At 54.6% G+C, this 280,928-nt stretch overlaps 4 protein-coding genes across 15 annotated transcripts; 3 read left to right on the forward strand and 1 right to left on the reverse strand.

Moving 5' to 3' along the window:
* The first annotated feature begins 587 nt into the window (after window positions 1-587).
* On the forward strand, window positions 588-114,783 carry PARVB (parvin beta). Of its 6 annotated transcripts, none has more exons than XM_042247855.2 (14): window positions 588-770; window positions 4,290-4,406; window positions 59,403-59,492; window positions 63,328-63,398; window positions 75,694-75,796; window positions 82,044-82,184; window positions 83,899-84,014; window positions 87,016-87,074; window positions 90,464-90,483; window positions 98,138-98,199; window positions 101,000-101,068; window positions 104,970-105,071; window positions 110,444-110,516; window positions 111,727-114,783. In XM_042247855.2, the coding sequence occupies exons 1-14, from the start codon at window positions 656-658 to the stop codon at window positions 111,801-111,803; spliced, it is 1,215 nt and encodes a 404-aa protein (XP_042103789.1). In that variant the 5' UTR covers window positions 588-655; the 3' UTR covers window positions 111,804-114,783. The 6 variants fall into 6 exon arrangements, with proteins under 6 accessions (XP_042103789.1, XP_042103790.1, XP_004007090.3 ...); XM_042247856.2 differs by having other exon boundaries at window positions 4,293-4,406; XM_004007041.6 differs by lacking the exon at window positions 4,290-4,406.
* An 8,176-nt stretch (window positions 114,784-122,959) lies between these two features.
* Window positions 122,960-151,065, forward strand: PARVG (parvin gamma). Of its 5 annotated transcripts, none has more exons than XM_060414289.1 (14): window positions 122,960-123,142; window positions 123,250-123,379; window positions 124,891-124,986; window positions 127,068-127,132; window positions 127,936-128,038; window positions 128,594-128,734; window positions 131,050-131,165; window positions 132,859-132,914; window positions 135,516-135,538; window positions 138,144-138,202; window positions 138,417-138,485; window positions 141,279-141,380; window positions 150,235-150,307; window positions 150,770-151,065. In XM_060414289.1, the coding sequence occupies exons 3-14, from the start codon at window positions 124,908-124,910 to the stop codon at window positions 150,877-150,879; spliced, it is 996 nt and encodes a 331-aa protein (XP_060270272.1). In that variant the 5' UTR covers window positions 122,960-123,142; window positions 123,250-123,379; window positions 124,891-124,907; the 3' UTR covers window positions 150,880-151,065. The 5 variants fall into 5 exon arrangements, with proteins under 5 accessions (XP_060270272.1, XP_060270273.1, XP_042103794.1 ...); XM_060414290.1 differs by having other exon boundaries at window positions 123,304-123,379; XM_042247860.1 differs by lacking the exon at window positions 123,250-123,379 and adding an exon at window positions 123,423-123,574 and having other exon boundaries at window positions 124,892-124,986.
* LOC114114091 (tropomyosin alpha-3 chain-like) lies at window positions 144,356-146,331 on the forward strand. Its single transcript, XM_027968193.3, has 2 exons — window positions 144,356-144,423; window positions 144,558-146,331. Exons 1-2 carry the CDS (start codon window positions 144,356-144,358, stop codon window positions 145,036-145,038), a joined length of 549 nt encoding a protein of 182 aa, XP_027823994.1. The 3' UTR covers window positions 145,039-146,331.
* Window positions 151,066-180,779: 29,714 nt separating the features above from the next.
* Window positions 180,780-262,787, reverse strand: SHISAL1 (shisa like 1). 3 transcript variants are annotated; one of them, XM_015095060.4, is made up of 5 exons: window positions 262,642-262,787; window positions 232,785-232,880; window positions 228,929-229,142; window positions 218,661-218,978; window positions 180,780-186,530 (listed from the first exon to the last, which is right to left on the reverse strand). In XM_015095060.4, coding segments are annotated over exons 2-5 (597 nt in total). In that variant the 5' UTR covers window positions 232,849-232,880; window positions 262,642-262,787; the 3' UTR covers window positions 180,780-186,529. The 3 variants fall into 3 exon arrangements, with proteins under 3 accessions (XP_014950546.2, XP_042103798.1, XP_042103799.1); XM_042247864.2 differs by lacking the exon at window positions 262,642-262,787 and adding an exon at window positions 261,865-261,909; XM_042247865.2 differs by lacking the exon at window positions 180,780-186,530 and adding an exon at window positions 206,525-210,462.
* Between the last annotated feature and the right edge of the window lie 18,141 nt (window positions 262,788-280,928).

The raw sequence follows: 280,928 nt of genomic DNA on the forward strand, positions 1-280,928 counted from the left end.
GCGCCTGATTCCACACTAGGGCTCTTTCCTCTGCCGGAATCACCAGGAGTTCCCCTGGGACAGGGCGAGGTGTGCAAGAGAGTACCCATGTAGCCATTGCCTACCACGTGCCAAGCTTCTAGAGGGCCGGCACAGCTCACAAGGGCTCCCCCCAGCCGTTGGCCTGCTTGTGGGGAAAAGCTCAGCAAATGAAAAGACCCACTTGTGCGCTTATCTGATGTGCCACGGCTGTGCAAAGGTGGTGGCCCTGGCTGCCTCGCTGACCCCCCACCCCCGACCCCGGCGCCCAGGTAAGGTCACCAGAGTCCAGGGCTCAAACGAGTAGAACAAAAGGGGCGCAGAGGGCACGCGGTCTGTCCGACTGGCGGCATTTAGGAGGGGAACCACCGCTGCGCTTGGAGAGTAAGCGTGACGCGGCGCGTGGGAACCGCCGACGGCTCTCGCAGGCTGGACGTGGTGACCCAGAGCCAGACCTCGGGCGGCGGACGCCGCCGGGGCCAGGGGCGGGCGGGGGGCGGGGGCCGGCGCCGGGGCCGCGCCCTCCCGGCCACTCCCCGGGGCGAGCGGGCGGCGGCGGCGGCGGCGCCGGAGGCGACCAGGGCGGCTCCCAGACGCGCTGCTCCCGGCCCGGCCACCGGGGTCCCCGTGCGTCCCCATGTCCTCCGCGCCGCTGCGCTCGCCCGCCCTGCGGCCCCACAGGATGAAGAAGGACGAATCGTTCCTCGGCAAGCTGGGCGGCACGCTGGCGAGGAAGAAGAAGGCCAAGGAGGGTGAGTGCGCCTGCCGCCGGCCTCCAGCCGCGCCCGCGCCGCTCTCCGCTCCGCGAGACCCAGGCGGGCGGCCGACCTGCCCCGCGCGCCCGCGCGCGCACAGCGCCGAGCCCCGCCTGGACCGGATGGAGCGCAGCGCGGACACGCGGCCCGAGTCCCCGCCGGACCCGATTGAGCGGCTGCGGGCACCACGCTGCCTCTCCGCTCCGGGCCCCGCGCGCACGGTTCCCCAAGCCCGCCGGGCCCGCGCAGCGCGCCGCCGTGACCTTCAGGACAGCCCTTGACCCCCTTTAAACGCCGGGCCGGGAACCAGCCGCCAACCTGGCGGCGCCCCCTCTCCGGGCGGCTCATGGAGCCCCCTTTGGGCTCCTGGCGTCATCGAAACGCGCATCGCCGGCTCCTGCTGAGGACAGGACGCTGAGCAGCCGTGGGGACAAGCCCCCCGGCCCGCTGGAGACAGCCCTGCGTCCACCGCGGCCCAGGTCACCAGCCATTTCTTTAGCCTCCTCCCCCGGCCGCAGGCCCGCGCGTTCAACCCTGCCTGGGGGCCGCTCGATGAGCATTTATTGGGCCCCACTGCGGGGTGAGCCTACTGCTGGGGGCCCGCTGGTTTTCGGGGTGCAGTGCCCTGCACGGATTGCGCCCACAGCCTGGGCGAGAGGGAAGGAGGAAAGGGATGCTCGAGGCCGCGAGGCCCTCCCGCACGGACTGCGCAGGCCCCTCCATGTTTGCCTCCACGTGTCCACGAAAATATCCTAAAACACTTCCTGCCACCTCTTACAATTCTTTTTTGGAAGAGTTGTGGGTATGTGACTTCGGGCCTCTTGTTTGTGCTCTTTAAACACGGCTGTTCCCTGGGCCTCTCCCAGGACTGCATTCCTGATTTTTCCCTTTGTTCTGGCCAGGGGAGTCTTTCCCCTGGCCCAGATTTCCTGTGGGGAGGGTGGGTTATGCTGCGGTGGCTGTGAACCAGGCTGGTGGGGGCTAGCCACAGTCTGGACCTGGGGAGAGAGAATCCGGAGTCAGGGGGGTCAGGAGCCTGACTGAGCTTTAGAGAGTCTTCCTGTACCTGCCAGGCTAATGTACCCCCCAGGAACATGTGTACCCCAAGGACAGGCTTGCAGGCTCATGTGGACCCATGTTAATTTCTCTCTTTGGTGTGTGTATTCCTGGGGATGTCTGTGACCTTTTACCTCAAGGGCTGAGCAGATGTACAGACACTGACACACCTTCTGCTCAGGGGTGTGTGTGTGTGTGTGTGTGTGTGTGTGTCCCCGTGTGTTTGGGTGTGTGTGTCTGTCCATGCATTTCCCACCAGGGTGTGTGTCCGTGTGTGTGTGTCCATCTGTGTGTGTGTGTCCGTGTGTGTGTGTATCCGTGTGTGTGTGTCCATGCATTTCCCACCAGGGACAGTTTTACCACATTAGATGGTTCCCCCCGAGGGCAGGGCCTTTCACCTTTAGTTTATCAATGAAAAAAATGTCTGCCATATCAGTAATCGGAAGGATGTGGAATTGTGCCCGGAGGAGGAAATTCAGGATGGAGACAAATCCTGCTGAGCAGCCCCTGCCCCGGTGATTCAGCCCAGGAAGCACGGGATGCTGGCCTCAGGAGCTGCGGGGCGACTCTGAGGGGCGACCTCAGCGAGCCCAGACCTGGGCAGCTTCCCATGCACTGTTGTCAGTCTCTCAGTCGAGTCCAACTCTCTGTGACCCCAAGGACAGCAGCATGCCAGGCCTCCCTGTCCATCGCCAACTCCCGGAGCTTGCTCAAATTCACGTCCATCGAATCGGTGATGACATCCAACCATCTCATCCTGTGTCGTCTCCTTCTCCTCCCACCTTCAATCTTTCCCTGCATCAGGGTCTTTTCCAATGAGTCAGCCAAAGCATTGGAGCTTCAGCTTCAGCATCAGTCCTTCCAATGAATATTCAGGATTGATTTCCTTTATGATTGACTGGTTTGATCTCCTTGCAGTCCAAGAGACTCTCAAGAGTCTTCTCCAGCACCATAGTTCATAAGCATCAATTCTTCGGTACTCAGCCTTCTTCATGGCCCAGCTCTCACATCCATACAGAGAAAAGTGCTAAATGCTTTAACTTGAAATATCTGGTTTTCCTTAATTAACAGGGATCTTTTGATGTTCGGATTCCCTGGTCTTTGTTGCAAAAACTCCTGCATATCCTGGCCCCTCCTTTGCCTCTTCTATAGCCCTCCCTCAGAGCTAGCTGAGTCCCGGGCTTATGTCCTCAGTTTTGTCCACCAAGTAAAACATAACTCTCGACTTTGAGGCTGTGCATTTTTTTTCGGTTGACAAGTTGTACAAAGCAGATGAATCACTCCTCTCTGAAGCCTGACATTTAGGATCCAGACTGGCTGCTTACTTCTATCAAGTCACGCCTCCTAAAAGAGACGATAAATGGCCTTCCCCCAGCCTAGGTCATTCCCGCTGCGTCTCTGATCTGCAGATCAGGGGGCAGCAGGAATGATCCGTCATGCTCACCAAAATCATTTCAGTTCCTCTTTATGCCTTACGGCAATTATAAACACAGATGTCATACGGTCTCCAATTCATTCATGGCCTGCCGTGGGACCCCAGGAAGAAAAGATGGACAAGGCTCTTCTTTCGTGGACCAGGGACTCAGTCATAATAAATAAAACAGATTTATAATATCTGCTAGGAAGAAGGTGTAAAAGTGCAATCAGACAGGTGCTGGGGAAGGCCTCGGAGCAGGTGATGTTTGAGACCCGAAGGAACCAGGAAAGCCATCTCTCACAGAATAGCAAGTCAGCGGAATGTTCTGGATGATGAAAGCTTTTTATAGGTGACATTTACTCCCTTGGACTATGAAGAGCAAATGCCTGAACTCATGGACTAGCCCCAACTTCCAAAGCAAAATGTTTGCCTTTGTGAACTAGCATGCGTCTAGAAAATCAAGGGAAAAATCTGGTTTAATTTGAATATACCAAGAGTACTCAGAATCATCCAGTGATGAACAAAATAGTCATGAAACAGCAGGAGGAAAGAGATATTTCTGTAGTATAGTTTTTTTTTTTTTTCTGTTTGTTTTGTTTTGGCCACACCACACGGTTTTTGGGATCTTAGTTCCTTGATCAGGGATTGAACCCAGGCCTTCGACAGTGAAAATGCTGAGTCCTAACGCCTGGACTGCCAGGGAACTCCCAGCTGCTTTCACTTTGCTGTGTGAGTTAGCTGAGTCCCCTGCCTCATTTCTCAAGATTGGGGTGCCTGGCACACTCAGTGGTCCCTCCCCCCATGCAAACAGAAGGTCACAAACACTTATCAAGCAGGAATTCCAAGAGGACTGACCTTGGAAGGGCTCCGTGGCTTCTGCCTGTCTTGTGGGAAGAGCGGAAGGGGTGAGGAGTAGGAGGGAGGCCGAGGTGCGAAGGCTGGAGAATGAGGTCCTGAATGATTGATGGAGAGTTGCTGGTCTCCCTCTGGGCCTGTTGCCTTGGCAACCTGCCCTCCCTGCCACTCATGCGGTTCGCTTACAGCAGGTCCTGGCCCCACCCAGGCCCCCCATGGGAAGGCGCTCATTTGCCTGCCAGCGACCATCGGGAAGACGGTGATTCGAGGTGATTCGAGGTGTGCCGGGCGCTGCCAGCTGCGTGGTGGGTTTCATTTCCTTTTTGTTAGAAAGTCCGCGATGAGTTCAGTAGCGTGGGTGGAGGTGAGGGGGAGGGCGCCGGGACAAGGACCGCACTGCTGGGAAGTTAGAGATTCCGGTGCGTGGGGCATTTGACTCTGCAGAGCCTGGGGCTGTGACAAGCACCGAGGCACGTATTGGTGGGGAACGTCCTGTCACTTGCCAGGGGAGGTCATGTTCAGAAATGTGTGCTGGGGTTTGGAGGAACCCTTGCAGGAAGTGCCCTGGGTGAATTCATAGCATGATTAAGGCTGTGATAGTCTATGGGAGGGAAGCAAGTCGCGTCATGTGGTGACCCGGCTTAGAAAACGGAACTGTGATGAACAGTGGGGTGTTGGGAAAAGTGGAAAGGAACACTTAAAAAACCCCAAAACTCCCCGTAGAAAGCCCGGGGGCTGTGAAGGGCCACGCGCAAAAGTCATTCGGTTTACGGTTTACGAGATGGACAGAGCAGGCGCAGAGGAAGGTTCCCCGCGGGGGTCCCCAGCAGTCCCGCAGGCCAGGATGGGGTGAGAGGTGCCCCGGGATGTGTGCCCTTGCAGCTGTGTAAAGTCCTTAGAGCCAGGGGTCCAGCTCTGGGGCCAGGAGGCCCTGGATGGAAGGTGGGGATGGGCTCCCCTCTGCCCGTTTGCCTGAGAGGTTCCCGCTTGCCTTGACCTCCGCCCTCTGCCCAGACCCCAGGGACCAGTGCCAGCCTGTGAGAGCTGAGCCCACCACGGCCGAGCCAGAGGCTCTGTCCCTGCTGCTTTTCTGGGGAAAGCAAGTGTTCAGGAAGCTGCTCTTCCCTGATTGCTTTTCTTCTTGTAATCATATTTTTTAGAGCAGTTTTAGGTCCTCATTCTCTAGTGACATGATGCGGAGCTTCTTTTTCTAGGTTCCTGTGTCATCTGCGCATCTTCTTTGGCAAAGTGTCTGCTCAGATCTTTGGCCCATTTTTTTTTTTTTAATGTATCCTTTATTTTATTTGTTTTGGCCACGCCTTGTGGCATGTGGGATCTTAGTTCCCTGAGCAGGGATTGAGCCGTGCCCCTGCCTTGGCAGCTCGGAGTCTTAACCATTAACCTGCCAGGCAAGTCCCTTATTCTTTAAATCAAGTGGTTTGATTTCTTGTAGTTGAGTTTTAGGACTTCTTGGTGCATTTTAGATACGCATTCTCTATCAGATGCATCTTTGGTAAACACTTTTCTCCAGCCCTGCAACTTGTTTTCTGATTTTCTTCACCCTGGTCATCTTCTGAGCCCTTGATGCACACACAGAGATAAATGAGCAAGATCTTGACTGAAACCTCAGGAACTAGATCTAAAGAGACACCAGGTGACTGCAACTTTGCACTAGGGGTTGAAAGTATTGAGTTGCTTTTCTGGGTTTTAAATAACTTCCAGAAGAGACTCTCAGTCGAAACCAGCTCTGCCGACCCCAATGTGTTCCCTTCGGTTTGCCCTGTTCTTTACAGAATGACCAGCTGCGTGGACTCTGGGCTGTCCCCAAACACCGTCCCACATCAACCCTTCTCTGTAAGAAGAGCATTTGGACAGAGGTGCCCGGCAAGGGTAGGACTTTTCACCTGCTCACAAGTTACCTGCAAGGCGGGACTTTTGCCCTCACTTTATAGTTGAGGAAACACAACCTTACCTGGTAGCTGCAGTTTAAACCAGTGGTTCTCAACTTGAACTTCCCTGGTGGCTCAGACAGTAAAGAGTCTGCCTGCAATTCGGGAGACCCGGGTTCGAGTCCTGGGTTGGGAAGATCCCCTGGAGGAGGAAATGGCAATCCATTCCAGTATTCTTGCCTGGAAAACCCCATGGACGGAGGAGCCTGGTAGGCTACAGTCCATGGGGTTGCAAAGAGTGGGACACGACTCAGCAACTTCACTTTCTTTCAAACTGTCAGCTCAGTTTCCTAAGGGAAAGAATCTGGACTGCCCACGGGGGCCGGGTACCTGTGCTGGGCCAGCTGGTTACAAGCAGGTGTGGCCCAAACACAGAGTCACCTGGGGGGTAGGGGTTCTGGAGATGGATGGGCTGTCCCTGGCAGACCCCTTCCTCTCTGGACAGAGAGTGAGGAGACATGGCAGACTTCCGTGAAGATTCAGAGGAAATTGCAGTTGAGTCCTCCATAATCGCTCTGGCTGGGAGATGGATGGGAGGCGGGGGTGGGGAGGTGAAGGCCGGCTCGCCTCCGTCCCAGGACAGCAGAGGAAAGAGGCTCCCGGAGCTCCCAGGACCTAAGGACACAGGCGGGGAGAATCTTGACCTGGCAGCTGGGAGCTGGTGGCCTGTGGGGACCTGACACAGGCCTGTCCTCGGGAGTCTGGGCGCTATGGGGCCAGGGGCAGGTGTGGTGATGGATACGAGGGGACACCCAGTCTGAATGTGAGGGGCCGTGAAGGAGGTCCCAGCTAGTCCCACTGGGGAAGTGCAGGCTGTTCAGAGCAGCCAGACTGTGGTGTGGTCTGTGGGCCGTGGTCAGCCTCAGGACAGGCTGGAGTGGTCCCCAGACCCTGTCATTCTTGGTGAATAGTGGGCGCCAGTGTCCAATCAGTATCCCTGCTACTTTAAAGAGTCTGGTGTGGAGTGAACTGGATTGGGGCGAGTGGTAAGGAAACAGCTGGAGTGTAGGTGCAGGCAGGGTGGGCTTCCTGGAGGCAGTGTACGGGGCTGGGAGCAGCAGGATTCCTGAGACGTGAGGAAGCCGCAGCTGCAGGGCTTGATGAAGAGGCAGCGACCCAGAGGCTGCTCTGAGATGGAAGGAACTCTGCATAGAAACAGGTTAGACAAGGCCCCGCCCTTCTCCAGGGCCCCTGACCCTGCTCCCAGTTACTCCTGGGGCTGAGGCACCTGGGGAGCTGTGGAGTTCACAGCTTTCCGGGGTGTTTGCATAAAGAGCTTATTGGGGGCAGATGGCGACTTCGAAGTGATTTCCACATCCTCTTTTAGGCAGATCTCAGCACACTGTCCCACGTACCTTTGAAAATAAGAATGGAATGGTGTCTTTCTTTGCCGCAAGACGAAGGGAAGGGATTTGTACTGAGTATGGTTCCCCTTGTCCAGGGAGGTGGGACTTACCTGGGGCTTTTTACTGACGTGATCACCTTGATGAAGGACAAGACGCTTAGGAAGTGATCACTGGAGATCACAGGGAAGGTAGGTTGGCCCTCCTGATGTACAAGGAGAGAAAGAGGGTGGCTGGTAAGAAGGGGAGGGAGGTGAGCGGTTGAGGGACTGGGGCCATGTACCCAGTGGGCTCTGGGATCTTCAGTGGGAAGAGAAGTCACTGTGGGTCCTATTTGAATCCAGTGGGCTGTGAGCTTCCCAACAGACGCGGCCACGTTTCTTGCTGCAAACCCTCACGCGTCCTCTCTGAGCAGGGCTGCCTCTGCCCGTGGGAGCTGCTCTTGGTCCGAGAGGGGGTGAGTCTGTCGGCCCCTGTAATGTACACACTCCTTGGGGAGTCACTGGAAATCACCCCTCTGTTTTCCTCTCCCTCTGTGGCTGAGAGGAAGTGGCTTTCAGGGGGCCTGGGTAGGGCTTTGTCAGGTTTCCTTTGCTTATTATTCTGTTTATAATCTTCAGATCCAGCATTTCTCCTTGTTTGTTGCACTGCTGTCCAGATGCACCCGGGGCATTTCAGAGAGAAGCACGTAGGCACGTCAGCATGTCCCACGCTGGGCTTTTTTTTTTTTTTTTCCTGGCCATCTGCTGAAATCTCTAGGAAACTTAGCTTCGGTAGAGATGCTGGGCCCAGAGTGATGACTTTGTGTTCATTACCTTTCAGCTAACTCTCTGTGGTCCTCCTAGCATCTTGGTTTTACCTGAGTGGTCCCAGGAGAGTCAGGTCGCCTTGGCAACCCTACACTCATCAGAGGAGCTCAGCTTTGAATTCCTGTCCCCAGTCCATGGAATTAATATTTATCGTACATCCCGAAGTTGCTTACCCTCGCATTCCCTGTCCAGTCGTCAGAATAATTAAAGGATGGTTAGCGGATGTAAGTGGGTAAGCACCAGCTGTGAGCGGATTTTAAGTGCTCTGTGTGATGGATTTCCCCCCTGCTGTGGTCAGCAGAGGGCAGGTACTTTTACCCAGCTCTTTTCTTGTTTTAAAATGTGCGGTACCATACAGCAAAGATATACCTGAAGAAAGCATGTTTTCTCCTTCTATTAGCCATACGCTTGACCTTTTAGGTTTCAGATGAAAAACGGCTTTGCTTCCTAATGAGTATATTTATTATTTACTAGCTTATGTAGTGACTGAAGAGACATTTAGTAAGTCTGTGCAGGGCTTAGTTGCTCAGTCATGTCCGACTCTTTGCGACCCCATGGACCGTAGCCCACCAGGCTCCTCTGTCAATGGGGATTCTCCAGGCAAGAATACTGGAGTGGGTTGCCATGCCCTCCTGCAGGGGATCTTCCCAACCCAGGGATCGAATCCAGGTCTCCTGCGTGGCAGGCGGCTTCTTTACCAGCTGAGCTACCAGGGAAGCTGATGAATACCGGAGTGGGTAGCCTATCCCTTTCTCCAGGGGATCTTCCTGACCCAGGAATTGAACCAGGGTCTTCTGCATTACAGGCGATTCTTTACCAGCTGAGCTACCAGGGAAGCCCATTAGTAAGTCCAGGAGCGCCTTATAGACATTGTTGACCCAGTGGTGGTAATCTGCTGGCCGGAACTCAGTGCTATTGGGGGAAGAGAGTATAGACGTGAACTGTAATCAATTCTAGGAGCTTTTGGTCGCTTCTGACTCATTGAAACGTTGCTTTATTTTTTAAAGTATAGTTGATTGACAGTGTCATCTTAGTTTTTGGTGTATAGCAAAGTGATTCAGTTATACATACACAAGAGGAGAAGGGGGTGACAAAGGATGAGATGGTTGGATGGCATCATCGACCCGACGGGCGTGAGTTTGAACAACCTCCGGGAAATAGTGAAGGATAGGGAAGCCTGGCTTGCTGCAGTCCATGGGGTCGCAAAGAGCTGGACATGACTGAGCGAATGAACAACACCAACATATATATATGCCTGTGTGTGTGCTAAGTCACTTCAGTCATGTCCAGCTCTTTTCGGCCCTGTGGACTGTAGCCCGCCAGGCTTCTCTGTCCAGGGCCAAGAATACTGGAGTGGGCTGCCATGCCCTCCTCCAGGGGATCTTCCCGACCCAGGAATCAAACCCGTGTCTCTTATGTCTCCGGCATTGGCAGGTGGGTTCTTAGTGGTAGCACCGCCTGGGAAGCTCACATATATATGTATATATATATACACTTATACTCTTTTCTCGGATTCTTGTCCGAAGTTATTATATTACATATAGTTATTATAGGTTATTATAAGATATTACATATGGTTCCCAATGCTATACAGTAGGTTTTTTAGATTATTTTATATATAGCGATGTGTGTATGTTAATCTCAAACTTCAAATTTATCCTCACCCTTTCCCCGTTAGTAACCATAAATATGATTTCTGTGTCTGTGAGTCTGTTTCTGTTTCGTAAGTAAAATTCATTTGTCTCATTTTTTCTAGATCCCGCGTGTAAGCAGCATCCTATGATATTTGTCTTTGTCTGGCTTGCTCCACTCAGTATGACCATCTCCAGGTTTATCCATGTTGCTGCCGATGGCCTTATTTCATTCTTTTTTTTTTTTTATGGCTGGAGATGCTCCTTGTTAGTAGCATTAAAGGAGGTGCCGCTTCCTGGTTAGAAGAACAAACGGAATGAGGGGCAGGCTCTAGCACCTTCTGGTTTCTGGGGCTCACGGCATCTGGGGTGTCACGTGCCCGGCTCCTGGAAGCCAGGGGCGCTTTCATTTTCTGCCTTCTTTCTCCAAGCGTCCAGGTCGTGGAGTCCCCTTTGACGATGCTGTGCAGTTTGCCGTCTTTGTGTTACAGCTTTGGGGCGTCACTTCCTCATTTGTGAGTTGGAAGAATGTGGGGGAGACACCAGCTCTGCATTTCTGAGCCACGTGGCCTCTCTGGTTCCCGGAAAGGCAGTGTGTTTCTGAGGGAGGCGGCTTGCCGGTGGCCGGAGCCCGCTCTCCTCACATCCTTGCTCTGAGGGCCTGCTCCTCCGTGTCTGTCGGCCTCTTTGCCTGGTGAGCCCACGTGGGTCACGATGACTCTTGCCCTTAGGTGATGTGAGGACAAAATGTGATGACGGTCTTATCAGCAACCGAGCGCTCGTAAGCGTGTGCAAAGTCTCTTCAGTCGTGTCCAGCTCTTTGCAACCCCATGCTGCCCACCAGGCGCCTCTGTCCCTGGAATTTTCCAGGCAAGAGTACTGGAGTGGGCCATTCCTTTCTCCAGGGGATCTTCCCGACCCAGGGATCGAACCCGGGTCTCCTACATTTCAGGCAGATTCTTTACTGTCTGAGCCACCAGGGAAGCAGGCGTTACCGATAATGTTGAAGGTGCGGTACCGACATGGAGCTGGTTCCTGGTAGGGCCGGGCTGGCAGGCCGTTTCCTCCTGACAGTTCTAGTGGTAATGACTGTCTATGTTATGGAGGATTCTGAGGCTGCATCTGGGCTGGGGAAAGGATGCTGGGCCTAAGTTAGTCAAGCCTGGCGTGAGTATGGGCGGGTTCACTGCTGAGTGAGCGTCCTCCCCGGAATAGAAGCCTCTTCCCACTCTGGCCCTGCATCACGTCAGCAGCCCTGGGCTGCTTCTCTCACGGCGTAGCCCCTGCAGGTGCTAGTGGGCGGTTGGTGTCAGAGGGACACAAACCCTTTAAGTCGTCTGCCTTTCGGGGAATGTTGGGATCCTACCTCTTGTCCTGCCCAAGTGTGACCAGGAAACATCGTGCTCGCTCCCTTGAGGTGTGCGCTGCCGAGAAATGGAAATCCCTGTGTCTGCGAGGCAGCAGGTGTTTCTGAGCTGGGTTTCAGTGGTCCTCGGGGGTGAGACCATCTCAGCAGCCATCCTTGCCCACCCTGGCCCCCCGATGGTGCTTCCTTGCCAGCAGCCTAAGGAAGCAAAACGTTAGGCGAATCTGAGCAGATTCTTACGCTTGCAGGTTAGTAGTTGGAATGCTTGCTTGTCAAGCTTGGGTATTTCAAAATGATTGTCTGCGTCTTTGAAGCTTTACTTGCCTGTCAAGCAGAGCAGGTCAGGGATGTTGGTTTCCCCAAGCAACACCATCTTAATAGTTGACTCCTGTTGTTTTCTTAAGTAAGTTGTTTTCATACTTTCATCTGAAAAGTTACAGTTCCAAAGGATTTAGCTTTTAGTTTGAAAAGCAAAGGAAGTGTTAGTCACTGTCGTGTCCGACTCGTTGCGACCCCACGGACTGTAGCCCCCCAGGCTCCTCTGTCCATGGGATTTTCCAGGCAAGAATACTGGAGTGGATTGCCATTTCCTACTCCAGGGGATCTTCTCAACTAAAGCTTAAACTAAGCTTTTAGTTTAATATTAGGTTATTAACAAGGTGAAGAGGGATTGGCGGTTTCCTAAGTCTCAGGGCTTGCTTGAATCAGGCAGTCCCGGAAGCAGCTCTCTGGTTCAATGGAGCCCAGGCCACCCTCGGTGTCTGCTGCTTCTCCTGTTATCATGGAGTCTGCTAGAAGCATCCAGGTGCTGCTTTAAGTGTGGGGGCAGAGTATCCTTTGAGCAGGCTGGGGAAGAGGACACCAGGCTTGTGGTGCTCAGAATTCATTGTTGGTGTAAATAGACTTGGAAGGACAACTTTCCCAAAGCCTTAAAGTGTCTTCCTCTCTCTGTTTTTTGTTTTGAAAATTAATATTATCTTTCAAAGGGAGACCTGAATGAAGTAAAGTCTTAACTTTGAAAGACATACCTTACTTTTAAAGTAAGACCTTAATATATACAAGCTTAAAAGGCATTCATCTAAGAAGTGAGGGAAAGATTTTTTTTTTTAATTATGCAGAACTGAGTCCTCTCAGGCCAGGGCTCACAGCTGAGGCTTGTTGGCACCTGGGATACTCTAGGCACAGCACTAACCACTCCATGCATGACTCAGTTAATCCTCATGCACAGCTGATAAGTGGATACTTCTTAGTTCTTCCCATTTTTCAGATGAGCAAACAGAGGCCCAGAGAAGTGAAGTCCTTTGCAGGAGATTACGCTGCTGGGCCGGTGAGATTAAAACCTTGGCAGCCTTGGCTCTTAATCTCCACCAACCTTGTCAACTGGAAGAGCCATTCAGATGCCAGTAACCTTTCCAGCTGGTCTGCAGCAAAGTCATTATCATTCCTGGCATGAGGTACACTCAGCCCTGGTGGTAGAAAGATGCTCTGGAGACAAACGAGATCCACTTTGTGCTGAATGGACTCGGCATTTGCAGAGAGAAGGCAGAACCGCAGCGGCTTCGTGCTGCTCCGGGACCCAGGCCAGGCCGCTGCTGCCCTCCGCTGCCCACCCGGAGCCCGGCCCGTCCCCCGTCTTCCTTGGCTCGGGGCCCTCGCGTGTGCTCTTTCTCCTGCCCCGTTGGCTTGAAGGTGGAGCCCCGCGCTGCCCACTTGCCCACCATGTCCCGTGCCTTCCTCCCAGAGGCTATGGGCTCTGTGGCCAGCTCCCAGCTCATCTGGGTCCCCCAGCCTGGCTTGTCACCATCCCCTCTCCAGAGATGATAAGAAATGCTCTCGGCCACTTATCATGGTCCTTGGATATTTGCTGTGTGAGCAAGAGGCAGTCTGCGCAGTGGTTAAGGCCGCTGACCTGGGGACATACCTTTGAGGGTCACAATTCATCCTGCTGCTCTCGGGGGCCCGGGCCTGGGCAAGGTACTTCCCTACCCTGTGCCTCAGTTTCCTTTTCTATAAAAAGTACTTAACTCAAAGGATTTTGGGGGGAGTTGGGTTATTCAGTGAAATGATGTAAGTTCAGCTGGGTCTGATCAAGCAATCGCATGGAAGGAAATATTCCTATGACTTGGGTACCAATTCCACTTCTGAGCACCAGCTGTGATTCTGACGCCAATTCCAATGTGTGTGGGTTTTTTTTTTTTAATCCACATCAAGCAATTCTCCAGCACTAGCCAGCTGCCCAACAATTCAATCCCATCCTGTCTGTATAAAGTACATAACAATCAAGGGCCTACAGTATAGCTCAGGGACTCTAACAATGTTTTGTAATAACTTAGAAGAGAAAGAATCTGAAAAAAATAGACACAGGTGTTTGTATAACTGAATTACTTTGCTGTATGAAGTGAAGTCAAAGTGTTGCTTCATTCATCTCCGACTATTTGCAACCCCATGGACTGTAAGCCACCAGGCTTCTGTCCGTGGACTTCTCCAGGCAGGAATACTGGAGTGGGTGGCCATTCCTTCTCCAGGGTATCTTCTTGATCCAGGGGTCGAACCCAGGCCTCCTGCACCACAGGCAGGTTCTATGCCGTCTGAGCTGCCAGGGAAGCCCCACTTTGTTGTAGGCTTGAAAATTAACACAACATTGTAAATAGCTCAAGTGAAAAATACTCAGTTCAGATGCCATCCAGAGATGGCACCAGACTCCACAAGTCAAGGGCTCCATCCCATGAGACTGCCCCCGACTTTGGTTGCTGACCATGAGTTCAAGTTGTCACCTGTGCTTCCGACTGACTGGGTATAAACCTGAGGTTTCCACAACCCCCTCCTTGGGTTTGATTACTTTGCTAGAGCAGCTCACTGAACTCAGAGGAACATTTTACCCAGTAGGTTGCTGGTTTATCATAAAGATGTGTAACTCAAGGCCAGTCGGATGGAGGAGATGTACAGGGTGAGGTGTATGGGAAGCGGTGCCCCCCTCCCCCAATACCTACTTTGTTCACCAACCTGGAGCCTGTCTGTACCCAGTCCTTCTGGGCTTTTATAAAGGCCTCATCATGTAGGCACGGGTGATTAACTCCCTGATCACGAGAGACTGAGCAGATCCATCTCTAGCCCTTCCCTCCTCCCCGGAAGTTTGGTGGAGTGCCTGCAAGTACCAGCTCTCTGACCACATGGTTGGTTCCCCTGGCCTCCACCCCCATCCTTAGAGTACCTAGGGGCTTTGCATGAGTTGCCCCCTTCACATAAGATGCCTTTATTGCTCTCATCACTTAGGAAATTCCTAGGGTTTAGGATCTAGGGCCAGGAATTTGGATGAAGATCAGATATATGTATTTCTTATTACAAATCGCCATTATCACAATTTCCAAAACACATGTCTGATAAAGGACTGGTGTCTAGGATATAAAAAGAACTCCTTCAACTGATAATAGAAAGACAACCCAGTAAAAGAATAAAGGTTTGAACAGAAGTTCCATCCGAGACGGTACACAAATGACCGACATGCATCTGGAAAAGACCCTGGCTCAGCATCGTTAGTCACCCGGGAAACGAGCCGTAGATTAGAAGCAGAGACACACTCCGCACCTGCCAGCATGGCTGAAATGATCCCACCGCAATTCAGGGAGAAAGTGGAGCAGACAGAAGGTTCATACACGTTGGAGGTGGGGTTTACAGTGGGGCCGAAACTTAGGGCATCAGTTTGGTAGTTTCTTGAAAAACTAAACCTCCCTCCTCCCTGTGACCCAGCAGTTCCAATATGAGATACTCAAGAGACATAGACACCTGTGTCCTTATGAAGCCTTGTAGCACAATGTTCATAGCAGCTTTATTCACGGTAACCTAACCCTGGAGACAGCTCGGTCGCCTGTCAACAGGAGGGTGGAGAAGTGGGCGGGGCTCCAGGGAGTGAGAAGGAGCAGGCGGCCCGTGTGCACAGCACCACGACTCTCCGAACCCGCTGTGCCGAGCAGAAGCCAGGCGCAAGGAGTGCACACCGTAGCCCGGTTTCTCAGGAGGGGGAGGTCTAGATGGACACAGCTAATCTCTGCTGGTTGCCTCGGGGGTGGGCTGGAACCTGGCTGGGAGGGGCAGATGGCATCCACTGTTACTGTGAGGATGTCCTCTATCTTGATGTGCATTCCAATATATGCACATTTCAACTCGAAAAAAAGAATTATAAATAAATACAGCACTCTAGATAGAGATGTGTATGTTTAGGGGCAGAGTATCTCTGTCTGCAGTTTACTCTGAAATGCATGAACGTTACGATGGTGTGGCAGGCTGATCACAGAGATGTCCCCAGAGATGTCCACATCCCATTACTCAGAGGCTTAACTCCATCACCGTACATGGTCAAAAGGACTTAGCAGATGCGGTTGAGTTGAGGGGCTTGGGTGGGGTGATGATCCTGGATTATCCCCGTGGGCACAGGGTCCTTATAGGAGGAAGGCAGGAGGTCTGTGTAAGGAAAAGAGAGGTGTCAGTGGAAACAGAAGTTGGAGTGATGCAGGACCACAAGCCAGGGAACGTGGGCCCCTGTAGAAGCTGGAAAAACCAAGAAACAGATTCTCCTACATCCTCCAGAGGGAACACAGCCCTCCTGACACCAGGGGGTTAGCCAGCGAAATTTAGGTCCTTATTTGTATTTTATACAGAGAGAGTGAAATTGAATTGTTAGCAGCTGGCCAGTGCTCGAGAATTGCTTGATGTGGACAAAAACCCCCATACACATTGGAATTGGTGTTAGAATCACAGCTCATGCTCAGAAGTGGAATCGGTACTCAAGTCAATTGGACTTCTGACCCCCCAGAACTCTAAGATAATAAATATATATTGTTTTAAGCCACTGCATTTGCCATAATTTGTTAAGGCAGCCGCAGGCAACTAATACAGATAGATTGCTAGAGAGAGTGATGGATCTATGGATACATAGAGAAATAATTACAGAAAAATGTTAGACTCCAGGCAGTGGTGTACAGGTGTTCACAGTCAAGTTTCTGCACACTCTGAAAATTATAATTGTGAAAATTGAGGAGAATGCCTAAGCTTGCACATCATGAGCTCTACCTAGATGTCAACCATCAGTCTCATCAAAATTACCATTGTGGCCGCTCTCCACTGTATCCATCAAATACAGAGCAGGTGCAGAAAGCGAAGACTGCAGGCGGCAGTAACTGAACAGAAGGGATAAAATATAAGGAGACCATCATGGCCTATTAATATTCGGATGGTTGCTTGCGTTTATTTAAGAAAACTTGAGAGAAGAACTCAAGTGAGGGGATTTCCCTGGTGGTCCAGTGGCTGAGACTCCTCGCTCCTAATACAGGGGGGCCGGGTTCCATCCCCGGTCGGGGAACTAGGTTCCGCATGCTGCAATTAAAGATCCTTCGTGCCGCAGGGAAGGTCGAAGATGCTGCGTGCCGAGACTAAGACCTGGTGCAGCCAAATAAAAAAATAAATAAATAAATAAACACCCAAAAAAGAACCTAAGTGAAGGGAGGAGAGCTCAGAAGCCAGAGCACAGTCATTGTGTTGGGCTGGCCAAAAAGTTCATTCAGATTTTTCCATAGCATCTCATGAAAAAAAACCTAAGTGAACTCTTTGGCCAGAACAGTAATTTCTGCCAGTCGTCCGATTGGGTCCAGGCAGCAAACAATGTGCAGAAATGGGCCAGGAGACCAGGTGTCCCAGGGGATTGTACTTCCTCCTCAAACTCCCTGCACTGCGACCGTTTCTGGGAACGTCTCCACTTTGTTAGGGGAAGAGAGTGTTTTAGTTAAGTCGATCTAGAAAACATATTATTAGTATAATGAGATTTTAATGATTTGAAATTTTGTTGGAGACGCACACAGCATTTCAATCTTATTGTGTGCAGCTGGGCTTGGTTTTATTTTTTGCTCGGGCCCCGTCACAAGGACACATTTCTACAATTATTATTTAGATTTTCTTTCTGAGAGCCCTGCTCGTAGGCTGCTCTTAATTTTCTTGTTTAGAAAAATCCCTTGGAAGAAAAGAATATCCTTTCTGTAAACACTTAGCTGGCTTGATCAGAAGTAGAGTGTGAGTGCTGTCCCTGAAGAGACTGATGTTTGTTTAAGGGTTGTGCCAGGTCTTTGCTCCTTGTTTGAGATTGCTACGAAGTGGAGACAGCTCCGATGTCCATCAGCAGCTGATGGACACCCATATGGCAGAATGTGATGACGGTTTTTTGGTTGCTGAGCTGTGTCTGATCCTATGGACTGCAGCCTGCCAGGCTCCTCTGTCCATGGGATTCTCCAGGCAAGAATACTGGAGGGGATTGTCATGTCTTCCTCCAGGGGATCTTCCTGACCCAGGGATCGAACCCCAATCTCCTGCACCGCAAGCTGGTTCTTTACCGCTGAGCCACCAGGGAAGCCCCATAGGGTGGAATACTATTTGGCGGTAAAAAAGAGGAATATAGTGATTCAGGCTGCACTGTGGATCAACCTTGAAATCCTGATGCTCAGTGAAAGAAGCCAGACGCAAAAGGCCACACGTTGTACGATTCCTTTCGAATGGCATGTCCAGAATAGGCAAATCCACAGAGACAGGAACTAGACTAGTGATTGACAGGGGCTGTGGGCAGGAGAGGCAGGAGTGACCGCTGATGGGCCCAGGGCTTCTTTGTGGGGTCATGGGAACGATATTAAATTGATTGCGGTGATGTTTCCAAAATTCTGTGAATATACCCCAAATCATTGAATTGCACCCTGTCAAAGGGTGAATTGCATGGAATGTGAATTCTATCTCAATCAAGCTGTCAAAAAAAAAAAAAAAAAAAAGTGTGTGGCTGAGAGCAGAACCTCAGAGCTTCTCCCGCTTCCTCCCATGTAGATCAGCATCTCTGCCTGTTTCCGAGGCGGGATCCTTAGCCTAGAGGGAGGATGGGATCCTCCATGAAGCACATGGACTTTTCCTATACGATTCTGCTTCATGTTATTGGAGAAATGTGCCGATCATAGCTTTAGAACTGATTTGATGACCCCCAGGGTTAAGACAGTGGTTTTAAAATGATGCTCTGAGAGATTCAGGGAGGGGGAATGAGCCCATATGTGTTAGGGTCCTGAGTACTTCTGAGGGGTCTTATTGTTGGCACAGATGTCTCCTGGGGCTTCCCAGGCTGCTGAGGAGCCTGCCTGCCCATTGAGGATACATAAGAGACGCGGGTTCCATCCCTGGGTTGGGAAGAGCCCCTGGAGGAGGGCATGGCAACCCCCTCCAGTATTCTTGCCTGGAGAATCCGCATGAACAGAGGAGCCTGGCGGGCTGCTTTCCATGGGGTTGCAGAGAGGCAGACAGGACTGAACGACTAATAGTTTCTGTTTCACTGCTGGCCCCGCTTCCCGTCTCTCGTTTGTTCATTGTGATTTGTTAATCTTTGAGCCTTCCAGGCACACCGTCATTCATCAGCGCATTCACTGAGCTCCCTCGAGACCAGCTACCACGGTGGGATCGGTGACCAGTGGAGTGACCTTGAGCTCTTGTGGTGTTGATTCTCCCTTCACTCTTACTGTCCACTTTTTGAAAAAGGGAAAGTGAAAGTTGCTCAGTCGTGTCCAGCTCTTTGAGACCCCCTGGACTGTAGCCCACCAGGCTCCTCTGTCCTTGGAATTCTCCAGGCAAGAATACTGGAGTGGGTGGCCATATCCTTCTTCAGGGGATCTTCTTGACCCAGGGATCGAACCTGGGTCTCCCACGTTGCAAGCAGATGCTTTACTGTCTGAGTCACCAGGGAGGCCCACTCTTTACTCCCCACTGAATGAACGCCAGTTCACTGTTGGCTGAGGGTGTATTTTGGGCTCTGTGTGTCTAGGCTGTGTGCCAGCATCACACTCTATGTAGCTTCATAATAAATTTCTTCCACTTTGTTCTTACCTTTCCAAGATTGTTTTTGCTCTTCAGTGTCCTTTGAGAGTCCATGTGAATTTTAGGGTGGATGTTATATTTCTGTAAGAATTGCAGTTGGGATTTTGGTAGGGATTGCATTGAATTTCAAAATTGGGTAGGATTGTCATCTTAACAATACATCTTCCAACCCAGGAACACGGGGTGTCTTTCTGTTTATTTAGGTCTTTTTCCCTTAGTGTCCTTCTGCAGGGATACGTAGTTCTCAGCGTGCAAGTTTGCCTGCTTGGTTAGATTTGTCCCTGGTGGGCCGTCTCTGGATGCTGTTGTAAGTGGAACTGTTTTTGTGTGCCAGGTGTTAACTGGTTCCTGCACTTCAGGGCCCCCGTCTCTTGCCCACTTGCCTGGTTCTTACCTTTCGCTGGGGTCTTGCCTTTGTGGATGGATATCCCTGACAACCAGGGGAGGTCGTTCAGCTGGCAGGGCCTGGCCGATGGGGGTTGGGGGCCGGGCTGGGGGCTGACTGCAGTAGGGGATAAGCCCGTCGCCCTGGAGGTGGACCAAGTCGGCTCTCAAGTGGCCATGTGGCACGTCTGATAGAGGCTGGGGTCGGGGCACAGAGGATGGTGCAGCTGACTGTCATGAAGCCAAGGCAGGCTGTCTCGGTGACGCCTTATCTCGTTATGCAGCCCCTGGATGCACCTGATTAAAAGGGGCACTTACTGCCCTGGCAGCGTCAGCCAGACTGGGTGCTAGCCAGGGATTGTTGCTGTTCAGGCATTAAGATATATCCAGCTCTTTGCCACCCCATGGACTGCAGCATGCTTAGCTTCCCTGTCCCTCACTAGCTCCCGCAGGTTGCTCAAACTCACGTCCATAGAGTCAGTGATGCCATCCAGCCATCTCATCCTCTGCTGCCCTCTTCTTCTTTTGCCTTCAATCTTTCCCAGCATCAGGGTCTTTTTTCCAGTGAGTCAGCTCTTCACGTCAGATGGCCAAAGTATCAGCTTTAGCATCAGTCCTCCCAATGAATATTCAAGGTTGATTTCCTTTAAGATTGACTTGTTTGATCTCCTTGCTGTCCAAGGGACTCTCAAGAGTCTTCTCCAGCACCACAGTTTGAAAGCATCAATTCTTTGGTGCTCAGCCTTCTTTATGGTCCAACTCACACCCGTATACAACTACCAGAAAAACCATAGCTTTGACTATAGGGACCTTTGTCGACAAAGTGATGTCTCTGCTTTTAATACGCTGTCTAGGTTGGTCATAGCTTTGCTTCCAAGGAGCAAGCGTCTTCATTTCATGGCTGCAGTCACCATCCGCCGTGATTTTGGAGCCCAAGATCCCAGTAGGGTCAGCCAGAGCAGGAGCTAGACAAGGATGGCTCTGCAGAATCCCGGCTGAGCCCGCAGGGCGCTCTCATGGGCTCATTTCCTCCACTGGTTCAGGACAGCAGAGGACGTGGCTGGGGACTTGGAGGCTGAGGCTGAAACCAAGCAGGACCCTGTGCGGCTCCTGGGCACAGAAGCTTTTTTGCGACAACGCCCCCCAGCCCGCCCCAGCCCGCCCCCGCCGCCCATTTCTTGTAGGCAAGACTCTAGGCTCCACGACCTTCCCTGAGTTCCAAAGGGCAGATTCTAACAGTTGCTAATCGAGGGAGGAGCCTCCAAGAAATCATCTGAGGCAGGATGAAAAGGGCCCTAGAAGCTTCCTTGATGAGCAGCAGGGTTTCCGTGCCCGAGTCTGCTGACCAAGCCTCAGGACCCTCGCTGATAGCCGCGACAGGGGAGCGGCAGCCTGGTCTCCGCTGGCCTTGAGGATAAGCGAGGGCCTGCACGGAAGGCTGGTGGGAGCTGTGGTTTGCCTTCCTTCTCGTTTTTGGTGCCTCCTCCGAGCCAGCACCCTCCCCAGCCCTGCACACTATCTGCTCCTCTGTCCTCGCAGCAGCCCCAGGGCATATTATGATCCCATTTCACAGATGGGGAGTGAGGACGGAGAGGCCCTCAGGGCTTGTGCGCGAGGACCTGGGCTGCATGGGAAACCTCTGCCCACTCCTCGGCCTGGACCACACCCTGGAAGCTCAGTGACCACACCCTGGCCACTCCAGGACGTGGTTTTAATGGCATTTGGGAGAGTGGCTGCGAGAGGACGGGGCAGACTTGTGGTCGCTCTGTTGTTCAGTTGCTCAGTCGTGTCTGACTCTTTGTGATCCCATGGACTGTAGCACGACAGGCTCCCTGTCTTTCACTGTCTCCTGGCGCTTGCTCAAACTCATGTCCATTGAGTCGGTGATGCCATCCAACCATCTCATCCTCTGTCGCCCGCTTCTCCTCCTGCCCTCTGTCTTTCCTGGCATCAGGGTCTTTTCCAACGACTCGGCTCTTCGCATCAGGTGGCCAAAGTACTGGAGCTTCTGCTTCAGCATCAGTCCTTGCAATCAATATTCAAGGTTGATTTCTGTTAGGATTGTTTGGTTTGATGTCTTTGCAGTCCCAGGGACTCTCAAGAGTCTTCTCTGACACCACAGTTCAAAAGCATCAGTTCTTCGGTGCCCAGCCTTCTTTACTGACAACTTTCACGTTGGTCCATGACCACTGGAAAAACCATAGCTTTCACTATGCGGGCCTTTGTCTGCAAAGGTTCCCCTGCTGCCTTCTGCAGGGAGAACGCAGGGAGGCACTGACTCGTTCATTCATGTTTTCATTGCGCAGCCTTGGGAACAGAGCCTGTACAAAGCTGGCGCAGTCCCTAGGTGGTCCCGGAACAGACAGACCAGACCCTGATGCTTTCCAGGGACCAGGGGCCTTAGCACATGTGTTGGTCCAACCCTGGCCTGGGGTCAGGGAGGCAGGCACTCCTGCAAAGGTGTACTTGAGCTCTGAGCTGGGGCATGTATTGGATTTAGCAGGAAGTGAGGACAGACGGGGGGGATTAGCATGTGGGAAGGCCGAGAGGTGGGTGTGGGGTAGTGGGTGGGTAGGGAGAAAGAAGTTTGTGAGGGGAAGGTTGTGAGGGGAAGGTTGTATCCCTCCCAGTTCCGGTGTTAAAGTCCTAACCCCAGGTCCCTTGGTGTGACCTTGCTTCGGAGGGAGGGTTTTGACAGAGGTAATTAAGTCAGAGTTAGGGCGGAGGGTGGGCTCTCGTCCAATGTGAATTGCATCCTTATTTTAGGGGAACTCAGGACACAGGGCTTCCCGGGTGGTGCTCGTGGTGAAGGACGCGCCTGCTAATGCAGGAGATGTAAGGGAAACAGGTCCAATCCCTGGGTTGGGAAGAACCCCTGGAGGAGGAAATGGCAGCCCACTCCGGTATCCTTGCCTGGAGAATCCCATGGACAGATGGAGCCTGGCAGGCTAGAGTCCACCGGGTCACAGAGTTGGACACGACTGAAGCGACTGAGCTTCAGGACACAGACTCAGAGGGAAGCAGTGAAGACGGGGGGAGCAGGCTGCCGTCCACAAGCCCAGCAAGGAGCCCTCAGGAGAAAGCACCCTGGCTGGCGGACCCCCAGCCTCCAGGACTGTGAGACAGGACTTCCATTGTTTAAGCTGCCCCCGTCTGTGTGCTTCCTCGGGGCAGCCCCTGGACAGGAAGACAGTGTCTGGTTGGGGCGGGGAGTGTGACCCGTGAGGCATGAATCACACAGAGGACCATGCGGAGGCCAGTTTCTGGCCTTGCCCATCGTTGGCAGAAGCAGCACTGTCCACGCAGGTCGAGGACCAGAGCCAAGCCAGTCTCACACCGTGGGGAAGCCTGCTCCTTCCTGGGCCGCCTCTTTCACGGTGTGATTATTTTTAGAGAAGAGGACTGGCAAAGATGCCGAGTCATGGAGCTTTGCTGCCACGAGACAGGAGGGAGGCAGGGTGTCAACTTAGAGGCAGGCCTGGGCACAGCCATCCGCCTCCCCACGGACACTCAGGGGCCATTCCAGCCCTGAGTGAATGAGAACAACCTTTGCCGGAAGCCCAACAGAGAGAAACAAAACACCCCAACCCTAGAGAAACCGGGCTGAGGGCATTGCACTTGAATAGGGTGAGACTTAAATCCTCTTTACTTCCTTATGGAGGGAGAGTCAGCTTTGAGCCAGAGAAGTGCTGGGCAGGATCCTTTTTAGGGGTAAGTGACGCAGCTGCAGCTGCGGTTGTTTCAAGCAGAAAGGTTTGGCTCGGATAAATGAGCCTGAGAAGAGACAGAAGGGGCTGGTCTGGGAGGACCCGCCCAGAGATGGGAGCTGGTGCTGAAACGGAGCAGGCCCTGTGGTCCCTGGCCCCCATGTCCTCTTCCTGCCTTTTGTCTGTGGAAAAACTTTCGCCAAAGAATGAGTTTAGTCACAGACGTGAGAAAATGCAGAAACAAAGGAAAGCAGTCAGAGAAAACCCAATAATAGGAGTTTAGTCATTAAGCACGGGCGAGGGCCTGCAGTTCCTTCTCAGGGGCTGTAGATGATATTCTGAGCCACATCCTGTGAGCTGTCTTATAGACACGGAAGCCCTCACCGGGTGGCGACGTTAACTACCTGAGGACCAGACTCTAGCTGTGATGTAAGTGGCTGCAGTTCTGAGCACTGGGGAACGAGCCGACCCTGGTATGGAAGATTAACTGCACTTAAAACAATCAAGGTAAGGCCAGTCAGACCACTGATGGCCAATTTCAAGACGACTGTTAGAGCTGACTGCTGTTTCTGCATGGAGCTTCCCTCCGCCAGTAAAAGCTCTGGCTGTGCGTGGGGAGTCTGCCTTTGGACAGGCGTCCAACCCCTTACCCCTACCCCCTGGTTGTGCATGCTGAGCGTGCAAGCTCAGTCGTGTCTGACTCTGTGCTACCCCATGGACTGTAGCCCGCCAGGCTCCTCTGTCCATGGGATTCTCCAGGCAAGAGTACCGGAGTGAGTTGCCATGCCCTCCTCCAGGGGGTCCTCCCGACCCAGAGATCGAACCCGAGTCTCCAGTGTCTCCTGCGTTGGCAGGCAGATTCTTTACCCCTGAGCCACCTGGGAAGCCCCCGGTTGCCAACATCTGAAATAGAGCAAACTTTCCTTTCCACCGACCTTGCCTCCGTATTGGCTTTCGAGCGTTTGAGAGCAGCCGGATCCCACTTCTGGTTTCAGTGAGACCCTGCCCCGCCTGCTTCCTTGCCCTGCCTCCCCTCCCCTTCCCTCCAGTCAGGTCACCTGAGCACCCTCAGCCCATCCTGTCCCCTATCCTGTGTGTCCCATCCTGTCTTGGGTGGCCGGTGGGCTCCGCTTCAGGTTATCAGACTCTAGCCCTGAGGTCTCCAGCTGCAAGTCCAGCTCTCTGGCTCCAAGGTGAGCTGACTTCTGAAACAATGAGGACTGAGTCTCGTGTGCAGATGAGGAAGCAGAGGCCCTAAGACGGGGTAGGGACCTGGGGCTCTGGTTGGGTTATCTTCTCAGTGTAGGTCCTGCATGAACTCAGAGTTCTCGAGTGTCGCAATGAAGGCCGCCAACCATGACTGTGATTGGCAAGTGGCGTCAAAGGGACCTGTTTTCTCCCCGGCCTTGTCCTCTTTTCCGGCCCTGCCTGAGAATGGAAGGTCCGTTTCTCCAGGTTAGCCCGGTCTGATTCGATTTGGATGTTGTTCCTCACTTTGAACTGGCTTAAAAATATCCACCTGGTGAAAATGTGAGCAGGGGGACCCTCCAAAGGCAGAGGTTGATTTGATTTCTCCAGCGGTAAAAGGCCCTGTGAGGCTGCGTCCCCGTGGCCGGAGTGCTCCATGATAGCTTTTATTGTTCTCTGTTGGAGTGATCCAATTTGGAGCACGGCTTCTGAGCGTGTTGCAAGGAACTTTAGGGACTGCCGTAGCCCTGGAGGTTCAGGCTGGAAAGCAGACTCAAATTGATGCTTCATTCCTGTTAAAGGCAGCCGATTTCCGCCCAGAACATGGTCTCAGCCATCCGGAACACAGAGGCAGTGGAGGCTAGTGCCCAAGCAGTTGGCACCTGACTCAGCCCTTGCTCTTCTCCGTTGGGGATTGGATCTGGATGCTCCCACTGTGAACGAGCCTGGCGCAGAGCTTCAGATTTGCTGTCGCGGGCATGCAAGGTCCTGGGTGTGCCCCTGGGGCTGGACTTGCCCACATTTCTTCCTCTGCCTCCCAGCCATCATCTAGAGAGGGCTCTGCAAACCATTGCTGTAAAGGGCCAGACAGCAAATATTTCAGTCTTGTGGCAGCTACTCAACTCTGCTCTTGTAGCCAACAAGCCGCCATAGAAAATACACAACCGATGCGCCTATGTTCCAATAAAGCTTATTTACGAATTCAGCCAGGGACCAAAATCGGGCCCCGGGCCATAGTTGACTCCTGATGTGTGTGTGTGTGCCCCGTCGCTTCAGTCACGTCTGACTCTTTGCGATCCTATGGACTGTAGCCCACTGGGTTCTTCTGTCTGTGGAGTCCTGCAGGCAGGAATACTGCAGGGGGTTGCCATGCCCTCCTGCAAGGGTCTTTCTGACCCAGGGATTGAACCTGTGTCTCCTACATCTCCTGCTCTGCAAGTGGATTCTTCACCCTCTGAGCCGCCTGGGAAGCCCGACTCCTGACCTCTGGCATAGATCCTGCTCTCTGGATTTGGGGTACATTTTTAGTCCTTTCTGACTTCTTAAATTATTTAAAGAGAAATCCCCACCCCCTCTCCCCTGCAGTGATGTTCGGCACCCTTTAAGACTCCGTGTGCAGATCGGTGGTGAGACCTGGGTCATTTGTCCCCTCTTAGCTTGGTGACCTTGAGCCGGGCTCAGCCCTGTCCCCTTCTCTGAACAAGGGATGGCAGTGTCTCCCTCCTCAATCTCCAGGATTGCTTTAAGAATCACACTCGATAACGCGTGAGGAAGGACCTTATGAAGCGTCACGGGTCATCTGAGTGTGCACACATTTGTCACCAAGTACGTGTGGAGGAGTGCATTGGGCAGAAGAGTGAAACCAGAAGCTGAGACCAGGGAAGGGGGCATTTATTTCTGCCTGTGCCACGCTCATGCCCCGGCGTCTGGCTTTGGCCGTCTAATCTGCTGGATTGCGTCCCCGGCGGCCTGTGGCTGTCCCTGGGGCAGCCGGCTTCCAGGCTCCATCCGGGCTGAGTAGCAGCCACAAAGGGAGAGGCATAGATCTCCTGTGACACCTCAAGCCATCCAAGCTCTCCTGCCGGTGAGTGGAAAAGGTCTCCTTTGACAGGTGCTGTGTAATCAAAGACATGGGCTTTGTAGCCGCGAATTCTCTGCTGCAAAATAGACATAATTCTTCTGAAGCGAGAGCGAGGGCCCGGAAGAGCTGTTCCGCTGCTCAGGCTGTTTATAGGCACCGGGGGGGTTATGACAAAGAGGACAGTGTCCTGCTGGCCTGGCTGGAGCCGGATATAGCCTGTGACTCTGCCCCTGGGCGTATGGCCACGGGCTTGACCTGTGCCGGGTCAGTGAGCCTGTGAGCAGGGGCTCATAACAAGCGGGGGTGGCCCCAGCTGGGACAGGGGACAGGCAGCTACCCATGTCCCCTCTCCCCTCTCAGTGGCAGGAGTCTGTGGATAATTGACTGCACTTAACACATTATTGACCGGAGATGTCTTAGTGTATTTTTAGAGGATGTTACAGTTAGCATCTCTGGGCAAAGTTGTCAGAGCTTAAAATTGATCAAGGGTTCATTAGACAGCTTGTGATTGCCGTTATCATTCACATTTTTGCTTCATTAGGTTTTTGTTTGACCTTGTGTGTGTCATAAAGGTAAAATTTTTGAAAATGACACATTGCAAAATTTTGATCGAAGAAGAATTTTTCGGTGAATTTTATGCAGCTCCTGTATCTGATTGTTCAAGTGATTTATAGTCCAGTGTCTCAGAAGATGGTAGTTCTTCAGCATATAGTTCTGATGTAGATGATGTGAGTATTAAGACCAAGAAAAAGACAAAAAGCCTAGTGATTGATTCTGATACAGAGAGTGAAAATGAAACTCATGGTGCTGGAGAATATGCCTTTGCTTCTTTCTACAGAAGAGTGGATTGGAGATAACATTTCCCGAAAACTAGAAGACTTTACGGGCGTGTCAGGTACACTATTGAATGTGATAACCCGCAAAGTGTTAGTGAAATAACAGAGATGATTTTTGGCTGGCCAAAATAAAAATCACTGGTCGCAGGTGTTAGTCGCTGCAAAAATCCCCGGGTTAGTAATTAATAAATGAAGCTCAGGGCAGAAACGCTTAGCTTCTGTGAATGTCATCAGCGGACCAAGAAGGGCCGGAGAGAAACAAGGGTGAAGATCTGTTGTGGGGCAGAACTGTGGCCTCTGAAGAGCTGCTCAGACCTTAGCCCCGGGACCTGTGAATGTGGCCGTTTAGGGTAATAGGGTCTTTGCAGATGTGATTAAGATGTAAGTAAAGGGAATTTCCTGGTGGTCCAGTGGCTAGGACTCGGTGCCGTTGCTGCAAAGGATGTAGGTTCCATCCCTAGTCCGGGAACTAAGATCCTAGAAGCTGTGCACATGGCACGCCCCTCCTCCTCCCCCGAAAGATGTAAGTAGAGATGAGGTTGTGCTGGGGTGGGATGGGCTCTATCCCGTGTGACTGGGGCCCTTAGACGAGGAGGGGGAGAAAGACGTGAGGGGGGAGGCTGTGTGAGGAAGAGCAGGGGGCCGAGGGATGCAGCCACAAGCCAAGGACTGAGGGCCACAGCCAGACACCAGGAGGAGGCAGGGACTGAGGGCCACAGCCAGACACCAGGGGGAGGCAGGGAGCGTCCTCTCGGGGCCTCTGGGTGTGTGTGGGGTACCATCCTGCCCACACCCTGGTCCCCAGACTTCTGGCCTCTAGACTGTGAGTGAGTGAACATCTGTTGCTTTCAGCCACCCAGGCTGTGGACGTTGGTCGCAGCCGCCCTGGGACACGCATACAGCCTCAGCTGGCCGCTGACCTGCCAGTTGCCTGGTTTCAGCCAGTTGAGGTCGTGAGTGAAATCCGAAGGTCGCAGGGAGAAGTCAGGTTAAATTGGAGGCCTTGGCCGAGAGGTGGTGTGGATGGGGACAGACAGGCAGGCCACGCTGGGCTTGCTCAGATGCTACTGGCTAGACGTGGGGCGGAGGGAGGTCTTCAGCCTGCTCGTTTCCCCTGGTTCTAAGAACTGAGGAAAGAATTCCCATCCCTGCTGTTACCCCAGCCCTAGATCCTCCACGCCATGGCAATATTAGACGATGGTGTTGTGATTTCTGTTAATCATTGAAAAGCCAGCAAGCTTCGTCTGTAAAGGTCCAAAGAACAAGTGCTTGAGACTTTGTGAGCCCTCTGCTTTCTATCGAAACCACCCAGCCTCGCCCTTGATAGTGTGGAAGCCGCCATAAATGGCGCATAAACATACAGGTGTGGGTGTGTGCCAGTGAAAGCAGGTGGAGGGGCCTCCCTGGTGGTCTGCTGGATGAGGGTCCGCCTGCCAGTGCAGGGCACATGGCTTCAGTCCCTGGTCCAGGAGCATGCCACATGCCGCGGAGAAGCTAAGCCCGTGAGCCACAACTCCTGAGCCCACGTGCTGCAAGTACTGAAGTCCGGGTGCCTCGAGCCCAGGCTCCCCAACAAGAGAGGCCCCGCAGTGAGAAGCCCGGGCCCTGCAATGAAGAGGAGCCCCCGCTTGCCGCAACTGGAGAAAGCCTGTGCGAGGCCTCAAAGACCCAGCACAGCCAAAAATAAATGCACTAAAAAAATACAATAAAAGAACTACATTAGAGGAAAAAAGTGGGCGGTGGGCTGGATTTGGCCCCCTGGCTGCACTTTGCCAATCCCTGGTTTAAACCAATGATGAAAAAAGCCCCGTTTGCATGACCTGTTCTACTTTCTAGAATGTTCTTAGATGACCATTTAAGGTATTGCATCATCGCTACCTCTGCCTTTTCCTGGAGCTTCTGAAGTGGCTGTCAGAGCATACCGTGGTCATTGTGGGCCAGTAACCCCAGGTACTTTCTATGTGAGTGGACGCAGGGCCTGGGACCAGGAAGTACTTGGTGTGTCTTTCCCCAAACCCTCTCCTTCTTGGGAAGCTGGCTGGTAAAAAATAGATCATGACACAAATTTGATGAGCAACAGCAATAGCTCGTGAGTCCATGGATGGAAGAAATTAAGCAGATGTGGCTTATCCATACAAGGGAATATGACTCAGCCTTAAAAATGGGAACCCTGACACCAGGCTGCACCACTGATGCTCCTCGAGGACGCTATGCTCAGTGAGATGAGCCAGTCACAAAAGGACAGATGCTGCTGATTCCACTCGCATGAGGCACCGAGAAGAGTCACGTGCATAGACGGACAGTAGAGTGGTGGTTGCCAGAGGCTGGGGAGGGGAAAGGGGACGTTACTGTTTAACGGGGACAGAGCTGGGAGAAGGCAGTGTTCTGTGGGTGGCGATGGCCGGACAACAGTTTAAATACACTTGATGCCACTCAACTGTCCACTTAAAAATGCTGAAAATGGTAAATGTCATGTTACCTATATTTTACCACAATTTTAAAATTTTGTTTTGTTTTTAAATTCTTGTCTGCTGCCCGTGGCATGTGGAATCTTAGTTCCCTGACCAGGGAATTGAACGGGTGCCTCCCGCACTGGAAGGTGGGGTCTTAACCACTGGACCGCCGGGGAAGTCCCTACTTTATTTTTCAGAGTTTACTTTTATTTATTTACTTTCTTGGCCATGCCAAGCAGTTTGCAGGATCTTAGCTCCCTGACCAGCGATTGGACCCCTGTCCCCTACAGTGGACGTGTTGAGTCATAACCACTGGACCACCTGGGAAGTCCCTACCACAGTTTTTTTAAAAAGTGAAAAACTATTGTGAGATGTATTGCACTTGTGAAAAAAGTGTACATGTGTACAGTGTAAAGAAAAATAGAGAAGTCCCTGGTGTCCTACCACCTGGCTTAGATTATGCTGTCTGCACCCTTCCCTGTTGGGGCCTGTCCCTCCCAGCGGATGGGACCCACCGCTCCTCGAAAGTGCCCCTTAGCACGCTCTGTTTCCCTGTGGCGTGGCCACACACACACACACACACGCTTTTCTACATTCTTGGGCTTTGCCTGACTTCGAACTTGATTTGTCTGGAGCCACGTGTGTGCGTCCCCGCGACTGTCGAGGTCGCCCACGGCTCTGTCCAGCCCCGCCCTCCAGGCAGCCAGGCCTCCCACCCTGGTCCCTGGTCCCACATCACTCGCCGGGACCACTGTCACTCTGGAGCTCAGGAGAGGGTGACATCACTGCATGTGAGTTCCCTGCAGCCCAGTTCTGATTCGGGGCAGGAGGGCAGCTGGGGACAGGAGCTGACTCATGCTATGGATGCCTGGCTCCTGGCTCTCCTCCTGGGAGCTACTGCGTCTCTCTGTGCCATCACTATTTTCCCAAAGCAGGTGATAAGGCAGCATCAGGGTGTGAGGGTGACCGCCTAAGATGCCCAGAGAGGCGGCGGGGCGAATGCAAGTGGCGGGATTCTTGTTGGATGGGCCTTGATTCTAGCAGCTTCTCCTCTTTTTAATCACTCCACAAGGCATGCAGAACCTTAGTTCCCCGACCAGGGATTGACCCCACGCCCCCTGCAGTGGAAGTGCCAAGTCTTAACCTTTGGACCAACAGGGAAGTCCCCTCTTCTTCCTTTTTCGCTTCTTGTCTCAACCTGGCAAAAATGCTCAACTTGTAATCTCCTCGTTCCATTTGTGGGGAAATTAAACACATTTAAGAGCAAATTTAATTAGTGGATTTGTGATCGTTAGCTAAGTTAATTATTTTTAGAAAAATGTAATGTACCAAGCCGAATATAGCACATGGTGGCATGCTCAATAAATATTTGTTGGAACGAAGGGTAATTTTACAAGCCAGTCAAGTCATATATAATGGGGTTATTTGGCTCTAAAATTAATGAAGTGACAGGAGAGCAGTGATGGCTGCTAAAAATAATCTGCGTGCTCGTAGGACGTCAGAGAGCCGTCAAGAGGCTTGTGCTGGGTCTCAGCCCGGAGCCAGGCACTGAGCGAGCTGGCACATTATGTCCTGGGAGGCGTGCAGGGGGCATCTGTGACCAGGGCCCGAAGCCTGAGCTTTTCAGCACTCTGAGCAGGCCTGCCTGGGGGCCGTGCCTGCCCTAGCCATGCTCAGGACCAGTGGACATAACCTGGGAGCCCACTTTGTAGTTTATGTGTGTCTCAAGTTCAGCTGGGGTCCTGGGGGTGGGGTGCTGGGGGTGGGGGGCCCCTCCTTGCCTTTTCCTAGCTCTTGGTGGCTCTGGAAGTTGTCCGTGTCCTTGGCTCGTAGGCACATCTCTCGAATCTCTGCCTCTGTTGTCACGTGGCCTTCTTCCCTCTGTGTGTGTTCAGACTTCCCACTTGTAAGGACACCGCCAATCTCGCTTGTAGGGCCCACCCAATCCTGTAGGCCCCATCTTACATTGATTACCTCGGCAGAGGCCTTGTCTCCAGATAACATCACATTCATGGGTTCCAGGTGGATGTGAAACTTTAGGGGACCCTATTCCACCTATTCTGGGCTTCCCAAGTGGCTTAGAGGTAAAGAATCCGCCTGCCAAGCAGGGGACATGGGTTGGATCCCTAGGTCGGGAAGATCCCCTACGGGAGGAAATGACAACCCGCTCCAGCATGCTTGCCTGGGTAATCCCATGGATAGAGGAGCCTGTTGGGCTAGAATCCATGTGGTCACAAAGAGTCAGACACGACCTAGCGACTCAAGAACAACAAACAACAAATTCTACCCACAGGCCCCTGCACGTTGTGTCTAAAACCTGGTTTTTATCATTACTGCTATTGTTTTTTAGAAGAGAGGGCCATGGGGATGGAGTGTATATACACAGTGGGTCGTGTTTCGTCTTGACTCTGCCCACTCCGAGGTTCTTCTGGAAAAGTGTTCTTGGTTTAGAAAGAGCAGACGGATTCGTGGCTCTGTTTTCCTTTGAAAAAGACTGTGAGGCTTGCGTTTTCCCACAGCTTACAAACCGACAAGTGCTTTTAGAGAAACTTCGCCTTTATCATTTCGTTCTGCATGCTTTTCCAGCCGTCAGACAAACAGTCATTTTCTCGGACACACACTCCACCCACTGACGCCTTGGAACCTTCAGTGATCCGACATCGCCACACAGTGTGGGTGTTGGGTGTAAACCCAGGGTATCCTGCCCTTGGTGTCCTTGTGTTGGCTGCAAAGGAGATGCTGTAGGTCTCTTCCTTTTAAGACTCTCGCTTCGCTTGTTTGACAGGTAAGGAGGACGCGCTATGCAGCAGATGCTCAGGCTTCTGTCATTTGGATTTAAGTAGCACTCGTCACTCTCCTTGGGGCGTGTGGCCGAGCACAATGGCAAGGGAGGGGGTTGCTGTCCCAGGCCGCGTTGTTCCACTGTGACGCCGTCTGTACTTGTCATGGGCGGAGACCTTCTTGCTTACGTGCTGAGAAGGTGGAAAGGACATCCAGAAGTGCCAGGTGGCTTTTCGCGTGAGAATTCCGTGGCTGGTTGTTGTGGGAGCATCTTTGGTGCAGTGTCTGGGCTAGAGGAACCACCTTCAGTAAGGACCTTGTAAACATTTGGAGCAGGAGAAGCTTGGGCTGAGCCAGAGGTGAAAGAAACCGGTGGTGAGAAAGGTGGGCGGAGGCAGGAATTTCGGGGTCCATTCTCGGGGTTTCAGGTGTGGCCTTGAGTTACAGCCAGTGGGACTTCTGGGTGAATATCATCTGGTGACACGGCTGTATTGGACATCCGTGTGTGTGTGTGTGTGTGTGTGTGTGTGTGTGTGTGTGTGTGCGCGTGTGTGCTTAGTCGCTCAGTTGTGTTCGACTCCTTGAGACCCCATGGACTGTAGCCCACCAGGCCCCTCTGTCCATGGGAATTCTCCAAGCAAGAATACTGGAGTGGGTAGCCTTTCCCTTCTCCAGGGGATCTTCCCAACCCAGGGACTGAACCCAGGTCTCCCACATTGCAAGCGGATTCTTTACCATCTGAGCCACCTGGAAAGCCCCTGAATAGGTAGCCTATCCCTTCTGCAGCGGATCTGCCCGACCTGGGAATTGAACTGGAGTCTCCTGCATTGCAGGTGGGTTCTTTACCACCAGCTGAGCTACTAGAGAAGCCCCAATTGAAATGGATGTAACCAGCCTGTAAACAGGAAGAAACAGTTAACCTGTGTTGAAAATAAACTTATGGTTACCAGAGGGTAAGGGGTGGGGGTAAGCTGGGAGATTAGGATTGACACGTAGACGCACTAATAGGTAGATAATCAGGACCTCCTCTGCAGCACAGGGCACGCCACTCCATGCTCTGTAATGACCAGTTCGGGAAAATAGCCTGAAGAGCGGCTGTGTGTATTTGCATAATTGCTTCATTTTCCCTGGTGGCTCAGCTGGTAAAGAATCGCCTGCAATGCAGGAGACCCTCGTTTGATTCCTAGGTCAGGAAGATCCCCTGGAGAAGGGATTGCCTGCCTATCCATGGGCTTTCCTGGTGGCTCAGCTGGTAAGGAATCTGCCTGCAAGGCGGGAGACCTGAGTTCTGTCCCTGGGTTGGGAAGATCCCCTGGAGAAGGAAAGGCTACCACTCCAGGATTCTGGCCTGGAGAATTCCATAGACTGTATAGTCCCTGGGGTCACAAAGAGGCGGACACGACTGAGCGACTTTCACTCTTTTTACTTTAACTACACCCTAATTAAAAAAACAAAAAGCAAAACCCAAACAGTTAACCTGCAGTTGGTTTAGTGCGAGTTATCTTAGTAAGGTGTGGCTTCCACCCCGTCTCCATCGCACGGTGCATCCTCTGAAATACTGTGTTTTCTTGTTGATTTGCTTTCTCCCACTTTGAAGCCGAGGCCCTTGTCCTGTCACTGCTGTGCTCAGACTTCAGGGATACCGGCACACAGTAGGTGCATAGTGCACGTCTGGAGTGGGGCCCCGACTGCCACAGCCCGGAGCACCACCCCCTGCCTCAGCTTTGTGCTCCGTTAAGTGGGGATGGTGATGAGAACTCTTTCTGGCTGCCTTAGGGAGCGTGATGAGGGTCAGATGAAAGAATGGATGTAGTCCCTATTTTATTCTAAAATCGGCGCACGGGGAGCGGGGTTCACCGGCCTGGCCCAGCGTCAGGGTCCCCCAGCGCCTGGCAGGCAGGAGGCCCTGGGTGCGCAGACGGTGAACAAGTGAAAGGCGAGCTGCCCTTCCATTCGAATTGTCTAAACCTGACCCTTTGAGATGACACCATGGGGCTCCTGACTCTTGTAATTTTTCACGCTCGGAGCTGTTTGCTGTGCTGAACCTGGGCCGTTCTCCTTTCGTGACTGATGCTCTGTGATTCTTGCCCTCCAGGAGCTGAGCACCGGCTCCCGGCATCTGCGTGGCAGAGCTGGCAGACCGGGAGGTCCTCTGGGTGTAGGCCTCCGTGGGGCAATGGTGCCCTCAGACGTGGCCCTTCCATTCAGGGTGGGCCAGGGCCTTCCTTTCTGAGCGCCCACAGGAGGCCCGGGTCCTGCTGCAGCTGGAGAGGTGTGCCCTCGGGCCCCCGCAACAGAGGACGCCTGGGCAACTCCAACAGCAGCCGCCTGTCGGCTCGCAGCCCTGGGGGCCGGCTGTGCCTCCTTGGCTTCGGGCTGGGGCCCGCCCTGTGTCCCTCCACGGTCAGCCCTGTGTGCCCGTGTGCCCGTGTGCCCGTGTGCCCAGTGCCTCTCCTTCCCAGGCCACGTTTAACCTTGAGCTCTCCTTTAAAGGCCCTCTCTCCAAATTCAGTCATCTTCTGAGGTCCTGGGGGTTAGGACTCCAACAAATGCATTTTGGGGGAAATGCAATTCACCTCTGACAGGCTCCTTCATCGGGGCCCCAAGTAGAAGAACCATTAGACCACGACCAGCTTTGGGACTGTGTCAGCCTTGGGTTCCTGGCTGTCTGGGGACCCAGGTCTTGACTCTGGATGACCCTTGGTTTGCACCAAGTCTGGGGGATCCTGTGCTGCTGCTGGCTGGGGTGGGTCCCCCAGGCAGCCCTGTTCCGTGATCGCCCACAGCCCCAAAGCCCCTGCCCGTAGAGGGCCCACCCCAGGTACCAGTGTCCCTGTTGGGCTCACACACTCCCTGCTTGAACAAACTTGGGAATTGGTGGGTCAGTCAGGCCGCATGTACAGCAAGCATGTGTTTCCTTCCGGAGTAGGGAGATTGCTTTCCTGTTCAGTCCAACTCTTTGTGACCCCATGGACTGCAGCATGCCAGGCTTCCCTGTCTATCACCAACTTGCTCAAACTCATGTCCATTGAGTCGGTGATACTATCTAACCATCTCATCCTCTCTGGCCCCCTTCTCTTCCTGCCTTCAATCTTTCCCAGCATCAAAGTCTTTTCCAGTGAGTCAGCTCTTCCCATCAGGTGGCCAAAGTATTGGAGCATCAGCTTCAGTATCAGTCCTTCCAATGAATATTCAGGGTTGATTTCCTTTAAGACTGACTGGTTTGATCTCCTTGCAGTCCAAGGGACTCTCAAGAGTCTTCTCCAGCATTATGGTTTAAAAGCATCAATTCTTCAGCACTCAGCCTTCTTTATGGTCCAACTCTCACATCCGTACGTGACTACTAGAAAAACCATAGCTTTGACTAGATGGAGCTTTGTTGGCAAAGTGGTGTCTCTGCTTTTTAATACACTGTCTAGGTTTGTCATAGCTGTTTTCCCAAGGAGCAAGTGTCTTTTAATTTCATGGCTGCAGTCACCGTCTGCAGTGATTTTGGAGCCCAAGAAAATAAAATCTGTCACTGTTTCCTCATCTTTTTCACTCTCCTCTTTCACCCTGATCAAGAGGCTCTTTAGCTCCTCTTCACTTTCTGCCATTAGAGTGGTATCATCTGGCATATCTGAGATTGTTGGTATTTCTCCCGGCAATCTTGATTCCAGCTTCGACTTATCCAGTCCGGCACTGGCATGATGTTCTCTGCATAGAAGTTAAATAAGCAGAGTGACAATGTACAGCCTTGATGTACTTCACATACTCGATGAGTGGCAGGACTTGCCTGGTGGCTCAGTGGTTGAGACTCTGCACTTCCAATGTAGGGGATGTGGGTTCGATCCCTGATTGGGGAACTAAGATCCCACGTCTTGTGCAACCAAAAAAAAATTTTTTTTTAAATAGGATAAATAAAAAAGAGTGAGTAGCACTTCCTACCAGAAAATATATAAATTTATTTATTCTGCCAAGCCTGTTGTCAGTCCCACCTTATGGATGAGGGAACAGGCACAGACAGGCAGCTGGCCATGGTCACCCAGCTGGTAGGTGACCGATCCAGGCTTGAGGCCGGGCAGTGCATCCCGTGGCTAAATCGAGGGGGAGTTTAAGGCAAAGGTGGGCATGGTTCTGCTCCCCCAACAACGCTAGCACCTTCCTTGGTCCCCCATCCTGAGAAGCGTGTGCCGCAGGAAGCGACCTGCCAGCTTGAGCAGCCCCAGCTCCTGCTCCGGCTTTGTCTCTGGCATTTGATTTCTGTTGTCGTGGAAACGGGGTGGCAAGTGTTCTCATTAGCGCCGGGCCCTCCTGAGGTGGCCAGCGTCCGGGGGGGCACTATGGGGAGCGTGGGCCTGTGCTCTGTGTTCTGCTTGGTGTTGGGACAGGCACCCAGGCTGAGCCCCCTCATGGACCCTCCCGTCCACCTGCCCAGCAGCCAAGCCGAGATCGAAGGCGTATTGGAGGCCAGAGTCTATTGTTGAGCTTTTTGCTGAGCCAAACACGTCTTAAGTCACACACAGGAATGGATACTCCCTTCCTTCCTTCTTCTTGTGGTTTCTTTTTTTTTTCCTGGGGAGTAGTTTGCCTGCCCATGAAGCCGTTGGCAGCAGAGATAGAAATAAGACTTTGTGGTTAGCAGAGTCCTATCGTGTGAAAACAACTCCATCCTCCCCGTAGCTCGGTCCCCTGTGGCCTTCCTCAAAGTCCCCTGAAAGGGGCCTTTCCCTGGAATTGCAAGTCATGTCAGCATCCTTGATGGGGCCCCTGCGTGACCGTGGTGTGTGTCTCACCCGTCTCCCCGCCGAGTCCCCACTGGCCTCACGCTTGCCTGCAGTCTCACCCCTCCTCCGATCTCGGCTACTTCGCCAGTGAGTCCTCCCTGTTTCCTTTTAATATTTTTTATTCACTTATTTGGCTGCACCAGGTCTTCGTTTCTGCACTTGGGATCTTTGATCTTCCTTGTGGCACGTGGGATCTAGTTCCCCGACCAGGGATCGAACCCGGGCCCCCTGCGTTGGGGAGCATGGAGTCTCAGCCACTGGACCCCCAGGGAAGTCCTGCTCTCTGTTTTCTTTCCCGTCATTTTCAGTAGAAGCCATGCCCGGGCCAGCCCTCATTCCTTCTCTGCTTTATGATGGAGGATCATTGATTCCAGAATGGACTCTGGGCTGGTTCTTCGACCTTCCCCAGGAACGTGGTGAGGATGTGGTGTGAGGTCGGTGGGAACAGGGGCCTCTCATAGCCCCTCGGCCCAGATGGACCGGTGCCTGATTTGCGGAATGAAGCCTGTTGGGAAGTTTGCATAGCTGCGGTGGGCCATGTGGGTCTTTGGGTCTTGATAGAGGGGTGGTGTTGGGAGCATTGTCGGGGACAAGTAGCAATTAAAAATTTGAAGGTGATGAATTTCTCTTTAATGACACGATGGATTTTCTCTTTCTTTTTGATTCTGTCTTCGCTTTAAACTGGTGGTTTGGGGCCAGGGAGGACTCACTGGCAAAGCAGGCATGATCAGAGGAGGGGTGAAGACCTGCAGGCGAGCGTGAGGCCAGTGGGGACTCGGTGGGGAGACGGGTGAGACGCACACCACGGCCATTCGGTCTGCCTTTTCTTCAGAGGCAGCATCAGTGGAAGGGGCGGTCTGGGGGTTGGGCGGTCTGGGGGTGAGCCCAGCTCTGCCCTGATGAGCGCTGATTGCTGCAGCTGAAATGGGGGACGTCGGTACAGCTGGCGTGTGCCGAGATCTTTGGGGCCTGGGAGCTGTCCCCATCTCCTAATGTGCTTCGTCTCACGCAGTCTGCACAGCAGTTTTATTTTACAGCAGAACTGAAGCACAGAAAGGCTGACTGACCCGCCGAAGGTCACACAGCAAATGGGGACAGGAGTCTGAAGTTTGGTGGGAGCTCTTAACCTCAGCTCGAGGCTTGAAGGCCGTCTCCCCGGGTCCTTTTGGGGGACAGAGTGAGATGATGGTTATTCAGATATCCTGGGCCACAGACACCGAGACGCTTCCCGCACATGCTCCTTCCCCGCTGATGGAATAAAGAATTCACATCTTGCCTGGCCTCTGCCTGGAGGGTCCTTAAAGAAAAGGTCATCGGTGTCCAAGTCTGCAGGTGACCAAGATACCCCTTCCCTCAAGGAGGTCACAGATCAGTTTTAACATTAATTAATTAATTTATTTTTGGCTCTACTGGGTCTTCATTGCCGCGAGCGGGCTTTCTCTAGTTGCCGCGGGCGGGCTTTCTCTAGTTGCCGCGAGTGGGGCCTGCTCTCTAGACCCGGAGCGCAGCTTCTCGTTGCAGTGGCTTCTCTTGCTGTGGGGCTCGGGCCAGGGGCTGTGGCTCGTGGGCTCTAGAGCTCAGGCTCAGCAGCTGTGGTGCACGGGTTTGGTTGCCCCACAGCGTGGAGGACCTTCTCAGATCAGGGATCCAACCCCTGTCCCTTGTGTTGACAGCTGTCTTGGGGTCAGAAGCCCAGGAGCATTAGAATAACTACCACCTCACTGGACTATGAGAGAAATCCACAGACCAATTTTTGCCTCGACCATTCACGTAGCTGTGTTAGGATGATTCTAGCCAGGGAAACCAGCCATTGGGGGAGGGGTTTAAGGAAGCTGAATGCAGGGAGGATCCTAGTTTACTCTCTGAAGCTGTGCTTCTGGGACAACAGTGAAAGTCGCTCAGGCCTGTCCGACTCTTTGCGACCCTGTGGACTATACAGTCCATGGATTCTCCAGGCCAGAATACTGGAGTGGGGAGCCTTTCCCTTCTCCAGGGGATCTTCCCAACCCAAGGATTGAACCCAGGTCTCCTGCATTGCAGGCGGGTTCTTTACCAGCTCAGCCACCAGGGAAGCCCTCATTTTACTTAGACTTGATGATAAAAGGCAGAGAGTGACTGAGCCAGGCCAGGTGGCCCTTCCCAGGTGGTGCTGGGAGGGGATGGTTGGCGGGGGGTCAGACCCTGTCCACCTTCCCGGGGCTGTGATGGGCTTTGTGCCTCTTGCCTTTTCTTCCCGAAGGGGTGGATTACTGAGTTCTCCACCCTCCCCCCAGGGGTATCACAAGGTACACAGGCACAGTCAAGGCTCTGAGAAGTCCTGCAGAAGAAAGAAAAACCTCCTGGTTAGCTCTGCTTTACTCAGTATTTCCTCCACTTCTTTGACCCTAAATTCATACAAGACCTGTGAGCGTCCTTGTCTGTGGAACTCTCTTGGGGAAATAATGATGGGGATCAAATGAATAGCGATCTTGCTCAGTAAATACTGCCGGTTTCCAGTTTTTCTCAGGTTCTGTTGGACTTCAAAAAGCTGAAAGTCCTGCTGGAATGTTCTGTCTGTCTGAAAAAGTAACAGTGACTGATGCAAGGAGGAGGAGGTAGTCTGTTACGTTTTCGGTTAGGAAAGGGGTCCCCAGGCTCTGAAAGCTCGGGGACCTGGGCCGAGAGCCCCCCTTTGCTGTGGCTCCGTGGCCATGTGCCCCCACCCCCGCCTCTCACAGCCTGCTGATCAGCAGCCCCGCTCTGCCTTTGCACTCAGAGGACTTTTATGGAACAGCGCTCGCCACCCGTGTGCTTCGTCCTGTCCTTTCTGCTGATGAGGCTGACTACGGGGACACAGAGGTTATGCTGGGGCTCAAGTCAGTGAGCGTGTGTCTGTTCTGGCTGCTCGGCTGGTGGGACTGGCAGGCCAGATCCCAGCTCTGTTTCCTACTCCCTGTGGGACCTCGGCTTTATCTTCCCCGTCGGCAAAGTGACAGTGACCGAGGCAGCCCGCTTGCTTCGTCGAGGAGCCCTGCGGCCACCCCGCCCGCCCAGAGCAAGACCCGGGGCAGCCGGGCGGCTGCTGACTCTTCTGTATCACTGCCGACCTCTGCTCGGCCTCCCGCCTCTCCTCCCAGCTGAGTGCCTGCCTGCGGGATCCAACACTGTTAAGACCTTCCCAAGATGTGCCTGCCACTTGCCCACGGCTGCTGCCTTGTGCCGAGGATGTCGTAGCTGGGTAGCTGGGCTCCACTAGGAGTTTAGCTTCCTCCTCGGCCGGGTCACCTGCTTGCTGGGCTTCCGTTCCCTGGTCTGTAGTGGCCCCTGCCCCGCTCCCCCAGCTGGCTGTCTCCCCAGAAGCCTGTGTGAGCTCATATATGAGGGTGTGGGGCGGGCAGGCCCTCCTCGATAGAGTCAGACTTCCTTCCTCCCTGGCGCAGGCCATAGTCTCCATCCCCACCCTACAGGCCTTTCTGGGTTGGGGAGACTTCAGTGTGGGCATGGGATGGGACAAGAGAAGGGAACTCGAGGGTGAAGAGCTGGCAGTTTGCTGAGCAGGATGTTAGAAGCATCGCCTCTCTTCCCAGCTTGTTAGCCAACCTCCTGCTACAGGACGACCCAGGGCAAAAGAACACACTTCCCCTGCCTCCCGGGAATGTGGGGATGGAGACTGGCACCCTCTCTCTCTGCCTCATGGGCCGGGCTCCTTTAAGATTAGACTCCAAGGCAGCCTCCTCCAGGAAGCCTGCCTGGACTGCTGCTTGTTCCCTCCTGGGTCCCCAGCATCTTCATAGACCCCCATTATCTGTGTCCTGGATGCCGAGACCCTCTGCCTCTGGGCAGGGCCTGTGTCTGAGTCCTTGCCCGGCTCTCCTGGTGCCAGGCCTGACTTCAGGGCACGTCCACGAAGTGGTTGTCGGAGGAGTGAATGAGCGGGTGCAGACTGAGGCCGACTCCATCGTGATTACGCTGGCAAATATGCACAAAAATCCAGACTTCTTTATTAAAGGGAGGAAATCTGCATTTAAAGGCAAGTTAATATATATTGTTGTTGTTATCATCGATTATTTTCTATTACCTGTTTTAGAACTCCTTTTTAATCGAGCAGTACAAAAAAAGTGAACTCATCTAACCACCCCTCCTTTCCCCAGCCCCTTTCTGTCTAAGGTCCCAGACACATAAAGGGGAACAAGAGATGAAGTGTGTCCCTCCCAACAGAAGTTCATGTGCAGCTGGGGAAGTGGGACACGCCTTTAAACTTGGGGTACACTTGGGAACAGAAGTGTTCATCCGCCTAGAAGGCCTGGGAGGGGAGGGAACACCCCTCCGAAAGGGAGGAAGCCGGCAGACCCCAGCAAGCTGTGTCCTGGGACAGGCTCAGGGCCCACTTCCCTTTCCTCCAGCCATGCCCATGACTATCCTGGATGTACTAGGTCGTCAAAACTCTCACAGCGTACTCTTTTTTAAAATTTACCATCTTAACCATTTTTATTTATTGATTTATTTTCGGCTCTTTGTGGGTGTGCATGGGTTTTCTCGGTGGTGAGCAGGGGCTATTCTTTGCTGGGGAGCACGGACTCTAGGGCTCATGGGGTTAGTTGTTGCGGCTCGCAGACTCTGGAGGGCAGGCTCAGTAGACGTGACCCACAGGCTTGGTTGCCCCACGGCACGTTCTTCTTGGACCGTGGGTTGAGCCCGTGACTCCTGCACCGGCAGGCGGATTCTTAACCACTGAGCCACCCAGGAAGTCCCCTCACCACGCACTCGCCGAGCATCAGCTGAGGGTTTTACATGTTTTCTCATGAGTCTGCCACCCTGAGGGAGAGGAGGTGTGGTTAGGATACGTATTTTACTCAGGATTCAGAGGGCTTCTGTTGAAGGCCTGCCTTCTGTGTGCCAGACCCCAAACTGGGCTTCCAGAGTACAGACAGGGGACCCTGGGCTCGGGGACTGTCTGTTTAAACTGGAAGATAGACAATTTGTGCCTTATTTTTAAAAATATATTTTAGTGAAGTATAGTTGATTTATGACGTGTTAATTTCTGCCGGACAGCAAAGCGATTCAGTTATACACACACATAATAGTTTGCATCGACCACGGCAAAGTCACAGTCCTCCCTCCCCAGCCCCCTTCCTCCTTTGCAGCCGTAAGCCTGTTCTCTCCATCTGTGAGCCTGTTTCTCGCTCGTCAATAGGTTCGTTTGTGTTGTGTCTTAGAGTCCACGTACGAGTGACGTCCTGTGGTCTCTGTCTTTCTCTTTCTGACCCGCTTCACTTGGTGTGACCCTCTCTGGGTCCGTCCGTGTTGCAGCAGATGGCGTTCGTTTTTATGGCTGAGTAGTGTCCCATGGTACGTACGTGCCACAGCTTTGTCTGTTCATCTGTGGGTGGACAGTTAGGCTGATTCTATGTCTTGGCTACTGTGAACTTTGGGGTGCGTGTATCCTTTTGAATTACAGTTTTGTCTGGATATAGTTGCCCAGGAGACTGGATCATAGGGAAACTCTGTTTCTGGTTTTTTGAGGGAACCTCCACACTGTTCTTCATAGTGGCTCCAATTCACATTCCCACCAACAGTGTGGGAGGGTTTCTGAGACAGACCGTTTACTAAAACATAAAGTAACAACAGTGTGATGACTTCAGGTCAGGAGTGAAGCGGGCTGCTGTGCCAGTCACGCTGGGGACTCTGGAGTGGGCTTCCAGGGAGGGCTCCCGGAAGTCTAAGAAGGGGCTGGTCATCTAAAGCTGGGGCCAGGCTTCCGGCAGATGGGCTGAAGGAAGCCTGGCCGCCTTAGGATAGGCTGTAGTTTGGAGCTCCACGGTCTGTTCTGTGGACCTGGGTGAGCCAGGCCAGCAGAAGAAGGTCCCTTAGCGCTGTGATCCTTGGGCTAGGGCCAGCGGAGCCTCCGGGCAGCAGCTGTCCAGGCCATTCAGGATGTTGGCTCACACTTGACTGGTCCGCCTGTCCTTGCCTGCCCCCAGCTGTCAGCAGAGTCCAGAGCGCCCACCCTGCCAGAGCCCGTGGAGGGTACCCAGTTGCCAGGGCAACCAGACGTGGGAGGCCAGGGCCTCGGGCAAGTAGCCCTCTGAGCTGCCTGCAGCCTTGGGGAGCAAGGACCAGAGCAGGCAGATCCCAGCCTGTGGCGCAGAATGGCGAGGACCCCCGCTAGCTCCTCGTTCCTTAGGAAGGAAGGGGGTGCGGGATAGGGGAGCATCCCTCACTGACCAGCCCCCCTGCCTCCCAGCTGCCCGCTCTGACCCCCAGCCAGGTTGCTGAGGGTGTTTGGGGGCTCCCTGGGGGCTGGAGGGTCTGGGGTCCGGGACCCTGCCCAGCCTTGGTCCTGAGGCTGAAGAGTGCCCATGCTTGTCCTTAGATGCTAACTCCTTGTGGGCACCGCACAGCCGTGCAGTGTCCAGACCCCTCACCTGTCCACCCCCTGCGGTTCCCGAGTCGGCTCCAGCAGGGTCTCCCCGCCTCAGCACCCCACACGTTTTGCCCTGGATGACCCCCCATGGGGATGGGGGTGTCCCAGACACAGCAGGTGTCCATCAGCATCCTTGGCCCCTACGCACCAGATGCCAGCATGACCTCCTGTCTCCACGTGTCACAGCCTAGAGTGTGTCCAGGCAGGGTGCGTGAAAGCCGGGGGCCGTCGTGCAGAGCCGCATGGTGGGAGCACGGGATTGGAATCCCAGGCTCCGGCTCTGGGTCCTGGCCCCACGCCCTATAAGCCTTGTTTGTGCCCTCACTTTAGGGGCGATACTGTGTCAAAGAAACTTGGCCAGGGGGCTCTCCCTCCTTCCAGAGAAGCCCTCACTCGAGGTCGTGTCCCCATTGCTCCTGACGGGAAAACTGACACCAGGAGAAGTTAACTTGCTCAAGGTCACACACCCAGACGGGTAGTTCACGGGATCCTCACGCCCGACTGAGCCCTTGTCCTCCTCCTCCCTACCCATCCCCACTCCACCGCCTCTTTCTCTGGCCAGTGTGCTCATGCTGGGAGAAGCAAGGGAGGTGCCTGGATGCAGCAGAAGGCAGCTGACTTCCTGCGACGAGCGTCCTTTCCTCCACTGGCTTCCGAATGTGCTCTGATGCAGGTGCACTCTAGACGGTACAGGAGGTGTAAGAGACTCGGGCTTGATCCCTGGGTTGGGAAGATCCCCTGGGCCTGCGTCCAGAGGCCTGGTGACGACTCTGACATCTGGGCTGGTATTTGCTATTTGCAGTGACTTGAAAGATAACCTGGGGAAGGAGCTCGTGCACTCTGCCAGTGTCTGAAAATGGCCCGAGGGCCTGGTGGACCCGGTTCCTGGAAGGATGGAGGCAGGAGGGAGAAGCTGGGTGCTCTGGGGGAACAGAGAGGATACACAAAGGTCCGGGGCCGGGAGGAGTTCTGGGGCACAGCTGTGGCCGAAAAGGTCAAGCAATTAGCACATCCCTGGCTGTTCCTGGCGGGAGGAGGAGAGAGGTGGGCCGTCTGACCCGCCCCCCTCCCACCACCACTCAGCCATCCCTTGGCTCGTGGTCCCTTCCTCATCTCCAAAGCCAGCGGCCTGCATCTTCCAGTCTCTCTCTGCGTTGCCACGTTGCCTTTTTCTCAGTCGGATCCACCTGTGCTTCTCTTGGAAGGACCTTTGTGATGACACAGGGCTTCCCCAGATAATCGGGGATCATCTCCCATGGCAAGACCTTTCACTTGATAACATAGACAGAGTCACTTTTGTCCGTAAGGTCACCGTTCCCAGGGATTAGGACGTGGACCTCCTTGGTGGGGAAGGAGACATTATTCAGCCTACATGTTGTTGTTCAGTCCCTAGGTCATGTCCGACTCCTTGCAGCCCCATGGATTGCAGCACGCCAGGCTTCCTTGTCTTTCCCTGTCTCCCAAAGTTTGCTCAGACTCCTGTTACAGTGGATGGGTGATGCCATCCAACCATCTCATCGGCTGTCGCCCCCTTCTCCTCCTGGCCTCAGTCTTGCGCAGAAAATAGCTCCTGTGACTTCCAAAAAGAAACCAGAAAGGGAGGCTGGAGTCCTGAAACCTTCATTCATTCATGAGTTCACTGTCCACCAAGCGTCACTGGTGCTTCCTCTGGGCTGGGCCCTGTGCAGGAAGCTGGGTGACCCGCAGGCCTCCCGTCTGCCCTGAAGGTGCTATGGCCACAGATTCAGGAGCACAGAAGCACATGTGCGTCGAGTGTGTTAACACTGGGAAGGAAAGGAAGGAAACAGATCAGGGTGGAGAGGTCGGGGGTAGGGACCTGGCTTGGTCTGGGCTAGCAGGGTGGGCATTTCCATGTGCCTGTAGCCCCCTGCTTTGCTCCTCTGGAGCTTTCTCTCCACACGCCTGACCCCGGGAACCACAGTGGGTCCTCAAGGCCCTTGTATTCTGTCTCCTTCAGAGTGGCATCCATTCCGGGTGAAGCCGCCAGCCCCAGAGGTGCATGGCTTCAAGCACCCCCAGAACTGGCCGCCTTTGGAAGGCGCGCCTCTGCCCAGCGGCAGGTTCTCAGCGGGGCTGGGCTCCAGGCTGCAGGCGGACGCGAGCCGCCAGAGGGCGCCGTGCTTCCTGTGTTTCCCGCCCGTGGATCCCAAGCTCTCTTCCCCCAGGAGCGTTTGTTCCAGCAGCAGGTGCACAGAGAATCCGTTCTTTTTCTTAAAATGACTTAATGGTTTAATCTGCTTATTTTCTCAGCAGAGCACACTTTGGTCTTGCCTGGGTACGATGGGACATTAACGATCTGACTAATTAATATGAGTTCCGAGGCTTGGGGACCAGCCCAACTTGCTTCACCAGTTTAATCTTCCCCACCGTCTCGTTTCCTCTTACGAAGCACATTTCTCTCTGAGTGTGTTGACCTCATTGGGCTGGTCCCGCTGAGGTTTCATGGCATCTCCGAGTGAGTGGGACACATCTCCAAGGGGCCGAGACCGTGGCCAACAAACGCAAGGGGAGATGGCCATGAGACTTGTTTTTTTTTTTCCTTTTTGTAATTGAAATATAGTTGATGTGGACTTCCCAGGTGGCGTTAGTAGTAAAGAACCTGCCTGCCAATGCCGGAGACATAAGAGACTCGGGTTCGATCCCTGGGTGGGGAAGATCCCCTGGAGGAGGGCATGGCAACCCACTCCAGTATTCTTGCCTGGAGAATCCCATGGACAGAGGAGCCTGGTGGGCTACAGTCCATGGGGTTGCAAAGAGTCAGACAGGACTGAAGCGACTCAGCATGCCTGTACATAGTTGATTTACAACATTATGTTAGTTTCAGGCCATTTGCAGCAACATGGGTGGATTAGAGATTACCATACTAAGTGAAGAAAGTCAGACGGAGACGAATATCATACGATATCACTTCTATGTGAAATCCAAAACAATGATACAAATGAGCTTATGTACAAAACAAACTCAGAGACATATGAAACGAACTCATGGTCACCAAAGTGGATGGGGAGGGATAAACTCGGAGTTTGGGATTAGCAGATACGACCACTATATATTGGAGAAGGAAACGGCAACCCACTCCAGTACTCTTGCCTGGAAAATCCCATGGACTGAGAAGCCTGGTAGGCTACAGTCCATGGGGTCACAAAGAGTCAGACACGACTGAGCGACTTCACTTCACCACCATATATAAAATAGATGTGCCCATTTTTTTGGTAATTCTGAGTTTTTCTGGGGTTTCACCCCTTTGCTTCCTCTTTCCACTTCTTCTAGACTCTCTCTCCTTTATCATTAATTAACGATGGATTTTCATGACCGGTGATTGACATCGCTTCCAACTACTCACTTAGAACCAGCGCGGCTGATCGGTGGAAATGTAACAGGTGGACCATCCCCAGATTAAGGGAATAGAGCGTGCACGTCACAGGATTTGCCAGCAGGTTAGGACGAATGTGACCAGGGTGCTGTGACTGTCAGGGGGCTGAGGAAACAGGAAGCAAAGCGGGATGGCCCCCTGAGGGTCGGGGCAGGCTGGCTTCAGGAGTGTGGTCTGGGTGTTCGTCAGAGGGGTGGGGTGATGCACAAGATTCCCCAGGGGCTCCAGGAGAGCCTTCTACGTGATGGTGGCCCTCAGCGTTCCCAGGTAGACTGGCGCCCTCCACATCCCCAGGCAGGCATGTCACCTGACTGGGCCGGGTCGGTGCCCCTGCCTCTGGCATGCGACTGCGTTTTAATGTCACTCCGAGTCAGATGAGCAATGCTTTCGAGCCTCCTCGCTCCGAGCTTCCTGCTCCATGTCACGTATTGATCACTGGGCACGGGTCCTCTGGGTGGCGTCCGGCCCCGGCTCTGGGCTAGCTGACTTCGGGAGGCCCTTCACACTTTGCACTTTTCAGAACAGGCGTGGGGGGGTGTGCTCGGGTCAGGCTGAGTGGCTGGCCCCGTCCGCCTGCCACCCTGCTGTTTTCTGTAGAGTTGCAGTTTCGTTCTAATGCAGCCTAATTAGTGTCTGCTTGAAATGCTCAGCAACCTGAGAGATAGCGGTGGTGATGCCTGAGCAGGGTGTGCAGGATCTTCTAGGTGAGACGTGCCTGGCGTGTGGTGAGGGGGATGGAGCAATGTCTGGATTCTGTAAGAACTGATGACCCTGGGGTGTGTGGCCCCTTGTCATCCTGAACGCTAATTAATGAGACTGTTTCACACCTCGCTGCGGGCAGATAACGGGCTTTATGAGGTCTGCTTCGATTCTGCTCCTGTAGGGGGTCTCCTCTGTGTGCGGGGCCCACCTCTAGGGGCACAGGGGTGATTGGATTTGACCTCTGCCTCTGGGAGCTCATAATCAAACAGGACATCGGCACGTCCACTCGATCGGTAAACTTGGGAGCTCTGGGCTGCGTGACCTTGAGCTGGCGTGCGCCTGGTGCGCCCTCAGACTTGTCGAGCGGGTGACTCTGTAGGATGCTCAGCGCTCCTGGCTGCCCAGTGCAGGTGCAGGTAAGGGGACGAGGATGGGAGAGACCCAGCATTTACCACATGGCTGCTGCTGGATGCACTGCCTTATTAAATGAGTGGTCGCGACAGGTCTGGTTCTAACCCCTCTGCAGAGGAGGGATGGTGAAAGGCAGAAGGGCTTAAAGCCCAAGGTCACGGGATGTTCTGTGATGATTCTCCAAATTCTCCCCTCTCTCTGCTATTCTCTCTGCACCAGCACCGACCCTGGGCCAGGGTGCCTCTGAGCAGGCCCATGGAGGAAGGGGTGTTTGCAGTGGGCTTTGCAGCCAGGCTCAGCCACTGGGCATGGTGCTCCTGGGGGGCGGCGGGGCACTGCTGGCAAAGACTGGGAGGGGTGACCACACTGGCCCCGAGCTCTGTAGTGGTGGGGGGTGGCATGGCATGGGGAGGGGTTTGAGTTTTGTGTTGGGTGCAGTGGAGGACCAGGGCAGTCTGTGGGCAGAGGAGTGACTCTATGGGCCTGCATTTGAGAGCTACATCTGGAGACACAGGCGGGGGTGCTGGGGTGGACTGGAGCAGGGAGAATCCAGGAGCAGACATCCACGGACCCATCCCCTGTCTCAGGCCCCTGGGGGATTCTTTCTACCTGATACTTTTGGAGAGGTGACTTGAATCAGTTGACCCACTTGCTTTCGGTCTGAAAAAACTATCAAGTCGTCATTGGTCCCTAAAGGATCAGCCATCCTTTTATGAGCAAGAAGCCTGGGTCTCCTCCTGTGTCCTGGTTTCTGCTCGCCGGGTGGTTCATACGGTACGCCTGATGTTGAAGGCTCACCTAGAAGTCTTTCTTCCTGTTCTCCTTCTCACCGACAATTTGTTTTTTTCTGTGGTTCTCACAGTTTTCTGATCACACAGGGCTCAGGGGAGGAAAAGGACTGCTTCTGGGCAGAGGGAGTGATGTGTGAGAGCTCCAGCCTTTTCTGTGTTTGCACCTAAGCAGGATTCGGTGTTGGGAAGACCTGGGGTCCTGGAACTGGGGGAGCGTTCCTTCCTGATGGCCCCGCTTGGGTGTGAAAGCAGGTGGCTGGTGGGAGCGTGCTGTAGCGGCCGAGATCTGGGAGTGTTGCCTCAGAGGCAGCCTGTCCCAGTAAGTCCCTAATTGCAGAGCAAATTCCTTCCTCTTGGGTCCTCACCCTCTGTGCGGCCGCATCGCAGTAATTGGGTTCTTGGTGACCCACGACTGCCGGGCTAATGTAAGCCTTAATGGAAACGCTCTTTTTCCACCCAATTAAGTGGCTGGAGGTGGAATGTTTTGCAAGAACAGCCTGTTTCCAGTTCTTCTGACTTTACGTCTCTTACCTACATTCTCTATCCGGCTCCGTTTTGCCTGCATAAACGCATTTACGGTCACTTATTTATTCTATGAATGTTTATCGGATGTTTGTCGTGTGCCAGCTTTTGAATAGTGCCTGGCCAGTGGGACAGGGCGGTGGACACCCACGATTCCCTTTCCGGGGGTAAGGGATGAAAGCTGTCACGTGTGCTGGGAGCTGAGGGAACCCAGAGGAGGCACCCTAACTCTGCCCACAGGGTGAGGGGTACAGAGAATGCTTCCCTGAAGAATCTGGGGTCCCGGGTGGAGTTGGCTGGGCATTTCTGGTGGTGAAATAGCTGGGGCAAAGGAATGACCTCACTGGGAGATGAAGAAGCATGGGAACTGCAGTTGCCCTTCGACAGGGGGTGGGGTTCATTTACCAGGAGTCTTTGGGTACCACTCTCAGGGGTTTGGTTATCCTGGAGCTGGTGGGAGTTCTGGGCTGCTCTTTATCAGGGAGTGACAGCCAGACAGTCTGCAAATAACAGAGAATCCAACTGAAAGCAGATTAAGAATAAATGGAACTCACTGGTGCATTTGATAGAAAGGCCTTGCAGTCACCAGCCTCAGGTATGGCTTGATCCAGCAGACAGATGGCATGGCTCAACTCTGTTCCCTTAGCTCTGCGGACCCAGAGCCTTCATTGCGGTTTCTGAGTGGTGGTAAGATGATGGGGGCGGCTTCCACCTACATCCTCTCTAGGTCAAGGCCAAGGTGAAAGGGTGCCCATCATGCTGCATTCCTAGGGAAGTTTTCTTGCAGCTGTTGGCTCTCGTTGTGCCAGTCGCCTCCCTGACTGTGTTCTGGGGAGTCAACTTACCCACTGGCTGAGATCTAGAATACCTGAGTCCTGCTTCACCAAAAGACAGGCACGTAGATGCTGGCATCATTCTGCATTCCTAGGGAAATCTCCTTGCAGCTGTTGGCTCTCACTGGGCCAGTCGCCTCCCTGACTGTGTTCTGGGGAGTCAGCGTACCCGCTGGCTGAGATCTAGAATACCTGAGTCCTGCTTCACCAAAAGACAGGCACATGGATGCTGGAGAGGAGAGGAAGTGGAGTGCAGATGGTCACCTGCAGAAGGGGAGAGGCTGACTTGGGGTGGGAAGAGGCTAAGAGAGGGTCTGTGGAAGGCTGGCTGGCCATCCTGGTGAGATGCGGTCCCCGGTCGCCCCAAGGGCAGGACCTGAGATGCTGCCGCTGCAGAGGCTGGTTCTAAGTCCCCCGCCGTGGTTGCTGCTTCTTTCTTCTTTGCTCTCTCCCACACACTGGGGCCTTTCGCCTACAGTCTTGGCCCTAGAATCAGCTCCACGGGCAGCCTCGCCTCCTCTGGTCGGCCTTTGATCTCCTTCCCTGTAGAACTGCTGTCACCTCCTTTGAGTCCCTGCTATAGGGCACCCGTTTGCTGTCCCTTCTTTTAGCTTTAATTTGCACAAGTACCGCGTGAACGCCGTCGTGGCAGAGCCTCCCTAGCCTCCTCCTGTCCTTGCGTCACGGCCTCTCACAGGGGATGCTCTTCTTGCCCTGCTGGCGCACATCCTCTCATTCCTTTTTCTGTGAGTTAATTGTGTGCAATAGAAATACATAGCTTTGAGTTTTCTTTTTTACAAATGATTTTTTGATGTTTTTTGTCTTTTTTTTAGCTGTGCCGTGGAGCATGCAGGATCTTGGTTTCCCCAACCAAGGATGGAACCCGTGCCCCTCTGCAGTGGAAGCCCGGAGTCCTAACCACTGGACGGCCAGGGAATTCTCAGTTTTGAGTTTTCTGATTCCGTATTTTGCATAAATATCATGCTGTCGTATTTTGGAACCTGCTTTTTAAAAGTCAGCACCATCACAGTTACTTCCCTCGTGGTCCAGTAGGTTAAGACTTCACTTTCCACTGCAGGGAGGGGCAGGCACGGACGGGTTCAATCCCTGATCAGGGAGTGACGATCCCACGTGCCTTGTGGCCAAAAAAACCCAAAATATAAAACAAGCAGTATTGCAGCAAATTTGATGAAGACTTTAAAAAATGGTCCTCGTTGAAAAAAAAGATTCTTAGAAAAAAAAGCCAAACTCAACACCATCATATGCATTGCACTTAATTAATTGTCCATTTGTCCCTCGAGAGTCTTCTCCGTGCCAGGGGCTGAGCCAGGCAGTTGGGCAGAAGTGGCCAGGACACACCCTCCCAACGTGTTTGCGCCCACACCAGCCTCCCCCGAGGACCAGCTGGCCCTGTTGGCCACCAGCGGTCGTTAGCTCGGCCACTGTAAAACCAGAGGCTGGCTGAACAGGACCGCTCTTTAGCTGAGGGCTTTTGCTGTGGGGTCAGCTACGCCTGTTGACCTCCGCTGGGTTTTGCCTTATTGAAATGCTCACATATTTCTTTTCGCCTATCAACTTATTTCATCTCGAGAAATGACATGGAGCCTTGTACTGCAACAGAGCAAACCCCACCGATCAGACTGTTCAGACTGAGTAATCCTCACGATGCAGGCAGCAGTCACAGTGCTTTCTTATTCCTGGGGTCTTGTCAGACACTCATCCTACGCTGAGAACTTACGGCAGGTTAAACGAACATAAATACTCTGAGCTCATTACGTTGGGCTGGCATCCCCGAGACGGGGCCAGCTTGTCTTCCTCAGTAAAAACAAACCAGATCCGCCACTTGAAAGGTTAAGAGGCTCTTCCTCTTACGTCTTGCCTCGTGGATGGCTGAAAGTCTCTTTCCCTATGTCTGGGTCAGGGAGGGCAGCGGCTGTCTCTAGGACTGTTAGCACTCCCTGCCTTTTACCCTGGACAGCATGCAGGCATCCGTCCGTTGCAATCCCGAGAATCCTGGAGCTGGAGCCTGGAGTCTTGACTTCCCGGGAAGGATCAGGCCTCCTGTATCAAGGCCTTTACGAGGAGGATACAGCGGAAGTAGCTCGTCCTCTTGAATTACGACATCCGGTCATTTGATCACCTGGTCTTTGGCTGTTAGGCAGGGCTGTTGAGTCTGTTCCCCCCGCCAGCTGTTGAGTCTGTGGACGTCATCGTGCTTGTTAAGGTCTTATTTGGGCCCTATGGTCTCTCCACTGAGCTGTGAGCTCTCCACGTGAAATACAACTTCATTTATTTTTAGAAGAGCTGCTCTGTTAGGAAGACCTTCATGGCTGATGAACTTAGTTATTCTGATAAATTGTGTAACTTCTGTGAAGAAGCGATCCCTCTGAGCGCAGAGAGTTGGTGGAGAGTCATGCAAAGCTCTCCCTTCCCCGGGGAAGCATGTGTGGGTGCTAAGTCGCACACATCAGTCGTGCCTGCCTCTTGTGACCCTGTGGACGGAGGGTTTTGTTTCACAGAGATTTTGTTGGGTCCTTCTAACACACAGAGTTAACCCTGACTCTCCCTCCCCAGCCTACGGGAGTGGGGTGGGAGGACAAGGGTCTGGGGGGTGAGTGGCAAGGGCAGGGGTCTGGGGGGGTGGGATGGGAGGGACAGGGTTCTGGGGGGTGGGGTGGGAGGGACAGGGGTCTGGGGGGGTGGGATGGGAGGGACAGGGGTCTGGGGGGTGGGGTGGGAGGGACAGGGGTCTGGGGGGTGGGGTGGGAGGGACAGGGGTCTGGGGGGTGGGGTGGCAGGGACAGGGGTCTGGGGGGTAAGATGGGAGGGACAGGGGTCTGGGGGGGTGGGATGGGAGGGACAGGGGTCTGGGGAGTGGGGTGGGAGGGACAGGGTTCTGGGGAGTGGGGTGGGAGGGACAGGGGTCTGGGGGGTGGGGTGGGAGGGACAGGGGTCTGGGGAGTGGGGTGGGAGGGACAGGGGTCTGGGGAGTGGGGTGGGAGGGACAGGGGTCTGGGGGGTGGGATGGGAGGGACAGGGGTCTGGGGAGTGGGGTGGGAGGGACAGGGGTCTGGGGGGTGGGGTGGGAGGGACAGGGGTCTGGGGAGTGGGGTGGCAGGGACAGGGGTCGGGGGGTGGGGTGGCAGGGACAGGGGCCTGGGGTCCGTGGATTCATGGGGGAACACTCCCTCCTTTATCCTTCTTTGTGTTTCCTGGCAACTCTGAGGACCACTCTGTTTCCTCGAGTAGGATCCGTCATAACTGCAAGTGGGCACATCTTGAAATGGGCTGGTTAAGTGCCCCAAATTGAGACAGCTTTCCTGCCATTTCCAAGTTCTTCTTTTAGCTGGGGAGCCGGGGGTGGGCATGCGGCCGCTTTTGTTGGGGTTTTCTCTTTGATCTTGGTTGAGACGGCCTGCTGGAAACTCTCCTCCCGTCCTTTTGTTCTCCGGGAAAACCAGGACGTGGGTATACATGGTGTAACAGCCCTCATCGGTGGCAGACGTGTCTGCCGTGTTGAAAGGACACGCTTGGAAAAGCGTTCCAGAATGGAGTTGTCAGCGCTTCAGTGTCCAAGGGCTGCGGCTCACCTACCGTGGGGTCTTCGCATCTTCGCTGAACCCCCAGCAGGTCAGCCCCCGGAGAGAGTCCTGCACCCCGTCTTTACAGGGGGTGAGTCGTGCTCCCCACTCCCGCCCCAGTGCCCCTCATGGAGCAAAAAGCCTTTTTGTCTTCAGATCTGTGTTTTCCCTTGAGGGTAACCTTGCTCTTTAAAAAGCAGCCTGCTTTCAAAGTTCTGCTTTCTTAATAATGTCAAAAGGGGAAAGGGAAAAAAAAAACCAAAACTGCCTAAAAGCCTTTTTTGGAGGGGAAAGAGCCTGGGAATAAATAAATAAATAAGTGAAACCCGTAGGAAGAAAAAGATTGTTTTAAAAATCAAGGATGGAACCTCTGCGCTCAGCCTGGGGTGTAAATGGCAGGCCCTTTGTGAGACGTCTGAGGTTTTAGTTTTTGATTCTCTTTCCTCCTTTTCATGCATTTGTCATTCCAATCGGGAGAGGTGGTGTGTTTTTTAAACCTTGCCTGGTCCCTAGGTGGGGTGATGGAAGGAGAACGGGGTTTGGAAGCGCATATGCCTCCCTCTGTTTGGCAGAAGCTGGAAGCTAGTGCTTACTGAGCGCTTGCTGCGTGGCAGACATTGTTATGCGTGGCCATTACCTTCTCCGTCTCTCTTTGGGGGTATATCAGGCCCCATTTCACAGACGGAAACTGAGGCCTGGAGCAGTTACACAGCTTCTTAGGGCTGAGCTGGGGTCTGAAACAACAGACTGGCTCCCAGGTTCCAAGCCCTTCATCGTGCAGCTTCTCAAATGTAAACACCTACTATGTGCAGGAGCCGAGCTATCACTGGAGTGGGCAGATGGTCCAGGAAAGAGGTGGTTATAGGACATGACTGAAGCGACTTAGCAGCAGCAGCAGCAGTGGAATGCGAGCTGGGCAGAAGGGAGCCTGGAATGGGCGAGGAGCACCCAGGAGGGCTTCCTGGAAGAGGCGGCCAGCAAGCTGAGGCTTGAAGATGGATAGGATGTAGCTGGGCAGAGTGAGTGAAGACCAGGTGGAAATGATTCAGTCCTGCCTGCAGGGCTCATAGTTGGTGTATATCAGATGCCTTCGTGTCTGAGAGACGCTGGCCCAGCGAGGACCAAGCCAGGGCCAGCCACTCCCTCACAGACGTGTTGGGAGATTAGATGAGTGGAAGGCTCTGAAGGTGCCTGGTACGCAGTAGGTGCTCAGGAAATGCTGGTGGCCCTCTCCCACTGACAGGAGGAACGTGGGCTGGACGTTTACTGCGACCTGGGATTGCAAGTAAATGGGGCCTGGGATTGCAAGTAAACTCTGTCTGGGCCACAGAGTTTGAATTACTTGCTTGCATTTATAAATTGGGAGATTCTACCCCAAACCCTAAATTTCCAGCTTTATTTTCAAAACTCCTGGGTTTTGGCGACAGTGGTCTGCATAGCCTGCTCTGTACCCCGGGGCTGGGTGAGGTGTGGCTGTCCCCACGGGGGCACCGGAGCAGTCAGGGCCTCTCCCGGTTTGCCTTCTGAGCCTCTCCCAGCCTCCGGCCCTCCTGGCTCTTCCCCAGCCCTGTGTTGCCCGTGTGGCCCACAGCGCCGAGTATCACTGCGGGAGGGTGAACCTTGGTGAATTGGGAATGCACTGCTTGCTGGGTTTAGTGTGGATAAGGGCACACCCTTAGCACAACAATGAGTCCCTGGCCCTGGGACTTTGGGCCCCAGGCCCTGTGAATGCCCACACCCAGCGTGCACGCCGCACGCCAGCGGGTCTGTCTCTGTGACGCAAGATCGTTGGCAGTTCTAGTCTTTGAAGTGTCTGACTCTCTGGCAGATGGACCAGTGCTTTCAAAGCCAAGATATTCCCGGGATTAGGGGAAAGCCGCTGACCTGGAATTGATGCCTTTAAACTGTGGTGCTGGAGAAGACTCTTGAGAGCCCTTTGGACTGCAAGGAGACCCAACCAGTCCACCCTAAAGGAAATCAGTCCTGAATATTCATTGGAAGGACTGATGCTGAAGCTGAAACTCCAATACTTTGGCCCCCTGATGCGAAGAACTGACTCTTGAAAAGACCCTGATGCTGGGAAAGATTGAAGGCAGGAGGAGAAGGGGACGACAGAGGATGAAATGGTGTAATGGCATCACCGACTCAATGGACGTGAATTTGAGTAAATTCCGGGAGTTGGTGGTGGACAGGGAGGCCTGGCGTGCTGCAGTCCATGGGGTCGCAAACAGTTGGACACGACTGAGCAACTGAACTGAACTGACCTGGCAAAGTGGAGGCCTTGGGGAAAAGCCATGGTTCAAGGGACACCCCTCCTTCCAGACTCCAGACTGACCCTCAGAAGGCTGTCATTAGGTTTGTACTGAAGGCTCCTTGGTGAAGGGGCTGTGTCCCCCAGGGTTCCCAAGCCGTGAATAATAGCAGAGTCCTGAAGAACCCTGCTGGGTTTCAGCATGGACGTGGTCGCCACGTAGGGCTTCCAGAATCCCTTCTCTGATCTGTCATCCATGGGCTTTGCATGGAGTCCCAAAGTCCCTTTTCCTTCTTCCGGTCTTTCAAGGCCAAGTTCAGATACTGCTTCCTCCAGGAAGCCTTCCCTGGTTCTCCCTGGGATGAACTCATTCTCAGAAGCCCCTAAGAGGTAAGTGCTGCTGCCTCCCCATGTTCCAGATGGGGAAACTGAGGCTGGGCAAGGTGAAGGGTCTTGTTGGAGGCCACACGTCCGCAGAGGGCATGGTGAGATCTGAACCGGGGCTCGGTGGTCACAGACCGTACTTGTGTTCCTCGGGGCTTTATGCTTCACAGGCCTGCGGAATGTGCTGTTGGCCCTGAGTTCTGGGCGGGTCTGTGCGAGCATTTCTCATCCATTAAAGCCGCCAGATCCCGAGCCCTGTTTAGTGTTATCTTTGATGTTCAAGGGCGGTGTGAAAATTTCTCTGTTTTCATGTGACCCAGTTTCTCTGCTTTGAAAATGCCGTTCCCGCGGCCTCCCCCCTCCACGCCTCCGTTGCTGAGATCAGGCGGCAGGACTTCTGGAAGCATCTCTTTATCTCCACACCTGCCACACCCCCACCCACCACTGGTCGCTCTGGCCCGGGCCCGGTGTCCAGGCGAGTGGATGACCTGAGAGGCAGCTCTGGGGCTTCTGGGAGGAGCTGTGGGCTCATTGTAAGGACTCAGCTGCCTGGCTCACCTGGGACTTGAAGCCCGCCTATGCAGCCCTCTGCTCATATGACACCAGGGTCTTCTGTTTTTCTTCCTCGGAGAACAGAACCATCGCAGACGGACTTGACCGGGAGGGACCTCCCTGGCCTCTCTGTTCTCCGTTGGTGACATCGGCCCAGGAGGCAGGAGTAAGGGGCCCCAGCCGCTGCCCACGTCCCCTTGCCCACCTCTTGTATATGCGAGGACTTTTGTGAAAAACCTCCTTTCCCCGCTTCCCTTTTCTGCCTTGGAAAGCTCTTTGCTGGTGCAAAGACTCTGTAACTTAGTTCTGCAGGAAAAGTAATTGCTGAAACTTGGTCTGTTTTCTCGGGGGGTCTGAGTGACTGGTTGGAGATCTTTGGATTGGGGAGCCAGGCGGGCGTGTGTGCGTCTCAAACCCATTTGCTCGTGAAGGTGTTTCCCATGTGTCTGCTTCTTGCACAGAGTTCGGCCAAGGATGCGGGGATAAAAAGGTGGCTGTCCGCTCCTAGGATGTGGGGCGGAGGGTGGGGGAGAGACTGTGACGCCTCCAGCTGCAGGGCATCAGCCTCCCAGACGAGACGGTTGTTGGCAGGGGCCCACTTTTTCTTCCCCTTTTAAATTGTGGTAACATGCACACAACATGCAATTTGCCCTTTTAACCCTTTTTAAGCATGGAGTTCAGTGGGATGGGGTACATGCACGTTGATGTGTAGCCGTCACCCCATCCACCTCCAGACCTCTTCCATCTGCCCCCCTTACCCCCTGACTGCCCATAACTGCCCTCCGTCCCCAGCCCCGGACACCCAGCATTCTACTTTCGGTCGCTCTGGATCTGACTCTCAGGACCTCGTGTCTGTGGAATCATGCAGGGCTTGCCGTCTCGTGTCTGGGTTATCTTCCTTAGGACAGTGTCCTCGTGGCTCTGTGGCAGCACGTGCCGAATCCCTTTCCTTTTTGTGGGTGGATAACGTTCGGTTGCGTGTTTGGACCACATTGGTGTGTCTGTTCATCTGTCGGGGGACACGTGGGCTGTTTCCACCTTTTGGCTGTGAATCGTTGCTTCTGTAGACTGTGGGTGTGCAGGAGAGCCTCGCCCCACCCCCTGGTTTTTAGTTTTGTATCAGGGTCTTCCTGACTTTGGAAGCCGGCGTCTTGGGCCCTACTTCCGTCGTCCTCATGCAGGGCAGAGGCGGCCTTGGCCCCAGAGCTGGGTCTGTGGCTGAGCCCAGGGAGCCCGCTGCGTGCCCAGCTCTGACCCCAGGATCTCATGTTCATCACTGCATTCAGTCCTTGCGGGGGTCCTGACGTTTGAGAAGACAGGCAGAGAGGTTCCCGGACGTGCCTGCCTGCCCCGAGGCCATCGTGCCTGTCACCTGGCTTCTATGTCCCCCTGCCCTTTCAGGTCCCAGAATTGGCGATGTTCAAGGTGACCTCGATATTGAACGGGGAAGGAGGTCTCCACCTCTAAGGCCTTTTCATTACAGAGGAGAAGGCCTTGAAACGAACGCAACATTGTAGATCAATGACTATTAAAAATAAATACATAAAGCGGAGGAGAAAGCCTGGGCCCTTGTCCTTGGAGATCACTGAGGGAGAGGCTGGTTGTGTGGTCCGTGGTGGGGGACTGTTGCCCAGCGGTTCTCAGCCAAGGGCTGAAAGAGGACAGATCCCGGGGCCCCTGCCCCCACTGCATGGGGGCAGGGGGCTGGAGCCTGGGGTCTGACGCAGTTGGGGCCAGTGGAAGAAACGTGGTGTTGAAGGCTGAGGCTGTGAGCCCCCTGGTGTCGGGGTGACCCCCTGGCCAGTGAGACTTGAGCTACTTTCTTGGAGGGTCTCTAGCACAGGGGTGGGGTGGTGGGGCGGCAGGGGACCTTCTCTGCTCCGTAGATGGAGGCCGCCCCACTCACTGCGTAGCCAGCCCTGCAGTCCCTGTGAAGCTTCAGGAGACTCCAGGTCTCTGGGTCCAGTTTGTTAGACTCTGCTGCGTGTTCCACCGCCCCCAACCCTGGGCATCCCCGGGCGTTGGGCCAGCAGGATTCTGTCCCATGAACTTGGCCACGGACAGCCGCACCGCCTCTGACTCTGGGCTTGCCTGTGTGCCTGCAGGGAGGGTCTTCACACCCGGAGTCCACAACTGTCTGAGTCAGGGGAGGGACCCTGCCTTCTCAGACCCTGTCACCGCAATCCAAGCTGTGTCCACCCCAGCAGCCTTGGGCAAGATCTGGAAGCATCCAGAAGCTTCCATGTCTTAGTCATGTGTTCTGAAGAGCGGTGAGAACAGCCTGGCAGGGCTTGGCCGGAACTGGGCACTCTCCGGCGTGGGCTAGGAGTTGTAGAATATATTCTTGGTTTGGGGCTTTTTTCCTCGGACTCTTTCTGGGCAACCAGCCATTTAGGAATATTTGTTAAATGCCTTAAAAACACGAGTTGATTTCTCTTTGTTTCCACTGCCAACGTGTGAGGCCACTCTAGTCCATTTATACTCACTGGTTCTGCCCTTTCTCTTTCTCTTGACAGTGAGTGACCTCCAGGAAGAAGGGAAGAATGCCATCAACTTGCCCATGTGCCCCGCCCCAGTGGAAGTCCACCCCGAAGACTCCCTGCTCGGTACTGTCGCTTCCGCCAGCTCCTTGTCCTGGGCGAGCTGAACTTCCCTGGGTGTGCGATTGGTCTGGGAGGGGCCGATGAGGAGCCTTGTGATCAGACTTCACAGCGGGCTCTCAGCTCAAGGTCGTGTTTAAAAAAAAGTCTGCAGGAACAAAGCGAGCTTTCCCTTGTAGGTTTCGGCCTCTCTGGTTGCAAATGTCAGCTTTATTAATATTTAAGTATGATGGGCCAAGAGATCGGGGAGCCAGCTGTCCTTGAAAAGATGGTTTGTTGCACTCCCGGTTCCCCGGGTGCCAGGGGAGGGCAGCAGTGTCAGGGAAGGGTGAGCAGATGCCTTTATTGTGGTTTTCACAGGACAGAGTGGGTGAGGCAGGTTCATGAGCAGGTTTGATCTGCTGGTTCGGGTTGTTTCAGGGGCCTCTGGGACACAGGAACTGCCCTGAGGGGTCCGTACCTGGTCTCAGGTGATTAGGGCAGGGGCTGTTGACTGGGTGTGTAAGAGCCCCACGGGAGCTCAGTTAGAGAGCTCACTGGTGCGGGGGGTGGGCTCTGGGTTGGTTGTTTGCGTTGAAAGGCGCTCACAGGGGACACATTTGCTGTCTTGGGAGTCAGCTAGCTCTGAGCGGGGAGTCCCCGTAAGTCCCTAAGGCCCCAGGATGTGGAAGCATCTGAAAATACAGAGCAGGGACTTCCCTGGTGGTCCAGTGGATAAGACTCCACGTGCCAGTGCAGGGGACACGGGTTCGATCTCTGGTCTGGGAGGATTGCACTCGCTGTGGGGCAGCCAAGCCCAAGAGCTGCAACTGCTGAGACCTCGTGCTGCAGCTGCGGGGGCCTGCACACCCTAGAGCCTTAACAAGGGAGCTACGTGAGAACAGGAGTGGCGGGAGGCGCCGTCGTAATGCGGAGCCCATGCACTGCGGCCTGAGAGCAGCCCACACGCAGCAACGCAGGCCCCGTGCGGCGAAAAAGCAAGATGAAGAAAGCAGTGCGTGCACGCCAAGAAGAGTTAAAAAATTACAGAAAATCAGAGAAAGTATCAATACCTGCCCCGTCCCTGTGCAAGCTGGAGGGGCCTCCCAACACCAGGGGCTTGCGGGTGGGACCTGCCGAGTAGTCCTGGCCCTGCGCCCACCTCCCCGGGACCACGTCCCCGGCAACACTGATGAGGTGACGGCCTGGACACGTGTTTCCTTAGAGCGTGCTTTGGGCTCTGATGGATCTGGAAGGCTGTCTTGGAACATTCTGCTTCTTTCCAATCCCTGGTTCAAAGGGACGTCCCGGTGGATGCCTCTGTTGTGGTTCCCAGCACAAGGCCAGGCCAGCGGGAACTAGTGAGAAAGAAACACAAAGGCCGTCCAGACAGCCGACCTGCGGCCAAGTGCTGGCCGGGCTCGGAGACGCATGGGTCCTCCGGGGCTTCCCCTCAGCTCTCTGAAGACCCTCTTGTGCTGCGTCCTCAGTCTGGCTGCAGCTGCTGCCCAGGCAGGTGACTCTCTCCCAGGAGAAACTGCCAAGCACTGTCTGGAAATCACCCAGATCCAGAGCAGGGTTTCTCTCCCCTCCGCCGACCCCGGGTACTAGGGACATTTAGCACGGCATAATTCTTTGATGTCGGGGAGACTCCCAGTGTGGCTCAGTGGTAAAGAATCCACCTGCCAATGCTGGAGATGCAGGTTCGATCCCCTGGGTCGGGAAGATCCCCTGGAGAAGGAAATGGCAACCCACTCCAGTTTTCTTGCCTGGGAAATCCCTTGGGCAGAGGAGCCTGGCAGGCTACAGTCTATGGGGTCACAAAAGAGTTGGACACAACTGAGCGACTAAGCACACAGTTCTTTAATGGAGGGGCTGTCCTGTGTGTTGCAGGGTTTTGCTCAGCATCCCTGGTCTCCACCCACTGCTGCTGCTGCTGCTGCTAAGTTGCTTTAGTGGTGTCTGACTCTGTGTGACCCTATAGACGGCAGCCCACCAGGCTACCCCGTCCCTGGGATTCTCCAGGCAAGAACGCTGGAATGGGTTGCCATTTCCTTCTCCAGTGCATGAAAGTGAAAAGTGAAAGTGAAGTTGCTCAGTTGTGCCCGACTCTTAGCGACCCCATGGACTACAGCCTCCCAGGCTCCTCCGTCCATGGGATTTTCCAGGCAAGAGTACTGGAGTGGGGTGCCATTGCCTTTTCCCCTCCACCCACTACATTCCTGTAGCTTTTACCCCACCCCACCCTGCACCACCACTGAGGACAATGAAAAATGTCTCCAAACATTGCTGTGGGTCCCTTGGGGGCCTGGGGGACACAATTGCCCCTGGCTGAGGACCCGCTTTAGACCAACAGGAGCGCTTAGAAAATGGATTTACCATAAACGAGGGGCAGGTTACTGTTTGTCACGATGCCTTGAACCTGCCTTTCCCTGGGCCCTAACTCTCCTGTCTTACCGTTTGCCTAAACCGCTGCTCCTGGGCTGGGAGTCAGCGCTCTTCAGCTTGCCCTGCAAGGTCCTGCTGGCCCCTGAAGCTCTTGTGACTTTGATAAGGACCAGCCTAGTCAGCACTGGGAGCTGAGAGCTGAGCGACTGGGGAGTGAAGTGGGGGGAGAGGGTGTTGGACACGGAGTAGGATGTGCCAAGGCCCTGTGGTTGGCAGTGGCGAGAGGCTTGCTGAAGGGCGAGCGAAGTCTGAAGGGACTGGGTTGGAGGGCGCTGGGGAGAGCTGGGGACAGAGGCTGCAGAGGGCCTGGGGGGCTGCGTGGAGGATGCTGGCCTTGGCCCCAGGAGTGGTGGGAGGCTGCTGGGGCCTCCTCAGGGACCGCTGTGTGAGCCCCTGCAGCTTACCTGGAGTATCCCTCTCAAGCATCAGGTCTGCGCGACTCCAAGAATAGTGCTTGCGCTTTGCCAGGTTTTGGACTTTGCTGTTGTGAAGTCTCTGTCACTCAAAGCCATTCATTCCTACCGACACGGACAGGGTCCCAGTCGTGGGGGCCTGTGTGGGCCCCGGGGCCCTGGCCATCTCTACCTGCACGTCCAGGGGCCAGAGGCCGGGACCCTGGCCATCTCCACCTGTGCATCCAGGGGCCAGAGGCCTCTTCTCTCCCATTTTAACGCTCAGGGTCAGTTTTGTCCTGTGTCGTGTCTGATGTCGGCCAGTCTTTCCCCTTGGCCGTCCACTTACTGGGCTTCCCTGCTGGCTCAGTGGCCTGCGATGCAGGGGATGCAAGTTCGATCCCTGGGTCAGAAAGGTCCCCTGGAGGAGGGCACGGCCACCCACTCCAGTATTCTTGCCTGGGAAATCCCATGGACAGAGGAGCCACTGGGCTACAGTCCACGGGTCAGAGTCGGACACGACTGAGCGACAGGGCATGCACGCGTGTCCACTCACACCCCCGTGTCACCTCTCTGTCCAAGTTCACTGGTGCCCGTGGTCCGTGGTCAAGGCCAAACATGGAGGGAAAACAAAACAGAAACAGAACATGGATAAACACGCTTTGCTGTGAAATGCTATTTTTTTTTTTAGTACCCCTTCCGCCAAATGTTTTTGTCCATACCATCGTACGTAGTAGCAAGCTTTCTTGGTGAAGGACAACTCTTCCTCAGGTTTATTTATAGTGACTTTTCTCCGGATCTGAATCAGTGCTCCCCCAGCACCCCATCGCTTCTCCCAAAATACCAGGGTAGGTGCCCCATGGCTTCCTGGAAGGTAGGCCCTCCCGCCTCGGCCGTGTGCCTGGCTGCAGGGCTGCTCCGTGAGAAGACCTTGGGGGCATCTCTGCTCTCGATCCCCCCATCTGTGCGAGGGAAGCCAGCTGCCCCCACCAAGCTAACCCTCCTGTGCTTTGTCCCCGCAGAGGAGAACGAGGAACGCACGGTGATCGACCCCACCTCCAGGGACGACCCCAGATTCAAGGAGCTGGTCAAGGTGAGGGTGAGCCTCCTGGCTGGGGTGTCCTGTGAGGGCAAGACTTTGGGTTCAGGCTCCTCTGGGTCAAAGCAGCGAAGCCGGGGGGCTGGTCAAGGGGCCTCGATGCTATGTTTGGTGGAGGGTGGGGAGACGGGATGGCTTGGAGCGTCTCCCGAGGGGGCCCGGCCCCAGGGGCTCTCAGATGGCCCTCTCACCCTCCTGTGCTGTACCTAAGGACGCGGGGACCCTTTTCTTAAGATTGGGAATGAGCAGCTGCAGTGAACTCTCGCAGCGCCTTGCAGACGAGATCAGGGCATTCAGACTCTTTCTGGAGTGAGAGGGGAAGCTCAGGGGAGGCTCTGAAAAGCGGGCCCATGGGTTCTTCTGGATGCTCCTGCAGGTCCTCATCGGATGGTGACACCCCTGCTCTGGACAGTGGGCAGATTTAGCTGCGTCTGGACGCTCGGGGACAGGCGAGGCCAGAGGACAGCCACCTAGTTCCTGAAAGTCAGGGAAGCTAGGGTGGGGGATGGGTGCTGTCTCTGGGCTCCCCAGGGGCCGCTGCAGCCACGCGTCTGTCCGCAGGGGTCTCTTGAGCCCCGCCTCGCAGTGAGGGTTCATTGGTAGTGTTAGTCCGGCTCCAAGCGCAGATTGAACCTTGACTGCTCTGATCTCAACCACAGCAGGGCTTCAGAGGTAATCCCCCGGCTGGCAAGGGCTCCATCAGCATCCTCACCCAGTGAGCCCCAACCCAGGAGACTCGGGCTGGGCAGACGCCAGTTAGGATAGTGCCACTCACACATCCCATCAAAGGGGGCTTTTCAAAAGTGTCTCCCCCTTAACCACTGCAGTTGGGACACAGCTGCCTTTTCACGAGGGCTTCTCCAGGATAAACAGAGCCTTGCAAGTCGTAGTGTTTAAAACATGGAAATGGAGAACATCTGTGTTAGTGCGAGCGTGGTGTGCTCAGTTGCTGAGTCGTGTCCCACTCTCTGCGACCCGGTGGAAGGCAGCCCACCAGGCTCCTCGGTCCAGGGGGTTTTTCCAGGCGAGAACACTGGAGTGGGCTGCCGTCTCCTTCTCCAGCCTGTTTTAGGGCCCATCCCAACATGCTGATGCTGGACGACTTAAATCGCCTCGTTTCGAGATTCCTCCCCCAGCCAAATCCCACTTTGTTTTCTTCCTGAACTGAAGAATGTTGGTGAAGAAAAATGGCCCTGCCACCACGGTGCTCTCCACGGGCGATGTGTGTGACATGTTAATTGTGTGTTTATCTGGCTCTGTCGGGTCTCAGCTACGGCGCGCGGGGTTCTCTGGTTGCGGCGCGTGCGGTTCTCTGGTTGCGGCGCGCGGGGTTCTCTGGTTGCGGCGTGGTTATGGCGAGTGGGGTTCTCTGGTTACAGCACATGAGCTTCCCTGGTTACGGCGCGTGGGGTTCTCTGGTTGCGGCGCGCGGGGTTCTCTGGTTGCGGCGCGTGAGCTTCTCTGGTTTTGGCGCACAGGCTCAGTGCTTGCGGTGTGCGGGCTTAGTTGCTTCAAGGCATGTGGGATTTCAGTTCCCCAACCGGGGATGGAGCCCCGTCTCCTGCACGGGAAGGCGGGTTCTCAACCCCTGGACCAGCGTGGGCGGCATTTAAGTAGGAGAAGGGTCTGTTCTGTGCTTGTCAGGTTCCCCAGAGGAACCGAACCCGTGGGAGGTGGCCCTCCTCTACACCTCTCTGTCTCCATCTACCTGTCTTATCTCTCTGTCTGCCTGTGTTTCTATCCATATCTCTGTCTCTCTATAGAGAGTTATTATAAGGATCAACTCACGTGAAGCTGGAGACTAAGTGAAGTGAAGTCGCTCAGTTGTGTCCGACTCTTTGCGACCCCATGGACTGTAGCCTACCAGCTTCCTCCATCCATGGGATTTTCCAGGCAAGAGTGCTGGAGTGGGTTGCCATTTCCTTCTCCAGGAGATCTTCCCGACCCAGGGATTGAACATGGGTCTCCCGCATTGTAGGCAGACGCTTTACCATCTGAGAGAAGTCCCTTAATATGCCCTCTGTCAATGGCGGCCCAGGAAAGTGGGTCCGAGAGGTCAGGCTACGGACGCCCCAGGCACAAAGAGGGCAGAGTGCAGCCTTGTTCCACCTGTCTGTCCAGTTCAGGCCCTTCCTGGATTGCGTGCTACCCTCCCATGCTGGGGAGGGTCGCTCTGCTTTACTCAGGCCACCGAGTCAAATGCCGATCTCTTCCTGGAGACCCCAGCACAGACACACCCAGAACAAATGTTTCATCAGCTGCCTTGGCGTCCGTCCTGGCCAAGCTGATACTTAAAATGAACCATCACGTGCCCGCTCTGATTTTTTCCTTCTTTGACATTTGAGCAAAGCTTGACAGCCCGTGAGCATCAACTCCTTGAAACAAGTCCCAGGGAGCCGGGTGCAATCCTTACATCCGCACAGGGACTCAGAGAGAAGTAACTCCCCGCCTCTGCCCCAGGTGACCCTGTGAACCGGTGTGAAGTGTCCAATCTCGAATGAGTCTGTCCCTTTGAGTCCTCATCTCCTGAGCCCTGGCTGGGAGTCGGGGAGCTGAGCTGGACCCCAGGGATGCAAGACAAACAAGCCCCCTCCCTGCTCTGTGGGATCCAGAGCCGCTTCCTGCCCCTTCTGGGTTCGCTCAGCCCCACCCGCCTCTGCTTTGCCTCCTGAGGCTGCAGGCAGTTTTGGCCTCTTTGGGGTGAGTGCTGCGTAGCTGCGCGTCCTTGGTCAGCCCACACGGAGTGACCACAGCATCTCTGCATCCAGGGCCAGCCCGATGGGGTCCCGAGGAGGCTCTGGCAGCTCCACATCCCTCGGATTCCCAGTTCAGGTACAGGCCTATGTCTGGGGTGTAGAGTGTGCCAACTGGAGAGGCTGGGAGTGTGGGGCGTTAATACCTTGGGGGGCAAGGAGGACTAAAGACCGGAAGGGGTGGGGAATATCCTTTTCTCCCTCTCTTGCCCGATGGGCAGTTCTGAGAGCCCACTCCTCCCAGACACTGGTCCTCTCCTGCCCGCCAAGGTCCCCGTGTAAACCAGGATGCTCTGTCAGGCAGGACATGCCAGGGGCTGGGAGATCACCTCCCAGGGCAGCTCTCGGGACCCCACCACGTGCCTGGCCTCTGCTCCCGCAGCCCCTTGCCTGGAGCGCTGTTTTTCAGCCTTTGGTTTTCTCTTGGATTTTCCTCCGCAGGGGTGGATTCTCTGGCTCCCTCTCTGCCCGTGCCACCCCACCCTCCATGTTCTTGCCCTCTTTGCCTCAAATTCCTGCTGCCTGGACACTTGCCTGTTCATTTGTTTGGTTTTGTTCTTTCTCGTCCCTCTAGAACAGAGGGGACGGGGACTGACACTGGGGACCGTTCGAGTTTTGCTCCCCGCTGAATCCCGGTGCCCTCAGGTCACCGTGCACCGTGGCACCGACTGGGGAGCTGGGCTGGTGGCTGGTTGTGAGGGTCTGCATCAGGACCACCCGGGGGAGGGTGCAGCCCAGCCCATGGGCAGGACAGGCCTTTTGCCTCAGTTCAGACCTCCAGGATCCGAATCTTGAGAAGGCGAGCTCTGGGATGAGGGGGCAAGGGCTGGGGGGACCTATGGGTAATGATGCAGGCGGTTCGCCAGAAGCCCTGGGGAGCCGGGACCAGGGGCGGATGGCCAGGCCTGGTGGTTCAGACAGACCTCCATCCACTTTGCCTGTGTGATCCTTACTGCTTTTCAGAAAGCCCGTCTTGCACTGTGTGTGTGTACTAAGTCGCTTCAGTCGTGCCTGACTCTGCGACCCCACGGACTGTAGCCCGCCAGGCTCCTGTGTCCATGGGATTCTCCAGGCAAGAACACTAGAGGGGGTTGCCGTACCCTCCTCCAGGGGATCTTCCCGACCCAGGGGCCCAGCCCACCTCTCTCTCGTCTCCTGCATTGGCGGCCAGGTTCTTTACCACTCGTGCCCCCTGGGAAGCCCTAGACTCTGATGGTCCAGGCTTCTGGTTGATTAAATCTGAGTAGGTCCCAGCACAGGCTACCTCCTAGGGACCTCTGTTGGGATTCGGCCCAGAAGCAGTTGTTTTTGGTGCAGGGCTTGGACCACGTGCAGGCCTGAGCAGGTCAGGGTGAGGTCCAGTTGACCTCCTGACAGCTGGCCACATCCCAGCCTTGGGGCCAGTGGGACCTTTCAGAGGAAGCACAGTCTCCTTGCTTTTTCTCTGTTCTCCATTACCTGCAATTTCTAACCTCTTGTCTTGGCCCCTGTCCTGTCTCTCTCTGTAGACTTGGCCTCACTGAACCTCCCTCCTCTGGACTGTCACCGTTTAAAACGTGGTGAGCTGCTCTCTGCTTCCCATAAAACAAACCAACCAACAAGCACACCAGGCTCTGGCTAAGCCGGGCGTTAAGGGTGAGGCGGTTCATTGAAGCACTGTCTTTGAGCATCTGCTGTGTATGACGCAGCGTCAAGGGGTGGGCGTGGTGGGCTCTGGAGTCCGCTTCCTGGATTCAAATCCCGGTTCGGATTGGAGTAGGAGAACCGTTGTGCCCATCCATATGCCTGGGGGTGACATGAGATGCTACGTGCTTGCTGTCTGGCGGGTGCTGTGTTGGGCACTGGAACGTGGGTGTGAGGCACACGGGCAGGTCTGTGGTTCACATTTAGAAGTGAGTGTCCTGTGGGTTCAAGAAAGACTTCTCCTGTGTCCTCTCTGCATGGGTTCTTTGAGCTGGCGTCCTCCAGGAGCGCCCTGACTCTCACAGGGTGAATAGCTGGTGCTACCCGGGGAGGATAGCAGTTTACAGATGAGATCCTTTGTATTTTTAACGATCCTCGAAAGAAAGAATGGCAGTTCTTGTGCTTTCCAGAGTAAATCACCAGAGAGGGGCCTCCACCCTGGTGGCTGTGTTGGCCCCAGGCTGGCAGGTGGTGTCGTCCCTGGGGCTGGCATTTCCCCCAGGAGCAGATCTCCCGTCTCATCCCCCAGTTTACTGGACAAGCCTCTTCTGGGTTACTAAGTTCTGTTTGCTCGCTCCTTTCGCCCCTAAGAAGAAAGTCAGCTGCACAAGGATGGTCTTCTGGGCAGAAGATGATGCCGTCCTCACTGGGCAGAGATGCTTGCTGATGTGTCTGCGGGTTGTAATAAGCCTGCATCCTCAGTGAGTTAAGCCATGACAAGCGTATTTGGAAGTGATTAAAACATAACTGTCATAGCTTTGGGGGAGACAGGCTGCAGACCCTGATTATCATTCAGACAGAACACAGGGAAGTAATTTTTTATTCTAGTTTAAGCAAGCTTGTGGAAGGTCCATGCGAATAGCCCTGTGCCAAGGGCACCATTAATACCACGTCCTAGACACGTGCCTGCGGGAGTCGGGGATTGCAAATGAGCACATCTCGAAAACATAAGGACAGCTGCCATCTATAAAGTCTTTTGTGAAGCGGAGGATTGAGATGGGTGACCTGGATGGTACAAGGATAGGGTGACTGGTGATGGCCGGGGTCACTGCGCCTCTGCTGGGGCGGCTGGTTTGCTTTTGCTTCTCAGAGCCGACCTCTGTGGCTTGTTGGGTGAAATTTGACTTTTATCCCTTTTCTGTCTCGTTTTCGTATTTGCACTTTGACCAGGTCAGAGATCCAGATGGGAATTTTTGAAGTTTTAGTCTCTTCATAGCAGAGACATCTCTTGTGTGTTTTCCGACAAGTCTGTGTCCTGGGTGAGGCAGAGGTCTGTGTGCCCGAGAGATCTGTGTAGGTCTGGAGGCAGCTCTGCAGTTGGTTTGGGCACCTTTGAGGCTGTGTTCCTAGTTTACCCCTGGGGCGATGTCTTTGAGCAGGCTGGCAGTCCAGCTGGGGAGACGGATGTGTCCAGGGATGGATAAATGCGTGACCTGGTGGTGTGAGCACTTGGGAGGACCCTAAAGCAAGAAGCGGGGTGGTCTCCTCTCCCTGCTGTTTCCGGTGGGGTGGTTGAGGGTGGGCGTTTGAGCGGGGACCTGCTGTTTGGTACCTAGGGCGGCAGCAAGTGCAGAGGCCCCATTGGAAGCACGTGCTGGCAGATGTGAGGGCGAACAAGGGAGGCAGTGTGGCTGGAGCTTCGACAGCAAGGACGAGGGTGGTCAGAAGTGGGATCAGAGGTGGCAGAAGGTGAATCGGAGTTTGACTCTCAGTGGGTGGAGGTGTGGTGGGGCAGGAACCAGCTCCCTCTAGTGGCTGTGGGAGGACCAGCAAGCATCTGCGACCCATGTGAGACAGAGACTAGGTCATGTTTGTAGCTTAAACACCTAGGATGGTGTCTACATGTACTAGGTGCTGCTGGTTATGCTGAGTAAATCAGAAAGGGGGCTTCTGACATGCAGAGAGCTCCAGGGGTGGTGAGGTCACGGAGGTTTGTGACCCCTGCAGAGGCAGACGCTAGCACCTGCATTCTAGAGATTAGCTTCGTAATAACAGGTGTATTGAGGTAGAATTCCCATGCTGCACAATTCAGTGGTTGTTGGTGTACTCCCAGAGTTGTTCAGCCATCACCTGTATCAATCAAGGACTTTTCATCACCCCCAGAAAGGAACCCCATATCCATCAGCACTCAGTCCTGAATCCCCCTTCCTGGCCACTGGCAACCACTTGTCTCTATAGCATTCTTCCATCCCTGTAATTTTCATATTCTGGGTATTTCGTTTAAGGGGAAATATACAGTAAGTGGCTTTTGTGTCTGGCCTCTTTGATTTGGCATTGTGTTTTTTAAGATCCGTGTTGTAGCATGTGTCCAAACCCCATTCCTTTTTAATGGCTGAATAATATTCCATCCTGTGGCTATATCATGGGCTTCCCTAGTGGCTCAGATGGTAAAGAATCTGCCTGCAATGCAGGAGACCTGGTTTCAATCCCTTTGTAGGGAAGATCCCCTGGAGAGGGACATGGCAACCCACTCCAGTATTCTTGCCCGGAGAATCCCATGGACAGAGGAGCATATGGACATGGTCCATAGAGTCGCAAAGAGTCGGACGTCCATTCTGAGTTGATTTCTGCATGTGGTATAAAGGAAGCGTTCAGTTTCATTCTTTCACATGTGGATATCCAGTTGTCCTGGCACCATTTGTTAAAAAGACCGTTCTCTCCCCGTTGAATTGTCTCAGCGCCCTCACGGCTATCAGTTGACTGTAACATGAGGTTTATTCCTGGCTCCCATTTCTGTTTCACTGACCTCTGTGTCACGTTTTGTTATTCTAGCTTTGTAGGAAGATTTGAAATCAGGAAGTGTGAGTTCTCCAATTTTGTTCTTTCTCAAGATTGCTTTGGCTTTTCGGGGTCTCTTGACTTTCCATTTGCATTTTAGGATTTGCTTGTCAGTTTCGGCAGAGAAGCCATCTGGATAGTAATTAATTTTTATAAATGGCATCTATTATTATTCTTTCTAATTACCGAATAATATATACTGCTGAAAACCTGGAAGATGTAAAAATCAAACAGAAGGCAGTGGCAATTGTTTAATTTGCATCCCTCCGGGCTTTTTTCTCTCGTGCATTTGGCTTTTTCTACACAAAATTTGGAATCGCTTCTGAGCTAGAAAATGTCTAGGAGCACGTTTGGACTGGCACCTTGGGAGAAACTTCTGGAAAGGAAATTGCCTGGTCACAGCACACACAGGGATAGGAACTGATTTGTCTTCTTTTTAATGAAAACTCTGAAGCCCCAGAGAGGTTAAGTGACTGGCTCCAGGTCACACAGCAAACACCCTAGGGGAGCTGGGTCTCAAGTGCAGGCCCCAGAGGTCAGCAGCGCACTGGTTTTATAGGGTGTACTGTTGTTGGTCTATGAGGCTCGTGCTTGGATTTGTGACAGTGGAATGCTGTTTGTATTAGTTTTCTATTGCTGTGTAAATCAATTTTTACCAATTCAGTGGCCTAAAGCAACATCTGTTTAGTGAGCTCATAGTTCTGAGGTCCAGGGATCCGTGTGCTTGGCCCGGGTCCTCTGCTCAGGGTCTCCTGAGGCTGAAATCAGGGTGTCAGTCGCACCAAGTGCTTTACTGGAGGCTCTGGGGTGGCGGAAATTGACTCTGCTCCTGGAGACACCCACCTCACTCTCCACTGCCACAGCCAGCGTTCCCCTTCCTGGATCCCTCTGTGACTTCTGGATCTCTGACCTCTGGATCCAGAGTCAAAGGGCTCCCCTGATGAGGTCAGGCCCTTGGACAGTCTCTGTTTCTTGAGGTCAGGCTATCCCATAACAGCCTGATCACAGAGTACAGTCCCATCATTGCGCTGTCCGAGGGATCCTATGGGCCTGACCACTGATGTCTTAGGGGGCACTTTAAAATTCTGCCTGCGAAATCTTTTAAATTGTTAGCCAAAAGTGATCAGCCACCTCGGGAGCCTCATTAGCCATCCCTGCTTACCTGGGCTTCCCAGTGGTAAAGAACTCACCTGCTATTACAGGAGACTGGAGATATGGGTTCAGTCCCCGGGTCAGGAAGATCCCCTGGAGGAGGAAATGGCAACCCACTCCAGGATTCCTGCCTGGGAAATCCCAGGGAACGTAGCCTGGTGGGCTACAGTCCACGGGGTCACGAAAGAGTGGGAGAGGACTGAGTGAGCAGGCGCACACACACCTGGTATTTGTAGCACCTGTCGGGTTTTGCTGGGTGCTGTGGGGGCCTTGTTTTTGATGACCATGTCAGTTTTGAGGAGGGCTGGGCGGGGGTTTTGTAGGATGTCTTTCTATTAGGCTTAGTCTGGTGTTTTTCTCAGAGTCATGGGTTTGGGGCGGGAGACCACAGAGGTGAAGGTCCCTCATCCCATCCCACCAGGGCACGTGTGACGACATGACTGATCCTGTAATGTGGACCTGGGTCACCTGGCCGAGCTGTGCCCGTCAGGCTTCTCCACTGTATTCTGACGTGGCTCAGTCGCCTCCAACCCTTTGCGACCCCATGGGCTGTAGCCTGCCCGGCTCCTCTGTCCAGGGAATTTTCCAGGCAAGGAATATTGGAGTGGGTTGCCATTTCCTGACCCAGGGATCGAACTCACATCTCTTGCGTCTCCTACATTGGCGGGTGGATTCTTTACCTCTGTGCCACCCATGCTTCCCTGGTGGCTTAGAGGGTAAAGAATCTGCCTGCAGTGTGGGAGATCCGGGTTCAATCCCTGGGTCGGGAAGATCCCCTGGAGAAGGAAATAGCAACCCACTCCAGGATTCTTGCCTGGAGAATTTTGTGGACAGAGGAGCCGGGCAGGCTACAGTCTGTGGGGTCACAAAGATTTGTTCATGACTGAGTGGCTAACACACTGTTCTGACTTATTTTTCTCCATAACATCGATCACAGCCTGATGGGGTGTGCATTTGTCTTGTCATGTCTGATTGGAAGGTAAGATCCTCAAGGATAGAGTCCTCACCTGATTTATTCCCATAGCCTGGCACATAGTAGATGCTCAGTAAGTTAACTGACGGGCTCAGCCCGGCACACAGTGGGTGCTCAGCGGGTGGACTGCCGGGCTCGGCCTGGCACACAGTGGGTGCTCAGCGGGTGGACTGCCGGGCTCGGCCTGGCACACAGTGGGTGCTCAGCGGGTGGACTGCCAGGCTCGGCCCGGCACACAGTGGGTGCTCAGCAGGTTGACTGATGGACTCAGTGCCAGGCAGTGAGCAATGGGTGCTGGAGACAGAGCCACAGACCAGAGGCCATAGTTTCTGCCCTCACTGAGCTTCAGGTCCAGCAGGGAGATAGCTAAAAATGAAGTTGTGTTCTCACTGCAAACGTGAACAGGTTTGGGGAAAGGCCCTTGAGTGCAGTGAGAGCCATGTTGGGGAATGTGGCCTGGGCCGGGTGGAGGGGCTCTCAGAGGATGATCGCAGAGCTTGAGGCCTGATGGATGAGTGAGAGCTGGCCAGTCAGTGGGGGAGGCAGGAGGAGGTGCGCTCAGGCTGCAAGGATTAACACGTGCAAAAGCCCGGGGCAGAGAGGAGAGTGGGGATCTGAAGAGCACCAGCGAGGAGGCAGCATGCTTGGTCGGCGGGGCTGTGGCAATGGCCTGGGGAGGTGGTTTGGACGAGGGCGGTGGGAGAGGAGACGGTGAGAAGTGGATGCAGTTAGGAAGTGGGATGAAGGGATAAAGGGGTGGAATCCAGGCTCCTGAAGCTGGAGCACGGTATCCTGTTTGCTTCTCATATAAGGAGGAGATTTGAGAGTTGGTGGGGGAGGGCAGCATGTTCAATCAGAGATGCTCACGAAGCACGCTAGCAGGAGGATGGGGCAGAGATGGGCTGGACCTTTCGGGGGTTACTGGGACCAGGAGGGAGGCATTGGACATCATAGGATGGCATGAGCTGGCCTTGGAGGAGAGTGGAGAGGAGCTGTCCAGGTCTGTTTTCTTTGAAGATCCGGAGGAGGGGAAGGTGTCATGGGGACCCCCAAACACACACACACACACACACACACACACACACACACACACAGACACTGAGAAGGTGGTCAGTGGAGGCGGGAGCTGGGTGATGGGAGGATGCTGGAGGCAGGGAGAGAAGGCCGCTGGGCGAGCACGTCCGGCTCCCAGCCTCGCAGGCCGATGCTCCCTCCCTGAAGAAGGCGGACGGAGGAGGTCTGCAGCGTGGGGCCACCTCCCTCCCAGCCACCCTGCTGGGGCGGCTTCGGCAGAACCAGGATGCCGCAGGGCTGCACACCTCTTTCTTCCTCCAGTCCTCCCTTTAATTTACTTTTACTTCTATTCTTCATGGGATTGTGTGTCTGATTTAATCTTTCTGAGTTAGAGGGAAAATAGAACATATTCCACAGAAATTTGCTTTGTGGCCGGTTTTGCAGGTGGCGTGGTATCAGAGGGTGACAGAGGACACTCTAGGCTGGATTTGTGCCCTTTCCGTTTCTCTCCGAGAGGACCAATCAGTGCCCATCTCCAGGAGGTCATTGGGACCAATTAGACAGTTTTATTGGTTTTGCTCCACAGGGAAGCTGTGGACTACATACATTTTTGATCAAGTCTGTTCAGGGCATCGCTTTCATTTTGAGGGGAAGCGCCTTAAGCAGCGTCGGCCAAATGAGATTCTGTTCAGTGGGAATCCTGCGTCTCCATAGATATCTTCACAGTTGAAACTGTCTTCTTTTATGATATATTAAACTCGGTGAATTGAAGACAAGCTTGTTGAGAAAAGGCTGGTCTAGAGAAATGAACACTTGTGTCCAGGTAAAGCTTGCACGCCCGTGTTCATTGTAGCTCGGCTGACACTAGGCCCAAAGGGGCGACATCCCGAATGCCCATCACCCGGTGAATGAATCCGTGAAGAGTGTGTCTCTGAGCAACGGACCGTGACTCAGCCGTAAAAAGGAGCGAGGCCCCTGCATGTGCTGCAATGTCGGTGAAGCTTGAAAACCTCGTGCTAAGGGAGAGAATGAGAAGGCGATGGCACCCACTCCAGTGTTCTTGCCTGGAGAATCCCGTGGACAGAGGAGCCTGGCGGGCTTCTGTCCATGGGGTCGCACAGAGTCGGACACGACTGAAGTGACTTAGCAGCAGCAGCAGCGGCAAGGGAAAGAAGCCCAACACGAAAGATCACGTGCGATTTGATTCCCATTCATATGAAGGATCCAGAACAGGCAAATCCCTCGAGAGAGAGCGGTTTTGTGGTTGGGAGGAGCTGGTCGAGGGTGTGCGGAAGGAGGAGTGACTGCTGACGGTGCGGAGTTTCCTTTGGATGGAACTGTCCTTCAGAGGGTGATGTGCCCGTTGTACAACTTTGTGAGTCTACTGACAACCGCCGAATCGCACGTTTTAAAAGGATGCGTTGTGTGGAATGTGGCTTCCACCTCTGTAAAGCCTTAGAAAAGTAGTGTGCCCCTGGGAGCCGGTTCTCAGAGCCCTAAGCTGCGGCCACTCGGGACCCCTTCTCTCTGTAGCTTCAGATTCATGTGACTTTGACGCGGTATTAAGGGCAGGACGGGTGTGGACGTTTTACGGCTCAGTGTCCCGCCTCGGGCCGCGTGTGTCACCGATGTCTCCTCACTTGCTCCCCTCGCCTCCCACGTTGTGGTGAATACCATCGTCTCCTTCGGCTGACTTTTTGCACACACCCAAGTTCCCCTCTGGGAGGCAGCCAGTTTCCCCCCAGTGCTACCCTCCGCCCGGCCTCCTGTGAATCCCGCAGGACGCCTGGCAGCCTGGTGGGGGTGGGGGCGCGGAGAGCAGCTGGCCTCTCCCCTCGGACTCTCCCGGCCCCTGCCCCGGGGGTGCATGCGCTCTGGTCACCTCCTGGCCCTCCAGGCACCAGCGAGCGAGGCCGTGACTCCCGTCCTCCCGCAGGCCCTCATCGACTGGATCAACGGCGTGCTGGTGGAGGAGAGGATCATCGTGAAGCAGCTGGAGGAGGACCTGTACGACGGGCAGGTGCTGCAGAAGCTGCTGGGTGAGTCCCCGGGAGGGGTGGTCCTGGAGCTGGACCGTGCTGTATGTGGCGTCATCGGTCACTTGTGCATAAGCCGTGGGCCTGAGCCCTCGGCTCCCAGATGGCATCCCTGGGCCTTCAGCTTCGATTGGGTTCCAGGTCCCCTCTCTCAGGCCCCCGTGAGGGGGGCCTGGAAGACTCAGTGTTCCCTTGTCCACTGGGACTCGCCTCCTAGTGGCCCATCCCAGCCCTGGTGGGGCGCAGACCTGCTCTCTGGGCCCATCTGCTCACTCTCCTTGCCCCTTAATGACCCCATGGACATGTGCTGTCCTGTGCAGGGGTCTCCCCACAAACCACCTGAAGGGTCACTCCTTCCAGGCGGGGCCAGCACTGGGGTGGGGTTGCGTTTTGCTCTGCAGGGATGTGCTGGGGGCAAGGGGGTCTGAGTCAGCACCTGGGATTTAGTGGGTGCTTTTGGTGGCAGAGATACTTGGGGAAAGCAGGCTGATGGGGAGGGGGCTAACCCTGGACCCACAGGACGCAGCCTCTGCAGCTGCCCGGGTCGTGGACTCGGCTCAGCCTCTGCGTCCTTCCTCTAGCCCAGTCCCCATGGGCTGGTTTGCGCACTCTGCACAGCAGTGCTTACGGACAGTGTGATCTGGGCGGGGAGCCTGGGAGGCCGTGGGGACCGTGTCACGTACCCGGCTCTGAAGACATGGTGTCCTTGTTCAGTCAGTCTTGGAAAGCGCGTGAGGAAGGAGAGGGTGTGTCTATTCGGGTTGTTCCTTCGTTTGCTGAACGAACGCCCTTTCACCCACAGGGTGGCGGGTGTGGAGACTCAGTGGAGATAAGAGAGGAAGGTCCCCGCGCCCCACCACCGATGCCTGTTCTGCCAGAGGGGAGAAAGAGAGCTGTTGTGAACACAAACTGATGCTCTAAGACACAAATTGACGGTCTAAGACAATGCCTGGGACATCCCTGGAAGCCCACTCATTAGGGCTCCGTGTTTCCACTGCAGGGCGCGTGGGTTCCATCCCTGGTCTGGGAACTAAGATCCCACCAGCCGCACGGTGTGGCCACAACAGAGAGAGTGCCAAGCACTATGCAGAGAATCAGAGAGGTCTACAAGGGACGGAGCTGGGTGGGCTGGAAAGGCTGGGTGGTCTGGGGCAGCCCCCAGGGGAGCTGACATCCCAGCCAACTTCTGCACCAGTTGGCATGGAAAGAACCTTCCGGGCCGGGACTCTGAAGAGAGGAGGAGTCTGTAGTGTTTAAAGAGCAGCGGAAGGAGGCTGCAGGAGGCGCGGTGGACAGACCACGTGCCCTGGTGGACAGAGGCTTTTATTACACGTAGCAGCAAGCCACCTGAGGATGTGAGCAGGGCCCTGATGAGATCGCAGTTTGTGCTTTAAAAGGTCGCTTGGGCTTCTGGGTGCAGAACGGCAGGGAGCAGGGTCAGGAGGGGGAAACGGGGGAGTCAGTCAGAGCGCTGTCACAGCTCCCTGGGTGTTGGATGGGGTGGTTCGGTGTGCGGTGGAAGCGGAGGATATTTTGGAGGTTAAAGCTGGCAGCTGATGGCCAGGACTGTGGCCTGAGCAACCAGTGAATGAGAAAGCCCTCAGGAGTAGCGAGGGGGGTGGGGATGGGGAGGCCGGTGTGCCATCTGCCAGGGCTGAGATGCCCATCCTGCCCAGGGCAACCGCAGGGAGAGAGTGGAGGCAGGCACGGCTGAGATGGTTAATACCATGGGACCAGGTGGCCCCACTCACAGGGAGCGTCCAAATTCAGTGTTTGGCTGAACACCCTGCACCAAGAATTAAACCTCTGTTTGGCTAAGCAGAGAGCGCACATCTTAGAATGAACTTTGGTGTGAGAGCAAATCCGAAACGTTGTCAAGATCGTTTAGTCACTGCCGCAGTTTGATTATTAAAAATGTCGGTTGGAGCTTTGCTGCTTCATGCTGTATCGTCGGTACCGCGGTTCTCAGTGCGTCGCGTGCTAGGTTGCTCTCGAGGTTGTTGAAATGGACATTTGTGATGATAGACGCTTACTTTCAGCGGAGGACGGAGGAGGGCGTGGGTCCTGGGCTGACCCTGTCCACAAGGATTGCACTGGTGCCGAAGCTGCTCAGGGTCGTCAGCTTCCCTCCTTCCTTCTCTGTGTAAAGACCTAGCTTCCCCCTGACTCCTGGACTTGAAGACTTAGCTGTTGGCGATGACGCTGCTTTATTGAAATAGTCCTTTGAACCGCTGCTTTATTCACTGCCCAAAGGAGATACTTTTTAATATTTTCAGAAGCAGACATAAAAGGGTGGTGCTCACTCACTCTTCTGTTTCTGATGCCTTTTGCATGCAGCCATGGCTTCACTCACCCAGCCACTTGAAAAAATTGTGTCCCTAAGCCTTAGCTCTAACAATGGGAGTCTGGCTCTCAAGGTGCCCCCGCATCTCAGCCGTAGATCCCGGTAAAGGATGCCCGCACTCTCCCTGGAGTAGGGCCACAGCCGCGTCTGAGAGCAGGTAACCTGTAAGAAGTCCTTGTCTGTTCAAGGCACACCCTTTGGGTCCCCCCTTCTGTTGGTCTCAGCAAATGCAAGACTTGCTCCGAAACGGCTGTGGTCGTCCATGAGCCCTGCTACGTCCGTTTTGTTATCTGTAATGTATAACAAGAGGTCCGCATTGGCTCAGGCAGCCTTTTTATTCCCAAGGAGCTGCAGCTCCATCCTGTTGGACTGTCTTGCATAAGTGCTCCTTGATAAGGCAGTTCTAAAATCTCTTGTGTGTCAAGTGGTTTGACATAGCACTTTGTTTGAAGAAGAGAACAGTGGAGGAGACTATCCAGATATTAATGGAACTTCACAAGGTCTTGCTGGGTCGTGTTAATGAAGCTGTTGTGCTGATGAGGTGCTGCAGTAACCAACGGGATCACATGGCCCTGGGGCCCAGGGCTGCCAGCAGTGACACTGAGGGAGGCACTGAGCTCTTTGCTTTCCAAAGACAGAAAGCTAACACTTGAGATTGGCTGAATGTCAAGGCCAAAACCTGATTTCCAGGCTTGGTAAAGAATCCGCCTGCAATGTAAGAGACGTGGCTTCGATCCCTGGGTCGGGAAGATCCCCTGGAGAAGGGATAGGCTACCCACTCCAGGATTCTTGGGCTTCCCTTGTGGCTTAGCTGGTAAAGAATCCACCTGCAATGTGGGAGACCTGGGTTCCATCCCTGGGTTGGGAAAATCCCCTGGAGAAGGGAAAAGCTACCCACTCCTGTATTCTGACCTGGAGAATTCCATGGACTGTATAGCCCGTGGGATCACAAAGAGTCAGACAAGACTGAGCGACTTTCACTCATTCTATATAGAGAGAAGAGGTCTGGGGACAGGGCCCTGGTGGGGGGGTCAGTGGTCAGAGGAGGGGCCAGGACAGGATTCTGAAGGGTCGAGCCAGGAGGGGTGAGGAGCCGGGGGGGTGGATGAGGACAGAGAGCAGACCCCGGCTTGACCAGCTGTAGGTCACCACTAGGCCCCTGTGTGCATCCCTCTCCCTAAGAGTGGATTCTGGGAGCAGCTGCCAGACCCTCTGCCAGGGCAGGTTCCAGGGGGTGACACTCCTGGATGGGCAGTGTTGTCCGGGGGGACCACCTGTGGGCAGTGAGGGGTTCCCCGGGCTGGCTGCCGTCCTGCTCGGACTCAGGCTCTCCCCTCCCCTGGAGGAAAGGCAGATGCCTCCTTCCATAATAAGTATCCAGAGCCCCGTATTTGCCCATGTTTTCCTGCCCCCTCGAGAGCCCAGCCCGTCTTCCTCTGGCTCTTCCCAGGCTCGGGAGAGAGGGGTCCTGGCCACACCAAAGCCCTGAGCTGTTCCCAAAAGCCCCATCAGTGGGCAGATGGTTGCAGGTGATACGGGGGGCCAAGGACTTCTTCTCTCCCACAGAGGGCGTTTCCTGAGACATGACTGCAGGCAGCATCAGGCTCGACCAACCGCCTTGTTTTCTGTTATCGACTGAGGTGTGTCCCCCCTGAAGTCATAAGACCTCAGAATGGGACTGTATTTGGAGACAGCATCTTTGTAGTTAAAGTGAGGTCACTGGGGTGGGCCCTAAACCCTTCAGACTGGTGTCCTTTTAAGAGGAGGAGATGAGGATGCAGACACACACAGACGGGAGGCCAGGTGAGGATGTCTGCAAGCCGACATCCTTGAGAAGCCTCAGAGGAGACTGACTCTGTTGACACCTTGATCTTGGACTTCTAGCCTCCAGGACGGTGTGGAAGTAATCTCCACGTTTAAGTCACTCGTCCTATGGTGCTTTGTGATGGCAGCTCTAGCGAGCTCCTGCCCTTTCCTTTTACATCGACGGCCTCTCCTCCCCCGGGACATTCCGTCTGCAGGTTTGGCTGGAAGGGACCACAGAGACATGCCCAGCTCCCCGTCTCTCCCTGGTGGGTGAGGCTCTCTGCAGCCCCGCTTCCTTCCCCAGGGGCCTCTGCTCCGTCCTATCCCTGGCTGTTGAGTGCCTGGGGGCTCATATGGGCAACCTGGAGGAGGAAACAGCAACCCACTCCAGTATTCTTGTTGGGAAAATCCCATGGACAGAGGACCCTGGCGGGCTACAGCCTGGCGGAGTCCATGGGGGTCGCAGGGAGTCGGACCGACAGAGCAAGTGAGCACACGTGTGGACAGACAGCGGCGGGTTACTCAGCTCATACCTGTTAGATACAGATGGGGGGAATGAAAATGCGTAAATGGGAACCACTTCCGTCCTCTGTCGAGCTGCTTTGTTTGCCTCCAGCATAGCCTGCCCCACACGAGCCGATGCCCTTTAGGTGTGGCTGACCTCCCATGACCCCCGCGTTAGAGCCCTCCCTGGTCTGTGCTGCCTCCGGCCCTAGGACAGCACCTGGACATAGCAGGTGCTCAGTAACTGTTGTGTAAGTGAGTGAATGGATGAATGAGTGAAGGCGTGTCCTGAGCCCGGCAGGTATTGCTGTGTGATCAGAGGGTCCTGAAGGGGGCTATTAAACTGCTGCTGCTTGTGCTGGTTGAGGGAGGGGAGGATGTGGGGAGACCGTGTTGAAGAAACAGGGGCCTCCGGAGAAGATGCCTTAAACAGAACCTTGCCGGGGACCACTCGCCAAACAGAAGCCCTGCCTGTGCCCAGCCTGGACGCGATGACCTTTGCACCTGCCTCCCAGCAGTGCCCCCGCCCCCAGCAGCTCCGTGCCCGAGGCTCGCAGCGCGTCAGGCTCTGTGCCCAGCACTTTCTCATCACCATCTGGGTTCCTGATCTCATTATGTCCTGTGATGTCCTGTTGCTTTGCAGAGGAGACCTATCGGGGAACCCCCGAGTCTGGGAATGAGTGAACAGGCAGGAAGCCTGGGGAGCCCTCCTCACCTGCCCCTCAACAGGAGTGCAGTGAGGGGTCTCTCTGGCCCTGCCCGGGAAGGGAATGAAGGCTCGAAGGCCGAGGCTTAGTGAAAGTGAAAGTCACTCAGTCGTGTCCGACTCTTTGCGACCCCATGGACTATACATTCCATGGAATTCTCCAGGCCAGAATACTGGAGTGAGGAGCGTTTTCCTTTTCCAGGGGAGCTTCCCAACAACACAGACACGAAACCCAGGTCTCCCGCACTGCAGGCAGATTCTTTACCAGCTGAGCCACCGGGGAAGCCCGAAGCTCAGTCTCCGTGAACGAATCTGGAGCAGACGTGACCATGTTTGTCGGCTCCCCCTGACTGCTTCCTGCTCCCTCTTGGTGAGAAAAGAGTCGCAGGGACCTGAACATCTCATAATCCTTCTCGCCGTGCTGTCCGAGCACTAGAGAAAGAAGAACGGGGGCGCGCAAGGTGCAAGGAGGCAGGGGCCACACCTGAGGCCGTCCTGTTCTCTCACCAAAGTCCTCCTCCCCGCGGGAGCCCGCTGGCCCAGCGTCCTCACCTCCGGGCCCGTCCCTGCAGGTCACCTCCTCACCTCCCCAGCCGCACCTTGAATCATCCTGTCCATTCTCTGTGCACAGAATGTTCCCAGGTGGGACACCCACAGTTGAATCCTTGACCTCCCTGCCCCTCCTTTTCCTGCTGGCATGATTTTCTAAGAAACGGCAGTGACTTGCAAGTTCAGAGTTCCATGGCTCAGCATCCTGGTGGGCCTCACGGCTAGGGGTGATCCTATCCACTCGGCCATGCCGGGGGTGGGGAGACCTCATCACAGCCGGTTGACCAGGCAGCCCTGAGTCCCTCCAGCTTTTCCTGACACTCTTCTTGTCCTTGTTGCAGAAAAGCTGGCAGACTGCAAGCTGAACGTGGCCGAGGTGACCCAGTCAGAAATTGGACAGAAGCAGAAGCTGCAGACAGTGCTGGAGGCAGTGCAGGAGCTGCTGCGGCCCCACAGCCGGCCGCTCCAGTGGACCGTGGACTGTAAGCGGCCGGCAGGTCGGGGACAGGGAGCTGGGGGGCCTGGCCGTCAAGCTTCCCGCCTAGTCATTCATCTGCGGGTCCACCGGGTCACCATCTGGGTTTGAGAGAGGCAGCCGGGAGTGGAGGAAGGCGATGGTCCCGGGGGGCCCATCGGCAAGGGGCGAAGTCACACCTGTGATGCTCTGATGTCCCCAGGCTTTAGAGTGGAGAGGGGTTGTTTCTGGTTGGTCAAGGGAGACTTCCAGAGCCAGGGCGGGGGTTTGGGTTATAAGACAGAAGAAGCTTGAGGGGTTCTTCCACCCCACATACCGGTGGCACCAACACCCAGTGAGCTGTGTTACTGGTGACTCGCCGAGGCAGGACCTCGGGAGGGGGTTCAGTCTGGTCCCTAGAGTATGTCACCGAGCATGCTGGCTTTGAGAATACGTGCTTCGTAGTATTTCTGGCCGGAACGTAAACCCAGAGGAGTGGAGCATTGACCGTAAGAGGCTGGAAAGGGCTTGACCCAGCTGCCCACCGCCCAGCCTCACCCCCAGGGCGGGGCTGCCAGGGCGCAGCTGCCAGGGCGCAGCTTAGACATTCTCCCTGCCACATGGGGCCCCTGCGCTTGGGTGAGACCAAGACTGCAGTCTGGTTCTACGGGCTTCTTGGCATGGAGATCCAGGACAGACCCACCTCCTGGGTTGTGAGGCTGGGGGAGGAAATCAGTAAAGCCTGGCACAGGGTGCGTGATAACCACTCCTTGGCCCACATCCTGCGGAAGAGCTGGTGGGGCTGGGTTGGCAACCAGGGCCCCAGGCAGGGCGGGAGTCAACATCTGACACCCCCAAGCTCCGTTTGCCCTGCTTGGCGTTCCCTGTTGGAGACGGTTGGTGGCACAGAGGAAGGACCGCTAAGCGCCCAGATAAGAATGCGCATGGCTGGGGTGGGTTAGCGGCCAGGTGACCTGTTCCTCCTGAACCTCTCCTGCCTCCTATGCCCGTTGTGCATTCTTGCCCATGCTCTCTCCTTCCCCACCACCTGGTTCACTCCTTCTACAAACAGCATGCCTTTGAACGCGGTTGCATAAGTCACCTGAGGCCAACAGGAAAGAGAAAAATGAGAAGCCAGAACTGAATGAGCCAGATTCACACAGGCTGCTCCTCAGCTCTCTCCATGTTTCCGTGGCCTGTGGTTCCGCCTGTGGTTTTCCTGAGCTCTCGTTTGCATTCAGCATCTTCATTGCCTTCTCTCCCCTTTTTCTGTTTAAAAATCGAAGTGTAGTTGATTCCCAGCGCTGTGTTAGTCTAAGGTGTTTGGCAGAGCGATTCAGTTATACATACACGTTTCTTCAGATTCTTTCTCCTTATGGCGGGCTCAGTTACTTCAGTCGTGTGCGACTCTTTGCCTCCCCATGAACTCTAGCCCCCCTCCCCAGGCTCCTCTGTCCATGGGATTCTCCAGGCAAGAATAGTGGAGTGGGTTGCCATACCCTCCTCCAGGGGATCTTCCCGACCCAGGAATCGGACTCTCGACTCTTGAGTCTCCTGCATTGCAAGCATACTGAGCCATCTGGGAAGCCCCCTTTTCTCCTTACAGGCTATCGCAAAATACTGAGTATAGTCCCCGTGCTTTGCAGCAGGCCCTGTGGGGTTGGTTTCACTGCCTATGGGACGTGGGCTTGGGGTTCCTGTCTTATGATCTAAAACAGTCCCCTCCTTGCCTCCCCGGCCAGCAATCCACGGGAAGAATCTAGTGGCTATCCTGCACCTCCTCGTGGCCCTGGCCATGCACTTTCGGGCCCCAATTCACCTCCCGGAACACGTCTCCGTGCAAGTGGTGGTCGTGCGGGTGAGTATTGCCAGCCTGGCAGTCCGCTTGCCCGTGACTCCTCCCCAGAGGCTCCGAGACTCACTCCTCCTCGTTCCTCTTCTGGTTCACCTGCTTTTTGTTCTTTTTCCCCTAAGAGGCTACCTTCTATTTTGTTTTTTCCTCTTGACAAAATGCATGCCTTGCTCTGGCTTCAAGGTAAATGATGGAGCAGGAACAATGGCATTGATTTGAAGAGAGGCAGATTCAAAGGCTTGAGTGCGTGGAGGTTTAATTTCCACATTTTTGAAAAGAGCATTCATTTCTCTGCAAAGCCAAGTAGCTGGAATTCAGGCCTCTTGAATGAGCTTATTACTCAGTGGAGAGGGCTGAGACCAGAGGAATGAAATAGATACTCTGGTACCCCAATCAAAGCCTCTCTGCATTCACTGCCAATTACATCCATCATCCCCCATCATCTCTTTTTGAGGGTCATTTCGCTTGCTTCATTTGGAAAAATGTAACGGGGCATCAGGGTGCGCCTGATTGGAGTTGGCCCTTCCGTGTCGATTTCCTCTGAATTTAAGGGCATAGACCCTGCCTGGGCTTTGTGTGTGCAGTCTCTTCCAGCAAACATACATTAAGCACCTACTGTGTCCTGGGCTGTTGCCCTGATGTGGGGGACGCTGGAGAACAGGCTGGGGCCGTCAAGGGTCAGCTGCTTCTGCCAGAGCACTGAGGTTACGCTTGGAACCTGATGTCTCTTGTGGAGATGTCCAGCGCCACACTCCCTTCTGGTTTTTAAACTTATCAGTCCCATGGTCTCTGCGGTCTGCAAGACTCTGGCTGATCCTGTGTTTTTCGAAGCCGTCTGACCCCTCCATCACCCCCGCAGCCCGGCCCAGAAGTGATGGACAGGAATGCCCCTTGGGGCCCCAGGCGAGGCTTCCTGCTGCCCTGCTGTGTCTGCTTCCCGAAGGGGAATGTTTGTGGTCAGAGGTGGTGATGGACAGGGGCCCGTGCCTGTTCCCCTCATCTTGGATGCTCACCCGGGGTGGTCGGCCGGGAAAGGCTTCCCAGGGACACATGAGAACGTGGTTCCCAAACCCATGTACGTCAGACTCCGGGCTCCGCGAGCTCTCTGCATCAATACCCAGGGTATTTCCTTTCAGGCCCACACTTTGGTCCAGGAAAATCTTGGGGTTTGCAGAATGCTTCACTGGCCCAGGCAGGCGCTTGCTGGCACTTTCTTCCCTGACCAAGGTCACGGGAGGATCCTCTGGGCCATGGCCAGAGAGAAATGAGGCGGGAGGGGGGGCCCCGGGGACTGGCCCGCCTCAGGCCTCAGAGCTGCCCTGGCCTGTTCCCTGCACGTCCGGTTACCCAGTCGAGATGGGGAGATGCGGGAAGCGTGGCAGTTCGTGGAGGGAAGGAGTGAGGGAAGCCTGCGTTTGCACCTGGGAACATGGCCTTGGAAGGTCACTTGGTTTTCCTGAGCTCCAGCGCTTTCCCCATAAGATTGAGATTCTACTGTGTTGCTGTTGCTCAGTTGCTGAGTCCTGTCCAACTCTTTGCAGCCCCATGGACTGCAGCACGCCAGGCTTCCCTTCACTATATCCTGGAGGTTGCGTGAACTTTCATCCATTGAGTCGGTGATGCCATCCAACCATCTCATCCTCTGTCGTCCCCTTCTCCTCCTTCCTTCAGTCTTTCCCAACACCAGGGTCTTTTCCAAGGAGTCAGCTCTTCGCGTCAGGTGGCCAAAGTATTGGAGCTTCAGCATCTGTTCTTCCAATGAATAGTCAGGACTGATTTCCTTTAGGATTGACTGGTTTGATCTCCTTGTAGTCCAAGGGATTCTCAAGAGTCTCTACTATAGACTTCAAAATATTCAGTCCGTCTGACTCATACCCAGCTCTGGGTCCATAGCCGAGTGGGAGCCTGATGCACCTTTGATGTGTGAGCAAGTGGATAACATGTCTCTGGGCCACACATCCCCACCCCGAGCCCACTGTGGGGGCTCCTGAGAATATGCCAGGGTGAAGCCATGGGAAAGCTGACGGCCGCCCGACGCTGGTTATCTCCATTCACTAGATCCAGTGGTGAGAGTTCCCTGAGGCTGAGCTTAGGAGAGCCTGGGGAGCCTGGAGAGGTGTCCAGCAGGAAGCGAGCTCCCCGTCCGTGGAGGGGTTCAAGTAGGGGCTCACAGTGGGGTTGGGTTAGACTGCCGAGCTCCGCCTTGGGATGCACAGGCTTCCCCGCCACCACCATCGTCGCCTCTCCTGCCAGGTCCAGGGCACGTGTGTGTCACACACCATGCTAGTGTCTTGGGGCTGCTGGAAGAAAATCCCACAAAGTGGGGGCTGAAAAAAGCAGATGTCTGTCCTCACATAACGGAGGCCTGAAGTCCAGGTTGGGGTGCTGACTTGGTCCCTCCGAAGGCCCTAGGCCAGGGTCCTTCCTTCCCTTCTCCAGCACCTGCTGGCACCCTTGGCTTTCCTCAGCTTGCGGAAACGTGCCTCCGGTCTCTGCCTCAGCCTTACGTGGCCTCCTCCCTGTCTCCACGTTCCTGTGTCTCTCTCTTCTCACAAGGACTCCAGTCTTTGGCCAGGACTCGCCCTAGTCCGTTACAGTTTAGTCTTAACTCATTACATCTGCGGAGACCCTCTTTCCAGATGAGGTGACGCTCTGAGGCTCTGGATGGACACGGCTCCTGGGAGACCCTGTTCAGCCCGGTGCCCGTGTGTTCTTTAAGCTGGTGCCTGCCTTATGTCATGCATGCTCCTTTATGCTGCTTGCCTCCCCAGCTGCAGGGTGTCCTTTGGGAGCTGGGCTAGCTCTCCTGAGACCCCCACAGCTGCATTAAGAGCAGTGTGGAAAGCAGAGGGTTTGGCGTGGGGGTAATGGAGGCAGGTTCCAGCCACCAAAGGACCACCCCTGTGGTCACCTGCAGTCCACCCCCAGGAGTGGCTGCCCCGACAGGGATGCCCTCCCGCTCTGCCTGCCCAGGTGCTGATTTGCTTGCTCATTTTGGGGTTTGCAGAAACGGGAAGGCCTGCTGCACTCCAGCCACGTCACCGAGGAGCTGACGACGACCACTGAGTAAGTGGACCCTGCCCCCAGGCCCTGCTCCAGCCAGGGACCCTCAGACATGTGGGGGCCATTTTCCTCCGTGTGACCCTTGAGCCTGGGATGGAATTTTCTCCAAGCGCCCACCCTAGTTTTCCGTCTTCCGTGCACTTCATCCAAAGTGTTTTTGGTTTTGATTTTTGTTCTTTGTTTTCTTTTTTGTTTGTTTGTTTGTCTTGCTGAAGGGCAAGACAGCAGTTTGGTTTGGTGTTTAAATGAGAAATCCCATATCTTTTATTTTCTCCCTAAATAGAAAAATGAGCCAATACCTGTAGCATATGAATTAAAACTTCTTTACGCTGCTGGAAATCTTTTCTGGAATGAGACAGGGAATAATAAAGAGACATATAATTGATCACATTTGAAATCTTTTGTAAGAATGAGGGGAAATTTGTAACAGTGAACTTCCTTGTAGTAGGCATGCTAACGACGTCCACATTTTTAATGTTTTGAAATAAGTTATTCTCCAAAGATGTGGACTGTTATTCCTTATTTTGGAAGGTGAACTTTAAGAATGTTGAGAGGGGGAACAGGGCAGAGGAGTTTAGACTGGTCCAGGGACCCGTGGTCCTAATTGATTCAACCATCAGAGGGAGAGAGGCACGCATCTAAACTAGGACTTCCTTTGAGAAGGTCCTGAGCTGTCTCTGACCTTTTCGAGAAGGCCAGGGGGCAATTTTTAAGAAGTCTGAAAAGCTTCAAATCTTTTGAAAGTAGCAAATCAAATGGCTCTATTTTGCGTGTGGTTTGTAAGAGGCCTTAGGACTCCCTACAAAGAACCTTTAAAATGCACTGCCTCTGTGCCTCCCTCCTAAAGCCATTTCAGATGAAACAGGACATTAAAAATTGATCGTCTCAGCCCACCCACCTGCTCAGTTCAGGGAGTGATTAATTACTGTGTCATGGATTCACGGATGGTCTTTCAGAAATCAGGCTGACACAGGAAGCCACTCCCGGTGTGGGAGCCGTCAGGTGGACGGGAGAGACGGCTGTTTCCTGATGTGTGTGCGCAGCTGTTCATGGCCCACGGGAGGGGAGGGGGGACGGGGATGGGGTGCTGAGCCCGGCCTGGGGAGGGGTCTCAAGCAGGCAGCTCGGCCTCTTTGGGAGCAGAAGGGCAGCTTGCGGGGGAAGTCTGGAGGGGGCTAGCGTCTTGGTTATCCATCGTTGTATAAATAACCACCCCAAACCTAGGGGCTTAAATCGACAGTCACTTTATTTGCGGACAGTCTGGTGGTCGGCACTGGCCAGTGGGGGCTCCCCGTGTCTCTCACTCTCGTGGAGCAGGCTTCCTCCCGGTGTCCTCAGGGTCCCTGGAGAGGGACAGGGCAGCTGCAGGCCTCTGGCCCCTGCGTGCTGTGTCCCTGTCCTCTGGGGGTCACAGCGCGTCCCAGGTCTCCCTGGATGGGAGAGCAGGAGGCAGATGGCCCATTGAAGGGGGCGGGAGCAGCCAGGCCTATTCATGGTGGGGGGCTCCCTCCCTCTGTTGGAGCTAAGATAGATGGATGAATCAGTGAGGACTACGGGTCCTCCCGATCCGTCTAAACACCTCTCCCCCGTTTCCTCTTTCAACATCCTTAACTTTTACTTGCCTGCAGTGATGGGAAGACGCTGCATCTGTGTTGCCTGGTCTCACAGTGGATGAGGGATCCCTGAGAGGGCAGCAGGGGGCAGTGGGAGCTTTGTCTCCAGGGCCAGCCCCTGGGAGAGTGGCCCCAACGATTCACACCCAGTCACCAGCACCCATAGGGCCTGGTATTGGGTGCCCAGAGGCTGAGAGGATGCGGTTCCACTCCTCCCGGGATGGCGGTCTAGCTGGCAAGAAAGACCGTGTCCATAGAAATGTGAAATCCAGCCCAGGGGCCTTGTGGGAATTTCAGGCAGTGGGGCAGGGGGCACGTGTAGGGGTGCCGCAAAGTCAAGGTAGAGAGAGGTTTCCAGCAGAGGCCGCCCAGCCTCCTGCCTGGTCTCCAAGACTGCAGGTTTTCTCTGTCCTATGGGTCGCCTCCTCCAGGAAGCCTTCCCTGTTTGCCAAGCAGGAGTAGCTGGCTTCCTTTTACTTCCTGTAGCATCTCCTGTATGTTTCATTTCTGGTGCATGCGAGCTGTGTAGAAATGTGGGCTTAGGAGTCTCTCTCACCATCAGGTGTCCTGCGGCAGGGCCATGGGGTGTTTATTTCCTCATCTCTATGGCCTATGCACGGAGAAAGCAATGGCACCCCACTCCAGTACTCTTGCCTGGAAAATCCCATGGATGGAGGATCCTGGTGGGCTGCGGTCCATGGGGTTGCTAAGAGTGGGACAGGACTGAGCGACTTCACTTTCACTTTTCACTTTCATGCATTGGAGTAGGAAATGGCAACCCACTCCAGTGTTCTTGCCTGGAGAATCCCAGGGACGGGGGACCCTGGCGGGCTGCCGTCTATGGGGTCACACAGAGTCAGGCACGACTGAAGCGACTCAGCAGCAGCATGGCCTGTACACCATAGGTGCTCTAGAGACTACTTGTTAAATAAGGTGGAGGAAAGGACTTGAGTCTAGAGGGGCTTGGGGGTGAGGCCGAGGTCTCTTTACCTCTCAGGAAGCTGGTGCACAGAAACACCTGTGCCTTTGTGCTCTCAGATCCTCCGGGAGGAACCAGCCGCCCATCCTTCGTGGCTTCAGCTCTCGCCTCGAGTCAGGGCCCAGCCTGTGTTTCTCCAGGACCCTTTAGTCTCCCGCTTCCCCGGAAGTGTGTAGTCCTCACTCTCCAGAATGTGACCTCTGGGTAGTCTGCACCCTTGTATTTTAAAGGTTAAACTCGCGGCTTCCTCAATGGCTCAAGTGGTAAAGAATCCGCCTGTAATTCAGGAGACCCGGGTTTGATCCCTGGGTTGGGAAGATCCCCTGGAGGAGGAAATGGTAACCCACTCCAGTGTTCTTGCCTGGAGAATCCCATGGACAGAGGAGCCTGGTGGCTACAGTCTATGGGGTCACAAGAGTCGGACATGACCGAGCATGTGATGGATTAGAATCATTTTATTTTAAAGTTTAAGCTCAAGGTGCCAAAAGACCCGTTTTCTGCTGAAATGTTATCCGTGTTAACTACTCCCTCAATTAAATGCCCGCTCCCAGACCACGAATGGCGTTAAAAGGATGGTTTAGAGATGTCTATTTGCTGCCGGTCTTGTGCAAACATTTAGAATCCATATAAGCACCTCCTGTTTGTAATTAGAGCGGGAGAGAACTTATCCAGTGGGACTCACATTTTTGTGACCCCGACTCTGGCCAGCTGGAGGCCGGGGGGCATCCCCACCACCCTCCGCCCCGTGGCTCACTCAGCTCTGAGGACCGTCTGATGCTTCTCTCTGCTCTTGTTTGCAGGATGATGATGGGGCGCTTTGGTAAGTTACTGGGGGGGAAGGGGGAGGGCATGGGGCACCTGAGGTCACTGGGCACAGTGGGGCTGCCCCAGGAGGCCCCCAGGGCTCACACGGTCACTCAGAGGCCGCAGGGCCCAGGGCGGGTTTCGGAGTGTGGTTTCCTTCTTCAGCTGTCGGGAGGCTGGGCGGGGGGGATAGAAAAGTGTGGTGGGCCGGAGTGAACCAGGAGAAGGGGGAGGGCGGATGTCCCTGTGAATACAGAGCATCATTAGCTAGCTGGAGGTTCAGAGGTTCCGTAAGGGATGTACTTTTTGCCAAACGGATCATTTATTTAATTTATTGGGCTGTGCTGGATCTCAGTTGCGTCATGCAGGACCTAGGTCTCTGACCAGGGGTGGAATTGGAGCCCCCTGCATTGGGAGGGCAGAGTCTTAGCCACTGGACCACCAGGGAAGTCCTGGGATGTGCTTTCACACATAGCTTTCCACCTTAAAATCTCCGGCTTAACAGACCTTAGAGTCAGGCAGCATTGACTGTGGTCGCAGCTGGGTGACCTTTGGCCTCCTCCTTCACCTTACTGTTCCCCATCTGTGAAATGGGTCCTCGAGGCTGTTGGTGGATTTTGTGAGATAACAGACGTGCATTCTGCTTGCCCCAGGGCCCGACTCTTTCTCTGTTGGTTTTCAGTGGCTGTTCCCTTAGAGCTGTCCCCTGCCCCATGAAAGCCCCGCCATCCAATCTTCATCTCAGCGAGGGGTGGCAGGTGCAAGGGCAGCTCATGGCAGTGTTTCAGCCCTCCAAGAGGGGAAGCCCCCAGGTCTTAGTCACAGCCAGAGGCAGCTGGAGCCAGGCTCCTCGCTTTGGTGATATTTCAAATCAAGAAGCCCTCAGCACTCCGCAAATGCCGTGTTCTCCAGCAAGCAGAGAGGGGAGTATAGATGTTAGGAGGAAAATAGAGACCAAATAGAAGTTTCCTGAGTGCCTTGTGAGCCGGCCATGGGAGCTTGTCCCTAGCTGCGGGTGGGGGCCTCGGGGTGAGGGGTGCGCCTCAGGGGCACCCCCGGGCTTGGCCTCTGTGGCCTCACGGTGATTATGGGGACCAGAGGTACCCCTGCCACTTGGGTACAAAGAGGACAACCGGCTCTTCAGTTCCCAGAGGTCTTGAACCAGAGAAAATGCAGCAATTATATGTCCTTAAGTGTCCTTAAGTAGTCCTTGAGCTGTGCTGGGGAAATTCAGTCTTCAGTTTTTTTTTTTTTAAGTCGCAGTGGAGTTCTTTTTTAATGTCTATATTATTAAAAAACATTTTTAAAAAAGGGAGTGAAAAGGAATCCTCCTGTGTTCTGTTGCTGAGGCTGCAGAATAGGGTGGTGAGTGCAGCTGCAAGGCCGGTGTGGGGCACCTGGCCCTGCCCTGGGTGTGCGGGGGGCTGGGCGCAGGGCGCCCTGCTGTCCCCTCCGTGTCCCTTCGGCAGGAGGGGCTCAGGGCCAGTGGGCTTGTCGAGGGCAGAGGTGGCTCCAGTGGGGCCCTCCGAGCAGCCTCAAGTGTTGCCTTGGCTTCCTGTGTTTTTTCACTTCTGTGCGGGGCACAGGACTCGCGGGCCTGGACCAGTTGGGGAACTTCAGGGGGATCAGCTCCGCTGGGGCCTGCGTGCCGCCTCCCATGCTAGAAGGGGCTAGATGCTCAGTCAGGAAGGCCCCGGCAGCCCTGAGAAGGGGCGCTCGGGGGTCGGGTGGACTGGATGGTGGCTGAGAGTCCCCAGGGATGGCTGAGCGTGGTGGGGGGTGCACCGTGGCACCTGAGAGGCCGAGGAGCCTGGAGTCGTCGCCCTTGTTAGGTCCGGGGCCACCCATGCTCCTGAAATGCAAAACAGGCCATTGGTGGGTGACAGGCAACTCGCCTGCCCCAGCTCTGGCTCCTGCTGACGCAGGTCCCCGGGTCTCCTGGTTACCCCAACAAGCAGCAGCTTCCGCCAGCCCGTGTCCCGTGGGAGCCCTGTGGCCCCAAGACCCCATCACCTCCCCCCACTGGCCTCTCGAGTTGGCTCCTCTGCACTCCTTAACCCCTCCGTCCGCTCACCCCCAGCTTGCCGAAAGCTAAAGCCTTGCAGCCCTTGCAGGCGCTTCCAAGGCCCCCTTCGACCACCCTCTGGACACCCCTCTTCTCTGCTCTGGCCTTCTGGACCCCCCCTTTGTACTCTCAGCAGCCCCCACCCCGGCACTCTCCTTCCAGCTTTTGTACGCGCAGTACCCTCGGCCTGAAACGCTCCCCCTCTAGATTCCCCCATGGCTCACCTCCTCCAGGGAGGCCCTCCTTGATGCCCCTGCCCGAATCGCTGCCTGTCCTCTGACCCCTCCTCTCCATTATCTCTTTACTCACCTCTTGGCTCGCTGGGAACGCTTTTGCTCCGTGCCTGACAGGCATGGGGGCGCCTGGACAGTCAGGGACGCCCGCTTGGCCCTGCCCTCTTTCCCTTGGCACATGGCTCCTTGAGTCGTGGACTTCATGGTTGGCCCAGTGATAAAGGATCCACCTGCCGATGTCAGAGACGCGAGTTCGATCCCTGGGTCGGGAGGCTCCCCTGGAGGAGGAAATGGCAACCCCCTCCAGGATTCTGGCCTGGAGAATCCCACAGACAGAGGAGCCTGGCAGGCTCTGGTCCGTGGGGGTCACAGAATGGGACGCGACTGAGCATGCCCACGTGCCTTGAGCTGTGAGCCTCCTGTGGGCCGGGGCGTGTGTCCCCTGCGTGCATCCCCAGCCCTGGACCACACACGTTCCAGGAGCACCGGAACACCAGGCAGACCCTCCTTGGCTTGTGTCTGCCCTGGGGCAGGGCGCGGGGGTGGTGCAGGCTTCACAGGGAGCCCAGTTCTTGGCCTCAGTTTCTTACCTTAGCACCCTGAGCAAGGTGGGGGGTGGGAGGGCACTCTGCACCTCCCCTGGGACCCCCCACCTGCCTCCTTCGGGCTCTGTTGTCCCGGCTGGGGTGGATGGGAGGCCCTTCTCTCCCCGGGGGAGCTGGGGAGCTGCAGCCCTGTCTCCATGGTAACGGGCTTGCTGGCTGCCTCTCCTCCGCAGGCGCCCCTCCCCCTCCCAGGCTTCAGGAAGTTGGAGAGAAGGATGGAGAAGCTTTCTTCCTTTTCTTTCAGGACTCCTTGTAGCCCCTGGGCTCGCCCCTTCACATCTCCCCATTGCTCCCGACGCTGCAGCGTCATTCCTGGTCTCTGCCCTCCAACCACTCCTTTAACCCTTGAGGGACCCAGCCCTCTTGGCCCCGACCTCCACCCACCCAGGCCATCTGGAACCCACTCCTGGCTCTCTGTTCCCTCTGCCCAGAACACCCTCCTCTTCTTGCCCCAGTGAGCCTGGACTCAAACATGAGGGCTCCTCCAACCCCGGGCCTGTGTCCACATCCCCAGGCTCCGGGCCCCCAGGGACCAGACGGGTCACACGAAAGACGCAAGTGGTGAGAATACTGAATGATGAAGGGCTGCCCCCACCCCCCACCCCCCCACCTCTGTGCTGTGTGCCGCGGGGAGTGCTGGTGCCTGGGGGCGAACAGGGGAGTCTGCCTCCACTTCCACGGGGGCTGGTCAATGCTGGGAGTGGGGGAGGGTGAATGGAGGTTCACTCTTGCCTTGGCTCCTGTATTTTCTTCAAAAGAAGCCAGAAATTCCAGACTTTTGGATAGACCTTCCGATTTCAAGAATGTAGACTCAGACAGGGCCCGCTTCTTCTGGAGTGAGCTGAGCATCTTTGACAGTTGAACTTGGGTGGACACTGAGGCCCTGACTGCTGCAGCCGCTTCCTGCGTCTTTCCGGCTTTGTTGGTACCCATCCCTGGACTGCCTGTGCCCTTCCCGGGGGCGGGGCTGCCCCCTGTTCATGCATCCCTGTGACTGTCCCCAGAGCCTATGGGGAGGTCAGGGTGGGGGCAGGACGAGAGGACATCAGCGGCACGCTCGCTTCTCCCCTTATACCCTGTGCGTGAAAGTGAAAGTGAAGTCGCTCAGTTGCGTCCGACTCTTTGCGACCCCAAGGACCGTAGCCTACCAAGCTCCTCCATCCGTGGGATCTTCCAGGCAAGAATCCTGGAGTGGGTTGCCATTTCCTTCTCCAGGAGATTTTCCCAACCCAGGGATTGAACCCGGGTCTCCCTCATTGTAGGCAGATGCTTTACCGTCTGAGCCACCAGGGAAGTCTGTTTCTCTGTGCGTGCTGGGTGCTAAGTCGCTTCAGTCGTGTCCGTCTCTTTGCGACTCTATGGATTGTAGCCCCCCAGCCAGGGTCCTCTGTCCATGGGATTCTCCAAGCAAGAACACTGGAGTGGGTTGCCATGCCCTCCTCCAGGGGCTCTTCGCGACCCAGGGCTCAAGCCCACGTCTCTTACGTCTCCTGCATCGGCATTCAGGTTCTTTACCACCAGCGCCACTTGGGAAGCCCTTGATTCATCACCTCGCTTAATCCTTAACACTGGTGGTGAGCCGGGGTCTGTTTTCACCCCCACCTCATGGAGCGAGACGCTTTGCCTAAGTCACAGGCCCCAGGCTCTCAGCCAGATTAGCTGTCATTCCCCAGGCCTTGGCCATGACGCCATCCGCCCCCCCCGCCAGGTGCAGGCGAGCGGGCGTGGGGGCCCCGGCTTCCAGGCCCGGCGATGGGCCCCCTGCTGCCCTGCCTCTGCTGGCCCAGCGGTGGCTCGGCTAAATATACCCGGCTGACGTCAAGGCTGTTCTGCTCCTGGGGGTTTTCTTAAGCTGCATTTAAAGTTTGTGTTTTGCTTTGTGAAGATTTAGCTTTTTTTTCCCCTCCCTCTTAGCAGACTGTCTTGTTGAGTATAATCGGACTTAGATGATTATAAAAATAATTTACAGCTGCAGCAGTAGAAAAGCTATGGGGAGGAAAACCTGCAGGGTCGGGCCTTTCGGTGGCCTTTAGGTGGAAAAAGCGGGGTGCCCCTCTGCAGACGCACTCCTCGCCCCTGTGCACGCGTGTGTACACGCCACACGTACACACACACCATGCATACACAGCTTCCTCTTTGCCTCTCACCTTCCTTCCTGCTGCCTGCCCCCAAGGCCAAGGGCGAGGCTACCTGGGCTGGGCCAGCTGCCTTCTGGGGCCCTGGCCGGTGGGTGCTGAGTGCCTGCCTTTGGGGGCAGCCTCGGGGAGTAGCTGGGATACTTCCTCCAGGAGAGGCACAGGCTCTGGCTCCCTCGGTCATGACCTGCCTTTTTCTCATTTCTCCCTTCTCTCAGTTGATGCGGTCCTGAAGCAGGCCCTGGGTCATCTCTAGCTCCGGGTTCCAGCCCCCTGCAGACAGGTGCAGGGCTCTTCCTACCCCAGCCCTCCCCCAGACTCCACGCAGGGGGTTTGAGTCCCAGCCCCAGCTTGGATAGAGGGCCTCTCTGCTGGTTGAGGTTCTCTGAGCATTGACCACCCCCAGGCACCGTGAGGGGCTGAGTATCCTTGAGGACCGAAGGGGGTCCCCGGGCCTCCAGATGCCCTCATCCCCACCCCTTCCATCCTGGCAGCGACTGCCCCATGGCCCTGGGTCCCACCCTGAGACCTCCGCCCCCCTGCCTGGGCTCCAGGCAGCAGTGGGCTCTATCTGCGTCCATGTGACCCGCCATGGCAGTGTCAGGCTGGAAGCAGGCCCCTGGCCCAGACAGTCTGGCCCACTGACGGCCACGTCGCCCCAGCCTCTGGTGGCCTCGCAACTGAAAGAGAAGGGGTTGATTCTGTGGTAATTTGGAAGGCATGCCTGGGCCCATGAGTGGCAGGCAGGTAGAGTGGGTTGGGGTCCCTGGGACTCGGTGGGACAGGTCCCTTCCAGCCCTGGGGATCTTCCCACAGAGGCGGATACCCCGGGGAAGAGCAGCTGGTGAGGGGTTCTGAGCAGGATTTCCTGGCCCTTTCCTTTGTTCTGAGCACTGACCAGCCCTGGGGATCTTCCCACAGAGGCGGATACCCTGGGGAAAAGCAGCTGGTGAGGCGTTCTGAGCAGGATTTCCTGGCCCTTTCCTTTGTTCTGAGCACTGGCTGCGGGCCCTTCACGGTTCTGGAGCCGGTGATGGTGCAGTGAAGAAGTGAGACAGGGGTCCCGGGCTGCAAGGAGCAGACAGTCCAGCAGGGAAGGAAAAAGAGAACGTGCTCACGCAGAGTGATGGTCATGGTTTAGCCGCTCAGTCGTGTCCGAGTCTTGCGACCCCATGGACTATATAGCCTGCCAGGCTCCTCTGTCCATGGGTTTCTCCAGGCAAGAATACTGGAGTGGGTTGCCATCTCCACCTTCAGGGGATCTTCCCGACCCAGGGATTAAACCTGGGTCTCTTGCCTTGCAGGCAGATTCTTTACTGACAGCCGTGAGTAATTGCTAGGAAAGTTGCACCAGGGTGAGAGGACAGAGAGTGGAAGTGGGGTGCTCTTTTTGAGACAGGTGGTCGTAGAAGGCCCCCCAGACAACCTCAAGGAGGCGAGGCTGGTGAGGAACAGGTGCAGAGGCCTGATGGTGGGCATGTGACAGAGGGAGGAACCGGTGGGTGGAGTGAGGTTGGGGGGGTGTGGGGAGGTGATGCTGAACTTGTGGACCCCATGGGCCCTTGGGAGAGAGAGAGAATTTTATTCTAAGAGTGATGAGTGATGGAGAATTTAGTCCCCGCAGGGGTGGGGTCCAGTTCAGTTCAGTCACTCAGTCATGTCCAACTCTTTGCAACCCCATGGACTGCAGCACACCATCCATCTCTATCCATCACCGACTCCCGGAGTTTACTCAAACTCATGTCCATTGAGTCGGCGATGCCATGCAACCATCTCATCCTCTATCATCCTCTTCTCCTTCCACCTTCAATCTTTCCCAGCATCAGGGTCTTTTCCAGTGAGTCAACTCTTCGAATGAGGTGGCCAAAGTACTGGAGTTTCAGCTTCAGCATCATTCCTTCCAATGAACACCCAGGACTGATCTCCTTTAGAATGGACTGGTTGGATCTCCTTGCAGTCCAAGGGACTCTCAAGAGTCTTCTCCAACACCACAGTTCAAAAGCTTCAATTCTTCAGTGCTCAGCCTTCTTCATAGAAAGAAAGCAGGGGTGGGGAGGGGGAAAGAAATGATCCAGTTTACACTTTAAAGTGGGAAGCCTGGTGTGCTGCAGCCCACGGGGTCTCAAAGAATCGGACACAGCTTAGCAACTGAACAGCAAAACTTTAAAGGGCTCACTGGGCCTTCAAGGGAGAATGGATCGGAGGGGTTGGGAGGGCAGGAGTGGGACCCATTCAGCAGGAGGTTGTAGCCACCATCCCCAGGTGAGGGCCTGTTTGGGGGTGGCAGCCACGACTACCTGGGGAGGTGGTCAGATTCATTCACGAGATGTATCGACAAGATAAGGTGTGTGGGGAAAACGGAGAGAGACTTGGATGTGATAGATGGGCACCAGGAGCGCTTCCCCCGTATTCTGTGTTCAGAGGCAGAAACTGAGTTAAAGGGACCATTCAAAGCGTCTTTCCCTTGGTTTCGCTCCTTGTCAGCACCTGCTTCTTGGCTCTGGCGGGAGTGCAAAGGCTTCCAGGCAGGTGGAACATGCCGGGGGATTAGACACTGCTTGGTTCCGGGGATGTGCAGGGATGATCAGAGCAGCACCCGCGTCTCCTTAAACCCTTCTCCGTGTCTCTGCAGAGCGGGACGCCTTCGACACGCTCTTCGACCACGCCCCCGACAAGCTCAGTGTTGTGAAGAAGGTGAGTTCTCAGTCAGGGTGTTTCCCTCCATCTCTGGGTGCTTTTTTTTTTTTTTTTTTTTAACAGCATGAACTCCGTGCTGGGAAGGAGGTGGGAAAATGTTTGAAATCTCTGAAATGTTTGCCACATGGATTGAAGTGTAATTATAGTCAAAAGCGTAACTGCGGTGCATAAAATTAGCACCTTTTTAACTCAGCATCTCTGCTCCTGAGTATCTTCCTGGCCACCCTCCCTGCCACTGCTGTGGAGTGAATTACCCCACCAGCGTTGGGGGGCAGTTCATTCCGAATCAAGGCTTTTTTTCAATGTGGAAATGTTTCTCAGCACGTCAGCCTGCTGGCTCGTGCTGGCCTCGTTACCGCGAAGCTACATCCACGACGTGCCTGGTAAACAAGCAGGCGCTGTTGGCAGAGCTGCTCTGAGCTCCATTTGGCCTGTCTCCCCAGCTGGGAGTGCAAAGGGGCGGCAGTCTGCTGGTCAGTCTCCGATGGAAGAAATCACGTGAACAGGGTCTGAAGTTAGGGGCTGGGGAATGGTGAGCTTCCAGGCGCATGGCTTCCTCTACCCCCGGAGGAATCAAGACTCAGTACACATCAAGTTATTTGAGTGCCTGCGGAATGCTCAGGAAGGCAGCGGTGGGATGGATCTCCGCTTGTAAAATCTGAGCCCTCGACCCTGTGCAGACGGCTCTTGATCTGGGATAGTATTCCCACACAGGTTGCTTCATGCAGGACTTCTCAGAGTCTGTAATATGCTGACGTGCTTTGCAGTTCTCCAAGAGGGGGCTTGGGCTTCCCTGGTAGCTCAGCTGGCAACAAATCTGCCTGCAATGCAGGAAACCCCGTTTCGATTCCTGAGTGGGAAAGATCCCCTGAGATGGGATAGGCTACCCACTCCAGCATTCTTGGACTTCCCTTCTGGCTCAGATGGTAAAGAATCCATCTGCAATGCAGGAGACCTGGGTTTGATCCCTGGGTTGGGAAGATCCCCTGGAGAAGGGAAAGGCTACCCCTCCGGTATTCTGGCCTGGAGAATTCCATGGACTGGATAGTCCATGGGGTTGCAAAGAGTCGGACACGACTGAGCGACTTTCAGTTCGCTAAGAGGGGGCTTGGTGGGGTGCATTTTCCCAAGCTTGTTTGTCTGTAGTGAGATCTGTTGCTTTAAATATATTGGGATAGATAGAACACATTAAACTCCCGTGGAACTCACGTTTGGGAAATGTTGTGGAACTCACGTTTGGAAAATGTTGGTCCAGGCTGGGATGATGAGATTGTTAGTTCTTGAAGCACGTTGCAGAAGTGGGCCTTCTGGGGCAAAGCCTACTGAGCATCCTTGGATAACAAGCAACATACTCTGGGCCCTCAGAGCAGTGCCCCCACCCCAACCTCGGCCACATCCGGCCCCTAGAATCCGTTCAGTGGACGCACAAATTGTTGTCCACTAGCTCAGTCAAGTTCGACTCTGTGACCCCACGGCCTGCAGCATGGCAGACCTCCCTGCCCATGAGATTTTCCAGGCAAGAATACTGGATCGGGTTGCCATTTCCTTCTCCAGGGATCTTCCCGACCCAGGGATCAACCGCCCCCCTCCTGCATTGGCAGGTGGCTTCTCGACCGCTGAGCCACCAGGGAAGCCCTGGCTTGCAGTAGATCTGATTCGTTCTTTGAGAAGGCGTGTTGCGGGGATCCCAGCAATGACCAAGGAAGAATCCTTTTGTTTCCCTGACACCTTCCTGCTTCCAGCCTGGCCCTACCCCACCCCCACACTGGGAGTTGTGTTAGTGTCTCCCGAATCCCCGAATAAAAGCAGGGGGAGCCTGTCCAGCTCTCCAGGTCCCTCCGAGGTCACACCTGACTCCTCTCTCCCATCCCACCCACCTCCAGCCCCCGCTGGAAGGTGCTGGAGGGCTCCCGCAGGTATACACAGCCCGGGTGGCTGCTCCGCCCACTCTACCCCCCAGCTGAGATGCTCCCCTGTGCCCTTATCTTCCAGGGATCCACATGCTTCCCATCGACACCCCACCACCGCCCCCTGGTGTTTGCGTTTCATCTGCTTTGCTGTGTCTCTGGATTCCCCATTGCCTCCCCTGGGGGTGTGTATGGAAAATCGTGCCCCAGACGTCGGAGTGGGGCTCTGGCTTACTTACTGTCTTGCAACCCCAGCACCAATCAGAGTGCTGGGCATGCAGTGTATTTGGGTTAGATGAATAGGAAAAGACATCATGTCCAGGGTAGGGAGAGATGGGGTGGATACTGAGTTTCTATGAAAGTTGGGCTTGATTACTGAGACAAGTTGCAGGCGACAGGCTTTAAACTTTTGCCAGAGAGGAGAAGCTAGTGGCCCTGGGTAGGTGCACACCAGGACTCAGCAAGTCTCCGAGGCCTCTTCGTTAACTGAAACTCTGACGGAGGTGGCCCCGGGCAGCCTTTCTGTCTCAATCTTTTGTAGTTCAAGCCTACAGCCAGCCTATGTTATCTCCCCCTGAGTAGGAGTCGGCACATCCATCTTGGGGGCGCAGATTACTCTTCTGCAGGGTTGTTAAGTATGGTATGTGTGCACGTGGGCTGGGGGACAGAGCTGTGCGTTTCTTTACCAGCTGGGGTGGATTTAGGTTTTATCTCATTAAAACCAAGGGTGATTGTAAGAACATTTCATTTTCGACTCGAGCCTTTCATTCCAGCCAACAGGGGAGATTACGGAAGCGTCTCGCAGAGCCAGAGATGGCACCTGTCGCGTCAGCCCGTGATGTGGGAGCCGAATCTCGTGCTCACGTTTCCCGCGTCTCTTTGCCTTGCAGTCTCTCATCACGTTTGTGAACAAGCACCTCAACAAGCTGAATCTGGAGGTGACGGAACTGGAGACCCAGGTGAGCCGTGTTCTGGGTTGAAGGATCTTTTGTCTGGTGTGGTTTTCAGCCAGCTCTCTGATCTTCGGTGGGCTCTGTGAACAAAATCAGACAGCATTGTGTTCGTCATACAGAGAATGTCCATCAGGCAGTTGAAATAGTCCCAGCCCCAGCCTCCTGGACCTTCTCCCCAACCCTCTGTTTTAATTCCTGGGGCTTCTGGAACAAAGCCCCTTAAACGACACATATAACCTCATAGTTCTGGAAGCCAGAAATCCCAGATCAGGGTGTCTACAGGGCTGTTCCTTCTGAGGCTCTGGGAGGGGGTGGGATGGGGGGCAGGGAGGTGGTCAGTGCCAGGCCCCTCCCCCAGCTCCTGGTGGCTTGCTGGTAACTTCGGGCATTTCTTGAGTCATCAGATGTATTATCTCCATCTTGGCTTTCCCATGGATCTGTATTCAAATTTCCCCCCTTTTTTGGTAAAAACACAATTTTGTTGGATTAAAGCCCACCCTAATGAGCTTACTTCTGCCAAGACCCTATTTCCAAGTAAGTTCACACTCACAGGTTCTGGGGGGCGGCCAGGATTCCAACACATCTTTTTGGGTTGTTGTTATTGTTCAGTCGCTCGGTCATGTCCGACTCTTTATGACCCCATGGACTGCAGCACGCCAGGCTTCCCTGTCCATCACCAACTCCCGGAGCTTGCTCACACTCGTGTCCGTTGAGTCAGTGATGCCCTCCAACCATCTCACCCTCTGCTGCCCACTTCTCCTCCTGCCCTCGATCTTTCCCAGCATCCGTGTCTTTTTTGGTGCAGGGATGCAATTCAACCACAGCGCCCTCCAAGGTGCCGGCACCCCCGCCAAAGAGCTTCTGCATGTGTGTGTCCCTCAGACTAGAATGTGTGGCTGCCTCTGCCTCTGCTTCTTTTTTTAAAAAATTTTTCTAAAATTGTTTTGCCTGCACACATGTGGAATCTATTTCCCCGACCAGGGATCGAACCCGAGCCCCCTGCAGTGAGAGCGAGGAGTCTTAACCTCTGGACCACCAGGGACATCCCTGGCCGCCTCTGTTCTGCTGTCTGTGGCCGTCCTACCCTTAGTGCTTGGCCAGCAAATGCTGGCTGGCGTCCCTCCAGTGAATACACACCACGTATTTCTCCCGCCGCAAGTATAGAAAGTATACCTCCCCACCCCCACTCAGAGCGAAAGCCACAGCGTGAAAATATGTTTTGAGCACTCGGCAAGCGTTAAAGACAAAATATAATTTCCCCGGGATTAGCTGGGTGCTTGAGTTTGACGTCTTTCGCGTTCTCGGTGCCCGTTTCTCTAATGTGCAGCTGATCCTTCTTAAACCCCTGGGTGATTGCATTCATTCCTTTCTCTTTCTTTAACTTTTCTCATTTGCTTTTCTAATTAAAAAAGTAATTCAGGTTCATTGTAGAAATGTCTGAAAATGCAGATAAGCAAAACAAATAAAAATCACCCGTAATCCCCTCACCCAGAGGGAAGGCGCTGGGGGCTTCCTCCAGATCGTTTCTCTGCACGGATGGCTCCTCGTGCGCAGCTCGCTCTATGTTTGAAAGCTGAATGGTCCCCTTTTTAGCGTATATATTTATTTGTGCATCATTTGCAAGACCGCTTTCTTTCTTTTTTAGCAGTTTACTAATATTGGGCGTTTAGCCTCTGATTATTTGTGGCTTGATGTGTTAACAGTCCAGAAGTGTACTCATTGGAAAAGGCACCATCCTTTTGGTCTGCCCCTGCCCCAACTCCCTCACCATTCTCTCCAGAGGTAACCAACTGCAGTTAATGGTTGGGTGTGCATTTTTCTAGATGGTTTGTATGCATGAGTGGGTTTTTTGAAATGGCTGTGGGTCCAGTGTTTTGTTTTTTTTTTTTTGCAAAGCAGCTGTTTTGTAAAGGGTCACTTAATAGTGTGGGCAGCTTTGTGTGTGAGTGAGTGGGTTTCTGTTGCATCCCTTTTGTGTTATCTGGCCTGTCTGTGTGCATCACTAGCAGCTGCCTCCTATTCTGCGTGTCATTAAATCCAGTCCTTGTGATGGGACATTTCCTGATCTGGTAAATAGCTGTACAACCAGTATCTTTGGACACAGCTGTTTATACCTTTATCTGCTTCCTCAGGATAAACTCCTACAATTGGGGTTTTTAGAGCAAAGGTGTGTAGTTACATGGAGGGCCCGGAAGCTTTGCCCACCTGAAACTCTCATCGGCGGTGGTGAGAACCCACATCCTCACCAGCTGTCCCTGATGGTCACTGCCCAGATGGCTCTGCCTGCTGGTATCAACAGCCACACGTCTTGGGCTGAATTCTCAACTTAAATTTGCATTGATCTCTGTTTGCTCTGCGTGTCCATTACGTTTTTCTGTCACTGCACAGTAGGAAGCAATGGGGCTTCCCAAATGGCGCTAGTGGTAAAGAACCCGCCTGCCAGTGCAGGAGACATAGAGACCTGGGTTCGATCCCTGGGTGGGGAAGATCCCCTGGAGGAGGGCATGGCCACCCACTCCAGTATTCTTGCCTGGAGAGTCCCATGGGCAGAGGAGCCTGGCGGGCTACAGTCCACACGGTAGCAAAGAATTGGACACGACTAGAGTGACTTAGCAAACACGCATGAAGTAATATCTTAAAAATATTTTGAGCCAGTGATTCACCAAAAGAGATACCCGGCCCCCAAAATACAGATTTTTCTTTTTGTTGTTGCAAAGGACTCTGAGTATTTTCATAAATATGTTCATTGTTTACCTTCTGATGTCCTGGAAGTTTAAGCAAACTGGGCTCCAGTTTTCTTGCTCTGGGTGTGTGTATGTGTGTGTTTTCTTTTCTTTTTAAAACCACTCTTAGACTGGGGGGCAGCTTCCTGGCTCTGTGACACTGAGCCAGTTCCTCAACCTCTCTGAAGTTCTCCCTGCGTGTTTAAACTTGAAATAAGTCAGTATCATTAAAAAGCCTGTGAAAATCTTCAGCTGGCACATGTGGCCAGTGGAAACTGTATTGGACCACACAGCTTTAGAATCTGGAGGCTGGGCTCATCACAAGTCCTTGATCTGCAGGAGGTGTCCTCTGGGAGGGCGGGCGGGCGGGTCCTGCCCCCTCCCCATCCCGAGTGCTGGTCCATGTCCCAGAGATCAGGCCCCACCTCCTGCGCCTCGGTCCTCTCCTCCCCCTGGGCAAGTTGCTCTGCCTTTACTGGTCTCCGTTGGTTTACCTGTAAAAGAAGCAGTTGCCCCCTGTCCTGGCTTATTGGGAGCAGGGGAGCCCAGGCAAAGAACAAAGTCTTTGGGTCTGGAATCCTGGCCGCTTCCTGTGCGTGGGAGGTGCTGCTGGGCCGTGTAGCAGGTCGAGGGGCTGGGATCTGGGGAGAGACCAGTTAGGACCCAGCTAGGATGGACCTGCGTGCTGGGTGCACACAAAAGCCCCCCATCACCAGGGCAGGGAAAGCCTTGTCCCGCCGTGAATGCCTCTAGAAGGCACCCAGGCAGCTTACCAAGCGAGCGAGCGGAACAGGGCAGCAAACCCCAAACCAGAGCCTAGGGCACCGAGCAGGCTGTGGGTTAACTGTGCCCGCTGCTGGCACAGGTGGAGCACTCCCTGCATGCCTGGTGCTCCCTGCCCCCCTCCTCCCAGGGTCCCCACGACAACCCAGAGAGGTGGGACCCAGCGTGATCCCCACGGTCAGTGGTCTGGTCCTCCCCACTCGGCTGCACTTGGTGTCATCATATACAGTCTCAAGTGCCCACTTTGCACCCTGGCCCTTCACCTGACTGCAGGCTTGAGTTCCTCAATAAGAGATGGATTTATTTTTTTAACTCTAAAGCACTTGTCCTCCGTTTGAGTGGCTGCAGAGCCTTTGCTGACTCCATGCACGGCCCAGAACATCACGCGTGTTCCTCTGTAGTTTGCAGATGGCGTGTACCTGGTGCTGCTCATGGGGCTCCTGGAAGATTACTTCGTACCCCTGCACAACTTCTACCTGACCCCTGACAGCTTCGATCAGAAGGTACGTGTGTGCGCGGTCTCCATCCTGGGAGTGGTCTGGGACACGCGCATCCAAGTGAGCAGTGTAGAATCCCCGGGCCACTCTTTGTGAAGTCCAGCCTGCCCAGAAAATGGTGTGGTGATGACACGTGACCCTCAGGCAAGGAAGGAGCCCTGTGGGCAGTGCCTAACGCGTCCAGGGGTCGTGAGCCACGTCCTCCTTGGGCTCTCCCTGGGATGGTGCTGGTCTTAATGACTGTGGCCGAATGTCAGTAAAGTTGCAAACCCTTCCCCTTCCCATGCTGCGTGGTCGGCCTGCTGCTTCATGAGCCTCCTAAACACCATCTTCAATGGCCGCACAAAGCCCGTGGAGCAGCTATGATGCCAGTCTCCCTGTCTGCCACTCTAGGGCGATTTGTTTGCTTCTTTTTGGCTATTAAAACAATAAGGTATCGTTGTGAATATGTTGTTGTCCAGTCGCTAAGTCGTGTCCGAATGTCTGACCCCCGTGGACTGCAGCATGCCAGGCTTCTCTGTCCTTCACTAACTCCCAGAGCTTGCCCAAGCTCATGTTCATTGAGTCGGCGATGCATCTCATCCTCTGTCGTCCCCTTCTCCTCTTGCCTTCAAGCTTTCCCAGCATCAGGGTCTTTTCAAATGAGTTGGCTCTTCACATCAGGTGACCAAAGTATTGGAGCTTTAGCTTCAGCATCAGCGTTAGTCCTTCCAATGAATATTCAGGACTGATTTCCTTTAGAATTGACTGGTTTGATCTCCTTGCTGTTCAAGGGACTCTGAAGAGTCTTCTCCAACACCTCAGTTCAAAAGCATCAATTCTTTGGCACTCAGCCTTCCTTGGAGAGGGAAACGGCAACCCACTCCAGTATTCTTGCCTGGAGATTCCCAGGGACGGAGGAGCCTGGTGGGCTGCCGACTATGGGGTCGCACAGAGTTGGACATGACTGAAGCGACTTAGCAGCAGCAGCCTTCCTTATGGTCCAACTCTCACATCCATACATGGAAAAACCATAGCTTTGACTATATGGACCTTTGTTGGCAAAATGATGTCTCTGCTTTCTAATATCCTGTCTTGGTTGGTCATAGCTTTCTTTCCAAGGAGCAAGTGTCTTTTAATTTCATGGCTGTGCAGTCACCATCCACAGCGGTTTTGGAGCCCAAGAAAATAAAATCTGTTATTGTTTCCACTTTTTCCTCATCTATTTGCCATGAAGTGATGGGACTGGATGCCATGATCATGAATATGTAAATATAAATATATATGTTTTCATTCCTGTGGATTATTTTCTAGGAAAATCCTCAGAGAGGATTGTTTGGGTCAAAGGGCATGGCCCTCACATTTGGGACACTCTTGTGACCGGGTGTTTGCCTCCTGCCAAGGGCTTCCGCAGGCCCAGCCATCCCAGCAGTGTTTAGTTCCTCGCCTTTAGAAACCTGGCTCGTGGACTGACCGTATTGCTTGAACTCGAGAGCATCTGTCATTTTATTTTCCCGAAGTGCTAGACCCATGAGTCAGGGAGGCAGACGAGGCGAGCGGGCGCGGCAGCCAGAGACGCATCCGGAAGCCGGGCCAGTGTTTACCAATCAGCCTGCTTCTGGCATCTCGAGGACGGCTTGCTCGTGGCCAAATGTCGCTGCCGTCTGGCCCGCTGAGATGGATCACAGCAGATCAGCGAGGTTCTGGCACGTTCCCCTCAGTGCACAGAGGGGGTTGGGGGGGTGCTCGGGGCTGCGTGGGGCGGGTCAGGAGGCAGGAAGACAGATAGCTTGGTCACGGAGCTCATCTTGCGTTTCCTGCCCACGTGGCTGGCTCCAGAAGGATTTCTGTCTGTCTGTTTTTTGACCTGAACCATTTCTGAAGTCTTTATGGAATGTGTTACAATATTGCTTCTGTTTGATGTGTTGGGTTTTTGGCTGCAAGGCATGTGGGATCTTTTGAACCCGTGTCCCCTGCACTGGTAGGCAAAGTCTTAACCACTGAACCACCAGGGAGGTTCCCAGAAGTCTTAGCCACTGAACCACCAGGGAAGTTTCCAGAAGCTCTGTTCTGGGGAGATCTTTTCTTTGTTCAAGTGAGCACGAAGGCTGGTGAGAAGGGTGAAGTCAGCCAGGCCGACTGTAGCTGGGCTTCTTTCCGGGACAGGCTCTGTGCAGTAGCAGGGGTGGCCCCTCCCAGCCCCGGCCTCCTTCCCTCTGAGATGGGACGTGTCTCTGTCCATCACCCTCTGACCTGGGAGGCCCCAGGCCTGTTCGGTCCACCTTCACCGCTGAGCGGGAGGCGGGTGGCTGCTGTAGGGGACAGCATCCCGCGGGTGTGAGACTGTTGACGCTTGTAGGGTCCAGTGGTGGCCCAGGGGCCTCCAGAGCTCTCCTGGCTGGAAGCCGGCATTCTGGAGGGTCCTTCTCCAGCCGTGTTAGCCCCCAGCCCCACCCCTGGATTCTCTGCCTTCCTCCCCATGAGTGATGGCCTCATGGTGCCACTGGGAGGTTCCTCATTAGCCACGGGGCTTACTAACCTCATTGATGATGGCCTTTCCCTGCTGCACAGACCTGAACCCACTTCCAGCCGGGACCAGGCACCTCGTCTCCAATGTGGCCGGGCATTGGTGACATATGCAGGGAGACCCTCTCGAAGCATCCTCGGGACCCCAGACTCTGCCAGGCACTGAGAATCCTTGTAGCAGAGACAGGAGACGGATCAGTGAGCAAACTCTGAGATGCCTCGTGGGTGCGTGCTTTTAACGATCACATTGGAGTTTAGAAAGATGAGATGGGACGTCTCCGACCCTGAGGTTCCTGCAAACAACTGAACAGCCCCATCGAGCATCTGAGAGGCAGGGGTACCACCCACCCTTCTTGTTCGAGGCCCACCATTGAGCCTTGCTCTGTGCTGGTCACTTTGCTGGGTACTTTGGGTCTGTGGTCATCTTCCAGAAGATTCTGCAGTGTCCTTCTCTCTCTGGGGGGTGGCCTGTATTCTGGAGACTTGAAGGTTATTCCTGGAAGCAAGTCCCAGAAAGGGCTTTGCAGTTTCAGGGTGCTTTCCCATTTGTTTCCTCATCTGAGTCCCTGTCCCCAGGAAGGAAAGGGGTCCTCGGGGTGTGGATGGATCACAGTCAGCAGGGGTGGAACCAGGAGACCCCATTCCTTTCTGAGACCCTCTACCCTTCTCTCTCCTCTCCTGGTTTTTTGAAACTCCTTTGCATCACAGAAAGAAAGCACTTGGGGGATCCTGCCGTGGACTGGCTCCTGGCAGCAGTGTGGGGCTTTGGGGTTCAGAGTGTGGCCTGGGGTGGGGGGTCTCACTCTCAGGGGTCACGGTCAAGGAGGTGGCCCCACGTCCTGTCCGGAGGTGTTTGCCGTTCTTTGTGCCAGGTCCGTGGAGCCAGGCTCCGAGGGTACCTCTCTGCAGGGGCAACAAGGTTGTGGGGTTAAGGCTCGGCTCTGCGAGAGAACAGAAGGGGAAGGGGGCAGCTTCCTGACTGCTGGTTTCCTCGGACGGGGAAGAAAGCAGAGGAAAAGTCTTGCTCAAAACCTACCACTGGTTGGGCCAAGCAGCTGTAGAGAGGTGGGCCTTGAAAGGATGCTCCCCCGACCCCTGCACCTCCCTGCCTCCCACACCCCCGTCCCCCTGCCAGCCAGTCTTTCCTTGGGGCAGGGCGGGGCCTCATGGACTTGACCGTGCTCCACACCTGTGATGGGGGCGCATCCGGCCAGCCCGGGGGCCACGGAAGACGTCTGTTCCCGCGCTGGGCTAACGGTCTAACCTACCGTTGCCGTTTCTCCCTCTTTGCTGTCCTGGCTCCGTCTCGACTCCAAGCCTGTCGTGTGTATGAATCAGGGAGCCGGATCTCAGTGGATGGTGGGAGAGGCAGGACGCTCCTGGAGGCAGGGCACAGGTTCCGATCCAGACTCGTGTGGGCTGAAGCCCGGCCCCGCCTCTCGGAGCCCAGGGACTCTCTCGGCACAGATGATAGATGTTCTCACCTGTCTTGCCCAGGACCTCCTTCAGGAAGTGGGAGATTAAGACCCTCCGGTCATCTCCCATGCGTGTCCCTCCTCCAAGGCCCAACTGGGTTCAGCCCTCTCTCCAGGCTGGCTCCAGGCCCTGCAGGTGGGACTCTGATAGCCTGCGTCCTGTCTCCCCTAGAGCCTCAGGTCATTTGCAGCTCACCCAGGACTGGGTGAGTGGCCTGCACCACTCTGGGGCGTGTCCCCCATGCCAGGGCCGGGCTCCTGTTTGATACTCAGTGGACGGTGGCCTCCTCTATGTTTCTGAGCGCTGCCTACCCAGTGCCTCCATGGCCTGGAAGCTTCTCTGCTGTGCCCCGAGCTCTCGCGGTCTTGACTAATGGAGGAGTATTTTGCCAAGTGTCTTTTTCCTGGTTAGTCATTAAACCACTTTGCAGGCAAACTTGTTGTCGTGTTTCTGATTCATTGGCAGGGAAACCATGAAAATGTTACTGTTCAAAGGGTGTCTGATTACAGGAGAGCCCTGAAGTCCTTTCCAGCTCGGACATCTGTGATTGATTTCACTTTTTGGTTTCCCTGCACTCCTCCTTCCCCCGCCCCCCACCAGCCTTCGCTCGATACAGACATCTGTCTGGCTGTGATTTGGTTGATCACCAGTATCTCCGTGGTTCAGGTGGCCTTGAAACTCAGCAGAGGTGGCTCTGTGTCTAACCTCTGCAGCAGCCATTAACAGAAATGAGCAAACTGTGAGCATCCTTGGGGGCTGAGTGCAGATGTGGCCACCTTTCCGGGGCATTGCGCAGGTCGAGGGTCAGGACCAGGCCATGCAGCATCCACCAGTGGCCTGACTTCAGCTCCAGCAGGGTCCACGGCACCTGCTCTGAGTCAGAGCTACTGATATACCCCTGGCGAGGGCATGCCATCACGCTCAGCTGGCTCGAGGCCCTTCTGACAGATAGCGGGTGACTGCTGTGTGCTGAGGGCAGGGCCCAGGGCCAGGTGCCTTCGGGAGGTCACTTGCCCTTTCTGAGCCTCGGTTCCTCAGCTGTGAAAGGTAGCTGCTGTCACTTGTCTTCATGAGGGCGTGTCGGAGCCTGGGGACTCCCAGCCCCCAGGGCAGCTTTGTGCCCATTCCTCCCTGCGTCTCCCGGCCCCCCTCAACCCAGGAAGGGGAGTGAGGCCCACCTGGTGGGTGTGTTGCGCTCCGCAGACTCCCTCCCCCTCCCCCTCCCCACCCTCTGTCCTGCCCTGGGCACCCCTGGTCCTTGTGGGCCAAGTTATTCCAAAGGTGCCCCTGTCCACTCTTGCTTCCATCCCCTTAGAAGAAAATCAGTGGAGATGGGGAGCAGTGGGCAGGCCTGGGACCAGTTGCAGCCCCGACGCTAACTCTGGCTTCCTTGGCAGGTCCACAACGTGTCATTTGCCTTTGAGCTGATGCTGGATGGAGGCCTTAAGAAGCCCAAGGCTCGCCCTGAAGGTAACACCCTGTCCCGGGTCTTTGAGGGGCTGGGTGACCAGCTGTGTCTCTCCCATCAGGTCCCAAGTGTGTGGCTCAAAGTCGGGGCTCTGCTGACCCCAGCTCCCTGTTGCCCTAGAGTCCTGTGCTGGCGAAGCCACCAAGGCCGGTTCTCCAGTAAGCACTTGACTTGGAGGATGCGGCCTCGGCCCCCCGGGCTCAGGGTTCGATTGCCCACCAGGTTCCCTTGCTCAGACTGGAGATGCTGCTTCATGTCTTGAGACAGTATTCAAGGTTGGCTGCAGTTTAATGCCTGTCGGGTCGCTGTCCTGATGGCCCAGTGGCGCCTGTGAGCAGGGGTGCGGCTCGGTCATGGCCTGTGAGATCTGAATGGCGGTGGAGGCCAGCAGATCCCTGGCGAGAGGCCCCTCCCTGCCGCACCTGACCCCTGGGTTACATGACCTCTGCCAGGAATCTCTTACCTTGAGCCAACAACTGAAGCCCTGGGGTGGGTGCGTGGGGTGGGGCGTGCTTCTCAAAGCATCTTCCAGTTCAGGGGCCGTGGACCGGGCCCTCCAAGTCCCGATTATAACAAGTTTGCAGGTGGCGCCGGTGCTTCTGGATCCCCGCCTGACAGTGACAGCTTGAATCCTGGGTGGAGTGTTCTCGCTACCCTCCACCCACGCCCCCTGGGAGGCTCAGCAGTCACTGCCGAACACCGATCCGAGGACAGGAACTCTGTCCCGTGACCCATGACCGCAGCCCTCCCCAAGCCCTTGTCGGAGCTCAGAGAGCAAGGGAGGAGCAGAGCCAGGTGCCTTGACCCCCAGGGGGACAGAGCCCCTTCCCACCAAACAAGGTGCTTGGACTTCCTGGACCACACCTTGGTCCTGACCTCGAGGGAGTTGGACCACGGCTCCCGCCCTCCCTGTCCCAGGAGGCCCGCAGGATGGCCCGCGGTCCCCAGTATGTGTCCTTGGCTGTCCTAGACCCCCTACCACGCAGACTTGTCTGGTCCCATCCTGGAAGGGATGAAGGAGAATCCTCGCCATTCCAGGGCTCATCTGCGGGGTGGCAGCCAGGGGCTCGGGAAGTGGCCTGTGAGTGGCGGGGACAGCAAGAGCGCTCTGCGGGGGACGTAGAGGGTGCCCCCGCATCTCCCGGGTGTTGGCACCAGGACTTGGGGCACCTTCCCTCACCTGCAGTGGTTTTCTCTGTTTTCCTTCTGCAGATGTGGTGAACCTGGACCTCAAATCCACCCTGCGGGTTCTTTACAACCTGTTCACCAAGTACAAGCACCTGGAGTGACAGCGAGGAGCCGCAGTGACCTCAGCGGGGACCGCGCTTCGGGTGGTGCCCCGGCCTCCCCTCGCAGCCCGTGGTTGCTCCCCACCCCACCCCGCTTTTATTTTCTGGTAGATTCTCTTCACCTCCTTTCCTTGTAATTCCACAGTGGGCGGCATCCCTAGAAATGCAGGTTCCAAACACCAGTGCTTTTCAAGTTTGCAGCCTCGCCTCACCTGGAGTGCCCCAGGGGGCCAAGTCAATTGTTGATCAAAAGATGGAAAAGAGAAAAATCCAGAACCCCTACCCTCAGCCCCTGGGAGGCGGGGGCGGGGTGGCTGGCGTTCCAGCTGACAGCCGTCAGTGATCACAAGTCATCAGAAACACACCGCAGCGTTGCGGCAGGGGCGATGGCTCGACTCTCCTGGTGGCATCTCCTGGGCAGGACTCTCCTGGGCAGCCAGGCCTTTTTACAAAAAAGCATTTTTCAGTTTGAAAAAAAAATTCCCTCGGAGCTCCTGGAAGCCTCAGCTGTGACCGGAGTGTCCAGTCACATCCTTACTCCTTGTCTGCCCCGTGCGGCTCGCATTTCGCTTTTGCGCAGACATCTGGGACCCAGCGGACCCAGCGGCCACGGTCCGTAGGAGGAAGGGTTTCTGAGGCGTTTTATCTCTTGCTGCGGCTGAGTGGGCTGTGTTGGAGCTGGCTCTAAAAGGCAGCTGGAGACAGCTCCGCTGGGAAGTCTCCAATCCCAGAGGCCCTGTTTGAGGATGGATGTCTTTCCAAAAACCTTTGGAAAGCAGGTGTTTCCGTTTGCAGGGGCTGCCGTAACAGAGTGCTGCGGGTTGGGGGCTGGGTTAGGGCACGGACGCTCAGTGTCTCAGCTCTAGAGGCTGGAAGTCGATATGGTGGTGTTAGCGGAGCTGGTGCCTTTGGAGCCTTCTGGGCTTGTGGACGGGCACCGTCTTCCCTCGCTTCCTACGCTTCCCCCCATCTGTGAGTCTGCGTCTCATCTCTTATAAGGACACCAGGCAGAACGGATTGGGGTGGACCCTAATGACCTCACAGTACCTTAATTACCTCTGCGAAGACCTCTGTCCCCAAATACCATCACCTGCTGAGGTCCTGGGGGTTAGGACTTCAATATGTGGGTCGGGTGGGCCACAGCTCAGCCCATAAGAGGGGAGGTGAAGTGTTCACCTCTGTCCTCCGCGAGTCCCAGCTTTCTGCAGCCTGTGGCATCCTTGGGGCGCCCTCTCGAAGGAAATGCGGTTCCTCATTTGTGTGCTCTTCACCCCTAGCCCGCCTCATCTCGGGAGAGAAAGGGGCACCCCTAGGCTGGGTCTCAGGCGGGTCTTCCGCTAGGTCACCCTCACCCCCACCTCCCTGCAGAGCCGGGGTTTTCATGACACCTGGACCCCCGAGTCTGCTCAGTACCCCGGCAACATGGGGCTTTCTCTTCTGTGATATTCGCCTTCCCCGCTGTAGGTCGGAGCTTTTGAGCACGTCGTTAATATTACATTGCATACCAGTGCTCAGGACTTAAAGAACAGCTGCCTGTTCTGCCTGGGCTCGGGCGGCTGCCAGCCTGGGGCTGGGTTCAGAATAGCCAATTTGATGGAGGAGGTTACCCAGCAGGGGAAAGAAATAATTAAAACGGCATTACAGCGTCTCCTGCGGGAGGCGGTGACATTAAAGATCCACGTTGACAAGATAGCCGAGGCTGGAATATTCTGTGCTGCCTCATTACACGTGTGGAGCCATGGTGCCAGGGAGGCGGAGGCCCCTCCACCTGCCGTGGGCACTCGTGGGCCTGGCAAGGCGATGCCAGTTCCTGGGGGCCTGCGGGGGTGGGGGTGGGGGTGAAGGAGGGGAGGCCTGGGTTTGGAAAGAAGCCTGGGGTCTTCAGCCCAGGTGGGCAGCTCCCCCGGCCTCTTCCATGCCCTGAAGGTCGGGGTGAGGGGCGTTGGTTCTTCTGGGGAGGGAGGTGGTGGTGGGGTTCAGCTCCCAGGGCAGTGAGCCCACTTCAAGCCCTCTTGTGTTTCAAGCAGGAGAGTAACAGGAATGATAGATGTGTGGGAAAACTATAGACAGGCACTTTTATCTCATAATGCTGACTCTTTAAAGCCCTGCTCCAGCAAAGCGTGTCCTCTGATCTCCAAATTACTTTTTCTCAAACTGGCGTGAAGGCATGGGTGTGCCTTCCGCCCACCTGTGCGTGACCCTTCGGGCGTCCGCGTCACTTTCCTCCCTTTGCTGTCTGGACTGAACCAGAATTGAGAGCGCATTGGGCTGAGGGCTGGGAGGCAGTTTCGAGGCCGAAGCGAGGGTGACTTAGGCAGTGGCTAGATTCCTCCTCTTGGGACCCGCCCGTCGTCCCTGGTGGCTTGGGGACAGCAGCTGTCAGGAAGCGAGTGTCAGGGCCCGGGGCCTCCCCGCTGCAGAGGCCCACACGCTGCAGCGTCTTCTGGGGACACGGGGGCAGCAGAAACAACTTTCCTCTGACAGTTGCTGGGAGTTCCTTGGAATGCAAAAGCTTCCCTCTCAGTCCTTAACTGAGGAAAGTTCTAGAACCCGTCCTCCTCCACTGATTCCCATTTGTAGTGAATGACCTCCCCACCTTCGCCCCGAAGAGGGACCTTCATCCACGGGAACTAAGTGAAAACAAGGTCATCGGTAGCCATGCAGTGATGGGCAGAGGTTGTGACATGCCTCCTCTTATTGTTCTCCGGGTGGCCTGTCTTTTGAACGCCCTCCCCTCCCCTGGTTTTGGGGCGCCTGCTTGCTGCTCTGGTCCGCCCTCGAGCACGGCATCACGAAGCGCTGAGCCCAGAGCCCCACGTGCCCTGAGGTCCTAACTGGACGTGACACAGGAGCTGTGTTGTTTTAAAGCAGCCACATTCTCTTGCCCAATTTGTGTGCCAGTATCTTTGTGTCCTTGATTTGTTTTAAGCAGTGTTTACTTTGGATTTCTGGGTATTAAATAAAAGCCACTGAAACCCTGGCTGTGTTGTCAACCTGCCCCGCGGGTGGGAGGCGGGAGCCGGCTTTCCGGACGGCGAGCAGTGGTTTATCCCGATGAAGGCCGCTGCCTCTGTCTGCATGTCGGGCTTGCTTTTCTGCCTTTAGCCGTCATGCCTGGGCCACCCCGTGCTTGGTGCTGGCCCCGTGATGCCAGCGCAGCCCTGCTCCCCGGGGGGGCTGCCGATGGACGATGGAGGAGACCGCTTGCATCCTGAGGGGAAGAGTCCCCGGGGAGGGGGTGCTGCAGCAAGGGTTTCCTGGCCAGGAGCAGAGGCTGGCGGCTCACAATGGCTGAGTCACACTAATGAACGGAGTGGGCAAGTCTACCCAGGCGCCTGGTTCCAAACCCGAGCGAGAGATGCCAGCGGCCAGTGGCACGAGCTGCTACAGGGCCCTGGTCCCCTCCCTACCCTTTGGGGCCAGGGACCCTGAGGTGACCCCCGACGGGGCCAGATCTTTGCGCTTCCACGCGGGCCTTGCTATCTACCCTCCCCCACAGAAGTCGTGGGATACTTCAGGTACATCAGACTTTTTTCCACGTCAGAATTAAAACAGTGACTGAACGGGCCTCTAGCCTGGGGGTGAGGCAGCAACACTATTTAAACTCGCTGAAAATGACAGACTGTTGCTGGGAAGATCCTGGGCTTTGGAGAAAGCCCTGAGCTCGCGTTTGGCTTTGTTCCCACGTGACTGCTGGCGAGGTCACAGACCCACGATTTTCCAGAGGGCACGTGTGCCCAGTCGCTCAGACGTGTCCGACTCTTCGTGACCACATGGACCAGCACCCCGCCAGGCTCCTCTGACTGTGGGATTTTCCCGGAAAGAATACTGGAGTGGGCTGCCATTTCCTTCTCCAGGGGAACCTTCCCAACCCAGGGATCGAACCCACGTCTTCTGCGCTGGCAGGCGGGTTCTCTACCACGGAAGCAAGCCCCTGACTGTCACCATATTTACTGCCCCGTTCCTTAAAATACTGATGAGGGTGGTTCTCTGCCACCCCAGCGCTCATACTTGGCAACAAGAGGACACAGTTTGGGTTGTGGAACGGGAGGAGGTGGGGAGGTGCAGGTGGGGGGTGCGGCCCCAGGGGCTGGTCAGTATTCCAGGACACACAGGAAGGCTCCCCCAGCTCAAAAGGCCCACTGGTGCTGAGCGCAGCAAACCTGCTGTGACTCGCCAGCTCCTCGAGACTGCCTTTCTGGTGGTTTTCTTGGATGGGATTATCTCTAAATACTGATGAGGCTAAAGCTTCGTCTTGCAACAGTTCTTCAGGCCGGCAACGGTGCCCTATCTCCCAGGAGGGGTCTTCTGGTTGGTCTTGTTCCAGGGACGTTCCTCGAAGGCTTGTCCGAGTGGCCAGGGACAACAGCCGTGGAGAGAGAGACGAGCGCGTGGCTCATTCCCGGGGAGGAGCAAGCCCAACGACGGAGAGGCCCAGGGTGTGGCTGGGCGAGGTGAAACGCTGTCTGGGGAGAGGCAGCGAGCACTCCTGGAAAAGGATGGAGTTCCTTGGGTCCACCTGGAATGGGGGTGGGCTCGCTCTGGTTGGCATCTTGAGTTCTGTCCCCCCTCTTTCCGGCTGGCCCCGTGGCATCAGTGGAAAGCCTCCAAGTTCAGCCATCCCTCCCCACGGGGCTGTTGCTGGGTGCTGGGGGGGAGGACCGCTGTTCCCATCAGGGTCTCTGCCTTGTGGTCAGTCTTTGGGGAACCATGACATTGCGTGGCCACCTGACCTCAGCAGAATGTGTAGACCCTGAGAACTCAGAGCAGGAAGGGACCTTCTGAGGTTATCTCGTTTAAGCCTTTCCCAGGCTGACAGCTCGGGTCATGCAGGCTGCAGGGGCAGGGATGTTTCCTTCTGCAAGGACAGCATTTTGTGCTTGGGAAGCTCAGATTCTGTGTGGTTTCGTTTCAAGTGGAAATCTGCTCCTGCGGGTATGATTTGATTCAGTAAATCCTTGCTTCCCTCACTAGCGACCAGGGTCAGCCCTTATCCTGGGGTGGGATGCGGGGCCCTCCACGGGCTCAGCACAACAGGGACTTGAACTGTATTCATGCGAGTGTGTGCGCATGCTGTCGCTTCAGTCGTGTCCAACTCTGTGACCCTCTAGACTGTAGCCCCCCCAGGCCCCGCTGGCCATGCGATTCTCCAGGCAAGAACACTGGAGTGGGTTGCTACACCCCTCCAGGGGATCTTCCGCACCCAGGGATCCAGCCCACGTCTCCTGCACTGGCAGGTGGGCTCTTTACCACTGGCGCCACCTGGGAAGCCTGATCCTTATTTAGTAGCTGCAGTGTTAGTCGCTCAGTTGTGTCCGACTCTCCATGACCCATGGACTGTGGCCCTCCAGGCTCCTCTGTCCATGGGATTCTCCAGGCAAGAATACTGGAGTGGGTTGCCATGCCTGTCTCCAGAGGATCTTTGCGACCCAGGGATCGAACCTGGGTCTTCTTCATTGCAGGAAGATTCTTTACCATCTGAGCTACAAGGAAGATCCAATAAAGAACCTTATTTAGTCAGTACTTATTGAGGGCCTACTGTGTGCCAAGCTGAGTCCTGAGGATAATAAGGCCGTGATGTACTAGAAAGATACAGGAGGGATGGGAGACTTTGGAGGTAGAGGGATTTGGCCCATGTCCTCCGTCCCCGTGGACCTGGGAGGGCCCCGTGGCTCGGCCCACCAATGGGCCGGGGACAACCAGATAGGGTCTCGTAAAGTGAAACTTTGAAGTCACACTGTACGTTTAAGCCCACAGCTCCCTTGCTGACGTAGGCACGCCTTCCCTAACATGTGTGCAGGATGCTGATTTTCTGCATATGTAGAATACGGTTCAGGATCTCCCACATCACGTTTCCTCCCACAGCTGCACACCCTTCCACACTTCAGCTTCCGAGGCAGGGCTGGTGTCTACCCTGCTCCCTGCTGCACCCTGGGACTCAGCTTGGCACACAGTGGGCCCTCAATCAGTACCAACTTCAAGGTTGTTTAAATGCACTGGCATTGCGCGAGACGGCCAGAAGAAGCACGCAAAGAATGATGGGACATTTCACGGGGCCCAGGAGCTGCCTGACAGCCTGTCCACACTGTGGACAGGTGAGCATCAGAACGTATCAGTTCAGTTCAGTCACTCAGTCGTGTACAACTCGTTGCAGCCCCATGAACCATAGCACGTCAGGCCTCCCTGTCCATCACTGACTCCCGGAGTTTACCCAAACTCATGTCCATTGAGTCAGTGATGCCATCCAACCATCTCATCCTCTGTCGTCCCCTTCGCCTCCTGCCCTCAATCTTTCCCAGCATCAGGGTCTTTTCAAATGAGTCAGTTCTTCACACCAGGTGGCCAAAGTATTGGAGTTTCAGCTTCAGCATCAGTCCTTCCAGTGAGCACCCAGGACTGATCTCCTTTAGGATGGACTGGTTGGATCTCCTTGCTGTCCAAGGGACTCTCAAGAGTCTTCTCCAACACCACAGTTCAAAAGCATCAATTCTTTGGCACTCAGCTTTCTTTATAGTCCAACTCTCACATCCATACATGACCACTGGGAAAACCATAGCCTTGACTAGACAGACCTTCGTTGGCAAAGTCATGTCTCTGCTTTTTAATATGCTGTCTAGGTTGGTCACAGCTTTTCTTTCAAGGAGTAAGTGTCTTTTAATTTCATGGCTGCAGTCATCATCTGCAGTGATTTTGGAGCCCCCCAAAATTAAGTCAGCCACTGTTTCCACTGTTTCCCCGTCTTGCCATGTGGCCTTGCCATGTGCCATGTGGGATCTCAGGTTCTCTGACCAGGGATGCAGCCTGTGCTGTCTGCAAGGGGAGAGCAGAGTCAACCACTGGGCCACCAGCGAAGTCCCTCCTTTACCATTTTATGCTTGCATACTTTCAGAGAGCCCCTTGGACGGCAAGGAGATCCAACCAGTCCATCCTAAAGGAAATCAGTCCTGAATAATCATTGGAAGGACTCATGCTGAAGCTGAAACTTCAATCCTTTGACCACCTGATGCGAAGAACTGATTCATTTGAAAAGACCTTGATGCTGGGAAAGATTGAGGGCAGGAGGAGAAGGGGACGACAGAGGATGAGATGGTTGCATGGCATCACCGACTCGATGGACATGAGTTTGAGTGAACTCCAGGAGTTGGTGACAGACAGGGAGGCCTGGTGTGCTGCAGTCCATGGGGTCGCAAAGGGTTGGACACAACTGAGTGACTGAACTGAACTGAACTGAATTTCAGACGTAGAATAAAGTTGCTGCGATGGTAGGAGGAATTCCTGTATTTATCCTGATCCCCATAAACATGACCGTTTTACCATATTTGCTTTATCCTTTCTCCCTCCTCAATATAGATATAAATGCAGATATTTAGGTGTTGGTGGGTCATGTAGACATCTAGCATCTGTCTGTCTGTCTGGATAATTATCTCTTTCCTGCATCCTTGAGAATAAGTCGCGTATATTATGCCCTTCTATTTCTAAGTATCTTGATGTATGTGTCCTAAAAACCAAAATATTCTCTTCTGCAATCTCAGTACAAGTGTCATTCCCGGAAATAACATTGATACAATAGCATTATCTAACCCACCGGCCTTCATTCTATTTCTCCAGTTGTCCCAGTGATGTCCTTTTACCCAAAGAAATGCACTGACACCTTGTCACATCTCTGCAGCCTCCTTTAATCTGGAGCAGTTCTTCAGTCTCTCTTTACTCTTCGTGACATTGATGGAGAAGAATACAGGTCAGCTACTGGCGAGAATGTCTGTCAGCATGCCTTTGTGTGCTGTTTCCCTCCTGAGGAGATTTGGGTTCTGCATTTTTGACAGAAGCCAGGTGTTCTTCTCAGTACATCTTATCAGGAGACAGAATGTGTGGATCTCTCCCATTTCTCAGGATATTTATTTATTTTAATTATTTAGTTAAACTGATGTTGATCATGTTTGTCCACTGAAAACGTACCTCTTCTTTCTAATTAAGTATCTCATGGGAGAAGGATTTCTATGTTTAGAGTTACCTTTCCAGCAAAAATAACTGGAAAACTGGGCAAAATGTAGGAAACAACTGTTTTAGACATTAGAATAGAGGCGAGGCAGGTCTGTGAACCTTAATAAAAGGGACACAAATGAGGTAAACCCTACCATCGCCTAGGCTTCCTGCCTGGACGTGAGTGCGGGACTGGGGTGCAGCTTAAATAGAGCTCAGTGGTCTCACTGAGTTGAGGAGACAGAGCTCAGAGTTTGAGGAGGTCAAGGTTAAAAGCAATTTAAAAGTATCAGAGTAATTCACAATTAACTGCCTGCCAGAAAACTTCTTTCAAAGCATGTGCCAGGGAAGACTCTCGAGAGTCCCTTGGACAGCAAGATCAAACCAATCAATCCTACAGGAAATCAACGCTGAATATTCATTGGAAGGACTGATGCTGAAGCTTCAATACTTTGGTCATCTGTTGCAAAGAACCGACTCATTGAAAAAGACCCTGATGCTGGGAAAGAAGAGGGCAGGAGGAGAAGGGGGCGACAGAGGATGCGATGGTTGGATGGCCTCACCAACTCAACAGACATGAGTTTGAGCAAGCTCCGGGAGATAGTGAAAGACAGGGAAGGCCAGGGTGCTGCAGTCCCTGGGGTCACAAAGAATAGGACATGACTTAGTGACTGAACAACCGCAAAAGAAAAATGCCAACACTCTTTAAAGGACTGCAACAAAATTTGCCCAATAACGTAAAATCCTTAACATCTAGCATTCAGTTTAAGAACTACTAGAAATACAGGGCAGAAAAATGTGACCCGCAACCAGGAGAAGAATCAGTCAGTAGAAGCAGACCAGGAAATGACAGAGATGGTGAAATTAGCATTCCGCAAGACAACCGGCCTGGGTGCTCTAAAAATGTTCATGTTACAGAAGACTATTCCAGATTAAAAGTCTACCAAGACATGGCAGCCGAGTGCCACCAAGAGAAACCTATGATTCCAAGTGGATCGTGGAGTAAAAATAATACAAACAAAACCCCTGTAAACAACATACTAATATTTGGGGAAATTTGAGTGTGAATGAAAATATTACTATTTCAGTGTCAATTTTCTAGAGTGTCCTATGGAAGAATATGTTTGTTTCTAGGAGATAAATTCTGAAATATTTGGAGATGACATGTCACAATCCCTCCTTGGAATTTATTTGTAAGTGGTTCAGAAAAAAAGTGAAAGAAAAAGCAAAGATGTAGTAAGATGTCAAAAAAAAAAAATAACAAGCAAACCTTCTTGAGATTCGGCAATGTAATTCACACCCTTTACATAGTTCATCATCATCATTCATTTAGAGCTAAGTCATGTCCGCCTCTCCTGACACTATGGACTGTGGCCTGCCAGGTTCCTCTGTCCATGGGATCATATAAGGAAAATTAAGCTATGATGTGTATGTATACTTAGTTGCTCGGTCGTATCCAACTCTTTGCAACCCCGTGAACCGTAGCCCCCCAGGCTCCTCTGTCCATGGGGTTTTCCAGGCAAGAATACTGGAGTGGGTTGCCATGCTGTCTTCAAGGGGATCTTCCCAACCCAGGAATCGAATCTGCGTCTCTTGCATTCCAGGTGAATTCTTTACCTGCTGAGACACCGGGGATGTCCAAGCTGTGACAGATAACTCTAATATAGTTATATGGAATAATTATATAGTTTTCTATATGAAATTCAAATTTTAAAAATCATGCTGAGTGACAGCCTCTTTCTCACTGCATTTTATGACAAACCCCAGTCTCATACAGGTGGGGCAGAGCGGCAGACGAGGCCATGCATGTCTGTGTCTCCCCCTGTAATGTACAGATGTGAGAGCATCTGCCTGCAAAGCTGAGTCCTAGTGAAATTGAAGCCCTGACAATTGTCCTTGCTCCGTCAGTCGCTCATCGAATACTAGCATCAGCAATACCTTCTGTCACTTCCGTGACCTTTCGTGAGGAGCCCCACGTTCCTGCTCGCACGCTCCCCACGTGCTCTGCCCCCTTTTCTGCAGGATCTGTCAGCAGAGAAAGGGTGGTTAGCCTCTGGTCACCCGGCACTGTCACCTGTTGCTATGGAAACTCTCAATTTCAGCCTGGCTCGTAAAGACTCAAGCTCAAGAGATCAGCTTGAGTCCGCCCCACTGTCCTGGGATCTCGCCTTCTTGTGTTCCTCTAGTCCTTTGTACAGGCTGTTCCCTCCACCTGGAACATTCTTACCCATCTTTCTTTCAGCTGGCAAACTCTTATTCATCCATCAAAGCCCACATCTCCTCGGAAAAACTTCCTGATCCCCTTAGGCAACAATAGCCATTGATGTTTATCCAATGAGCCCACTTTGTGCCAGGCATTGCTCTAGGCACTAGGACTCAGGAACCTTAAGGGGCTGTGGTATGGGATCAGGAAAGGATCTGCTTCTTAGATAAGGCAGTTAGGGAAGGCTTCCTGAAGGAGGAGGCACTTAAGCTGATGATAGCGATGCAGACTCAGCCATTTTAAAAGCTGGGTAGAGGGCACAGTGAGTGTGACCACCCTAGAGCAGGAAGGTAGGTGGCACTTTCAGGGAATAGAAGGGTTGTCCATGTGGCTGGGAGGCATGAGGATGGAAGAGGTAAGGAGATGAGAATGGAGACAGAGCCGGCAGATCCCATTAGGACCTTGGGCTGGGCCGGGCAGACTGGATTTCATTTTAAGGGCTACTGGATACTGCTGGTGGGTTTTAAGTGAGTTGAGATGTGAAGTGGGTCCTCTGGTCACTTGTGGAGAACAACTCAGGGGTAGGAGGTGGGGTTTGAGCGAGCAGTGTGTTCCCAGCTAGGAGGCTCCTGTATGGTCCAGGCGAGAGGACAAGGTGGGCCCTGGCCAGGCCGGGGGTAAGAAGCTTGAGGGACAGCCTGGAGGCAGCGCTGACAACTTGCTGATGGAGGAGCTGGGGCCTCGGGGGAAGCTGACTCCCAGCCTCTGGCTTCAGGAACTGGCTTGGTTTGCATATCAGGGAGGGGAAAGGGACAGAAAGAAGAAATGTAAGCTCTGAGCTGCCTGCGAGGCGTCTGGGGAGTGCGGAGGTGTGGCTGGGCCCATAGACCCAGGGGCAGAGCTTTCCGGAGGGAGTTTCGGTGGCATCTTTCAGAGCATCAGGTTCTAACGCCCCGCCGGGAGGAAGCGCCTTGCAGACGCAGCCTGGACGGCTTTGCAGAAGCCACAGGCCCCGGAGGAAGTGAGCCGCTTGCCCCTGCCTCCCGGGCGGCCCCTGCCGACCTAGGGCACCGGAACTGGCTTTGCTTTGGAACCCGGGGACCACTAGCGCTTGAGCTCCGTGGCCTTCGTTTCCCTGCGTGGAGGAAGCAGCCAGGTGAGTCCTCGGTTCCGAGCCTGAGCTCAAACGCACAGAGGGGGAGGCTCTGGGAGGCCTCGTGGAAACGAGGCCTGGAGAACCCGGTCTTAGCCGAGGTCCCACAGGGACGATGCCGGGCGAAGCACACCCTGCCCCCAGCTGGACCCCCTGCCTCCCAGGCTTGCAGGCCGCCGCTCCCCCAGCCCAGAGGCCCGGCCAGACAGAAGGGCACCCTCCCAGCTCTCGTGTAGCCAGGGAAAGTTTCCTTCTCCAGCCTGTCATCTCCCCTAACTTTCAGCCAAGGAGACCAGCCACCCCAGGTCTTCCGATGAAGAAAGAGAGGCCCAGGTCTGGGAAGGGACAGCCCCTGGGGCTGCTGATGGCTGGAGGCAGCTCCCAGCTCTGTGGACACTTGCTGCCTTTGGCGCCCATCAGGTTCAGCCCCTCCTGGTAAAGAAGCGTCAGGAACAGAGAGGGGAGGTTGTTTGCCCAAAGTCACACGGGAGGAGGAGCCCACCTGGAACCCAATCTCCTAACCTCCCCCCCTCCCCCAGGCCTAGTTCCCGCCTCTCCTCTGGCCCTGTCCTTTGAACAGAACCCCCTCCAAAAGGAGGCTTGGGAATACCGGGGGATGGAGTCAGCCCAGTGACTTGCTCTCCACACCCCCAAGATTTAGGGCAGGACGGAGCCGCAGACAGTGCCCCGGAGTCCCCATGCTGGCCGCCTGTGTCACAGCGTGACTACTGTCTTGTGAGCGCCTCCATCTCACGGCAGCTCTGGGCCCTGCTACTCCAGCCAGGCCTCCCCGGGCCGGAGCTGACCGCCAGCTTCTGTTGCAGGAGGCCCCCCCGCCCCAAATGTCTTGTTTGGGGCTGAAAGCGCTGCAGGAGGCCCAGGGGCCAGAGCGGAAGTTGGGGGGGCAGGGCCACACCAGGCAGGAGAGGAAGTGAGTCCAGGGGAGCAGGAAGGAGGCTCTGACTCTGCCGGGCAGCCTCCCCTGCAGCGAGGATGAGGAGGGCCAGCTCTGAAAACTCTGGCCCTTCCCGCTGAGCGGAGAGACCCCTGAGCTCCCTCGACAGGCCAGGATGATAAGCCCCACTGTGGAGAAGCTCGCTCAGAACTTGGCCAGGCAGGACCAGCCCACACCCCTGAGAGCCCAGCCTGCACCCCAGTCCCACGTCCACTCACTCAGAGGCTGGGGAGCTGCTCTGTGCCCCCTGACTCAGGCTGAGGGCCCAGAAAGGACAGGCCTGTCCCCCACCCCTGCCCCGGTAGGAGCTCCTGGTCTGCAGACATCACCCATCAACGTGACCACCGCCACACTGCTGCCCCGCCCCTCCAGCAGATTTGCCCCCTGAGGTCAGCCAGAGGGTTTTCTGGATCCAAGAAGCTCTGAGCAGTGGGTTGCCCCCTTGGTCCTACTGCCTGGGGTGGGGGTAGGTGGGGTGGAGGTTCCTGTGTGTTGTCGGAGGGGCCGTGGGCTGGCTGCTCCGCACCTGACCGAGGAGGACCCCAGCTCCCCACCAAGCCTTTGCACAGGCTCTGACCTCAGCCGCCGCCTGTTTCTGCAGGGCGTCCCGCAAGCACTGGCTCCTAGCGACCCCCTCAGCAGGCACCCTTTCCCCTTGCCCAGGCAGCCCGGTGACTTGTCCACCCCCCCAGCCAGCTCCCACCCTCTCCCCATGCCTCCTGGTGTCTAGAGGAAATAGCAGACCTCAAGTCTAGAGTGACTCGGAGGGTGACATCCTTGGCTCCCTGCCTCCCCAGGGCCGGCAAGGCAGCGATGGAACCGGAGTCCCTCTATAACCTGCTGCACCTCCCTGGGAAGGCGGACCCACCGGCCGAGGAAGAACTCTTACAAGGTGCCAGCCGGGTGGGGCGGAGGGGCAGAGCTGGCATCCTGAGAACCCCCCAGGCCGATTCAGGCCCTGCCTTGGCTGCCAGGTGGTCCGCTGAACACCCAGTTCTGTCCAGCCCCTGCCTCTGCCTTCCTGCTATTTATACTTGACTCCCCTGCTTCTGGAACCTTCCACTGAGTTATCCCCAGATCCCGCATAACCGCACTTCTCCAGGTTAACGGGGACAGTGGTGAGGATGCTGACTGCTCTGCGGTCCCGTCTGTGCGGGGGCTGAGCTGAGCTCGTCCTAAACGCAGCGTCTCACCTGTTACTCTGAAGAGTGGTAGTCACGGGCGCTCTCACCTCCTTTTTACGGACGAGGAAGCAGGCACAGGGGGTGGCATGGCAGAGCCGCGAGCCCAGTGCCGTGGGGCTGACTTCAGTAACTGTCTGGTGTTCTCGGGTTATAAGCGGTTTCAGGTTGTGAAGCATCAGGAGGAAAATTGCTGTTAGGGTGGCAGGGCTTCGTGATTTGGAAAAGTGTTTATTTTTGGTTTTATAGTTGGTCTGGAGATACAATTCTGGCAGGCAGAGCTGGAACATGGTGAGATTCAGAGTGGCAGGAAGGACATTCCAGGAAGGGGCCACGGCCATTCAGGCACCGCCACCCCCGCCCCACCCCTGCCACCAGGCATTTGCCGGAGCCTGTCCTCCTGTGAGGATCACACGGGCCGGGTGGGACTCAGAGCCCTTCAGCGTGTCTGGAAGCCTCCAGCCGGGCTACGTGAACACAGAGGCAACGCGTCTTGTGGATGCGGGCGGAGCCAGCCCCGGGGTGACTGAGTTTCTCCCACATCCACTGGAACGCGATGATCTCCGGGGTCCGCCTGGGCCCTGCCATCTGTGGGTTCTGTGGTTCTTCAACTTAGGGGAGGTGCTGACCCAGGTCTTGGGGCTCAGTGGACAAGCCAGGTGCCCTCAATGCCCTGCCCACACCGGGGAGCCTGGCAGTCATGGTTGAACGCTGCCTCGGCCCCTAGGAACCCGGGGACCTGGGCTTAACTGGTCTGTGACCCCCTTCTTATGTACGTGGAAAGAGGGTCAGATAAAATGCAGGATGTCCAGTTAAATGTGAATTTCAGATAGACAAGAAATAGTTTTCGAGTTTACGTATGTTCTCCAAATTTGAATATTGTGGTGTCTGAAGATGGGCTGGTGTTCATGAGAGAAGTGAGGGGGAAGAGTGTCCTGGGGGAGGCAGGAACCACTTGGTTGAAGGAAGGGGGTGCAGAGGACGAGGCATGTCTGGGAAACCCAGGTGTCTGGGGATGTTTGGTGGTCAGGGCGCGTGTGTGTGTGTGTGTGTGTGTGTGTGATGGCATGTGTACATATGTGTGACTATCTACGTGCGTGTGTGAATGCACTTGTGTGCCCTATGCACATGTGTGTGCCTGCGCGTGTGTGCGTGTGTGTGTGTGATGGCATGTGTACATATGTGTGACTACGTGCGTGTGTGAATGCACTTGTGTGCCTGTGTGTCTGAGTGCCCTATGCACATGTGTGTGCCTGTGTGTGCCTCTGTGTGTGTGTGTGATGGCATGTGTACATATGTGTGACTATCTACGTGCGTGTGTGAATGCACTTGTGTGCCTGTGTGTCTGAGTGCCCTATGCACATGTGTGTGCCTGCGCGTGTGTGCGTGTGTGTGTGTGATGGCATGTGTACATATGTGTGACTACGTGCGTGTGTGAATGCACTTGTGTGCCCTATGCACATGTGTGTGCCTGCGCGTGTGTGCGTGTGTGTGTGTGATGGCATGTGTACATATGTGTGACTACGTGCGTGTGTGAATGCACTTGTGTGCCCTATGCACATGTGTGTGCCTGCGCGTGTGTGCGTGTGTGTGTGTGATGGCATGTGTACATATGTGTGACTACGTGCGTGTGTGAATGCACTTGTGTGCCCTATGCACATGTGTGTGCCTGTGCATGTGTGTGTGAGTGTGCGTGTGAAGTGGCAGGACCAGTCTCCCCTCTTGGTCAAGACGCTGGCTCCAGGGCTGACCTGCAGGCCCCTATCCATGTGTCATGCTCCCCTATTTCCAGGAGAGAAGAGGAAGTACCTTCCCCCCACTTCCCGGAATAACCCCAAATTAGAAGAATTGCAAAAGGTGCGGCAACCTTCTCTGACCATCTTTGTCTGGAGGAGTCTTTTTACCTTCCTGGGGTGGGGACCGTGGGCCACCCCCTCCCCAACCTCAAGCTGGTGGGTGGTGACCCGCAGGCTCCCGGGAGACCTGTTGAGTGGCTGCATGAAGGGATCCTTGTTGAGCACTGACGGTGTGCCTTTCTGTGCGTGATGCCAGCAAGGCTCCTGATGGTTGAGAGGGAGCTCACCTGTGTCTCAGGGAGCGGAGCCTCAGAGGAATGACCTGACCCGTGGGGGACACGCGGTGGCCAGTGACGACAGAGCCGGGGTTGGACCCAGGCCACAGACCCCAGCTCTCGTGCTCCTTCTCTGGCTCAGCTGCCTGGGGCAGTGGACAGCTGACCAAGCGGGTGGGAACACACGGGCACCACCCAGTTCTTCTCGGCTGTAAGCTGCGCATAGAGAAGGGGCTTCCCTTTTCCTCTGCGGTATTTCTCTAGCCTCTGTGGGGTGTTTCTGTTACCTCCTCCAGGGAGACCTCCTGACCTGCGCCACCTCTGACCGCCCCCCAGAGGATTTCAAAACCCCTGTATTATCAAAACCTAATGCAGGACAAAAAAAAACCCCCGAAGTGCTTAGGTCCACTGGAGCCCAGAGCAGGCCCCTAACAGCCGGGGAGATCAGAGCAGGCTTCCCAGAAGAGGCGATGTTTGACCTGGCCTTGAGGGACGAGTAGGAGTTGACTGGTGGGAGGAGGGCAGAGCTGAGCCTGGCGAGAGGCTGAGTGGGGAGTGGCCCCCTATCAGCTGTCCCTCGGGGCTGCAGGTGCTGATGGACTGGATCAACGCCGAGCTCCTCCCGGAGCACATCGTGGTCCGCAGCCTGGAGGAGGACATTTTTGATGGGCTCATCCTGCACCACCTTTTCCGTAAGTCTCTGCTTTCAGCCCCAGGAAGTCCTAGGAGGCAGAGTGGGCCAGCCTGGGGCTCGCTTGGTGCCCTCTGCAGAGCCCTTGGCAGACAGCTGCAGGATAGGCCTGTCGGCCACAGCTTCCTGAGCTCTTGTGTTAACCCTCAACACAGCTGTTCTGTGATCATCCCCACTCTACAGATGAGGAAACTGAGCTCCGAAAGGCCTGGTAGCTTGTCCAAGGTCTCACCATGAAGACAGCACTGTGGGGGGCCGGGGAGGAGCCAGGGGTCTTGGCTTTAACCACTAGACCACACTGCCCTGAAGGGAGAAGGGCTGCGGGTCACTGTGTGGGAAGCTCAGGGGGTGGGGCACAGGGCCTTGGTCAAGGTGGGGTGGGCCAGGGGTGTCTCCAGAGAGCGGGGCTTGCCCAGCCACGCAACCAGCATGCCCCGTGACTGCCTGGAGGAAGTAGACGGGCTGCGCGTCCCCTGGCAGGAGCCCCATCTGTCTGCCCTCCCCCAGCCTTTCCCACCCTTTCCCTCCGTCCCACCCCTCTCTCTCTGGTCCTCAGAGAAGCTGAGCGGACTCAAGCTGGACGTGGAGGAGATCGCCTTGACCGCGGCCAGCCAGAGGCGCAAGCTCACAGCCGTCCTGGAGTCTGTGGACCAGAGCCTGCGGGTGGAAGAGCCACAGGCCAAGTGGAGCGTGGAGAGTGCGTGGGGCTGGTGTGGAGGGGGCTGGGAGCGGGCAGGCAAGGAGGCAGAATTACAGCGCCCTTACCCGGGCAGGGGCGGGGCTGCCTCGAAGCCCAGCGCGAGGATGATAAAGGCAGCCTTCTCCATAAGGCTGCCATGGCTGCCCAACCCCCAACACCACACACGCGCTCAACTGCCTTGTTGGATGGGTGCTAACTGCCTGCTTCGTTAGCTTATCTAACTTACATCGGCAGTGCCTGCTTGTAAGAAACGAGTGTGCAAAGTCCCCCCCAGTTAGCCACTTGGTAGGATTTCCTGCCATTCCAACCTCTACATCCTGCCCATTTTCCAGATTAGAAAACTGAGGCTGGAAGGAGTTGAAATAGCCTCTCCAAGGTTGGGTGGTGAGGTGGTCAGTTCAGTTCAGTCACTCAGTCGTGTCCGACTCTTTGTGACCCCGTGGACTGCAGCACGCCAGCCCTCCCTGTCCATCACCAACTCCCGGAGTTTACTCAAACCCATGTCCATCGAGTCGGTGATGCCATCCAACCATCTCATCCTCTGTCGTCCCCTTCTCCTCCTGCCTTTAATCTTTGCATCAGGGTCTTTTCAAATGAGTCAGTTCTTTGCATCAGGTGGTCAAAGTATTAAAGTTTCAGCTTCAGCATGAGTCCTTCCAATGAATATTCAGGACTGATTTTCTTTAGGATGGACTGGTTGGATCTCCTTGTTCAAGGGACTCTCAAGAGTCTTCTCCGACACCACAGCTCAAAAGCATCAATTCTTCAATGCTCAGTTTCCTTATGGTCCAACTCTCACATCCATACATGACTACTGGAAAAACCATAGCCTTGACTAGATGGCCTTTTGTTGGCAAAGTAATGCCTCTGCTTTTTAATAGGCTGTCTAGGTTGGTCATAACTTTTCTTCCAAGAAGCAAGCATCTTTTAATTTCATGACTGAAGTCACCATCTGCAGTGATTTTGGAGCCCCCCAAAATAAAGTCAGCCACTGTTTCCACTGTTTCCACTGTTTCCCCATCTATTTGCCATGAAGTGATGGGACCAGATGCCATGATCTTAGTTTTCTGAATGTTGAGTTTTAAGCCAACTTTTTCACTCTCCTCTTTCACTTTCATCAAGAAGCTCTTTAGTTCTTTGCTTTCTGCCATAAGGGTGGTGTCATCTGAATATCTGAGGTTATTGACGTTTCTCCCAGCAATCTTGATTCCAGTTTGTGCTTCATCCAGCCCAGCGCTTCTCATGGTGTGCTCTGCATATAAGTTAAATAAGCAGGGTGACAATATACAGCCATGAAGTACTCCTTTCCCGATTTGGAACCAGTCTGTTGTTCCATGTCCAGTTCTAACTGTTGCTTCCTGACCTGCATATAGGTTTCTCAAGAGGCAGGTCAGGTGTTCTGGTATTCCCATCTCTTTAAGAATTTCCCACAGTTTGTTGTGATCCACACAGTCAGAGGCTTTGGCATAGTCAGTAAAGCAGAAGTAGCTATATGAAACAGTATGAAAAGGTGAGGAGGTAACAGTTTTCGAACCCCCTTTTTTTCCTTTTTTTTTTTTAAAAGTATGGTTGGTTTATAACATTGAGTTAATTTCTGCTGTACAGAAAAGTAACTCAGTTATACATATATATATATGTGTATATATATATATATATATATATTCTTTTTAAATGTTCTTTTCCATCATGGTTTACCATAGGACGTTGAATATAGTTCTGTGTCAGACGGTATTTGTTAGGCCCCCGTCACTATTCTCTCCACTGCATTTCAAGTCTCACATTCAATAACTGATGCTTGTAATGTTGGCCCTGAATCAGGTCATCAGGCCCACCAGGCCCCTCTGTTCATGGAATTCTCCAGGCAAGAATACTGAAGTGAGTTGCCATTCCCTTCTCCAGGGGATCTTCCTGACTCAGGGATCAAACCCAAGTGTCCTGCATGGCAGCTGGATTCTGTACTGTCTGAGTTGCCAGGAAAGCCCCTAAACCAGGTCACGTTCAGCTCAGATCTAACAGTTTGTTCAGCCAGGACCCTGCCGTAGGACATTTAGCTGTTTAAGCAGTGCTGCGGTGAACATCTGTGTGTGAAAGTTCCCTCCACACATGGCTCGTGCCCTTGGGCTATATTTGCAGAAAGGATGACTGGAGCAAAGTGAGACTATTTTTGGTTCTGAATGTAGATTTCCTCCCCTGACGCCTGGACGCCAAGCTCTTTGGGCTGCAGAGGGTGGTTGTGACAATAAGGAGCCCACCGCGTGGCCCCAGTTTCGGTATCCCGGGAGCCCTGACTTCGTGCCCCACTCTTCTCCCAGGTATCTTCCGCAAGGACCTGCTGGCCACCCTGCACCTCCTCGTGGCCCTGGCCAAGCACTTCCAGCCCGACCTGCCCCTCCCGCCCAACGTGCAGGTGGAGGTGATCATCATGGAGGTAAGGGGCAGGCCCCGGAGGACGCCTGCCTGCAGGTCGAGCATCTCGGGGCTGAGCCACCACATGCTGGACCAGGGGGTGGATGCCGCAGAGGGTGGGGGCTGAACCCAGGTGAGTTCCAGGGAGCCGGGTGAAATGCCAGATCCCACCAGGACCGTAGGGGAAGCTGGGCCAGAGCTGTGGGCAGGAGATGCAGAGTCCAGGGCCGGCCACGACCAGGTCTGTAGACTGGCCAGCCCCACTTACTCAGCAGATGACACCTGCCTGGGGTGTCCTGAAGGTCCTGGCTGATGACTACCACATGGGCTGTAAGTGACCATCTGTTCACGGCCCTCTGGAGCGTTCACACCCTGGGCCACCACCACTGCCCTCCCACTGTGACAGCCTCGTCTCCCAATGCATGGGTGTGAGAGCGGCCCCAGGGACCTTTTTGGTTCCAGCATCTACTGAGTGCTCCCTCTCCAGCACGTGTGGACTTATGCTGTAGCTGATGGCCCAGGAGTCTGTGCCTGCCTTCTCTCTCAGACAGACCCTGAGTACCACCAACGGGGCCCCCCGCGCCGGCTCCCTGCTCTCCCCTCCCCCACCTCCTGGGCACCTGGGGAGCAGCCAGCTTCCCTTATCCCAGAAGGCAGAATACACTGAGTCCAGCCAAACTCAGGAGGATTCATTCTGACTTTTTCAAAACCGCTGTCGAATTCTATGGCTATATGTAAATTGGAGGTGACTTCATTCCTTCATGCGTTCACCTATTCATTCATTCACCCACCCCCACTCACCCATTCATTCACCCACTCATCCATCCATTCACCCCCCCACTCACCCATTCACTCACCCACCCACTCATCCATCCATTCACCCACCCACTCATCCATCCATTCACCCCCCCCCCCCCCCCGCTCATCCATTAACCTTTCCACTCACCCATTCATTCACCCACCCACTCATCCACTCATTCACCCACTCATCCATTCATTTATCCACTCACCCACCCACTCACTCATCCATTCATTCACCCCCCACTCATCCATTCATTTATCCACTCACCCACCCACTCACTCACCCATTCATTCACCCACCCACTCATCCATTCATTCACCCACTCATCCATTCACTTATCCACTCACCCACCCGCTCATCCATCCACCCTCTCATCCATTCATTCACCCACTCATCCATTCATTTATCCACTCACCCACCCACTCACTCATCCATTCATTCACCCACCTACTCATCCATTCACTTATCCACTCACCCACCCGCTCATTCATCCACCCTCTCATCCATTCATTCACCCACCTACTCATCCATTCATCATCCACTCACCCATCCACTCATTCATTAACCTTCCCATCCACCCACTCATTTATTCGCCCACCCAGTCACTTATTTGTTATCAGGTAAACACAGGTCCATTGACGCCCTGTGAGCCAGACACTGAGTGGACTTTGGGGATACCTGGGCACCAAGGCAGACATGGTCCCCCTCTTTGTAGGGCTCAGGGCCCGTGGGAAGGACAGTTAAGCTGGTCCCATAAGGGCTGCCCAGGAGGGAGGCCGCCTTGAGGAGCAGATGCGGCAGGGTGAGCTGGGTCCCTCGGGGCAGCTTTGGGCCTTCCAGTCGCCTCTGGCGGCAGTCATGGGGCCTAGAATTTTCTGTGGTTACTCCATTCCGTCTCCGTTCTCTCTCCTAGTGCACCAAGAGTGGCCTGAAGTCGGAGAAATCGGTGGAGCAGCTCACTGAGGGCGGGTGAGGCGGGGCGGGGGCGCTGGGCTTTCCCGGGAGTGGGCAGTGGGCCCGGGGCAGGGGCAGGCCTGCCTGACCTTCCGGGCGGGGCCCTCACTCTGCCAGCCCTACTAAGTGCCGCCTGGCCCTGGGGTCCTGGCCAGCAGAGCCACCTACACCCACCTGCCCTGCACGCGCTTCATGTCAGGGTTGGAAACACAGCAGGGTCAGGGCCATGCACGTGGGCTCTGCAACAAGGCAACCGCAGGGTCCGGGGGTCTGGGGAGAAGGGGGGCTGCTGTTTGGCGCCTCTGAACTGCAAGCCGGGTGAGGCTTTGGAGGGGTCTCAGTGGCGCGGGGCCAGCCGGCCTGTGGCCAGAACTCCCAGCAGCCTGGGTGGTAAAGGAAGCCGTGCGTGGACCCTGTGCCTCTCCCGCCAAGCCCTCCAGCACCCCCAGCTGCGTCTCTCTCCAGGGAGACCTGGCCGTTTTGCATTCCTGGACTCCCCTGTGGTGGAGATTGTAACTGACCTCAGCCAAGGGTCCCCCTGCCACCCATGGGCTCACACTTTGGGACACCTGCCCAGGTTCCAGGGATAGGAAGGGTGGGGGGCTGGCCCTGCAGCAGGCCCCTGGGTTTGGGCTGCAGATTCCACTCCGTGAATTGTAGAATCTTCACCTGATCCAGGCAGAATATCTCTCATCCTTGCAAAGCTGCCAGAGCTGCACAGGGGCCCCGCTCCGCCTGCAGGCCCGCATTTCCCCAGACCCTGCCACAGGCCGCTGCCTGGCTTCCCCTTTTCGCCGCCCACCCCATCTGGTCCAAAGGTCTTTCTGGGTTGGCCTGAGAGTGGGTTTCTTAACAAGAAATCTGTGGATTCTCCTTTCCTGTCTAACCCTTCCCGCAGGCCTACTGTGTGCAGGGCACTGGGCTGTTTCAGCTCCCTTGACCCATTTAACTCTCAGAGGCCCAGCTGGGCAAGTTCAGTTCTCTCCTGTTCGCAGACTGGGCCGCCAGCCCTGCCTGGGCTGAGATCCCAGCTCAGCCTGGTATGAGCCGAGCATCCTCCTGCGAGTCACTCCCTCTCTCTGAGCTTCTTCATACCTTTGATAAAGGGGGACCCCCCTTTCCTACTTGTTGGGGCTGTCGTGAGGGTTACAGATGATGCAAGTAAAGGGACCTTCCCCTTTTTTGTGCCCCCAGCCTTGAGGTCCTTTCGGGTCTACGGCTCCTGGGTGTCCACTGGAGCCAGGCTAGGGGAATGGGCCAGCTGATGGCAGGTAATGTCTGTGGCGGAGGTGTGTGGGCCGGGCATGGCCAGGGTGGAGGGGCAGACGTCTGTCTGCCCCTCCTGCCAGTGGGGCCTGGCACACCTGCCTTCCCAGTGACACCCCAGGAAGAAGGCCTGTTCCCCTCCCACTCGGTGAAGCTAGATGCCCTCCCCACCATCCGTCTTGACCCGTCTATGCCGAAGCTTTAGGGTCTGAGAACGAGTTTGGGGAACTTAAGAGAGAGGGTGCAGTTAGCTGTGGTCATGGTGACCACACCCCTCCTCCCTTCGCAGCCCTGAAGCCACCCTTCTCAGCCTCTGCTGACTCGGACGCTTCGCTGAGGGCCCACCCCTGGCCCTGGGCTTGCGTCCCAGGCGGCACAGGGCCGTGTGCCCCTCCTGGCAGCTGCCTCCGTGCGGAGCCCTGGGCCTTCGTCTCAGGCAGCTTCCCCCATCCCTCTCGGCCCAGCTTCCTGCCAGGGTCACGGTCGGTTGGAGGGACCACCTGGCTCTCCTGGGAGAGCCCAACCTTCCCCGGGCATGGGGGGGTGGCATTGTGGGGGGTGAGGCGGGCAGAATCGAGCTTTCAGGGTGTCGGTGGGGAGGGTGTGGAGCACTTCACAACAAAGTCCAGGTGAAACTGCTCAATGACAATGAAGAGGCGGCGAAAGAAGCCAGACACGAGGCGGGCGCACGGCTTTGCTGCAAACACAAGCAGCCCAAACGGAAACGCAGCCGGGCCTCTGAGTGGCAGTGACCTTTGTGCGGCGTGATGGGGCGGGGCCAGCTGGGGGTGCTGGAAGGTTCTGGCACGCAGGGGTGTGGGCAAACATGCGCCGGCTCTCTAGTGAGGATTCGGGCACTTTTATTGTGTCGTGTAATGCCCCCCGACCACAACTGAAACAGCCTCCCAGGTGGTGCTAAGAACCTGCCTGCGAGTGCAGGAGACACAGGTTCGATCCCAGGGTCGGGAAGCTCCCCTGGAGGAGGGCGTGGCAACCCACTCCAGTTTCTTGCCTGGAGAATCCCATGGACAGAGGAGCCTGGGGGGTTACAGTCCACGGGGCCGCAAAGAGTCAGACACGACTGAAGCGACTTAGCAAGCATAGCACAGCTAAAACAGCAACCGCAAAAACGACACAGTCCAGGCATTTCTAGGTGTGGGAGCCTCAGGGGGAGGTTTGGACCTCTGCCATTTGCTTCCCACGAGGACCCTGCCTGCTTTCGGAGCTGCCAGGAAAAGGGAGCGCTGCCAGGCCTCGTCACACGAAGACACTACGTCTCTGAAGTTGCTTTTGTTTTTTAACCATGTGTTTGCTCTCTCCCCACCCCCACCCCCTACATTTTCTCTTTAGCCCAGACAAGGACGAGCCATCAAGTGAGTACCTTCCTAATTTAGGGAAATTTTTTTCTGTTGGTTGTGTGCTGAGACAGACATGGCATTATGACTGGCTGATGATCGGGTGTGCTCGCAGTTCCTTTATGGTCCGTGACATAAGAGACGCAGGTTCGATCTCTGGGTCGGGAAGGTCCCCTGGAGGAGGGCGTGGCAACCAACTCCAGTATTCAGCTTGAAGAATCCCATGGACAGAGGAGCCTGGCAGGCTACAGTCCATCGGGTCGCAAAGGGTTGGTCATGACTGAAGCAACGTAGCACGCATGCACGTGTATCTCCAGCCCTCTTGTCTTTCTGTCCTCCCGTCTGTCTGTCTGCCCGTGGATTTGGCTGTTCCTTCTCGTGATGCTGCTCATATGGGTAGAGAGATTTTTAATTCCCATCGGTGGTGGCAGCTATGGAGTTGTTCAGCGTGTGGGCTCTGGGGCCAGGCAACCTGGGTTCAAACACCAATTCCCCCATTTATTAGCCATGTGAACTTTGGTGAGTGACTGAACTTGTCTGTGCCTCAGGGTCCTCATCTATAAGATGGAGTTAATAATGGTACCCACCTCTTAGGCTGGTGGCAGGGGTTAAAAAGTACTTTGTGAACGTGCTTAGCGCAGAGAAAGGGCTTGGTAATGACTGTCCACCACTTTGGCTGCTCTCTTTGTGACAGAGTTCCTCACCAGGTGACTGACTGACTCAGCTATTCCTTCTTTCATTCATTTATTCCTTAGTCAGTCCGCCTGGCCAGCTGGCGGTTGGTTATCCATCTATGCATCCACCCACTCGTCCATCCATCCATCTATGCATCCATCCACTCACCCATCCATCCATCTATGCATCCATCCACTCACCCATCCATCCGTCTATGCATCCATCCACTCACCCATCCATCCATCTATGCATCCATCCACTCGTCCATCCATCCATTCATCCAACCATCCATCCATCCATCCACTCACCCATCCATCCGTCTATGCATCCATCCACTCGTCCATCCATCCATCTATGCATCCACCCACTCACCCATCCATCCGTCTATGCATCCATCCACTCGTCCATCCATCCATTCATCCAACCATCCATCCATCCATCCACTCACCCATCCATCCATCTATGCACCCACCCACTCGTCCATCCATCCATCTATGCATCCATCCACTCGTCCATCCATCCATTCATCCAACCATCCATCCATCCATCTATTCACCCATCCATCCATCTATCCACCAACCCATCCATTCATCATCCATCCATCCATCTTAATATGATTTTTCCTCCCCGAACCTTCCCCGCTTGGAACAGAGTGGTATAAACAAGGGGTTCTCACCTGCAGAGGAGGCAATATGACCTGTGAGGGGCTTCTGAAAGCAAGGACTGAGAAAGGTTGAGTGGGAGAAGGGAGGTACCAGGAAGGCCGGTCCGGTGAGATGTCTGTGTGTGGGCAGGTGGAGGGGCAGCCCAAGGACCTTGGGTTTCCCAGGGAGCAGTGTTTGCACGAGGCTGGGCCACACAATGAGGGGCAGGGACACAGAGCAGGGCTTCCTAACACCGTGTCTAGAGTGTCCCTTGTGTTCTGGCCTGGGTCATTGGAGTGGCTCCTTCAGGGACACAATTTCACTGACCATAGGCCAAGAGGTCTGGGAGGGCTCAGTGGTATTTCTACCGTGTTTGTCGGTTTATGGGGCATTTTAACCTGCCTAGTGCGGTCCCCTCCTTCACTAATGAGGGAACTGGAGCATGGAGAGGTGAAGTGACTTGTTCAGAGTCACACAGTGGCTGGCTGCAGAATCAAGAGGTAAATTCTACCCAGTTTGGGTATTCAGTGCCTTGAGGACCGGTCTCCCCAGGGGAGGCATGTTAGCTGCATATGGCAGGAACGCAGTTGGTGGGAAAAGGACCTTAGTCTGAGGCCTTGGCGCCTCTGAGTCTGGACCAGGGGCCTGAGCTGCTAAGATGCTCCCGTGGGCCTGACTCAGCTGCTGAGGGTGCTGGCCTTCTGTGCACCATGGGGATTTCAGCCTCTCTGCAAGGGCTGGATGCCCTTATTCTGCCACTCCACAGACACTGGGGAGGAGACCTCTGGGCCAGGAGTCAGTCTGGGGCTGGCCCCTTTTCAGCCACCCATGGCAGCTCCTGTGGACTGCTGGGTGGAGCAGGGAACTACAGGGAGGCGGGGCGAGTTCCCAGGGGATGGGGTGGTGTCCACGCTAGAAACGATGACTGTTTATTTAAGACCTATTTTGTGCCCATCTGGGCTTTCCAAGTGGTGCTAGTGGTAAAGAAACTGCCTGCCAATGCAGGAGACATAAGAGACATGGGTTTGATCCCTGGATTGGAAGATTTCCTGGAGGAGGGCATGGCCACTCACTCCAGTATTCTTGCCTGGAAAATCCCCATGGACAGAGGAGCTTGGTGGGCTACAGTCCATGGGGTCACAGAGTCAGACACGACTGAGCAACTAACACTTACTTATTTACTTGGGATAAAACTACATCTCTCTCTGGACTGTTTCTTCTGAGAAACTTTGGTGGAAAAGAAGTCCCTGTTTGGCACAAAGAAAATCGCATCGTAATGAGGTGTTTATTGGATCTGTCTGCAGAGGACGTCTTTGATGAGTTATTTAAGCTGGCTCCAGAGAAGGTGAACGCTGTCAAAGAGGTAGAGAGATCCAACCTCCAAGAGTGCCTCCTGCCACCTGCCCACCCGCTGCCCGCCTGACCTGGGTCTGGGGGACAGGGTGGGCAAAAGGGGAGGAATCTTCACTCTGCAGCTGCTGTGCCGGGTACCACGCGGTGGGGGGCAGAAGCTTTCTGTGACCCTGAGTGGGAAGGTCGGGAACCTGAGCCGGGGGCCTCGGTTCTTTCCTGGACAGGCCATCGTGAAGTTTGTCAACCAGGAGCTGGACCGCCTGGGCCTGTCGGTGCAGAATCTAGACACTCAGGTAAGGATGCGGCTGCAGGGTCCGGGGTCGGGAAGGGCCACGGGGAGAGGGTTTGGCAGGGCCCACTGGGAGCCTGGCCTACCCTGTGTGACCCGGGGTGTCACTTCTCAGAAACCTGGGGTCCTCCTCTCCAATGGGGGCATTGCATGGAGGCAGCATCGCCAATCAGGGCAGGACAATGGTCCTGTGAAGTGAGGACCTCAGGGTTTGTCTGTGCTGTTAATCACTTTCATTGCGAAACAACTGCCTTGCAGCTGGTTTTTCCCCAAAACTAATCTTGGACTATCCGATACAATGACTCAAAACACAGGAGAGTTCCCTGTCTAATTGCATTGACTTCCCTGGTGGCGCTACTGGTTAAGAACCTGCCTGCAAGTGCAGGAGGTATAAGAGATCTGGGTTCCACCCCTGGGTCGGGAAGATCCCCTGCAGGAGAGTATGGTCGCCCACTCCAGTATTCTTGCCTGGAGAATTCCATGGACAGAGGAGCCTGGAATCGCAGAGTCGGGCATGACAGGAGAGACTTAGCACGCACACACATATGCCTGGTGGGGTTGTAGGTGTTGACACAGCCCCGTGTCCGAGGGCTCCCGCATCTCCTGGTCCACGGTGCTGACGACGCTGAACATTCCCTGGGCAGGAATAGAATCTTGAGTTGTCAGCCTCCTGTGGTGGACCGTGGCCTCCCACCAGAATGCTATGCCCCTGATTTCCCTTAACACAGTGGGGGGCAGAGAAGTCGATGGCCAGCCCAAGCCCTTCAGGGCAGCAGTGGAGCCTGCTGGACCCTGGGGGCATTGACTGGACATGGTGGTGCAGGATTCAGTCCACCTGGCTTCTGTTTACACAACATGGTCTGAGGGGACTGGTGGTGAGGTCACCAAATGGCTAATGGTGAGCTTAGCTGGAGCTGCTGATGTCTCAGACACAGCCTGTCATTAGCCAGTGGGGAACAGGGTTGATAGAGCCCTGTGCCTGGAACTAAATCCGATGAAGCCCTACCCTGCGCCCAGCTCTGAGCAGAGCCCTTCACATACCTCAGCTCATTGACTCCTCCCAATGACCTCCTTGGGTGGGAACGGCTACTATCCCATTTTACAGATAAGCACATTAAGCACAGAGAGGTTAATGAACTTATCCAAGGTCACACAGAGATTAAGTGGTGCTTGTCACTCAGTCGTGTCTGACTCTATGTAACCCCATGGACTGTAGCTCACCAGGCTCCTTGGTCCACAGGATTCTCCAGGCAAGAATACTAGAGTGGGTTGCCATCCCCTTCTCCAACGGATCTTCCCAACCAGGGATCGTCCCAACCAGGGATCGAACCCGTCTCTTATGTCTCCTGCATTGGCAGGCGAGTTCTTTACCACTGGCGCCACCTGGGAAGCCCGACTAAATGGTCGACCTGGCACTTGAACCCCGGCTGCTGAGGCCAGAGTTTGTGTGCCTTCAGCACCTTGCACGGTGGCCACATGAGAAGCCCGTGTGTGACGTGGTCTGGTGACACAGCAGGGTAGAGGTGGCAGACACTGAAGCCAGGTGGGTCCACGTTACCCCTGGGCTTGAGGACGCCGCCTTCACCTTAGCTGTGTGAACTTGCACCTGGATTTCTCTTCTTTTAAAATGGGTACAAGGATCCCACTCTCATAGAACTGTGAGTAACAAGTGAGATGGTGAACTTCGGGTGTTTTGTGGATTACCTGGCATTTGGTAAAGAATCCGCCTGCAATGCAGGAGACCTGGGTTCTACCCCTGGGTTGAGAAGATCCCCTGGAGAAGGGATAGGCTACCCACTCCAGTATTCTTGGGCTTCCCTGGTGGCCCAGCTGGTAAAGAATCCACTTGCAATGTAGGAGATCAGGTTCCACCCCTGGGTTGGGAAGATCCCCTGGAGAAGGGATAGGCTCCCCACTCCAGTATTCTGGCCTGGAGAATTCCATGGACTGTACAGTCCATGGGGTCACAGAGTCGGACACAACTGAGCAACTTTCGCTTCACTGATGCACTGTGGACACACAATAAAAATTGCGGTTTTGTTGTGTTTTGTGCGGGTATGAACAGATGATGTCTTGGGTTTACATTCTACCGGTTTCATCTTTATGTCTCACTTGGTAAAATAAAGGTGTTTGAAGAATAAATGGCACATGTGAGAATATTGCATAAAGGGGGATATTAAAGTCCCTGGTATTTCAGTGGTACATTAGCAGGCAAGATTTGGGGCCAAAATAACAGCATGGAAACAGACCTATTACGAGGCAATTCCATTAAGGACTTCTAGCGGTGACTTACTTCCAATATTCAATCTTGTGTTTTGTGTCTTTGAAGAGATTGAAGAGGATTATATTAGCATATGATGCGCTGATGCCGGGGTGATGGATTTATCTCTGAATGTACAGACAGAACAGACAAATACGAATGTAGCAGCCAGCAAAATGAGCCCAGTGTGATGTTCTCTGCCTTTTCCTGATGGAATAGGTTTACATTTAACTCTGTTTTCTCCTGAGCCTCTGTAGCTCATGGAACAGTATGTGGATTAAAAAATGATTTGAGGCTATTTCACAGAAAATGTAAAAATGGCTCGTCTTATCAAGCATGTGCTGTGTGCTAGGCAGCCAATAACTGCTTTATACCTGCTGCTGTTTACAACACCACCACAAGGTCAAGGATGTCATCCCTATTTCTCAAAAAGGAACCCGAGGCTCAGAGAGGCTGTGTGACCTCTATCGTCACACAGCCTGTAACAGGCAGAGTGGGATCCTCCAGGCGACCCGTCTTCAGTCCCCTCCTTTGCAGTTTGCAGATGGCGTCATCTTACTCTTGCTGATTGGACAGCTGGAAGGCTTCTTCCTGCACTTGAAGGAATTCTATCTCACTCCCAGCTCTCCTGCGGAAATGGTAAGTTTTTGCAAAGATTTTCCTTTCCACCTCTACCTCTGAGTGCTCAGATCTAGGAAACGGGCATGATCAGTCTTCATTCGCTCACTTACAGGTGAAGTAAAGGGTGAAGGAAACTTTGGTTGTCCGTATGTCTGCCCATCCACCCGCCAACCTCACCTGCAGACTCCTGCATCTAGCCATTGACTTGCTGATCCACTCATGCACCCAGTTCATCTACCCATTTATCCATCCATGCATTCATCTACCTATCCGTCCATCCACCCACCCACTCATCCATCCACACATCATCCTTCCACCCATCCATCCACCCGTCTATCCACTCATCCACCCATCCATCCATTCATCCATCCGTCATCCGTCCACACATCATCCACCCACCCATCCATCCATCCATCCATCCACTCACCCATCAACCATCCATTCATCCATCCATCATCCGTCCACACATCATCCTTCCACCCAGCCAGCCAGCCGGCCACTCATCCATCCACCTACCCATTCATCTATCATCCACCCACCCACTCATCCATCCACCATCCATCCATCATCCATCCACCCACCCACCCATTCATCCACCTACCCATTCATCTATCCATCCTTCCATCCAGCCATCATCCACCCAACCATCATCCATCCACCCATCCATCTATCATCCAACCACACATAATCCATCCACCCATCTATTCATTCATTCATCCATCAGTCATCCATCCATCCACACATCATCCATCCATCCGTCCGCTCATCCATCCATCCAGCATCCATCTGTCTACCTGTCCACCCACCCACTCACCCATGCACCTGACCCCTCATTTTCTGAGGTCTTGCTCAGTGTCAGGCCCTACGGCCATAAAGACGATCCTGCATAGCTCCTGCTTTCAAGGGCCCCTCAGTCTGTAAACACTGCGCTCTCAGTGATGTATGGTCTTCCAGGCTGCAGTGAAATGCATTGGCTCATGGTGGGTGGGCTGGTGGGGAACCTGAATGCAAGAAAATGTGGTTAGTGCGATCTGCAGGAATCGGGAGAGGCCTTGCGAGAGAGGTGGCCCCTGAAGTTGGCTGAAGGGCTTGGCTTGCAGAGTTAAACTAGGGAGGGAACCCCCAGGGGAGGGAATAGCATCATCAAAGAGTCAGAGGTGGCAGGGGTTCTGGCCTCGTGGCCTTCAGGAGTTCTCATGTGGACCCTGGAGTCTGGGGGGCTGGTTGGGAGAGAGCTGCGTTAGTCCAGGCGGGGATGGGAGGGGGTGTCTATGCCTGAGTTGGGGAAGGACAATGGCGAGATTGGTGCTGGTGGAAGGGACAGGGCATCGGCCTGACTGCTCCCAGCTTCTGGACCCTCGCAGGGCTCCTCCCTCCCCCAACCCCCAGGCCTGTCATGTGGAGCCTCAGTGGTTCTTCAGCTCCTCAAGCTCTCCCACCTCTGGGCTTGTTCACAGTCTGTTCCCCTGGTGGGAACGTCCTTTCCATGCGGGACACCTCCCGGTGAAGGGAAGGGATGCTCACGAGTCTCCACAGGAGAAAACCGAGGCCCCTGGGAGCAGGGTTCACTCCAGTCCTGGGCTCTGTGTCCTAACGGGCTTGGCAGAGGGAGACAAAGCCTCTGCTCTGGCCCTCAATCCACCACCAGCTCACAGCTGGCATCTCAGTCTTCTTGGCTAAAATGGGCTCACAGTCCCTGCCCTGCTGGCCTTTGTGCCCAGTCGCTCAAAGTGTCTGACTCTTTGCAACCCCATGGACTACAACAGCCTGCCAGGCTCCTCTGTCCATGGGATTCTCCAGGCAGGAACGCTGGGGTGGGTTGCTGCCCCTCAGACTACACAAATAACAGAAAAGAGTTTGGAGCATCAGGAAGGTGGAAGCCTCCAGGGGCCTGTGGTCCCTTGTCCCCTCATCCCGCCCAGGACCCCAGGTGGCCCTCTCTGAACTCTGTCCACAGCAGGGTCCCTCTGGCTGGATCAGCGGCAGGCACCCCAGGGCAGGAGGGCAAGAGGGCACCCCATCCTCCCTCTGTAGGCAGGGGACAGCAGGCAGGGCTGGGTGCCAGTTCCCAGTGCCAGCCTCGAGGCATTGCTGGGAAAAGGAATGATTTCCGTCCCCTTTGATGTACCTGTGGCCCTGAGATGGCTAAGATCTCAAGGCCTTCCCTGGGAGGGGTTGGGGGTGGTGGTGGGAGGGGGCTCTGGGCCCTGGGCCCTGACCCAGTTGCCCTGACCTAGTTCCAAGCTTGGTTTCTGCCTGGCTCCCATGTATCAGCAACCCTGTCTGTCCCTGCTTCTGGCTGCAAGCCTGACCCCCTCCCCCGACCAGGGTCCCTGTCGAATGTTCCAGGCCTGCCTCCCAGCCACAGCCTCCCTGCCCGCCTGTGGCCTGCACACCACCTGGGCCTCTGCCACCTCCGGGTCTTTGCCAGGGTGCCCCCAGCCCTGCCTTCCTCCGGCTTTGCTCTGGCTCCCTTAGCTGGGTGTTGGCTCCGACCACCTTCTCATCCCCTCTGAGCTCCTGGGCACCCTCTAGGCCCCTGAACCACAGCTCTTCTCATGTTTGCAGGGAGTTCTTACCTGAGTCTGGCCTCACCAGGCCCCTTACCCCCGTTTCTCTCTCACTTCATGTTCCTGGGGGGTGGAGTGCAGGGCAGGGTTGTATTTCCATTTTACAGAAGGGAAAACTGAGGCCCCAGAGGCTGTGGGACATGCCCAGGGCTACCCAGCTGGAACTGGGGCTGACCTCTTGACCCTCAGCCCCCGTTCTTCTTTTGGCCATCTTTGTGGGTGTCGTCTCCACCCTCTCAGGAGGCAGGGGTGCTCTTGACTGGAAGAGTGATTTGGGGCTTAGATTCCCCAGAGCTGGGATATTGGCTGAAGAGCAAACAGGCTGGAGCAGTGCAGTGTTTGACACTGCAGTAGAAACAGTGGTCAGGATCACCACCATAGAGGCGGTGAAGCGCAAGATCCAGGTTCTGCAGCAGCAGGCCGATGATGCAGAGGAGAGGGCCGAGCGCCTCCAGCGGGAAGTGGAGGGAGAAAGACGGGCCCGAGAACAGGCTGAGGCTGAGGTGGCCTCCTTGAACCGTAGAATCCAGCTGGTTGAAGAGGAGCTGGACCGAGCTCAAGAGCGCCTGGCCACTGCCCTGCAAAAGCTGGAGGAAGCTGAGAAAGCTGCTGATGAGAGCGAGAGAGGTATGAAGGTTATTGAAAACCGAGCCTTAAAAGATGAAGAAAAAATGGAACTCCAGGAAATCCAGCTCAAAGAAGCTAAGCACATTGCAGAAGAGGCAGACAGGAAGTATGAAGAGGTGGCTCGCAAGTTGGTGATTATTGAGGGAGACTTGGAGCGCACAGAGGAGCGAGCCGAGCTGGCAGAGTCCCGTTGCCGAGAGATGGATGAGCAAATCAGACTGATGGACCAGAACCTGAAGTGTCTGAGTGCTGCTGAAGAAAAGTACTCTCAAAAAGAAGACAAATATGAGGAAGAGATAAAGATTCTTACTGATAAACTCAAGGAGGCAGAGACCCGTGCTGAGTTTGCTGAGAGATCGGTAGCCAAGCTGGAAAAGACAATTGATGATTTGGAAGATAAACTGAAATGCACCAAAGAGGAGCACCTCTGTACACAAAGGATGCTGGACCAGACTCTGCTTGACCTGAATGAGATGTAGAGCACCCCAGTCCCGCCCTGCCGCTGCTCCTCCCTCTCACCCTGACTCCGCTGAGGCCAGCCTGCCCGAAGCTGACCTTTAAACTGAGGGCTGATCTTTAACTGGAAGGCTGCTTTCTCCTTTCGCCACCTCTCCCACCCCCCTACTCCTGTGTCCTTTTCGCCAAACTGTCTCTGCCTCTCCCCAGAGATTCCAGTTGGGCTAGAGGCTGAGCACCTTTGGGAACAACGATTAAGGGAATGTGAGCACAATGCAGAGTGTCTTTAAAAGCATGTTGTGATGTACACATTTTGTAATTACCTTTTTTGTTGTTGATGTAACAACCATTTGTAAAAAACATTCCAGATAATTCTGTAGTTCTGAAGCAGCAGTCTAATCCCTTTCTCACTTTTGGAAGGTAACATTTCAGCTTAATACATATTGCCTTCTCCAGAGAGAAAGGGAAAAGGTTTGGGCCTGCCTTACTGAGAGCCTAGCAGCCCAGAGAAAGGCTCCATTTGGGGAAACCTCATTGCTCTGTAAAAAGTACCTGCCAAACCAGAAAGATGATTCCAAGAGGAGTTAGCCAAAAAAAAAAAAGTGCTGTTCAGGTTTTCAGCTTTACGGTATCTTTGGACAACCTTTTTTTTTTCTTTTTGCATCAGAAGTGACCAAACAATTAAGATGGTGAAACCTCTGAGACCAAATCCTTGTCCCAGCTCTACCCTGTTCCCAGCTGCTCACAGAATGGACCATGTGCCCCTTATGTTGAAGTGACCACTTATTTGCTCTTCTGCCTCCTTGAAAGAAAGGAAAGAAAATTATGTTTTGCCACTGATTTAGCCGTATGAAACTCATCTCATTACCCTTTTCTGGGTCTGAAGCTGCTGTCTCTAAAAAGTGCCATCTCATTGTGCTTTGTATCGGTTAGTGCTGGAGAAATCTTGAAAAGCGAATGTACAAAACTTTAAAATTTTTCTGTTATTTTGGAACTTTGCTTCTTTGGGGTTGAGGCACACTGGTCACCCCTCTGCCTGTGAGAGTTCTGTACAGTCTGTGGGCTAGCAGTGTGCTGAGCTTTTCAAGTTTCTTTCCCTACCCAGTCCCCCTTTTTTGATGAGGTTTCAGTGAGGTCTGTTAGGTGTGCATCCTGCAGCGTAATTGGCTTAAAATGTTCTCTCCTTCTGTGTGGTCTCTTTGGGGACCAACTGGGAGGAAAAAAAACCAATAATGTAACTGTTTTGATACTGAAAATTGATAAATGTCTTTTTGAAATAAAGAACCAGTCCCTCCAAAAAAAAAAAAAAAAAGAAACAGTGGTCAGCACTTACTGGATTCTCACCCTTCACTGGGCACTGTATTAGTCAGCTACTGCTGTGAAAATGCTGTGTAACAAACAACCCAAATACCCAGTGGCTTAAAACTGCAAACCTTCCTTCTTGTGGGTCTGCAGGTTGTCTGGGTTTGGCCACTCTAGGCGTGGCCAGGCTCCATTGCTCACCTGGGATGGGCTGGGTGTCAGGCCATCTAGGCGGGGGTCACTGGGGCGGTTCAGCCCTGAGCCTCCTCCTGGGACCAGCAGTGAGCATGGCATGGTTTTCTCATGGCAATGACAGGGGACCCAGAGATGGAGCAGGACACGCGAGGCACAGGCTCAGAGCTGGGCTGCTGTCGCTTCCTTCTCACCCTCTTGGCCAGAGAAGGCCCTGTGGCCTCGGTGCAGAGGCCCTTGCTGTGTGCGCGCCGAGAGGACACGTGCCTGGGGCCAGGGATGTGCTTGCCCACGGGCAGCAGGAGTGACTCACCAATTCCTTCCTGCGTCGGGCCTCTGAACAGGAACCATTCCCATTCCTGTTTCTCTCCAAGGAAACTGACTTCAGACAGGGCAAGCAAGCCAGTTGGTGTTGAAGTTAGGATGACAACCAGGCCCGTTGTCTACAAAGTGGGAACTACAGCCTCAAGACCTTCCTGGGGAGCCAGGGGGAGCCCCGTGGGACACGGAGTCAGGGTGAGACCAAGAATGAGGTTCACCCAGAGTTGCAGGGTCAGAGCAAGGCTGAGACCGTGGTGCTGACTTTTATCCAGAAATCAGGGCGCCCATGTGTGATCAGTAAGGGAAGGCTAAGAGGATGGAGCCGGTGGGGTGGGTCACATGCAGCTCCCCATGGAATCAGGGGCTCAGAATTGGGACCCAAAAGAGCACAGGGGTCCCCTGTTTGTCACTCAGAGGTCGGGGCTTCACCAGATGGCAAGGCTGGCAGCCAGTATTTTGCTCACCTCCTAATCCCCAGTTACCAGCTGGGGACAAATGTCCCACCTTCCAAGGCCCCCACGTGCAGCCAGCCTGCTGACTCCACTGATTTCACGTTTTGAAGATGAGCCACATTCTTCGGAGGGAAAAGAAGCAGCCTCTCAGCTCAGGTCCCAAGAATGCACTTTTATGGGCTATTGTAAGAAACCTCAGCTGCAGAAATGGGTAACAAAAATGCTGACGAGGTCATTAACTGGAAAGGGTGGAACAACGGCCCTTTCCAGAGGTGGGACACCCGAGGAATTGTTATCTCAGTCCTGTGGCTTCTGGAAATTGAATTTCTCGTTATCAGACTTTCTCTGCCAGTGGTGTCGATGTGAGGTTGCCGTTCGTTGCTAGAAGCGGAGTAGGGTTGGAGGAGCGAGGCAATCGTTGGCTCTGCAGAAATGAAAACACCAGGGCTGGGAACCTTCGCCTTCTTCCGACGTGCAATTACTTGCTCTCTCGAACGATTTGAATGCTCCCTTCTGGGTTGTGACCTTCTCTCTGCTCTGCGGAACATGGTCATTTTCCTTTCATCATCTCAAACTGTGCATGCAAGAAAACTAATGCTTTGGGTAGACCTGGTGGGGTGGAGCTGGAGCCTGGGGCAGCTACTCCTGGTCGGACTGAGCGTCGTCGAGGAGTGTGACCCGTAGAAGCTTGAGCGATCGTTGTCCTAGGGTCGACAGCGGTGATACTCAGCACAAATTCCACAAGGGCAGGCAGCGGATCTGGGTTTTGCCCCAGTTGCTTGGCCAGCGCACAGCAGATGATCGGTAAATATTTTTAAGGGACTTCCCTGGAAGATCAGCGGCTAAGACTCTGTGCTCCCAGTGCAGAGGTCCTGGGTTTGATTCCTGGTCAGGGAACTAAGATCTCACATGCTGCAACTAAGAATTTGCCTGCCACAACTAAAGGTCGTACAGGCTGCAACTGAAAGAACCTGCGTGCCGCAACGAAGATCTAAGATCCTGCGTGCCGCAACTAAGACAAATAAATAACGATAAATATTTAAAGTAAGTGAATGAAGCGTTTCTGAGAAACTGGTCCCGTGAGCTGCTCCGTGACAAATGGATCCCCTGGTGAAATCGCTTGGGGAAACATGCATAGTCCCAAAAGCTCAGGATACATTGTAACGCATTCAAGGCACTGAGAAGTCCTGTAGCGGAGGGTTTCCAGAGGACTTTATGGGAGCCAACGTTTCCTAAAGCCACTTGGTCCCAGACCCCTTTTCCCTTCTGTCCCCTGGACCATGCTGTGAGGTTGCAGGCTTGGAGGTGAGCACAAAGGCTGGGCTGAGAGGCGGGAGAGCACAGCCCAGTGTCCTGTCTTCACTGTGATATTTACCTTCTGTGCATCTTGTGAATGGTGCTCCTGATGAGAATGAAAACAATAGCAACAGTAACAACCCACGTTTTCCAGAATTCTCCAGTCTGGGGGAAGACCTGGGGATATGGGGACAGGACGGCAGTGGAGGGCTGATTCACTCACTCCGAGGTTTGCTTCCCCCGGTCTGCACCTCTCCAGAGGTGTGACCTGCCTGTTGGGGAACGTTGACACCTGCGCCAGCCTTGGTCTTCTTCTTGATGGGCTCTAGAGGGGCAGCCCTGCTGGGCTGGCGACCCAGCTGCCACCACCCTCTCCCTGGCATTTTGGATCCAGCTCTGTCCATTTTTTAAGAGTAATTTATTTGTGTAGGCTGACAGGTCTTAGCGGCAGCATGCAGAATCTTCAGCTGCGTCATGCACTCTCAGTTGTGGCATGCGGGGTCTAGTTCCCTGATCAGGGATCCAACCCCTGCCCCCTGCATTGGGAGTACGGATTCTTAGCCACTGGGCCACCAGGGAAGCCCCTGCTCTGTCCATCTGATGCTCCTTCAACTCTCCTCCGTGGAGAAGGACCCTGCTCACTGGATCCCTGTGGTCCCCACACGGCCTCCAGGGAGCCAGCTGTCACGGAGGACCACACCCCTTGCCTGGGATGCTGCCGGAGTCCTTGGGGTGGGCTGAAGATGCTCCCCCCACCCCTGTCCTCTATCCTTGGACCAGGACTGTGGCCTGCCCCTCTCCCTCTCTGAGAGAGTCTTTCTCAGGGGCTCCTGGCCTCCCACACAGCCCACTTCTCAGCCCTCGTAGGAGCCGGGGCGGCGGAAACTTGCAGGGAGGCCTCGGCTCTGCCTTCGTTACTGCACCTTCATGTCAGGCCTCATGGTTCCAGTTCTGGGTCCACCATCACATTGGTCCACACGGCAGCTTAGAGAGGCCGCTGGGAGATGCGCTATTCCCCTGTACGGAGGAGGGGACAAGGCCCAGGCAGGACACGTGCCTTGTCCGACCTGTGACTTGTGACCTGTTGGAAGCTGGTGCACAGATGTCCAACCCAGATCTGCCCAGACCCACCAGGAGGGGACTGGGAGCAGGCTAGGCACCCTCGGGTGGGCTTTGCTTACCTGCCACTCTGCCAGCCGGGCCTCTGGGCCACTGGCTAGGTTGCCACGGGAACCGCCTGGCCTGGTTGAAGCGGGCTTTGGGACTGGGATGGGCTCCTCAGCCCCAGCTGCTTTGCAGGCGTCAGAGGGAGACAGACCTGACTCCAGCACTTTCTGTTGTGAGTTCAGACAGGCCCATGGCCACTCTGAGCCTGTCTCCTCATCTACACTTTACCCTCAGAGCTCAGCTGTTTATGAGGGAGTCTCTATTGCGCACAGGTTCCGGGGCTGCATCAGAAAAGACAGGATGCTACCTTCTCTGGCTAAAGTCCTCTCATGTGGCAGGACTCACTCCCAGGTGTCACCTCCACCAGGAAGCCTTCCCTGATGCCTGGGCTGGGTGCCTTCCTTGGGGACTGCCTTTCCCCCTAGAAGTGGCCTCCTGGCTGCATGATGAATCATCTCGCCAACATCTGATGGGGTCTTGTCATTGTAGCTGCACAATGTCACCCTGGCCCTGGAGCTGCTGAAGGAAGGAGGCCTCCTCAGCTACCCTGTCAACCCTGAAGGTGAGTGCAGGGCTCTCGTGGGCAGGCAGCCTCGTGCCAGGGCCCCTGAGTGGGGCGATGTGTGGGTGCAGCCTCTTGCCTGGTGTTGGCTAAGTTTTCCTATGAGGGGGCCCCGTGCCCACAGCTCCCACCCACCCTAGTGGAAGATGGTCCTATGGGGAGGAGATGGGGGACCAAAGTCCCTGGGGATGGACTGTCCAGAGAGCCGAGGTCTGGAGGAGGTGCTGCACTGGGGGCCCCCCGAGAGGGTGCCTGGGAGGAGGCAGTGGCAGTGCCCTGTGACGGGTCCTGGGACTCAGGGCTCGCTTGACCAACTGTCCTGGTTTGCCAGGAGTTCTGCCAGGTTTAGCCCTGAGAGTTCATGTCCCAGGAAACCCCTCGGTCCAGGGCAGGCCTGGACAGATCTGGCCTGATCTTTGCCTCCTGGATCTGACCACTGCCCTGCTCTCTCCCGACCCGCAGACATCGTGAACAAGGACGCCAAGAGCACGCTGCGAGTCCTCTACAGCCTGTTTCGCAAGCACAAGCTGAAGGAGAGCACGGACGGGGTGCCCCAGAGGTCCCCAAATTAATCCTCACAGCCCCCAGAGCTCCTCCTCACGGCCTGCCTGCCAGGCGCCGCTGGAGGGCCAGGGCCGCGGAGGGTCTCCTCGCGGTGCAGCCAGCCCTGGGCCTCCCACTCTTGCTCTGCGTGTCTGTGGCATGCCCGCCCCTCCCCCGTCTCCTGTTTCCGTCTGTCTGAAAATCTTTGAACTCAATTAGGCGTGGTTTCTTTCTGAGCCAACCTCTGATCTCGCCTGGTTTATTTTAACAAATGGATCTCTGGGAGGGGTGTGGGGAGCCTGCCGCTGTCCTGGGAAGGTCCCCCTTAAACATGCATGGATATGAGCTGAGCCCCAATGCAGGCTCCCTCCGCACGGGGCAGGCGAGGGAGGGGTTCAGGAGCTTGTCTGCAGGGCCACCGCCAGGCAGCTGTGAGAGGCTCGGTGGCGCTGACCTTCAGGGGGGCTGAGGGGCTGACCCTGGAGTAGGAGGACCCTCAAGTGTCAGTGCTGACCCGATGGCGAGACCCGCCTGCCACACTCAGCTACTGGTGTCGACCTGCCTCTCACAAGGGGGTGACGGGCCCAGGATCACCCTCCAGAGGCAGGAGCCCCATGTGGCTCCAAAACCAGGCCCATGCCCCTCAGGAAAGTCAGCTCAGTTACTTGCCAGAGGAGCCGAGGCCCAGGCCCACCCCACAGCCACGATGGTGAGTTTCACCCAGAAGTCACAGAGATGTCCTCGTGGCTGGTTAGCAGGTTGAACCGACTCCCTGTCTGTCCCCAGGGAGCTGCCGCGTTGCTCTCTCCAGGGATACTGGGCACTTGCTAGCTATGTTTCTCGAAGCAAGAGTCCCTGTAACAGGATGGAACAGGGGTTCCTGGAGCTGACAGCTGATGGGAACAAACCTGGAGGAGGCTCTGCGAGCAGAAGTGAGGGTCGGTGGGCGAGGCCAGAGGGGCTGGATCCGGCTGGCCCTGGGCCCCTGCCCTGCCCTCCCAGCTCCGAGGCTCTGTAAGGACAGAGCCCACTAGGTCTGAAGCTGTCGCTGTTTGATAGCTTTGAATCTGGGGAGGGGCTGGTGGCTCAGACGGTAAAGTGTCTGTCTGCCTACAATGCGGGAGACCTGGGTTTGATTCCTGGGTTAGCAAGATCCCCTGGAGAAGGAAATGGCAACCCACTCCAGTACTCTTGCCTGGAACATCCCATGATGGAGGAGCCTGGTAGGCTACAGTCCATGGGGTCGCAAAGAGTCGGACATGACTGAGTGACTTCACTTTCTTTCTTTGGCTTTGGGGCAGGGGGCCGGCGTGGGCCAGGCCCTCTTTGCCCGACCAGTGAGTGGAGCTCGGAGGATGTATGGAGCTCTGTATGGGGAGTGACTGACACCAAGAACCCTTGGACCAGGCGTCTGAGTGTGAGATAGTCTCAGGGTAGTCTCACTCTACCCCACCCCACCCACCTGCTCCCCTCCAACTCACAGGTAATTAGGGTGAGGGTGGGGCCCCGTGATGGGATTAGCATCCTTAGAAGACAAAGAGAGATCAGACCGGTCTCTGCCATATGAGGACATAGCAAGAAGGTGGCCGTCTGCAGACCAGGAAGAGGGGCCCTCTCCAGGTACCAAATCACCGGGGACCTCCATCTTGGACTTCCCAGGTATCAGAACTGTGATAAATAAAAAGTCTGCTTTTTGGTTGTTTTCTTTTTTAATAATTTTTTTTGTTTGGTTAGTTACTTTTGGCTGTTCTGGGTCTTTGTTGCCTTGCGTGGGCTTGCTCTCGCTGCAGCGAGCAGGGGCCACTCTCTCCTTGTGACGTGCAGGCTCCTTGACGCACTGGCATCTCTCGTTGTGGAGCACGGGCTCCAGGACGTACAGGCTTCAGCAGTAGGTGCACATGGGCTCGGCAGCTGTGGTTCCTGGGCGCAGAAGTTGTGCTTCGGTGCACGGGGCTCATTGCTCCACGGCATGCGGGATTCTCCCGAGCCAGGGACTGAACCCACGTCTCCTGCACTGGCAGACAGATTCTTATCCCCTGCACCACCAGGGAAGTCCTAACTGTCTGTTTTTAAAAGCTGCCCAGTCTATGATATTTTATTATAGCACCCAGAGCTGACTAACAGATTCTCAGTACCATTGCCCGTCAGAGAAATAAAATTAAAACCACAACGAGATTCCACTACACGCCACACTGAAAACACTGACAATAGCAAGTGTTGACAAGGATGTAGTGCGATTAGAGTTCTCATATGTTGCTGGTGGGATGCAAAATGGTACGTTTACTTGAGAGAACAGTTTGGCAGTTTCTTATAAAGTAACACATACACTCACCATACGACCTAGCCATTTCATTGCTAGGTATTTATCCAAGAAAAATGAGAACATATGTCTACACAAAGACTTAGACATGAATAGCAATACTATTCATAAAAACCAAAGACTGGGAAGAACCCGAATGTCCATCGCCAGCAAAAGCATAAAGGAATCAGAGTGTCTCCATACAACGGGCTTCTGCTCAGCGACATAGAGAGAAGGGTGTTGATACAAAAACGGCCTGGATGCCGTCAACAGCGCTAGGCTAAGGGAATGAAATGGGACGCCAGAGGCTACACATTTATAAGAAATTCTAGAAAAGGCGCAGCCCTGGCGATAGAATGCAGATCAGTGTTTTCCAGGCTGGCAGGAGAGGAATCTGGGGCGATGGGAGTGCTCTGTGGGGTCGTTGTGCTCACGTGACTGTCCACCTTTTTTCAAACTCATCACATCACACACTTAAAATTGGGGAAAGTTCCTTTTCGTACGTTGTTGCTGCTGTTCGGTTGCTAAGTCGTGTCTGACTCTCTGTGACCCCATGGACTGCAGCTTGCCAGGCTTCCCTGTCCTTCACCATCTCCCGGATTTGGCTCAAACTCATGTCCATTGTGTGGACAGTATTCCTCAATAAATCTACAAAAATGAAATTTTTTTCTAACTTGTTTTCAAGCTGAAAAAGAGTGAGGGCGGAGGACGCGGCGGGGAGGCCTGCGGAAGGGAGGGAGCAAAGACCCTGAGGATTTGCGGTAGGAGGGGGGTGGACTTCATGCTTTCTCTCCTTGGAGCCTGGTGAGAAACCAGCTGGTAACCTGGGGCCTCGAGGCATGTGACTGCTTATGAGTGGGGAAGCCTGAGCCTGCCTAAATGAGCCTGGGTGAATGCCCACGGGAAGGCTCTGGATGAGAAAAGATTAAACGTGAGAGGGAGCATCTTATAGGAGGGAGGCACCTGGGCTGGTGGGCAGGAGCTGGGCTCCAGGGACAAGGAGGGGTGCCTGGGATGGGAGGCTGGTGGGAAGGTGGGTATGGGAACAGAGAGAGAGACCACCCAGTGCCAACCCGCCTGCTGCTCTTCGGCGATTGTCCCAGCCTTTTGATGATCTCTTAATCCCTTATAATATCTCTCTTGCTCTGAAATCCACTTTGATTCTAATGCAGCTCCTTATAAGCTTTCTTTCAGTGTTAGCAGGGAATCTTTTCTCTTCTTTTCCTTGTAAAGGATCTGTGTCTTTATGTAAGAGAGTTTTTACGGAAAATGTTTCTGCCCACACTGAGAGGCATCTTAGCTCCCTGACCAGGGGTCAAGCCCACACCCTCTGCTTTGGAAGCATGGAGGTTCGACCACCGGACCGCCAGGGAAGTCCCCTCAAGAGGCTTTCCTATAGACCCAAATAGCTATGTCTTTTTATCTGATCTGAATGTCTCTGCATTTTAAGTGGAAGGTTGCATCCATTAACATTCCTTTATTGTGGTAAAATACACATAATGAAATTTTCCATTTTAGGCCTTGTAACATGTGCGGTTCAGTGCATTAAGTACCCTGCGTGGCAGCATTACCCCCATCTCCAGAACTCTGTTCATTTTGCAAAACTGAAACTCAATACCTGTTAGGCTGTAACTCGTCATCCCCACCTCTCCAGCCCCTGGCAACCACCAGGCTCCTGCCTGAGCAGACCCACATTTTGAACTGCCCAGGGCACAGGGCCCCTTGGGGTTCCCACCCCAAACTCATCAGACTGAAGTCAGAACTTACCCCTTCTGCTGTCCTGCCTCCTGACTCCCCAGCCCTTTTCCCAGCCTCAGTGGTGAAGAATCCGCCTGCAGTGCAGGAGACACAGGAGACGTGGGTTTGATCTCTGGGTCAGGAAGATCCCCTGGAGGAGAGCATGGCCACCCACTCCAGTATTCTTGCCTGGGAAATCCCACGGACCGAAGAGCCTGGCAAGCTATAGTCCATGGGGTCACAAAGAGTCGGACATGACTGAGGTGACTGAGCGCGCACACCAACCTCTGGGTTCCCAAGCCTGAGACCTGTGGCTCAGTCTGGACGCTGCCCCCGCCTGCCGCCCTCCCCCGCCCGTCCCTAACCCAGTCACCATGTCCTTTCTGCCTTTTCCCCACCTCTCAGACCCAGGCCCTCCTCCCCTCCCTTCTGCCCCTGGAAGTCTAGGCGCTCACCATCCACGGAGCTCGGAGCTCGGTACAGTGACTCCCCAGGTGGGCTCTCTGCCTCTCTCCCCTCTGACCCCAGTTCCATAGCCGAGGCTGGCATTTTCCTGTCTGGGAGCCCGAGCCCGTTACTGTCCTGCTGTAAAGCTCCCTGCTCCCTGACGCTCTGGGTCCTCCCGAAGCTGCTGGCTTTGTGTCTACTCACTGACTATGTCCTATCTCCTAGCCACCCCATCCTTTCCAAGCTGTCTTGAGGCCCTTCCCTGAGGGGCCCAAGATCTTCCCAGGCCCCTTGGATGGTGTCATTCCCTGCTGAGACCCCCTCCTCGGGACCAGAGGGGTGGGGGCATCTCTGGGGAGAGACTGGAGAAGGGATTAGCGATGCGACAGGGCAGACACCTTGGGCTGGCGGGGCTCGAGGCGAGTGGAGGGGGTGATTCCTACCAAGGAGTCCGAGAAGGGGGGCTGCGGAGCCCACAGCCCTCGCCTCCCTCTCTCCTCCATCCCAAGAAATCTGACCCCGGTTGGCGTTGTTGCAGCCAGAGCTGGAAGCAGGACTATTCCCGTGGGCTGAACTGGAACCCATCCAGGGCTGGGGAAGGAGCTGGCAGTCTCGGGCTGGTGTGCAAACAGCTCTGGAGTGACGGGAAATGCCTCGAAGGCCGGGCGCCTCGGTGCTGAGAGGCTTCCCAAAATAACCCAGGGGGCAGCTGTCTCAGATTCTGAAACTGGGTCTGGCTGCCCTAGCCACAGGGAGCCCCAGGCCCCATACCAGCCTCGCTCTGGGAGCAGATGGCACTGGGAATTTTTTCTTTCTTTCTTTCACCAAAGTCAGCTGTTAAGCGAACAGCTTGTCTGCAGGAAAGCATCCCTCCCTCTCTCTTTCCGTGACAGATCGAGCTGCCACCTCCCCTCCCCCAGCCCCTGCCCACCCCGCCTCCCCAACCCTTCTTCCTTTTGAGACACGAGGCAGCTGAGTCCAAGGGTCATCACAGGTCCTCGCCCACTGATTCAGGGAGCAGCCAGGATCCCTGGGTCTCTGGGGGCCTGGACGGGGCTGGGACAACAGATTCTGGGTGGCCCGACTGATTGTAAAGCAGACCATAGGATGTCCCAGAAATGGTGCTTTCAGAAGAGTCAGCCCAGGGACCTGTGTTGGCCAACGAACGTATGCTTTTATTCATGAATCTACGATCATTTCAAATCCGTTGATACGCTTATTGCCTGTAAAGGGAATGTGCCAGTGTGCAGGGCGGGGTTTTGCATCTGCAAAGGTCATTGTGCACAGGCCACACTAAGAGGCCTTCCTGAGCACCAGCCGTGTGTAGCCCCGTCTCGGAGCCAGGGATACAGGGAGAGCTCAGAGAGCGGCTCTATCCTGGAGGTGCTCCCTGCCTGGGGTGGACAAGGCAGTGTGGTGCAGTGGTTAGAGCGCAAAGCTTGAGTCAGACTCCGAGGCATGACTATCAGGCCCGTCAGCTGCTTGCTCTGTGATGCTGAGTGAATCACTTTACTTCCCTGAGACGCCGTTTCCTTCTCTGTCAAATCAAAGCAATCAGGAATCTACTCTCTGAAGGGTTATTATCCAAGTGAAAGCAGAGGATCCTTCTAAAGAGCCTGAAACATTGCAAGACGCATAGCACTCCGTAACGTTGGGTGACATCACCGTCACCATCATTATCACCACCACCGCCACCACCATCATCACCACCAGGCTCCTCTCTCCAGGGGATTCTCCAGGCAAGAATACTGGAAATGGGTTGCCTGTAACGATTCCAGGGGATCTTCCCAACCCAGGGATCGAACCCATGTCTCCTGCTTGGCAGGTGGATTCTTTACCATTGAGCCTTCTGGGAAGCTGTCCTTTCTACTTAATCACTGGTAGTGCTTCGAGGCTTACATTGAAAATGGGAACATCAGGAGATAATTCACGTCTGCTTCAGCAGGATTCCGAGGGTCACTCTGAGCTGCCTTCCATTAAATTGAAGTCTTCGTCGGGGATCTGTGGTCCGCAGGGCCGGTGTAAAGCCTGCACTGGGGCTGGCTGGTGGTTACGGCTTCAGGGAGATTCTTTTTTCCCCAGTGCCAAGCTTGATGTAGACTACTGTCCTTGTTTCTTCGGCATTTTTCCTAGTAACTTATTCCAGCAGTGAAAGCATGGCCCTTGGGAGAGCCCAGCTGTCCGTGAGGTTCCCTGTCTAACTCATGCTGGGCGGCCCAGGCATTCCTCCGCCCCAGAGCCAAGTGTGGTCACGGAAAAGGATGATCAGGTGTCTGACCTTGGCAAATGTCCCTGGGGCAGAGCCAGCCTCAGCAACTGCTCACCTCTGGGGACTTCCAATCTCACTCCTAGTTCTCTGGCCTGGGAGGTTGCTCCTTGTTCTTGCTTGTCCGGTGTGATGCATTTTAATACATGTATATATGCACGCCTATAAAAGCATGTTCATATACATAGACCTATATATTATTTTCATTGCTTTGCTGTTGGACTATTGATCAGCGATTAGTCTTCCACACTGTGGAAAATGCAGGCCGCTCTCTGCTTGCACAGTGTAGATTTTTAATAAGCAGCGAAGTATCTTTAAAATTCCCTCTCCATCTCTGCCCTCCCCAAGTCCCCACGTGGAGGTAGGTCTCTGCTCCCACGCCCATTCTCTTCCATTTCCTCCTTCTTTCCATGACCCTTCCCCCACTCCAGTCTCACCTCCCCACCTGCATCCTGATCCAGCCAGATGAGGGGGGACAATCAGCGTTCACCCATAGATAAACTTCCCAATCGTATAAGCCTATGCCGCCAACCAAAGGCTTCTCAAGGGCAAAATCAGTGTGGGGTATGCAGGGGGGATGAATCTTCTTGAATGGCCAGCCCTGGCTGTTCTGGGGTCAGGATCTGCCGGGGTGTACAAGGGGGCCAAGGCGGAAGTTCTGGGGGTAAGGCTTAGCCTGAGGCTTCAGGCTGGAGGAGGTAAGAAAGATGTGCAGAGGAACCAACCCCCTCAGGTGGAGATAAGGCCCCACACGCTCATCTGAAGTGGGGCAGGGACCGCCAGGTGTTGTGGCCAGGGCCCAGGAAGCAGGTTCAGTATCGGTATCAGGCAGAGCTCTCGAAAGGCAAGGCTGTGCAACAGCTGCCTACGGGATGCATGAGCAGAGGGGGGCACCCACCTGCTGGGGGTCTGCACAGGGTTCCAGCACCCCGGGGGCGAGGTGGGAATCTGTTGTTTAGTCGCTCAGTCATGTCCGACTCTTGCGACCCCATGGTCTGTAGCCCACCAGGCTCCTCTGTCCATGGATTTCCCAGGCAAGACTACTGGAGTGGATTGCCATTTCCTTCTCCAGGGGATCTTCCTGACCCAGGGATTGAACCCACATCTGCTTCTCCTAAATTGGCAGGCAAATTTTTTTACTGCTGAGCCACTAGGGAAGCTCCAAGGAGGGAAGGGGGTATGCTTAGTGGGCTGAGGGCAGCACCGTGGGCATGATGCCCTGCTCAGACCCAGAGCCCAGTGCCCTGCCTTGCCTGCCCTGGACGTAACAATCTGAGAAGTGGTGGTCAAGCAGGGAGCACCAGCCGACGTCCATCCACCACTCAAGGACCCTGGGCACAGGTGGAGCATCATGCATAAGCGACTGCAATAGGAACCAGAGCCTCTGGGTTGCCTATTACACACCAGCACATTGTTCCAGTGTATTAAAAAGCAGGGACATTACTGTGCCGACGAAGGTCCATCTAGTCAAAGTTACGGTTTTCCAGTGGTCATGTACGGATGTGAGAGTTGGACTGTAAAGAAAGCTGAGCACTGAAGAATTGATGCTTTTGAACTGTGGTGTTGGAGAAGACTCTTGAGAGTCCCTTGGACAGCAAGGAGATCCAGCCAGTCCATCCTAAAGGAAATCAGTCCTGAATATACATTGGAAGCACTGATGCTGAGGCTGAACCTTCAATACTTTGGCCACCTGATGTGAAGAACTGACTCATTGGAAAAGACCCTGATGCTGGGAAAGATTGAGGGCAGGAGGAGAAGGGGACGACAGAGCATGAGATGGTGGGATGGCATCACTGACTCAGTGGACATGAGTTTGAGCAAGCTCCGGGAGCTGGTGATGGACAGGGAGGCCTGGAGTGTTGCAGTCCATGGGGTCACAGAGTCGGACATGACCGAGCGACTGAACTAAACTAACACTGTTCTTTCTGTTTGAACCTTACATGCTCATAACTCACTTGGGTGTCGGTGCAGACTGTGTACTGCTGACAAGCTCCGGGTGATCCCCTTGGACTCGCCTGGCCCAGGACCCCGTGTAGACATCCGGAATCCCTGTTCCAGGTGCAGTGTAGACACTGGGAAGTCTAGAGCCTGCCCAGGTGATTATAACATGCAGCCAGGTTTCAGAACAGTGGCTCTAGACCACAAAGAAAAGGGGCTTCCCTGGTGGCTCAGACAGTAAATAATCTGCCTACAATGTGGGAGACCTGGGATCGATCCCTGGGTTGGGAGGATCCCCTGGAGGAAGGCATGGCCACCCATGCCAGTATTCTTGCCTGGAGAATCCCATGGACAGAGGAACCTGGCGGGCTACGGTCCATGGGGTCGCAAAGTCGGACACGACTGAGCGACTGAGCACAGCACAGGCCGCAGAGAGGTGGGAACTCATCGTCCTTGTCCATCCTCCGTTTCCATACAGAGACGGGTTTCGGGAAACATCCACCTTCTCTTTAAAAAACAACCATGCACATGCGGTGCTAGGCGGTGACTGGCCGGCCTGGGACCGGAGGCCGGCGGGATGTGGGTCACAGAAGGGACCGTTGGACTGTGGACTGCCGCTGTCGGGCAGGATGGGAAGAAGGGGACAGCCTCATTTCCGGCCAGATTCACTTCCTCATTGCACACTCCAGGCTCCCCCGATGCCTCCCTCTTCTTGATCTCTGGGTCACGGCCTTAACTTCTTGTTGCAGCCTTGACCTCATGCTGAACGTGACCTCTGGGCTTTGACCCCCTCTGTTGCAGCCCAAGTCTCTGCTCTGTGAGCCCCGCATACACAGATGGGTCCCCCTCCAGCACAGGTGGGGGAAGGAAAGGGCCAGTGAGCCAGCAAGTAACAGGGACCCTGCAGAACAGGTCACAGTGGGGGCATGCCAGTCACCTTGATCCTTGATCACCACGGCTGTTACAGTTAACTGAGGGAAACGAGTGTGTTTCTGAGCGTGGATAGGTGTGCCCACATCCTCACCTGGTCCTATGTCTCTGTACACAGGTTGCAAGAGGGAAATATTTTTGTGTTCCTTTTGTTGACTGTCCTCAGGCTTTGTCCTCAAGTTTTGGGCCCCGTGACAGCAGGACCCAGTGCTGCCAAGATGGGGCTACCCTGGACCAGCTGATCCTTGGGACCCCCCCGCGCCCACCTGCTAGGCTTAGAACACTGGCAACTTCCCCTCAGTGGGGTCCAGTGACCCCCTTTTCTGCTCAGGCCCCTTTCCTGCCTTCCCATCGCCTGGGGGAATCCCATCCAAAACTGCCCTCTAACAAAGCAGGAACTGGACACACAAACCCTGCCCTCTATTTGCCCATGGCCTTGGGGGAGGGACCGGAGCTTGCTGAGTCAGTGTTTCCTCTTGTAACAGGGGATCTGATTAACAACAAATTCCTCCCTTCCAGTTTTTGCGGCTGCCTGGGTAACCTCCCTATTTCTTTCACTCCTGGCCTCTGCGGGTGAGGAATTTGGCTCAGTTCTGCTCCCAGTGTTGAGATCTCAGAGAAAGGTTTGGGAGGCTCTGGAGGCTGGAATCATGCAGAGGTGTCTCACTCACCCATCTGGTCCGGGCTTGGCTGGGGCTGCTGATGGACTGAATCCCGGGGCCGCTCTGTGCGCCTCGGGCTTTACTCCTCTGGCAGGAGAGCAGGGCTCTCGGCGTCCCAGGAGGAAGCTGGTGGCCTTTGGTGACCTGGACTGCAGGTTGCATGCAAGGCTCGGTGGCTGACACAGTCACACGCTGCTTGTGAACTCAGCCACTCAGAGTCTGAGAAGCGTGTGAAGCACGTGTTTATTCAAGATCAGAGCTGGGGCCTCCGAGGAGGTGTTGACTCAGATAGAGCACGTGGGGCCATGGGGAGGTTCTGGCTCAAGATGAACCTAGTCAGTGAGCCTGGCAGGGGAAGGCGCCTCAGGCAGGACCTGTGGGCAGCTGGGCTGTGGCAGACTGCTTCCTGGTGGGTGGACAACCCGGATCCTCTCTTGGGTGAAGATACAAAGTATTCTAAACACATCTTTCCTCCAGGGCACGGCTTCTCCCAGGCCAGCTTGGCACGTGCAGGGATGCTGGGAGGACGCTGGCTCAGAGGCCTCGGAGCTATTCATCCTCCAGACGCAGACAGACAGCCCCAGTCGTGGCAAGCGTGCAGGGGCAGGGCGTGGGGCTGGGTCCTGCTGGACTTGGTGCCAGTGACTTGTCATGCCAGCCCCACGCCGGGGTGTGTGGTCTGACAAAGGATATTCCCCTTGATTTGTGGATGCGTCTTTAGGAAAAATCTTCAACAAGCGTAAAATCCTTTAAACACACTTAACTATGCATTCTGCAGCCTGCCTCTGTCGATAAGAATGAAATTACGTATAAGAAGCATCAGCTTAGGGCAGAAATGCCCTCCGATGGGCACATGTCATCTTGGTTGCTTGCTGCTGAGACTGCAGATGCATCGGAAGGATTGTACTTAGTGGCTGCTCCCCGAGCACCTACTGTGTGCCAGCTCCTAGGTGCATGACTTGCAAGCATTGTTTTGAATCTTCACGACAACCTGAAGTGGGAGCTGGAACGCACTGATTTAGCAGCAGCCTAGAAAGGGTGATGACTTGCTCAGGGCCATACAGCCGCCACGTGACTGAGCCAGGAGACGCAGCTGTGACACCCCTGGCTGGCCCGGGGTGGGGCTCCGGGGCGGGGACCTCTCTCTCTCGCTGCTCCGGAGCCCCTGCATTGGTCACTAGCTTGCATCAGCCCATATTCTCTGCGTTGCTCAGCACTGGCTGGTGCCTCCTCCCTGCCTTCCTTTTGCTGTCTGTGAGGGTTCCTGTTTATCTCTCCACTGAGGGCAGGCACTCTGTGGGTCTTATTTATGCAACATGTGTCTAGAACTCAGCATGTTATAGGAATGCAAACGAGAAGTCTTAATTACAAGGGAAAAATCTAACATTCTGTACCGTCGACCAGTGGAACAAACTGCTTCGTGGTAGTGAGCTCCCCGCCACTGGTGGTATTCAAGTGGTAGTTGACGAGTACCTGTCAGGGCATGTTAGACAAAAGCAGGAGGTGAAGCTCACACTTAAGGCAGTCATAGCTTCTGTCCAGGGCGGGGGGCGGGGGGGGGGGGCTCTGGCCTTCCAGGGCTTCCCTCCCTGTCCCACTACCATCTTGCTGCAAGATGCTGGTGGACAGCCTTCCTGCCTCTGGCCCTAGTCTCTCCACAGTACTAGAAAACCAGGGTGGCAGCATCTATTTGGTTGAACCACCCAGATGGAAAAGGAGGCAGAAGGAAAGACCAATATTTATTCATTATCATATCCAGAAATTAGACCGGGAGCCACAAATAGGCATTTCTAACGAGCACCCGTCTGGCCCTGCCTCTTGGGCCCCTGCTGCAGATCTCTCTTCATGTCACGTCTTGCCTCCCGCACTGGGGTTTGCCAGCCGCTGGGTTATTTTCTGAAGCGATTAACGGGAAGCCAGGGGCATCGGACAGCCAGCAGGATGGTCTTTTAAAAGGATACACGCTGTTCCCAACAAGAACCCATCTGAGTGTGGTTCAGAAGCTCTCGGAGTGGGTGGGCGGGGTGGGGAAGAGCTAGGGCGGGCACAGTGAGGGTGGGATGCCATCCAGCTGGAAAGACCCATCAAAGCTGAGAGTCTGCATGGGACGGTCCGCGTCTGATTCAGTCCCGTCGTGCACTTGGCCCTGGTCCACAGTGCCGCTGGGCTCAGGAACCGTGCTCAGCCAGAGCTTCCCCATCAGCTCTTAGCCTCAGCATCCACACCCAGCTATTTCTCCCATCTTCCAAAAAGCCTTTCTCTCCCACTTCTTCTAGCCTCCTCTGCTGCCTCCTTCCTTCCTCCTCTCGATAGCAAAGCTTCTTGAAAGAGCAAAACTCCTCCCCATCTTTCTGCAAACCGCCCCCCAACCCTCTCTAAGCAGGCTTTTCCTGCCATGGATTCCCTGAAACCGCTCTAAATGATGAAGTCAGCAGCGCCCACCCCTCCCCACCCCATCCCATCACCATCCTGAAAATGGAAAACCGGTGTCAGCAGTCAGACCCCGGCCTCCTGAGCCAGCAGCTGCCTCTGATCGCTGGTCGGTCCCGTCCTCCCCCCAGATGCCCTCTCATCGCCTGGCTCCAGCACCCGTATGCCCCCTTGCCGGGGCCTCCTCACTCTGCAGCAGCCACTTCTCGCTGTCTCCTTGACCTTGAATATGTTCAGGGTTCAGCCGTTGGACCTTGTCTCCTTTCATTAACCGCTTGCTGCCTCAGGGATCCTGTCTGGGGGCTTGAAAACAGTCAAGATGACAATGCCTTCCACATTACACCTCCAGCCTCCTCTGATCTCTAACAGCCCTTCCAACCGCCTCCATGACGGTTCCAGTTGGGCATCAAAGCCACCTCTTCGCAAACCCAACATGACCGCCGCTGATTGCCTCCTTGTCGGCTGGCGGTGGCCCTGTCGTTCAGTTGCTCAGGCCAAGAGCCTCACATTCATCCATGGCGCCCCCCCCTTTCTCTCACACCCCACATCCAATCTGTCAGGAAATTATATTGGCTGTACCTCCAAACGCATCCAGAACCTGACCACTTCTCACCACCCCCACGGCTTCCATCCTGGCACAAGCCACTTGCATCCTTGGCCCCTGCGGTCTGTTCTCAGCACAGCAATCAGGAGAGCCCTTTAGAAACGTGAAGCCAGAGCAGCGCTCAACATTTGCCAAGGCTCCCAGTGCAGTTCAGTTGCTCAGTTTTGTCCAACTCTTTGTGACCCCATGTATCGCAGCACACCAGGCCTCCCTGTCCATCACCATCTCCTGGAGTTCACTCGGACTCACGTCCATCGAGTCCGTGATGCCATCCAGCCATCTCATGCTCGGCCGTCCCCTTCTCCTCCTGCCCCCAATCCCTCCCAGCATCAGAGTCTTTTCCAATGAGTCAACTCTTCGCATGAGGTGGCCAAAGTACTGGAGCTTCAGCTTTAGCATCATTCCTTCCAAAGAAATCCCAGGGCTGATCTCCTTCAGAATGGACTGGTTGGATCGCCTTGCAGTCCAAGGGACTCTCAAGAGTCTTCTCCAACACCACACTTCAAAAGCATCAATTCTTCGGCACTCAGCTTTCTTCACAGTCCAACTCTCACATCCATACATGACCACAGGAAAAACCATAGCCTTGACTAGAAGGACCTTAGTCGGCAAAGTAATGCCTCTGCTTTTGAATATACTATCTAGGTTGGTCATAACTTTTCTTCCAAGGAGTAAGCGTCTCTTAATTTCATGGCTGCAGTCACCATCTGCAGTGATTTTGGAGCCCAAAAAATAAAGTCTGACACTGTTTCTACTGTTTCCCCATCCATTTCCCATGAAGTGATGGGACCAGATGCCATGATCTTCGTTTTCTGAATGTTGAGTTTTAAGCCAACTTTTTCACTCTCCTCTTTCACTTTCATCAAGAGGCTTTTAGTTCCTCTTCACTTTCTGCCATAAGGGTGGTGTCATCTGCATATCTGAGGTTATTGCTATTTCTCCCAGCAATCTTGATTCCAGCTTGTGTTTCTTCCAGTCCAGCATTTCTCATGATGTACTCTGCATAGAAGTTAAATAAGCAGGGTGACAATTTACAGCCTTGACGTACTCCTTTTCCTATTTGGAACCAGTCTGCTGTTCCATGTCCAGTTCTAACTGTTGCTTCCTGACCTGCATACAGATTTCTCAAGAGGCAGGTCAGGTGGTCTGGTATTCCCATCTCTTTCAGAATTTCCCACAGTTAATTGTGATCCACACAGTCAAAGGCTTTGGCATAGTCAATAAAGCAGAAATAGATGTTTTTCTGGAACTCTCTTGCTTTTTCCATGATCCAGCAGATGTTGGCAATTTGATCTCTGGTTCCTCTGCCTTTTCTAAAACCAGCTTGAACATCAGGGAGTTCACGGTTCATGTATTGCTGAAGCCTGGCTTGGAGAATTTTGAGCATTACTTTACTAGCATGTGAGATGAGTGCAATTGTGTGATAGTTTAAGCATTCTTTGGCATTGCGTTTCTTTGGGATTGGAATGAAAACTGACCTTTTCCAGTCCTGTGGCCACTGCTGAGTTTTCCCAATTTGCTGGCATATTGAGTGCAGCACTTTCACAGCATCATCTTTCAGGATCTGAAACAGCTCAACTGGAATTCTATCACCACCACTAGCTTTGTTCGTAGTGATGCTTTCTAAGGCCCACTTGACTTCACTTTCCAAGATGTCTGGCTCTAGATTAGTGATCACATCATCATGATTATCTGGGTCGTGAAGATCTTTTTTGTACAGTTCTTCCGTGTATTGTTTCCACCTCTTTCCCTGGGCTTCTCCGTCGGCTCAGCGGATAAAGAATCCCCCTGCAAAGTGCAGGAGAGGCAGGAGACACAGGATCGATCCCGGGATTAGGAAGATCCACTGGAGGAGGAAGACGCAACCCACGCCAGGATTCTTGCCTTAAAAAATCCCATGGACAGAGGAGCCTGATGAGCTACGGTCCTGTGGGGTCGCAAAGAGTCAGACACAACTGATCAAACGAGCGTGCACATCCATCCATCCCTTCTTTACTATCGCCTCCTCTGCTCACTGACTCACTCCTTAGCACCCTGTCACCACGCTGTGAGGAAGCCCAAGCAGCCGTGTGGAGGGGTCCATGTAGAGGAGATCGGAAGTCCACGCCTGGTATAACCAACTGAGCCGCCAGCCCGGAGCCAGCGTCACCTGCCAGCTGCGCCAGCCATGCCAGCATGCCAGCCAGGCCATGTTGAACCTCCAGCCATCCTAATGCCCCAAGCCAACCCCTCCCAAGGCAGGAGACCCACACGCTCCCCCCACAGAATTGCCGTAGTGAACGATTATCGGCGTTTCAAGTTACTACCTTTTGGGGTGGTTTGTTAAACAACAATAAACAATCTAAACAACTGTCTATGGGAGAACTGGATTTGAAAACATATTTTCATGACGTGAGCACGTACACGCCTGCGTTACCCACAGATGCGGAAACGTGTTAACATATGCGCGGTTTCTTTCCTGGCGCGCTTTGTGTTCTTTTTGCCTTTTTTGCTTGGCTCCCGTCTCTGCTTCCCACACTTCCCACCCGATGTCCCCAAATCCTGTTGCCTGGTTCTCCATAAACAGTCATGCAATCATTTATTAGTCTGTGCAGACGCCTCTGGAGAGGTTTCTCTGATGGGCGGAGGGCCTTCTGTTACCCAAACGTGATATCACTTGCCTATATTTTGCTTTTCTTCTTGGGGAGTTCTTTGTAAAAACCCCTCCAAAACCATTGTGGAAGTCCAGTTCGTTCTTTTAAGGAGTTGCATAAAATTCTCCCATCCTGTGGCCATTGCACACCAGTCAGCCATCCCGGAGGTGTGAGCTGGAGCCAGCTCATCCTGGCTGCTGAAAGCCTGTCGTTAACGCTTCAGGAGTTTTGTGAGCCAGGTATTAAAATGTTCAGTTCAGTCGGTCAGTCATGTCCGACTCTGCGACCCTGTGGACTGCAGCACGCCAGGCCTCCCTGTCCATCACCAACTCCCCGAGTTTGCTCAAACTCATGTCCATGGAGTCAGTGATGCCATCCAACCATCTCATCCTCTGTCGTCCCCTTCTCCTCCTGCCCTCAATCTTTCCCAGCATCAGGGTCTTTTCCAATGAGTCAGCTCTTCGAATCAGGTGGCCAAAGTATTGGAGTTTCAGCTTCAGCATCAGTCCTTCCCATGAATATTCAGGACTAATTTCCTTTAGGATGGATTGTTTGGATCTCCTTGCAGTCCAGGACTCTCAGGAGTCTTCTCCAACACCACAGTTCAAAAGCATCAATTCTTCAGCACTCAGCTTTCTTTACAGTCCAACTCTCACATCCGTACATGATTACTGGAAAACCATAGCCTTGACTAGACGGACCTTTGTTGGCAAAGTAATGTCTCTGCTTTTTAATATGGTTGGTCATAGCTTTTCTTCCAAGGAGCAAGCGTCTTTTAATTTCATGGCTGTAGTCACCATCTGCCGTGATTTTGGAGCCCCCCAAAATAGTCTCTCATCGTTTCCATTGTTTCCCCATCTATTTGCCATTAAGTGATGGGACAGGATGAGATTATCTTAGTTTTCTGAATTTTGAGAATTGACTGTATTAAAATGTAGCCAATAAAAAAATTAAATTCTATAACTGTGTAATTAAATACATACATTATACTAGAAACTAAGGTTATACTCCAAACGAATCACTTTCTAATTATTTTACTATTCCTGAGGCTCCAGGTTATTTACATCGAGTATAAAGTACAACACGATGGGGCGCTCTGGGCACCTCTTCGTAAGTCTGCCGTCAGATGTGTCCCGTAGCTGATTTAAAGCTGGCCACGGTGAGAGCACGCACACCACAGGAAGTGGCGCACATCGCGAGTCAGGGCTGGGCTGACTGCTTTCCTGGCTGTCTAGACTTAAGAAATAGGTGACATTAATAATGCAGATTCGTGTCTGCAGCTGTTACACTGCTCCCAGCAGGGAAAATGTGAGGAACGGTTCTCCCAGGATTTGGAAACTGTTATTCAAGTCAATAAAGATGGTGAACAAGCGACGTTTCAACACATGTCTTGTTTGCTTCCCTGACATCTTGCTCTCTTTTATTTAAAATATTTATTTATTTGGCCACGCCCTGTCTTTGTAGCGGTTCTTCAGTTGCAGCGTGTGGGATCTAGTTCCCTGAACAGGGATCGAACCCGTGCTTCCTGCATTGGGAACGCCCAGTCTTAGCCTCTGGACCACCAGGAAGTCTCTGCTGCTGCTGCTAAGTCACTTCAGTCGTGTCCGACTCTGCGTGACCCCATAGACGGCAGCCCACCAGGCTCCCCCGTCCCTGGGATTCTCCAGGCAAGAACACTGGAGTGGGTTGCCATTTCCTTCTCTAATGCATGAACGTGAAAAGTGAAAGTGAAGTCACTCAGTCGTGTCAAACTCTTCGAGACCCCATGGACTGCAGCCCACCAGGCTCCTCCATCCATGGGATTTTCCAGGCAAGAGTACTGGAGTGGGGTGCCATTGCCTTCTCCGAGGAAGTCCCCATCATCTTCCTATTTGACAAAAATGCGCGTTCATATTGAACCAACATTTATTCCTGGGTTCCAGCTATAGGTTGTCTCCACATAGAAGAGTTTGGCAAAGATCAACAGAAACATTCTGTGAAGATCAATTGACTACATCAAGTTTATAACAAAAGGTGTTGTATATTTTATTATTATTCGTAAATGTTATGCCACACATCCTTTCCATTAACACGTTTTATAATAAATATAGATATGTACACAGATGTCTGCACCTTTTTTCCTGAAGGGTGGGTTTTTTCTCGGGCTTTCTAGGTGGTGCTAGTGGTAAAGAACCTTCCTGTGAATTCAGGAGACACAAGCCACATAGCTTTAATCCCTGGGTAGGGAAAATCCCCTGGAGAAGGGCATGGCAACCCACTCCAGTATTCTTGCCTGGATAATTCCATGGACAGAGGAGCCTGGTGGGCTACAATCCATGGAGACGCAAGAGGTGAACACAACTGAAGCAACCTAGCACACACGCACGGGTTGTTTTTCTTTTGGCAGCACGTTACTGATTCTGTTCCCCTGCCAATAAGCATCATTTGGCTTCCATTCCAACAAGTTCCCTTCCACCCATGCTAGGTTAAAGGGTGTATGTAATGTTCATAGATATTTTAAGGTTTCTTTCAACAACTGATATAATTAATCTCATTTCTAGCATCAGAGCGTGACAGCATTTTTCCGATCCAGCTGCTAACCATGGATTTATATTTGCCAGTCTGATGTAAAGTAGTACCGTTATCTCACTTTGCTCCCCTCTCTCATACTGGTGAATACGAAGGTTTTTTCATAGGCTTGTTGCCATTTGGATTCATTTTGTGAATTGCTTTTTGGTGTCCCACCTTTTTTTTTTTTTCCTATTGGGTTGTTCATTTCTTTCTACCAATTTCTGCACAGTCTCCATAAATCAGATGTAAGCCTTATATGTGTTCTCTGTGTTTAAATCGCTTGTCCGCATATTGACTTTGTATTATCTTTTGTTATGGAAAAAATAATTTTTGGGTCACTGTTTATTATTCCTTCTATAGCTACTGGGTATCTGGTCTTGGTGATGTTCACACAGCTCTTTAGCATTTCTGCCTGCCTTTTTATCGTCTTTAATATGAAGTTTATTTTTACATATGGCTAAAATAGGAGTCCAATTTTATTTTTTTTCTGATGGGTAGCTAGTCATGCTAGTATCATTTGGAAATATTTGTGATTTAGTGAAACAATCGTAATAGATATATATTAATTAATGATTCCCCATCATATTGAAATATTACTTTTGTTATCAAGTACGGGGCTTCCCCGGTGGCTCAGTCAGTAAAGAATCTGCCTACAATGCAGGAGATGTGGGTTCAGTCCCTGGGTGGGGACGATCCCCTGGAGAAGGGAATGGCTACCCACTCCAGTATTCACGCCTGGGAAATCCCATGGACAGAGGAGCCTGGAGGGCTATAGTCCATGGGGTCGCGAATGTACTCACATATATTTCTGTATTCTAATCCATCTATTCTCAAGCCAACAGCATATTGATTTGACCCTAGAGTCTTTACAGTCTTTGGGAGATTTTAGGAAGACAACATATACAAGTTTCTGGGATGAGGTCTTTAGGAGTGCCTCTTCGTCCTGCTACGTCCCTTTCAGTGCATTCACCGCTGGGCCACTGTGTTGAACTCGTGGAGACTCAAGATGAAAGCCGCTGGGTCCCTGAGTCACTTTATGGAAGACGGTTTCTCTGCAGTGTTGCCTGTTTGCATCGTCTTTGCCTGAGGGATAAACAGCCCGTTGTTTTGAACTCAGCACAGTCTATCCTACTGGACCAATAATTAATGTTGCTGCATGTGAAAGCTAAAATGCACAGCACTGGCTTAGTGGCTGGTGGTCAGTGCCAAGGACACTGACGCCGTAGGCTGGCAATCCAGGTTGTGAATGCCAACACGTTTACTTCAATCAGCTTGCACCGATTTACAGGCAATTGAGAAAAGTGAAAAGTGATAATCGCTCAGTCGTATCTGACTCTTTGTGACCCTGTAGCCCGCCAGGCTCCTCTGTCCATGGAATTCTTCAGGCAAGAATACTAGAGCGGGTTGCCATGCCCTTCTCCAGGGAATCTTCCTGACCCAGGGATCGAACCCTGGTCTCCTGCATTGCAGGCAGTTTCCTTACCATCTGAGTGACCAGGGAAGAAATTGAACACTAAAACAAGAGGTAAGAAAGCAGGATATTATAAGTGTGTCTTGGCTGTTGACTACCCTCAGATAGACTTTTTGTGTGTGTGAATTTAGGAAGGAAGTGGTTAGTTTGTGATCAGAAATAAAGAGAACAGAGAAATTCCAGAAATTAGGGGCTTAGCAAACTTGGAAAGCCAAAAATAATTTGATACAGGATGGAGAAAGTCACTGAACAACAAAGGCTCAAACTACCTCAGGGCAAAAAGCAGGTTGAAAAAGAGGTCCCAGGAGACTCAAGGTAGCTGCTGTTAAATGGTGAGCGGGTGAGACTTGGGGGGAAAAGGAGGATAAGCAGCACTGAGATCAGTATCGCAAACAGAACGTTTGGGTGGAGGTGTGGAGCATGGAACTAACTGGAAACAAATAAAGTCAAAACTTATTAGGTTTTTAAGGAAATCATGTTGTGAAAGGAACCCAAGACTTGGATTAAAATAAGGCTTTGATTGTTCTTGACTTAAAACAAGCCTTGGGAGCAAAATTGTGCCATTTGCCGAGACATGTATAGATCTAGAGACTGAGACACAGAGTGATGTAAGTCAGAAAGAGAAAAACGCATATTGTACATTAATGCATGTATGTGGAATTTAAGAAAACAGTACAGATGACCCTATTTGCAAAGCAGAAATAGAGATGCAGACACAGAGAGCCGACATATGGGCACCAAAGGGGGAAAGGGGTGGGCGGGATGAATGGGGAGGTTGTGATTGTCATACATACACTACTATTTATAAACCAGATGACTAATAAGGACCTACTGTAGAGAACACAGAACTCTACTCAATGCTCTGCAGTGACCTAGATGGGAAGGAAGTCCAAAAAAGAGGGGATGTATGTCTGATTCATTTCGCTGTATAGCAGATACTAAAACATCATTGTAAAGCAACTATATGCCAATAGAAATTTTTAAAAACTCCCAAAACAAACAAACAAAAAAAAAGCCTTGGGTTCCCAGTTGTCCATGGGCAGACAGCATCACAGCCCCCAAGGATGGCCTGGCCTCCTATGTCCGCTGTATATGTGTCCAGGGAGGTGTTGGGGAAGACAGTACAGGACCAGGGAGAATAACCAACAAGGGGCTTCTTCCCAGAGGAGCCTGATTGAGGAATCCTGGCAATGTCCACCCACAGGGCTTCCGAATTGTGATAGAGCCATGACCCTACCTCCAGCCTTCCCATTTCCATGTGCAAGTTGTCCTGACCTGCCCCATCAGTGGGCCTTGGGCCTGTGTAGGAGGCAGATAATGTCTCTCTCAGTTTGTAGGTTGTCAACTAGAAAAAAAGAAGGCACAACCTAATAGTTTAGAATTATGTTTTATTCAGCAGACACTCGAAGGACTTTAAGCCTGGGGCACATCATCTCAGATAACGCTGAGAAATTGTTCCAAAGAGGCAAGTGGGGGGCCAGGATACATAGGGTTGCAACAAAAGACCAGGCAGTTGGAATATCAAAGGATTACTGTTAATAAAAGAAAACTAGACATCTCAAGTTAAGGAATTTAGTGCTTTTCTGTGTATGGGAAGGTGCAAGAGTCTGGGCTCACTGGAATCATTTCTTTTTTTGAGAAACATTTTGAATTCAATTTTTATTTTATACTGAAGTATAGTTGATTTACAATGTTATGTTACTTCCGGGTACTCAGTGTAGAGATTCAGTCATACATATATCCGTTCTTTTTCAGATTCTTTTCCCATATAGGTTATTACAGGATGCTGAGTTCCTTGCGTAATACCGTAAGTCCTTGTTGATCATCTATTTTATATACAGTAATGTGTATATGCTAATCCCAAACTCCTAGTTTATCCCCCACAGCCCCGCCTTGCCCTGTTCCCTCTTTGGTACCTGTAAATTTGTTTCTGAAGTCTGTGAGTCCATTTCTGTTTGTAAATAAGTTCGGTTGTGTCCTTTTTTTTTTTTTTAGATTTTGCGTATAAACAATATCGTATTTGTCTTTGACTTACTTCACTTAGTTTGATCATCTCTAGGTCCATTCATGTTTCTGCAAAAGGCATCATTTCACTCTTTTTTTTATGGCTGGGTAATACTCCTTTGTATATTCGTACCGCAGCTGCTTTGAAACCATTCCTTCGGTATGCACCTCAGCTACCGGGGCCAGCGTCCTGTGCTTGCTCACGCTGAGTCCCCTCGGGGCTCACCGTCAGGGCAGCTGTAATGCGGTGGTTTGATGGCTGCAGCAGGTTTGCTGATGTGACAGGTGGCATTCTAGTTCACAAGATTCCCACATCAAGAAGGAATGGGTACAGAGGCCCTGGGGAGCACTGTGCAGGCCACTCACTCAGAGATCCAAGATTTCAACCTGGATTCAGGGACCCTGGCGGTTGCAGAAGGTGTGATGTGACCTGACTATTTGGGGCCCACAGAGGATCTTACTTGTCAGTTCCCAGGTCGTTAGGTGGGACCACGTGACTGGCTCCAATCGATGGAATGTGAGTGGAAATTACGTGTTACATCAGAACCGAAGCACGGAAGGACTGATGATCTTCACTTACTTTCCATCTGTCCTTGCCACGGCAACTCTGGGGACCATGAGATGAGATGCTGGTAGACAAGAGGGTGCCTAGACCCCTAAGCGGCATATGGCAAAGTAAGTCTGCTGCTGCTGCTGCTAAGTCACTTCAGTCATGTCCGACTCTGTGTGACTCCATAGACAGCAGCCCACCAGGCTCCCCCATCCCTGGGATTCTCTAGGCAAGAGCATTGGAGTGGGTTGCCATTTCTTTCTCCAATGCCTGAAAGTGAAAAGTGAAAGTGAAGTCGCTCAGTCGTATCCAACTCTTTGCAACCCCATGGACTGCAGCCTTCCAGGCTCCTCCATCCATGGGATTTTCCAGGCAAGAGTACTGGAGTGGGTTGCCATTGCCTTCTCCGAAAGTAAGTCTAATCAACCCATATTAGATTTTGCTTGAATAAGATATGCATCTTTTATGTTTGTGTGTGTGTGCTGAGTCATGTCTGATGTTTTTAACCCTGTGGACTATTGCCCGCCAGGCTCCTCTGTCTGTGGGATTTTCCAGGGAAGAATACTGGAGTGGGTTGCCATTCCCTTCTCCAGGGATCTTCCTGACCCAGGGATTAAACCAGCTTCTCTTGCGTTGGCAGGCAGGTTCTTTACCACTGCGCCACCTGGGAAGTTTTATCTTTAGCCCCTGGATCTAATTTAAATTAGATTATTCTGATTATACCTGTGCAATCATATCATATTGCAAGCCAACACTTTAATCTCCTCCTTTCCCATCTTTCCACCTTTTATTCCTTTGCCGTACAATGCTACCAGGTTTTCATAGTCAACAGTGGATTGAGATGATGATAGCAGGTATTGTGGACTTGTTCCTGATCTGAGAGGAAAGCTTTCAATATTTACAGCATTACGGCCTGTAAGATGTTTTCTGTAAGTTTTCCATGAGTGTCTGTTGTCTGTTTAAAGAAAGCTCCCTTGTACTCCCAGCTTGTTTAGCATTTTCAAACAGGTATTGAATGTTACACTTTTTCTGTGTCTATGGAAGTGATCGTATATTGTCTCTTCTGCTGTCCTAATGCATAATAAATACAGTGTGGATTGTTTTCATTGCTTTTGGACGTTAAGCCCACCTGAGACCCCTGGATACCCCTGATTAAGCAGCGCTGCCTTTCCTTTGCCATCGCTTGGTTCAGATCTTGCATCTCTGTTGATGACTGAGGTTCGCTTGCTCAGGTTTTGGTATCAGGGTAAATCCAGCTTCATAAAATGAGTTGAGGCCATTTTATACTCTTTTATATTCATTTTATATATATTTTTCTATTCTCTAGGGAAGATCTTGTAAGAGTCTATTCTCTAGAGAAGACCTAGCATTATTTCTTCTTCAAATGTTTGGTTGAATTTGCAGGGCCTGGGTTTTTCTTACTAGAGAAGGGAATGGCAAACCACTTCAGTATTCTTGCCTTGTGGTTTTTCTTAGTGGGAAAGATTTAATTTATTTAATAATTATAGGGTTCTACAGTGTTCTATTTCTCTAGTAACAGTTTTGGGAAATTATAATTTTCAAAATAAAATCATTCATTTCTTTTCAAGCTTCAGATAGTTTGGACGCAACTTTTTGTAACAGTCTCTTATCTTTTTTATGTTTTCCTGATGTATTGTGGTATCTTGTTTTTAGTAATAATTCCTGAAGTTGGGAATTTCTGTCTTCTTTTTTATTGATGAGGTTTGCTAAGAAGTTATCAGTTTTATTAATTTTTTCAAGGAACTAGCACTTGACCTTGATGATTCTGTTATGTTTATTTTCTTTTTCATTAGTTCCATATTTATCTTCATTGTTCTTTTCCTCTTCCTTTGGCTTATTTGGCTATACCATTTTTGATTTGTGAGAAGTGTGGCTAAATCATTAGTTTTCAGGCAGTTAGTTAAACTTCTATATTAAAAAGCAAAGACATCACTTTGCCAACAAAGGTCCATATTGTCAAAACCATGGTTTTTCCAGTAGTCAGGTATGGATGTGACAGTTGAACCATAAAGAAAGCTGAGTGCTGAAGAATGGATGCTTTTCAACTGTGGTGTTAGAGAAGACTCTTGAGAGTCCCTTGGTCTATTCACTGGAAGGACTGATGGTGAAGCTGAAGCTCCAATACTTTGGTCACCTGATGTGAAGAGCCAACTCATTGGAAAAGACTCCAATGCTGGGAAAGATTGAGGGCAAGAGGAGAAGAGGGTGACAGAGGAGGAGATGGTTAGATAGCATCACCAACTCAATGGACATGAATCTGAGCAAACTCCAGGAGATAGCGAAGGACAGGGAAGCCTGGCCTGCTTCAGTCCATGGGGTGGCAAAAAGTCAGACATGACTTAGTGACTGAACAGCAAAGCTCGTAAATAAATTTGGGGAGAACGTCATCCAATCCACGAACACATTATATCTCTTCATTTATTTAGAACTCCTTTGAATTTTTTTATTTTTACCAATATATGCTCTTTAGCTTAAATTTCCCTTTAAGGACTAATTTAACTGTACCCTACAAGTTTTAAAGGGCTTCCCTGGTAGCTCAGCTGGTAAAGAATCCGCCTGCAAGGCAGGAGACCTGGATTCAATCCCTGGGTTGGGAAGATCCCTGGAGAAGGGAAAGGCTACCCACTCCAGTATTCTGGCCTGGAGAATTCCATGGACTGTATAGTCCAGGGGGTCACAAAGAGTCCAGCCTAACTAAGTGGCTTTCACTCACAAGTTTTAATATGTATCATTTCTTTCATGCTCAAATATTTCCAATTTCAGTTATGATTTCTTCTTTGACCTTAGGCTATTCGTTTTCCAAACAAGTAGGAATTCTCTGGTTATTACTTTTCTTCTTAGAGTCTTATCTTAATCGCATCGTGGTCAAAAAATGCCCTTTGAGGTCAGTTGACACTTGCTTAATTATGTGATACATGGTAACTCTTTACTTTATATGTCAGTTTTGGAAGAACTGGCATCTCTACCACTTTGGGTCTTCCAATGCTTCAACAAGGTGCATTTTCTCATTTATTTAGATCTTTGATCAGCAGCATTTTATAGTTTTAGTATAAAAGTCCTGTACGTGTTTCCTTAGATTTACGCTTTAATTATCGAGGGTTTTTTATAGCTGTGGATCTTTATTTGTTTATTCGGCTGTGTCAGGCCCCGGGTGCCATTGTGGTGCACGGATTCTCTAGTTGTGGTGTGTGGGCTGTGGTAGTTGTGACACAAAGGCTCTCTGGCCTGTGGACTCTGGAGCGTGCTGGCTCAGTAGTTGCAGGACTTAGACTTAGATGCCCTGACGTCACGTCGGATTTTCATTCTCCAACCAGGGATCGAACCCACGTCCCCTGCATTGCAAGGTGGGTTCTTAACCACTGGACCAGCAGGAAAGTCCCTGAAGCCTTTGTTGAATTTGTTACAATACTGCTTCTGTTCTATGTTTTGGTTTCTCGATCAGGAGGCCTGTGGGATCCTAGCTCCCTGACCAGGGATCGAACCCACACGCCCTGCCCTGAAAGGCGAAATCTTAACCACCGACCCACCAGCGAAGTCACCACACTTCGATTTTTTAAAGAAATTGTAATTTTTTTATGACCAGCCTAGATAGCATATTGAAAAGCAGAGACATCACTTTGCTAACAAAGGTCCGTCTAGTCAAGGCTATGGTTTTTCCAGTGGTCATGTATGGATGTGAGTTGGACTCTGAAGAAAGCTGAGCACTGAAGAATTGATGCTTTTGAAGTGTGGTGTTGGAGAAGACTCTTGAGAGTCCCTTGGACTGCAAGGAGATCCAACCAGTCCATTCTAAAGGAGATCAGTCCCGCGTGTTCTTTGGAAGGACTGATGCTAAAGCTGAAACTCCAGTACTTTGGCCACCTCATGCGAAGAGTTGACTCATTGGAAAAGACTCTGATGCTGGGAGGGATTGGGGGCAGGAGGAGAAGGGGACGACAGAGGATGAGATGGCTGGATGGCATCACTGACTCAATGGACGTGAGTCTGAGTGAACTCCAGGAGTTGGTGATGGACAGGGAGGCCTGGCGTGCTGTGATTCATGGGGTCGCAAAGAGTCAGACACGACTGAGCGACTGAACTGAACTGGGCTGAACTGAACTGAGCTGAACTGGACTGAAGTGGTACTGTAACAATTTTATGGCTCATATGGTCATTGCAAGTACCTAGATATACAATCGGTTTTTGTATGTTCATCTGTGATCTCATAAACTCACTTATTGCTTCTAGAAGTTCCTTTTGTAGCTTCCTTGGCTTTTTTTTTTTTTTTTTTTTGACAGTCACATCTCTACAAATAGAGACAGTTCTAACCCTTCCGCTTTCATCCGCATGCCTTTTATTTCCGTCTCTTGCCTTTGTTGCACTGATTGGAACTTTGGGCTCCATCCTGACGAAAGTGGTGAGAGCAGACAATCTTGCCTTGTTTGTCTTTAAACCCATTTTGTCGTTGTTCAGTCGCTCAGGCGTGTCTGACTCTTTGTGACCCCATGGACTGCAGCACGCCAGGCCTCCCTGTTCTTCACCATCTCCCGGAGCTTACTCAAACTCATGTCCATCGAGTCGGTGATGCCGTCCAACCATCTCGTCCTCTGTTGCCCCCTTCTCCTCCTGCCTTCAATCTTTCCCAGCATCAGGCAGGGTCTTTCCCAATGAGCTGGCTCTTCTCATCAGGTGGCCAAGTACTGAAGCTTCAGTAAATTAAACCCATTTACTGAGATCTTAATTTGGGTAATTATACTTTTACTTCTACAATTTCTAATTGGCTCTTTTAAAAACTTTCTATATAATATTTTTATAATATAGTTATATCATACAAAATAGTTACATATTTTACACATTTGGTTTTCAATTTTTAGACATAATTTTATGGGGTTTGAGTATTTTTTGTTGTTGTTTAGCCACTGAGTCAATTCCGACTCTTCGCAACCTTGTGGACTGTAGCCCACCAGGCTCCTCTGTCCACTGGATTCTCCAGGCCAGGATACTGCAGAGGGCTGTCATCTGGAGCTTATTAGGTGCGGTTGTTTTGAAGCCTCTGCGGGCCTCTCCTGTGACCTGTTTCTGCTGTTTCTTATGCACACTGCTGCACCCTGTGCCTGGCTACCTCTGAGGGTGCAGAGACTTGGTAAATGGTTTGCAGAAATGTGCTGAAGCCTGGGATGATGAGATCCCTCTGGGGGGAGATCAGTATTTGCTGCTATCAGTTATGTGGGTGTGCTAGCAATCTGGGGTCCCCTTAAAGCGATTTCAGGATTTGGGTGTCTCTGGGCCCCCAAGGGAAGCAGAACTGAGCTGCAGCCTTTGGGGCAGCCTTTGGGGTCCCCATCAGTAACGGGGCCTGCACAACACTCCCTCCGGAGTTCCTGGACTCCCACGCCTCCCCCCAGCCTGGCTCATCCTCTCAGCCCTTCTTTCAGAGTCAATAAGTCCCCAGGCAAAAATCAGCCCAAGCCACTTCCTCTTTCTGTGTTTGTTTTCTTCCAGGCCTCAAAGTCAAAATTCTCTGCTACCTTGTCAGCTCTCTAGTGCCCTCAGGTAGTTTTAAAAAATGCATGTGGCCTAAGGCTTCCAGCTGCTCTCACGGGCGGCAGGAGGTCGGGGCACAGTCTGATCTCTGGAGGTGTGTGGTGGGGTGTGCCTTTCAGATGGCTGAAACGAAGGCCTATTCGAACGCTAGCGGTACTGACCCAGCAGAGAGGGAAATCTGTGATACAAGATTGAAGGGAGGTGTTGTCATAGGCAACGGGGGATGGAATCTTGAGATAGGACTCAGCGTGGCCGAAGCCTGGCTGCTTCCTTTTGTGGTGGCTCGGGGCCGGGGTGGCTTGAGGGCAGTCATCCCCGGAGGACCCCTTGGCCCGCTCCCAGCATGGAGGCAGGGGCGCTACTTCCTGTAGACATTTCGCTTGGGGAGGAAGTAGTGTCTGTCCAGTATGGACCACAGGCTGTGCTTCCTCGCCAAGGAAGCGCTGGTTGGCTGTGCCCAATGGCTCAGGGGCCGAGCAGGAGAGGAAGGGGGTGCAGAGAAGCAGGGTGAGAGCCAGCACTGCTCAGCTTCACCGTCGTCACTGATAGCCTCCAGCCTACGAAGTCCTGCCAGAGAGCATCCTTTCCAGGCCCAGACCCTGCTGTCCCCTAGGACAGATTGATCTTGTCTCTCCTGTGCTCTTGGCCTGACCACGGCTCCCCGCTGCCTGTCGGATCAAGTCTGAGACATTCGACTGGGCACCTGAGATCCTGAAGCCTCTGGAGCCCCACTGTCCTTTCTCATGTTGGCACCCCTGTCGGCAGTTGGAGCCGGAGCTAACCGTGATGGGGGGAAGGGACCACTGGGAGACAGAAGGCAGCTTTCCAGTGGAATCTTTATTCAAAAGGTTTTTCTGTCCCCCTCCCAGCACCAAGGCAGGGAGGTGTGTGTGTGTGAGTGTGCATGTGTGTGGGCATGAGGCCGCATCCTGGCTGGGCCCTCCTTGCCTAAAAACAGGGGCATGAAAGACCCTCCCCACAGCCTCTCCAAAGATCCTCAACGTACTCCAAGGACGTGCCTGCAGCAGCAAAACAGTGACGTCAACCCTGTCCATCCCCCAACATTTGCCTGGTCCTTTTCTCTGCACCAGCCAGGAGTCTGGGTGGGGTGCGGGGGTGGGGTAGGTTTGGGGAGGAGGAGGGTGTGCCTGACAGTCTGGACCTTGGGGTGGAGCTCAAGTCTGATGGACTGGCGGGAGGGCTTGACTAGCATCTGAGCCGGAAACTCCCAAGCTGAGCTGCACCCGGCCAGAGGGCTGTCACTGCTCTGGGCCAGTTGGGAATGATGGGGTTGAAGACTGGGGGAAAGAGGCTCCAGCATGGCCCCCCTTGGATTGGAGGCACAGAACTGTATTTGCCCAGTAAGCGTGTCTGTCCCTGCTGGAGCGCGGAGGCTGGTCCTCCACCGCGGACCTGCCAGCCTGAGGACGGCCCCACTGCTGGGGGGCTGTCTTCCGAGTGGGGCCTGGAAACCCGCCGACCAGCAGAGCCGCCGTCTGCCTGCATCGTCCACGGGCATGGGCGGGGACGGCGCTGAGTCCCCAGCAACTGTCCCTGACCCGCCCGCCACCCGCCAGTGCCCCCCCGGGTGGCCCTGTCCACTCTCCCACCTGCTTCTTGCCCTCTGCAAGGCGGTCACCATCTGCCCTCTCGATCTGCCCGTGGCTCTGGACCCTCTGAAGCTTTCTGAGAGGACTTTGCGTGACCAGCTGCCCCTAACGCCACCCCAGGCAGCTCCTCGGCTGAGAGCCCCTCCCCGGGCCCTGGGGGTCCACCCTCCCTGGTGGAGCAACAAGAGATGTGAGCGCAGCTGCCCCCCGGGGACACGGTGGAGCATGAAAACAAATTTCAGGCCAGGGAAGAGTTGCTGTGACACTCCTTTATTAAAACCTAGGGACATCTTTATAAAAACTACTGTATATAAAGACAAAAGCAGTGCAACCGCGGTCCGTGTAAAACACATTATTGTTATTACATTATATTATTATTATTATTAGGAATATTATTGGTTTTTGGTTTTCCCGGTTATCAGCTCTCAGAGAGACCCCATGCCTGCGCACGTGAAATGGGGGCTAACAGGAGAGAGACCAGTCTGTCTGTGCCCTTGTCTGGTTGGGGGCAAGGGAGTCCCACCTGGTCAGGGGGACTGGGCCCCTCCCCTCTTAGTTACTGCCCATCACCTAGACTCTGACTGGGTAGCTGACCGTGACATAGCCCACTAGCTTTACCCCAGGAGAGGGGGAAGAGACAGGAAGGAACCAAGGTGAGAACCCGAGGCGAGGTTCCAAGAAGAGACTCTCTCAGGGTCCCCAGTTTGGGTCCAGTTGCGGCCACGCCAGATGCCCGCAGAGGCCACGCCTCTACAACTTTTGGTCATGTGCATGGTGACCCTCCCGGGGGTTTGCTGGGATCCTGCACATTTCAGGATCACTTTAGGGCAATTCACAGGGCAGCTCACTGCACGGACCCAGCGGTGGCTGTTCACAGCGCCGTCTATAGAAATGGCGCCCCCTGCAGGCGGGCACTGCAGCAGCCCTGAATTTCAGTCCTTCAGGGGCACCTGGGTCAGGGCTTTGATGGGAAGATAGGAGTTTTAGGTACAATGTAACCGATAGTCAAAGCTGCTGACTCACCAAGCATCTATCTAGCACCAACTGTCTGGCAGCATCTTGGACTGGAGGCTTGGGGGCGGCGGGGGAACAATGTCGCCTCCAAGGTCACTTATTCTCCCTGTGGATTTGAGCATTCCTAACCATCAGGCACAGCAAGTCATTTTGCAGGGGGTCCTGGCCTCTCCCTCGGACACGGCCGGTTCCCCCGACTTCTCCATCTGCAGCAGGAACTGTTCCCAGAGGGGTGCTGGGTAAATTTTTGTTGAACAGATGAGTGAATGCATGTATGAGCAAAATGGATTTTCTAGAATCTTCTGTCTCACCTTACTGCTTAACTCAACTTTTGCGTTTTCAGGCCACGGGCCCCAAACCTGCATGTGATCACTTGAGTATCGTCTGGCACTGCATTTATGCCCTCAGGAGGAGCTGGGGAGCTCGGAGTCGCTCACACGGTCACACGGTGTGAAGTGTGGATTTTCCAGAGGGGACAGGACATCACCCCAGCCTGGTGGTGAGTTCTGGGGCTGCAGGTGTCAGTGACCAGAGTGTCATCCAGTCACTGGGTGGGTGGCTGCCCCGCTGAGCTTTCAGAAGGCCATTGAGAACAGGCAGACACTATCTGATGCTCACTAATGAGCGGTAAGATAAGAATCCCCCAAAGTTGCCGCAGAGAGGGGGGCCCACCCAGACGTCTGTGTAATGACGCGGCTGCCCCTCAACACTGACAAGCAAGGCCGCCAGCATCTCTGCTTGAGGCTGTCAGGTCAACTGGGGTCACTGCCGAATCTGCAAATTCACCTCTCAGGACCACCTAGGCCAAGACTCCTCCTACTGGTGGGGGCCAATCAGCCAAACTGAAGAAATGAAAATAAACCAATAAACAATTTTTAAAAGCCTGGACTCTGGGAAACTTGTCTTCTTTCAGGGCAAGACCTCTAGCAGACACACTAAATGGGGTGTCAGAGGAGCCAGGAGACAGGGCTTGAGCGGGGATTGTGGTCTGGAGAGATAGCCAAGGGGTGAGACCCCCGCCTGGTGTGGGCAGGGGTCTGGGCATCTGCTGGCTACATGGGAGATGGTGCCAGGTCCAGCCACACCCATAATCTTGGTGGAATGGCCTCAGCGGAGCCAGGAAGCTTCTCTCAAGAAGACTGCCAACCCCACTCCTGGTCGTGTTTTCCCTGATTCCCCCGTCTTTTCCAGCCCAGGGGCTGAACTTGCCTGAAGGTGTTGGATGAAGAAGGGAAATGCCACCACCCCAGGAACACTAGCTGCCTGCCTGCTATCTCGCTATACAGCGTCAGGGAGACGGGCTCTACCTGCAGGTTCATGTGTGTGCGTGTGTGTGCGTGCGCACGGGTGTGTGTAAGCGTTTTCAGTTAAGGCCTGTTTCCTATAGGTCCCGGTCAGCATCAGATGTCGGGCTGGCATCTGGCGGTCCCAGGCCCTCCTGTATAGCAGGCTGCTCCTTGAGCTGCAGGGGGATCTCCGAGGTTTGGGCGAGGGCAGAGAGACCCATGGGTGCTACCAGGTATTAGTTCTGTGTAGAGATTCCAAAACGCACAATTACACTGAACACAGACGAGAAGGAAAGCATAAAACTGCTCGTGATAACACACAGTTCCCAGTGGGAAAAAGTCCTTACGAATACAAGGGGTTAAGGACAGATTCCTCAGCGGATATATTGCCATCTTCTTTCTCTTCTTTTTTGTTTTTCTTCCCATAGTATTATTGTTGTTGTTGTTATTTTTGCAAAGGACGTGGTAATAGCCAGAAGCTCACAGTAGAAAGTAAAAGTAGGCAGCTTGAAAAAACAGGTTTGGGAGTCACTAAAAAACACTAAGTCTGTCAATCTCTACTTGAATCTGTCGCTGCCCTGAGCATCTTCTTCTCAGGGGCACTCTACTCACTGGCATGTCTATCTGCCATGGTAGAATGGGGCAGGTTTTTGCCAGGGTGGCCCTTCTCCCGGGGGCTTTGAGGACCTCTGGACACCGGGAGGGACTGAACGGCATGCCTGCCTTTCAGATGGGCATTCACACCACCCACACGGCCCCCACCGCTCGATCACTCCAGCCACGGCCCCCACCCCACACACTGGACAGGCGAACCTCAGAGGGGTGAGGCGACTTGCCCAAGACCACCCAGCGGGGAAGGGGCAGGGCTGTCGGTCCCCACACTCTGTCCCTTGCATCCCAGGCTGCCCCACTGCTTTGCTGTCTGTGATGGGCACTGAGCTACATGGTGAGGGACCACCTTTTTACAACAGAGTGCTCTGATCCCTTACCAGCTACGACCGTAAACACCCAAGGGGTCATCAGTCCCTCCTGGAGAGACCTCTGTGGGGCCAGGAGCAGCGTCCTGCAAGTTCTCAAGTTGACTGGCACGAATCCGGGGACTGCAGCCCTTGCTGGTCTCTGTGACAGTGAGCCTGGGCCCAGTGCTCGTGGCGGGGAGGCCAGGCCACCAGCTCCCTCTTGGCAGAGGAAGTGTCTCCGTGTGAACAGCTGCATGAGCTCCACCCAAAACCTCAGGAAGCTGGAGATGCAAGCCCCTTAAACACCTGGTCCAACCCCTTCCTTTTAGAGATGGAGCAACGGACAGTAGAGAAGGCACAGGCCTTGCCTGAGGCCACCCTGATCTTCCTACAGAGCTGATGTCAGTCTGGGCCTGTGCCCAACCCCCTCCCCCCGACTGGGGTTTCTCTGACTCCTAAGGTTCTGTGCATGGGATGCAGGTGTGGGCTGATCCAGCTGTGCCGAATGGCTGCTGAGCAACCCTCCATGGCGACAGCTGCTCCACTTGGACAAGTTCCCGGGGCAGGTCCGGGGATGACTCAGCATCCAGGGTGAAGGAAGCAGCGCTGATCCCTAAGCAAGACCCCAGGCAGAGGTTCTCCAGCTTGGCCTCCGCCAAACTGTACCCCTGGGTTCTGGCAGCACTGTTTGGAGGAGACGAGACTCAAGCTATAGGTCCGAGTCTTCCTCAGCTTGCCCTTGTGACCTTGGGCAAGTCACCTGACCCACCTGAGTCTCAGTATCCTAGTCCGTGAAATGGGAGGAGTCCCTTCTCTATGGGGTTGATGAGCCAGGCTGGATGCGGAATGCTTGATGCCCTTGAAATGGCCTTCTGATTTATCAGAGGGTGGGTGTTATGTCTGTCCCGCTTCAGGTGTTTCTCAGTGAACCACAGTGTCTGGGGTGCCACCTGTCTCTCTTCCTAGATTTCTTCTGTATCCATGCCAGCCCGACTTTCTCTTGGTTCCTTGCGATCACCGAGCCGGTTGCTGCCTCGGGGTCTTTGCACTAGCTCTTCCCTCTGCCTGGAAATCTCTTCTGTCTTCAATGCCCACAGTGGCTCTTGCTTACCATTCAGGTCTGGGCTTAACTTGCTCAGAAAGGCCTTCTCAGACTAGCCAAACTTAACCCTCAGAACCCCGTTTTGATTGAATTCTTGGCTTAGGGCTCACTGCTGTTACTACCTTCCTCTTCACTGCTTATTTCTTCCCTGTCCTCTCCCCGAGCTGGCCAGTAACACGAGTCTGCCTGCTCTCTGCCACGTGTGATGGATGGAGGGTCCATTGGAGACATTGGGTCTAGCTGAGGAAAGGTACGTGAGCAGAGGAGCAGAGACCCACCCAGCTGGGTGCTGGGGGAGATTCTGGCATCACTAACACCAGTGGAATGAGGGTGTCTACACTGCCAGTTTGGCCTTCAGGGATTTATGTGATCATTTCCCAGATCATGCCCTTCCACATGTGTGCCCTGGGGCAGCGGGGTGGATGGCGGTAGTGGTGAGCTCAGTGGAGACATATTATGAACATCCAGGTTTGCATGGAAGTCTCACCTTAAATGGGAAGGGCTTCTAGAACCTTCCCTTCTGGGTTTCCATAGTGCTCATCATTCTGTCCAGCAAAGATCTGTGTGTCTGTTTCTTCCCTCTGGGGGCAAGGAGGAGGCCTGTCTGACTCAGCTCCTTTCCAGATCACTGCCCAGCAAGCCTGATATACAGTAGATGCTTAAACAGAATATGCTGTAAGAGGGTCCCGGGCAGCAGTGGTGGAAAGCTTGGGACAATGGCCCATCCACTGAGAGCCACTGGGGAGATGCTCCAGGGACTATACTGGGGGTACCCTGGGCTGGGGAGCTTTGACTTTGGGTTCTTAGACCTCTGAGGTCGAGCCGAGAACTGTCTCCTCTTGGCTGTGAGACCCAGGCCATTTCTGCAGGGAGTTCATCCTACTCACTTCCCAAGTGATGAGAGTGGGTGTGTGTGAAGATAGTCAGTGTACTGCCTGCCCCGTAGATGGCCTGAGATGTGTCTCTCATCACCGTCATTATAGGAAAAAAATTCCATAAGAACGCATCCCCACTGGCATTTCTGCATCCCAAGCACCCCTGGAGGCACAGTGGGGCTGTACCCCACACTTGCCAACTCCATCTGGCTCACAGCTGCCAGCAAGAGCTGGCCGGGACCCCCACCACAAGCAGACCCAGGCCCATCAGAGAACTTGGGGGACCCCAACAAAACCAATCAAACAAAAAGACACCCCCAATCATACACACACGCACACTCACGCACACTCACATTCAAAATTCTGACACGGATAGGCCCACGGGCCACTACTGGAGGGAGCAAGGGCAAGGGAACCATGGATAGGATGCACAGGCCTGAATCCTTCCGCTTGACTTGGCCTGAGCAGCCGTGTCGGTCATCCTGAGTCCACAGTGGTGCCACCTCTCAGAAGCCACCAGCCCAAAGTGGGACTATTGCTCGCAGACGGGTGGCTCAGAAGCCCCTTCCTGCACCCTGGCCTCCCACCACACCACTGTTTGCTTCTAGTCTTAGAAGTCCGAGGAAGGGGGTTCGGGCACAGGTAGCATTTTCTCCTCCATCACCTCCACGGCCGTCTTGGCTCTCCCTGGTGTCTTGAAGTTGTTCTTCTTGGAGGCTGAGCCAGGAGGTCTCACCTCCCCCATCCTGAGGCACGGCAAAAGGGTTTTCTAGGAAAGCAGAAGGGAACAAAATATCATATGGTGTCTTCTCCATGGGGACTTTTCTGTCTGGCCTCAGTGACAGGAGAAGCCAGGCTTTTCTCTGAACACGTGCCATCTTTGTCTCTTAGACACTGAGAGTTGTTTGACTTTAAGGCTGGAAGCAAGAAAGGCAGGAAGCAAGAAAGGCAGGTCAGCCATCACTATGTTCCCATACAGCACTGCTGCCTTGGAGGGAGAGAAGTCGCTCAGTCGCGTCCGACTCTTTGCGACCCCATGGACTGTAGCCTGCCAGGCTCCTCCACCTATGGAGTTTTCCTGGCAAGGATACTGGAGTAGGTTGCCATTTCCTTCTCCAGGGCATCTTCCCCATCCAGTAGTTGAACCCAGGTCTCCCACACTTCAGGCAGACTCTTCACCATCTGAGTCACCAGGGAAGCCTCCAGCCCAAGCAGTAAGATAAGAAAAAGGCATAAAGAGTTGGGAACGAAACAGAAAAACCCTAATTACCATTATTGGCAGATCGTGTACATAGAAAACCCAAGAGAATCAACAAGCTAATTCTTAGAACACAGGGTGCAGATATAAAGATGCAACTTTCAATCTGTAAGATATCAGATCAACTTACAAAAACCAACAGTCTTTTTCTTCCTCAGTGATTACCAGGGTCATTACAATGTCTTGGCTTAAGACAGTCCCAGGTAATACTTGTAAGTTTCAATATTGTTCCTCTTTTACCCTCAAAAGTACTCTACTTGGGATATTAAACCATATGGCCACCCTTGTTATAACAAACAGAAGATATTAAGAACAGACGCCGATAACACCCATAATAAAAAATAAAAGAAAACATTATGAGTCTTGGAGCTACACCACTGAATATGACCGTATCATACAAAGCCATGGAGAGGAAGCCAGACAATGCTGGCGCATGGAGGGGTCAACAGATCGCTGGGAGAAGATCAGGAGTGTAAACACCAGCCATGGGGGCACCTACAGCTTTGATTGGCAGAGTTGAGTTGCCACTGTCCTTTCTCTCCTGGAGATCACCTCCAAATAAGGATAACAAGGAAAAGAAACACAAACTCCATCTGCGGCAGACACAGTAAACCCCTAGTCCTATATCCATTTATGGGAGCAATGACCCAGTCACAAATATTCAGCTTCCCATACTCCCTTGCAGACAAGGGTGAACACATGACCCACCCTGGCCAATGCCGTGTAAGCTGAAGTCTACTGGGAAGGGAACATGGATCCAGAGGAAAAAGAGCACGAGAATGAAAGGCCTTCACTAATGAGGGCGGAGTGGGAAGGGAGCAGGCAGAGACCCGGTTCTGGTGACGGCCCCAGACCATCTGCCTCCACACCACTGTAGCTGGGTGTCTGCTATGTGCATCTGGTTGGACAGCAAGGAGATCAAAACAGTCATTCCTAAAGGAAATCAACCCTGAATATTCATTGGAAGGACTGATACTGCAGCTGAAGCTCTATTACTTTGGCCGCTTAATGTGAAGAGCTGCCTCACTGGAAAAGACCCCAATGCTGGGGAAGATTGAGAGCAGGTGGAGAAGAGGGTGACAGAGGATGAGATGCTTAGATAGCATCACCAACTCAATAGACATGAGTTTGAGCAAAATCCAGGAGATACTGAAGGACAGGGAAGCCTGGCGAGCTGCAGTTCATGGGGTCACAAAGTGTCAGATATGACATAGCAACAGATAAACCATTTCCAATCAAGCTCTAGTGTGTGTTCCAGGGTCAAGGGTGTGGAGTTGATGGAAGGGCTCTGACTGAGCCAGTAAAGCCCATGTTTCCAGAGTGAGAGATGCTCTGAAGGGCAGAGCCAACACCTCAGTATGCATTACTGGGCTCTGGGCAAGAAAGTCTGTGGAGTTGTCTCCTCTACTTCACAAAACTGAGCCAGGTCCCCCATCACCTGCTTTATCTTTCTCCCTAGACTCATCTCAATCCAGCACACCAAATATTTTACTTACTGGCCTAGCTTACCATTTGTCTCTCCCAACTAGATAATAAGCTACATGAGGGTCATGGCATTGGTGTGTTGTGTTCATTTTTATATTATCAGGGTCTGGAACAGTAACTGGCACAGACTGTTGTTGAATGAATGAATGAAGAAAGAATTTAAGGCCCAGATAAATCAGATTTTAAATATAAAGTCAGCAGAAAAATGTTTAAAACACATTTTTTAAAATTGTAGCTCGCATAAGCCCTTCTTGCACAAATTAATAGAGGAGACTCAAAGGATTTCACATGCTGGCAAGGTAATGCTCAAAATCCTGCAAGTTGGCTTTGATAGTATGTGACCCAAGAACTTCCAGATGTACAAGCTGTGTTTAGAAAAGGCAGAAGAACCAAAGAACAAATTACCAACATCCGTTGGATCATAGAAAAGGCAAGGGAATTACAGAAAACCATCTACTTCTGCTTCATTGACTATGCCATAGCTTTGATTATTGCCAGGAGCCAGCATGGGGAATCCCGCCCGTGGCAAAGGTCATGAGGAAAGGGGCCTGACAAAATGCAAAGGCAGGATCAGGCCTCAGGGGTCCCCCTGGATTTTCTCGAGCATCTATCCCCAAAACCAGAGTCTGCCTGCTTTACTGTGTTATGCTTTCCACCCACTCTTCTAACATTACAGGGGGGCTATCCCCGACCACCTTTCTCTAAAGAAAATTAACTTAGAGCTCTAGTTAATAAGTCTCCTGGGTGTAAAAGGAATGTCTCACCCCAAACCCCTCTGACAGCTTTCTAGCCTGCCTGACAGGTTTATCCGGACTCTTACAGCTGCGCATGTGATTGTTTACAGCCTCCCGACCTCAAGAGGCACAGGGAGCTTAAAACACCATAGGAATGTAGGGGCTTCTGAGGAGTCAAAATCATTAGAATAGGACTGATTAAGGGTTTCATTGTTGAGTCAATACTTGCTACCAAGTTTTCATATCTTTTATTTGTAGATATAGTTGGTATGTAGAAAAAAACAGGTAGCAACCCTGGTATTAGCAACATTAGATCTTTTTTTTTTTAATTTTTATTTTTATTTTATTTTACTTTACAATACTGTATTGGTTTTGCCATACATTGACATGAATCCGCAACATTAGATCTTTAAGTTAAGTACTTTCTTTGTTATAACCCACTGCACCTTTGTTCAACAGGAATGTAAATTTATTTAATACTTTGAGGGTGATACAGATTAAAGAAAAAACACTTCAAGGGAAAATGAGTTTTCTGGTTGATAGACATTTATCTAGGAAAAGAGCCATAAAAATGTTAACAGGCCTCCTGGCCAGAAGATGATGTAAAACCACCTAAGACCTTTTGTATATGGGAGGGTATGCAAAAAGAAAGCCTGGTCTCAATAAGGGTCAGGACTGCTGCCCCTGCATAACTCTGCATATTCCATTATTTCTTTATGTACAACTTGGGGTGTATAAGCTGCTTTTGAAAATAAAGTTGTGGGTCTGGCACCAACGCTTGGCTCCCCCATGTCGTTCTTCTCTCCCTTTTCAGGCTGAATTCCCGTCTGGAGCACAGAGGCTCTCCGTGTCTACTTATTTGCCCTGGCTTCTAAGAACCACGCGAGAGGGAGCCCAAGGCGGGGCACCCTCCGCTATTCAAGCGGGCGCCGGTGGCCTATGTAGACAGTGCAAGCCCTTTGTCTCGGAGCTTTATTTGTCTCCTGTGTAAACCAAGGAATACAGCCTCTTTTCTCCTCTATTTTCTCCACTACACTATTCTTTCCTAATCCCTCTTTATATCTCTAAATAAATAAATCTCTCCTCGCTAACTCCGTCCCCGCTTCGAATTGCCCTGGATACACTGGGGCTGGACCCTGGCAGATTATGTGGATCACAACAATCTGTGGAAAATTCTTAAACATACGGGAATACCAGACCGCCTTACTTGCCTCCTGAGAAACCTGTAAGCGGGTCAAGAGGCAACAGTTGGAACTGAACATGGAACAACAGACTGGTTCAAAATTGGAAAGGGAGTATGTTAAGGCTGTATATTGTCCCCCTGCTTATGTAACTTCAATGCAGAGTACATCATGCAAAATGATGGGCTGGATGGAGCTCAAACTGGAATCAAGATTGCCAGGAGAAATATCATTAACTTCAAATATGCAGATGACACCACCCTAATGACAGAAAGTAAAGAGAAGCTAAAGAGCCTCTTGATAAAGGTGAAAGAGGAGAGTGAAAAAGCTGGCTTAAAACTCAACATTCCAAAAATTGAGATCATGGCATCCTGTCCCATCACTTTATGGCAAATAGATGGGGAAACAATGGCAACAGTGACAGACTTTATTTTCTTGGGCTTCAAAATCATTGTGGATGGTGACAGGAGCCACAAAATTAAAAGTTGCCTGCTCCTTGCAGGAAAAGCTATGACAAACATAGACAGCATGTTAAAAAGCAGAGACATCATTTTGCCGACAAAGGTCCATATAGTCAAAGCTATGGTTTTTCCAGCAGTCATGTAAGGATGTGAGAAAGAAAGTGAAGTCGCTCAGTCATGTCTGACTCTTTTTGACCCCATGGACTGTAACCTACCAGGCTCCTCTGTCCATGGGATTTTCCAAGCAAGAGTACTGGAGTAGGTTGCCATTTCCTTCTCCAGGGGATCTTCCTGACCCAAGGATAGAACCCGAGTCTCCCACATTGCAGGTAGATGCTTTACCATCTGCGCCACCAGGGAAGCCTGATGTGAGAGTTGGACCATAAAGAAGGCTGAGCACTGAAGAATCAATGCTTTTGAACTGTGGTGTTGGAGAAGACTCTTGAGAGTCCCTTGGACTGCAAGGAGATCCAACCAGTCCATCCTAAAGGAAATCAGCACCATATATTCACTGGAAGGACTGATGCTGAAACTGAAGCTCCAATACTTTGGCCACCAGATGCAAAGAGCCCCTGACGCTGGGAAGATTGAGGGGAGGAGGAGGAGGGAGCGACGGAGGATGAGATGGTTGGATGGTATCACCGACTTGATGGACATGAGTTTGAGCAAGCTCCAAGAGATAACGAAAGACCGGGAAGCCTTGTGTGATGCTGTCCATGGGGTTGAAGAGAGCTGGACATGACTGAGCGACTGAACAACAACGCTTAGGATCACCAAGAGTAAGTAGAGTAACTCTGGCAAGGGTACTGGCAAGGACAATCTATTTAGCTGTAGGACCATGTCTGAAACTAATGTATTGTGACTGTTATATAAAAAGAACAAAAGAGATAACACAGAACTGATATAAACTACAGGAGGGAGGGTGGAGGTCAGAGGAGGGAGGTAATATATATAAACTGTCTTCTGTGTTTATAGCTAGAAGTCCCGAAAATCGTTTAGAGATGGAAATAATATTAGAGGTACAAAGGCAAATGGAAAAACTAATATAATCAGCTAAAATCATTTGATGGACGAGGGAGGAGGAGAGCCGAAAGTAGGAATATTCTAATTTGGGCGTCACTCATAGTAGGGAGAAAATAAACATTGTCTAAAGAAACAGAGGATTAAGGGTATCATATGACAGTATAATTATGAAGATAACTATGGGATGAAAAACACAGCCTTCCAAATTGTCAGAAGACATATACACAAAAAATAAAACAAAGAAAACAGGGAGCATATGGTGAAAATCGACAACCCCCACAAAAGCTATAAAAGCAGAAAGCATATCATAAACTATGATGGCAGAAATAAGACTGAATGTAGCTGCCATATTAGTAAATGTCCATGAGCCACACACACTTGCTAAGAAAGAAAGACGGAGACTGGGTTACAAACGAAATTCCCTGCAGGTAGAATGACTCGGAAAGGCTTCCTATAATAGGATGGGTAGGTGATGAAAAAGCTTTGGAGATGGATGGTTGTGATGCTTGTACAACAATGTAAATGTGCTCAACACCTGTGAAAAGCACAGTGGTTACAATGGTAGATTTTGTTATGTGTTTTGCCATAATGACACAAAAAAGAGTGGGTAGAAATAAACGCAAACCAAGAATGACACTGGATTCCCAGGGCGTCTTTGGCCCCTCCTGCTCTCTCGCGTCCACCACCAGTGCGGCAGCAAAGCCTGCAGATGTGGCCATCGACCCCGCCCTTCCTGCTCCCTCTTCGCTCCTGCTGCGGCCTCCTCATAGCCCAGCCCTTCTGTCTTCCCTCCATTCAGCAGCCGGAGGGATCCTGTGAAAATCTATGGCATGTTGTGTCATGTCACGCCTCTGCTCGAAACCTTCACCGGCTCCCATCTCACTCGGAGTAGAAGCCAAAGACTCTCCCCTCTGTCCTCTCTGGCCCAGCCCTCCTCTCTCTCTTCTGTTCACTCTGCTGCAGTCTCGATGGCTCATTCAACGCCTCAGCCTGACTGTGCCGTGGGGGTTGTTGCTGTTGCTCAGTTGCTCTTTGGGACCCCATGGACTGCAACAAGTCAGGCTTCCCTATCCTTCACTATCTCCCAGAGCTTGCCCAAATTCATGTCCACTGAGTTGGTGATGCCATCCAACCAACTCATCCTCTGTCGCCCCCTTCTCCTCCTGCCCTCAATCTTTGCCAGCATCAGGGTCTTTTCCAATGAGTTGGCTCTTCTCATCAGGTGGCCAAAGTATTGGAGCTTCAGTTTCAGAATCAGTCCTTCCAGTGAATTTTCAGGGTTGATTTTCTTTAGGATTGACTGGCTTGAGCTCCTTGCTGTCCACTGGACTCTCAAGAGTCTTCTCCAGCACCACAGTTCGAAAGTATCAGTTCTTCAGTGTTCAGCCTTCTTTTATGGTCCAACTCTCACATCCGTATAAGTGAGAAAAACCATATGGAAAACCATACTGGAAAAACCATAGCTTTGACTGGGCCATCCCATCACTTCATGGCAAATAGATGGGGAAACAGTGGAAACAGTGGCTGACTTTATTTTCTGGAGGGCTCCAAAGTCACTGCAGATGGTGACTGCAGCCATGAAATTAAAAGTCGCTTACTCCTTGGAAGGAAAGTTATGACCAACCTAGATGGCATATTAAAAAGCAGAGACATTACTTTGTCAACAAAGTTCCATCTTGTCAAGGCTGTGGTTTTTCCAGTAGTCATGTATGGATGTGAGAGTTGGACTATAGAGAAAGCTGAGCGCTGAAGAACTGATGCTTAACTGTGGTGTTGGAGAAGACTCTTGAGTCCCTTGGACTACAAGGAGGTCCAACCAGTCCATCCTAAAGGAGACCAATTCTGAATATTCATTGGAAGGACTGATGCTGAAGTTGAAACTTAAATACTTTGGCCACCTGATGCAAAGAACTGACTCATTGGAAAAGACCCTGATGCTGGGAAAGATTAAAGGCAAGAGGAGAAGGGGACGACAGAGGATGAGATGGTTGGATGGCATCACTGACTCAATGGACATGAGTTTGGATGAACTCTGGGAGTTGGTGATGGACAGGGAGGCCTGGCGTGCTGTGGTTCATGGGGCTGCAAAGAGTCGGACACAACTGAACGATGGAACTGAACTGAACTGACTGGGCCATGGGGGTGGTGCCCAGATATTTGATCAAACACAGTTCTGTGTGTGTCTGTGAAGGTGTTTCTGGATGAACTTCCCCTTTGAGCTCATAGACTGAGCCAAGTGCATCGCCCTCCCCAAGGCAGGTAAGCCTCTTCCAATCCACTGAAGGTCAGGGAACAGCCAGGGGAAGGGAGGGTTCCCTTTCTGCCTGCCCGTTTTTGAGCTGGTCATCAGTCTTTCCCTGCCATCAGACTTGGGACTGGGGTCTGCACCACTGGCTCTTGTGGTTCTCAGGCCTTGCAGACTTGGGCCACACCGGGCCATCAGCTCTGCTGGGTCTCCAGCTTGCCACCTACAGATCTTGGAACTTCTGCCTCTCCAAATCTGCAGAAGCCAATTCCTTAGAGTAAATCTCTTTATATATAGCTCTATGTAGATCTTATACATTTTATCTATATTATAGAGATATCTGTTTATATAGCGATATCTATCTATATCTAGATTTATATATAGAAACCTACATCTGCATCTTCACTCTCTCTATATCTATCCTGTTGGTTGCGTTTCTCCAAGAACTTAGACCAATATAGCACCTGCACCAGCACACTGCCATCTCTTCTCCCAGATAAACACATGGCTATTGATACTTTTCCAAACTGTGGTGTTGGAAGAGACTCTTGAGAGTCCCTTGAACAGCAAGGAGATCAAACCAGTCAATCATAAGGGATATCAATCCTGAAGATTCATTGGAAGGACTGATGCTGAAGCTGAAGCTCCGGTACTTTGGCTACCTGATGCTAAGAACCGACTCAGTGGAAAAGACTCTGATGCTGGGAAAGATGGAAAGCAAAAGGAGAAGGGGTCAGCAGAGGATGAGATGGTTGGATGGCATCACCGACTCCATGGACCTGAGTTTGAGTAAACTCTGGGAGTTGGTGATGGACAGGGAGGCCTGGCGTGCTGCAGTCCGTGGGGTCACCAAGAGCTGAATGCAGCTTAGAGACTGAACAGCAATATTCCCTGATGTCCTTCAAGTCACCCATTACTGAGACCCTCTCTGGCCACCCCATCAAAAGCTGGACTCCACGATCAACTCTCTCCCTGCTCTCATGGGGTTTTTCTCCCTAGCACTTATCACCGTCTGACACTCCATGTATTTTACTGATGCATTTTAAATCGTCTTTAGGCTCCATATAAGTACAACTTTTCAGTGGTTCTGGCCCACTACCGTACCTCCAGGACCAACAACAACCCTTGGTAGAGAGCAGGTACTCCATAAAGACGGACGGGACAATTAACAAAGAAAGAGGGGGCCTACCCACTCAACTCTGTCCAAGGAAGTCAGAAAACTCTGATGAGATGGGTGAATTTCCAAGAAGATAGAAATTACCCAAAGAATCACAGAAGAAGGAATCTAAACAAATCAATTGCCAAGAAGAAAGAAAGTGTCCAATCGCAAAACCAAAGTTTAAAATGAGAGGCATGGAAATGAAAGCCGTAATGGGAAAGCATTCCAGAGCATAGACCAAAGGAAGCTTCCACGTTCCTCCACTCAAGCAAGTTCCGCAGAGATCAAAACGGTTGAGAGAGCACCGTGTGTGTGCTGGTTTGCAGGGGCGGGGAGCCTCTGCCTTCTGTGCTGGTGGGAAGGACATCAGTTCACGTCTGGAAGGCAGCTTGGTACATACCAAAGTCACAGACGCACACGCCCTCTGACCCAGTAATTCCACTCAACCATCATCCAACAAACACGCCCACAAGGGCAAAATTCTTATAAGCTCATTTACTGCAGCAGTGTGGGTAAGAGTCGAAGATTAGGATCAAAGACTTGTCCATCATTCGGGAACTGGTTCAAAAACAAGGGCTGCCCGTGCAAGGGAGACCAAAGCAGGACGATGGCGTCCGGCAGCCCCTGCTGGTGGCATCTTCTGCCAGGCCTGGGCTGGGTGCTTGGGTACAGACCCGCCGGGCATGGGCCCAGCCCTCCAGGACTCAGAGCCAGCGAGGAGCCGCACTGGGACCCCCCAGAACAAAAGCAACAGACCCACATGAGTCAGCGCTGAGAGCCTGGGGGCGTGGCCTGGACGGGGGCTGGGACTCAGGGGAAAACTCATTGCAGGAAGTGGGGGAGGGCACACCAGGAACCGGAGCTGCCTTAGCAGAAGCCAAGCAGAGGGTCATAGCCGGTGACGTGGGATCTTCCAGGCAGCGTGAGTCTAGGATCAGCTCATGTGTGACCCCAGGGCTCGGGTGTGCAGACAAGATCCTTCTTAATTCCAGGCAAGGCCAGCGTCAGGGCTGCTGTGATGGGGGATTTCTCCTGGACGGGGCACTGTGCCAGCACTTTCCACGCCTCATCTCACTTTGCTTTCCCAACAACCCTAGAAAGTGGGACTTTTACTTCCTGAGTTTACAGATGAGGAAACCGAGGCAAAGGGAGGCATCGCGATTTGCCCAGAGTCACCTATGGAGCTCTTTTTGGAGCCAGGGGTCCAGCTTGCGCTGCCACCCGCTGGGCTGCGTGGTCACTCCTCCTGGACGGGCTGGGCAGGGGGAGGCTGCGCTGGGCAGCAGGTCTGGAGAGAGAGGTGCAGCCTGGGACCTGGGTGGGGATGAGGAGAGTCTCAAGCTGGCATCTGCAAAGGTATTGGGGAGATAAGACGGAGCCCCTGGCAATTTGAATAACAATGAACATTTCCAGAAGGCTGAGACTCAGTAATAATAACGGCTTCGGGTAAAAGCAGAGGAGTCAGACCAGCAAGAGGACTAATTGCCAGGAGAGCTGCAGATAAAGCGTCCTCAGCGCTGATAAGAGCTCCCCCAAGACCAGGAGCCAGGCGCCGGGGACTGGAGTGTTCAGCTCAATTGCTAGAGCATTCTCACAGTAACTTGAGAGGTTACCATACTCACACTGTTACCACATCTCAAAGAAGAGAACAGTGCAGGACCACTGCAGGGCTAAGAAGGCAGTCCCCCAACCCCAGCCCAGCACAGTGCTCTTAGCAGCAAAAGGTGTGGTCATGGGGGGCTACATGGAAGAGGTGTGCTCGTGGAATGATGATAGAACTGAAACTCAAGCATGGAGAAAAGGCAACGTAAAACTACAGGGGGCCGCCCTCCATGCCCCTGAAATAAACGGCTAAGATGACAAAGACGTTAGGAGGTGGGGGAGGAGGAACTCTCACCCACGACCCAGAAAGGGCAAAGAGGTTTAGCTGCTTAGGGAAACTAACAGACCACATGGGCTGAGGCTGAACATAACCCTTGTCCCATGATGCTTCATGTGCCCCTGTTGTAGGCACAGCTCAGGCTCCCAAAGAAGTCCCTGTCCTAATCCCTAGAAGCTGAGAATGTGGCTGTGTGATGGAGAGACTGGTTACCCAAGTGGGCCCAGGGTCATCCTGAGGGTCCTTGAAGAAGGAGCGTGCAGGAGGGTCAGAGTCAGAGGAGATGTGAGGATGGAAGCAGAGGTCACAGTGATGCCACCGAAGGAAGGGTCTACGAGCTGTGGACAAAGTCTGCCCCCAGGAACAGATTCTGCAGGGAGCCTCCAAGGGACAAGCTCTACCAACACCTGGACATCAGGAATTCACAAGGCTCCTTGGGAACCTCTGCCCGTCAGAACCATTAGAGGACACATTTGTGCTGTTCTAAGCCACCAAGTTTATGGTCATTGTTTACAGCAGCCATCAGACACTCCTGAGCACCCAAGAGAACTGTCGACCTGTTCACCAGAGCGTGTGGCGGGTGTTCAGAGCAGCTTTATGGATAATCACCCCAAGGTGGAAACAACCCAAACGCCCTCAGCAGGTGAAGGGATAAACAATGTGATATGCCCAGATAGTGGAGCACCCCACTCCAGTACTCTTGCCTGGAAAATCCCATGGATGGAGGAGCCTGGTGGGCTATAGTCCATGAGGTCCCTACGAGTCGGACATGACTGAGTGACTTCACTTTCACTTTTTACTTTCATGCATTGGAGAAGGAAATGGCAACCCACTGCAGTATTCTTGCCTGGAGAATCCCAGGGATGGGGGAGCCTGGTGGGCTGCTGCCATCTCTGGGGTCGCACAGAGTCGGACACGACTGAAGCAACTTAGCAGCAGCAGCAGCAGGGAAGAGCAGACTCTTGATATGTGCAACATCAGGGAGGAACTCATCTCATCGAAAACAACGTCGTGTGAGGGATGCTGACCCTAGGGTCCACACCATCCAGTTCCAGCCCAGGGAGAGCCTACAGTTGGGCAAAGCGACTTAGGGGCTGAATGCCAGAGGAGTGGTACTCAGGGGTCGAGAGGAAGCCTTCCGCATGTTAGACTGCTCACCATCTCAGGCTGAAGTTCACCAAACTGTACTGTTAAGATGGGCACTTCACGTACGTTAACTGGGAAAGAGTGAACAACCTCCGGAAATGAGTTTCTGGTCTCAACTTGCACAACCCAGTAACGGGGAGCTCATTACCTAGTGAGCAGAGCAGCTCTGCTGTGAAGGAAGGCTGCCTGGAAAGAGGTTCCTCCTCTGCTGACCCCACAACCTGCTTCTGGCCTCCTCCCCCGCTGCCAGCCTGGCCTCAGGATCCTGCCCTCCAGTCCTGCAGGCACAGCGAGGCTCCACGACCCCCAGAGTGCTCAGGCTTCTCTGGGTCAGGGCTTCCTTTCATCCTTTCCCGCTTCCAGCGAGAGCTGTCAAGAGCAAGGCAGGGCCCAGGCCCCGGGGGTCCCTGCAGACCCTTGGCGAGTGTCCGTGTTCACTCCCACCACCAGCCAGCAGTCACCTGCCTCCAGGAGCTTCCGTTTACTTTTCTGCTAAGTGAGGACTTTGCCAAGGTCACAGGAGGCAGAGTGTTAAAGCGCCTCACACACGGTGAGCGCTCAGTGCATGGCTGTCTTAAGTGGGGGAGAAAAAGTATTTCAGAAGGGGGTTTAGAGACCCTCTAGGGCATTTTTATTTTGCCTTTAGCAAGACATCTTGTTGGTCCTCTAGACAGTGAAGATGGGCAGCTCTGGGTCACCAGGTCTCCTGGAAAAATGAGAGACTATCAAACACGGGTCTTATTGGTGGACAAATTAGAATGACTTGGGGTCTTACAAGGCACTGCTTCATTTTTAAGTATCTAACGTGAAACCTCACTTCCTTCCCCAAAGGGAGAAGCCTGCTGTCATCCTGGGATCATGAGGCCTGGCGGATGGGGGTGGTGATGGCGCGTTTGGAGGAGCCCACTGACCGTATCTCTGCATCAGGCACGGGGCATCTTAGGAGCAGTGGGCAGAAGGCTGGGCCTTAGGTCCTGGCCTTTGAGGCTGGGTCCCCACAGCCCTTCCACCCAACCCTGCGCCTGCAGGATCATGGCCCGTCAGGCCTCCTGGGTCCCTTCTGCCTTGGGACTGCTCCCTCCACACTTCCTTGCTGGCGTCCCTGGTCCCTTGCCCCACACTCCATCCTTGCCCCAGGTGACCTCCCCACTCCGTGACAGGCCCCTAGGCAAAATCCAAGCTGGGATTCAGCCCACATTCCCCACCCCTGCCCCCCGCCCCAAGCTCCTCGCTGACTTATCTGCAGCATCACCCCACCCCATCATCACAGGCACCTCAGCCTCCAGATGGCTGATCCCCGAAGCCAGGCCTTGGTCCCCATCTCAGGAAACCCCACCAGCATCGCCCCAGTGGCTCAGGCCAGAGTCTGGGGCACGGTCTTTGGAGCCCCTCACTTCCCCACCATCCCCTCCCAAATCTGGTCCTATGGGCTGTCTGCCCCCACCTCCTCTGCTCCGGCCACAGCCCAGCCTGTGAGCCAGTGCTGGCCTCTGCTGGCCTCACTGCCAGGGGGAGCTTCTGAAAAGGCCCCGACCCTCTCCTGGAGAGCTCCCACCACCCCTGGATCAGGAAGCCTCCTCCTCACCATGACCCTGCACCTCGGGCAGGGTCCCCCACCTCTCCCCTCCGGAGTCCCCTTCTCTCTGCACACTCCTGCACCCTGACTTTGCTTCTGATGCATGAACACACTGTATCTGTCTGCCTCAGTGCCTTTGCACAGGCCATACCCAGTGCCTGGAATGTCCCCCGATTCGACCTCAATCTCCTCCGACCTCAGCAGCTCACTCCTTTCATCCTACGGGACTCAGCTGCCCAGAGAAGCAGAGGCTGGATCACAGGGGGCCGTGGAGGCTGAGCCGAGGGCCTATTCTTATCCCGCAGGTCACAGGAGCCTCAGAAAGGCTTATGGCCGAGGAGGGCTGCCCGAGTGCCTCTGCAGACGCAGGGCTGGGGGCCACTCTGGCAGGGGGAGCAGAGGAGGGGTCTGTGGGGAGCAGTGCCTGGTTCCAGGGACATCATTGCTCACACCCTGCGCGTATCCTCTCAGCCATCATTTCGCCCTCCTGCCTTGTGGCATTTCGCAGGAAGCTCGGGGTCTTTAAACCTCTGCATCCTAAAGGTGAATTTTTAACGCTGCTTTTGTAAATATTTGATGCTGTTGCTTTCCCAGGCGCTCTGCATTCTACATTAAATGTCACAAAGTGCTCTGGAAGCGGTCCTTTTCATCCACAGCTCTGTCCACAGCTCCCCCCTCTTCCTGCCCACAAAAGGAAAGCCTCTCTCCCCAGGCTTCCTGCTATGAATTTTTCAAAGTGCTTTCCACATCTGTTCTTGTCCCTGTCTGCGTCTCCATCAGCCAGGTAGAAGGTCAGGGAGGTTTTAAGATGAAAGGCACCATGGAAGCATTCTGTCCCTTCCCTCGACTGACACAGTGAAGACAGTAAGGCTCAGGGAGGGAAGGGGCTGCCCAAGGTTAAACAGCAGTCAGCGGTGTGCTGGGGGACGAGCCGCTGTGACTCCCAGCCCAGGGCTCTGCTCCAGGCCCTGGGATCCCCAGCAGGACTCAGACTGTCCTTGCTCTTGCCCAGTCCAGTGGACACAGAGGGGACAACAGATCACGTGGTCCTGCCTGTGATGGGAGCAGGGAGCAGGGACAGAAGTCCTCCAGCGGGTGGAGGAGAGCAACCGATTAAGGTTTTGAGGGTTAAGTAGGAGCCCATGGGGAGCTGGGAAGGGAGGCCAGGGAGGCCAGGCTTGGGTGAGGGTCTCACGGGGTCTGAGACAGGAGTCTGATTCCATAGCCTGGCCCGGGGCTCGGGGTTTGGTCCACTCTTTTGTAAATCCCTGGGAGACGAAGGTGCCTCCTGGGAGTGTTTGCACCTTATCCTAGGCTGTCCAAGCAAGGCTCCTAGCCCCGGGCCCTGGCGCCATTCACACCACTGTGCTCCCGCAGGCTGGGTGCGGACCTGTCCGTCTCTGTCTTCCTTCACCCCTAGCTGCTCAGATGCCCTGGCCCCTCCTCCATGCCCCTTGCCCATGGCTCTTGGGTCAGGACGGAAGCGGCAGGAGGGGGCAGAGGGGACAGAGATGAGTGTGCATACTACACACACATCTACACACACTACACACACACACACATGCACACACACAACACACACGTACACACAACACACAATACACACACAACACACACCACACACATGCACACACAACACACATGCACACACACAACACACACATGTACACACAACACACACAATACACACATGCACACACAACACACACCACACACATGCACACACCACACACACGCACACACAATACACACACGCACACACAATACACACATGCACACACATGCACACGCAACACACACACATGTACTCATGATACACACTACACATACATACACACAGCACACGCACACACATATGCACACACAATACACACATCCACACACAACACACACATGTACACACGATACACACACAACACACACATGTACACATGATACACACACCACACACACACAACACACACACGCACACACACAATACACACACACACCCCTGCACTCTGCATGCACACATACCCACACACACTCTACGCTACGCATGTACATAGCACGCACACCCCCCTGGCAGCGGGGCCCTGGGCATGGGGGCACCATGGGGCTAAGCACCGGCTCTGTGTCAGGCTCCTAGCAGGCAGCCCCTCTGTCCTCTTGGTGCCACCGTTTTCACAGACAAGCAAACAGGCTTGGAGGAGTGAGTGATTTACCCAGGATCTCAGGGCCCACGGATCTTGTTGGCCGGACCCAAAGCCCTCACTCGCGCACCTCGCTGAGCTGCATCCTGGGTCCAGAAACAGTGGCTCCAGTTCACTCTGGAAGTGCATTTTCAGGGATTTTTTTCCCCAAAACCCTCCCTGAGGTATATTCACCCCGAGGCTGAATACCTTGATCTTCCAGGCAAAGCAAGTGGAGGGGCAGGATCGATTTCCGGCCCAACACCGGCCAGTGTCCCCTGCAGGCAGGACTAAACCGTTTCCTCTTTCTACCCCCAGCACTCAGCGATGGCTATGACCTAGTGCCAACCTTGGACCAGCGCTGGTTGGATAAATCAGGGAGTTCAGGGTGCCTGCTGCAGGCTCGTTCAGAGAAGGAAGGGCAGATGCAACCAGAGGGTTTGCAAAGGGATGCCGAGAGGTCTCCTCGGGGGCTGAGAGCCAGATATGTGGCCAGAGGCCCGACCAGGCTCTCTGTCCCCTGGCCCCCCAACTCCCTTATTCCCTGCACCTGGAAGGACCAGGATCTGGGAAGGGTGGATGAATCTCCCCCCAGAACCACCTTGTTTCTCATCCTGGCTACTGCTGCCGGGATGTCCCTGGGAGTGCCAGGACCCTGCCTTCACCTAAGAAAACGTCTGCTTCTCCACAGTAAGGGGCATAGACCACTGGGGCAGGCAGACCCCGGAGGTGCCAGCATCTGAGCCCTTCCGTACAGCGGTGAGCTGGTAAACATTTAACGACCAGTCCTGCCGGGGAAAAGAAGCCCTGGTTTGTGGCTTTACTGCCCATTTCTATGGCGTAAACATGAACACTGCCAACATGATGTTGCTGAGTGCGGAGCCCTGAGGGGGTGGGCGGTGGTCACCATCCTGCCTGTTTCCACCACACAGATAAACATCTCAAGAACATAGGAAGGAGCAGACTCAGCAAAACAATCAGGAAGTGAAGAGTTTCGATTTTCTGTCACCTTTGTGTTAAATAAGATCTACTGAACTGGAAGTTTCTATCGCTGAATTTTTACAGTGGCTGTGATTTACAACAGGTTCCAAAAATGTCTCAAGATTTAACTGCCAGTTCTACTGAACTTCCTTGGTGGCTCAGCTGGTAAATAATCCACCTGCAGTGTTGGAGACCTGGGTTCGATCCCTTGGTTGGGAAGATCCCCTGGCGAAGGGAAAGGCTCCCCACTTCAGTATTCTGGCCTGGAGAATTCCATGGACTGTATAGTCCATGGGGTTGCAGAGTCGGACACAACTGAGCGACTTTCACTTTCACTTTCTGTTGAGGTGGCCCCCCCCCCAACTCTTGGATATGTTTATGGGTTTGTTTTATATGTACTAGGAAAAATGTAACTTAAAAAAAATTGAAGTATAGTTGGTTTATTGTTAGTAATGTTGTATTGATTTACTGTTAAGTTGTGTTAGCTTCTGGTGTACAGCAAAGTGTTTCAATTATACGTATATAAACAAATATAATGTTTTTCATATTCTTTCCCATTATGGTTTATTATCGGATGTTGAATATAGTTCCCTGCGCTCTGCAGTAGGACCTTATTGTTTATTTCATATATACTAGTGTGTATCTGCTAATCTCAACTTCTAATTTACCCCTCCCCATACCTTTACCTGTTGGTAACTGTAAGTTTGTTTTCTATGTCTGTGAGTCTGCTTCTGTTTTGTAAGTAAGTTCATTGTATCACATTTTAGATTCCATATATAAGTGATGAAAGTGAAAGTCACTCAGTCATGTCTGACTCTTCTCGACCCCAAGGACTGTACAGTCCATGGAATTCTCCAGGCCAGAATACTGAAGTGGGGAGCCTTTCCCTTCGCCAGGGGATCTTCCCAACCCAGGGACTGAGCCCAGGTCTCCCACATTGCAGGTGGATTCTTTACCAGCTGAGCCACAAGGGAAGCCCAAGAATACTGGAGTGGGTAGCCTATCCCTTCTCCAGTGTATCTTCCCAACCCAGGAATCAAACTGGGATCTCCTGCACTGCAGGCGGATTCTTTACCAATGGAGCTCCCAGGGAAGGGATATCGTGTGACCTTTGTCTTTGTCTGATACTTCACTTAGTATGGTAAGACCCATCTCTCGGTCCATCCACGTTGCTGCAAACGGCACTGTTTCATTCTCTTTTATGGCTAGGTAGCATTCCATGTTGGAGAAGGCAATGGCACCCCACTCCAGTACTCTTGCCTGGAAAATCCCATGGATGGAGGAGCCTGGTAGGCTGCAGTCCATGGGGTCGCTAAGAGTGGGACACAACTGAGCGACTTCACTTTCACTTTTCACTTTCATGCACTGGAGAAGGAAATGGCAACCCACTCCAGTGTTCTTGCCTGGAGAATCCCAGGGGCAGGGGAGCCTGGTGGGCTGCCGTCTCTGGGGTCGCACAGAGTCGGACGCGACTGAGGCGACTCGGCGGCAGCAGCAGCAGCAGCCTTCCCTGCACAGGTGCACCACGTTTTCTTCATCCATCCTTTGGCGGCGGCACAGGTTGTTCCCATGTCTTGACTATTGTAAACGGTGCCGTTATGAACACTGGGGCGCGTGTATCTTTCTAGATTAGAGTTTCAGTCTTTCCTGGCTATATGCCCGGGGCAGGATTGCTGGGCTGTGCGATAGCTCCACTTTCACTCTTTAAGGAACCTATACACTGTACTCCGAAGTGGCCGCACCAATTTACATTTCCTTCCATCGCTTAGGAGAGTTTCCTGGGAAAAAATAACTTTTAGGCCAAAGATATGAGTGCTTAGGGCAAGTCTGGGCTTTCTTTTTTTTGAAAAATGGCTTGATTTAAGATCAATAAAAAATGTAGTAAGTAAATAGTACAAGGGAGAGAGGTACACACACAAGAGGAACACCCAGGAGCTGAAAGTTTAGGAAACAAATGTTGTTGATGGAAATGGCTTCAATTATTTCCTTTTTTGGGGTCATGGTAAAAACATGTGGGCACCCCCCAGGATAGGAGGCTTCCCAGGTGACGCTAGTGGTAAAGAACCCGCCTGCAGTGCAGGAGATGTAAGAGACATGGGTTCGATGCCTGGGTTGGGAAGTTCCCCTGGAGAACAGCATGGCAACCCACTCCAGTATTCTTGCCTGGAAAATCCTATGGATAGCAGAGGCTGGCAGGCTACAGTCCACAGGGTCTCAAAGAGTTGGACACAACTGAAGTGACTTAGCACACACAGACACCACAGGAGAGGAAATACAAATAATTAACAGGTGAAAGGCAAGGTGTTTGACCCCATTAATAAAATAATTTTTAAAAAAGCAAACCCCAGGCTGGAGAGGGGGCTGCATCCTCAGAAGCTGCGGGTGGGTGATGGTCCGTTTGGGAACGAGGCTGACACTAATACAAAGGGCCATAAAGCTGTCACACCCCTGCACTCAACAATCCACTGGCCTTGAATCTGTGCAGAGGACATACTTCAAAAAAGGGAAAACCATAAACACATAAAAGTGTTTGTTGCCATTCCTAACTTGCCAGAGTAAATTCCTCCCCCTTGCAATGTTTTCATCATAGTAATATATATATATATATATATAGTTAAGTTGTGTAAATGCCTTGCTGTGGGGAAATGGCTGATTTAATGCCAGCATACGGAATCTCTACTACTGGGGAGCTGCTACAATGATATTTAGAAAAATTAAGTCAAAATCGCAGGGTAACGGCTAATTTGATGTTAGGTGAATAAAATTAGAATGCAGAACTGTGAGTACAGTCGTCCCCCATAACCATGGACGGGAGTACATCCCAAGAGCCCCGTGGGCACTTAAAACCACAGAGAGAACCAAACCGTACATAGACCATGTTTTCTCGTGTCCACATGTGCCTATGATAAAGTTTAATGTATAAACTAGACACAATTTAAGGTTAACGACAACGACTAATATTAAAATAGAACAATTAGAACAATACACTGTAATAAAAGTTACATAGGTGTGGTCTCTCTCTCTCAAAGTATCTCATCGTACAGTTAATGCCTTTTCCGTCTACAGTGAGCACTCAGGAGGCCCTGCGGCCGTTGCTTTTGCAGTCTGAGGTGCAACAGCAAACTAGCACAGGTTCCTTTTTCCTTTTCCACAATTTCCCGGGTAGAAGATTCATCCTTATCACGGATCTCAGCAAGATCTTAGCTGGTTTTTCTTTCCTTAGTGAGAACTTCCGTCCTTCACTAAAAGGAACCACTTATAGCTTCCCTGTGGCACAGCCAACCCGCGAGCATCACTGTTCTTGCCCCGAGAGCCCATTATTAAGCACGTGAGGGTCACTTGAACGCAAGCCCTGCGATGACCAAGAGGACTAAGAGACGGATGGGCGGAGCACCCCGCATGAAGGGATGTTTCACATCCAGGGCGGGACGGCATGCGATTCGATCACGCTACTCAGAATGGTATGCAATTTGAAACTTGTGAATTGTTTATTTCTGGAATTTTCCAAGTTAATATTTTCAAACCAAGGTTGACTGCAGGCCACTGAAACCGGGTAAAGTGAAACTTTGGATAAGGGGGCCTCCTGGACATCACTCCTGGAGGCGTGTAAAAGCAGGCACATAAGAAAGGAGAAAATGCAAAACACCTGTGTACGTGTGTGTGTGTGCGTGCGTGTGTACGTGCGTGTGTGTGCGCATGCATGCGTGTGTGTGCACATGTGTGTGAGTGTGCATGTGCGCGTGTGTGTGAGTGTGTGTGCGTGCGTGTGGCGGGGGTGGGTTTCTGTGGCTTTTCTTCTCACTTTCGTTCTTGCACTAATAACACACCAATAATTACAGTGAGCATTTATGGAGGCTCCCGTCACAGGCCAGGTCCCGTTCTAATCCTCACAGTCACCCAGCAGTGTCAGTCTACTGGACCCATCTTACAGATGGGAGAACTGAGGCTCAGAGAATTGAGATAATTTGCCTGAGTTCCCCCACTAGCAAGTGGAGGCACAGTCTGAACCCAGCTCTGACTCCAAGACCATGCAGCTGGGCTCTCTGCAAGTTTGCTGGCTGAGGCCATGAGATTCTTGAGGCAACATTTTCTGTAAACCAGCCTGCACTTTGCTGCTGTGTAGCCAGGACCTCCTTGGATAGGGCAGCGTGCCTAGAGGAAGGAGGCAGGTGGCGAGCAGCCAGGTGGAGGTGTGGGGGCTCCTGGCTGCTCCAGCCCCTCTTTGGGTCTCCAGAAAGATTCTGAGGGCTGAAACAGACTCTCACAAATGGTGCAAGGGCAAGGAGAAAGACTCCAAAACCAAACCAAGCCAAATCAACCATGTAACCCAACCATGTGGGCATGGCGGCCTTGGCGGAGTTGGTGCAGAATCTGTGTGGTTTTCAATCGATACTGCGTCCAGGCCAGAGAGAGCTTGGTGGGCCAGTGCCTGGAGCCCCAGACCTCATACCCTTTGGGGGAACCCTTGAGGTCCTGCCCCAGGGGTGGGTAAGGCCTAACTTGCACAGGGAACCCATCATAGGGTTCGGCATGGGGCTGGGCACTTCGTGAGCGCCATCTAGGGGCGTCACTCCCACAGTGGGAGAGGTACCGGTGAGATCCCACTTCCCAGTCCAGGGAAGCCCACTGCTCATGCAAGAGCAGCGGACTTTGGAGTCAGCTAGACCTGGGCATGAATGCCGGCTCAGGCGCTGTGCAGCTCTGGGGAAACTGCTAACTCTCTCTGAGCCTCAGTTTCCTCCTCTGTGCACGGAGCCTGGGGTGGCCAAGCTAAGGACGTGAACTGGCATGGTCCGCTGAAGTTGCTTAGCTCACTGGTTCCTCAATAGACAGGAGCTTCTGCTGTCAACAACAATGAGGCCATTCACTCCTTGGTCTGACATTTACCAGGTGCCTACTGTATGCCCAGCTCCAGGCAGATAAAAATGCAGTCACTTGGTTATTGAGCACCTACTTCCGGGTGCTGGGGGCATGGCTGGGCACAGGACAGACCAATCCCATCTCCCTCAGGATTCCTGACAGCAAAGGAGACAGCAGACAAGAAATCAAACTCAACAGAGGTGGTGAGCTCAACATAGAAACCAAAAGAGAGAAAGGGGGAGGAAAAGGGGGTGGTGGGTGGAGGTGGGGGGGGGGCTGTTGCTATTTGTAAACCTTGGCCCAGGAAGGCCTCTTGGAGCAGGTGACATCCGAGCAGGTGTCTGGTGGAAGGAAGGGAGCGAGCCCCGCAGGTGTCTGGGAGGAGAGCGTTTCAGGCAAAGGGAGCGGCGGGGTGCAAAGGCCCTGGGGTGGGGGTGGGCTTGGCCAGCTCAGGAACCAGGGAGGCCAGTGTGGCCGGGGCAACTGGGAGAGAGGAGGGCAGAGGGACTGGGGAGGGGGTCTCAGGTCAAGCTGTGTGGCCAGTGAGAGGCTACTGGATTCAGCCCCTTGTGAGAGAGGTGTTGGTGGCTGTTGAGTCATGTTTGAAGAGGATCTCCCTGCTGCTGCTGGGCGTTCGGGGTGGGTGGGAGGCAGAGGAGAGAAGCAGAGAGGTTTAGGAGGGGAGAAGACGGACTGGGACAGCTGGTCTGGGGAGAAGGGCGTGGAGGGAGGGTTCTGGGCTCGTGCGGGCATATGGTTGATGACAGGGCACGTGAGGTGGGAAAGGAGGGCACACTCCGGCTGGCTCCGAGATTCTGTCCCAAGCAGACAGTGGGAGGGGCAGGAGTCCAGGGATGCGCTTGTCCGCCGTGTCTACTGAACATCCGAGAGTCTGGAGTCAGGGGAGACGGGAGATGGGGATGGAGACAGAGCCAGGCAGGGGTCCGGTGCAGCTCGACAAGACCCGAAACATGGGCCGGGTGGGGTTCCCGGGGTGGTGAAGGTGGGGAGAAGAGGGCCCAAGAAGAGCCCTCCGGTGTCCAAGGTTGGGGAGACGAGGATGGAGCAGCAGAGTGGACTCAGGCGCAGCCACGAGAGGTGGTGCCCAGGACCTGGGGCTCCCTGCTTTTCCTCAGCATTCTCCCTCGCCTGACACACTGCCAAGCTGTTCTCTCTGCCTGTTCTCTACTTCCAGAAAACTCCTACTCATTCACCGAAACCCTTTCTTGTGTTGATTGCTCTCTGGTATTCGGCCAAGAGGGCTGTGGGCCCTGGGGACAGCTGACTGCCATCTTCAACGTCCTAGAAAGCCTGCCACACCCTGATGAGATGCGGGCAGAGCTGGAAAACATGTGCTTAGCCATTTCTATGTGTCAGGCTCTTCCATGTCTCGTTTAGCCAGACAGCACCCTAGTGAGGCTGATTTCAGCACCTGCTTTCCAGGTGAGGGCACTTTGGCTAAGTCACCTGCTGGAGGTCTTCCAGCCATCAGGAAATGCGGCAGCAAGATTCGAACCCAGATCTGTTAAGCTTCCAGGTCTGCCCCTCATCACGCTGCTTCCTGCCTGTAAAGAACTAGCAGGCGGCTGGCTTCGGAGGGGTTAGCACTCCATCACCGTGTCTGGACAGGGATGAGGAGGGGGTTCTGGAAACCCTCTCATCCTGGAGGCCAAGGGAGCTGGGGCACAAGCAGAGTGATGCTCTGAGAGGGGAAGAGAAGCATCACTGGGTGGGAGGTTAGAAGCCCCCACGTGGCCCAAGACACGGAGGCGGGTCACGGAGCGACAGACCATCGCCTCTCAAGGCATGATGAACAGAGCTATTAAAGCAGTGCTTATGGAAACTTCTCAATAATGCAGGCAGCTCTCCGTGACATGAAGCTGAACTAAAAACCCAGGACACATAGTCTCATGTGTGAAGGCAGCAACGATAAAAGTGGAACGAGGCGCTGGCGACCAGCGAGGGCCGGAGGGGAGAAGGGGCCGCGTTAGGTGGGGAGCCTGTCTGGACTACTTCTCGCCTGCTCTCCATTGAGCAGAGGCGATTTTACGATGGGAAATTTGGCACAAAAAGAAAGGAAACTCTCACGGCTACTTGGTGGAGGGCTGAGGCAGAGGAAACGGCTTAAACAGGAAAGTGATAACCAAGACCAGAAAGAAGGGCCCTGGGCTCTGGCTCCCAGCAGCCCCGCCTCCCCAGGCCTGTCGTCACCCTCTCCCAAGGACCCTGAGCCTTGGGGCGGGGGGAGGGCAGGGAGGGGGCAAGACGTTGCAGGAACCGCCCAGGTCACAGGATTCAGGAGGGCAGCTGTGGGATTTGAACTCTGGGTTGCCTGTGGCTTTCCCTCCAAATCGCGTCATCCACCCACTTCCCTTTTGCTCCAGTATCGCAGTTGACTCGGTACGAGTGGGAAAATCCCCCAGCAGAGCCTCAGGTCTCTTTGAACGTGGCCTGCTCCTTGCTTCTGGACCCCAGGGGCTCAGGTGTCTTCAAGCATCCAGCTATTTCTTTCAAGGGCTGGGTCGGGAGTCTCTGTGGCTCTCTGTGCAGGGAAAGAGCAGAAGGAGAAGGCTCTGAGCCCCAGAAGACTGCCTGAGGGGCATTTCTGGCCTCTTGTGGAATATTGTCAGTGAAGGGGGTTTCACCACAAAAAGAACCTGATGCTCTGATTATTCTAACAGAGGGAAGAACTCTGAGATGCACTGTGTGCCCGGACAGCTGCTTCCTTTGCAGGCTCTGTGGGCCTCACCCCTCACTGCAGCCTGTGGACATTCTGCTTTTCCTACTAGAATACCCACCCTGTTGTATTTTTAAATTTTTGCCTGACTCCTACTAGCCCATCAAGACCATTTTAGCCATCACCTCCTCTAGGAAGCTCTCCCTGATGCCCAGGATGGGAGCTCCTCTGGGCTCCCTCCAATCAGATCTGATCACTCATTGCCACTGTCCACCCTTGAGTCAGTTTCACTGTGAGTTCAGGAGCCTGGCCCAGGACAGAAGTGCGGGAGGTCGGCTCCCATCCCTGGTCCCTCTCTGGACCAGAATTGGATGCCACACAACCCCTCTTTCTCCCAGTCCCCTCCCCTGCCCTTGGTCCTGCCCTGGCTGGACTCTGCTGCAAGGAGCTGGTTCCTGCCCGAGTCTTCAGGGGGATGTGGAGGACCTCAAGCTCTGTCTCCTGACTGCAGCCTGCTCCTCCCATCCAGCTACCTGGACAAAGGGGCCAGGCTGGAGACCCGGCCCTGAGAGCCTGGGCTGGAGCAGATGGCCTGGGTTCAACTGCTGAGGCTGCGGGTGACCAGCGAGGTGAGCTTGGACCAACTACCTGGCCTCTCTGTGCCTTGGTTTTCTTGTCCTTAAGATGAGGATGTGTCAAATAAGTATTTGAAAGCTAGGAGTGAAGCACGGAGTCAGGCAGACAAAGCCCTCACTCACTCTTCTGTTCTCTGGGGCTGGGGCCGGACACGGGGCGCCCGACCTGAGTGCTGGAGCAGCGCCGTCTGCCCCCGGGCTCTCCATTCCACACTCACTCCCCAGCGCCGAACCCAAGTGTTCCCTCTTGGCCCCCACCCCAGCGTTGATTTTCTCCACAGAGAAGTAAGGTTCTCTGCCCTCCCCTGGGTAAGGAGGGACAGGCCAGCTGCTGAGGGGAGAGGGGGTGCTCCCGATGAATAGCGTCCGTGCTCCCTGAGGTCCTACTGTGTGCTGAGCCCTGGGCTGGGCCCTTCCGTGTGCCCGCCTTCACCTCTCATCACCGTTGTCCAGAGCAGGTACAGAGACTCAGAGAGGGCCAGCAACGCATTCGAGGACACACAGCAAGTGAGGCCTCCGGGCTGGGCTTTCCGTCACCACCACCCCCATCCCTCAGGTACCCCCCCACCAGTCGTCAAGTCACGCTGATGAACAAATACTCTCCTGGGCTTCCACCAAAGCCGTGCAAACAAGATGGAAACTGGGAGGGCTGGCAGAGGTGGTTCCCGTGTCAACCAGCCTGGGTGCGGGGAAGGCAGGGCCCAGCCAGGACGGACGGGATCAGAGGGGACAGGGCCGCGGTGCCCTGACCCAGCTGGAAGCCCCAAGCACTGAAACCCCAGGCCGACTCTGAATCCACTGCCTTCTGAATCCCAGTCATGGAGGCCTCCTTGGTGTCTGATGTGGTGCCAAGGAAAGAGGATATCTTGTCCTCTCTCTTTGTCTCCTAATTTTCTGGAATTTCTCGCCGTTGGCTGGTGTCCCTGCCAAAACCACACACCAGAGACTCTGGTCGCAGAGCCGGGAAGAAAGTGATGGCTGCGCTCTGCCCGGTGTGGGGGAGGGCTCGAGTTGGGTGAACTCCAGGGACCCCACAGGGGAGGCACGGATGAGTTCTGCAATGAGCTGGGTGGGTTCTAGGTGGGGGAGGGGGGAGATGGAAGAGGCTCTGAGATCAACAGGGGCTGCGGCGGTTGGCTCAGGACTAGACTTTGTTCCGGGAGACTTTGGACTAGGGAGACCCTGGCTGAGGTCCGTAGACTTACTAGTGTGGCTGTGGGCAGGTCACTTAGCCTCTCTGGGCCTGTGTTTGCTCATCTGTGAAAGGGGATGAAAAAGCTGCACAGCTCAGTTCTCAAGAAGGGGAAGTTAGCAGGGAAATGATAGGGGTGGGTCTAAACAGCAAATGTCACCAAGGTTTCCCCTGCTTGACTTGCTCACTTGTGTCTTAGAGGGAAGAGGGCAAAGCCTGAGGCTTCAGAGAGACTGAGATAGGCTGGGAAGGGTCTTGGGGGCCAGAATAGGAGCTGAAGCCCCTTACCTGGGGGCGATGGGGAGGTGGGATGAACCAGAGGAGACCAGGCAGGGACCATGGGGTGGGGCGGGAATCCTAGAAGGCAACCAGAAGGTCAACAGGTCCCAAGACCTCACTGTGAAGTTAGGCCATGACTGTCCCCATTTTACAGATGAGGAAAACGAGGCTCAGACAGGTCCAGAGGAGTCAAGCTGGGATTCAAAGCCAGGAGCGTCTGACCACGATCCGCAGTGACAACAACTCATGTGAATACGGCGATACAGCAGCAGGGGGGATAACACCGTGTCCTGGGGACCTCTCTCCCCACAGCTGCAGCAAGAAGCCTGGGTGGTTCCCACAGCACCCCAGACCCCCTCCTCCTTCTCCTTTAGGCCTCCCACACTCCTGGGGGGCCGGCACTGGCACATAGGCACAAGCCTGGGGGCCAGGATGACACGGCAGGGGTGGGTAGCTCCCGCTCTGCAGCTGCGTGTCAACCAAACAGCACTTGCTGAGCACCTACTGCGCGCCCTGAACACCAGACATGCCTGCAGGGGGCGCAGGTTCCAACCCCAGGGAACCGTGGCACAGTGACAGAGACGAGGCCCACCGGGAGCTCAACCCTGAGCTGGGGCAAAAAGGTAACTGGGGGGGGGGAGATGCAGGGGGAGGGCGGTGGGAAGGAGACGCAGAGCCAAGAACTGCCCTCCTGCAGCCGGTGAGCCGGCCGGTGTGTGAGGGGCGTCAAGGTGAAACGTCCCTACACGCGGAAGAAAACCAGCGTGTCAGGGGCACGAGGGAGAAGTGTGAGCCGCCAGCCGTGCCTGACTCTGTGACCCCGTGGACTGCAGCCCGCCAGGCCCCTCTGTCCATGGGATTCTCCGGGCAAGGACACTGGAGTGATTTGCCTTTTCCTTCTCCAGGGGGATGTGATGAGCAAATATTGGGGGCACCGTGCCACCAATTTTCAGAAGGAAATGAGCCAGGGGAGACGGAGCCTGCAGGGGACCTCAGCAGGAAATGCTGCGGTCTGGGGTTGTCATCGTGTAGACGAAGGGAAAGCTGGCTTATTCCTGAAACGAGCCAGAGGCAGCTGCCCTTGCTTCCCTCAGACTGTCCCCGATCCCCATCCAGACCAAAAGCTCCACGACCCAGGGGCGGAAGGGTCCCTGCTCTGGACAACAGTGATGAGAGGTGGCCTTGGTCGCCCCAAGGCCTTCCTGAGAGGTGAAATAGGCGGTGAGGACACGGCATTTCCAGTGAAGGAGATGGAGGCAGTGTGCGTCCGCCGGGACTCCGGCACGTGATGCTCAGAGATGCGGGCTCAGCCTCCGAAGCTGCTTTTCAAGGGGCAGCCTGGGGCCACTTCAGCCCACGCACTGCTGGAGGACTTTCTGATGAAGAGGCTCCTGCCCCCTCCCGTGGAAGAGGCCACCCCACTAGAGGCTCTGCAAGCCCCCAGCAGAGAGGCCACTGGCCCTGGGCTGGGGCCCTGCTCAGTCTCCCCTTCCCTGGCTGACCTGGGCAGGTCAACAAACTCCTTCTTGCCCTCCACCCCTCAGCTTCCGTATCTGAAAATGGGGCTCAACACCCCTACAGGACAAGCGGCGTGTGGCTGGCCTGTTCGGGGTGAGGACTGCTTCTGCCTCCCCGTCAGTCCTGGCAGGGCAGGACCTATACCGTGTTTATTGACCCAAATGTGAAATGACCTCAAGATTCGCCAACACCTGGGGGTCAGGCACCAGGCCGAGTCCTGTAGCAGGATCGGCCCCTTTACTTCTCAGGGTGGTTACGACCCCTGCCTGGTATTTACATGGGGACACCGAGGCACTGGCCAGCGGCATGGCCTGCCTGAGGTCGCAGAGCCCACATGTGGTGCAGGTGGGCCTTGACTCTGAGCCATCTGACTCCTGCCCCAAGAGATGAGCTGCTTCCAACAGCGCCAACAGAGACGACGATGCTAACATAACCCACTTACAAAGGATGATGGCTTTACGATTGACAGGTGCCAGCCCCACTGATGGAGCCGGTGACGGGTGTCTGGGGCACAGTGAGCACTCTCCTTCCTTCTCTCCCCTGTCTCTGATCTTGTCTCTGTGTGTGTCTCTGTGTCCCGACCACATGGAGTCGATCCCTGCTGACTGTCTGGAGGAGGGTAGGGGCAGCACCCACGGCCTCCTCCGTGGGTTTCTGAGCGTTCACTGAGCCCTGCCCCACACAGGACTTGGCTGGAGCACCGAGGGTCAACTCAGTCCACTGCTGGGTGTCCAGGCCCAGCCCTCCTCCCAGCCACTGGACCGGGCAGCAACAGCCCCCTGGGGCCTCCCCTCCGGGTGCCTATGACAAGCCTCCTGCCTCAGTCTCCCTTGGAGTTGTCCAGAGCTGGATCTTGACTCCAGAGTCCTCCGTTCCCAAATAAGGGCCAGAACGGGCGTGTGAGGCCCCCAGAAAAGGGATGCACCTTGTGATGGAGAACCCCGGGAACCAAGCAAGACTGCCTTCCTCCCCAGCCCCTGTTCCAAGAGGAAAACCCCTGGTCCTCCTCCCTGTATGGGGAGAAGCTGGGCTGCGGGCCAGGAATGGAGGTGCCTCCAGAAGCTGGAGCAGCTGGGATCGTCTGTGTAGTACAGGACTGGGATGGGGGAAGGGGGGAGAGAGAGGCCACCGAGAGTTCTGGAGGTGAAAGTCAAAAGAGAGAGGACGAGACAGGCTTAGAGAGCAGCTGACGGGCTCCGTGCTCGAGGAGACGCATCTCCGCGATGCCCCGGGGAAGCACTCACAATGGCTGGAATGTGGGTGTTTGGAAGACGCAGGTGACGATTTGGGGTACAGCGGCCCAGACTCGAGCTCTTGTTCCAGGAGAAACACTGATGACAGCACCCCGGCCCCCACTCTCCAGCCACCCCCGACCCCTGGTTTGACAGCACCGTGAGCACGCCACAGCCCTCCCCCTGCCTGCCCCCCTGCACTGCTGCCCACAAAGACAGGCTTGTTTGACCTCGGCCCGCTCAGCCCCACAGCCTGCCTGTGCTCTCAACTTCGACTTCATTCGCCCCGCTTGCGTCTGCTTCCCCAGCTCCCGCACAGAGTCAGGGAGGGGCAGGGGCTGTTTGGGGAACTTTAGCCAAACAGAACAACATAAAGGAAGACAGGTCCACACCGGGAGGGGGCAGGGATTCCTGGCAGCCCAGAGGGCGGGGAGCTGCTGTCCAGCAGCAGGAGGGCAGGGGCTGGAGCCAGACTGCTCATCTGCCCGCCCCCCCATCACGTGCTGACCCTGCTGACTGGGGACCTTGGGACTGGTGCCCATGTCGTGACCATTTAGCCCACGGGATCCTGGTGAGGACGAAAGGATGCAGACAGTGCCCAGAACACAGCAAGCCCTCAGTAGACGTTGCTGGAGCCAAGGGCGCTCACACCTTGAACCAAGCAGGCCCAGCAACACGAAGGTCTGCTCCGCTCTCAAAGTCCATCCCTTCTCCCCTCAGCTGGCAAACCAGAAGCCCAAGCAGCAGGCCCCGGTCCAAGGTCACACAGGGTGTGGAGGGCAGAACGGGAGGCAGGCAACACTCCTGGGACCCCCTACCCCCCATTAGGTCCTTGCCTGTTCCTGATGCTCACTCTGGAAGGAAGGCTCATGTAGTGATGGAAACCCCGTTCTGAGTCTGACTATGCGACCCAAGAGGGCACGCAGTGGCCCTGAGTTCCAAAGAAACATCTCCCCCTGCAGACAGCAGACCTTGTGGGCCGTGACCTCAGCCTTTCATTCAGTTGCCATGAACTCGAACGTCACGGACCACCCCTCAAAGCTTGCACACTCTTTCCCCTCCGTAGCCGGTTGCCTCGAACCTTATCTGGGTAGCACAGCACAGCGCCTGGCACACAGGAGGCACATGATTGTACCATGTGGACAGGGGGAGACCTTGGAGACAGGCAAGGGTTAACAGCAAGGGAGAGACTGAGAACTGTTAGGACCAGACGCAACAACTCAGAAGTGGACCAGTGCGGTCCCTCATGGTGCAGGGAAGCCATCGGGGTTCTGAGGAGCGTGCATGCATGCTAAGTCACTTCAGTTGTACCCAACTCTGTGACCCTGTGGACTGTAGCCCGCCAGGGTCCTCTGTCCCTGGGACTCTCCAGGTAAGAATCCTGGAGTGGGTTGCCTGCAGGCAGAATGGTATCTCCCCAGAAAGACGGGCTCACATCGTGGTCTTGTCAAGTGCACGGGGAGGGATGGAGGGATGCGGCGGAACTACCTTCGTCTACACAGTAGATTCTCAGCTCTCAGAACACTTGGGTCCTGGGAATGACATTTTCCAGTGGTTCTCAAACTGTCATGCCTACAGGCATCACCTCCAGAGATTTCCGATCAGGAGGCTCTGGCTGAGACCCAGGAATTTATTTTGACAAACACCCCAGGTGTGCAGTGAGAGACCCACATTTCAGGAAACCCCACCTTTGGGGCTGAGCCAACAGCTGTTTCATGGTCTGTAGCTTTGGGTGGGCTTGTGTGTCCCCTCCCCACTCCTCAAAATGAAGAGCGGCCCCTTCTCCACCCATCACCTCCACATTACCGGGAGCCCGGCTCGGGTGCCCTGCCCAGAGGACCCACCCAGTCCCCACTTGTCCAGCTGAGCTGAGCAAGCCTGCCTCTTTGTCTCCTGTGTGACAGATGGGGCAATTACTCGATCAATAAGCACAAGCTGATTTAAGTGTATCTTATTAATTATTTAAGTCATCCATTACTGAAAAGGTCACAATCTGTTAGCTATTTAAACGATCATGAACTAGCTGGGCTGCATCTCCAACAAAGAAGCATCAACAGTTCACTGGGCACCTACTATGCGCCAGGCATTTTGTTTGATCCTCAGGACACCCCTGGGGCGGCGGGAGGTGGGGATGGGCAGGGTAGGTCCTTACACTCTGCTCCTTCACAAAGATGGGCAGGTAAGGAGGGTGAAGGGGCTTGCCCCAAGTTACGGAGCTGGTAACTGGCAGAGCTGGGGCCGGGCTGCCTGTCAAGCTCATGGACTTGGCAGGGCTCACCGTGTTGTAGGTTTCTGCACCGGGATCTTGCAGGCTGACTCAGTACTGTCATGTCCTGGGATGACGTGCCCTGTGCCCTGTGTGTCCATGGCCGCAGCTCCGCCCCTGCAGAGTACCTGAACCCCACACCTGACTCTGAACTTGAGCATCTCTGCTCAGCTTGGCTCCTCCAGGGGCTGGTGCCTGTGCTTGGTGCTGGCTGGCCGCACAGTGGGGTCCTGCTCCAAAACACACAGACCCCCTCCCCTTTGCCTCCAGCCCCGCACTGCCCAGGGACCCCCAGGTTAGGTTATCCCCCATCCCCCACCAGACTGGAGACAAATAGATCTGAGGCAGGATAATGGGGGGTCTGCTGGGGCAGCCACCCTATCAGGCCAACCAAGATCCCACATCCCCCTTGCCGACATTCTTCCCTTCCCCTGAGCCATCACTGAGCAGTCTGACTGCATCACCCTCAGATGCCTTTCTGTGACTCAGCATACATGCACGATGGAACCCAGTAATATGCTTATTTTCAAACTTGATGCTGGAAAAAAAGCTTCTCCCTCAGCCCCTGGCAGATCAGTTTGCGTCCTCTGACCAGACTGTGAAAACTTGGAAAGCCATCCAATTTCCCTTTTTGCCTTGGGAGCCAGGAAAGCCATCATCCAATTTCCCCTTTCTGCCTTGGCACCCAGGAAACTCGCAACTCCATTTCACACACAGCACCAACAGCTCTCACACCAGAATCTGAGCAAAACAAACTTGCAAGCTTTGTTCCTAAGCTCCGTTTCAACCTTTCCATACAGGCACATGTTATTACCAGGAGCCACTTCAAACTTTTCTTGGCAAATAAGCAAATAGTCCAGTAATCGACGAGCCAGACCCAGCAGCAATAATGATTCGGCATTTTCCAAGCTCGTCAAAGACAAGCCATGGCGGCCACTCACCAGGCGGACGAGCTCTGGAAAGTCATCAGCGGCGGGGTGTGGCTGTCTCTCTGCAGCGTGTGCTCGGCCTGGGGGACTTGCGGCAGGGGGCCTGGGGGAGGCTGGGGCTGTGGGGCCAGCTGCCCTGGCCGGGGGGCCCGGGCAGGGTTCCCCCAGCGCCGGGGGTCCTGTTTCATCCACCGTCCGTGGATGCCCCACCGCGCCAGGTAAACCTTGCAGACGTCGTAGTTCATGGCCGAGTAATACAAAAGATCCAGGACCAGCAGCATCAGCACGAAGAAGCCGTAGATCCACACTCCCAGCAAGGCGGTGTAGTTGCTGCGGGCAAACAGAGAGAGGCTGAGAGACGCCGGGACCAGCGCCCCGCGGGGGCTACAGTTAGGCAGAGGGGTCGATTAGAAGACGTGGGTCGGAGGCTGCTTTGGGGATCTCAGAGAGGGTGCTGGGCCCCTCTGGGGGCACAGGGAATCTTGGCTCCCTCTTCTCATGCCCACCCCCCACCACTGCCCCTCCCCAATCTGCCCTGCTGGCTGCCCCCCGGATCCCACTGCCCTGGGCCCTGTCCCACCCAAGCACCCCCTCCAAGAATCCACATCCTCGGGTGGGAACCCTGGTGGGGGCCCACACTGTTAGACCCTCTGGAAGGAATCCTCAGCTGGACACCTGGGGCTCTTGTGGTGTGCTAGCCCCTACTTCCACCCTCCTTCCCTCCCCCTCCTCCGCCCAGACTGGCCAGCTGCCTCTCGCCGGTGGCCCGCGCTTGCCCACCCTCCTAGCCCTTGCTGAAGCTGTTCCCACCACGGGGGAGGCTCTCAGCACCCCCTTTCTCACCCCCCCTTCCCCTCCTCTTCCAGCTCTTCCCTGTCCTTCCGAGCCCAGGGCAAATGCAGGAAGTCCATTGTCTTAGGATGCACTGACCCAAGTTCCTGCCTCGCAGTGTCCACCTGGGGCCACCGAGCACCCCGAAGTTCTGCGTGGAACGCAGCCAGGCCTCCCCACCCTGGGCCAGCTCCACCCCAGCCTGCTCCATTACACCCCCTGCTCCCCGACCTCAGAAGCCCAGGACTCAGGGCATGGGCTCAGCTGCCTTCCCACAACCCCATGCAGCAGACACCGTCCATCTGCCCCACCAGCCACGTGCCTTTCCAGCCTGCCCCGCGGCCGTTCCCCAACCCAGTCCTCCCCACCAGGCACAGCCAGGGGTCTCAGGGGCCCTGACATTGGTTCTCTTATTCTTCACCCAGCACTTCCACACTGAGGTCTAGTCTGTCCTCCAGAAGCAGAGATGATGGGGGTTCTGAGCCGTAGATGCCTCTGTGAAGGAGTGCTGGTTTCCTGCCAAGGCGCCTCCACCCTTGAGGAACTTCCCAGGGTCTGTACATTCTGCCCAGCCAACACTTTCAATGCCCCCAGTCCCTTACTTCCTCTCCTGCTTGACTCCTACCACCACCTCTTGGAGACTGCCTCCTCCCGGAAGCCTCCCAGATACACTGCTCCACCTACCCAGGCTGGGAAAGACTTCCCTCTGGCCTGAGGGCCCTTCAAACCCTCCCCCACCACCAGGGGCCATGCTAGCCGGGCCCATGTGTATCCTCCCACTCATGCCAGGGTCTGAGTCTCCCCTGAGTGCCCAGATGGTTGGAGTAGCTGAGCTCCAAACAGGGCCCGCCCGGGACTGTGACTGTTTAAAGGGACCAACTTATTAATCACTCATTGCCTCCTCCATCTGCTGCCTGCTGCGGGCACCTGTGCAGGTGGGTGTGCACAGGCTGTGGCGGAGAGGAGGTGCTCCCAGGAGGCAGAGCCGGCATCCAGCCCCGCTGCCCCACATTCCACGGGGAGAGACCCGCCCTGGCTCCCAGCAGACAGTCTCCCTGGGTGTCCTGGGTCCCCACAGCAGGGCCCCCTAGATGCTGTCTGAAGCCTGGAGCCTGGAGGCCCGGCTCCGGCCTCTTCTCGGCCTGGCTTTGCTATGTGGCGTGGGAGGACACTAGTGTGTCTCTGGTTTTGGAGGAGACGGAGTGGAGCTCCTCCTGGTCTCGGCTTCCAGACTCTGGATCTTTCCCGCTTGGTTCACCCATGCTCAACCTTGGCCTCTGAAGTGAGATGGGGGCTGCTCCCCTCTGAGTCCTCCAGCCCCCTCCCTGGGCTGGGCCCCGGGTGGAGGGTGCTGACTTTCACTCACACACACACACACACACACACACATGCGAGCTCTCTGCCTGGAAGGCCTTCCCTCCCCACATGTGGGGCAGGGGTTCCTCGAGGGGAGGCTCTGGGTGTCCTGAGCACCTCACATGCAGCAGGCACTGGCAAGTGCCTGGGGCTTCCAGGCTGCTTGAGGAATGAGTAACCCCACAACTCTGCATCACAGCCCCTTGGATCCCTCCTGCAGCCCCACCTCCAGCCACCACCTCCCTGAGGCCCGCAGCTGTCCCAGGGGCTAGTTCTTGCTAAGGTGTGAATGACTAACCAGCAGTCTTCCCCACCACACCCCCTAGCTGCCTGATTTCAAGGGGAAGCCAGCTCTGCCTGGAGACATGTGGATGTGAATTCCTGCCATGGAGCAGAGGCTGGCAGTGTGGTCCAGCATGCTGAGACAGGAGTCCGCGTGGACACGGGAGGAGGAACGGACTCCAGCCCCCAGCACCCCTGTTTTCCCCAGCACCCCTCTCCACCTTCCCCTGGAGCCCCCACAGTGTTGCTTGAAGTGCCAGGCTTTTCCTGGGTGGTTCCCATGGCAGCAGCTGCGGGGGCTGGGGGAGGGGAGAAGGGAGGGAGAGGCAGGGCCAGCTGCGGGCAGAGGCTACGCTGCAGAGAGGGAGTCCACGGTGCCTGCAGGGGATGGAAGGGGGACCACGGCTAGGCCTAAACCACCAGGGCTAAGAAACGACGCAGCAACCAAAGCAGTGGCTGGTGGGTGTCGCTCAATCACTCTACACATCCAGCCCATCCGACCCTCACAGCGTACAAGGGAGGAACCCCTGCTGCCATCATCCTCAGCCCAGAGATGCAAACCAAGGCTCAGAGGAGTTAAAAGAGTGTCTGAGATCGCACAGCTGTGAAGTGGCAGAGCCAGGATTTAAGCCCAGCAGTCCAGCTCCAGAACACACATCCCTAACCATCGTCCCACACTGCCTAAGTAAGGCAGGTGCCACCCATTCTCTGGGCAGACAGCTCCCTTCAGGCTTGTATCCAGGCTGCTCTCTGCCTGGAACTTGCCCCCTACCTCCTGTGCATGAAGCTGGCCCCACCTCCCTGTCTTCCTGTAGCTGTCACCTCCTTCAGGAAGCCTTCCTTGATGTCCTGTATTAAGTCCAATCCCTCTCCTTGGGCCCCCCAAAACCACTGGGTTTCCCAGAACACACTCTGCTGTCTTTGCTGTCTTGTAGGACTATTTGCATCCCGAGATCAGATCTCCTTGAGGCTAAGTCAGGGTCTAACTTATCTTTGTGTGCCCAGCGCTCAGCCTGGGGCTCGTTCAGACATTGCTTAAGCTAACACATATTGAGCACTCGTAGCAAGCTGGTGACAATGGCAGCCTTGATATTCATAACCTCTTCACTAGATTTTACCTTCTCTATACATATTCTCTACCCCAGTACTCTTGCCTGGAAAATCCCATGGACAGGGGAGCCTGCTAGGCTGCAGTCCATGGGGTCGCGAACAGTCAGACATGACTGAGTGACTTCACTTTCACTTTTCACTTTCATGCATTGGAGAAGGAAATGGCAAGCCACTCCAGTGTTCTTGCCTGGAGAATCCCCGGGACAGGGGAGCCTGGTGGGCTGCCGTCTATGGGGTCACACAGAGTCAGACACGACTGAAGAGACTTAGCAGCAGCAGCAGCATACATATTCTCTGGAGAAGGCAATGGCACCCCACTCTAGTACTCTTGCCTGGAAAATCCCATGGATGGAGGAGCCTGGTGGGCTGCCGTCTCTGGGGTCGCACAGAGTCGGACACGACTGAAGCGACTTAGCAGCAGCAGCGGCAGCAGCAGCCACATTCTCCAGTGTGGGCATGAGCCCCAAGTCGCTTCACTCGTGTCCATCTCTTTGAGACCCTATTGACTGTAGCCTGCCAGGCGCCCCTCTCCATGGGATTCTCCAGGTTGCCATGCTCTCCTCCAGGGGATCTTCCCAACCCAGGGCTCGAAGCCTGTCTCCGGCATCTCCTACACTGGCTAAGGCGGGTTCTTTACTACCAGCGCCACCCAGGAAGCCCACATTCTCTAGTTAGTAAAGTTGCTCAGTAGTGTCCGACTCTTTGCGACCCTGTGGACTGCAGCCCACCAGGCTTCTCTGTCCATGGGATTCTCCAGGCAAGAATACTGGGATGGGTTGCCATTCCCATACTCTCTAGTAGTCAATAGTAATGCTAGCAATCACCACGCCCTGTGTTTCTGAATCTTTGCCACAATACTGTGAGTTAGGAGTTGGTCTCCCTAATTTACAGATGAGGAAATGAGACCTAGAGAGGCAAAGTCATCGCCAAAGGCTGCACAGCTGGGGAGGGGCTGTGCTGGGATTTAGACACAGGGCCATGCGACCTCAGAGTGTGCGGAACTAGGGGGAAGTCCCAAGGTCGAGTCTAAGACTGATGTCCAGGCAGGAATTCCCTGCATCTGCTTGGCCCATGTGTCCTGGCTCACCCTCTACCGGGAACTGAGGACAGGGTCCAACCTCCCCAGCAAGAGCATCCTGCATCTCAGAGTGTCATCGCCATGTCAAGCGCAGGCTCTGCTGGGGTACAGGCCTCCGCAGCCAGCTCAGGCTAACCGGCCTGGGGGGTTGGGGTGACAGCGTGGTCTCATGGCCCTCCCTCCAGTTTAGAAGGAAAGGGGCAGTGGAAGGAGGCCACCTTTGCTGACTCCTTCTTACTGCAAGGGAGGCCACCCTGGAGGTGGCAGCCGGCACAGAAACCTAGGTCTCGGACACCGTCCCCAGGCAGCTCCCTGGCCTCTCCATGGGTGGCTGGCTGTGAGCATTCTGGTTTCTATAAAATTTAATTTAAAAATGCGATCTGGAAATTAATTTCATCCAGATGCAGGGGCCTTTGTTGAGCGTGTGTGTGGGTGTGTGTGTGTGTGTGGGTGAGTGTTATAAAGGTCAGAAGATAAAACAGAGGCTGTTTTATGAAGCAAGATAAGAAGCCAGCCAAAACCATAGATACCAATTTTTCAGTATCTTTTGGGATATTTACTGATTCAAATTCTTTTGGTGCTTCTCAAGCAATAAACCAAGCCTTCTCTGATGGAGAAATCTCGCTGAAGACCTTCCTGGACAGGAGCAGGTATGTCAGCCGGCTGAGGCCAGGTGGTGGTCCCATCACCACCCATGGGCAGTCCTGGGTGAGGATGGAGGAGGTATGTTCCTGAGACCATCGTGTCTGTGTGGCTGGAGCACCTCTGGGTTTGGGGAAAGGAAAGCTTTTGGAGGAAAGAGGTTTCACTGCAGCCAAGGGAAAGCTGACAACCCATCACTTCCCATGGTGAGGCCTTGAGGACTCTGCTGTCTTCTGAGAATTCCTGCCCCAGGCTCCCACCTCTAGCAGCCCATTTGCCTTGTGAAGGAATACCCATGTGCTGCACAAGGACCCCAGTCCGTGACCCACTGCCAGAGGGGCTACCTCTGCCCTCAGAGAGTACTGATCACCCACCGCACAGGCCCCGTCCCACCTCCCCACGCCCTGAACAGATGCTGCTGTTGCTTCTTCAGGGCCCTGGGTGGTCACTGCTGCTAGTGTCCTGCCTGGAACCTGGCATGGGAGGGCATGCACACACTCCTGAGGACCGGGGCCCCTGCCTGAGTGGCTAGAAGTGGCATCTCCCCAAGGTGGTGGGCTTGGCGAGGTTGCTTCCCTTGCTCTGCCTGCCTTTCTGCCAAGCAGCCAGAACCAAAACAGACCGTTCTGTTCCTCCAGAAAAACACAAGTAAATAAGTCATCAGAAGCACTCTCCTTTTGCCTGCCACCAGCCCCGCCTCCCGGCTGATTCACTGGGCAGGGCGGGCGAGTGTTAGGCGGCCCTTGCATCTTCATAAAGCCCTAATGGGGGTCACAGTTGCTCTGGTCCATCTAGATGGGTATTAACCTTCATCTGGCCTCTGGGCTGAGGTCTGGCACGCTCCCCAGCACCAGACAAGCCCTGGCTTTCTAGACGCACCCAGGGGTGGCAGAGCCCGCTGGTGGAACAAGGGCCCTGGCATCCCTTGGCCTCAACGGTGGCTGCAATAGGTGACCTGACCAGCCTGGACCCAGTCCCTTTTTCCTTGCTCTCAGAGTAGCTGTGAGGACTAACGGGACAACACAGGTGTCCTGCCCAGAGGGATCAGAGCCCCAAAGGGCAGGACGGTCCTAAAGGCGGACTTTACCTGGCTCCCCTCACACACCTGGAGCACTCAGGACCTCTTGGCCAGGCAGGCCTGTCCCACCCCGTTCACTACTGACCTATCCTCCCACTCCCACCAGCCCGTCTTCCATTTGTCCCCTCTCTGACACAAGCTCTGACTGGTCCAGCTCCCTGGGCTCAGGCCTTCTCCCCAAGGTCCCTCAACTCCAACAGCTAAGCAGGAGGCCCTCCAGGGCCTCTTATCTGAGCTCTGATTGGCTGTCTACTGGGTGACGCCGGCCCCTCCCCTCCGCGGGGCCCCCATCTTGTCCAGGTCAACATCATAGTTTCTGCAGTGTCCTAGGTCCTTGTCCCTGCACCATCCATGAGCACAAACCCAACTTGAAGCCCTCAGGGTCCTGGGCCACCCTCAAGAGGAAGCCCAGGCACCACCTCGTCTGCCCCCAGCCCACAATGCCAGCCCCTGCTGCCTCTCTGTACTCTTCCTCCGGCGTTTCATGCTCAGGCTACCCAGAATCGCTCCTTCCTCTGTACTGTGTGACTCCCACTTTCTGCTACACTTTCGGATGTGGGAGACCAAGCACCACGCTTCCCTCGTGAGGCCCAAGAGAGCTGAACAGCCCAGCTGAGGAGTGCAGCCCAGCTCTTCTGGGTTTCTCTCCACGTCTGTGGGAAGAGAGGTGACAGGAAGCTCAGTGGAGAGTGACGATGAGGCATTCCCCCAGAGCGGTTTCCTCAACCAGGAAAGTTCCGCATCCCATGCTCAGCAAAGTCAGGAGACACGGTTGGGGGTCACAGCCCATCAGCGGGGAGGGGGTGCTCCCTGCCTCTAGTGAGTGGTGGCCAGTGTCTCACAATGCACAGAGCAACCCTCAAAAGGAGGATGAGGCCCATGTGTCCATGGGGTCGTGGTGGGGGTCCCTGCTCTGGGGCTTGCCATCGACAGAAGTCTCGCATTTATTAAAGCAACTCTAGATCCAGTTCAGCTCCAGGCTCCACCCCCACTGGCTGCCTCAGTCAGGCAAGTTATCCAGCCTCTCCACGCCTCACCTTCCTGCATGTCAAGGGGACTAAGGGTGGGCTCCCAGGTGACTTCAGAAGGTTGACACAGAACCGGCCCCATGCTGCCTGCTCCAAAAATACTTGCTGAGGTTCCAGAATAAAAACCAAGCTAAACTTCCTCAATGTGGCCATGCCTCCCCAGGGAAGGGCTTTGTTTTGTGGTTTGACACTTTATTATCCACAGCGGGGACCCATCGTGCTGACACGGTGCAGAATTCCACGTGCATCCTGTGTGAATGTGCAGACCACAGAAACCTGTGTGTTCAAAACGAGGATCCCAGACGCCAGTCGCCAGGGCCTTGGAGAAGTCTGGCCACCTTGCCAAGCCTCTGTCTTCTGTCTGGCTTTCAGCCGGCAACTACAACACTTTGGGGTCCTAACCTCAGTCCTGGCACCGCCCTCCTGGCTTAGGAAATTAGTCTTTGGTCTTATAAAAAGGCTTGGGTCAAGTTCCAGGCTTGATTCCAGCCCTCGTGACAGAAGAGGCTTGCTGAACTACTTCACACAGAATTATTCTAAGGTCTGAGCAGATGGCAAGATATTCAAGGGAAGCACCCATGCATCTGAGGAAGGCAGGCTGGGGAGCTGGCCTTGGTGGGAGGAGGAGAGATTTAGATGGTAGTCAAGCAGTTTGCATCTCCTGCCTGATCAGAGGGAAGAGGCAGCTTCCCCCAAGAGAGCGTGGTGTGGTGGGAAAACATCCACGCCCAACATCAGACAGAGACTGAGGCTCAGACCTTTCCCAGCACCATCGCTCCCAGCGGCGACACTGACTCCCCCACTAGTCACTCAACAGACCCACTCCTTCCAAGTAGATTTTTTTCTTACCATGAAAAAAATATATCTACCTCAGGAGTCATCCTCAGGCTTACTGGGAAAATATCTGAAGCATCCCCATTAAAGTCAGGAGGGATATCAGACTGCCTGACAATTTTAAAGATGGTCTTAGAGGTACTAGCCAACATGATTGGACAAGAAAAAGAAGTGAGGCACACAAATTGGAAAGAAGGAGATGAAATCATCATTATTTGAAAACAGCAGAATTGGACATGTAAGAGAGTCAACTGAAAAAGTATTACAAATATAAGGACTTTCAGTAAGGTGGCTGAGTTTTAAAAAATTTATATTTAGAAATCATTGGGTTTTAGCATTTAAACAACAGTTGGTTAGAAGGTTTAGTGGAAGAAATTGAAAGTCACTCAGTTGTGTCTGACTCTTTGCAACCCCATGGACTATACAGTCCCTGGAATTCTCCAGCTCAGAATACTGGAGTGGGTAGCTGTTCCCTTCTCCAGGGGGATTGAACTCAGTTCTCCTGCATTGCAGGCAGGTTCTTTACCAGCTGAGTGATCAATAGAAAAAAAAAAAAAAAAAAAAACCTCATTATAAAACAGCAGCATGAAAAGAAATAAATACGAATAAATGAAAAGATATGTACAATCTCTATGTGAAGAAAACTCTAAAACACTATGAAAGAAAAGCTGAGCAAATGGAAAGGCACCCTGTATTCTTGGAAAGGAATATTCAACATCATGAAAAGTCCATTCTCCTTGAATTAATCTACAAATCCAACACAATCTCCATAAAAAGTACTACCTAGATTTTTTTTTTTTTTTTGGCAGAGAGACTAGAAAAGCTAATTATAAAGTTTATACGACAAAAAATCTGGGGGAACAGACTAAGAAGACATTAAAACATATCAAAAGCAACAGTAGTTAACACGATGAGGTACCAGCAGACATAAACAGACCAATGAGAGCCACCACAATCTACCCAGACACTCACATTTAGTATATCAGAGTATACAGTAAGTTGGCATTTCACGTCAGTGAGGAAAAGACGGACAATTCAATCATTCCTACCGGAAGAACTGTCTACCCATTTAGGAAAAAAGCAAAGCTAGATTCCTAATAAACATCCACATGAACTACTTCCATGCAAATTAAAAAAAGAAATCTTACGTCCAAATAAATTCCTGACAGATCAAAGATCTGAAGGTGAGAAAATAAACACACAAGAAGTAAAACATGAGGGGATCTTCTCATGATCTCAGAGTAGGAAAAGCATTTCTCAGGATGATATCAACGCCACCAGCCATAACAGACGAAAATATGGGTACGATTTGACTGTATAATAATTAAAAACTAAGCACGAAGGAAAAAGCAGCAAAACTTAAAGACACACTGAGAAAGTATTTGAAATGCATCCCATTTCCTTCATATATAAAGAGTTCCTATGAGTAAATAGGAAAAAGGCCAAAAACCAAGTAGGGAAAGGCAGAGGACATAAACAGCTAGCTCACAATGGCTTTTAAAAATGTGAAATATGCTCATTCATAATCAGATAAATAAGTGGATACTGTTTTGATACCATGTGCCTTTACTTGGCATATTCTCGCTGCTTTTCTACCAGCAAACTCCTCCTCTCTCTCTACATTCAGATTCTGTCTATCAGGGCCCTGGGCTCATGTGTTCTACTCACCTTAGGGAAAGGGGCTGCATGGGAATAATTTCTGAGTCAGGAACGTCAACCAATATTTGTTGAACAAACAATGAATGAGAAAGGAACTTGGGTCCCATGGGCTCCAGGTGCAAGCACTGAAAGTCTTCCCCATCCTTGACCTCGTTTCACTTTCCCATCAGCCCTGAGAGGCAGGTATCGTGTCATGCGCCCATTTCTCAGATGAGAAGGCTAAAGTCCAGAGGACAGAGCAGCCCAGAAAACCTGTCACCTGAAGACTTTGATAAGCTCCTTCCAGGCCCACCCATCCTCACACTGATTACTCCACAGCTGGCTGGGAGGTTGGGTGTTCTGGCAGCACCCTGGCTTGACGGGGGCCCAGCGTGGTACTCACTTGTGCGTGTAGCCCTCGGAGCCGGCCGTGAGGTTCGCCTGCATCACCGCCTGGAACTCTGTCTCGTTGCAGCAGTATTTGAAAACTGTGTTGTTATGGTGGCAGCAGAGGATGAAGGTTTTGTTGTCCGAGAGCCGGGGGCAGTGGAAGCCGAAGTGGTAGCGGCCTTTGTGGTCTGTGTACGGCTCACAGACCCGGAAATGCGCGGACAAGACTGGAAAACAGTCACCGGGCTTGGTGGGGTCCCTACCCAGGCCCAGCTGGCCCAAGACACCCGTCAGTCCGTGTGGACTGCGAGAAGAGCCTGGTTGGCCTATTTTAGAGTCTTGCTGCCTCTTCCCTCGCCAGGAGGCCTCTGTGGCCCACTGTGAGCCTCCCCTCTTCCAGGAAGCCTGCTCCTGACACCTCCTAGGCCCCCCCGGCTACCATCCTGCTTATACTGATCCCCCCGCGAGCTCCTTGCAGGCCTGGCTGATCTTAGCCTCAAGGACATCCCTTCCCAGGGTTTTGCATACTGCAGGCACCCAATTAGGGAACAACACAAACTGAGCACCTACTGTGTGCTTCAGCGGTTCTATCGGATTTAATCCACTTGGCCATCTTAAGAGGCAGGTCTGGGATCCCACTTTACAGAGGGAGAAACCGAGGCTCAGAGGCCTACAGTGACCTGTCTGAGCCAGTTAGAGGTGGTGGAGGGGGAATCCAATCCAGGCCTGCCTGGATCCGAAGTCCAGGACCCTCTCCACTCCTCCGTCACTGGGCAGACTTGGAGCTGGGCTCGCCAACAAGTCCAGGCTGGCCTGGGTGGTGAGCGACAGGGGTGCGAGAACCAGGTCTTGGTTATGGAGAAAGCAGAGTCCTCTTATGTCTTAGTCTCAACTAAACTGACACCCTAGAACCAGAAGCCCCCAAGGGGCTGCCTCGGCGGCCCCAGCTCTTATCATAAATAACTCAGTCCCCTAGACCATTTAATTTAAATACAATTTCTACCTCTTCATCTTCTGACACACAAAAGACCATCAAAAACTCCATCAACAATCAGTGACAAAGCTTCCCTGGCCTCGGACCCTCATTCCCCTGACTCAAGGCCAGAGATCGGTGTTCAGCCACTGGTGACACCGTCTGAGCCCAGGACAGTATTTACTAATCATGCCGATGGTGATAAACAGGAGTGAAAGCCTGAACAAATATAACAATGGAAAAAAACCTGGAGCCCGCTGTCTCCAGCTTAATTAGTATCTTCATAAAAGGGACTGCTGTATCTAATTTGTATCGCTCAAAAGGGGCTTCTTAGGCTGAATACATTTCTCCAACCACAAAGGCTCCGGTTCTGCAGAAGCGCCTCAGTTAGTTGAAAGCTCTGTCTCTGCTGAGAGGTTATTAGACTCCAGCCCACACAGCTCCCAGCGCCCGGGGCTGGCGAGGGGATCCCAGCTGGATGGTGCTGGCCGGTGGGCGGGTGGGTCTCATGTACTGGGGTGTCAAGGCTGGCTTGGGTGGCCTCGTGAAATCCTGGGCCCCTTCCTCAAAGTACAGCACCCTCCTCTGTGGGGATGGGCAGGACCACTGCAAGAGAAGGGTCCCAGCCTTTCAGGAGTCAGGGGAGCTCTCCAGGACCCCTTCTCAGCCTTGGGAAAAAAAGAAGACCGTCTTAAGGACACAGAGGTCACTAAGAAAGCCTTCGGTGAATTCACCATCTCACTTGATCTCGTGCATTCCCGGGTACAGAGGAGAAAACTGAGGCTGAGCACTTCGGTCTCGAGGTGCGGTCCCCGACCTGCCGGGTCCTCATCCCCCAGGGACGCATCACAGATGCAGTGCTTCGAGCCCCGCATTCCGAGACAGAAACTCTGGAGTGGGAGCAGGGTGGGGGGCACAATCTGAGTCTTAGCAAGACCTGCAGGGGATGCAAAGACTTGGTTTGGGACCCACTGGCCTGAAGAAACAACCCACCAGAGGCTGGAGGCGAGGGGCAGAGGCAGGAAGTGAATCCTAGCCACTCTTCTGGGCTAGGCAGTGAAACAGCTCCATCTTCGGTGGTGGTGGGGGTGGGGGGTCGGCTCACACTCAGCTCACAGGGGCTGAGTGTGTGAGCAACTGTCGGTGGGGAATCAGGAAGACCAGCTGGGGCCCTGAGACTGGGCTGAGAGGCTGTGGCTGCAGGACCCGGGGAGGGAAGGGGCAGAGCTGGGAAGGAGCCTTTGAGCCGGGCTTTGGAGGAGCTGGAAGTGCCGCCATGGAGGTGGGGAGGGGATGCGGACAAGTCCCTGGAGGCTCACCCTGGCCACCCTGGAGGGGCGGCGCCACCTGATTTGACCACCTGACAGAGACCAGAGGCCACTGTTGCCTCCTGAGGAGGAGTATGAGGGAGCCGGAGGCGCCCTGGGCCCTGAGCTGGGACAGTGGTCTGACCCCTGGAACGTGCAGGACCACCTGAGCCATCAGGGCCTCTCTGCGCCTCCTTGCCCCTGGTGATGGGAGGCCAGCGGTCTCCCGGGGGCTGGAGGCCCCAAGGAGCACCCGTGAACCGCACATAGGGCCCGCTTAGGGCTGGGAGGGGGTAAGCAACAGAGGGAACGACAAAGGACCATGCTTCTGGCCTCAGGCACGGGCGCAGCAGGGCCCTGGGGCCTGACGGCAGAGGGACAGTGGTTCGGAGGCCAGTGCATCCTGAGTCACCAGGAAAAGGGGCCCAAGCAGAGAGGGAACACCAAGGGGACAGCCACTCTCTCGGGGACCATGATTCCCCCTATTTGCAAGGTTCAGGGTCTGCAGGGCCATCAGTTAACAGCCAGGTGACTGCGTTCTCTGACTGCGTGGCCTGGGACTGGTCTCTTTCCTGGCCTGAGCCTCAGCTTCCTCATCTGTAAATGGGTGAGGAGTCCCTCTCCTCCAGAGACAAGAAGAGCTAATACTCAGGAAAGCCGCCGAGGGGACGGAGTTCTGTGCACGGTGGCCACTCCCAGACCCCTGGCCTTGGCCTGGCTTGGGCTCTGTCATCCCAGGGGCCCTTCATGGCCTCCTTCTGAGCCACAACGGCCAGCAAAGGGGCAAGGGACGTGAAGCTGCAGGCTGGCACCCACAACCCTGTCACAGCAAGAGGCAAGGAGGGGTTACGTGCATGCCTGCCTGAGAAAGAGAGACAGAGACAAGGGCAAGAGGGAGAGGGGCAGGACAGAGGGAGGGGAAGGACAGAGGGAGACACCAAGAAACAGAGAGGCACGCAGACAGAGGGAGAGACACAGAGCCAGCAGGCGCCTTGCTGAGAGCAGGGCCAGCCCCAACGGCAGAGGCGGGTGCCCCTTCTCCAGGCGGCCAGCTTCACCCTGAAGCAAATGAAGGACGCGGTTTATGTTCCTCTTGGTGAAGGGGTGCCTGAGAGCCCTCCTGCTGGGATTGGGGAGGGGTGGGCCTCGGAAACTGGCGGGTGCTGGGAGCCGGGGACCTGCCATGATGCTGCCTGGATTGGAATCTAGCCCCTATACCAGCTGTGCCATCTCAGGCTGGCCAGTTCCCTCTCTAAGCCTCAGTTTCCTCCTCTGCTCAATGAGGCAACTACAACATTGCCTGACTTTGACTTGCCAGGCCCAGGAGAGAACTCACTGCACATAAGGGCTTCTCCTAGGGCTTATGGCAGCCTGCGATACTCTCACAGCATCCTTGAGAATCTTCCTGCGGAGCTCCCCGAGACAGGCACACATGGGACCTCATCGAACATTAGCTCCTCACGAGGGTGACTCCCGTCAGCACCCATAACTCTGGCTGGGCTAGCAGTGACCCAGGGAAGGAACCGCCTGTCCCTGCCCATCCCCCGCCCCCACCGCCCACCTCCCACTGAGCATCCTGGGGGTCCTACCTGCAGAAATCAGCAACGAGAGGACGGCGAGCACGTTCAAGGGCTGCTGGCCACAACTGGTCATCGTTTGGCTTGCATCGATCCGTCGAGCGCTGCCTGTAGAATGAGAGCCGGGAGAGGCCAGCTGCGGGCCGTCCCACCTGCGGAGCGGACCGCTGGCTCTGCTGCCTGCGGCAGGGCCAGCAGGCACGGGCGGGGATGCGAGTGTGCCGGAGCAGGGGCCAGGAGGCGGATGGCGGTGCCGCCATCCAATTTCCTTTCTGGGATGGATGAGTTCCCCAACCAGTCAACTGTCACCTCCCTTTCTTTTCACGCCAAAACCAGACTTCATCAAAGGGGTGTGGATGGCTCAGGTGGTGGAAATAACCAGCAGGCTGAGGGTGGTGGGCACGGGAATGAGAACGGGGGTGAGCTCGTGCAGCTGCTGGGGGCTGGCAGGACCCAGGTCTCCTGCTATGTTCTAACCGGGACTTCCCTCCACCGCCCCTGCCCTGACCCCTCCCTGCCCCATCCCACCCCCACCGAAAGCATGCATCCAGCCAGCACCTTCCAGGCACTAGGGGCCCAGCAACGAGCCAAACACACTCGAGACGGAATGCCACAGAAGCTGCTCTTGTCCCAGCTTGCCTTCTAGCAAGCAGAGCTGACTGGGCGCAGACAAATGTATGAGGAGTCCAAAGGCTACGAGCCCCCTGGGGTCACACCCCAAACACCAAAAACAGAGACTCAGACAGATACGTGTCCAGCCACGTCCACAGCAGCACAGTTCACAATAGTGGAAGGAAGGGACGGCCTGAGCGCCCATCGACGGGTGATGGGTAAACACCACGCGGCAGGTGCTAAGCGTGGAGCATCACTCAGCCTGAAAAAGGGAGGAGACGCTGCCACAGGCAGCAACACGGATGAGCCCCGAGGACGCTACACTCAGTGAAACAAACCAGATGCACAAAAAGACAAATACTGGGTGGTCTCAGTCATCCGAGGTCCCTAAAGGAGTCAAGTTCACAGAGACAGGAAGGAGGATGGCGGGGCGGGGGGCTGGGGAGGCGGAGAGAGGGCTCCTTGGGGAAGAGTTCCCGTTTGGGATGAGGACAGAGTTCTGGAAGCAGATGGAGGGGGTGGAGGAAGCGTTGCAGACCGAGGGGGCAGCAGGTGCCAAGGCCCTGAGGTGGGAGCAGCAGGGATCCAGGGAAGGAGGGGGAGGGGCGGGCACCTGCAAGCCCCCCCCCCCACCCCGGGTGGGCCTCGGCCCTCCGAGGCTACTTTACATCAGGTTGTTGAGGCCTCCGGATAAACCTGAAGGACAGGTTCCCTGACTTTCAGCACCCCCGCTCCCCAGGTGTTTGAGAGCTCCGGCTGGGGAGGAGGCCCAAGCGTCCCCTGTGTACTCGAGGCGTGGCTGCTAGAGCCCCCTGGGGTTGTAGCTGCATGTGGCTGGGGATGGACTTGCTGAGCACCCACTATGTGCCAGGCTCTGGGCCAAGCGAGGTCCTGTGTGCCACCCTCTGCCCTCCCAGCTCTCCTGACCAGGGAGAGCTTGGGGACCCAAGCATGGGTCCAGGGCAGCTCTGAATCCTTAGTGGAGGCAGGAAGCTACGGGGGGGGCGGTGGCGGGGGGGGGGGGGGGGGAGTTGGCGGGCAACTCAGAGGCTGGAAGTGTCAGACCAGGAGAGGAAGTCAGATCCACCACCAAACATGGGGCGCCCCCGGGCAGATCCCTGCCCCTGCTCTGCGGCTCCTCCCCGGGCAGCTCACTTGGAGCAAGAGAGGCAGGGAGGCACCAGCGTGTCAGGGCGGCTCTGAAGTGTGGTGAGCCAGAATAGGAAAAGAGGGTGGCAGGGCCGTGAGGCGCAGCCCAAATGCCTTAACACAGTGCTTGCTCACGGTGACGTCGGTGCTAGCCCCTGGGGAGGGCCCCCGCCCACCCCTCCACCCAGGCCTCTCTGCTCCCCGACCATGAGCAGCCCTGCCCCCACGGGCTTCCAGCTTCTTAATTGCTCTGAGTCTGGGCCTCCTCCCCGCCTCCCTCAGGGCACTCCTGGGAGGATGAAGGAGATTAAAGAATTTCAAGTGCTTAGGAAAGGATTTCGTACTGGGGAAACCTAAGGATCAACCCTGGAAAAGGTCCTGTGAGGGGGTGGGGAGTGACAGGTCCTGAGCCCCCATACTGCAGATGGGCAAGCTGAGGGTTCCCTGAGGCCAAGATGGGCCTCCAGACTCTGGGCTCCTCTGGCCCCTGAAGGGTGGGGCCACCCACTTTTTGAGCCAGGGCTGCAATCTGAGAGCTGGAGGGTTCACTGAACAAATGCTAGGGTGGGGGTCCGCCTCCGCCACAGGCCCAGCCCCCTCTCATGCTGTCCCTACTCCCTACAAAGCCCTGCACGTATGGAGGGGGGCTGTCACTCACACCTGGGGTGCCCTCCTCTCTTTCCTATGAGACCAAATCCTGTACCGCCTTAGAAGCTGGTTTAATGCCACCTCCTCCAGGAAGCCTGCCTTGATTCCATCACTTGGCAGCAGCTTGTCCCTCCATTGAGGCTTATCATGTTCCATCTCATCTCTCATTAATGTGTTAATTCAATGATTCATTTATGTATTCTCTCAGCATCCAGTCACTGACACCCCCCCACCCCCCTCCCCGCTCTGGGCCAAGGCCTGGGCTGGGTTCTAGGGCCTCAGGGTGTGCTGGGTGAGGGCGCCCACCAGTTCTACCTTATAGGACTGGTCCTCACGCCCTGTCCTATCAGACCATGAAAGTTCCAGGTCAGGGCTTGGCATAGCCTGGGTGAGAGCCCCTGTCTGGCTGACTCCGGCTCTTGGCTTCTTGGGGACACTGAAGCAACGGCAGCCTCAGGGCCTGCTGTGGGTGTAAGGGTCCCGCCCAGCACAGGTGTACCCACCACGGGGATGTGCTGTGTCTGTCGCGTCCATCCCCCCGTCCAGCGGAGCCCTCCTGTGATCTGCTCAGCCCCCTCCCCCATTCATGCCTCCAATCCCCACTATGTCCCCCTGTGTGGCCGCCTAAGGATGAGTCAGTGGGTGACGGATGTCACAGTCCTGCTGGTGGGACAAGGGTTGGGGTGGGGGCCGCCCACCTCCCCAGGCCCCCCCGGGCCGCTCAGGTGCCAGCACTGAAGGCTGAATTTGTGGTAGAAAGAAAACCCCGCAGAGAGTCACTGGGAACTTACATAAAAATTCCATTTGTCGTGACCCGAGACAGCAAAGCCCGAAGCCAGCCAGCGACTCTGTTCCCGGCCGCGCCGGAACAGAGCGGCTTTGGATACCAGCCCCGCGGGGTTCCCACGAGAGGGCCAGCCCAGAGGTCACGCCGTCTGCAGCACCCACATTTGCCTCGGCCTCTCCTCAGAGCCTGCAGAGGGGGACCTGGGTGTGTCACACTGGTGACATTTGGGGGCAGCCCCCCCAGCAGAGGCAGGAGTTGGGACTGACAGAGTGAGCAGCCCCTCTCCCCGCCCCGCAGGGCTGGCCCTGCCTCTGGGGCTGCGCCTTGGGGCTAGCTCAGACCAGCCAGCTTCTCCATGGGTGCTGTGTGCTGGCTTTCTCCATGTTTTCTCAGGTGATCCCCAACAGCCCGATCAAGCAGCTATCAAACGCCCATCTGGTAAAGGACACCAAGGCCCAGAGAGGTGAAGCGACTTGCCTGCGGTCACACAGCCGCCCACCGGCTCCATCAGGGAGCAAGCCCAGTTTCCAAGCAGGCGGTCCCTCCAGGCACTTAGGAGTTTCCAGGGCCTCCGGAACCCCCCAAACCCCAGAAGGCATATTACTACAGACAAATTCAATTTATCATGGTGGTTTGGTCACTCAGTCATGTCCAACTCTTGAGACCCCATGGACTGTAGCCCACCAGGCTCCTCTGTCATGGGATTTCCCAGGCAAGAATACTGCTATGGGTTGCCATTTCCTTCTCCGGAGGATCTCCTGGACTGAGGGATTGAACCCCGGTCTCCTGCACAGCAGGCGGATTCTTTACCAACTGAGCTGTGAGAGAAGCCCCAATTGATCGTCCCGGGTTCTATTCCTCTGAGAACCGGTAAACTGCCCACCGTGGGAGCTGGTGGCCGATGATAAAAGCTCGCATCGCGGGGAGAACGTTCTGGGTGAGCGGGACTCCCTGAGCCGACGGCCTCCAGAAGCACGCGTCAGGCACGCATCTCCGCATCCGCCCCTCGGGTCAGCCAGGGACTGCTGTTCCCAGATCCGAGGAGTATTTTTAAACACCGAATTTGGCAAGGCCTGAGTGGAAGGGAAGGAGGGCATGTGAAGAGAAACAGAGCCAGCGAAGATGAATTAAACCCCACCGGCAACAACAGCAGATCGGTTCTTGAGTCGACCAGGCCAGGCAGGGCTGAGGATGGGGGCAGCAGTGGGAAGGGGCGCTGGGCCTTGGGCGCTGGGCAGGGGGCCGCTGCCCCAGACCCCTGCTCCCCAGGACCCCGCACGCCTGGCGGTCACTGGCCCAACACCTAGAGTTTCCTCATCCTCTCCCAGCTTCTCCCAGGCCTCTGCTCAGCCTACCACGAGCTCCCCTAGGTGTGGCCAAGAGCATCAGTTCTTGCCTGGACCGGGTCAAGGGCAGTGGGGCTCGAATGACGGGCCTTGAACTTGGGCCACACTGCCTGACTCCACCTTTTGTAACCACTCCCTGTGTGTCCTGGGACAAGTCTCCTTGGCCCTAAAAGGAGGATAAAAATAGTAGCTAATTCACAGAGTCCTTGGGATGATTAAACGAAGTGATGCATCCGAGGGCTTGGAAACGGGGCTTGGAGCTCAAAAGTGTCCGTGGGGAACACCGTTCCTCACCAGCCACCAGCTGCCTCTTTCCCAGCCTCGCCCACCAGGCTGGGTCCTGCAGGCCTAGGACCAGCTTCCCAAAGTGCCCATCCGACCACCCGCCCACCTCCTCAGGTTCAAGTTCACGCCCTAGCAGCCTGGAACCAGCTTTCGAGGTTCAGCGGGGGTGCCCATCTCTCAGTGAAGCTTCCCTCCCTCTAATTCTCTCACTCCCCTGGGTGGGCTCCAAAGGCTGGCAACGGTTGACAGCATGCTGCCTGCTCAGTTTGTGTCCTGACTTGAGAGCAAATGGCTTGGAGAAAAACAAGTGGCAGTCAGGGGGCTGTGGAGAACCCAGACCCCTTGTCGAGGGGGCGCCTGGCCTCTTCAGACTCGGCCACCTGAGCCCTGTATTATTTCACAGCCTGGAGGACAAAGAAGGGCCCATGACTAGTTACACACCTGTCACCCAAACACATCCCACCCTGACCCATCCTTGCAGGGCTGCAGCTCTGCGGGGTGAGGACAGGTCCCATGCCAGCCTCCTGGGCACCAGGCACAGCTGGCAGAGCACAGAAGGCAGGACCTCTGCTCAGGCTGGCCCTTCCCTGGGCATCTCTTCCCCCAGCTCAGATGTCCGCATCGGACCTACCACAAGGCCCGGCTCAAATGCCACCTGGTCCAGGAAGCTCGTGAGGCGGCTTACCCTCTCGATCCCTACTGTCCAGGGAACGGGTCCTCTTTCGCACACTCATCAGTGAACAGGCCTCTGCTAGGGGCCAAACCCAGGGCTGGGTGGCATTGGGTTTCCCAGCCACAGACAAGAAGGACCAGGTATGGCTGCCACGGGACAAGGGGACTGTGGGGGAGAGTCAGGAAGCAAGTGATCCCATGATGAGCTAGTAACTAAGCCTGGGGGTTCTTCTTCTTACTAACAGTAGTATGAGCTCTGTGAATTAATAATGAAACAAGGGCAGAGCCCTCTGGGGCTTCAGGAACAGTCCTGTGGGCAGAACAGGTGCCCACAAGACGGGTATCGGAACTAACCCTGGAGATAGCGGCTGGGCGCCCGCCCTGGGTCAGGAGGCGAGGACTCTGACGAGCTCACCTACTTCTTGACACCCTGAGGGCTGTTCCCCTGCCCTCCCTGGGGTGCGGGTGGAGGGGCGGGCGGAGCAGAGCCAGGATTCAAAGCCCGCGCTCTGCTCCTGTGCCCAGTGCCTGTGGGCAGGTGGGTGTGTCACACTCCAGGCAGCCCACGTGTACACACACGACCACAGGCGTGCGCCCCTCCCCACCACGACCCCCACACACCAGGGACCAGCACACACAGCATTGGTGGCGAGTTTACCCCCCAGCAAGTCCTCAAGCATCCAGGCCCTTCCATAGTCCTGAGTTTGTGAACCTTTGTGTTAAGGACAACACCCACTTCGAGGTTATGAAATCTCAGTCCAAACGTGAAGTCCAGGAATAGATGCCGGTGTGAAGCAAGATCAGAGCATGTCCTCCTGACCTTGGGGGCCTGTAAGGGGCCTGTAAGGGAAGCCAGGAAGTGGGACGGATACGGGCCGGACAGCGACATGCTCGCGGGCAGCCGGACTCCGGGCTGCCTGGCCAGCAGTCACGGCCACGGCCTTGTGGTGGGTGCCCTTCCCCATCTTCTCAACCTCAAGCCAGCCCTGAGGGCCACGCTGCACCCACCTCGATGGCCTGCACCCTCTCCGTGAATCAGTCAAGCACACGGGGCCTCCCGGCACCCCTGTGCCTGAAACTCACCCTCCCCTCAAAGTCAGAGAGCTGCGTTTCAAAATGCAAATGCCATTGTACCCCTGATTAAAACCTTCCAAGGGGGGACTTTCTTGGTGGTCCAGTGGTTAAGACTTTGCCTTCCCTGGTGGCTTAGCTGGTAAAGAACCACCTGCAATGCGGGAGACCTGGGTTCAGTCCCTGGGTTGGGAAGATCCCTTGGAGAAGGGAAAGGCTACCCTCTCCAGTATTCTGGCCCAGAGAATTCCATGATCTGTATAGACCACGGGGCTGCAAAGAGTTGGACACGACTGAGCGACTTTCACTTACTCCCAATGCAAGAACCAGGGTTCCATCCCTGGTCAGGGAACTAGATCCCATACGCTGCAGCTAAGACCCAGCACAGCTAAATAAAACCCACACACACAAAACACAAAAAAACCTTCCGAGCGTCTCCCACAGCACTGGGGTGAAGGCCAGATTCCTGCCAGGGTCCTGACCCCTCCTTGGCCAGGAGGCCCACCCTCCAGCGACACTGGCTTTCCTGCAGCCCCTTCACCACGGCCCCCACCCCATCCTGTGCCCACCCCTCACCTGGCAGATTCAGATGAATCCCCCAGAGCCAGTGTCCTCCGAGAGGTGTCCCCCCGACCCAGGCACGAGGTCGGGAACCCTGCCGTGTGCACTCACAGCCTGTCCACCTCTCCGCATACAGATGGTGGTCTATAGTTGCATGCTGGGTACAGTGGCTCCATCTGAGCTATGTCTGTCTGCTCCCCTAGACAGCAGACTGTAAGCTGGATGAGGAAGGGCTGGGACCCAAGACCAGCGGCATCATTTGCAGAACCCAATGCAAAATGAAAAATGCAGAGAAACATCTTCATTCAAGAATCACCAAGTCTTTCTAGACAGCCAAGGCAGAGCATTAAACCAAGTGTGGACCCTCTGAGCACCGACTGCACACTGTGAAGCCGGGCTGGCTGACACCACTTGGTTTTGCCACGAGGTAGCATAGAGCCTGGCACATGGCAGTGTCAGTCGCTCAGTCGTGTCCGACTCTTTGTGACCCTGTGGGCCGTAGCCCGCCAGGCTCCTCTGTCCATGGGACTCTCCAGGCAAGAATACTGGAATCGGTTCAATTCAGTTCAGTCGCTCAGTTGTGTCTGACTCTTTGCGACCCCAAATGGAATGGATTGCCATCCCCTTTTCCAGAGAATCTTTCTGATCCAGGGTTCAAACCCAGGTCTTAAACAGAGGTCTCCTGCACTGCAGGCGGATGGAAAGGACCAGAATTGCTAGCAGGGCACCCAGCACATCTAGTAAGTTACCAAATGCTCCATTAATGGCTCACAAGTAAGCCCTTTTAAACATTTGCCGGACTGGTTGAATGATTGCAGATATTATCATTTCCATTTTTCAAATAAATTGAGCTCAGAGAGCCTAAGTGGCTTGCTCAGAATTGGAGGGTGGAGGGGCTCGGTTTCAAACTCAGGTTTGTCTGACCCCAAGCAGGAGCTCACAGTGGGTGCCAGGGGAGATGGCACAGGTTTTGGACTTGGTCTTCCCTGGCCTAGAATCTGGGTCCTGCCGCTAAGTAGCTGAGTCTTCCAGGCTTCCTCATCTGTAAGATGGGAACTGTGACCCTGCCCCTTGCTGGGGTACTGAGAGAGACGGGAAACACCAGACTGCTAGCAGGGCGCCAAGCACATCTAATAAGTTAGCAAATGCTCTGCAAACGGCTCTGACCTGGTGGCACTTACAGTTGTTTCTAAAGCTGACAGGTTCGGTGCCTGAGAGGTTGCTGTGTGCCCTCAAGCAAAGGAAAGCATGTTTGAATTCTTCCTTTCAAGAGTAGTGCCCTTAGTTAGCATTGACTTCCTTCCAGCTTCCCAGGTGGTGCAGCGGTAAAGAATCCATCTGCCAACGCAGGAGACGCGGGTCCAATCCCTGAGTCGGGAAGATCCCCTGGAGGAGGAAATGGCAACCCACTCCAAGGTACTTCTTGCCTGGAAAATCCCACAGACAGAGGAGCCTTGCGGGCTAACGGTCCATGCGGTCGCAAAGAGCCAGACTCGACTGAGTGACTGATCACGCGTGTGTGACTTCCTTCCGCCTTGTCTGCTTGTTAATTTCTTCCCTGTGCGGCACAAGCTCCTTGGGGGCGGGGGGGATGCATTCTGTGTCTCTCTACCCCCTGCAGAGGATGCTTTGCATACAGTAGGTGCTGAATACATGTTTGCTGCCCAAAGAGCAGGAACTCTGTCAACACTTATGGACCTGAATGCCAGGTTGGCTTTATTGCAAAAAGCGCCTTCCCATGGGAACAGGTGAGATGCAGTCCGGGGCCTGAGCATGACTCTCGCTGAGACAGAAGGGCAACTTTCACTGCCGACACCAGGGGTGACATCAGGGGTCAGCCCTGGGTGGATGCCGCGCTCCCAAGCTGAGAAACCAACTCCAGAGCCTCGGGGAGCCCAGGTGGGACAGCGGAGTCCTGGGTCTACATCCCCTGACCCCACCCACCGTCCCCGTATCAGGCAGGCTTGACAGCGCCTGCTCTGCATGGCCTGTGCAGGGTCAACTCAGGAGGGGAGCGGTGAGCTCTGCAAGGTGCCCTGTGGGCTGTGGGCGCGGGCGTGACCATGGGACTGCGTGCAGGGCACCAGCAACTTGGAAACCACCTGCTCGCCAAGTCCCTCCCTCAAGAGAACATTCTAGTTGACCCTGGAAGGGCCTCCTCCCCACCCCCACCAACCCGGCTCTGGGTTCAAGTTCTAAACCTGGCTAGAACTTCTTGTGCTCTCAGCAGGCCCTCCATGCAGGCCCTTCCTTGTATGTTTGAGGCAGGCACTGCTGCTCCCCCATTTCACAGGTGGGGAAACTGAGGCCCAGGGAGGAGAGCGATCCACCTGAGGGTATGCAGCTGAGGCTGGGCTGGAAACCCGATTCCCACTGGAGGCCTGGATGCTCTGCTCCCTGCTTGGGGCCACAGCCAAAGGCATGTTGCTCCCCACCAGTTGAGGGGAGGGCTTAGCTGAGAGCTCAGGAAGCCCTCTGCCTCTATCCATTCTGTCGAGTTATTTGGCTACACCATGGAGATAAAACAACCAACCCCTGGAAATCCCAGCGGTATTTTTTTTCCCCCAGTGGAGACACACAAAAATATCACATGAAGAATGAATCACTTAAAAGTGTCAGGCCAGGGAGAGGAAAGACAGACCCGCAGACTCTCAGAGGGCGCCCCGATTTCTCTCCCCACTCTGGGGGCCCCTTTCCAGCTCCTTCTGTGGAAGGGGGCTCTGGCTCCAGGGACCCTTCTTCACTGAGGAGAACGGAAGTAAGCACAGCCTCAGTTTCTCGTCTGTAAGTGGGGATGACATGCCCCCCTCGAAGGGCTGTTGGGAACAGCCACGGAGGGGGTGGAAGCCTCCATCCGCCAGCACTGGCCTAGGGACTGCAGACATGCTGGTGGGCTGAACAGACCCGTCCCGTCCCCCATGTAGCCAACCAAATTCCCATGTGCAGTGACTCGGGGCCCCTGAGCACAGAGGCAGGCCCTGACCTGGTCTGGGTCAAGGGTGTCCCCAAGAAACACAAGATCGGTGAGGTCAGCGGGCTCCTCCGGACCGGGTGAGGTGGGCCTGGCAAGGGCGCACACCATCAGGGAGCCGGGCGTGTACAAAGGCCAAGGGGTGGGACCGGGCTCAGAGAGGGGACAGCCGCAGTGGGAGCAGGAGGCAGGGCCCTGTGAGCACTCTTGGCACACAGTAGGTGTGATGGGACTCTGCGGGGCCTGCCCTCAAGGGTCATAAACCAGGGGTTTGGCCCTTTCAGGTGAGGAAGGGGCGGGAAGCAGAGATGAAGACTGAACCCGATGGGTGAGGGAAGGCAGGCAAGGCCTGGCCCACGCTCACATGGAAGGAGGGGCAGCCAACCATGGCCCTGGGGTCTGCCTACCCTGTCACCTGCCTGGCCATGCCAGGCTGGCCAGCCGGGCGCGAGCACAGGAAGAGACCATCAGGGAAGCTGGGTGTGAAGGACAGATGAGAAAGGGTACCAGGCCACCAGGGCAGGGCCCCAAAGGCATCCGGCTTTGGGGAGGAGCTTAAAGGGGGGATAGGGGCTGGGGGAGGGGGCTGGAGCTGCCCTAGGTCAGAGTCTCATGCCTCTTCCCCAACTCTGAATTCCCTCCCATCCCAGCTTCCTCGCTGGTCCACAAAGCTCGAGCCTGTCTGGGCATTTGACCCTCTATTCACTCGCCAGCTGGGCTAGGCTCTTGACATGGAGACACCAAAGCGCAGGGATGGTCTGCAACTTGCCTGAGGTCACACAGCCTGCAGGCAGAGGGCCTGAGCTGGTGGCCCGGGACCAGCTTCTGTGCGCCCCACGTGGAGCGCCTAGCCTCTCCGCCCAGAGCCTGCTCTCCCCACCACATCCTGCCCTACACAGCCTTCCCTGGGGCCCCTCGTGTCCTTCTGGGACTGAAAGTCACTCCATGGCCCGGCCCAGCTCTTCCCCCAGGCGAGGCGCTTGTTCAGGGCGGGGACCCTGGCTCCTGGCCAGGCTCAGGGGGGTTTGCTCCAAAGGAAGTCGTACCTGTACAAGGCGCAGATCTGGGAACACCCAGGAACCCTGTCCCTCGCAGCCCCGGCCTCCCGGACTCACAACCATGATCAAGCCTACACCCCAATAAATGAGAGTGACTCGGTCAAGCCTTATACAGGCCAAGGAGCATGGCTGCCGGCCAGTGTGGATGGGAGCTCAGTGGGTCCTTCTGGGGCGGGAGGAGGCCAGGCAGCTGGAGAGAGCCTCGGCCCTGCCTCAGTGGCGGGGGCCCAGGTCTGGCCCGGGGCCGAGGGGTGCTGCCTGGAGACTGTTCCCGGGGCCAAGCTCAGGTCTCCCCGCCTTTCTGTCTTCACAACACCCCACAAAGTGTCCCATTTTACAGGTGAGCAAACTGAGGCTAGTCCGCATGAGGTCTTACGGCTCAGAAGCAGCTGAGCTGAGGCTGCAGAGGTACATCTGGGCTAACATATCATATGATGAGAGAGACTTTCAAGGTCTTGGCCAGATGCTGGCCAGTGATGTCACTTCTGGAGGCTGTCCTCCATGCTGGGCACTGCCCTGGCGAGATGCACGGGTGAATGCGTTCAGCCTACTGCGCTCTGGGAAAGGAACCCCAGACATGCAGGGCCCGTGGAGGAGGGCATGTTCACCTGACTCCACAGCTGGGCTGGCTTCTCGGCTGCCCCCTCCCACACACCCCCCCACCCCCCAGCACTTCCCCAGCTGCCAGCAGGAGCTGCCTGCATCAGCTGCTGTTGGAAACACATCACGTGACCCTCTGGACATAGCCAAAGGGCCCGCGGGCCTCTACAGCCAGGTGTCCCCTGCTCCAGGCACCGACTCCACACCCAGGGCCCTTTGTGTCTTGTCCCACTGCCCCGCCTGTAGCTGGCATTTCTGTTGCGACGGGTGCCACAGTGGCCTTTAAAGCCAGGCCAGAACGGAGGCTGGTTCCCTCTCCCTCCCTCCCATCGCAGGACCCTGCCTGTCCTGAGCAGGGCCAGAGATAAACCTTTCTTGTCCCCTGAAGTCACAAGTGCTCTGCTTACAGCAGACAGAGCGCTGGGTCTGGACGGGCCCGGGTGCCCCTCATCCAGTCACCATCCAGGTGGACAGTGGCAGCCCAGGGTGACCGGTGCTGTGAGGATGAGGCCAGGGGGCTGTGGGAGCCCAGGAGAAGTGCCCGAGCCAGCCTGGCAGGATGGGTGGTGGGTGTAAATTTAATCCTCACGATCAGGAGGTGTTGAGTTTACCCTCAGTTTATAGATGAGGAAACCGAGGCACAGAGAGTTTAAGTAACTCACCTTGGGTCACCCAGCTAGCTGGGGTGAAGCTGAGACGCAGCTCACACCAGAGCATTTGGCAGTGGGGACACGTAAGAGAGGAGGCAGAGAAAATGAGACACGCAGGAGAGAGGGTCCCTTCAGTGCAATAAACACAGGACTGGGCTGGGGGTGGCAGTCACCCCGGGAACACGGCTTCCCCTGCCTCTGGTCTGAGGTGCAGCACGGCTGCGGAGAACCAGAAGGAAGGGATCCGACCTTGGGCTCTGCCGCTGCTCGGCTGTGTGACCCTGGGCCAGCACCTTGACCTCTGAGCTGGGCTGCCTCAGCCAGATGCTGGGCACGTACGTCATCGTATGAAAGTACGGCGGCATCATGGCATTTACCGCGGGTGACGACCCTACACAGCAGGAACTCCTTCACTCCTCTTTAAAAAAGGCTGTAATCACAGCATACGCCGGTTTGCCTGGAGGGCTGGCAGGGGTCCCTGGAGGAAGCAGGACCCCACAGCAAGCTCAAGGCAGCCTCCTGAGCACGGCAGGTCCTCGGAGACCCTGTGATGTGCAGTACTAACGCCCCCACCCCAGGCTCAGCGAAGGCCCTGCTGGCCGCGGGCACGAGGTGCGAGAACCTTCTCAGCCGCCCTGTGTATGGGATGGAAACCCTGGAGACAGTCCAGCTGGAGGGACCGGAGAAGGATTGCAGGATGTCCAAACACCGAACGCCCTGCAGCCGCTCATACGAACGTCACGGGGCGTTCTAGCAACCCTGGGCCGAGGGAGGAACTTCCGTCCCCAGGTCACACCCTGCACGGTCCGAAAGGCATGAAGAATGTGCTTTTGAAGAATGCCTACAGCTGTGGCAGGAGCGCAGAGGGGACTGGGCGGCCCCAGGGGGCGTGGGGCTCCTGCTCTAGGCATCACGCTGGCTGGCGGGGCCAAGGATGTTTATCCCCTGCTGCCGGAATGTTCCGATTCCCGTAAGGATCTGTCTCTGCGTGATTCCCACCTCCTCCCAGGGGAGTCCCAGACACTCTGCCCCTTCAGGAATTTCCTGGTCATGAATCTGGGTAACTCAGCCTCCTCATCTGTAAACTGGGGACACTGGTCATGACCGATCCTCCTATGCTCAGAAATGTGCCCCCAAACCAGGTGGGCCCATGTGGTGCAGCCCGACCTCCTTGGACAGATCACCCAGCCTCTGTAAGTGGGTGTCCTGCGCCTCCCCACCCCTCCCAGGTCACCGGAAGGTGATGGGTGAAGAGGGTGCTGGGTGTGAGGCACCCTCGATCATCCACAGAATGATAGCAGGCGACTCGGGGGGTGGCAGCAGGGTCTCTGCCCCAGTGGGAAGATGACGTCAATCGGACGCTGGGAACCTGGTGCAAGCGTCGGGGAAAGGGGAGGCAGCTGAGCCCCCACGAGGTACCCCTGATGCCCCGATTTCCTGAGAGCACGCTCCCCCAGTCCAAGGAAGACTGACTTTCTCACTTGCCGAGGAGTTAGGTTACTAATGGCAGACCCCAGTGTAGAGCTCAGATAGGGAACCGACCAAGCCCAGTGAGCCAGCTGGGGGCCTGGGGTACCCTGGGATATGCTGTATCTGGGGAGAGGTGTCTGGGTCAACGGCATAGCAGGTGGTGGGGAAGAGCCAGAATTTGTCAGCTCAGGACCGTGAAGAAGCCAGGGATCCCTCGGACCCTTGGTTTCCTCTTCTGTCTAATGAGGATGGTGTTCAGAGTGGGGTGAGGTGGGTGGAAACTGCCGTGAGGGACCCTGGAGGTGGCTGGAGCAGTGCGGCCTGGAGTGTGAGCTTGTACTTCATTTGGGAGCTGGTTAGAAATGCTGGCTGCAGGCCCCCTGGGACCTGTTGGACTAGAACCAGGGTGGGGACAAGGAATTTGTATTTTACCAGCTTTCCGAGGGATTCTGACACACGCTGTTATGAGAACCTCTGGGCTAGGTCAGAGGGGAAATTTTTCTGTGAAGGGCCAGACAGTACATATAAGGGCTCTGTGGGTCACAATGACTCAACGCTGCCATCAGAGCAAGAAAGCACCCGTAGACAATATGAGCTGCATGGCAGAGGCTGTGTACCAATAAAACTTTATTAACAAACCGGGCAGCCCAGCTTTCACACCCCCGCGTTGAAGCCTCAGTGCCCAAAGCACAGTCCACAGCCCAGCGTGGCAGCATCTCCCGGGAGCTGGCAGGGCCCCACGGCTGCATCCCGGGCTGTCCACACACAGGGAGAAGGAGGCACGTTCCCCAGGCAGCTACAGGCCCCGCGGATTCCTTCTGGGCCTGATAAGGGGGGCTGGGAGAGGGGCTGCTGGGAGAATCTAACAAACCACGGCACCAACACGGCTAATTGGAAGCAGCTGCCGTTGCAACCAGAGACTTGTCAGCTGTGATTAAGCGAAGTTGCCTTCAGGCCAATCAACTTCAAAATTATGCAAATAGGGCCGCAGCAGCGACCACAGGGGTGGTGCGGAGCTGGCTCCCCAACCCAGCCTGGCCTGGAAGGGCCCCCCATCCACGCATCTCCCCTGAAGCGGCTCCACTTCTGGGGGTTAACGAGCCTCCTGCCCACACTCTCTGTAAATTGGCACTGAAGCTGCTGAGCAGAGCCGGAGGTGATCCTGCAGCCAACCACCCAGAGCCAGGCCAGGCCCAGACCCCTCTCTCGAAAGCTCGGCTACCCCCACTGGCCTGGGAGGTCACCAGGTCACCAGCCTGGCCGGCCACACTGGCCCTCAGTGAGCCAGGTAGGGTCTCCCCTGGGAGGCTGCACGCCAGGAGGGCTCCCTGGTGGCAATGGCTGAGTGGAGATAAAAGAGGATGCTTCCATAGGTGGCAGGAGGTGGCTTTAGGCCACCCTCCCTACGGCTTGCTAACACTTGCTCACCCCTACCAGCTCTCCTGGGCCCTGACCTGGACTGAGAGTGGCCTCCTGCTCATCTCCACTCCTGGGACCCCCGGAACCCCACATGTGCTGTACCCCAAACTTAACTCCTCAGCCATCCCATCCCCAGAAGAACAAGCGATCAGTCACCAGACTGGGGTGGGGGCCAGGAGGGAGGGAAGACCTCGCTCAGGCACGCCCCTTCAGGTGCATTCCCTGAGTCCTCATCCTGGTCTCAGAGGGGGGCAGCGCCATGCGTCTTAGGAGACGGGAAGGGAGGCCAGCTCCTAGGCCCAAGGTCATCGTGCCCAGGTGCCGGCAGGTGTCTGGGTAGCAGCTGGCTTCTGGAAGCAGACCATACCCTCTGAGCCATTCCACTGGCCTTTATCTCTTCCTGTCTGCTCTCACACCTTCCCAGCCTGGGGGTACCTCCCCAGCAAAGCCAGGGTCAGCCAGCACGTCCGCTGTTTAAACCTGTCCTCCCCCGACTGGTGACCCATTCTGAGTTTGCACTCTGGAAACAAAAGAATCCATAATAAATGTGTCTGCAGGAGTTCAGAGTGGCCGGAGCCCCCTGACATCCGCCAGGTGGGCTCTGACCCTGGGGCCTTGACACCGAAGATGCTTACGATGGACCCAGAGAGCAAGGGGTGGAGCACAGACCCCAGCTGGATGAAGACCCCACGCTCAGGCTGACAGCGACCTGCCCCTCCAGGGGAGGTCCCTGCTCCACTGGGCAGAGCCTGGGGCCAGGATGAGCCTTCCTCCCAGGGATCCTCCAGGGGCTGAACACGACTCCCGGGCCCATCATGGCAGGCTTCCTCCTTTTCAAAACTGAGTGTTGCTTACAGAGCAGAAAAAAAAAAAAAAGCAAAATTTTACAGCGTACGTTGACATCTAGGTAAACAGTGTTATGGAGGTCTAATTAGTGCACTGCGGTGGGGAAAATGCTGGCTCCGAAATTTCTGGGGAATGGAGAGGTAACATCAAAAAGCACTGATGAGAGAGCCGTCGACAGGAAACCGGATCAGAACTGGGGCGTGAGGGCGGGACTTCCTGGGGAGGCGGGTGCTGGGCCCACGCCTGGCAGAGGGCAGCCTGGCAGAGGGCAGCCAGGGAGAGGCTGGAGAGGTGGGATTGGGGCGGGGACACAGTTGCCCTATGACCCTGGACACGTCCCTTTGCCTCTCTGGGCCTCGCCCCATAAAGTGGGGTGCTAACCCCCAGCCTCACATGGGCAGGTGAGATTACTCAAGACAGAAAATGTGAAACCCAACCCAGCTGGGAGCTCAGGACGTGGGTGCAAACAGAACCCAAACCAGAGCTAAGCCAAGTCTCATGACTTGCCCTCCACACGTGGAAACGAGAGGAAGAGACGATTTTCGAGGACTTACTATGTGCTGTCCGGCCCGCGTGACGGACATTTGACAAAGATCGTCTCCTTTTAATGTTTTTTTTTAAAGGGTACTACTGCTCACTGGTGGCTCATACGGTATAAGCACCTGCCTGCAATGCGGGAGACCCGGGTTCAATTCCTGGGCCGGGGAGATCCCCTGGAGAAGGAAATGGCAATCCACTCCAGCACTCTTGCCTGGAAAATCCCATGGAGCCTGATAGGCTACAGTCCATTGGGTCGCAAACAGTGACTGAGCGACTTCACTTCACTTCATTGCTCACAGTCTGCAGATGAGAAAACTAAGACTCAGAAGTGCTGTGTCACCTGCCCAAGATCACACAGCAGCTGAGCTACTGGGACTTTCATCCAGGCTGGTCCAGTTTCCAAGTGAAAGTTCCTCCTTGACGGGCCTTTGGCTCTTGGCTTTGGTATTTGGGGAGGAAATAGGGGGTGGAGGAGGGAGTTGCGACACCCTCAAACAGAACCGGAGAAGGCAATGGCAACCCACTCCAGCACTCTTGCCTGGAAAATCCCATGGCCAGAGGAGCCTGGAAGGCTGCAGTCCATGGGTCGAGAAGAGTCAGACATGACTGAGCAACTTCACTTTCACTTTTCACTTTCCTGCATTGGAGAATGAAATGGCAACCCACTCCAGTGTTCTTGCCTGGAGAATCCCACGGACGGGGGAGCCTGGTGGGTTGCCGTCTATGGGGTCGCACAGAGTCGGACACAACTGAAGCGACTTAGCAGCAGCGGCAGCAGCAAACAGAACCACTGAGAATTCCCCCCCTCTCCTAATGCCTGGGGGAAAAGAAAAGAGACCATTCTCTGGGGACTGGAATCAGCTGGTTCCATTTCCTACTGGGCTGGAGCCCTCCCCAACCCTCCACACTCAGGACTTCCCAGTGATCCAGCCCCGGTTGAAATCCCCCAGAACTCAGTGACCCACCACCTCTGGGCACAGCCTGGAAAGTGGGGAGGTGGGACCTGCCCCCTGCCTCTCTGCACAGCACCCTCTGCCCCTCCGGTCTGGCCCCACGTCGACCCGTGGGCACTTGGCCCCAGTGGTTGAAAGACCCCGTTCGGGAGTTATGTCTGCAGAAAAGGAAAGCACCCATGCTGGGGGAAACCTGCGATGTCTCAGACCTGCTCCTGGCCCCAAGGATGGCGGGGGAACATCTGGGTCTTGGGGTCACAGCTCTGGTTCCAACCCCATCTCCACCACTTACAAACACAAGACCATGAGCGGGTCACTTCATTCAAAGCCGCTGTTCCTTCCTATCTCCCTCCCTTCCTTCCATCCATCACTCAGGCAGGACGCCTGCCAGATGCCAATCCCAGCTCTAGTCCCTGAGGATACAGGAGTGAGGAGACAGACGCAGCCGGCCCTTGGCATGGAGACGCTTTGTCTGCCTGTCCTGTGCATCCATGTGAGTCCCCTGCAGGCCGCTGCCTCCCTCTCTGAGGACGGGCCCGCCAGGGAGGACGGCCCCTCTGAGACCCCTGGCTGCCCAGCCCAGCGCTGGGCACGGAGGAGGAGGCGGCGGTGGGGTGTGGGGGTAGGAGTGGGCCTGGGCAGTGGTGGAACAGGCAGCGAGGGGGTGAGAGGCCCTGGCCACGGCCTCGGACAGTCCACAAATAAACTCCGGCTCGTCGCTCTTCCCCACTGAGAGAGAAAATAGCTTTCACACTATATTTTCTGATTTTTTTTTTTCACTTCACTGCTTCTAAATCGATCCAGAACAGATTGTCCAATTGTCTGAATTTCAGGAGAAAAACCTCCTAATCTTCCCCAGACTTCTGCCAGGCTCCGACCCCCCTCCCCCGGAGACCCCACCCCTAGGCCAGACCCCAGCCAGACATCCAGGAGCTGCCTGGGCTTATCTGCTAGCCTGACCTGCAGGTGACAGACAGGGGCCCCCTCAGGATAGCTGGGCGTGCACTCCCAGAAGGGTGCTTGTCCCCGGACCCCCTGGACAGAAAGACTGTTTTCGTGGGGAAGGATGGAGCTTACCCTGCACTGTGGGACAGCGGAGCCACGTGGGAGCCTGGGGGCCTGGGGTGGAACTGGAGGCTCCTGCCTCCTCTAACCAGGAGAGGACTGGGTGCTGGATGAGCCACACACCATAAGCAGCTGTGAAGGACCGTCATGATTCCCGTTGACAATGGCGGTAGGGCAAACAGGTGTCATCGAGCGTGCCTCAGGATCAACTGGTCAGGATTGTGGGGGTGAGGGGACTGGGCCAGAGCACATCCTGACTCCATGCTGTGATGGATTGATTAGCCATGTCTGCCCTGGGTGCAGCAGTGGCCGGTGGTGGTACTCAAGCTACACATCTGCCATCCCACGCCTACAGAGTAAAGTCCAAACTCCTTAACTAGCCAGAGTCCTTGGAGATCAAGCCACAGCCAACTTCCACGGCCTTGCCTCAACCGCTTTCCAAAAATACCACAGGACAGCCGTGCCGTCCAGACGCTTCCCAGACTTTCCCCTCTGGGCTCCGTAGGCACTGTTCCCTCTTCCTCAAGATCCCCTGGCCCCTTGCTCAGCCGCCTGGCCAGCTCACCCTCCACTTCCTTTGGTGCCACCTCCTCCGGTGAGGCCTCCTTGATGTTTGGCCCTCTTCCCCCAGGCAGAGTCGCTACCCTGCCCTCTGCTCCCACTCCCATCAGGACCATCCCTATGCGGGACTTGGACCCAGGCAGAACAGTCTTTCTGGGGACCCAGTGTCCCAGCAGGACAAGCCCTGAGTACAGTCTTGGGAGTGAACAGCCACACGACGCACACCCAGGTGAATGCTTGCCCACTCCTGGTGGACACCCAGCCCCTTCGGAGAAGGTCCCAGGCGCAGCAGAAAGCAGACTCCAGAGGTTAAGCACCCACTGGCCTCAAGCTCCAGGCCCAGATGATGCTGAGGCAGCCCCAGTGCAGACCCTCACCAGCTCCCGCCAGGTCCCACCCGTCCCCTAGGACTTGCTCCCCCCTGTGTCTCTCTGCCAAAGAGAAGGAATGCAAATAACAGGGACAGATGGGTGGAGCTTGTGGAGGCCTCCCTCCTGGACTGCTCTGCCTCCGTGACCCTCTTTCAGACTCACTGCAAGAGGGTCTGCTGTGGACCCTGCTCTCTGCAGGGGAGGAAACTGAGGATGGAGGTGGCTAGGCAAGGCCACCCAGATGTAAGGGGGCACACAGGAGCATGGTGACCCACACCTCCAGGCCAGTACCTCTCCTGACCACAGAGGGTTCCCTGCCTTCTCTCCATCCCCCATGGGAAGATCTGAATCCTGGCTTCACTCTTTAGCAGCTATGTGTCCCTGGGGACGCCACAGCCCTTCTCTGAGCCTCAGGTGAGAACGGTGATCCATCCTTTTTCGGGTGTATTACAAGTATTAAATCAGGTAGTATTTGCAAAGCACCCAGAACAGGGCTAGACAAAGTTGGGGGACCTCCCGGCAGGTCAGGGCTCCAGGGCCCGGGGTCTTGGTCCCAGTGCCCATTCTGTGGCCTCAGCAGATTGGCAGTGCCCTCTCCCCTCACTCTTTTCCAGAACGCATGTCTGGTGCCCTCTTTGGAAGGAATCAGATGGCCCACAGGCTGGCGGTCCACACTGCCTGCACCATGCCTCCCCCAGCTTCAGAACCTTCCTGCAACCTGCTGTCCACTACACGGAGTCCAAACACTTCCTCCGACTTGCCACGCACCTTCACAAACCACACACCACGCTCAGTGTGTGAGCTTCGTGCATCACCACGCCCCCAAAGGAAACAGCATTCCCCCGTATTATGGAGGAGGAGACAGAGGTTCCAACAAGCACCAGGACTCCCCTGCCCTAAAGAGGAGGAAGCCACAGTCTGAATACAGTTCTGTCCAGCTCCCAAACCAAACTGTCAGAGACACCAAGCAACCTGGGTCTTCAGACTCAGCCCCTCACCCCCAGTTCCTGGAAGGTGGATAAATGTTCACGCAAAGAGAAATCATGCTGCTAAGCCACTTCAGTTGTGTCCAACTCTGTGTGACCCCATAGACAGCAGTCCACCAGGATCCCCAGTCCCTGGGATTCTCCAGGCAAGAGCACTGGCGTGGGTTGCCATTTCCTTCTCCAGTGCATTAAAGTGAAAAGTGAAAGTGAAGTCCCTCAGTCGTGTCCGACTCTTAGCGACCCCATGGACTGCAGCCCACCAGGCTCCTCCGCCCATGGGATTTTCCAGGCAAGAGTACTGGAGTGGGGTGCCATCGCCTTCTCCGGGAAAGAGATCATATCCAGCTATAAAACTCATTCTATCTCATCACTCACAGCCCTCAAAGACTCTGCCCCAGTCTCTAGGCCCCTTCCCGAGCTTCCCTGATTTTAGGCTTTCAATGTTTCCTGACAGCCATTACTCACTCATTCATTTATTTACCCATTCATCCATCCCCCCACCCACCCATCCATCTATCCATCCACACATTCATCCATCCACCCACCCACCCGACCATCTATCCATCCAGCCATATGTACATCCATCCACCCATTCATCCACTCACCTAGCAACCTGTCCATCCATCTACCCATCCATTCATCCATCCCTCTATCCATCCATCCACCCACACATTCACCCACCCTCCCACCCACCCACCCACCCACCCATCCACCTATGCATCCATCCATTCATTCATCCATCCATTCATCTTTCCTGGTGACTCAGATGGGAAAGAATCTGCCTGCAATGCTGGAGACTCGGGTTTGATTGGCTGGGAAGATCCCCTGGAGAAGGAAATGCCTACCCACTCCAGTATTCTTGCCTGGAGAATTCCATCAATAGAGGCTACCGTCCACAGGGTTCCAAAGAGTCTGACACAGTTGAGCAACTAACACATCCATCAGCAGTTCACCCCTTCGTTCACAGACCCATCCAAAGCATGCCTGAGCTAGAAGCTGGCTACACAGCAAAATCAGGAATAAGGTGGTCTCTGACCTTCGTGACAGAGAAAGGCCACTGCTTCTGTGCTCTCTGGGTGTTTCTGTTATTAAATGCAGCTGTGATGACAATGGTAACAGTATTATTCACTGAGTGCTTATTATGTGCTTGGCTCTGTACCGGACATGTTCCTTGAATCAGCTCTTTTCATTCTTGCTGCAACTCTTGCTAGGTGAGTGCTTCTCCATTTTTAGAAGAAAATGAAGCTCGGAGAGGTTTTATGACTTGCCTAAGGTCACATAGCTATTAGGGGTTGAAAGTGAAAGTGAAGTCGCTCAGTCGTGTCCGACTCTTTGCGACCCCATGGACTGTAGCCTACCAGGATCCTCAGTCCATGGGATTTTCCAGGCAAGAATACTGGAGTGGGTTGCCATTTCCTTCTCCAGGGGGATCTTCCCCACCCAGGGATCGAACCCGTGTCTCCCGCATCGTAGGCAGATGCTTTGCCGTCTGAGCCACCAGGGGGTTGAAACTGGGATTCAAATCTTGATGGCCCCTTCCATAGCTTGGGGATAATAAGTAATAGTTATCACTGTAATTGATCCAGGAGCCTGGAATGTCACAGTCCTCACCTTGAATCCTCAAAACCACCCTTGTAAGGTATTATTATGACTATCATAAACATTATCAAAGTTATTTTTAAAATGAGGACATAGGCTCAGAGAGGGAAGTAAGCAGCCCAGCACTGGCCGCCGGTGGGGGATGTGACCCCAGGCAGGGGGGCCCCAGAGCTGGCCATCTCGCCACCTGCTCTGTGGTTGCCATGGCACCGGGCAGGCACCAGAGCAGTCTAGGGACCACCATATTCACTTCTTCACTTAATCAACAACCACAGTCTTGGAATCCCCTGCTCTGAGGGTTCCTGGATGATCAGGTTTGGGTCCCTCCCAGCTGCTTCATCAAAAGACTGGAGCAGTGTTCACAGAGTAACAGGTAATAAAGTGAGATTACAGAGAGCTGACGTGTCTTTGAATGCACACGATGGGCTAAGCTGCAAATCTGTCTTATCTGATTCATGCAACAACCCATTTCACAGATGAGGAAACTGAGGCTCACAAGTTATATAACCTGCCAGGGTCATAGAGTTAGGAACAAGCAGAGGGGAGACTGGTCCATGCTGGAGCCCCAAGTGCAGCCTCGGTGGTCCAGGCTGCTCCTGTGGGATCAGAGCCAGGAGCTTCCCTGAAGCACTGCTTGTTGCCCTGACGATGGGCCTCAGCTCAGAGGCCCTGCTTATCCCCCAAAAGCCTGAAGGTCTCAGGGATCAGATTCTGAGCAGCGACAGCCAGATGATGCCGTGTTCCCCATCTGCTCCCAGAAAAATCTAAACAACAGGGCCCTTTAGAGGCAAGCCCATGGGAGGGTGTGTTGGGTTCCTCCTGAGCTGAAGGCTGGGCTCCACTGACCGGGCCTCTTTGGCCAGTCCTCTGGGGCTCAGTGATGATCCCAGGCTTTCCACAAATGGGCAGGGAGAGGCTCCATCTTCCCATTTTATGGATGTAGAGACTGAGGCTCAGAGCCCATAGGTCTGGCATGGACATCCGGGGACTCCTGTTCTAAAGCCGAGCCTGGGCTGTAGCCGAGGAGGAGGAGCAGAAAGAGGATCTTGTGGACTTTGGTATTAGTAATTCTGTTATTCTTTGACCTCATGTTTAAAATTTCCATTTAGGAGGTTACAATATGTTCTGCTGGCCCCATAGAGCCCATCTAACCCAGAGCCTCAGGTTTCAGAGCTCGGACTGGCTTCCCGGCCATTTGCCTCTCCTCTCTGGCCTCTGTTCTCCTTAGGGAAAAGGAACCTAGGAAGGTGGCCCTGGGGTTGTCTGAGCATGCTGGAATATAATGGACAAAAAAGGGCTTCGTAATGAAGGAATCTGCAAACATTAAAATCCAAAGATCCAAAGATGTCTGAGACCCATTTTAAGACTTTGTTCAGGCACTCCTCTGCCTCCTGAATGCCCTCTGCCCCCTTGTGCTGGCACACTCCTATCCACCTTTCAAGACCCAAACCAAAAGTTACCTCCACCAGGAAGCCCTCCCTGACCCCTCAGGTATAGTGGGACCTCATAGGTGTCTGGTTTTGGGGTTTTTTTTCCTGCTTTTCTGCCTCCAACAGACACACCACAAAATCCAGCAGGGCAGGGTCTTGTTTTAACTATCTCTTGTTCCCCAGGTCTGGCACTGTGTCTGGTACAGGGTAGGTGTCCCGGAAAGGTGGAATGAGCCAGAGCTTAAATGCATATTCTGTTGGTCTATAAACCCAGCTGTGCGTGGACGATTCTCCTGACAAAGATGAGGAGCCTGAAGTGAAAGCAAATCACCATCATTTCAATAACCCGCTCAGGGATCTGTGGAGGAAATTCTTGAGCTGGATTATGGAAGGAATTTGCCTTTATTTTTAATTTGTGCCGATATCTAAGAAAGCGGCACTTTCTTTCCAATCCATCATGCGCCAGGGAGCTTCCAAGCTGGTGCAGGAGGCAAACTTTCCCAATTTCCCGATGCAAATCTCGCAGCCTCGGCAAAGCGGCCGTTCCACCCTCCGCCGGGCATTTCTCAGATGCTTGCCAGCAAGGAATAATCAGATTATGTAGCTGGGTTTTAAAAGATCACGGTTTGTCTCATTTTCCAGGGAAGTGTGAACCAAAAAAAAAAAAAATTCTTTTTTTCCTCCCAGGGCTCTGTTAAAAGCTTCCAGAACTTACTTAATTCAGTGTTAAATGGGTGTAATTTGGGAAACTCATGCATTATTTCTTAATTTCTTGAAGGCGAGTTTGCGCTCGTCTGCTGGGGTAGGTGTGCGTGTGGACATATGGGCGGTGATGGGAGTGTGTGCCCCAGACCGGGGAGGAAAGGGGGCAGCCGGTCCACAACATGCCAAGGGAACGCTCCATTCATGGCTGGTGGCTGGAAACGTGTGACAGGAGGCGTCTGCATTTCATCTCACGGCTTCTGCTTCTCCGCTTGCATGGCCAGGGAGGGTGAGATTCTGAAGCCTTTCCCTGACAGGAGAGCCTCAGGGTTTGGGGGGCAAATATCACGTCTGCACCCCCTCCCCCATGCCAGGCAGTGGCCTCAGATGCCCCTGAACGATGCTGACAGGCCGGCATCATATTGTGAACATCCTTGACCTTCCAGGATGCCCAATTCACTGTGACCTTGAGCATGCCACCAGCCCGCCCTGGGCCCCAGGGTCCCCACTTACACGGGTAAGTGGACAAGCTTCGAGCTCCCTATCAGGCCCTAAAGCATCCCGACATCGCGGTACAACACACGGGCCTCAGAGATGCTGAGGTCCCTGACTTTATCTGCCCCTCCCCCAGCTGTAGGGTGTGGAGGGTAGGGGCTCCCACACCCCAGACTGCCCGTGACTTTCCCCACCGCAGCCCTCATGAAACCCGTTAGGCAGGAGCTATGTCGCTGCACTGTTGAACGAGAAAACCCGGGCTCAGACAGCAAGAGCTTCACCAGTGAGTGGTCACATCAGAACGTCCAGAGAAGACCCTCTGGAAAATTTTCAACCTGCTCGCAGCTAAGGAAGAAAGGAAAGAGCGGCTCATCTCATGTGGGCCAAACTTGGGTACGGGGGTGGTGCACCAGCAGGTCCAGAGGTGCTGGGACGGCCACGGTCTCAGCTCAGAGAGGCATTTGTTCATATAGTCAGTCGTCAAACAGATCCTGCGCCCTGGGTCACGTCTCAGGGCAGGTGTGAGGGGGCTTGGCTGCTTCTTTACCTTCCTAGGGGGTCAGACACTGGAGAAGGGGGTCAAGGAATGTGTGTGCTGGAGGCAGGAGGGAAGGGAAGGATAAAAGAGAGAGAGAAGGAGGAGGGAGGGGGTGGGGCCTCTCCCCTGCCAGCAAGCCCTGTGTAGGCTGAGGCTGACACCAACAGAGTAGGTAGCACCTGGTACCCCCTGGAAGACTGTGGCCAGGGCGGGCAGGGCCTCTGGTCACCCTCCCCACTTTCACTGGCTCCAGATAGTCAAGACCCAGCCTGCCATAAGAGTGTTTAGGAACCAAGGACCCACAGTGCTCAGGAGTTGACTACTGCTTCAGCAACTTCTAGAAAGAGTGGCTGGGCTGGGGAAAAACCACCCTGGGAGAGCTAGAGATGGGCTCTGAGTTCATCCTAAGATTAATATGAATCTGTTGTGTGACTCAGCCAGAGAGAAGCTGAAGTAAGAGGTTGCATTAATAGAGGTAGAGCATCCCCAAGGAGGGAGGTGATAGTTTTCCTCTGAGCCTAAGACAGGCCACACTCTGCATCAGTCCAGAAGAGAGTGAGCAGGACAATGACTAGGAGGATGTGAGACTCAGCAAAGTGTCTGAAGAGCCGCCAGGGTCACCATCGGGCACAGGCTGAACTCCGGGTGGTGGAGCGTAGTGGTTAGGGTCATGAGAGTAGCCGTGGTACTTTTAACCTCCCTGAGCCCGTTTTCTCAGCAGGGCAACTGAATCAACAGCTGCTTGACTCAGGGTTGGTGCGCAGAATTAAATGGGCTCAGTGCCTGCCCCGCACAGGGCCTAGCACACAGTGGGCCTCTGGCTTTCACGGTCAAAGGCAATCCCATTGCCATTCAGGCAAATCTTTATACTTGTGACAGTGAAGTAGTCTGTCACAGACTCCAGCAGGGAGCTGCCAGATCTGGTGGCTACTTGCTACTTTCCCCTCCCAGCAGCAGCCAAGGGCCAGGCCAGGAAGAGGTCCTCTCCCACCATGTGGCCAGGAAGCAGACCCTCCTTGTTCTTCCAAACCTCCCTCTGCCCACCCCAATCACAGGCTCCACCCACAGACCAGGGACCAGTCCAAGGGCTGAACCCAACCATCCCTCCCTCCTCCCACTACCTAACCCACATCTAGGATGGGCAGCGACCTGCTCTCCTGTCCTAGCCCTGCTCCGACTGCACCAACTCCCCCTGCTCCCTAGTCCTGCAGCCCCCTCCCCTCCACGCCCCACCTCCGAGCCCTGCCCGCCTGCCCACAGGATACCTCCCTCCCAGCTGTGTGTCCACATCTGTGCCCCTGGAGGGGCTCTGCCAGGGAAACACCACTGCTCCTCTCTTCTGGCTGATTCATGCCTGCCTGCCTTTTGGACCGGGTGCCCCCTAGCCCTGAAGCCACCGCAGGGTCTCTGGGCAGATTCTCCCCACTTGCATTCCCCATACTCAGCGCCACCCCCCGCCCCCCGCCGGCTCTGGGGAAGCCCTCCATCCCCACTGGCTTCTCTGGGCGGGTTTCCCTTGGAGCAAGGGCAGAGCTGCTGTCTCCAGCAGCAGACCTGGGGGCTCGCTGAGTTTGGCTGAAGAAGAGGAGTGAGGGGGGAGGGATGGATGGGTGGCATCCTCAGCTTCCTGGGGACCTTGCTCTCTCTCTCACTCACAAAGGTCTGAGCGGCGCTGGCCCTGCCCCCACTCGGCCTGTCCAGTCCAGCTGCCCCCGATAAGCTCCAGGCTGGTAGCCTGGGAGCGGCGGGGTGGGACGCGCACACACACACACCCCCCACATGGCTCAGGGCCAGTCTCCCCCTGCCCAGCTTCCCCCGCCAGTCCAATACCTCCTAGATGCCTGAGACAGAGTGGAGAATTCACTGTGATGATGACGGCAGGGAAGCCCCTCCCTGGGGCTTTCAGCTTGAGCCTCGAGGGGTGGGGGCTGCCTGGCCATAGCGAACTTTCCAGCCACCTCCTGCCCCACACTCAGCCCCCAGCCTGGACAGGCACAGACCGCAGCCTCTCTGGGGGAGGCGGATTCGTGCTCAGGGACGTGTTCCGCCCTGAGCAGACACCGGTCTAGGGGGTGGTGGGGGACGGATCCTAATCCCGAGCAACACTGACCAGCATGGTTACGCTCCTGGCTGACCCCAGGGACCCAGGCTGGGCTGCCAGCTTCCCTGCCACCTTCAGCCCACCTGGCAGGTGAGGGAACAGGGGGTGATGGAGGAGCTCCCTTTAGCCTGATCCGAACGCAACTTGCTGGCTCAACCCTATTTCCATAGCAGCCCAGAGTGAAATTCGCGGGACACCAGTGACTAAAGACACACTGGGGTCCAGGCCCTCATTCCACACTAGGAAAGAGGCCCAGAGCAGGACAGGCACCTGCCTAGGGTCACACAGTCAGAACTCACAGAGCTTTCTCGGTGTGACCTCGCAGCAACCTTCAGAGGTGGGCATGGAGCCCGTGCTACTTTACAAGATGGGGAAACAGGGGCTCAGAGGGGCCAAGCGCCTTGTTCAAGGTCACACAGTGGCGGGGAGAGGCGGGTGGAGGCATCCGGCTGTGATTCCTGGGGCAAGGCACTTTTCCCTCTTCCCATCCCTGCCTGGACTTGCCGGGGCAGGAGGAGCAGTCGCTAAGACAAGGGATCAGAGAGGTCAGGAGAGGCAGAGTAGACACAAGGCATGCTGGCAGATTATGTAAGTCGTCTTCCCAGCCCCACTGCCCCAGGGGTGCCGGCTGGGGAAGCCGCACAGGGCACCAGACCCGGGAGGTCGGGCCTGGCCCACCAGCCCGCCTCGGCTCTCTCTAAGAGATGACAGTTGCAGGCGCCAGGACACACTGGCTTTTCCTCCTCCTTTCTGGCTTCCTCTGGCTGAGTAACAAATACTAACAATGATAATGATAATAATAATTAGAATAAATATAACCTGAAGACGCTCGGGGTCTCGTTGCCATGGCAACCGTTGGCGCTAAGGCGCTTCGGAGGCCGCCGCCAGGCCACCCGGCCCCCGGGCGCGGAATCAATATTGATTCGGCCCCAGGAGGCGGCGGCGGCTCCTCCACTGGGACCACGCGGCGGGTGGCGAGCGAGGGACACGCACTTGGAGAGGCCTTCGTGATTGCCCGCGCCGCCCAGCCCGGACCCTCGGAACCGGTCGGGTCCCCAGTCTGGCTCCGGAACCCTGCCCGGCGCGCACGGGGCTCGGGGTTCGCCCAATTTCCGCACTGGTCCTCGGACGCCGGTCCCCGCCTCGGACGCGAATGCCGGTCCCAGCGGCCGCGTCCCTGCCCGGTGCGCCCTGAACTGCTCCTCGGACCCGGCCCAGGTCCTCTCCAAGGTTTAGCGACCCCGACCTTGGTGAGCCCTGGCGCGGACCCCAATGCCAAGGCGCCGGCTGTCCGACGCGTCTCCCACCCCCAGACTCTTCCCTGGGTGTCCCCGGCCCCCTTTCCACAGCACCCCGGGTCCCTCGATGCTCCGAACTTGCCTCTCCCAGGGCGCCCACCTCTCCCCGCCCGCCTCGGGCGCCCGCACCCCCTTCTCGGGGAGCCAGGGAGCCGAAGATCCGCGCCCCCCACCTCACAACTCGCCGGGACCCTCCTCCTCCAGGAGCTCCACTCCGACCCCTCTCGCCAGCTGCGCTCGGACCCCCGGCCCAGCGCGCCCCTCCCCCGCGCGGCCCCAGCCCGGCCCGCCCCCGGGGCGCCGCTCACCTCCTGCCCGCCGCCCGCTCGCTCTTCGCTGCGCCGCGGGGAGTCGGCGCCCGCGGGGCTGAGCCGCCTGCCGGGGCGCCGGGCCGCCCACGCCCCCGCGGTGCCCCCGCCGCCGCCGCAACAGTTGTCCCGGCTCCGGGGGGCTCCGGGGCCAGCGCCAGGAAGGCGGCTGCTCCTAGGAGCGCGGGGCGCGGGGCGCGGGGCGCGGGCGCGGGCTCAGGCTGGGGCTCCGGCTCGCGGACCGGCCGCCGGCTGCATGCCCCGCCGCGCGCCCGCCCGCCCGCCGGCTACTGGGCGGCCCGCGCCGCCCGCCCGCCCGCCGGCCCAGAGCCCCGCGCCGCGCCCGCCGCCGCCGCCGCCGCCGCGCTCATGCTCGCCGGCCCTGCGCTCGCCGCCGCCGCCGCCGTGCCCACTTCACTCTTTGCCGCTTGCCGCTCGCCCTCTGCTGCCCCCTCTCCCGGCTCGCGGCGCCCCGCGCTCCCGCCCAGCGCCCGCGGCTCCCTTCTCTCTCTCTCTCCCCCCGTTTCTCCTTTCGCAATCTCTCTTCCTCCCCGAGCTCGCCCTCGCCCCGGTCGTGTGTCTCTGCGTCTCTTCCCTTTCGCGACCTCCTCTTTCTTTTCTGCTCCCCCCTTTCTCACTGTTTCCTCCCCTCCTCCCCCCTTCCTGTCTGCTGTCCCCTTACCGCTCTCCTCCCGCTTTCTTTCCCTTCTGTTCCTTTCCTTTCTTCCTTCCTCCTCCGGCACCCCATCGCCGTCTCCCCAGCTCCGCCACACTCACCTGCCTCCTTCCTGGCCGCTCCCCAGCCCTCGGGCCGGCGCAGCTGTTGTAGGGGGGCGGGCGAGGGGCGCACCAGCCCCGCTCCGGCCACCTGGCTGCTGGCCGGGCAGCCCCTCCAGCCTCCCCTCCTCCGGCGGCCGGCCGCTGGAGGGCCCCACCTGCCGCGCGCCTCCCGCTGCGGGTGCTGAGCCAGACATCCCCTCCAGGCGGCCCCTCCTCCGGAGGTGGTCAGGGCCGGGGTCAGGCTGAGGTGGCCCCTGGCAGGGTCAGACTTGGGCCGGAGACTCCTTCGCAGCAGACCAGATCTGGCCAGTTTCCAATGAGAAAACCCCGACTTCCTCGGGCCTCCGTGAGGACGGCGTGGGCTCCCCGCCCCTGTTCCAATCCGCCCTTCTCTCCACTTCTCCTCCCCAGCAGCCGCCCCGTCCCCCCCCCCCCCCGCCGTTTCACCCCACACCTGCAGGACCGCCCGGGGCCAGACTGAGCCAACCTCACTAAGCCTCAGTTTCCCCACCTGGCCCCGGCCCAGTGACCTCTGGGGGTAAAGCTGGTCATATAGGGGCCACTACAGCCTCTTCCACGGCCCGGCAGAGAGTCTGGCAGTGAGGATGGCTCCCTGATCGGTGGATCAGGGAGGGACAGTGGCTCTGAGTGCCCGGGGTGCCGTGGACCTCACCCCTGCAAAGCCCACGTCCACAGTGTCCCCGGCTCTGGCCCCATTTTTACAGACATTGATTGCACCTCTCCAGAAACAGGCGGAGCCCGTCACACACCTTGTTTGACTTATTCCTGACCACAGTGCTGGGTCTTGGCTTCCCCATTTTACAAGTGAGGCAGTTGAGGCTCAGAGAGGTTAGAGCAACTGCCCTGAGCCACACAGCTGCAAAAAGACAGGACCAGGGCTCGAGCCCAGATTCCAGCCCCCCCCCCCCACACACACACACCTTTGACAGCTTTCTTCTCTAAACAGGTCACAGCATCATCTCCTTCTCGAAACGTTTTAAAGATTAGATGAGGCGGGATATTTGACACACTTTGCCCAGCTTCTGTAAACCCTCCCAAGGAGGAGGACCATGAGTACCCCATGGGATGATGGGAACAAAGGAGCAAAGAGGTTATGAAACTGGCTGAGGGCCGGGTGCTGGGCTGGTGGCGAGGTGACTTAGGTTGAGAGGTGGCTGTTCCCTGTGCTGGGCTGGGCTGCCCTTGGTGTGCACCCAGGGCCCTGTACCTTCCTTTCCCTACAGGTCAGGCTCCCTAACAAAGCCACTTCACCTCCCTGAGCCTCAGTTTCCTCACCTACGAAATGGGAATCATTCTACCTCCGTAATGAGTCATCATGGGAGTAAATGAGAGGCTACATCAAATAGTCCTGTTGATTATCCCAAATAAGTGAGTGCCGTCATCTATATCAGTGGCCCTTCTGTCCTTCCAGAAAATGGCAGAGTGGGCAGAAAAATGCGTGGGTTTTGGAACCAGTCAGACTTGGAGTTGACTCTCAGCTTGACCATTTACCAACTGTGTGCGCACAGGCAAGGTCACTCCTCCCAAGTCCTGGGCACTGGTCTCCTGAAGCTATGATAACTAACATCCATGAACCTTGTGGCTTAAAACAGCATAGCTTTATATTCTCTTACAGTTCTGGAGGCCGGAAATCTCCAAATCAGTGTCACTGGCTGAAAGTGTGGGCTGGCCCCCTGGGAGGTTCTCCGGGAGAGTTCTTCCACTTCCTAGTGGCTGCCGGCACCCTTGGCTTGTGGCCCCGTCAAGCCAAGCATCTTCCCACCTGTCTGCCCCGTCTCCATGTGGCTGCTCCTCTATGTGTGTCTGAGCCCCCCACCCCTGCTCCTCTGTGATTGCATTTAGGGCCCACAGATAATCCAGGATAAGCTCCCATCTCAAGATCCTGACCTTAATCGCATCTCTGAAGCCCCTTTCTTCCCATCTTATATACGGTAAGGTCCTCAGGCTCCAGGGATTCTTCGGAGGCTATCTTTGGGGGGCGGGGGAGCATTTTCAGCCTCTCACACGCTGTGCATGGAAGCAGGGCAGGGCAGGGCAGACCCCGGGACCTCTGGAGGAATCAGGTGAGACCCTAGAAATACTGGCCTGTACGGACCCATTCAGCAAATATTTGTGTATTTCCACTCTGGGCGGGGCTGGGGGAGAAATGAAAGGGGCTGGGCCCCGACCCCGCTACCCACCTTTCTGAGCACCTACTGTGAGTCGAGTTAGGCGGGTGCTCCACTCCTCGCCTGCCTTTAATCCCGGCCCTATTTACTATTTCTCTGTCTTCGGGAGGCCTGCTCCCCCGCAAACGCTGCTCACCCGGGCGGGCGGCCTGGCGGATGACTCACGCTCCTCGCTCTCCACCGAGAGAGCAGCCTTTTCAAAGGGCTGGCTGGGGAGGGAGCTAAATTTAAAGCCAGGCTTCCCGAGAAGATCACCTGCCACGTCAAAATTGCTGCTGTTTAATTAGAAGTGGGGTGGGGAGGGGGGAGGGCGGCCGAGGTCCAGGCCCGGTGAGCCCCTCTGGGAAGGGGGGAGGGAGGCACGCGGAGGCTGAGCCCCTGGGGTGGGCGGGGGAGGAGCCGCGACCAGCCGGCAAGCCAGCTCTGCCATCATTCCGCACCTCCCTAGGAAGCAGCCCCGGCCGTCCCAAGGACCCCAGAGTCCTTCCGCCTCCCTCCTCCTCAGGCTCCGACTCAAGATCTTAGGCTTCTAAGCCCCCACTTCCCAAATTCCAGAAGTAAGGAACTGGGGCTCCCCATGACCAAGTCATCCAGCCAAGGTGGGGTCCGAACTGCGGGCCTGGCTTGGGGGCCACTTGGTCCCTCAAGGAAGTGGATGGAGGTGGTGGGCAAGGTGCTCAGCTCTTTGAGCCTGTTTCCTTCTCAATCCAAGGAGGCTGAAACCCCTAGGCCGGGGCCTTCCTACCGCAGGAAGGCACTAACTACAGCCTGTAAGCCTGCCCTCCGGCACTCTCCTGCCACCCCGCCCTGCCCCTTGGAGGCACCAGGTGTCCCTGCCTTCTTTATGCCCTTGCTGCTCCCACTCTCCCAGCTGGCTCTGGGAGTCACGAGGGGGTGGCAAAGTCCCAGTCTTGTGACCCCATAGACTGCAGCACGCCAGGCTTCCCTGTCCTTTACCATCTCCAAGAGCTTGCTCAACTCATCCATGGAGCCAGTGATGCCATCCAACCATCTCATCCTCTGTTGCCCAGTTCTCCTCCGGCCCTCAGTCTTTCCCAGCATCAGCGTCTTTTCCAAGACCCCACCATAACTGCCACGGCTGAGTGTTCTTCTCGAGACTTGTGAGAACACTCAGTCATCTGGTTCAGAGGCCTTCCTAAGGCCAGACACGCTATACTGATGCCAAGTTGTGCCAGACGAGGGGGTATAAACTTGCCAGGGCCTCCCCACTGCCTCCTCCTGGGCCACAGGGTGTGACACAGTTTCTCCTCTGGCGCTGGCAGGAGGTCTGGCAGAACCATTCACAGCCCTCCTAGCCAAGAGGAAACAGGGCTTCTGTTTGCTTTGAAAAGGCACTTGGCAGACCCAGTTCCAAGAGGGCCTCATCGCCTTCCCCCGGGTGTTACTCTGCTAAGGCCAAAGGGGATTTGCAGATGTAATTAATATTATTAATCAGCTGATTAAGAAGATCAGGAGATAAGGAGATTGTCTGGTGTGCCTAAGCCAGTCACAGGAGCTCTTTAAAAGTAGAGCGCTTTAAAGAGTCGAGTTTTCTCTGCTGTCAGCAGAAGAGGATATAAAAGAGGGGGAGACAGTGAGATGCTGAGATGGAGGGGTCTTGGCGGGGAGGTGAGAGCAGCCCCCAGCCAACACCCAGGATGAAACACGGGCCTGAGTCCTGCAATCGCCGGGAGCTGCACTCTGCCAGCACCCTGAAGGAGCCTGGAGTCTCCCCAGACCCTCCCCGAAGAGCCCAGCTAGGCCGAGGCCTCGATTTCCAGCTCTTGAGACCTAAGCAGAGAACTCCCTGACTCTGCGCGCACAGAACTGTGAGATAATACAGGGGCGCAGTTTTAAGCTGCTAAATTTTTTAGAGAAGCCAATTGACCCAGCAGCCACTTGTACCAAAATTCCTTAATTTCTAGGGGGTAAATCTGACCTGCCTCTTGAGAAACCTATATGCAGGTCAGGAAGCAACAGTTAGAACTGGGCATGGAACAACAGACTGGTTCCAAATAGGAAAAGGAGTACGTCAAGGCTGTATATTGTCACCCTGCTTATTTAACTTCTATGCAGAGTACATCATGAGAAATCCTGGGCTGGAAGAAGCACAAGCTGGAATCAAGATTGCCCGGAGAAATATCAATAGCCTCAGATATGCAGATGACACCACCGTTATGGCAGAAAGTGAAGAGGAACTCAAAAGCCTCTTGATGAAAGTGAAAGAGGAGAGTGAAAGTTGGCTTAAAGCTCAACATTCAGAAAACAAAGATCATGGCATCTGGTCCCATCACTTCATGGGAAATGGATGAGGAAACAGTGGAAACAGTGTCAGACTTTATTTTTGGGGGGGCTCCAAAATCACTGTAGATGGTGACTGAAGCCATAAAATTAAAAGACGCTTACTCCTTGGAAGAAAAGTTATGACCAACCTAGACAGAATATTCAAAAGCAGAGACATTACTTTGCCAGCAAAGGTCCATCTAGTCAAGGCTATGGTTTTCCAGTAGTCATGTATGGATGTGAGAGTTGGACTGTGAAGAAAGCTGAGCGCCGAAGAACTGATGCTTTTGAACTGTGGTTTTGGAGAAGACTCTTGAGAGTCCCTTGGACTGAAAGGAGATCCAACCAGTCCATCCTAAAGGAGATCAGTCCTGGGTGTTCTTTGGAGGGACTGATGCTGAAGATGAAACTTCAATACTTTGGCCACCTCATGCGAAGAGTTGACTCATTGGAAAAGACCCTGATGCTGGGAGGGATTGGGGGCAGGAGGAGAAGGGGACGACAGAGGATGAGATGGCTGGATGGCATCACTGACTCGATGGACATGAATTTGAGTGAGCTCCGGGAGTTGGTGATGGACAGGGAGGCCTGGCATGCTGTGATTCATGGGGTCGCAAAGAGTTGGACACGACTGAGCAACTGAACTAAACTGAAAAGATCTTTACCTTCTTGATTAACAGGTAAAGAGGTAAAGACTCCCACCCAAACCCTCAGGGCCCTCACCCCCACCCCACCGGTACCCTTGGAGGCATCAGCTTATGTGAACAAGACAGAATCCATCCGTGCATCTGTCCTGGGTTCAGCTCTGCTGCAGCTGGCGGCTCCCGTGGCCCCACTGCATCTCACCAGCCTCTCAGACCCAGTGTGCACATGATGAGAATTAATGTGATGCAAATCGGTAGGTTAAGCTGAGCACCGAACTGGAAGCCCAGTTCCCGCACAGCCCAGCCCTCCCCATGGGCAGCCCCTGAATCATAATAACAACAACAATGATAATCAAGATAATTGGCGTATGCAGGGTCTCTCAGTCCCGTTTCCTCCACATTCATTTATACCTCAAAAAACCGCAGGAGTGGGACAGGGAGCACCCTCATCTTGGAGAGGTAGGGAGGGGGCCCAGGGAGGTTGTGTAATAGACCTGAGGTCACACAGCTTGTGAGAGGCTGGCCTGGGACAGAAATCTGAGGTCTCCAGCTCTTGCTACTGCCCTGGCAGCCCATTCTCAGAAGTCTCTGTCTAGAGGGTGGGATGGGGGCTTTGTTCTAAAGATTCACTTCAGTTCAGCTCAGTTGCTCAGTTGTGTCCGAGTCTTTGCAACCCCATGGACTGTAGCACGCCAGGTCCTCCCTGTCCAGCACCAACTCCTGGAGTTTACTCAAACTCAGGTCCACTCAGGTGATGCCATCCAACCATCTCATCCTCTGTTGTCCCCTTCTCCTCCTGCCTTGAATCTTTCCCAGCATCAGGGTCTCTTCAAATGAGTCAGTTCTTCGCATCAGGTGGCCAAAGTATTGGAGTTTCAGCATCAGTCTTTCCAATTAACACCCAGGACTGGTCTCCTTTAGGATGGACTGGTTGGATCTCCTTGCAGTCCAAGGGACTCTCAAGAGTCTTCTTCAACACCACAGTTCAAAAGCATCAAATCTTCGGCACTCAGCTTTCTTCACAGTCCAACTCTCACATCCATATATGACCACTGGAAAAACCATAGCTATGACTAGACAGATCTTTGTTGACACAGTAATGTCTCTGCTTTTTAATATGAGGTCTAGGTTGGTCATAACTTTTCTTCCAAGGAGCAAAGATGAGTCATTTTAAATCCCCCAGGGCAGGACAAGGCAGCTTAAACCATGATAGATTTTGTAGCAATAAAGCCTTGGGCGAGTCACCTAACCTCACTGGAACAAGGATCTACCTTCTCCCCCACTTTCTGGGTGCTCTGTGGGCCCCGCTGTCACTCGGGTGGTCTCCCTGAATCCACATGACCGCCTCAGGACTTGCTTCTAGTCATCCCTTTTGACAGGTAGGCCCAGGGAGGTTAAGGAAACAGCATAGCTGGGATTTGAGCCTGGGTCTTTCCCTGCCCTGTCCCTGCCATGACCTCGATGCAAGGAGGAGCAGAGTAGAGGGCCCTGGACTGGGAGCACGCCCTGGCTCTGCTTCCCCAGGCCTCAGTTTCCCCACCCGCTCTGTTCTTGCTGCCGGTCAGGCCTCTCGGGCTCAGGGAGGGTGAGGCCCTGGCTGGTCAGCCCAGGGCTGGCTTCTTGCACTTGAGTCCAGCTGTTGGGAGGCAGGTTGTCCGGGGTTTGACAGCTCAGGCCCCGCAGCCAGGCTCGGAATTTCAAACTTCTTTGATTCTTTTGAGCGGCCTCTCCCAATGTTGTAAATGATCTGGCCCCACCTCACAGAGGGACCTTTGTTATTGCAAAATCTCGTGTTTCCACAGAGCCCAGGGAAAAAAGCCTTTGGTGGTGGGTTCCAGCATCTGTCTGCGCTCTGTTCTGGTGAGGATCCTGGCCATGGGGACGCTGGCCCCAGCTTGGCTGCAGAGCCGGGCCCATGGCCCTGGCCAGGTAGCCCCCTGCCTGTCTGGCCACCTGCCAGCCATGGCCTGTTCACCGATCAACATCTGTGATGAATCAGAACCTCTGAACAGCTACTCGGGGGCTTGGTGGGGAGTATGAAGGTTGGGGGCGGTGCCTTCAGCCACAGACTGGGGCAGCCCACAGCCCCTGACCAAGGGCTCCCCCAGCTGACCCTGGCTCTTTTGGAAGAGGGGAAAGGACAGGAGACTCCAGCTTTCAGAGTCTGGATTCATGCACCTTATGCCAGGCCTGGGGCTTTGCAAACATTTTCTCATGCATCCCACCAGCACCCCGCAAAGCAAGGCACTATTATTTTTGCCTTATTTCAACTGAGGGTAGGGAGGATTAGAGAGGTTAAGTACCTTGCCCAGGGTCACACAGCAGGTGAGTGGCAGCTGCTGCCTGCCCTGTGTTAGATTACTAAGTTCAAAATGCTTTATACTATTTGCATCACTTTCTTGATCAGAGAAAATGTGGCCCCATCTTGATGTCCAGGAGATAGATGCCTTTGTCTCAGCCCTCCTAGACCCAGAGCACGTGAAGGGCCAGGCCCTCTGCAGTCAGCCTTGCTCACATATTGCTCTAAAACCTTCTCAGAGCACCATGCCTGGTTTTGGAGCCCAGCCAAAGAGGATATGGGCTGCTTTCCACCCCCAGAGCATCATGGGAATATCCTGGGGTGCTGCCTGCAGAGATGGAACCTCAGAACAATGGCTTGCTGGAACAAGCTTCCAAGGTCAGCAGCATGAGCCCAAATTGCAGATGAGGAAACTGAGGCTCAGAAAGACCCAGTGACTTACTCAAGGTCCCCTGGCATATGAAGCCTTCTTACTGCCTTAACATCCTATTTTAGTGTGAAAATTACAAAATAAGCTCCCAGCTTTGGAGTCAGACTCTTGGGTCTGCCTTGCTTCAGAAGTCACTTTCCCTCTCTGAGCCTCAGTATCCTCATCTTTGAAATGGGGACAACAATTCCTACCTTTCAGGGACTCTAATAAATGGCCTGCTAAGGCCAAATTAGTAGGTGTCTGGCACACAGTAGGGCCTCTACTTGGCTCTCCTCACCTCTACCCTACTAGTAGCTAATACCTATAGTCTGGTATTTACTGATTATTATAATAGACACAAGGCCTTAAGCACCTATTTTGTGTTGCTCATGACACTGGGGGCTTTGGGTCTTCAGCATTGTAAAAATAAGCACAACCAGTGGCTTCGAGCCTTGAGCTGGGTCCTGTTCTGTGCATCTGACAAGACTCATATGGCCTAATGTGATGCGGACTAAAATCATGCCCATCTCACAGACCCATAAACTAAAGTCGGAATTAACTCACCCAAGATTCCTGAAACCCAGGTCTGCGTGATCCCAGAGCCCAGCTCTCAAACCCAGGCCAGAATCTCTGGTCGGAGAAGCTGAGGTCTCCTCCTCCACCCAAAAAAGATGAAGGGATCCCCGAGCAGGCTAGGGGAGGAAAGAGGACACGGGGTCCTCATCAGATGCAGCAGGGAGCGGGGTTGGATGTGGGTGGGCAACAGCTGCAGCTTGCAGCCTCCTGGAACCTCCCCAGAGGTGGAGTCCACAGGGCTGATGCTCCTCACACATGCTTGGCCGAGGCCCCACCTGGGACCCGGAACCTGGCAGTCAGAGCAGGATTCGGGCAGTGCCGTGGACACAGACCCATCTGTGTGGGCACTCTGCCCTTGACCAGTCACCAGGCATTTTGGCTTCATCAGGCAGGGCCCCAAGAACCCTCCACTTCCAGCCACTGAGGCTGGAAGAGTGCCTGGACCCTCAACAAGCACCCACCAATCATCACCTGCTAACCCACCTAGCCACACATCTATCCCTCATCCATCCATCATTCTCTCATCCATCTATCCATCAAACCCCCCTTCATTCATTTCTCCATGAAGCTCTCCATCTAGCCAAACATATTCCTTGCTGCTGTTCACTGGAGCTGCCAGCCCCAGCCTCTGTGCCTCCTGCCTGGACAGGACTACAGCGTGCAGGAGCCAGCATTCACCCTTACTCAGTTCCCCCACCTAGTGGGCTGTCCCCCAGTGGGAGCCAAAGAGACCCACGTGGAACTCAGGCCCAACAGCAGCACCCTCCTGCTCAAGCCCTTTGCTGGCTTCCCCCTTCCTTCCGGATGAAGTCTGCCTTCCACTTGCCAGCGAGCTCCACCTCCTGCCTCACGGCCACCTAGGCTTGCTCAGCCCTCCTCTTTTCCTGACTCGATGGTGCTCTCAGGCCTCCAGATCCCAGCTCTCTCTGCTTCCTCTTCCTGGACTGTCCCTCTTGGCTTCTTTTCATCTTGAGGAACCAGGTCATCTGTCTGCTCTTCCCGGAAGCCTCCTCTGAGCCAGGTGGATCCCTCCGTCCATCACAGCTCTGGCCACGCTGAGCCTCTGTCTGCACTTCTGTCACTGCCGGGAGCTCCCCAAGGGCTGGCCTGCGTCTGACCTGCTCCAGGACGCCCACACTGTCCACCACCGGGCCCGGCCTGGAAGTTGCATAAGCGGTTCTCATAGGCACAGCCCAGGAGCCGGGAGTGGCTGACACCCCTCCCAGCACCCGCTGGGACACCCGGTGCACAAGCTGGCCTCGTCGGCAACTTGGCACCAGTATTTTATTAATAAGCACATTTGGCGCTTGCCTTGTACCTTTCCTCCTCAGCTCCCTGAGCTCCTCCCCAACTTTAATTAATTCTCCCCACACCCCAAATAAGCTGCTCTTCCCACGGCAGATAATGATGTGTGAAGCTCCTTTCCGTAAAGGTGCCGTGATTCATTCCAGGGTGTAATTAGAACTCTCTCTTCCCTGTCTCCTGAGCGCTTCCCAGTTCTGCTCCTCCCTCCCTGGGGCCGGCAAGTGGACTCAAAACCTTCAGGATGGAGCCCTTATTGATTACTATTAGGATAAAGCCACACAAGAGCTTGCTGTCTCCACAGCTTAGGTGTGTCGTAAGCGAAAAATGACAAGATAACTTTTGCAGAGGTGAGAGGCACCCAGAGGGGCGGTGGGTGGAGTGGAGCACACTGGAGCCTGATTTGTGCAAGCTGGCTGGTGAGCTAGTATTGGGGAGGGTCCTGAGAAATCAGTTCAGAAGGCAGCTCTCCTTCCTCCAGGAAGACTCCCCTGATAAGTCCACACAGATTGGCCTTTTCTGCATCACTGTGGCCTTTAGAACAAAGACTCATGTTTCGGTAGGTGCTTGTTCTGTGTGGGCTTGCCCTTCCCGATGACACTGAGAGTCCTTGTGGAGGGTTCATGGTTCCATGTCTTCACACCCTGAGAAATGAACAGAGGACTGGGCATTCAGTGACGAGAATGTGGGAATGGGTGAAAAGCTGGATGGATGAATGGAGAGATCGATAGATGCGTATATAACGAGTAGGTGGGTGGATGGGTGGATCGATGATGGATGGATGGATGGATGGGTGAGGAGGTGGGTGGATGATGGGTGAACAGGCTCATGGAAAGATGAAGGTGCTGGAAGATGTTTGACTAGATGGAGAGCTTCATGGAGAAATGAATGAAGGGGGGGTTGATGGACAGATGGATGAGAGAATGATGGGTGGATGAGGGATAGATGTGTGGCTAGGTGGGTTAGCAGGTGATGATGGGTGGGCACTTGCTGAGGGTCCAGGCACTCTTCCAAGCATCTGTTCCAAGTATATTCGTTAAGTAATTTGTTGTTGGTAACCGTCATTAGAGGAGATTGCACGCTGGATTGGGAGATGAGGGATGCCTGAGCGTGTGTTTTGGTGGGCACATAGATGGGCAGGTGCCTGGCCGGTGTGTGTTTGTGATGGAGAGCTGGACAGGTGCTTGGTCAAGCGGATGGGGTGCTGGCTGGGCAGGAAGATGAGGCGGAGGGAGTAGTGGACGAGAGATCAAGGTTAAGGGGAAGAGCCTGGAGACTTCGTTTGTTTCCACCCCGTTCCCTCCACACCCGCCTCTGGAACCTGGCATCATCCTTGGCCGCCGTCTCACCCCTCACCCTACCAACTCTTGGCTCTCCGGCTGTTTACACTCCTGACAGCCCTGGCTGGATTTGGTCCTGAGTCCCCTTAGCTGTCCTGGGCCCTCCTGTGTCCCCTCCACGTGCAGCCAAGATGATCTCACCAAAACACAGCCCCAAGTCCTCCTCTGGCCCCCAGTGCCCGTGGACACCCAGCCTTTCACTGTCAGCGCCTGCAGACTCGCTGAAGGGCCCTGGTTTCCTCCCCACAGGTGCCTTCAGGCTCCTGGGCCCATTGCTCACGCGGTGCTCTTTCTGGAAGGCCAGACCCCACTGTCCACCTCGGGGCCCAGGGAAATCTCTTTTCTCCAGGGTCTCCCATCCCTGCCCGCCCATCTTTAAGTCAGCACAGAGGTCCCTGTGGAAGGTGACCCCCAGCTTCACCAGGGCCGGCCTCTTCGTGCGTAAGATCAGGATTCTCGCCTGTGTGGCTGTCACCAGGATTGATGAAGTGTGGCTGTGCTTAATATGCCAAGCTGACCGAACTGTGCTCACAATCAGCTACAGTTAGTATTAATAAAGTATCTGCCTTCCCCCACCAGACAGTACATATTTCTCAAAAATAAGATTGGGGATGGTGCACGGACTAGTCAGCTCATTCAACAAATATTGCCGGAGCTTCTCCCATGTGCCAGGCACTGTCTGGGTGCTAAGATGACACCACCGTAGTTGGTGGCTACGGGCATCCCAGGCCTTGGGGCCTTGGCACCAGCTGGGGAGTGATGACCAGTGACAGAATTGTGTGCCCACTAAATGAGAGAGAACAGGACCAGCAAAAGGGCCTCATGGCCGGGTTCCCACCTGGCCACTCGCCCTGGCCTGTTCTTGGGACCAGAAGCGGCCCTCGCCTTCCGGAGCAGGGCAGGCCCTCTGTCTGCGTGTCTAAATCTGAGTCACTTCTCTCGCGGGGACAACAGGGTGACCTTGCTTGTGGGCCCCGAGCAGCTAAGAATAGCCTGGAAACCCAAGCAGCCTGCTGCCCTCCCGCTCCGTGTGTGTGCGGGGCGGGGGGCCACATCCTGTCTCCCCCATGGTGAGGCCAGCTGCTGCTGGTATCCTTGGGGCATGGCTGAGCCCAGCCAGCTGTTTGGGAGGAGAGGAGAGAGAGGGAGGAGGCAGTTGCCATCTTCGAAAGTGCCAAGCCAGCACACGGCTGCAGTCCGGTGGGGGTGGTCCACCTGGAGCCTGGGAAGGTGTTTGAATCCTGGCCTGGACACTTACTCATGGGTGACCTTCAGCACCTGTCCTCTGGTCTGTTTCCCAGGTGAGGATACTGTCATGCCTCGCTTCAGGGTGTGGAGCTGCCTCGGGTCCTGACCCCGATCCTGCCCCTGCGGGTGGACTTGGAAGACAGAGGCCCTGGTCCCAGGCCTCACCCCCACCGTCCAGCTTTGCTGAGAGCACACTCCTGCTTTGGCTTCCCCTGAGTCCATGTGAACAGTCAGGAGAATCCCATGGACGGAGAAGCCTAGGTTACAGTCCATGGGGTCACAAAGAGTCGGACATGACTGAGCAACTTCACCTCACCTCACCTCCAGCAGCTCAAAGCCTTGCTCTGGAGCCCAGTAGCCTGCGGCAAACCCCAGCCACTCACAGGCTGTGTGACTTCAGACCGCTCACCTGACCTCTCCCAGCCCATTTTCCCCACCATAAGAAGGGGGTAATGGGCCATCTCACCTGCCCATCTGTCTACCTACCAGAACGCACATTCAGACACCCCTCATCTCCCAATCCAGCTTGCAATCTCCTTTAATGATACAAGCACTAAGTTGGTGCGTTCACGTGTGTGTGTGTGTGTGTGTGTGTTTGTGTGCGCGCGCGCAGTCATTTCAGTCATGTCCAACTCTTTGTGATCCTGTGGACTGCAGCCCGCCAGACTCCTCTGTCCATGGGATTCTCCAGGCAAGAGTACTGGAGTGTGTTGCCATGCCTTTACATTAGTTAATAAATATACTTGGAACAAATGCTTGGAAGAGTGCCTGGAACCTCAATAAAAATTAGCTCTGGGTAGAATATTATGACTCTTGCTATTGTCCAGCCGAAGACTCACCCACCCATCGTCACATGCCACAGTGCTGTGGAGGCGGATATGCCCGCAAAATGACACACAGTAGGGACTTCTGAAGCACATAGTAGGTGCCTGGTGTTGGTGCTGTGCTTCTTTGTGGGACGAGCTGGGTGTGGTGACTGGCACAGGAAGTGACCTCTGGAGACCAAGCTGGGAAGGAGGCCAAATGGACGCCCTGTTTGTGTTTCTGGCAGTGATGGGAGGGGAGGGAGTGATGCCTGGGGCTGGCAGGGAGACCATTCGAGCAGGTTTGGATAGAGGAACAGCCTCAACTCTCAGAGATGAAAGAGAGAGAATAGGCTGTCCCCTCAAGTAGAGAGTTCCCCATTCTGAGAGGCAATCAAGTATAGTCTGGTTCCCAGAAATGTTGCAACAGCGACTCACACATACGTGGACAGTATCTATGCTGGGGTTCCATGACACGGGGATGTATCTGGGTCTGGGGCCGGTAGAGACAGACTGTGTAGCCCGGGAGGGAAGGTGCTGCTGTCCCGCAGGTCCCAGTGGTGGTTCTCCAGGCTACCCACCTCCCAGCCCTGGTGCTGTGCCATCCTGAGCTGCCACAGATGCGCAGGCGGCTTCCTCCTCCCGTGGGCACGCCGGAGGTGAGGGCACAGGTGTCTTCCCGCCCCCGCCCCCTCCGTGTCCTCGCCCTGCAGCTCAGGGCGTTTTCCCAAAGCCCTGACCTGTGCGCTCCTCAGCCTCCTCCAGATAGCAAGATGCCCAGCGGCCTCGGGCATTTCACACAATCAGTATAGGGGGAGCCAGTTTCTGCATCAGGGTCTCAGCTTAAAACCCTCCCACCGTGGCCTGGAGTGGTCATTCATTCATCCCCCAGGGGTACCGCGCTGACTGCCGCAAAGCAGGGACTGCTCCACCTGGAGAGGAGATGTCAGGGAGGCGGCAGTTCTTGGTTGTATTTGTAACTGGGCCACTTCCTCCTTCTCTTGTCCCTCTGTGGGCCGTCAAGTCCCAGGTCTGGGCCTAAATCTCTCCTGAGCGCCAAACCCCCGTCAGCAGGCGCTCAGGCCCTGGTCTGCAGGCAGGCCCGAGGTGGAACTCTGTCCTGCTGCCCCAAACCCACCCGCTTCTGTGACCCTGGGCTGCCTCCAGCCCTCCAATCGGATGCCCCTCCCAGGCTCTGTGGATCCCACCTCTGAACCATTGGTGGAGTCTGTCCACTTCTGGCCACAACAACCTCACTAAAATGCCACTGTCCCTCTCACCTGGACAATTGACAAGTGCAGCAGCTGCCTGGGGTCAGCCTCTCCCCATCACCACCGCCCCATCGCCTAATGTCACAGACTGGTGTCCATCGGCACTTGCGATGCACAAATAAAGCTGAAGTTCTCAGCAGCGTGTCAACGGGGTTATCAGTGAGGTGGTTCCCCAGGCATAGAAAATGAGCAGGGACCCTTCAGCTCTTGGGCTCCCCGGTCTGACCAGAGCAGAGGGAGACTGGAAGGACAAGTAGCTCCTGTCCTACTTCAAGTCCCCATGGGGAGAGGCTGCTGCCCCCCTCTCCAGCCTGGGGGACCAGTGGGAGAGTCTGTCCTGTGCTATTGGAGCCTCGGTGCCTGGGGGGTCCCCTCCAGGAGAGACCAGGAGAGCGGGTGGGGCTGGACATGGTGGTGCCCCCGTGACTGTGCTGGCGAAGGTGCCTGTCCTGAGTCTCGTGGACCAGGCCTGGGGTCCAGTGGACCAGGCCTAGGGTCCAGAGCCTGCCTAGGAGAACAAGGGGCCCCAGCAGAGAGGCTTCTAGACGTGGACGTCAGAGAAGCAGGAGCTGGAGGGGGAGCAGCTGCAACCCAGAGCCGGCGATTGCATTTGGGAAGCCTCCGCGGCGGAGGTGCCTCACTGGTGTACAGAGGACCGAGGCGGGGAGGCAGGTGGCAGCTGGGGTGGCGTCACGTTAGGGGCCCAACGAGCCAGCAGTTCAGCTGACTTACTTCCTCACTCCAGGAGAAATGCCTAGAGCTCTGACTGTCTGGGGCTCCCTGTCCCTCTCATCCACAGATGGAGTGACCCCGGTTTCTGGCCCAGACAGTGAAGCCGTGTAGCCAGGCTGGTGGGGCTCGCTGCCCTGCCCATAGAGGTGGGATGTGTGGGGCCCTGGACTTTCTCCTGCCTGGGCCTGAGTCTCAGGGGACCCGGAGGTGCCTGTGTTGACCTGCAGACATGTGAACTGACTGTGGAGGTTTCTAGGTGGTGGGCAGGGCTGGGGCAGCATCCCTTTCCAGCCTGGAGTCTGGTCCCCGGTGTCTCAGGCACGGGATTGAGTGAGGCAGAGCGGGAGGAGGATTTGAGCCTCTGAAAGCATCCCTTGCTTATAGCGAGATCCCTGTTCGTGGCGACCAGGTGGCCCCCACCCCGACACCCTCTGCCTCCCAACAGGTGTGCAGCAGGTGCGAGTCTACCTGTCCTTCGAGAACTCGGCAGAGCCAGTCATGATAACCACAATCAGACTCACACCCTCCGCAGCCCCATGGCGCCCAGAGCAAAGCTGGCTCACGGAACCTTCCCCGCTGGGCACTGGTCCTGAGACCACACAGCAACGCTTCTCTTCAAATCCTTCCTGAAATGTCAGCTCTCCAGTAAGGCCTCAGGGGTCTCACTGCCTGTGCCCCCCTTAAGATTCCCTTTCTCAGTCTGCTTTCTGTTTTATCTCCCCCTCCCATGGCCGAAGCGCCTCCTGATTGTCTGTGTGCTTTGCACCTTTGCTCTGTTGTTACACATGCCCCTTTGATCTGGCGGTTCCACTGCCCAGGAGCTGGGCTCACTATCTGCTCACCTTCCATGGTTCCCTCCAGGGCCCAGCACACAGTAGGCCCTCAGCAAAAGTCTGCCAAACGAACGAACCAACCAGGATTCTTTGGAGACATCCGGCAGAACACGGGCGGGTATCTGGGCCGGCTGCTCTCAACCACGCAAGTGTTTTTAAAATATTTTTGTTTCATTTATCAGAAAATCAAGGTGGTGTCAAGCGCGGTAATACATCTAAATTGGTTGATTAAAGCGCAAGGAAGAAAATGGTACTTTGTGGCAATTAAACAGAAGCCATGGGAAGATTTCGAAATATTGTGATCCCTGGTGAGGTTTTTGCAAATGGGGTTTCTATTCATAGCGAGGCCGTCATCATCTTACTTCATTATTTCTGGGGGCTTTCTTCACTGCTCTTCCCCTGGGTTTCTTGATATTGTTATATAAAGTGATTTCAGTCATGGGAATCATGCACTGTTTGTTCTTGCTGGTTTGGGAGGCAGGCCTGTTGCGCAGAGAGAGCTGGCCTGGGGGTCTCGATGCGGATGTTGCAGCTCCTCATGCAACAGGTGGGGGTCAGAGGCTGAGTCCCGGGCCAGGGGCACACAAGGTAACCAACTCACCTCTGAGGCTCCCTCCCCAACCCTTCCCTACTCCAGCAAGCCCCCTCCTGCCTCAGGTCCTTTGCACTGGCCTGTCCCACTTCCTGGACATTTCTGCTGTCCCCAGGTATCCCCGAGGCTAGCTTCCTCCTTCCTGCCTGCCTTGGTGGAAATGTCAGTTTTGAGAGGAGGCCTCTCTAAAGCACCCCTCACCTCCTGAAACTTCCCACTTGCCTTCTCAGCTTCTTTTTCCCTGGGACATTTATTGCCATCTGCTATGTGATACATGCGCTCGCTTAACTGTAAGCAGTAAACAGACTCAAGTGTTCTTTAGGTGGGTGGGGGCTCAGATCTGGGGACTGAGGGAGAGGGAGGGGCAGAGACCGCCCCAGGTTTCTGGGTTGAGGAGCGGGATTGGGGATGGATGGGGAACCAGGGCCACACTTACCTGAGCAGCGGCCGGTGTCTTGGGCACACTGGTGCCTGCAGAGCCCCCATGTGGCCCCTCCACTGACTGGCCTGTCCCCAGGACCTACCTGGCACTCAGCCTGGCCTCCCTAACCCTGTGACTGGCCCTGATTACCCATAACAACCTTTAGCTGCCCTTGGATTGCTGTTAACTCATTGAACTGTTGTTGATGTATTCTGGTCGCTAAGTTGTGTCTGACTCTCTGCGACCCCATGAACTGCAGCACGCCAGGCTTCCCTGTCCTCCACCATCTCCCCGAATTTGCTCAGACTCATGCCTACTCAGTCAATGATGCCATCCAACCATCTCATTCTCTGTCGCCCCTTTCTCCTCCTGCCCTCAGTCTTTCCCAGCACCAGGGTCTTTTCAGTACATTGAACTGAAGTGAAAGTGAAAGTCACTCAGTCGTGTCCGACTCTTTGAGACCCCATGGACTATACAGTCCATAGAATTTTCCAGGCCAGAACACTGGAGTAGATAGCCTTTCCCTTCTCCAGGGGACCTTCCCAACCCATGGATCGAACCCAGGACTCCTGCATTGCAGGCGGACTCTTTACCAGCTGAGCCACCAGGGGAGCCCACTTTGAACTGTGTCCCTCCAAGGTTTACATGTTGACATCCCAACCCTCAGTGCCTAGACCTCGGCACTTTTTTTTGGAAATAGGATTGTTGTAGATATAACTTCAGATGAGGTCACACTGGAGTCAGGTGAGCCCTGGTCCAGCGTGATCGATGCCTTTAAAGAAAGGGGACATTTGGAGACAGACACGTGGGGAGAAGGCCACGTGAGGATAGGGGCAGACATGGGAGGCTGCGGCTACAAGCCAACAAACACCAAAGACGGCCAGGAACCCACAGAAGCTGGGAGGGGGCTCGGCACAGATCACTCCTCAGAGCCTCGGAGGCAGCCGGCCCTGCCCACACCTCGAGCTCCGATTCTGGCCTCCAGACTGTGAGAGCATGAATGTCCATTGCTTTGAGTTCCCGATCTGCGGTGCTTAGCTACAGCTGCCCCAGGATGCCAGGGGCACTGCCAAGCTCCAACTGCCTGTTCCCTGAGCCTCACTCGGCGGCCCCCTTGCAGCCCCACCTCGTCTGGAGCTGTCTGTCTGGAAGCGACACCCTCGCTCATCAAGCAAAGAGGCAGCTCTCAGGCCCTCGTTCTGCCTTTGAAAAATTAGGATAATAATACCCACCTCCCACAGCTGTCACGAGCCTTCAGAAAAACACAGCAGCAACACACCTGGTTCGTAGTAAGGTTCAGTCCTTGGTGGCGGCCGTGCCACGGTTATGTTTATTATTGGTG

The sequence above is a fragment of the Ovis aries genome, chromosome 3 (assembly GCF_016772045.2).
Source record: "Ovis aries strain OAR_USU_Benz2616 breed Rambouillet chromosome 3, ARS-UI_Ramb_v3.0, whole genome shotgun sequence".
Taxonomy (NCBI): Eukaryota; Metazoa; Chordata; class Mammalia; order Artiodactyla; family Bovidae; genus Ovis; species Ovis aries.

Excerpts from the sequence above, each read along its gene's own strand:
- PARVB (XM_042247855.2), top strand. The coding sequence starts at position 656 with ATGTCCTCCGCGCCGCTGCGCTCGCCCGCCCTGCGGCCCCACAGGATG. Across the intron at positions 75,797-82,043 it reads GGTGCTGCAGAAGCTGCTGG|AAAAGCTGGCAGACTGCAAG; the intron begins GTGAGTCCCCGG and ends TCCTTGTTGCAG. Across the intron at positions 82,185-83,898 it reads GCTCCAGTGGACCGTGGACT|CAATCCACGGGAAGAATCTA; the intron begins GTAAGCGGCCGG and ends CTCCCCGGCCAG.
- PARVG (XM_042247860.1), top strand. The coding sequence starts at position 123,453 with ATGAAGAAAGAGAGGCCCAGGTCTGGGAAGGGACAGCCCCTGGGGCTG. Across the intron at positions 123,575-124,891 it reads ATCAGGTTCAGCCCCTCCTG|GGCCGGCAAGGCAGCGATGG; the intron begins GTAAAGAAGCGT and ends CTGCCTCCCCAG. Across the intron at positions 141,381-150,234 it reads CCAGCTCTCCTGCGGAAATG|CTGCACAATGTCACCCTGGC; the intron begins GTAAGTTTTTGC and ends TTGTCATTGTAG.
- LOC114114091 (XM_027968193.3), top strand. The coding sequence starts at position 144,356 with ATGATGCAGAGGAGAGGGCCGAGCGCCTCCAGCGGGAAGTGGAGGGAG. Across the intron at positions 144,424-144,557 it reads AAAGACGGGCCCGAGAACAG|AGGTATGAAGGTTATTGAAA; the intron begins GCTGAGGCTGAG and ends TGAGAGCGAGAG.
- SHISAL1 (XM_015095060.4), bottom strand. The coding sequence starts at position 232,848 with ATGACCAGTTGTGGCCAGCAGCCCTTGAACGTGCTCGCCGTCCTCTCG. Across the intron at positions 229,143-232,784 it reads CTCGTTGCTGATTTCTGCAG|TCTTGTCCGCGCATTTCCGG; the intron begins GTAGGACCCCCA and ends ACTGTTTTCCAG. Across the intron at positions 218,979-228,928 it reads TCCGAGGGCTACACGCACAA|CAACTACACCGCCTTGCTGG; the intron begins GTGAGTACCACG and ends GTTTGCCCGCAG.